This window comes from Myiozetetes cayanensis, unplaced genomic scaffold (genome assembly GCF_022539395.1).
Source record: "Myiozetetes cayanensis isolate MyiCay16 unplaced genomic scaffold, myiCay2020 scf3, whole genome shotgun sequence".
Taxonomy (NCBI): domain Eukaryota; kingdom Metazoa; phylum Chordata; class Aves; order Passeriformes; family Tyrannidae; genus Myiozetetes; species Myiozetetes cayanensis.
In genome coordinates this window covers 64,956,563-65,200,355 of record NW_026087521.1, presented here as the reverse complement: position 1 = coordinate 65,200,355, position 243,793 = coordinate 64,956,563, and the positions used below count along the sequence as shown (strand labels likewise).

The 243,793-nt window shown below is 38.3% G+C and overlaps 2 protein-coding genes across 20 annotated transcripts; both read left to right on the top strand.

Moving 5' to 3' along the window:
• Nucleotides 1–239: 239 nt before the first annotated feature.
• Nucleotides 240–163,339, top strand: PLEKHA5 (pleckstrin homology domain containing A5). 17 transcript variants are annotated; one of them, XM_050323611.1, is made up of 30 exons: nt 240–374; nt 511–587; nt 3,414–3,471; nt 96,087–96,170; nt 97,142–97,262; nt 103,530–103,634; nt 106,957–107,029; nt 110,667–110,767; nt 111,681–111,796; nt 117,789–118,253; nt 122,870–123,338; nt 124,828–124,911; nt 127,611–127,730; nt 128,418–128,471; nt 134,793–134,873; nt 140,417–140,479; nt 141,593–141,673; nt 141,808–141,957; nt 143,466–143,567; nt 144,170–144,281; nt 144,533–144,579; nt 145,358–145,546; nt 146,110–146,227; nt 149,607–149,722; nt 151,014–151,223; nt 153,779–153,937; nt 155,141–155,262; nt 156,054–156,199; nt 157,365–157,469; nt 160,450–160,493. In XM_050323611.1, exons 1-29 carry the CDS (start codon nt 286–288, stop codon nt 157,457–157,459), a joined length of 3,807 nt encoding a protein of 1,268 aa, XP_050179568.1. In that variant the 5' UTR covers nt 240–285; the 3' UTR covers nt 157,460–157,469; nt 160,450–160,493. The 17 variants fall into 17 exon arrangements, 16 of the variants coding, with proteins under 16 accessions (XP_050179568.1, XP_050179569.1, XP_050179570.1 ...); XM_050323612.1 differs by lacking the exon at nt 157,365–157,469 and having other exon boundaries at nt 160,450–163,339; XM_050323613.1 differs by lacking the exon at nt 134,793–134,873.
• A 15,768-nt stretch (nt 163,340–179,107) lies between these two features.
• AEBP2 (AE binding protein 2) lies at nt 179,108–224,937 on the top strand. Of its 3 annotated transcripts, XM_050324642.1 has the most exons (9): nt 179,108–179,763; nt 197,628–197,835; nt 200,819–200,926; nt 209,187–209,373; nt 214,345–214,469; nt 217,566–217,633; nt 221,106–221,219; nt 221,478–221,544; nt 222,851–224,937. In XM_050324642.1, the coding sequence occupies exons 1-8, from the start codon at nt 179,114–179,116 to the stop codon at nt 221,530–221,532; spliced, it is 1,515 nt and encodes a 504-aa protein (XP_050180599.1). In that variant the 5' UTR covers nt 179,108–179,113; the 3' UTR covers nt 221,533–221,544; nt 222,851–224,937. The 3 variants fall into 3 exon arrangements, with proteins under 3 accessions (XP_050180599.1, XP_050180601.1, XP_050180600.1); XM_050324644.1 differs by lacking the exon at nt 221,106–221,219; XM_050324643.1 differs by lacking the exon at nt 221,478–221,544.
• The last annotated feature ends 18,856 nt before the right edge of the window (nt 224,938–243,793 follow it).

Here is a 243,793-nt window from a genome sequence, read left to right as displayed (position 1 = left end):
CCGCCCGGGCGCGCCCCCGCGCCCCGCGCGCCCCCGCGGCGGGAGGGGCGGGGCGGGGCAGAGGACGCGCGGGGCGGGGCAGGGCGGGCGCTGTGCCCTCCTCTCCCTCCGCTCCCCTCCCCTCCCGTCCCCTTCTCTCCCCTCCCTCTCTCCCCTCCCCAAGGTGTTGGCGGCGGCTGTGGCGGGGACGCGCTCGCTCGCTCGCTCGCTCGTGCCCGCGCCGCCCCCCCGCGCCCGCTCCCGCGCCCGCTCCCCGCGGCTCTTCCCGGCTGCGGCGCCTCGGCCATGGCGGAGCTGAGCGCCGAGCGGCTGCGGGCGCTGCCCGGCAGCTGGAGTTACGGGATCAGCCAGGGCGGCCGCGTCTTCTTCATCAAGTGAGCGCGGGGCCGGCGCGGAGGGGAGCGGGGCCGGGCCGGGAGGGGCGTGCGGGGAGCGGAGGGGAGGGGGGGTGGGAGAAGGGGGCGGCGGGGCTGCGCCTGCCTGACTCGGTCCGTGTGTCCGTCCCCGCAGCGAGGAGGCGAAGAGCACGACCTGGCTGCACCCGCTCACCGGAGAGGCCGTGATCACCGGGCACCGCCGCAGCGCAGGTACGAGCCCTGCCCGGAGCCCTGCCCGAGCCCCCGGCCGTGCCCCGCTCCGCTCGGGGGTCTCGCCGAGCCCCGGGCGGGCTCAGCCCCCTGTCCCCTGGTCCCTCGGAGCCGCCGCAGCCCCCCGGGACAACTCCTGGTCCGCTCTCCCCGCACTCCGCGCAGTTGTTCGCCCCGGGCTGAGCGGGGCTCACATCGCCGAGCGGCCCCGCGTGTCCAGCTCCGCTCGGCAGTTCCTTAAAGCGCCTTCCCCTGCCCACGAGTTGTCCCTCCGAGCCTGTGCAGGGTATCTGCCTCTGCTCTCTCTGCGTTGCCTCGTATCACCCCTATAACGCTGTGTTGTTACCATTAGAGACCGCCGTGTTCCTCTCGTGCTTCTTGCTGCCTATCCCGTCTATTCACCTGCGTAGCATCCTTTCTCAGTTTGGCAAGAAACCACTCATCTTAATCCTGTTTGCAGCAGTACCTAGATTTAACAACGATAGGTACTAAAATGTAGAAGCTGATTTCACTAGTCACCCAGAAACCCTTTTTTCTGCCTTCACTTCCATCTAGGCTGAGTCTGTGTGGTTTCTAAGTGACTGAGAGAGGTGGAATAGGTAGGAGGAAAAGGGACTTGAAACATTAGAAATAACTTGGAGGGAGGAGGGTGGAACCAGTCTTTGCTTCTGCTGTTTTGTTCCACTCTGGAGAAGTAGCAGCAGGAGGTGCTGGAGGAGGAGGATTTACAGCAGACACTCTGGAGACCAGGAGCCAAACTCCGACTGCTGGAATTGCACACAGGCTGCATATGCCGCTGGGAGGTGGTGGAGTGTAGTAATAAGTGCAGTTGTTTTTATGTATGTAATCACTTGGATAATCGCAGGGAAATCTGCAAGTGAATTGGTCTATATCAGATTATTTGCTTTTTATGTTTGGTTAATACTCACGCATTAAGAAATCAGAAACAGCCTCTTAGAAAACTGTGGGCAGCCTTTCTTTTCCTTTTTTTTTTTTTTTTGAGTTGAGAATAGTTTAAAAACCACAGGTTTCTGGCTATTAGAACTCGGCAGTTTGATTTGCTGTGAAGGTCTGTTGTTTGTAAGAAGTCATTTAATGCTGGGAATGGAACTACTGATTGCTATCAGGCTCCTTTTGCTCCTGCTTTCAGTGCTCAGATTAAGAAACTGGCCTTCATCTACAGCAATATGCATGGGGGCAGATGTGCTTTGCTTGTTCGACACCAGCATTAGCTGAGTATTAATTCTTTTTTTAAACTGTTCCCACTGTCTCTTTTGGCTGATGGTGATTTCCCAGTAATTTTCCAAGTGTCTCATTTGTTTCTGCTGTTAAGTGCCTTCCAAAGGAAATGCAGTTTGCTTTTGAGTGTCTGGAGTATTGTATGTAACATAGCAAAGTTATCATCAGGTAAATTAAACTTATTTCTGAACACAAGAGTGAGGCATGACCTTGGGTATATTGACAATCATTTATTAATCAGATACCAAGGTGTCCGCAAACCAAATCTCTTTTTGTAGTTTCCCTCATTCGTGTGTATGTTAATGAATCTTTCCATACAGAGATATAATCAAACAGATTAATTATGGGGTTTATATCTTGTTTTGCTCTGACAGTTGTTTTGGAACCTGGTCAAAATGTGTTCAAATGACATATTCTCTTAAACAGTTTTTGAGTGAATAACACTTCTTTTGGAAGATGTATATTATGGTAAAGCTGCCTCTTAAATAATGCTGTAAGGCATGTATTAGGCAGCGAGGAAAGCTTTGTCCTCCATTATGAATTGAAGTGATTTTTATTCCTAGAGATATTCAATGCTGAAAAGGTATTTTTTTGCAAAGTTCAATAGCAGCCGTAAATACTTCTACTAGAGAGACTTCCTGTTTGCTGTACTTTGCCCTGTGCCATTATCGAAAGACACCTTGATTTTTCTTCTGGAGAAGACAGGAGTGAAGAAAATGCCAGACAGAGCAAATAAGCAATGAAGGGGGAAAAAAAAACAGACTGATTTTTTTCTTTTCTTTAGGAAATGCGCTTTTGTTTTTATAATTCAATGAGAGAGTGCTATGTATCAATCATTATTTTTATTAATTTGGGCAAACTTTTAAGGGTGGTGATGCATCTAGAGGTGCATAAATGTACCCAACATCTGCAGAACTTCCATTACATCAGGAAGTTGTTACTTGAGAAATTGGCTATTAGTGGTGTGGGGGTTTTTTATGTGTACTCCTAGGAGTGATAATAGAAAGGAAGAGATGTACCCACTTCCTCCACTAGATTAGCATTGAAAATTATTTTCATGTAAAATGAAATAGAGTTGTAAACACTGCGGGAACACTTGTTAGTCAGAACAGTGGTGGAATTATGCTAATACAGTGCTGATGCTCTGCGGTGTAGTTGGTATCGTGCCTATTAAGGTGCTTGTGACTTGCATGTAACTCAGTAGATGGATTTTTGTCTGGATCTCTGCCTTTCAGGTAGTTTGATGCTGCTGAAGTTCAAGGCAGAAAGATCTGGCAATGGCCATGAGTTCTAGTTACTGCTCAGAGGGAGGCACCTTATTAAATAAGGGCACACTTAGACCCTCATTGTTATTATTGGAGAATGAGAAATCCAAATCAGATTTTCATTCCTGTAGCTTCTCTGGGCTCGCAGAATTAAAACTGAGATGGTATTGTGAGTCAAGTCTGAAATATTTTTCATTGAAGTAAAGGTTTCAGCCTGTGGAATCAGACACAGTATTTTAACTACCTTGGTGTTAGGGAGTAGACCAGTATGTCCAGCATCATTTCAAAAGGTAATTGGGATGTTTTGCTGCTTGTTTTCCAGACTTACCCACAGGTTGGGAGGAAGCGTATACTTTTGAAGGTGCAAGATATTATGTAAAGTAAGTTAAATGTTTGTCACAATACTATAATTTTCAATTAGTTTGTCTAAATGTCGCTGTAATTTTGAATGTATTCCAAACTGAACTTAGATGTTACGCTGTAAATCCAAAAGGTGTATTCTAGCTTGTAATATTGTATGGAGCCCTTTGTTTACTGAATTCTGCACAGCTAAAACAATTTTTTGAGTTCTTGTGTTAGTACTTCTAATTAAAGCTCTTTAAGGATGCAGATTCAAATGCAATTTTTGCTGTGAGTGTAACCATCTAGCAAGAAATGTCCTTGCGAGTCAGAATACCTTGAATTGGTTTGGTTGACATTTGTGTGTGTGTATGGTCCTGCTGTAAATGCTTTCACAAAGGCAGACTCTTACTTCATCACTGGGAGAAGAGCCTTGGTTTCAGCCCTATTCTCTAATTACATTGTTTAAAGTCACACTGAAGGTTTAATTTGGCTGTTTTCTTTGCGGACCTCCTGCTTCTGCTTCTGGCATTGATTTTCATTATTTCCTTTGTTCCTGCTTTAGTATGTTTTGAGGAGCACGTTCACTGTGGTAGACTTGCTGTATGTATTGTCTTTTGAATGAGAGAGATGGAAATGCAGCTCTTATGCAGAAGTCTAGAGGGCGTATTGATTGGATCTGTACAAACTTCTTACAAGCTTTTCCTCTCCAGATAGTTAGACCATCCTTATCTAGAAAATTTTAAAGTGGCACCCTATGTGTATTTGTCAGATTAATATGCTTCTGTTATTTAAGAATTCCCAGGCTTTTCTCAGGCATTCAGGAGTTTTTACTCACTGTACTATGTGTTTGTTTTGCTGTCTTTAAATGTATAGTGTCATCAGTGGGATAACTTGTGAGTGAAAGTTGCCATTAGTCATAGAGGTTATAGGCTACAGACTATAGGATTTTTTGTGTCTTATTGTTGAGCAAAAGGTTGCTACTCTGTGTAAGATGCATTGTAGACATTGTGAGATGGCCATTATGTGTGTGTTGCATGGTTTATTTCATATAAGAGCATGCTTGATTTGATTCTAAGCAAAATTTAAAAAGATGTACTGAAGGATAATGCTCCAAAAATCTGATCAGAATAGGTGCTGCGCTTTCTAGCAGGGGACTGCCTGTTAATAGGTGATAGGCTTGTTTTACTGTTCTGTTCTGTCTTCTTGCAATGGGCAAGAAATACCCCAGATTGAGGACAGGGATTCACTAAGAATTTCACCTCCAGACTTCTCTGCAGATTATTGAATGAAGACAAGTGAAAATTAAAGAAAGCTGTGTTTGTGTGTGTATGCAATATAAAAAAGAAATTCTTCTAGACTTTGAGATGAAACTTGTTCTCATAGAAGAAGCCTATGGACAATGTGTTGGCTGCCTGTAGTAACTGGAAAATAGCGACTTGAGTTTTCTTGGAATAAAAAAAGGTGTGTGAACAGCTATTGTAGAGCAACTGGTGCACTTATGGACAAACCTAGGAAGTGGTAGATTGTTTGTGTACTCCTGTCCTTCTAAGGTCTTGTGTTCAAGGTGCTACCAAAACTGTTAGGATGTTCACTGACTTGATTGTTTTGGTGATAGCGAGCGCTAAATAGCTCAGTTTGTATTTGAAAGTTGTGCTGCATCTTTGAAAACGTTGCACAAACACCTCTCTGTGATTTGATAGATGTAGGAGGATAGCAGGGATAGTGCTGTCAGGCCTGCTGAAGGGTTCACGTGGTCTGACCAGTTTGGCATCCTTAGCTAAATACGTGTTCGTTGTGCAGCCTCCTAGGCTGAATTTGAATTTCTGCCCAATGATAGCTTCTCCTTGTAAAGCTGTCTAGCATTCAGCCCTGCTGGTGCTGGAGAAGATGTGAGAGCTAACATAGACAGGGTGACAACATTATAATCACTGTCTTATAATCCTAGGCAATGTAGCTCTGATTGATGTGTTGATTATAATAATTCTAATTGTCTGAATTTAAACTACTCTGGGGCTCCCTCATGAGGGGCAAACAGGGCGGGCTGTTGTGACCTCCTGCTATACAAGCACCCCCACATGTGGATTTCTGACTCTGTCCTGCTTGTTTGTGTGTACTGATTTGCTAAATATTAACATTTATAATGTTGATCGCAGCCTAATAAAACTATGTTATAAGTAAATATATTGAGAGCTTGTTTGTAAGTTACAGGGAAATGAATGTTAATAGCATGCTATTGATGGTTTCAGCCACCTGAAACTTGGCTTTTGGATTTCTGTGATGTGTCCGGTAAGAGAGTTAGACAAGAAGGACAGTCAAGTTTCCTGATCACATAAATAATTTGACCTAACTTCTGAGGCACAGCTTCAAATATGTGGGTTGAATAGAAATGTTTAACAACCTTGCTTTGTGGTAAGATCTTATGCTAGACTGTGTTTGAAAATAAAAACCTTTTGAAAATTATTCTTCTGGTTCTTTAATAATAGGTCTTCAGTGTTCCAAGTGGGTGTGTTGCTGAATCTATTACTGTGCTTTTTTTGGCTTTGATGTAGTAAACACTGTATAATCAAATTGGGATAATGTCGAGGAGATAATCGTCAGCTAAATCTTAACATTCCTTGGACTGGCATTTCAAACAGGTGACTCAGTATAGAGACTGCATTGAAATGTGATTATTTTAAAGGACACTGTATTTTTCTTGGGATGTGTATGCTCATTTTCAGAATAAGTAAATACTAAATGGTAACTATTTTACCCTTTTTTTTTCTTCTGCTTCCCTGACATTGAGTTTGTTCTAGTTTTAAGATGGAAAGATACACTGAAACAGGGATAGATAAGGAGTTCTTTCCATTGCATAACGTGGTTTTCTTTTGGCATAGGGTTGTATTAGTAAGTTGATGCTGGCTAGTACTTTGACCTTTTTTTGCAGGGGTGTTTTTTTTTTTTTTTTCTTTTTTTTATTAGTAGAATTCTGCACTTGCTAGTGACAGAATCCTTTCCCAGCATCCTTCTCATCCCTTCCAAATGCAAATGACCAAAGGTATTGTTTGTTATTTAGAGTTCTAAAAAGTGTAATGTGATGATACATTGTATGTGTCCTCATGAGGTGTAGTTCCACCGTTGAGGTGTTTTGTCTCTTTGGGAGTGAGAAAGTCTGATTTTATTTACTTGACATTAAACATGTGCACAGAAGGCCCTTCGTTGCCATTTGATGGGAACTCTGCCATTAAACTTTGCTGGAGTAATGCTTGGTTTGGTATTTATACAATAACTCCTTTTGAACTTTTACCCGGAATGTAGAGCTGTGTGACTGTAGAATTGATACATTCAACTATAACCTTTAATACTTTATCATCAGTTAACTGTTGAGTCTTCTACATTATGAAGTAAAGAAAAGTATAGTAAAACTTTTGAATTACAGCACAGCAAATTTGAGATTTTTTCTTTTGCCCTGCTTAGAATCCTTCACTGAACAATTTATTCGTGCTGAGTGTCTTGAGCGCTCATTGAGCTCTGAAAAGCTAAGGGTTCTATCTCCAAAACACATTTAAACTCTGTGGAAAGCTTAAGTTACTTATGTTATTTATAAGTGCACAAGGAAAGGGACCATGGGACAATCCCATTATGATATTTGTCAACAGAGAAAACAAACCTGGTCATGGGCTTCAGACTCCTCACCTATTAAGATCATCGAGAATTTTCAACTTGATGTTTTTAGTACCTTGTGATGACTTCATAGTCATAGGGCACCAGAGCACTGGTTTTTGAGCACCATAAAATTACATCAATATGTCTTTCTCTCTCTCTCTGTGTATTTATTCATATGTATATGTTTAAAAAACCCTTGCTGAAGCAAGGCATTACAAACCCTGTCCAAAGCTGAGGTGAATTCTGTTGCGTCAGATAGAGGTTTTGTAATGCTTTTATAGAGACTTTTTTATCAATGCAGATTTGTTTATTGTAGACATGTAGCTTGAAAATTGGGAAGGCAGGAAAAATTTATTAAGTGATTAAAAGGGATAAGATCTCTTTCAGCTTTGAGCTTCTATTGTTTACTAAAATAAACCTGTGCTCATTGAGAATTCAGCTATCATTTGAACTTTTGTCTTTTATGTGCATTCTAAAGATCCTTTCCCATTCAGCTGAGACTTCTTCCAAAAAAATTAGGGAACAACCAGCCCTGTTTGCAGAGAAGCCCTTTCTTGAAAGGGAGAATGTAATTTGAAAAAAATAAGAACAGATCAAACTGTTTTCCTCCAACGCTAAGAATCACAGTGTTCCTCCCAGAAATTCCTTTCTTTTTTTGTTGCCTCTAACCTTTATTTTACTAAAATAAAGGCTGAAGTTTATTCTTTTTCTTACATGGTGAGACCTCGAGGTCAAATAATGGCATATGCTCAGATGGGTGAGCTGGGGACACAACAACGAGCTATCCTGTGCCTTTTATAGTGAGCAAAGCTGTTCAGATAAGGAGAACTTTTAGGGAATGCCTGCAAATTAATTATTTATTTTAACATTTGCCTCTTTATTCCCCCAAAAATATTTTAAAAACAGTGCAGTGCTGAATCTGGGTGTGGAGGTGGAAGGATTCTAGGCACAGGAGGAAATGGGTGTGGGTCAGAGGAGAGGTGGGACAGCATCCAAAAAGCAGCTCACAGGTTGGATGTGGAAGGACGAGGCTGTAGGTAGTGGTGCACTGAAGGAGAATGCTAAAAGGGTGGGAGTAGTTGCAGAAGGGGAAGGAGTGAAGACAACTAGGCAGAAAGGAGCAGTGGCAGTGGCAAGTCAGTAAAGGGAATAGGAGTGGGAGCTGATTTCCTAGGAGCAAACTTAATGGAATTTCTCCCAGAGGGAAGGGTGGCAAAAGTTCACCCTGCAAAAACAAGTTGTCTGAGTCGTGTGCAGGTCTGGCAGGGCCGATTATCCCTGGCTTAGGAACCTGTTTCAAAGTGAGTCTGGGAGGTAGAATATCAAATGTTATCCTTAGAAATTACTGTGCCTATAAAATCTCTTTTTGACTGTGACGTCTGTGGTTGATATTTCGAGCTGTCGCCTTCATGAAGTGTGTTTCTAAATTGGGCAATACCTAAATGCTTCAGTTTTGCTAAGATAGACTTGAAAGCATGAGGAAACTTTCACTAAGATAGACTTGAAAGCATGAGGAAACTTACTGATTTTTTTTTAAACCATTACCAAGTTTTTAAACACTTGTAAGAATTAATGTATTAATTATTTAAAACACAAAAATACCTATATAGAAGTTGTAACATGAAATGCTGAAATCCACAAGAAAGACATGGAAGATATTCAAACCTTTTGATATTTTGATAATAAATTAGTAAATTAGTCTCTGGTTTTAGATCCTTGTTTCCAAAGTGGTAATATTTCTTCCCTGACTTGGGTCTTTATTGGTGATAGAGTAATAATAGCATATAAAGCAAATATACTATACTTGTACCACAGTGAAGTAAATTCCTACATTTTCTTTCATTTTTGCTATCCCCTATGTGTGAAGAATGGTAAAAAGCACAGGAAATGCTGATCAAACAAATTTTATGTAGGTGGTTGCTGCAGTAAATATAAAATGAATAAATGCATTTTTTCCCCCAAAACCTTCCATTCATTTGCTAAGAAAGATAACTGATGTGCCTTTTCACAAATGATTTTGGGGCACATACCAGTGTTTCATCTTCCAGTTGTGTCGGGGTGTTGCATGGGTTCTTTTACTTTTCCCCATCTTGGTTCCCATGTCCTGCAGCACTTGGAACTGAGGGACACTTCCAAACACACCTGAGCTGGCAGGCAGGTGACCCTTGTGAACTTTGCTAGCAGAGGAATCCACATGCTCTAGCTCCTGTTCGGTAGAACTTTTACAGGTCCATTTTACCTGGTGCCTGTTACGTTCTACTTTTGCTTTAAAGGAATTGCACCCACTTCTTCCCCCACCCCTGTGGTCTGAAGGTGTTTTGTTGTGCTGGATCAAAACTGGTGTCTGTTGTGGTGTTGCGCCAAGCCTGTTTTTCCTGCATATGTTTATGTTACACTGGCTCTTATTATAATGAATTACACTTTCATTAGACCTGAGATACACTCGGGTTGGCAGTTCAGAGCACTCCTCAGTTCGCTTCTGTGCGAGAGGGGAGAGAGCTCCTGCGAAGCTGGAGGCAAATGCTGGCTGGAAGCAAAGCTCCTCAGCCCTGAGTGCTGGGATTTCTGCCAGCGTGGTGCCTGTATGTGTGTCTTTTTCTGTGTTTCAGTAAGTAAGTACCTAAATTTAAACTCTCCTCTTTCCCTTGGCTTCTTTCTTTGGCATGTGGGAGATAACCTTTCTGCTGGCTTCACTTGCTCTTGCGTTTGGTTGAAGGGAAGGTGCTCTCTCAGGGTGATGTTGAGGGGGGGAAGAAGTTGCATCAGTAGCCACTGTCAGAAGTAGAGGTTTGGGGAACTTGACAGCACATAAGCACTCTAGTAAAACTCTCTGGGAAAGATTCCTACTTCCCAGTACTGGATAGGACATGAAGATCTGCCTAAATAGTTGGTTGAGAAGTTGCATCTTGCTGCTCCAGACCTATGAAAATTGAGCTGAATGCTCATTCAAAATCCATGAAGTGGGGAAAAGAAGGGTTTTAGATGGCATTTTGAATGCCTGTGTGGGATATGACTGTCTTGGAGCTTTATATAAGCTATTAAAAGACACTTGTTTATTCGGGAGACTCCAGAAACTTAGTTCTTCCTGGCTTTCTCCACTGTTATTTATTAAGAACAATTATTTGTAAGGAAAGCTGTATATTGCCAAGCAATCTAACCTTTAAAATCAGCTCCCTGTTTTTTCTTCTTCAGGAATCTGTTATAAATCATGTTTAATGGAAACAAATCCTTTTAAACTAATTTTGTGCTTTATTAACTGGAAACATTTCAGTGTGTCCAACCAGGTAAGAGAGGTCCTAGAAAGCAAAGGTGTTTTGAAAGCAGCATACCTGGTGAAGGTTTTGATTTCAAATACCATCTTTGAATTCCAGTATTTCCTGGAACCTTTAATCACCTTTACTACTTGCTGAGTAAGTAGGACAACTGAAAGTGCATAAGACCTGCAGAAATACTACTTTTGATTTTTTTTTTTGTGAGCTGTACTATTTGCAAAATTCTGTCCTTTTGTATTTCTTTTATTCTCTAATTTTGTGTTGAAGCTTGCATGTTATGCAGCTGCTGACCAATGTCTCTAACATTTATCATTTTTGAGAATGTATTGTGGGATGAGTAAAAACAGGTGACATGATCTTAAAAGGTTTTCCATGAGCTTGGTTTTTAAGATGGACAGAAATCTCACTTAAAAATAAAATTTTGTAAGCAGCAGGAATAAACACATGGTGCTCCCAAATGCCTGTGATGAAGAAGAAAACCTTTTAATCTGAATGTCTGAAAGGATAACTTGGTTTCTAGATGGCTAAGACTGCTGGGTTTTTTTTTTCCTTTGGTTGGTATTACATGTTGGCCACACCACTTCGTAAGGTTACTTTATTTTGTATTTTTCCATGTACAAGGAAAACTCTCCAGATGAATATAAAACTCTTGATTTGAAATCTCTGATAAGGTTTGATACAGAGGGTTGAAAAAGAAAATCGCAAACAAGAATGTCTTTGAGCAATCAGTGTCATAACATCAAGTGTTTATTTTAATGATGAATTTTAATCAGGGGAATGATGCAAGTTAAACCTCATTAGAAATTCATATAATCTGTTCTGATCTTAAATCTCTTATGGTACAAACTCTTATCTTCTCTGCTTGATGTGGGCATCAGCTGCTTACCTGGTCTGAAACAGTGAAGTTACACAAATGATACTAAAGGTTTTTTGCAATTAAGAACATTTTAGCTTTTACTGATTGATTCATCTTCTTTGTTGTATTTGCAGAGTTAAAAGAATTTTACCTTTAACCAATACATTTTTACTTGGTTGAACTGAAACCTGAAAATATCTCTAATACGATGAATTTTACTGCAGTAGGTCACTAACGTTACCCAGGAGGTAGTTGTTAAAATTGCCCTACACTGCATTCGAAGAGTTTGGGAGCCTAAACAGTTCTAGTCATCATCAGTGGGAGTCTTGGGCCATCTGTCTGTACTCTGTGGTCAGTCAAAAATACTGGCTCAGGATTTCTCATCTCTTTCCACAAGTACACCTAGGGCTGATGGACCTTGAGACAGCAGTCATGTGTTCTGATCTCTGTCTGCTTGTTTGTGTCCCTCCTTTTGCTCAACTTCAGATAAAAATGAGCTGACAATACTGCAATCAGCAAGGCCTCTTTATAAATCTTGCCTTGAAGTGGTGTGGAGAAGGAAGCTGAGTGCAAATTGTGCTAACACTGTTGGAAAAGGTGTTTTGGCTTGTATTTCCTTTTGTACTGAGCCTTGTATTTCTTTATCTGCAACTCCTGTCTGTCTGACAATTCAATTACTGAATGAAAGGGGCTTTTTTTTCCTGGAAATTGAATTTAAAACTTTCCCAGGTTAAAACTTCCTCTGTAGTGATTGCCATAAACAGGGTTTAAGGAAAGTTTTTTCTTCTTAAGAGCAGATAAACTGACAACCAAACCATTAAATTTGCCTAATTTTCTAGCTGAATATATTGCACAGTACACAGTAAACAGCATAAAAGGTGATGTTTTAGAATTATTTATATGAGTCATGCCTAGTAGTGTGGTAAAGTGACTTCTGTTTAAATATAATGACAGATTATCCTTCTGGCCCTGATGTTACCAGTAGTGCTTTTATATTTGACATATATAACAGGACACATGGCTCTTTATGCCTCTTTGAAGGACCACCACTCCAAGTCTCTTACCTGGAACATTTGCATTTTTATTCACTTTCAAAATATCATCAGGAAAAATCTGAGCCTTTTCCTGAAGTGTTCTTTATTTTTGTATTCTAAGCTAAACATTTTGCAATGTGCTTCGGAATAGAGCTCACCCTGTGGTTTTTGTTCGACTTCAGGTGAGAGCGCCAAACCTGTCTGACAAGAAATTCGGGATTTCTGTTGCCTCTGATTGCTCACTTTGTGGTTTAAAACAAAAAGTGCTATCAAATTCAGCAGTCAATTCAAATGCCTGTGCTTTATCCTCTTCATTATAATCTTTTGTTTGGGTGCCTGCTGCTTCAAAACAATTTTGAGCTCAGATATGTAAGTTATATGAAAATCTTACCATTTTGTAGCTGAAAAAGAAGTAGAAGTGAGACATAAGTAGAAAACAATCTGTTGATTAAAGCAGTGATGTCCTATTAGCCTGTAAATTGGGTTTGTTGTGTTTCACAGCTCTCGATGCTTTAAGCAAAGACTGTATCAGGCTGAGAGTTGGAAATACCAACATCTTGGTTTTAAATAAGAGGGGGAGGAAGTCTTTTGCAGTCGTTGCTCAGTGATTGAGTTGTTTTTTCTTTCCGACTTTTAGTGATGCTGTTTGTAAGTCGTTAGTGCAGGCAGAGACTTCTCAAACTTTTAATGGGGATTGAAGGTGCCGTCATTTTTGACGGGTGTTGCAATCGTTAACTTCTACAAGAGCCCTTGCATTTCCATTGTTTCATTACTTTGTTTAAAATACTGCCTTGTGCAATTGGAAATAGGGTTTTCAAAGACGTTCGGGTAACTTAAGGGTTTTATTTATTTTTTTTTCAAGGAGGGGAAAAAAATAATCTGGCATTTGTTCAGAACCTGTGTCTCGTGGTTTTCACCAGGCCTGGTATATAGGAGATTATGTTGCTGGCAGAGTGAATCTGTAAAGGAAAAATGTAAATGCTCACTTGTTTGAAGATGTGTTAAACAATTCTAGGAAAAAATTGGAGTAGGATTTGCTGACTGGCTCTTGTATTCCTATGTAATTTCTTTGCCGCAGTAGGGACCTAAATTGTAATGAGTGGAGGTGAGTAGGTTTTGGATTTAACTGCTTAATTCATCAATTGTCTCTTATTAGAACTGGAGTGGGAATGGTCAAAAGCAGAGCTTATGGGGAATGTTATGGTTTGGGGTTTTTTCTGTCCAGATTTGACATAGTTATGTTTACCACAACAAAAAATCAAATGCAATGCAGACAAAGCTGTAGTTGGCAGCTGTTAATTTGTTTTGATCAGAGACAAATATCTCAAGTCTTCTGATCAGTTTATTTTCTTTGAGCTCAAGTAATTTGGTTTCATAATAGTCAAAAAGCCTGTCTGCACCACTGGTTTGAAAACAAAAAAAAATTAGGGATTTATTTATATCAGAAAAACAACTGTCTCCAACTCTGTCTCTTCAGTTCTTTTCTTCTGCTGTTTGACCTTCTCTTTCTCTTCCTTTTTATTTTATTTCTGTTTATGTGCCCTTATTGTTCACCCTACTATTTTCACTGTTACTCTGCTTGCTTCTAGCACTGGTAGCTCAAGTAGTGTTAGACATGATCTTCCCCAGTTGGACTGCATGCCAGATTTTCCTAAGGGGAATGTAAATACTGTGAGGTCAGTTCAGTATCAAATGCCTGCAGCCTGAAATGAACTCGGCAGGATTTTCTGCTGTTCAGTCAAAATTAAGACCTGCTCAGGATACACTGCTAAATATTGAAAAGTCAAGACTTTAAATTATATATTAAGCTTTACAGATTTTTTTTTTTTTTTAACTTTAATTAAGCTTACTTTTCTTCCCCTACAGTTAAAGAGTGTGCACTAGGGACAAGTCACTGTAACTGTAGTAATTAACAAATATGTTTAAAAACCTCCCTATATGTATTGATGGATTAGATTACTTGATTTATTTCTAAAAATGATGAAGGGGTATATGTGTGTGCATGCTCACCTGCAACATATTTAATACAGTAACACTTAAAGCACTGAACTAATGTGCTTTTCATTGCAAATACAATTTCTAGCCCATCTATTTCTCCGTGTTTGTCCTTTACTTCTCCCTTTCTCCCTGGTAAAGAATGGTGGGGAGAAAGGACAGCAGTAAACTCACATGGCAGAGCAAAAACAAATTGCTGTTTATGACTTTCTCCTGTACTTCACAAAAACCTGCTGGCCATTCTTTTGAGAGAGGATTGCTCACTGTGTTTCCTTTAGATCAGTGGTGCTCTTTAATTGGCCATATGATGGTTTGAATGACTTGCATCTGAGTACTGCCAGGGACCAGTACTTCTCGTTTTACAAGGAGTGGAAGTATAGACTAAGAACTGAATTGAGGGGTTTTGGCTTTGTAGTGCTGCTGCCAGCAGGTTGACATACTTTAGGCCTATTTGTCTTTCAGACTGTTGTCTGTGAAAGACTGGCTGCTATTAGTTTTGGCAAAGGAATCCATTTAATTGATGACATTGAAGAAAAAAAAATCTCTGAATGTTATTAGGCAAGTTGGGGGTGGAGTTGGTTTTTGTTGTTTTCTGTGTGCCATGCCATGGCAAAACTGGTTCATTGGTCATTTATCTCCAGATTTCCAAGATGTCATGATAATGTCTCTGTGAAATGACAACACTCGTGGCTGGAGAATTTTTTGCTTTCTTTTAATCAAAGATGTTTTATTTTTGTGAGGAGATAAATAGTGTTGTGGTTGTTAGATAAGTCCAAACTGCTTCATAGTGTTTTTGTTATGTTGCTGGTACAGTTTCACCAACATATCTGTGGGTTTGTTTGGGAGACTTCATGATACTCAGATAAAGAAATATTTGATTACTGAATACTGTGCTATGATTTTCTTAATGGATTAAAGTGAGTATTGAGAATAGCTGATAGAGGTATTGATTAAAAACTACAATGTTGAACTGAGAATAAAACAGATTTTAAAGTGGAAAGTATTTGTAGCTGTCATGTAAGCAAACTGTTGTTAAGTTGAAATGAATACGTTATGAAATGGCTCATTCTGAAGCAAAGATAAATGTATTGTGGAATGTAAAGCCGTCCTTCAAGAATGGTACTAAAATACAGTTCTTGAACAGTTTTATTAATACTTAGTTTTGTGCCATTGTACAGCATTTTTTTACTAGAAATTATTTACTTGGGAGATCAACATTACATATCATTTCTCTCTAAAAATGAAAAGCATAAACACCTGTGTGCTGCTAGGTCACTGCTTAAAGTACTCAAGTGAAAATTCAGGTTATTGAACGTGCAGTAGTACAAACAGCTCATCTATCAATTCTGTGCTTGCTTTTAAAATGAAATGAAAAGCTATTTTTGTTACTTAATCAAAGGAATGTGTGCGTGGGTTTTCTGTAGTTGAAATGAAATGATGTAATAGTAATTTCTGAAGTCCATTTGAAAATGATGGGAATTTCATCAGCAGAATTACAAGAAGCCTGTCATGTGACTGGCTGTGATTTGTGAGGCTTGTTTGGGTTTTTTTGGTGTTTACAACACTTTGCAAGCACTGCTGTTTAATTTCTAAAGTCAGGGAATAAGGATGTTGTAAATACTAATATGTGGGTAACTTCCCCATATGGATTGACTGAGTTTTGGCTTCTGGAGCTGCCTGAGTGAATGACACGATGTCCGTTCAGCTCATCACTGCATCAGTGCTTTCCTTGGTTTAATTCTGTAGCCCCAGGATTTATTTTGGGAGAGATCCAGTACTGTTGGCTATGTCTACAAGAGAATGTAGTGTTTTGGGTGTTTTTTTTTTTGTCAAGTAGAACATTGGTCTTTTTTAGAAGCTTCTTTTGAAGTATTTAATGAATCCTCTCCGTGAGATGCGATGATTAAACATCGTTTCCCAGTGCATCATTAAAACTTAAAAAAAAAAGTGCTGATATTTGTTTTTCATTTCAGTAGGAAAGTGTGCAGGTCTGTTTTCTCAGATTTGGTTGCATTTGCTGTCTTTTGTAGAGCTGCATTCCCATTAAAATGCTGTTTCTTCCCATTACTGAATCAGAAATAACTGGTCAAGAGCTCTGTGAACAACCATAGTTTCCTCTGTGAGTCCACTGAGAACTTTGGGACATTAGATATTGGAGTGCTGTCTCTCTGCAAACCACTGGCAGCTGTTGTATCTGTATTTAATCAGTTTGACTGTGCCCCCTTTTCTGTAGATTGAATCTTCCTCTTTCTGGTCAGTGGAGATGGATTCTTGGAGCTCTGAGAGAGTTCCACTGGAATACTGAGGAGAGTATGGCTGCAATGCCTGTGCTCCAGGTGCACTTGCAAGTTGCATCTATTAGATTTTGTCATTTTAAATAATTAAATCCAAAATTAGAGGAGTTTGTTAGCATCCCTAAAATTATGTGGAGCTTATTGGCAAATTCTTCATATACAGTTTTTAATAACAACTATAAACCTAACTTATTTTTCATAAGTGGGGGAGATTAAACTGAACACAGCTAATGGTTTCACATCCTGATCACACCCTAGACAATAAAATCTTATATCTGAGCAACTACTGGAGTATCATCATGTAAAAATTAAAGTTACAGGAAATTATATTGCTGTGGAAAAATTCGTTTGCTTTATTCCCATAGGCACTAATTATCAGTGTTCTAAACTGAAACATGTACTTTTCTGCAGAGGATCCTTGTAAGGAAAACATAATCAAGAGCCACTAAAATCTCTGGTCTTTATTTTAGAGATAAATTGTGCTGTTTCACTGGTTGCTTTCCAAATTATGTATTGAAATGGTAAACCCAAAAAAAAGTTGCATGACTAAATTCCACATAATGGTACATTCTTAGCACTCAACACTTAAATAAGAGATGGGAAGGGAGAAAAACATTATTTTGTAGTACATTTCCAACTTGGGTTTCAATTGTGGGTTTAAATACTTGAATATTTTTTTTTATTAAATTTTCATCCAAAACCACTGCTTATGTTTCTTAATTTCTCAAAGCAGCTCAACCTTTCTTACTTTTAGACCGTGTTTTGTACTGCACAAAATATCTTGGAAATGTTTGTTCCCGAGTTCTCTGGTGATACTGCTTTGAGCTGTTTCTGATTATAGTTCTGATAATTCTTTGGACCACCAAAAGGTATATGAGACCATTACTAGTTTGTAAGCTATACTTAGATATTTAATAAACTAATATATATGTACTTGCCCAAGGTGTAATAGAGAAGAGTGTATAAATATTGTGTGTGGAGCAATCTTTGAAGCTGTGATTTTATTTTCAGTAATTATGTGTAGTCATCCTCCAGTGTTCCTACTTCATGCTATTATGATTCACCTGGTAGTGCAGTAATGGCCAGGGTGATAATTTGGAAAAAACTGACTCACAGAAAGCTGAGAAGGTACAAGTCCTAAAAAAAGATAATGGTATCAGGATAATAGCTGATGTGCATCAGTAACTGTAGTGATGGTAATGTGTTGTGAGTTACACCAGTAAATAGGGAGCTGCGTGGGGAGAGGCAGCATCCTTCTGAGTGGACACATTTCATCAGAATAAAACTTTTAATGGAGAAAAAAAAAAACATCCACAAGGAAGACTGCTTTGTGCTTCTCCAGCTGCCTGGGAATAGAATTGATATACAGTCCTGGCAACTGAGGAGGGAATGATTAATACCCTACATGAAGTTAGGACAGGAATTTACATACAATAGCTCTTTCCTTTAAGCTGAGGAGAACAGCAGTGTTTTCAAGATATGACCTGTCTTGGCAACAGATGAACTGAATAGTGTGAATTCATCAAAAGTTTATGTATCTTTGTAACCTGTGTTGAGGCAGCTGAAGTGGTTCATGTTAAATATTTTACATGACTCAGTGCTCCCTTTTGAAGAATTTTTTTATCTAACCAAAGTTATCCATCTGCTTGTAGGAGATCTTTTTGCCACAAAAACAGATTAAAGGTTTTCTTCGTGGTACAAGATTAATAGGTGGAAGAATATGAAGTTAGAGGCCAACTAAATATTTTCTTGTTTACCTTGCAGAAGTAGTCAGTATTGAAAAAAAAAGAGTTCTCTAATGGCATTCTGTAGAGAATTTATTTTGGTAAATGTTTTTTTCCTCTTTACATACTTGTTAGTTATGATTAGTTAATTGATTTTTTTTTTTTAATTACCTGGAGAGAGAGACATTCCCAAACTAAAATAATACCCAAAAAAAGCACATCTGGTGTTAATACTGGTTTGGGGTTTTTTTTAGCTGACATGTAGTATTCCTTCTTTAGCTAGTGACTTGAAAATTGAAATCTCTTTCTTCGCAGATCCTACCACTGGTTTCTTTAAAAAATAAATTAAAAAAATGTCATAAAAATCTGTTTCTTATGTAAGGGAACTAGGAACAAAATTGCCTTCTCACTTTAAATGTGCCGTGGTGAATACTGAATTCAGCACTAATACACAGTACAGAGGAGACTGTAAGCTCCATGTTCTTTCAGACTGTCTTTGAAAGGTTTTCAAATATATTCCAGTTGTGAATAGTAATATAAAGTTTGTGATGTTTGTTTGTTTACTTTTTTTTGTTCCCTGATGTGATTTGAACATCTACTCAGGCAATCTGCAGATGATAGATGCTATTTTATCAATTCAGCATATGGAGCCAGCAGGTCCTAAATTTTAGTGATGTCTTTCCAAATCTGGATAAGTTGGTTGGTGTATATTTTTCCTCTTCATATCTCCTTTTGAACCAGTATCTTAACAGAATCTTTTATTTCCCCTTTGTAAAAATAAACTTGGAGCAAATGTCTCTTCATAGAATGAGTATTTTTTCAGTTTTAGCAAGGAAACTCTACAGGCATTTAAAAAAAACCTTCATATGCAACTATATAAATTTATCACCTAGCTGGTATTTCCAGAAGGTGGTGGGAACTCACCAACAGATGATCAGCATTCCCACTGCAGGGACAGCCGAGTGGAAATGGAGCATCTATACATAACTAGCATTTTGTTGGCATGAGCTGCATGGCCAGTGCTGTCCAGAATTAGCAAGGATGGCTTGTTCATTGGAGGGGAACAGGGGTTGTTCCCACCTGGTACCACTTGCCACAACCTCCTAGCAATGCTTAGAGTTCCTAAGCCTTTCAAGAAAGTGTTGGGTGGGGCTTTTTTTGTTTGTTTGTTGTTTGTTTGTTTTTGTTTTGTTTGTGGTTTTGTTTGGTTTTTTAAATAATTTCGTTTGGAAAGTGAAAAGAATATAATTCTTTTTGATTCTTAGATTTTTTTTTTTTTTTTGACACGTTTCCACGGCTTTTCACTGACCTTTTCATGCAAGGATTTCTGGCTCTTTTTAACAAGATTTCTTATTTGAAAGGCAGCACTACTTGCTCAAATTCAGTTGACATCTTTGTGATGTTAAGCTCATGAATTGACAGAATTGCATACCCTTGGGATGGGAAAAAATATAATCTATTGATATCTAAATTATATTTTATCACTTTCATTCAGGGAAAAAAAGTGGAAACTGGGGCCTTCATCCACAGTGCAGAGACAGGCTTCTTAAAATCAGAAATGTCACACAGCTGTAAAGGCTTGACATCTGAAATCGCATTGTTTCAGTTAAGCATGTCTGGAAATACAAGCATAGTTTTATGCTAAAGTAGTACTGGTTTAACAGGAAAAATGATAATAGAGAAGATACAGAGAAGTTTGACAAGGGTGATCAAAGATGGAAGATCTTTATTTGAAGAGCACCTATAATACCTCACTGAGGGCTGATGTGGAGAGTGCAAGTCTTAAAAATTATAAATGGTAGAAGGAAAGAGTATAGAAGGCATTTGCTTTATATTTCAGTTAAAGAACAGGAGGAATTACGGATCAAGAAGAGTTGACCCTTGTGCCTGATGTCTGAAAGAAACATCTGTGTCATTTAGGAAAGTGACTGAAAACATGTAGAAAGTAGAGCTCAGGATGGTGTAGGCCCTAAGTTGCAGTCATGGAAGAAGAATGTGGTCACCTCTTGCATTTAGTATCCCACTTTGGAGGCTTGTAACTGCCAGAGCAAGGTATCCCTGTGCATCCCTGTACTTCTCATGGGCTCTCCAAGGTGTTTGGTGCTTATCTCAGCTGGGAACAGGGCAATGTGTTGTGTGGACCCAACCCAGTTCAGCAGTTCTTAAGAACAACTCTTAATCACCGAGTTTTAAATACTAATTTACTAGTAGTAAATGAGAGGAATGTTGTTTTAATTAAGGTGATGCAGATTATTAGGAATGGTGTTGCAGAGTATCTCTGACTGGTATCTTATCACTAAAGCTTTGATGGATGCTGTGTGTGCACAAAACATTGCTGTATGGGTAGGCTTAATAGTGTGCTTATAGTAATGTTTTGGTTTTAACTTGTTTTGAAAATAAACTATGTAAACATGAAAATGCTACTGATCTTCCTACTTAAGCTTTGCTACACACAGAGATTTAATGAGAGGAACATAAAAGTTATGAAACCAGTAGATACTGTCTGCTGGCTGAGTATTGATTTAGACTGATGTAATCGACTTTTTGCACGAAGAGGTTTGTGTGAGGTGGTACCTGGCACAGAGATTTTGAAGCTGAATTGAATTGTTTTTCAGATTATAAATGGATTTGAAGTATTAAACTTGTACCTGCTTTCAGAAATCCTATGAGATCATTTGAGAGAGAGCTGGAGATTAATTTAGATGATACAAGCTTGGGGAGGGTAGAGTGAGATGCTTTCAACAGTCTAAATGTTTACTTGGAAAAAAAATCTTCTCTTTTTTTTCTCCTTTTCTTCCCAAAAGACAACAGCTGTTTTATCCAAGTACATGGGCATCTGAAGAAAAATCATTTTTCAGCTCTAAATCAGTACTTGGCTTAGTGGGAAATAACTACCTTTTCTATATTACTCTCTCAAGAAATAAATTCTTTGGAAAATATAACAAGTGGGATACAAATGTAGTAGAGCTTTAATCATAATTTATTCAACTTTTTTCTCTAATGTTATAAATTTGATTTTTTCTTTTTAATTAGTGAAGCTGTATGAATTTATTTGAGCAGTGAATCTGGAAGCTTTCTTACATACAGATCTCAACATTGGTCAACTCTGAAATTAATTTTTGTTTTCCTATCATGCAGCCTATAATTGATGTCAGGATTTAGAGTTGCAAAGTAACAGGCATATCTGTAAAATCTAAAAAACAATGACTTAATATTGCTTATACTAAATCACTGTAGGCTGTATACACAATTCCAAAAGGGTTTGGAGTATAAGAACTCTCTACTAGAAGGCTTTGTGAAAGGTTTGGGTTTTTGGGCTCAGTAGTGTCTCATGTTTTTAAACAAAAGAGAAAACCTGTGCTGTTGTTCCTTTTCAGATATTTGGAAAAGTGGAAATAGACTTTGTGTCTGACACAAATGATGTTTTTTGCTGTTAAACTGCGTTTGTGGGGGTAGACTGGTAAATTGTCTCAAAAGGTAGGAATCAGTTCCTACATTTCCTGGATGTGCCTCTGGAATATCTTTGAAATATGAAGAAAATGCTATAAAGAGAGTTTAGCTGGTAAAAGTTGGTTAGTATAACACCAACTGGATGCCTAGTCTAGTATTTATGTGCATTTAATTTCTCATTTGGGTTGGGAGAAACAAGATTAGGAATAAGTATCTAATAATACCAGTAACCTGGCTTCTCATGTTATCTGGTAAACAAATCAGAGAGGACTGAGTAACAAAAACATTGGGAACTGATAATTTTTAAATCAAATTTGTTCATTTAGCTGTTCATCACCAGGAATTAGTTGTGAAGCCAATATAGTTCTACCAATAGTGTCTGAATTTAATCCTAGCAGGTATTCAGCAAAACTTTTAAAGGCATTTGATGACTTTTTTGTGTGAGTTATCCATTTCTGAAGAAAGAATGAGAAAATAACAAAGCTGAAGAATAACTGAGTGAGTTTCCAGCTGTTGAGAAAGATCTTGCCATGCTTTCCCAGTTTTCAGGCTCTTCAATTTGGACCGTTTTGTGACTATTGCTTTATCCAAAAAGAAGTCAGTTTCAATCCTGAAAAACAATGGAAGAATTTTTTGGCAGAGAAGTCAGCAACTAGTGTCTTGGCACTGCCTTCAGCTTTCTAAGCCAGGTTGCTGACAGCAGAAGCACGAACAGAACTTTAGGGGGGAAAAAAGTCTCCAGTCTTCCAAAAGTAAATCTAAATGGAAAATGGAGTCCACTCTAGAGAGACTACGTCTTTCTATGCAGTCACTTTAAAATTCTTCTGTATAAAATAATAACACTTGAAAATTATTTTTACTTAAAAATAGGTTCTGTTTTCTTTACAGGCTTATTAGCTCTTATAATTACTTGTGCCTAATCTTTGATCCGTGTGATGGCATGTCCATGTCAAAAATGATAAATTATTGGGATGCAGCTTTCTCATTATCATTCCCTACAAAAAACATTAGGACCTAATTCTTGCAGAACACTTTGTAATAGCTGAAGAAATTAGAATAGAGAAGACAGTACGAGGAACTCCCTTAGAAATTATGTTAAGGCTTCATTTGTCTAAGTAGCATTTGCTCTCTGCCACTCTTGTTGGTGTATAATTTTTGAGCAGGCTTGAAGCAGTGGTGAATTGAGGCTGCTTTAAGTGCTGACACTATAAAGCAGGTAATCAGAATAGGGGAAAGATGACAATTAATCCTCTTTGGCCACTGCTGTGCAGTCATGGATAGAATCATCACAGAATGGTTTGGGTTGGAAGTTAAGATCATCTCTTTCCAACTCCTCTGCTGTGGGCAGGGACAGCTTCCAATAGACCAGGTTGCTCAGAGCTCCATTCAACTTGGCCTTGAACACTTCCAGGGATGGGGCACCCACAACTTCCTGGGCAACCTGTTCAAGTGCCTCACCAGCCTCACAGTAAACAATTATTTTCTAATATCTAGTCTAAACCTACTCTGTCAGTTTGAAGCTGTTCCCCCTTGTCCTGTCACTCCAGGCCCTTGGAAATAGTCTCTCTGAAAATGTGTCTGTTGTAGGAATAGTTTTCAGTCAGATGTGAGATGACTTGAACCTATATCACTTTTAAGAAGAGCTTCTGCAAATACCAACTCATCAGACAGTATCAGCTATTCAGAGGAAAGACCTTTGTTGACAGAGGCTCCATCTGCCTTAAGAGGGTTTGCTAGTGCTGAAACGTTTCTCGCTAAATTTCATGCTGCCTGGTACTGCTATATGGGGAAAAAGGCACCAGGTAGATTTGCTTATAGTTTTTCTACAGTGTTTTTATGTGCATACTTAAGTAATGCCAGCTCAGTATTTCCCTGCAACTCACTTATGTTTCTATTTATACTTAGAGTTTTCTTTGATTAGCTAAAACAGAAAGTAGGTGCTATTTCTAGCATAGGAGGCATATTGAGATAGAGATGTAGGAATATTCTTTGAAGTCGACTTTTAAGGTTCCCTCCAAAATCAGCAGAAATTTAGTATCCAGCAACATGGTTAATATTATTTATTGAATTGAATGACTTGCCTGTCTGTTCACAGAAGTTTGGAAAAGAATGCTGTCCTGTATAGCTGAAATGGAAGGTGGGTCAAGTTTGAAAGCAACTGTGTAAGAGGAATTGGTCAGAATAGTAGAATTAACTGTTCTGTTTGGTAGTGTTCAGATCTTTAACAGCTAGAACTATTTGAGATGAGTTTAAAGCTTGTGGATTACACTTGTAGGTCCAAGTCTAAACTTTTCTGAACTTTGAAAAGTGACTTTGGGAGTGGAAGAAGTCTACTTTCCTCTGCATGTGTTCTCCTGACTATCATATGTGTGCACAAGGATGTGCATACATCACACAACAAGGTTTGGTATTTTTCCTCCAGTTTCTATGTTAAAAATTCAGGTCCTCTCTTGGACTTCTGGATCACAGCTGGAGGACTGCTGAAGTTGACATAAGGAAATAAATACCAAAGGCTGACAGAGCAGGTAAAGATTTTTTTCTCCAACTCCAGGATAATGCTTTTAATCACCAATCTCTAGTTAATAACTATGAGGAAAGGTAAAGGTATTTAGGTAAAATGACTTATGTTTGAGATCTCTAAAATCACAGCAAAACCAGAGAAGAATTGACTTAACATTGGTAAAGTTTCTGTGGTAAAACAGGCAATGAAGGTAGAATAGGAGAGCAGGAGGAAAGCACCAAATATAAAATAATGGCAAAATGAATGTTTACCTCTGAGGAATTTTAATCTTTAGGTTGTCTTTGGCTCATTACTGTAATAAAACTAAAACAAAACAGTCAAAATGCAAAAGAACAAAAGAAAATTAATTCAGCTGTGGGTGGTTCAGCAAGTCATTCATCACATTGGTAAAATAAGGGAAAAGACCATTTATTTATCTGACTAGTTTGTAAGCAGTGTTTTTTCTCCTTGGATTATTTGATGTGTCTGTTGGTTTTAAAGGCAGAGAGGATATGCTGTATTTGATCCAGCTGTTATCACAGTATAGCGTTAAATACATGGACCTCGATGCATAGAAATATAGGAAGGATTTCTGACTGAATACCAAGAGTTTTGTCAGTTTTGGCAAGATGACTTAAGGAAATGGTTCTGCTTTGAAAAATACTGTCAGAAACAGTTTTCTGTGCAGAACACTGTTATTGGGAATTGACAGATGTTGCTGCTGCCGCTAACTCTGTCAGTGCTATTTGACATAGCAATATAATTTGGTCAGCAATGGTAGGGGCTTTTGCCAGCTCTTGATGATAAGGAAATGTAATTATCCTTGAGAAGTGTATAATCTGTGACCTACTGCATCTCAGTTCTTGACCAGAGAGGCCATGGGGTCTCTGTTGAAACTTGACTGCACAAGGTTCTAATTAACCTGAACTAAGTTTGAAGCTGGCCCTTCTTGGACCTCAGGGATGGACTAAATCAGCTCCAGAGGTATTTCCCAGCCTAAATCACTGGGTGATGTTTTGTGAGTGAAACACTGGATATTCCATAAGATGATAACACTGTAGTAACTTCCCATGGACATCAGCTTTTGACTGAGATGTGGGAGAATGAATATTAAGCAAGAATGTAACTACAAACACCATCTACTGATGTACTTTCTGGGCAGTGCTTGATATCAGGTTGAGTGGAGATTGGTTTTTTGCTGCTTTTTTGTTTACCAATAGAGTTGTAGCTTATAGAGAGTTGTAAATGTCTCGTCGTTCAGTAATGATGCAAACTGGGCACCTTTGTGGATCTCTGTGCCAATGAGAGCAGATTTTCAGTTTAGTTCTCCTGAACTAAAAAAAAATCAAGACACACTTGAATGTAGACTGCAAAGTCTTGGCTTTGTTTACCTGGGGGCGAACTGAAGCTTAAACTGAGGTGGTTGACTTAAACTTAGGAGTAGACTGATGTGGTGCAGTCTGGGTTGGGATGGATACTGGGAGCGATCACCATCCCTGGGCTTCTCGCCAAAGCCGTGGTTGGAGTTGTTTGCAGTGTTGGAGTTCTGTGTGATGCTAAGAGAATGCTTAAGATGTGTTTAGGGGGAGAAGACTCCTTCATATCTGAGTGGATGTGAGAAAAGGTCAATAGTTGTGAAATCTGGAATAAAAATTAATGGAAGTGGGTTAAGGCACCAACTCCTGAACGTGGTGAACTGAGGAGGAGAAACTTACGGTGCTTTTTCTTTGTGTAGTATTTTTAGTGATTTTTTAATTGTATTTATAGATTTTTTTTTTTTAGCAAGGATTATTTTTACTTCCTATTAGTTTGTATGTTTTGTATCAAAGTGGTAATTGCTACAATAACTATTAATAAAAATCCTCACCACACTACATTGAATTTTGAACTTAGAACTTTTCAGTTTATGTTAAATTTTGAAATTTGTTATTTTATGCGATTGTTTTTTTTTACTTTAAATCTGTTTCCATACTTTTGTATGTGCACGTCCATGAAGCATTTGATGTTAAATCATTTAAAATTGAATTGGAGGATGATTTGAGTGTGACAGTTCTTGTGGATGCTGTGAGCCAAAATAATGTCTGTTTTGTGGTGTGTGTTTTGTTTGTTTGATTTGTTGTTGTTGTTCTTGTTTGGTTGTTGGTTTTTTTGTTTTGAATTCAGTAATAGTTGAATATTTGCTTACAATTTTTGCAAGGAAGATGCTTGCCTAGATGTTTCTGCTTTTCTGTGTGAAATCGGTTGCATTAAACAATGCTAATAAGAGTATGGCTCCAAGTATGCATTAGTAGTGCAGATGTAAACTGCCATTATATATTTATTATTGGAGCTGGCTGTTTGTAGATGCAGTGCATTCAAACACACTGTATGTTATGAAGTCTCAGATGTATATGGTTTCTTTAGGTACTAAACATCTCTTTCCATAATATGATTGTATTATATCTATTTATTGATATGACACAGAGGTACTTAACATTTTTTGCTCTTTCAAAAAGACCTGGAAGTCAACTGGAAACCTGTACAATGTTTTTTTTGTGTGTTTCCCTTAGTTTTAATTTATGTAGTGTAGCTGTGAATGTTATCTGTAAATATGGTTAAAAGAGTCAGAACTTCCATAAATTTGGGGATCCTGTTGTTACTTCTTGAATGTGTGATTTTTTTTTTTGATGGTTTGAATCTGTTGCAATGTATGTTACCAGTAAACCTGGTTTAATATGTTTCAAATATAATTTAAAAATTAAAGAAGTTTCCTCCATGATGTGGGAAGAGAGGAACATGGACTTTTGTAGAAAATATGTGTGCTGATATAATCATCTTTATTTTTTATTTGTTCTAGAGGATCTTTTTGAGAAGTTCGATAACATGCACTTCTTTTAGGATGTTCAATTTTTTTCATTTTGACTGGTTTCATAATTACTGACTTTTCATGACAGATTAATTTCCTAATCTTAATTCACTAGTGTGTATTTCTTGAAGAAATAAACTGAGGGGAGAAGTTTGGGGATTGTGATTGTGGTCCTACTGATGGACACGCAGACCTGTAACTCAGCTGAGGTCGCTTGTTTTGAGTGGGTTTTATGCTCTCTGCAGATTTCAGGGAGTGTATCTCTCCTGTGTCAAAGCAGATCACTTCAGGGCAAAGTAATTTTGCCTCTTTATGTGGGAGAAAGGCGACAAGTGTGGGTACAGCTGCTCTCTGGCATCTTTGTTGTCTCATTCTTTTCTCTCAGAGTCTTCCCTCATGCCAGTGTATACACACTTTGTCTTGGAGCTCTTGTCACCTGGACAAGGCCATCTGTGTCGGCTTGAGAGCTCTGTCAGACTTACTGAAGGAGTGTTGACTTACATGTTGTTGCCCTCTGTCTTGATTGTCAGCCAAGGAGGCCACGCTAAGAGATTACTGGAGGCCAAAAGTGACCGTGAAGAGATGAATTGCTACAGGTGTATAATGGCACTTCACTACAGTCAGTAATTTCAGGCATGCCTGATGTGGGTTAGAGCTCAAAGATGACTGATCTCTGCAAAGTTTTGTGGAAAGAGGAAGAAGCATTTATTCTGTATGGGAAAAATATTATGGAGAGCTTCAAGAAATTGATTTCTGTGTGAGGTGCTGGAGGATCCACTGCTTAATAGAGAAGTCTTTCCTGAGTGAATTTTCTGGAGCCTAAAGAGGTTTTCAGATTGTTTGTTTTGCATCTCTGACACACTTCTGTGGTAGCTCCAGACCAAAGCTGCATTGCTGCATAGCTCTGTGCTGTGTGCTGGCATTTCCAGTTTGGTTGCTGTTAGAGATTTCCACTGTGCTTTCACATCTTTAACGTGTCCTACATTTCTTGACATTCCCGAGTAAAGCAGAGTGAAAGCTGCTTAACCAGATGTCTACAAAGTGTGGTGTTTTCCAGCATTCAGAAAATAGAGCAAACATGAACTTCTGGGCACCTCCTAGAGAGAATCTGTGCTGGTGAGATCATCGCTGCAGTTAATTTTAGTTCATGCGTCTGGAAAAAATTTGGAAGCACAGATGAAGAAGTGGTACAATGAGGAATAGACAGGAGGAAATTCCAACTCACTTTCAGGGTGCATGGAGCGAAGTTTGACATTTTTGTGCAGGCAGCCCCAGCTGCCTGTGCCTTGGTGGCAGTATCTACTCTGAGTGGTGTGGGGGAAAATAAGTGAAAAAAAAGGCATTAGGATGGTTCTTTTTGAATGCTGTGAGTTTCCCCTGGACAAGGCAAACTATTTGTAAGAATTACAGAGATACTATAAGGAGGTCATTTATGGAGCAGGATATTGAAAGCTGTTGAGTCTGCAACTATTTCACTTTGTCAAACCTGTTTCTTTCAGAAATGAATGTGAGTCATGGCTACAGTTGTGTCACACTATATGAAAAGCTTTGATTGTTTATCTAACTCATGCTAATTTCTTTGACAGTGGTTCTTGAAGTAAAATCAGTGTGCATTTGCTGTGGGGTTTAGGGGGGGTGTGTTTTTTGTGGTAGGTTATTTTTGAGTATTCAAATAGTGCTGGTCTAGTAGAAATGTTGTTATTTAGGAAAAAAAGCTGCAGGAGTTTAGCAGAGGGCAAGGAACTACAAATACTCTACTTAAAGGCTAGAAATGATACATTGAGGCTTAATGGGCTCAGAACCTTCCTCCTAGAAACAGAGCTTGTAAAATGAGATTGCACATACTTGTACCTGGCAGGATTGCTGTCTCTGTTCAGAAGGAGTGATCTGATTGCACTGGTTTGGGTTTGCTTACCTAGAAACTAGTCTTGACTTTAGAGCTTGACTGCTTAAGAGGGTAATAATTGCCAGGATAGTGGCTCAGAAATTGGAGAAAGATTAATATGAGAACTTAAGACGTGGATTGGTGTTTGACAAGTGGAAGCAGAAGAGAAACAGAGCTTAAGCTTCATGTGGAAGTCACACAAATATTAAACTGTTGCCCTCATTTTTTCTCTCACAAGGCACAACATAAGATAAAGTGAACACTTGTATTTTAGACTAATAATATGTTTCAAAGCAGAAAGCAAGACTTGCTTGTTTTCATCTGTGGGAGAAGGAGTCCTGTTATTATGTCTGTGGCAATGTATGAAAATGCCTATTTTTTGAGCTTCAAAGAGGTATCTTCTAGTATTTTCCTCTCTTTTTTAATGGCATCTAGATGTTTAATCACTTTTCCAAATTAAGAAAAAAATCCATCAAATATTTTTCTTAGACACCTCTCAAAGACTAGCAATCCTGTGTCTCCAGAACTTCATCTGGCATCATGAAATAGCAAATGCTTTAGGAACTTCCTCCATAGGTGCTCAGCATCCCTTTTGATGAGTATTTGCTCAAACACAAAACCTCATCTTCTGGAGTAGGAAAATAGTCAGTTGCTTTTGTGTGATTCCTTTTACCAGAAACTATGTGGAACAATGGAGGACATTGATCAGCCAACTCAGATTTATTGCTGTAAGACAACTATTAGAAATTACCCAGTGGAGCTGTGGGGAACGTGGAGTTAGTGGGATTTGTATTAGGATTATTAGTGTATTGCACAACACCGTGTAAATGTGATTTTACCTTTCCTAATGCAGGTGATGAACTTACAGTTTACAACAATTTACAACCAGTTTAGGACCTTGTCTTTCAAGTGTAGTTAAACAGGTAATAGCAATAAAATGCTGGCTTCGCTGTTTGTGTTGCTTTGATTTAAACACAGTGTCTTTTAAGCTTTTCACTGTATTGTTCCACTTCTCACTTAAAACACATGAGTAATGCTGGGGTGGAGGAGTCTTGGCAGTGAATTATCCTACCTCAATCTATAAATGAACAAGGACTAGCACAGAAGGAAAAAGTAAACATCCTTTTTGTACACCACTGCTTAACTGGAGTGTGTTCTTCTGTGCTAAACTATGAACTTTATGGTTGGTGTGGTCAACAGGAAAAACTTGTTTTATGCCTCAGGGACGAGTACCTGGTGATTGCTGTGAGTCTTGTGCGTTTTTTTCTTTTCTTTTTTTTTTTTTTTTAATTTCTTCTCCCTTTTTAAATCATTTGGGATGACACAAACTTCAGTGCTGGTGCTGATTTTTTTACTTTGTTGAGGAATAATGTGTTGTGCCAGTGTGAAAGAAGGAACAAGTGAAAACTGTATAAACACAGCTTTGTGTAACTGGGATTTGTAACTTTTCAGACCAAAATACTTCAATAAATTTGGTTTAGGTTATATTAAAGTTTAATCTTTTTGGAAGAAGATTTGATGCTAAGAGATAGCAAAAATCCCTCAAGGCAGGACAGGGTTTCATGAATGTCAGTGTGTATTGATTTCTAAACATGGAAAATGGTGTATCACTTTGGTACCTACCAAAAAATAAGGGTAAATTTGATTTATGACATGACAGCTCATAAGTTAAAATAAATAAAACCAGCAACAACAAAATTAAAACCAGAAAAGAGCAAGCGAAGAAGGAGCGTTTGACTCAATATAGTGCTTATAAAATTTGTTCATCCTTCAGGATTTTGAGATTTTGGAGGTGGTAGGGTCAAGCTTTTTCAAGCAGGAGTATGACTCTTGGAAGATGCACATCTTTGCATTGGCCCATGTTAGTAACAATGTTGGTGATGCAATGCTTTATTTTCCACCACATACCAGAAAGGAGAGTTTGTTTGTATCAATCTGCTTTAGCTCTCTTAAGTGCCTAGATGTACACATGTTAATTAGACCATTCTTAAAAAAATAAAAAACAAGCCCCACAAAAACCTTAAACTCCCCAAAACCTCCACCTGACAAAACTCCCACCAAGCTGTAAAATTCAAGTCTTTATTTTATTTAGGAAGTTATTTATTGGGTGAGAGAGGGAGGAGATAAAATTTTGGGAATTAAGAATTCAAAAATTGTTTGCAGCAAGATATGACAAATATGAAATCAACTGGTACAGTTTTTCAACATTTTTAGTGTTTGGTGTCAGACAGTCCTTTTTGTGGACTGTCCATTGTCCCCATCTTTAGGAATTTTACCTGTAGTGGTTGGAATGTACCAGTAACAGTGAAATTATTTAACATTTGAACTTCTGAAATAATGAAGTGGAATAGTTATCAAAAATGATAGGTAGTTCAGAACTACTTTAAGTCAGCTTCAGGATGAGAAGATGCTGAAAGTGGGAGGTGCAACCTGAAACTCTCAGTGGTTTCCTGTAGGAAGTCTCTGCTCTTAATATGGCAGAAATAAATGTAAAGAACCAGTGTAGGGAAGTAATGATTGGAAACTTGAAGAAATGAAGCTGAGTTGATGCCTTAATGAGTCTATTTTCTGACAGACTTCAGCATTTCATGGTGGTTTAATTTAAGAGATTTCCTCACTGAAGTTTGAGAGGTTACTTCCCCACTCTTCTACCAAAGATACTTTTGTGCCATCCTCTTAGGAAAAACAACACAAGAGATGTGCCTGTTATTTATAGCACATCATAAAGGAATTCCATGGCTTGCAATTCACAAATTAGCTTGTAAATTGATGTCTGAGTTGCTGGTAACCATAGTCTTCTTGGAGGTAGATGGGGATAGGATGGAACCCCACAGAAACAAGTTGTAGCGAGTGAAAAGTAAGTATTTAAAAAATAACTACTAGTGAGGATAATGACACATTAGGACAGATTGCCCACAGAGATTGTTGAATCTTCCTCCAGGACTCAACAGGAACAAAACTTGATCCATGTTGGCCCTGCTCTGAGGGAGGAGCTGGTCTAAGTGATTTCTAGAGGTTCATTCCACTCAAAATTACTCTGTGATTTAGGATTCTGCCTCCCCTGCAGCAGGCATGGAAACTCTGAGGATTGAGGTGGGTGGGGCAGCTCTTCTTTAACATGTCACAGGCCTTGCATTGCCAGAGTGCATCCCCGAGCTGTCAGGTTATCGATTTCTGGGTATTCTTTGGGGGAGAGAACATATAGAAGTGTATTTGCAAGTCTTCTCATAACCTCAAGTAACCTAATAGAATTAATTTCTTTTTTTTTTTCCACAAGTAGGCAGATATCAATTGGGTATATAAAATGTGAGAGGATTTTGCTCATTTGTATTTTATCTTTGTTAGATATCAACTGGTATCTTAATTAATTAGTTACAGATCCTTGTCAGCTCTTAATGCTAGTAACTCTTTCATGTGAAAACACTTGAAGTGTCTTGTTTCTTCTTCTGAGAAATGTTAGGGATATAATTTTGCTTCTGCAAGAATTTCAAGTGCTAAAAATATAGTTAAAATCCTGGTAATTTTAAGACTGTCTGGTAGCTGCAATATGCATGCATGTTATGGATATGATTAACAACCACCTTCTTATCTTCCCATCTACATTAAAGAGAATCTCTTGGAAGTCTTCTGTCAGTCAAAAAGCAATTTATAAATGAAGCCAAAATACTCAAGTCGGCATCTAAGTTTTACTGCACCTTGGGGGCAAGGGGAAGAACCCTTTTAATTTAAATCCACATCAAAGAGTTCTTTCACGAGTTGTCCGGAGTCAGGATGGGCACAGCTTGACGTTCACACTTAGGACAATGAATAATTTGTTATCTAAGGTTTGGAATTATAGGAAAAGATAAGATACAGCAGTCCTGTGGATTTTTAGTGGCTTTCAAGACCAAAAAAAATCTTCTAAAGTTAATTTTGGGTTTTTTCATCTTGCAGTCATGGTTACATCTTAAGAATCCCTTTTAGTTTTCAGATCATTGAGATCGTTGTCAGATGATTTGCAGTGTTTCCTTCTCTGCCCACTGGGCCGTAGAGCTGCCCCGTTTGATGGCCCGTTCATGGCCTGGGAGCAGAGCTACTAATTGGGAAAGATTACAGAATTGGAATTGCAAACCCTATAAAACTTCCGTTCCATTTGTGTGCTAGAACAAAAGGCAGCCCTCTGCGAGGCTGTTTGAGATGCTCACTGCTAGCGCCTGCTTTCCTGGTTTGTAGGCAAAAACAGTGAAAGGGGGAATGCAGGCAAAAAAGAAAACTTTTTCTTTTAAGCAACCGTATTCAACTAAAATATCTCAAATAAAACTGCATCTCTTGCCACTTGTTTTTCCTTAATATCTGGTTTTTGTGTGTGAAATAATGCAACGTTTCCCCATTTTTAAACAGCCTGACTGCTGGTGTGTTTAAATTCTGCTTTCTACCGAAATGTGAATGAGTTATTCTGTGCGGTGTGTTTTACCTCTTGGTTTTATTTGAGACCAGCAAAACTACCATGCAAGTTTGACCAGCTCCCTCTGTTGGAAACTGGTAGGATTTCTGTCCTGTGGTGGGCTGAGCATCTCTGTGAGCTGGAGCACTGTTATCCTGGTATGTTTCCTGAACAGATTGTCCCTCCAGGAAATGAAAGCCCTCAGCTCTTCCCTGTCAGCCAGAGAGGCCATTGAAAGAAGTAGTAACTTAAATTTTCCTTGTCCTGCACTCTCTTTGAGGTGTTCTGCCTATGGAACCAATTTGTAGCTACTCAGAAATATCGGGAAACAAAACCAAACTTAACTGAAACGTTCATTGTCCTTGGCACCAAAGTTTTTACTTTCAAGTTCTGCTCTTCTTTCTTTCCCCTACTTGCTACTGTAGCCAATTACTGTTAAATGTGCCTGTTATGATCTTTAAATTTCACACAAGGTTTTAAAATATCCCTGTTCCTTATTTATCATCAGGAAATATAGATTAGTCAAAATAATATAATCAGTTTCTGATGTATTTCCCAGCTTGTTTTCCTGCCTGTTCAAAAGGTTTCATGTGTTGCCACTGCTCAGGATTTTAAACATTTTATGATGTACCTTTTTTCAACTAGTGAATCTTTCTAATTTAGCACACTTTTCAGCCAATTTACACTCCCTTTGTTTTACAAAATTCAGTAGTCTTTGGTCTTGTAAGATGTGATTGGTTGCTGCTGCTTTCAGTTCAGAAATCTAGTTTTGAAATGCCAGTGCCAATTAAGGCAGCAAAGTAATAATTCTTAATTTGTTAAATATTTTAACTTGGTGAATTTCCATTCAGGCCTACGTTATTCTCCTCCCTGGTTTTTATTAGCGAATGGTAGTGACCTTATCAGCAAAGATGGTCACACAGGATGCATTACAGTGTAATGCACTTACTGTCCAGAATCTATAAATTATATAAACACTAACTGCCCTGAATCTATAAATTTTACATAGCCTATAACTGGATGTACATGCTTCGTTTAAATACTTGATGTAGAAATGGAAAACTAATCCATTATCTATTTTTATTTAAGTGCATAAAGACTGCCAAAATTAGTTTTAACTGTAACTTCTATAGCAAACTTAACTATTGTAGCACACTCAGCTGTAAAAATACAGAACAAAAAGATGAAATATGTCATATTTTCCCTTGTGTCATTATAGAACAAATTACTGAGATATGTGGTGTTTTAAATATGGACCATTTTCACAAAGCAAACTGACTTTTCTTTAAAGAACTTACTTCAAACAAAGGAGTTGTATTTAAAAAGAGATGCAAGCACAGACTCTGGCAACTCAGTTCCTTAAAAGATTGTGATCTGAGCCGCAGAGTGTACTGGCAGAATTACTGTGTAGAAAAAGGGGTCCCTTCAGGTATGAAATGGGCCCCTGGCACAAGCTGTAGCTATCACAGAGTTAGGTGTTGATGTGAGTTTGCAGTGCCAGAGTAAGCAGAATCACTGAACCAAAACGTGTTTTGGACCCTGCATACAGACTCCCTGGCCAGTTATCTATTTCTGGGAGACTGATACGAGCAAGAGGAATACACAGTTTTATTTTGTGAGACGAACATGGAATGTGTTTCACGGTAGAATATGTTTATTTGAAGCTTTCAGTTTTGTAAATAAGAAAATGATTCTGGTTTTAACTTTCTCAAAGCAGAAACTGGACCGAAATAAATCCAGAAGGCAGACCTCTACATTATAGCCCAAATAGTACCTTTCCACCAAAATTTTGCTTGTACTGTATGCTTATCAATTATTATGTGTTTAAATTTTTCCTGTAAACACTTGAATTCAGTAACTGTTCTGATATGAGCAGTATTTCAAGCTCATCAGAAGTCCAGAGCATAAGAAAGCTGAAAAAAAAGGTGCATTAAAAAAAAATGTATTTTGCTAAAGATGTGGTTGAGATACATAATCATAAGAACTGAATCTAAAGTTTCATTATTAACTGGGGGTATTCGTCTTTATTTTTTTTCCGCACAGGAATAGAGCAGGTCTAAAACTGCTTAAATGAGAAGAGTTTGTTAGGACAATTAATCACTCATGGAGCTCTCTTTTTGCCTAAAACATGCAGAGTATTCTGAAAAGTATCCATGGCTATGGATATTGTAATTTTTAGAAAATTTTCAGTTTTCCTGAAAAATTAATTGTTTAAAAAACCTCCACTAAAACCTTTGGTTTGTACTTCTGATCTTCATCTCCAGATGTACTGCACATAGAGATTTTAGCATTTTATTCATGGAAAGTAGTTGTAAATGGAGATGTAAAGACATTCTGGAACCACACAAAGCATACTTTTATTTTTATAAGGTTGGATATTCCTGCCAGGTGTTCATCTCTGCTTTATATCCTCCCTTTTCCTACTGGTGTCCCATTCACATTCTAAGCATTTCTCCTATTTCCTTCCCTGGTGTGAGCACAGGCTCTCCTTTATGGCCCCCCATGTTTCCATATGAAAAGACTGGCAAAATGTTAATAGTTGTTATGGCAATAAGCAATTTATGAGGGTCACCACCACCCCCAGTATTTCAGTATTTATTCTTACCAGTAAAACACTTTTTTGTTAACTTTTTTCTTGCTTTGTTTGTTGACTGATGGAGAACACTTGAAAATGTCATTGTTTGAAGGATTGGACTGTCAGTGTGTTTGGGTGTTAAACAACTCTGGTTTGTTATAAATGGAAATTGAGAAGCAGTGATAAACTTAAAATGCATAGCAACTTCCAGTTGCCATGGTGCTTCAACTTGAAGTAATTTTCTTCAATATTAAAATGCTTTTGGGGTATCGTCTTTGCTTTTAAGTAGTCACTATTTAAGAAGGAAATGGCCCTGGGGAGAAGTGATGAGGAACTATTTTGGAATATCTAATGTGACAACCAATGAAGAAGTGTCAAGCAAATTCCTTAGTATTCTAGAATCTGTTTGGGGCCTGGTTATTTTGGCAATGCGAGCCTTTATGGCACAACTTCAGAACACAGAAGAATAGTGGGTTACTGCAGATCGCCCCCCCAGCCCCGTGTAATGAGTCAGCTCTTCAAGAAACAAATACAGTTGAGTTTGTCAAAGTACGGAGTCAGTGAACTGGATCCGTCCCCGCTGTGTCCTGTCCCTGTGTGTAAGTCAGCTCATGTGTGTTTGTCCTTCTCACGGTTCTGAACATTGTCCCTCTATCAGGGATGTTTGTGTACCCGTAACTCTCACTTCAGTCGCAGTTAAAAAGATTTCTTTGACTGGATATGGCACTGTGGAAAGACTTTAAACTTCTTCCAGGGCTTTGATATCTCGCCTCAGTGATTTTTCGGTGTCAGAGCTGTTAAGTGTTAGACTTGGGTCCCCCATGTGGAACTGAGCTGCACTACGGCTGCCTGCCTTCCCTCCCAGCCCCACTGCTGGTGGTATTTACTCTTTCTTTTGCCCGGTTTTATTGGCTTTTTTTTGTTCGTTACAAATGAGCACCTTCCATATGTTCTTGTGAAATGAGACCTTTGGTTTTTAACAAAATAAAAATGGTAAAGAATTCTATCAGTTACTAACCATTTTATCTTCTGCTTGGATATAGCCCAGGCTTGCAAAAGCCTCTGAAGTGATGCATGACTTTGATACATAAGTAGTAGTAACCCCCAAATGGTAGTCTAGAAACTGGCTGTAAATGGATTTGTATTGAGTTTCATTTAAAGAGTTCTAATAAATAGCATTTCTCTCTGATGCCCCAGCTTTGTCGCGTATAAAAATCAGCAAAAAATGTCTCAGTAAATAACTTCAGGAAGTTGTGGGTTTTTTCCATAAAGTACTTTCTATTTTAAAGCTATAACATTTAGTTTTTAAAATCTGGAGTTAAGATCTCCTCCTTTACTGTAGTCACACAAAGTTTGCAGCTGGTGGAGTCATTCTGTGAAGTGAACAGGCTAATTAATTCAAGTTGCATAATATAAACTTCAGATTGCAGCACTGGATTCTTTAAAGAGCTTGCATCATGTTTATTCAAATGATCGATACCGTGTGAACCAAACAGGGTAGTTAATTCAAGAGTGCCCAAGTTCAGAGTTAATTTGTACCTCCATATTTTGACTGTTACTACATAGCTCTGAAACTCAAGGTGTCTTTGCAGGAAAAAAAAAATAACACTACAGCTTGTAGGTTAAAAGTCTTACCCCTGTGTTCAGTTAGGGTTCACTCTGAATACTAGGGAACCATCAGTAGAGAACTGAAATTATTTATATTTGTAGGAGTGAGAAAAGGTTGCCTTGGGTGGGTTTTTTCTTGGCTTGAAAGTAATAATCATCTTTCTTTTCTACTTAGTTACTGAAAACATAATGATCGACAACTAAATACAGCATATAGATGTTGTGAATGCCATTATTTCAGGCTTCAGGCTAAGGCATAACAGGACATTGATCTTCAGAACACTAAAAGGGGCAAAGCTGAAATTAGGTTGCAGCTTTATCCCTGCTTCCCTGTACAGTGGAGCAAGGGGTGGTTATTTACTCTTGCTAGAAAGCTCTGTGTGTTCCAAGTGAGACTTTACACAATTTCCTCTCTGCATCTCCAGGACACATCACGTGGCTGGAATGCAGTAGGGCTGTATGGCTCTGTCTGGGTGAATGTCTTGTGTTAGGTGAAAACACGGCAATAAAAGTTTGCATGTTTGACACCTCCATGTTGGGTTGTTTAACTGGGAGATTAGTTGGGAAACTTTCAGAAAAGCAGTAGTGGAAACTGCCTTCTAAAGAACGCCTTTCTGACCCTGTCACGTTGCTGCAGTTGGCTGTGATGAGAACCAGAATGTTTACGTTCTGGTTCTCAGTCTAATGCTCTACCAGCTCAGGAGCTCTGTCCTCGTTTCAGAGGCAAGAATAAATCACATCACTTCAGACAGCAGGCCAATTTTTGAAATGTGCCTTCAGATTAGTCTTACTGTCTGTCAGCAGTCAGCACAACTTAAGTTGCTTTTTGCTCAATTAAGGTGACATAACGAGCAGTCCGGTGGACGGAGCCGAGCAGTGAGATGGTTTGCCTGCCAGCAAATTCTGCTGGAACCTCCACATCAACAATACTCAAGTTGTTATTGTAAATGGGATAGTGTTTTGAGTTAGAATTCCTAAGGGATTTAATCCTGTAGCTTCGGGCACCTCAAAAATTATTTCGGAAGTGATGCCTGTGCTGATGCACACTGTGGTGTAATGATTCCTGGGCTGACTTTTTTAAAGAGTTACACACCAAAACTGGTTACAACTTAGTGAAAAACAAAACTTGACATATTTTTGAAGCTTTCTTTACAAAGCCTCAGCTGTTTTTTCACCTCAAAACTCCCTCTACCATTCCTCACTGGTAATTCCTATGTTTTTATAGTTTTGGGTGTTTCAAGCACCTATTGTGCCAGCTTTCAGAAAGGGCTCTTCTGTGCTGCTGCTGTGATGGTGAAGTTCATCATTTTAAGCACATTTAGCAGCTCCTTCATTCCCAATCTGTAATTATATATTACTTCCTGCTCAATTTTGGATGCTTCTGTTGTTTTTAACAAGATTGCTTTGTGTTTTGTGAAGCAGAACTGTAAATTAAATCGTCTCATTCATGTAACTTCTCCAGATGAATACCAGATGCTTCCAAAAGGTGCTGTTACTGTTACTCAAGTAACAGTGGATGCTGTTACTGTTGCTTCTCGTGATGAGAATTTTTCAGTTTTTCTCTTGTTCCTGCTCACCATCAGTGATGAGAAGCATCACGTGAAACTGTGAGACTTTGAGTTGCTGCCAGAGTGACCCCATCTTATGCAATAGACTTAAAGAAATGTCAGCTAGGATGTTAAGTCCCTGGAGTTCACTATATAACTGCTGTCTGGAAACTGGGGATCTCATTGTCTTAACAGCTGAATGTGTAATACCCTCATTAGTTGAATATTCTTTACTAAACTGATCTGTAGTGTTAAGTGCAGTTTGTGATTGTGTTGCTGCTTTAAAAATGCACAGAACTTTTAGTTCAGGAGGTGAGGAATCTCTTCACATCAGCATCAGAATCATCATCAGCTTCAGGCATCTGCTCTTTGGATCCCTGTGGCCCTCTTGTGTAACTCTGTATAAATAAAAGCCCATTTCTACAGTTCATAAGTGTGTTCAAACTGGCTTTTGAAATAAAAATGATGCCTTGATGGTTGCTACCAGGGCCTTCAGGCTGTGATCTTGGATTCGTTCCATATGAAGAAAGACCTTGTAGCTGACTTAAGATTGATTTTGTTTGTTTGGGTGTTTTTGACATCCCACAAAAAAGATGCCCAAGCTTCTCTAATGTCAGGAAAGGGATAGAGGTGGTGTTTACTAAGGAAATTAAAATTTATTTCTAAAGTCAGTAGTGATCATGATCTCTTAAGTGGTGTATGAGGAGTAATGATCTTAATCTGTGTGAAATGAGAGGCAGTTTTGGATGTACTCCAAGAAAGAAGCTACCTTAAAAATGCAGTATTTAGTTCTAATCTTCATTTCCCTTGCAGGAAACCTGTAGAGATTGTCTGGATTCTTAAATTTTTTATATTAGGATGATATCAAGAGGACTGAATCTTCCTAAAAGGAAGTAGAATAAGAAGAGAGAAATTGATGCAAGAGTTCAAGTATGACACAAAAAGAGGATGTCCTAACTTGGAGAAGTTAAGACAATTGTAGATGTGTGAAATGGGAAGTAAAGTGAGAAGTCAGAATATGAGGAGAGAAAACTAGAATATACATTCTTTTCTTGAGAAGTACTTAATATCCAGTATTGGTAGGGGAAACCTGAACAAGAAAGTCAGGAAGTCTGGCAAAGGTCTTTGAAGAATCAAATAATTGATTAGTTTAGCTACAGTAGCCCCAGAGTGTTTCGAAAGTCTACGATAGACTGGTAGCTTATGAACTTGATTTTTGATGCAGAGTTTCTAGTTAGCTTTGTAACCCTGAGGTTAAGGATCCACTGCAGGGACTTGAGAGGAAGGACTGGCATTGACTGAATTGTGTTTGGTGCCTCTATGGCTTGTTGGGGTTTGCTCAGGTTACTTTCAGCTTATTTCTTTAGAAATACTGGATCATTTCTTCCGTATCTTCATACTTGATGATTTCCTCCTTTGATCTCTGTGTATTCTTCTTATGAGATTTGGTTGCCCAGCTTGGAATTAGTGGCAAAACCAGGTTTGCTACTGGTACAGCTTTGCACATAACCTGTTGGTTTTTTTGTGTTCTCACTGCCTCACATCTCAGACAGGAGAAAAGCAGTAAAGGTGAATTGCCTAAATTTCAGTATGGTCATGCTGTTGTCGTTTTAGAAGACTTTTTAGTCTGCTCCCTTGCTGAAGCCACTCCTCTCTCATTCTTAAGAGCATCCTGGAGATTGACTTCTCTGCTCAACCTTGGTTACTGGAGAAGTTGATACCTGGTCCGCTGATGCTCAAGTCCCATTAAAACCCATCCTTTCTGAAGTGGATTTGGCAGGAAAGGCTCCCTGAGTGCTTCAGGGGCTGGTACTGCCAGTAAGATTTCCATGTCTGCTTTTGTTCTGTATTCTGGAATGATGAAGAACTCATGTAAACATGCAAGTACAATAGGTAACTTGTAAAATATTGAAATAAAGGGGAAATAACTCATCATTTAGGGAAATTGCAATATTTTGTTAGGAATAATTTATTTATTAATGTAGAAATTGATTGTCTATTATCACTTTCTCTATGGACAAACTGTTCCCTTCCTTTCTGTTCCAAAACATATATATATTTTTTGCAATACTGATGTATTGGTAAAATGAACAAGTTGGATCAGTACTGCTGTTGCTCCTTTACAAAAATTCTGTTTCAACAAATTAATATTGAAAAGCTTGATTCATTTAGTGCTCATCACAGTTACTTTGTGTAGGATTATCAGTAGTTATTGGGGAGGGATATTTGGTATTAACATATTCAATCAACTTAAGTTTTTATTAAGAAAATATACAGGAATAAAGAAATAGATATTGTTATGTATTACATCCAGTTATGGTTTTTGAGGCCATAGTGATGAACCAATACTTCTGTGTGGAAGTTGAAAGCAGGTCTGTGTGTGGGCCATTCCCAGCCCATAGTACTCACTCCATCACGGTGGCTTGTTTGCAGTTCTCCTGCTGCTGCTGCTTTTTTCATGCTGAGAAAACAGCAAGGAGGGAACCTCAAAAATCGCTCTATTTGCCTCATTCAAGGAAAAATTAGAGCAGTGACATGAGTGGTGCAGATCTGGAAACTGTTTCGAATGTTCATGCAGTGATTTTTGCTTTGGAAGGAAACTCTGAAGCAGACTTGTGGGGCTCGTAAGCATTTCTCCACAAAAGAGAAGTTAATTCCCAAGTTGTATGTACTTCAGTGATACGTTTGCTTTGTTTAAAAGAAAGTGTTTGTACTATTCTAAGTTCAACAGGAGATTTTTCTGCATTATGCTGTCCAGTAAGCTTTCCTTGTTGCAAGATCACTTTCAAGCTTATCTGTAATTAATTGACTTTCAAAAGCATCTTGATTTCACTGTCAGCAGTGCAGTAGTTCTATAATAATAATTTTCTAATTCTTATGTCTTTGCTGGAGGACAGTCTTGTTAGTATTCTTTCTTGCCAGGATTTGGTCATCCTGGATAGAACTTATAATTGAATTGGAAGTTGTTGGCTGTACAATTGATCTGCCTTATTGTGGGAGTGCTGCATGGGTGCATCCTCAGCTGTAGAGATGAACTATAAATAGAGCAGAATTCCTTTACATTTAGTAAGGTGTGATGGAAGTTTCCACTATTGGAGTGTTGATTGAAGTATGTTGTAGGTCCTGTGGTTTGTAGCTAATCCTGAGTGCTAGTCAACCTCTTTCCCAGAATTTATTGGATATCTGTGTTTACATCTGTGTCTATGATTGTGTGTTTGTTGTTTAATATCTGAGGGTTGTAACTGCTTAAATATTGCCTGGCTTATAAAATTACCTCATTTTTGTTTTCTAAGTGTATTTGCAATTGGTAGGGAAGGAGATGGAAAAAAAAAACCCTAATATTGAAAATATGAAGTGTGCCTCTGGAGGATGAGAAGTGCCAGTGATTTCATCCATACTGGGAATCTTGAATAGTGAAAGCCAGTTGTCTCCAGTTCTGTTTATTAGAATGGGAACCTGCATAACATGATTAGGGTGAATTAAACCCTTGTTCAAGGCAGTAGTGGATTTCAGAATATGCAAATTTCTGCTTTCTTCACCAGTCACATCAAATGTACTGTAGAAAATAGTGAAACAGTTTTAAGTTCATGAGTGAACTGTATTTAAGCAAGAATAATCAGGTGCACATGTGAAAACACACGCAGCAAGTGCAGACTTTGAGATACCAAAACCAGTGCCAGGCAATTGGAGAGTCAGGGAAACACAACCTGTAAGGAGAGGTTATGTAGCTTACAGAAGAGAAAGCTGAAAGGGAATCCAACTCCAGAAATACATGAACAGCTACAGCAAAGTGGGAGTAATGGGTTTTCTGTGTCTCTGGTAGTTAAGCTGGAACTGAGGTAAAACAATCTAAAAGGAAGGATGTCCCTGATAGTTTCATAAGCTTTGATGGGACAGACTACGATGACAGTCAGTTTGTATACATTCACAGTGCTAACACACCTGCAAATTGTTGTTTTGTTTATTAAACATGTGATGAAAGCATTAAAATACCTAGCTATAGTTTAGGTTTATTGGCTGGCCATGAGCATCTTTATTCCTGCACTCAAATTAATGTGTCACTTTAGGCATGTGTTAAACCTTTGCATTGATTGTTGAGCTAATTTTTGTTTGGTTTTGGGGTTTTTGATTGTTTTTTGATGTTGCACTCTACATTTTGAAGACTTTATAAATGCATATTACTTTCAAGATGGATTTGTTTGTTCTCCATAAATAATTCATCAGTAGCGTTCTGTTGCTTACTGTCTGTGTTTTGGGGTCTGTCTTTCCTCTTTCTGTATCTGAATGTAAACCTCTTTGATGAAGAGGTTTTATTCTATGCTTATATGGAAGGTAAGGTACTAGTCCCTCTCTTAAGTTTTGCTGTATCATGTGTAGTGCACAAATCAAAATACCACTTGGTTTCTGGGACAAGAAAGAGATCCAAGTCCAAGCTGTCAGACAGCTGGTAGCCTGTATACATTTGTAATGCTATCAGGGTATCAAGGCAGCTGTTTTATGTGGTAGCTGTGCTAAGTGGTATCTACTCAGTGATTATTAAAGACTGGAACTAGTATAATGTAACTTACTGTCTGGATTCTTTAGGCATCCACTTTGCTTTGCCTGCTGCAGCAAATGTTTTTGGAGTTCTTTGGGGAGCTGAATTTTTTGTTTTCCTTTGTTCATCTGGTTACACAGTTTTTATATGTAAATGCTCTTTCTGCAGGGAAATTAAGTTTTGCCTTTTGGGAGTTAATGCTGTTTTCCTATAAATACACACACGTGTAGCAATGACTGAATACACTGCCTGTGAAACAAGTAGAGTCTTTTTGCTTTAGTACCCAAGAGTTGCTTTCTGTGATTGTTGGCAAAGTTCCCGATGGAAAGCACAGACAGTTCACCTGAGTTACAATGTTAATCTTGCTGTGCTATAACTTAGGGATATCAGGGTTGTTTCTGAAATTTAGTTTGACGCCTGAAGTGCCCTTTGTAATTAAACTTTGTGATAGTGTGAAAATATTCTTTTTGGGAATAATGGGGTTTTTTATTTGTTAATAAACTGGTTAACTGGGAGTGCAGGTTCCATGCTCTGACATTAATATTGATTTAATATATTTTTTTAGTAAGTGAAGGGGAGAAAAGCCCCACAAGCATCAGTTTATTCTCTCATAAAGGATTATAGACTCATTTCAAAATGCTAGTGCATTCCCTAAATGCATATTTAGGAGTAGGATTTTATTGTAATCTTAAGTGTTCTATTTTATTATTACACTAATACCCATGTTCCTGTGGAAAAAAAACATTAAGGGTGCCCTAGGGATGTTTTGTCCAAGTGATGTTATTTTGTAGCTCAATTTTAATTGTCTAGTAAACGGAGGGTTGTTTTTTGTTTTAATGAATGGTCATCTAGAGTGTAACCTCAAAATGGATGCACTAGGCAGACCAAAGAGACTTGGGTGTCATGAATGTTAAGACCTTAAGAAAAGAATACAGTAAAAATAGGGTAACTATGAAGAGTGTGGGTGCAGCTAAAAACTGCACTAAAGCATGTTGAGGTATTTTAGTACTACACTCTGCATATGTGTGTGGGTTTTTTGCTCTCCAGAATACTTTGTGATCAGGAGATCCAGAATTTGTTCCATTTGTGTCTTCTGTTAAACAAAACTTGCTTTTCAGTAAAGTTACTATTATCATTACCACTTCTTACATCTTGAGCAGTGATGAATTCTTTATGTGTAGAAGTAATTTTCAGTATCACTTCTTGGTCTTGATTGCCAGTTTGGCTTTCTGGTTAGTCTGCACCACTTGTCACGTGTGTCTGTTCCTTGCCCTCTAAGCTTGAGTCCTGCTTGGTTGGACCTCGGCTCTTTTAGGCCATTCCATGTTTCTGATGGCCCCTTAAGGAGTCCTTCAGTTCACGCTCGGAGTGGGGACAAGGCTGGATCTCCATGCCCCACAATGGCGTGGTTGGCTGCTGTTTCTCTAAGATGTTTGCCTTTTTGTCTGCCATTGAGCTGATGCTTTTTGAAACCACGAGGTACCTCTCCAGACCTTTTCTGAGAGGCGGCACCTGGTCCAAGCCTGGTCTTTGTCTGTGCTTCGCTTTCCTGTAAGAATCCCTTCTCAATTAGTGGACTCTGTTTCAACTGCTATCTTGTATCTCAGGCACAGACTATTATGGGTTTTCTCAGCAGCTCTCTTCCAACTAATTTTGCTTGTCCTGAATAATTCTGTATCAATTGCAAGTTATTCCTATGCTCTCCACTTGCCTTTTCAGATGGCTTATGAATATCATGAGTATAATGGGTCTTGTATTCTGCATCTTCCTACCCAGAGGGCTCAGGTTTTTTTTACTACAATTATGCTTCTTTAAGAGGTCTGATGGAGGACTTTCAGAAAAAAAATCCCATTTTTACAGAAAGCTGTATGGATCTGTTTAGTATGTTTCCATTGCAGTAAATGTGCAAGGCGAGGCTTTCGCCTCCAGAGGGGATGCTGATTTTTTTCAGTATTCTTTATACATCAAAATATCTACTAATTATTGTTCATTATAATACTTGATAACCACCCAATACAGAAGCTAAACTTGAAAAAGTAGAGCACATAATAGCAGACAGGATCACCATTTGATATCTTCATTCTTCTGATACAAAAGTCAGTTTTATGCCAGTGTGTCACACTGCTAATTTTTTTTCCCTTATTTTTCAATAATTAAATAAATACTAGTTCAGTGAGGTGATTTTATTGCAGTTCACTTACCAGCCCTGTAAAATAAAGCTCCTGTACTGACATTGCTTTGAGGCACTTCATAAAATTCTCTTGCCTGTAAAGAAACACTGAAACACTTCTAACAGGACCTTGGTTTCTCCAGTGAGAAAAATGTGGCTGGCTATTTTGCTGTGGTTTTGTCTGTCTTGAGTGCTCCTTCTGCATCTTCAGATCAAACCTCTTCTTCGATTCTGAGAGAACTCCCTCTGTTTGGAGAAAGCCTCTGTTCGATTTCTGTGCCATATGCCAGAGGCGATTTCTCTTGGCCTGCTGAATTGCGGCTTTATGTTTTTGCTTTTCGTGCTTGGACCGAGTTCCACTTTTTGAAAGGTCTTTTTTTCTTTAGGGTTTTATTTAGTGGCTTTTATGTTTTAAAGATTACAACTGGATAAGAACTGGCTGCTGTGTTTACCCAGCAGCTCCTCTGCTCCCCCCACCCCCGGTTCCCGGCTTGCTTACTGCCAGCTGAAATGGAAAATTCTTGACTTTCTGGTAGATGGCAGCATTTACTGCCTGTTCTCCTGCCCACCCCAGTGCTCCATGGAGGAGCTGGATGGCAGGATTCAGTGAAAACGTGCTCATATAGGACTAACACGTTCAAGCCAAGGGGGGAGAGGAGGGGGAGATTTTTGCCAGCTGTTTTTTCCAGCTTGGAGCGAGCCAGGGGCGCAGAGCTGGCTGTGGTGATGTGCGTTTGTCTTTTTGGAAGCGTTAACGTGGCTTATGCTGAGCACCTTGGCTGAGGAGTGATTTTTCTTCTTCAGATGCTCATTGTGTGGAAGCTCTCAGAGGAGACTGAGTAGCTCAGCTGCTCAGCTCTGAGTAAGAGGTGATGCTGCTCTGTTGCACAAGTCTAAACACTTGATGCAGTATGCACATCCTGTAAATACAGTATGTACAAATAGCATATGTGGAAGAGTAATTAAATTGAAGCAAGGCTTTGAGTTTGCACATAAAGACTAGGATTATTCTAGAAAGAAATCTCTCATTAATATTGTCTTGCTTTAATAGCAGAGATTGTTCAGGCTGTTTAAAGCAGGTGGTATTTTCAGTCTTTATTTCAAGCTGTCAGTATTTCTTCCTCTTTACAACTTATTATGAGAACACAGTCGATATCCAGTTTAACATTTTACTTTGGAATGAGCTTAGAATTGGACTATGAGGACAAAAAAATAATGTTGGAATAGGATGTGGAGTAAAATTTAATGAGACACAAATGAGGGTGGCGTGGGAAATGCAGGTACATTAAGACTGAAGAGATCTGCAATATTGTTTTTTTCCATTCTTCCTGTGAAATCAGGCATGCTTGGCTTCATTGGGTGACTGTGCTTTAAACAAGTTAGTATATGTGAGGGGGAGGAAAGTGGCAAAATATTTTTGACTGTTGCTTTTTATGTCTTTGAAATGACTGAACGTTGACAGGAGGAATTCAAGTAGTTCATTGTATTATGGAAGTGCTGGCTTTTTTGTCCAAATCAATTCAAAGAAAATAATGAAAATACAGTTAAAATGTGTTTATAATGTTCTTCCTGTTAACAAATGCATTTGGATACTTTTTGCCAATCATATCAAAGACACTTTAAAATCATCAGAACATAGATGGAAAGACTCCTAAAGAATTTGTAATTCACTGCCTGGTAAAAGCATTAGCCTTTCTAGAAGAGATTTATAATACCTGTGCTGCAGATGGTAAATAATGTGTCACTTTCCTAATAAACATCTCTAACTCACTTCTTTGGGCTGTGGATTTACTGGAACTGACCAAATCCTTATGTGTCCTGAAGGCAAAGGTCACTCATGGTTTAGGAGTCTCTCAATATGACTAAACCAAGTAATTGAGTCAGAAGAGGAAAACAAGTGACTTTTGTAATGATAAAAGATTTTATATGTATCATAATTCTGTTATTGCTAGAAATTTGTGACTGTTTAACCTATTCTTGCTCCTCCCTTTCCTTCTCGCTCCTCTCTGTCCCAGTCCTGAGTAGATAGCCTGTAGGAAAGAAAGAAGTATTTTTCTCCAGGAAACTTAATATTTTTATTTTCCACACTCTGAAGGACAAATTCTGGTTTTTGTATAAAAAATTATGTAAAGGATTTTGGGGGATGAACCACAGGAGTCCTTTTTCGGTATTTTTGAAACTTCAGGTGCAGTCATGAACAAACAGATGTGGGAATGTTTTTGTCTCTGAGTACATTTACCTTGTGTCCATTCTACTTAAAAGGCATGTGGTTGGGGTAAGACCTGCCCCTGTGGCAACCCTCCTGCTCTGGCTGTTCAAGCCAAGAGAAATATATGAGGCTCATTTTAATAAATGCAGGCTGTCTTACATTACCAGCTTTGTCTTTTACGGACGAGCTAAATCTTTGCATGGGATTTAGTTTTTGTTTGGTGTGGGGGGGGATGTTATTCTTTTTTAAGTTGCATTTGTATATTAGCTTACACTGCAGATCAGGTTACTCCTTTGACATACTTCTGTGAATAAGTTATGTATGTTCCACATTAAAATATTAATGGAGGATATATTTGACTCCTTGGCACAGGAATAAGATTTTCCAGGTGATGTGACTTGAGGTTGCAAAAGCCCTGCCAAGTGCTGCAGTGCCAAAGAGGACAAGCTTACGTGAAATTATTCTCAGATGTGCTTCATACGATTAACTGTTACATTGCACTTACCATTATGGGTAAACCTGTAAGAGTCAGTTTTTCCAACTCTTTAGGTTATGTTTATATGAATTATTTAAATATGAATTTTTCTGGGGTACTGGTAAGGATTCTGGGGAGGGAAGTTGACATCTGAGTAGAACTTCTTGGTGTTTTCAAGCGTGAAGAGGAATTGGGGGGTGATTTTCAGAACGGACCTGTTGCCACACTAACCTGCCTTCATACATGAAGAGGTGCAAACAGTCTGTGCATTGTTTGAAAGCAGAAAGTTGCTGGGAGAGGACACCAGTGTAGTAGTCAGTTCATCTTTCTAAAGTTGCTTCTAAACTTTAAAACTTGGGTGAAATATCTGAGGGTTAGTGTTGCTTTTGTGTTAATAAAATTGAAGGCTTTGGAGAAAATGCACATTACAGGCTAACATAAATGCTGACACTTTATTTTTGAGTGTCTCTTAGCATGGCTTATAAGAGCAGAAATGCTAGATATTGTCCTTAAAATAAAAATGGAGGTTTTAAAATTCACATCCAGAAGGAATAAATTTCATAAGCATCAAAGGTAACTTCTGTCTTCACACTTAACAGGAAATTCAAATGCCTGTCAGTCAGATTACACAAGTAATTTCTCAAGCACACAAAAACCTGAACCAGTTTGTCTAAAGAGATTAAAAAGAAAAGGAAAAAAGTAATATGCCACAGTGTAACATTAAAGAATCAAAATGCCCCTGTATCTAAGAAAAGCAAGCCAACTTGATGTACTTTTGTACATCATATTTGAAATGTAGTGTTGTGATTTCGATTGATTGTACAGTAATGGCACCAAAATATCTGTATGCATGTAATTCAGATACTTCTACTTCTCTCAAGTTTTTGATAGATTTTTTTTTTCTGTGTGAACTCTCTGTATAGTCCTTATTTACATTTGTTGGAAGTGGAGTACTAGATTATTGCTTATGGAGATTGATGTGTTTTTTCACCTGCCATTATAAAACCTAAAGGAAATAGCAGTTCTAAAATCTGGGGGTAGAGGAGTGAAGGATTTGTCCAAATATTAACCTGTAACAAGTTATGAAAAGAAACCTAACCAGACAAAACCAACCAACAAAAACTAAACCATCAAAACTCCCCCCCAAACAAACCCTGCAACTTCGGTGTTTATTAACAGAAAGTCTCTAATAATACACCCAGTAACTGATACTGTCTGTGTTAAACACATTTATTTAAGAACAAATATTTTAAAACATACAACAGAATTTACTTTTTTAATATTGCTCATAGAATATTTTGATGTTTCAGTCTCAAACCCTGGCAGTGTCTTATCTGGGCTAATTTAATCATAAAGAAACAACACAAGTCTGAACACACCTTGCATCAGAGAGAGGGGTCAGTATTTTAGTGTATGAGCGCTTTAATTGAAACTCACTTTTTGAAAAAGCAGTTTTTTCTTTGTCCATCAAACTTCCACTTCTAAACAAGTAGCTGAATTTCAGACTCTGTTTTTTGGGTGTGGGGGTTTTGAATGCAAGGTTGCGGGTTTTTGTTTGCTTTAACATGTGAGTGGATTATTCAGAATTGGGTAGCGATGACGATGAATCTTTAGGCAGTGCTGTGCAACCATGTCTGTCCCAGAACTTCCTGCTGGGCTATGGTGTGAGTTCCAGTGAGGCAGAAGCTGCAAGTATGTGCCTCAGGAGCTGCCCTCCTGTAGGTGGGCAAATTAAAAATCCATTAATACTCAATTAATAATCCTCAGTTAATAGTTGGGGGTTATTTCATGCTGCTGTCTCATTAGTTCTTGCAAGTACAGTATTTGCCAGACGTAAACACCTGCAAGACAGCCTTTGCTAAGGAAATATAACAAAGTTTATTTTTCTCTAGTGGCAGAATGCTGCCAGCCTTTTGCAGTGTGGCTGATGTGGCTCTGCAACTGAGAGCCCAGTAATGCCTTTTGGTCATGCTGTAATATCTCAGTATTAGAGCCTTAGCAGCTAAGGCTTTACCAGTAAGGAATATTAATCCATAATTAAAGTTGTCTCCTAATTACTCTACAATACTACATGTTTATGTACCGAGTAAATTAGATCATTGTTTCAAGGGTTTTCAAATATAATTTAATTCGTGTGAAGTGCAGCATAGGATATTACACGGAAATCTGTAGCTCTACATAAATTGTTTTAAAGCACTTAATGTTATTAAGGTTTGGGGTTTTTTTAGATGGAGGAATTCATGTGATTAAAATGTCAAACTTCTGTTTGTCTGCAGATGGCTTCCTGAGTGTTTTTGAACTGGATGTGACGTAGGGAGGGTCCAGGAGTGTTTGCTTTCTGTGTTTTTGAGTTCTGTATGTCAAACAAATGTAGTGAGTTGTCTACAAAATCCCTTACTGTAAAACTGCACATTGCAGCTATAAACTTCTTTGTGTGTAGTGCCTTTTAGTAGACAGAGCTGCTGTTGGGCAGAGAAACCTGTAGACAGGTTGGAATAAACACATTTTCAGGTTATGTCCATTTATGCTGTTTGTGTACTCTGGCCTTGCACTGCACTGTGCCAAGAGTCTGTTTTCTCAAGCATTACTGCAAGTAATTCAGCCTTTTTTTATATTTTTCTTCATTTCAACGTAAGACCGACAACAGTTTGTCATCTTTTCTTATTTTATTTGAAGTTATGCAATTGTTTTAGAAGATTGCTTTGAAATCTTGAGTCACACATAGCTTAAAAGGTGCAAAATCAGCAGCAGTGTTGAAACACAGGCAAATTTTTATTTGTTCTTCTCATCTCAGAGGAGGATTAAAGTAGTCGTGTTCTCATGTAATAATCAATGAAGAATAAAGCATTTATTCTTTTATTTTTCCGATTTCCAATTCAGATGTCAAAACTTTTTTTTTTTTTTTAATTTTCACTTTCAGTGCTGCTTTGTGGTTGTATTTCAATGTGTGTGTGTATATTTCTAAGTAATACCTTAGCCTTAAAAGCCCTTCAGAGGCTCCTTAGAAGTAAAGCTGTGAATGAATTGCCTGTGGCTTGCATTGAAGCCACACACTGGTTATCTTTCTCGTTAATTTTTCTCTTTTCTTTTTGGACTAATTGTGGTTTTGTAGTTTAGTTTCAGTGTGTAATATACCACACACTTCACCTCTCAAGTTTCCTGTGATTTTTGGTTTTTTTCAAGTGTTTTGGCTGATAATAAGTCTTTTACTTATAGGAAGTGAAATCTGCTGTGTTTACCCTCCTCTTCTAAAAGATACTGTAAAATGCACATTTTTTACATGTCAGTATGAGTACATATTTAAAATTAAAATGGATGTTTTAAGAAAATAATACCTTGCAAAATATTCTTAGTGTATGCTATCTTAACTACAATTTGACTGTGGGATTCAAAGCTGAAGAAATTATTATTAGTCATGTAAATTCAATATAGTTGTTGATTTTTCTGGTGATTTTGTTTTTAGGGTTTTTTTTCTGTGAATCATGTTTGAATGGTATCCTGAGTATAAACTGTACACTTTTTGAAGGACTTGAAATACTGGAGTTATAGTGAAACTTTATCCCTGGGCTATTGTCCTGAAAACAAAAGTCAACTAAAAAAACATTTCAAGTGTTGCTCCCTCTAGTTTTTATCGATGTATGTAGGCTTTTTCATATTGAGGAATATAAAGCAAATTAGATCAGTTAAATCTACTTGAACAAAAGGGAAGGCTGTAATATGATGATTTTCATTCTGTGCTGGTTTTATTTTAGCTGTCACTCTGATTAGATTCGCTGTCAGCAGGTTTTGGTGGTTGGCATCTGACAGTGGAGTTCTGGGTGAGGAGAACTCTGCTGCACTGGGGGCAGCTTGTACAGAAGGAAAGCCTGGGATATTAACAGCTAATCCAGCACAGTGCTGGATCTGGTGATTCAGTTGAGAATAAAATTAAACAACCTCACTCTAGCTTGTGAATTTTGTTGTCCAAGTATAATAAATAGTATCCCTTTTTCAGGCATCTGTCTGTGAAACTTCCCCTAACAAGAACTCCTATATCAGGTATCTGATTGAAAATTATAATTACAGACCTGTGTTGTGCAGGAAAGTTCAACTGCAAATTAGCTGTGGATCGTTCAGAGTTTAATTATCCTGTTCACTGGTTTAATAATCTTTCAAAGTCTGTGGCTTGAGAATTACTGTACTCTCTCTTCCACAATCCGTGCTACATCAATTTCCAGGGAAATAGGGAACAGTCAGTAAGCTCTGGCCTGCTGGAGGGAGATGTTCATATTTGACAAGCTCGTGTAATTTGAAGTGGAAGTCAACTCTGTGCCACAAGTTGGTGGATCATTTCCTGTCTTGTTGAAAAGGTGAAGAAGCCAGGGAAATAAAAAAAATGTGTGAAAACATCTGTAAGTTTGAAAAAAAAGCAACCCTGAGGTTTCTAATAAATTGACTCTACAATATCATTCCTATTGAGCTTTGCTTTAGCTGAGAAAAGCAGCCAAACGTAGGAGAAATTATCTCTAGTAGTTTGGTAAACCTTGTCTTCAAGGACCCTTGAGGAGTATTTGTTGCTTTTCACAGCATTTGCCAGAAACTCAGATAGCCAGAGGTGAGGGTTTGTGTTTTGTTTTTCTTTTGAGAACCTACACAAGAATTCCTGGTCAACAGCAGTTTGTGGTTCAGCGACTTCCAGAGGCAGAGCTCAGATCTTTGCATTGAACTGCACCTGAGGGGTTTCTGTATTCATCCCTGAACCCATGCAGACTCTCCATGAGTTGATGTCATAGCTGAACAGAGCTCTGTAATGTTTTGTACATGTGTAAGGATTATTTTTCACACAAAACTTTGTCAGTTCTCTGTGAGATGCCCATTATATGAAAAGGTGTCTGTTAAAATACTAAGCTTTTATTCCATAGTAGAAATGGTGATCTCAAAGCCCATTATCATAGAATCATAGAATGGTTTGGATTGGAAGGGGCCTTAAAAGTCATCTGGTTCCAACCCCCCTGCTGTGGGCAGGGACACACCTTTCACTAGACCAGGTTGCTCAGAGTCCCATCCAACCTGGCCTGGAACATTTCCAGGGATGAGGCCTCCACAGCTTCTCTGGGACACCCAGTGCCAGTGCCTCACCACCCTCATTGTAAAGAATTGTTTTCCTAATGTCTAATCTAGACCTACACTCAGTTTGAAGCCATTCCCCCTTGCCCTGTCGCTACATGATCTTGGGTTAAATAGAGGGGATGTTTTTCATTTTGTATCATGTTACATTACCACTATTAAATATCTCTTGCTATTTTACTGCTTGTGTTCCTAATCCTGTATAGTTCCTCTGTAATTCTTCAGCTGGGCCCTGGTCATCCTGAACAGCATCCTTGGTCTTGAGAATACTGGTAAAGTTTAGCTGTTCTGTTCATTCCCTCTTTGAAATCAGGATGAAGAATTAATGTGAGCTCAAGCCTTGCAGATCTTACTAATTTGTGTCCTTTCCTTCTTGTGAGCCCATTGCCATCTATGTGACAGCCTTCCCTCTTACCCTCTGGCTGCTGAGTTTATTTCAGCAGCTTTGATGAGTGACCTTTGTTGTGGGTTTTTTGTTCAGTTGTTTGTTCACTTGTTTGGTTTGTGGGTTTTTTTGTTGTTATTAGTTTGTTTTTCTACTCTAAGTCTGATAGTTCTCTGAGCTAAGGTGTTAGTTTTCAAAAGCTCTAGTGACTCTTCCCAGTTGCAACAGATTTCATACCTGTTAATTCAGTTATTTAGGGTAATTCTTACTGCTTTGCCTGGTACAAACCATGGGTCTTACCTGTCTTCAGTCCTCTAGGTGACCACAGAAGCTCTGTAACACTTGACAGAGAGTCAGTTTTATTGACCTCCTTCTAATTCTGTGGAACTGGGGCAGTTTGGATACCTTGGACAACAGATGAGCTCTGTGGTTACAAAACACTATCTGGGTGCATCTCCCTGTTCCACCCATACTTGAATTCATTGGACAGTCTGCCTTGAGTTAATTAGTTAACAAGAGTGTCATAAGGACTTCCCCAACTGTGAGAACAAGTACAAAAAAATTACCTTCTTTTCTGGGAGGGTGGTGAGGCACTGGCACAGGTTGCCCAGAGAAGTTGTGGAGGCCCCATCCCTGGAAGTGTTCCAGGCTAGGTTGGATGGGTCTCTGAGCAACCTGGTCTAGTGAAAGGTGTCCCTGTCCATGGCAGGAGGGTTGGAATGAGATGATCTTAAAGGTTCCTTTCATCCCAAGTCATTCTGTGATTCTGATTTTTTTCTTTTTACTTATTTTTTAATTTTTTTTTTGTTTGAAAAGCTTCCTGATTCTGAAGTTTGAAAGATGAGCTGCCTTAAGCAGGAGATACAGCATCTGTCTCTCCCCTTTTTACTCTCTACACATTTCCAAGTAGTTCCTCAGAGCCTGCAGTGTATTTATTTTTTGACTGACCTGTTTGTGAGTTTTCATTGAACCTAGTATTCCTTTTCCCATTGGAACACGTTGAGAATTTTTCATTCTTTCAGTAAGCTTCTCTTACCTTACTATTTCATGATGCTGATCTGTGTTTTGTGTTTGTCCTCCAAACTGTCACTGCAGATATTTCATGAACTTTAGTTTTTGCATGTGGAGAGATTTGGGAGGTGGGCAGAGATCTCAGTGCTTGTTTAGATTTGCTCAGCCAGTGCTTGTGCCTGTAGCTCTGCACTAGGTACCCAGTCAGCAAGTTGTCAGAGCAGCACGTTTTTCTAAGTAGTTAATTTTAAATTCATTATATTTGTTTTATAAAGTGACAAGTCTAAAAGAAGATATTTTTACTACAATTCCTCCCATTAATATAAAGAAGCAGCTTAATGAGCACATATGTAACTGCAATTCAGAATGAGTTTGAGTGTTGCAAAGCACTTTGCCTGACTGCAAAGTTAGTTTGAGAGGGGAATTGAGATATTTTCCAGATGGGATCTCAGCAGTTTTAACTCTGGCTTTATCAGTTAATAAAAGGGATTTGTGCTTTGTGACAGTTATTGAATAAGGATTTGAAAATGTCTATAGGTCTTGCAGCACAAAAGAGCTGCTGAGCTTCAGTGTTTCTTACACAGAAACTTGTATTTGATGGGTTGTTTCACTTGTCTTCTGTGTAACATCAAAACCTGAAAAATATTTTATGCTGCTTTTGTTGATGCTACATAGAGTTGAAGAATGGGTTATCAGCTGACCAGGTCTGCAGTGATGTTGACTTTTACAATTTTTGCAGTATAAAAAAAGTGTAGAAAAATCAATTGCATCGAATATTAAGAATAATTATTCAGGTTGGATTCCTGAGATGGTCCGTTTTGTAGCAGAAAGTAAACATTTTCATATATATAGTCACTTACTAGATCTCTTTTAATGGCAATTCTGGGAATAAACATAAAATAAAAAGGAATGGCACTAATAGGTTAAATTTTAGAAACAGTCAAAAATTTGCCTTAGCAAGTAGAGTTCCTTTGTCAGACTGTTGTTCTCTTGCCCATATTGAATGTGTTTCTAAAGCTACTGACTATTTTTAGAAGATAAGCAAATTTGTTAAGAGAATAACAGAATGGTTGAAGGGGAATTCTGTCTGCTCTGAGGATGGGCAGAGGGTTGGCAGTATCCACGTAGGTAGAGTTTGTCATCGGGCACATCTGTAGCTTGTATTTATTGAAAGGTGGTTGGTTCAGACCTGGTCTTAGTCTCAGACACCCTGTAATATAAATATATATATATAAACTTGTAAAACAGCTCTAACATTCTGGGCAGCAGTGACAGTTTTATATGTTCTGGCACATTGTCTGATAAAATTTTCCAGATGAATCATTATAGTCATGTATTAAAGACCAACACACAGTCTGCTTTTATAAACTGTGAACAGCAGACATGAACCTTATTTTTTCACTTTACTTATTCAACAGCACGAGCACAAACTGTTGTATCTCAACCATTTAGTGTCCCAATGTTTAGTAAGGATAATATATATGGGAACTCAGCACAAACTCAGAGACTATTCAAACTTACTGTGGGCATTTGAAGAGACTATAAAAAGACAGTCTTATCAGGAGATTGCAATAACTTAATAAGGAGTCTCTTATCAGCTGATGTAGTATAATGTACTTTGCGGATCCTTTGGTCCTGTCTGCTCTTTCATGCCATGTCATGTCGTTGAGTTGTCAAGTTTTCTGTCACAAAACCTTCAAATGAAGAGATGAGGTGAGGAGGGCACATCCATTGGAGAAGGTTCTTTGAGTCAGTAATGGTAATTTTGGGTGGGACGTGCCCCTTTCTTTGGGTTCTCCTTAAGTTTGCTGCAGGTGCACTGAGAGAGGCAAACTCTCATGAAGGAAGAGACTTCTAAACTCCAGACATTCAGAAATGCAACTACTCAGATGAACTGTGAACACAGAGGTAGTGGCAGAGGTAAAACGAACACTGCAGATAATAAACTCTGTCTTTCTGTGGAGTCTTTATGTCCTAGTCCTGATCTTGGTATTAAATCATTTCCTGATGCCTTTAGCCTTGTTATGTGTAATAATAAGTTCAGAAGTTTCTTTTCTGGTTTTGTTCCTGATTGTTCAAGGTTGATATTCATGGGTAATATTCAGCATCTGTTTAATCTCGGTATTGAAGACAGCAGTACATGGGTTAACAAGGAAAATAATGAAGAAGACAGTTAAAAAGGCAAAAATAAGATGGGATGGAAAGAAAAGCTGTAAACCAAGACAAAATTTTCAAGTGAGACACAGGAATAATTACAAAAGAACAAAAACCAGAGAAGTATGCTGCTTGGTATAGGAAGAGTGAAACATTACACAGTAGACACCCTGAAAATATGTAGCACAGACAAAACTATGAATAGAAGCAAGAATCTGAATGATATTATGTAAATAAGAGAAAAATTGCTCATCTCCTGAACTTGGCATATGTAGTTTTTCTCCTGTGGTTGTCTAGACCCAGATACATGCCTTTTCTTCATTTTGTTTGAAAAATGTTCTTTCCACTTGAATAGGTCAGCTGATAGATAAGATGTAAAAACATAATGGCAAACAGATTTTAAATTGCTACACATTTCTGGAGAATGTAGCTTTTATAGAAAAGGAGGCATTCTTATGTAGCTGTGATGTAGTGTTTGAGAGAGACATCTTGAGATATTACTTCTAGTAGACCAAATCCAGGAAAGCTGCTTGTGTCATCATGCCAAAACTGAGAAGAGAGCTGAAAGAGTTCTTGTATAAAAGACATAATTGTGGGATGTTTTTTTTAAGGATACCAGAAAATCTTGTGTAACTCAGCTGTATATAATGTTCTGAAGAATTCATCATGGTTAGTTAAAAAGCATCCATTACCTAAGTCAGTGCTTTTAATAAAATCCATACAAAACCTAGTTATAAACTTAAAAGTTCATCATACTTCATTCTGAAATAGTGGTGAGTTGGATATTGAAACTTAAAACAAACCTAAATATAATACTGAATACCCATCTTGAGCTGCTCTCCTGTCAGAACAGGTGATCAGAGCTGTTTGTGTATGAACTGTTGCTAAGAAGCTGTTAATAGGAAAGATGTCTCAAGTATTTACCACTTGATTTCTTGGCAAATGTATTAAAATTAAAAAAAAAAAAAAAAAGGCACCACCACCACCTCAGTCATTGGACATTCTCTGTCTCATCTTCTGTGTGTGCTGAGTTGACTGAAATGAGTCTTACTCCTCTCACACTGTGTGAGGGCTCACTGAACTCAGCCTTTTTAACACAGAATTCTGGCACAGTTTTAGTGTGTTGTGCGACAACAAGACTTTGGTTTAAATATCAGTGGAGAAACTCTAGAAAAATGGTTCAGCTTCCAGGGCTGATGTTTGATTTCAATACCAGCTTTGTCATGTTCAGAAGAATTGTCCTCCAGAGGTCCTGTGTACAGGATGTGTTTTCATACTTATGTATTAGTTCAGTTATTTTTTTCTTTCAAGAGATGTTTATTAGATTAAATTAGCAAATTTATACTAGTTTACTGTAAAACTTTCTTATGTAGTATACAGATGTTGAAACTCAAATTTATGTCATTGTAAAGGAACCCTTTCAAGTTTAACAAGAGACTTCTTTGCAAGGAGTTGTAAATTCAAAGTATTTTGGTTCTATGTGCTGTTCATCCCTTTGCATTTCATTATTGCAGCTACAATTTGTAGGTCATTAAGAGAATAAAATATAGATTCATCAAAAGAAACAACAAAATTGTCCTGAAATATCCTTAAGCTTCTCTGAAGTTGAGCAGTTGTCCAAGAAATGCAAAGAGGTTTATTTTCTGTTAAAATTTGTCTTCTGGGGGAGAACATACCCACAAAAATTTAACTTCAGAACAGACCTTTTGAACTTGCAAATTGCTTTCTAGCTTGAAGAAAATTCTTGTAATTTGTGCTCAGCTTGATGGGATTTTGGGAAGCAAAGGGGAATGAACTTGAAACAAGAGAACAATGTTTATTTCAGTTTTAAGGGATTTTGTTAGCGGCTTCTTTTCCCCTTCATCTTCTGTATGGGGAAACTGCAAACTACTGATTAGGTAGCTACAGATTTGTACAATTAATCTTCCTTCCCTGGCATTTATTTATTTTGATTTTACAATGAAACTAGAGAAAACTTGCCTGGATGAAAAACATTTCTCACTCAGGAGGCAACTTTTATGTTATCGACATCTTACATTTCAATAATGTGTTGTAATTCACCAGTCTGAATCTCTTCAGTTCAGAGAGCAATAACAAAGCAAATGATGAAAAGTTAAGTGATGAGAGAAGATTAGATAAGAATGTGATATATGATTTAATACTCATTTCCTTTTTCTCTTAAGTGCTCATTAACTGGTGAAGAAATAGTGAAATCATTATGAAGCAGACTTTTCATCTCCTAGTGGTAGACTAAGAAACTCATTTGAATTTTCCAACTGGGACAGATCTTAGCAAGGGTTGGGTTTTGTATGTATTGGTGTAAGAAAAGGAACTCTCCCAAGATATTATGGGATTAAAAATCAAATGAGTGCAGTTAGTGTTACATGATTATCAATACAATTCTTTTTATAAGGATGTAATATTGTCTCTGGAGTATTAAATGGGATGTTTCAGTTTGTTCATGAAATCATCTTCAACTGTGCTATAGCTGTGTCGTGCATCTTGGCTTTTGGGTTTATGCCTGGAAGGAGTTTCCGAAGTGAAATTACGTCTTATCTTTTTGTGTGAGCTCAAAGGCAAAGGACAAGGATTAATGTTGAAATAAGTACCTCAGTAAATACTTGTTTCCGTGCCAAGAGGCTTTTTAAAGCATAGGAGTGCAGTGTGTGTTAGACTTCACATCTCTATGTCTGAAGTTGCAAAATCTTATAGTAAAAATGAGCATTTTTGCATAGATAGGAAAAACCTCATTTTTAAGTTATTTGTAGATATTAGTGAAGCTTAAGAATAACGTCTTGCTTTTCTACCAAATGTATTAACCAATATCCACCATATTAAAAACAGAGAGTTAATAGAGGATGGTAGAGAATATTCCAAGTAGTTTTCCTATTCCTAGGTGTGGTACAGAGCAGGAGGTGAGTGGTGCTGGGTTTTATACAGCATCTTTTAAAATAGAGCATTTATAAAGGAGCCTACCTGGCTGTGCTTTCAGCTTCAGTAATAAACAGGAAAGCATTTAAAAAAACCCAGAAGTGCCTGGGGTGCAGCTTTTGTCTTCTTGAAAGAGGAGAAGGACTTTTTATACTCATTTGTAAAAATGAATATACAATAAATATGGAAAGAGGCCTGTGAGAGAAAACCAAAACATAGGAGACTTCTGTACTAATTGTGTCTGTCTGTGGGTGTATTAAGAGATATTAATCTCTAAAGGGAAAAGGTTTGAATATCTACTTCTTTGACATAGGATTTTTGCATGTGAATAACTTTTGATATCAAAATAAATTGTTTCATTAGGAAGCTAAATGGTTTCCTTATGTATAAAGAGATTTTAAGTGGAAGTAAACTGCTCTGGAGCATGAATCACTTGTTAGACAGTTCTCAAGCCATCCCTTGTTAGACAGTTCTCAAGCCTTCTTTCTTGCCTCCCCCACCCTAAAATAAATAAAATAATAAGAAGAAAGCTACCCAGAGATCAACAGGTAGTATAATTCTTAAACCAATTCAGAGAATATTGAGCAGATTTGTTGTCTTTGCCTGATTTATGAAACTCTGCTGCTGAGCATTCAAATCATATGGTGTCCTGAAAAGGTTTTCAATCTGTTACAGTGGCATCGTGTAATTACAGTGAAGCACATGATGATAGTGTTTAAGCCTTAGGATGCCCTGCAGGGAAGTAGTGCAAATAATTATCTGTGCATCAGCACAGATTTAAAAAAAAAAAAAAAAATCAATACTGCTTGGTGGCTGAGTTTTGAGTATTCCAATTAATGATTTTAGATTTGACTTAAAGTTCTGAAATTGTTTGGAAGTAGGCCATCTCATGCTGGGATGAAGCATCAGGCCATTTTAAATTAGACTCTGAGCATGCTCACATCAGGTCCCCCCTGTTTCAGATTTTGCAGTGTGTCTCGGTTCCCTGTTAGTCGAGCTGTCATTCAACTGAAGTAGAGGAGAGCACAGCATGCCCTTTTGTCATCCTTCTATCAGTGCACATGTGATTTCTCTTGGAACTGGGAACTTGAGATGTGAGACAAGCCTTGCTGTTAGATCGCCAGTGTTTTTGGTGAGTTGATATTCATCTCTTCCCTTTCTGATGCCTTTAGATATCTCAGATAAAACTCAGCTTCATGCTTGTCTCTATTCTCTTACAAATGGTGTCTGTTTGAAATGTCTCTGCCATTGCTCACTTCAGTAAAATAATTCTGGTACGTATGTATTAATTTCTTTACTGGAGGAGAATTGCTTTTTTAACAGGAGTGCTGGGCTGTGCAAAAAAAATGGGCATATATCTTTTTTGTTCTGACTTCAAATTAGCTAACTCTTCTAAATATAGCAACAGTTCTTCCACCGCCACTTCTCAGTCATTTTTCGTTATGTTCTTTTAAGCCAATTTTGGTTTAAAACCGAGCTTATTTTGTGTATCTCATATTTTAGAGGGAGTTAGACTAGTCTTGCAAAAAAGAATTTTATTTATGTAAGACAATGCTGAAGGATATCTACAGTATTTGGTTTCAACAGAAATTGCTAAATGGGGTGACTTAGCTGTTGCCATCATTAATTTTGCTGATATGCACTTATTTCCTTCTTTAACTAACAAAGGAGTAGAAAAAAGTATCTCCCAGTTCTTTGTTAGGAGTGAAATTTTGCACTTCTATAATAAGAATTTTTGAACAAATTTTTAGTCTTTGTCTTAGATAAAGTGATTGTTTGATACAATGTAACATTTGGTTAACTTCTAATTAAGGGGAAGGCAGGATTTATGATTCAACGTATTATCAAAGCTTAGTTCTTGCACTTGATTTAAAATTTTGTTTTCCTCCAACAGCATCTGCAAAATATGACTTCTAAATTCTTTAATGCAAGGCATTTAACTTGTAGCAAAGTCAGTTAGCAATGTATTTTTAAAACATCTCAACTAGGGTTTGTAAAAAGCAGTGAGTGAACTGATAAACTCTGACACCACCCACTCCCACCACCCACCCTTAGAAAAAGTTGTTTCCTGGTTGCACTGACCTGTGGGTGAGTGAAGACGATTTAATGTGATTGAACTACATGTGTGTTTTAAGGTGTCAGTAGTGACATGCTAGAGTTTATCACTAGACTGAGATCAGAGGTCTGAATTGTAATGCGTTCACATGTGGTTTTTGGGTTAGGAGGGTGGTTTGTTTTTACAAGCGGATGCTCTTTATCCCGTTGTGATTGTGTGCATGTACTTCAGTCTTCTGGATAGAAGATTTGCATTACAATGGGAAAAACTGCTTGTCAGTGAATTCAGTGAGCCTGACAAAAGGGATTTGTGCCAAGCATAACCCCTGTTATGATTCCAATTGACCTGGTGCGGAGGAGTAAAATCAATAAACCCATGAGCTTCATCAGCGCTGTGACAGTCCGGGCTGGAAGGGAGACAGGATGGAGAGTGGAGTGTGTGAATCTTGAGTACTTGAATGTGAGTTTGTTTGACCCCCTGGTGCAGAGTTCTGGGGAAAAACGATCTAAATGGGTGTAGTGGTTAAGATTTTTGTTAAAGCCTGAGGATAATGCATTTAATCGAGGCCTTGTGGTGGCAAAAGGCTGTCATAACCCATCAGAGAACCGGCACTTTGGCTGCCAAAACAGGGTTGTGCCACTCTGACAAATGATGAAAGAGGGACAGCCAGGGGTAACTGCAAACCTGTGTTGTGCAAAATATATCACTGTACTGGCTTGTTATCTTCAAAGCGTGCTGTTCCTGATACTGGGTTTTCACTCCCAACTGGAATACATCGTTTCACGGTGGTGGTGCCTTCAGGTGCCGTGAGCTGTGTGTCACAGAGGTCTGGAAAATGCTGTGAAGCTCTGCAGATTTGCCACAGGACAATTTCTGGATAAACAGCAAACCTGGAAAACTTAAGACCTTTTAGAAAGGTAACGAAGAGATAAGGAAGGAAAAGACTTGCATTAATGACCGCAGTGGCAGTATAAAGGAAACACTTAGGAAAAGGTAAATGTGCAAAAAAAATAGCATTTAGCTGTTTTGGCTTCATTCCTTTATCACTGTGAGCATGCAAACATCTGAGATTATTGATTTGGGTTGCTGAATAAGTTAGGTCTTAGTATGATTCTACTGAGATATCCCTTTGGAATAACTAAAATTAAAAGTGTAAAAAGCCGTATTTCGCAGGTTTTATAAGGGAGCAGGTTTTAGTCTCAGGGAAAGCAGAAACTTGCAAGCGTCAAACATCTCTATTTATTTTTATAACCTTGATCTTGTCTATTTTACTCTTTAGAATAATATTTGTTCTTGCCTTTGAAGTAAGTGCTGACTCTGGTTAGTTTTCCAAAAAGAGGAATTCTTACATTATAGTTATAAAGGTTAACTGACATTTTGTAGGCAAGATACTGCCTACTCTGCAGTGCTGCTCTTGTCTATACCCATTTTATTTAACATATATGTCCACTTTTGATCATGGGTAGCATATAGAAAATACTTGCCTTGTATTTATGAGCTTAATGGTGATTGTGCATAAATAGGTTATTTTGAGATCTCAGAGAACCTGACAACAATGTAGTACCTTTTGTTTTGCTAAAACTTTACTCTGTGTTAGTTTTGTTGATTTCCTTTTATATATAAGGAATATATGTATATAAGGTGTCTATGTACACACTCAGAATATGCAGAGAAGGAGGGTGAATGTGTGTAGGGGCTGCTGGTTGTGCAGCCTTATTCAGAGTGCATTTAAATTGCACTGAACTGAGAACTGAATTGAATAAAACTACCCCATTTGATTTTAAGGAATTATATGATCCCTTTTAGACATGCCAACCATCAGTAGGATTTTATTTTACTGAAGATCAATATGTTGTAACTCAGAGTTAAATAACAGAGTGTAAGGTTTGAGTTTTTACAAATCCATGGTGTAGACTCACCTCTCAGATTTTCAAAAACCGTAGGTCTCTGGAGGGATCTTTGTGGACCACTTTGTGACTGGCAGTATAAGGTCTGTATTTCAACTTGTTCAGTTGTTTGTGTGTTTGTTTTTTGTTTGTTTTTAAAGAGGATGAAAAAATATATTCTGTTTTTCACATGAATAAAGAGTTACTGCCTTGTGTGGCACTTCTTCACTAGGAGAACAGTAAGAAAGTTGTAGTGGCCTTAGTCATTTTGAGGAAGCACCACTGCTGAAATAATGCTTAAATAAACTTTGTGCTTGAATTTTATTTTTTTTTTAAATATAAATGTTTGCACAGGGAAAAGAAAATCTGAAGAGGATGTGGGGTGAAGGGGAACCTCTTGTATATGTATCACTTAGGCTGCCTGCCAACTGCTTTTGAATGATTAAAATCTTTTGGACAGTGAAGGCTTAGTCTTTTTCCATTCACGTTGTGTTCTAAATGAAAGATTTTACTACTGCTGACAATTGCACATACTCAGTTGATGGGCCAGATGGAAAGAACCTGTGACAATTTTTAGGCTGAAGGTTGTGTCTAAAATCCTTGTCAGCATTCTGCATCAGATCTTGACCCATTTTAGACAGTATGCTACAATCTGATAGTTTCAAGAGAAGAATGCCATTTTTTAGTTTCCTTTTTTTTTGTAGAGGGGAGGAAGGAGTGGAGCTATGTTTCACAAGCATGAGCTAAATTTACTTTGTCAAATGAAAAAGAAACTGCACACCAGTGCTCATTTAAAGTAATTGGCTGTAATGCCAGCATTCAGTCTGAGATTTTATGGAAAAATGAAGAAGGCGTTATTAGTTCTTTCTATATGTATCTAGTATAAGTTGAGAAACAGGCTTGTTAAAGTGAAGACCTAAAATGATTGGAATTGGTTTATTTTTTAAAAAAAATTCAGCTTTTTTTATACCAAGAGAGCGGAAATGGTAAGGAGTTGGCTAACTCCTTGCTGAATGAGTTGAGAATTGTGTCTGCTTTTTCAGTACATTGAGGTTTAAAATGGGTGTTAGATAGTGCTGTGGTTTTGGTCAGATTTTAGCCATGAATATGCCAGATCATTGCAATTCAGTAATGAAAAACATTTACTGGGAATGTGTGTTGATAAAAATTTAGCAAGTAATTTTGTATAAAGTGAGTGTTTGGAACTTCCTAAAAGATTCCCAGGAGTAAAATGTTCCTTTTTGTAGGTCAGAATTTCCAACCTTACCTCTTCTCCAAAAAAAAAAAAAAAAGATGGGAACATTTCTCAAAATGGTACATAAGTGTTCATTTTTTTCAGTATGTTTTCAGTGCAAAAGAGCATCACTGTCCTTGTGTTTATACATACATCCATATTTTATACATACATATTTTTTAAAAGAATATGGAATACTATTTTATGCTTCAGAGAGCATCAGTATTTAAAATGTTTTCAGGATATTCAGACCTATGCACATTTCAGTATTGTGGTAGGGAGACAATAGCTTTGTATTTTAAACATCCCAGTGGCTTTAGGAAAGTGGCAATTGCATTGTGGGTTCTTAAAACAAATCTGAATTTAATGAGAGTATGTGCCATACGGTGACTTTTTTGTATTTAAACCGGTCAAAAATTTGTGCTCTTCCAAAGCAAGACCATTGAGGAAAAAAAAAAAAGTTAATTTTTACATACTTGAGGCCATTTGAAGGGACTTGTGTGCAATTCATATCTTGTCCAAAAACTTCAAACAAACACCAAAAGGTTTTCATGTTCTGTACTTCCTTGTTTATATATAAATGATTAGTTTAATCAACAGTTCAGTATTTTCAGTGTATAAAGTTTATTCCTAAATTTGTCTGTCTTTATATTTCAGATGGTCCCTTTGCATGTTTTGCCATAATATGTATAATAATGTGTAAAGGTTTTTTCCCCAGGGAATTGTATAGGTATCATAACATAATCAAATTGGTAGATAATCTGTCATTTGCATGAAAATTAGCATACTGGCAATTAAATAAAGACCTTTTAATCTGTGAACACATGGTGTTTGGTGACAAAACTGAGTAACATCTTTAGTGGAGTGACCTTCAGGGTTTTCACTGAACAGTATTTGTTATGGAGTCTTTTTACAGAGGTGCCTTTAAGTGTGATCCATGATTAAGTTAAAAACAAAAAAGCAAAATGGCTGTATTGCATTATTTTAAATGTGTTCAGAATATGATGGAGGTTTTTGAGGGGAAAAATGTATTGAGAAACAAGAAACACAAACAAGGTTTTCAGAACTGTCATTAAAATACAGGAGATCAATACAATTTTGAACAATTTTACTAGATGGAAGTTTGTCTGATACTAGAGACTGCATCTTACCTGGGACAACTGAGTTGGACTTCTTCTTCCTTTTTCAGTGTTCTGAGAAATAGGGTGAATTTTCTTTTTCCTCCTGGAGAAAATATCCTGAGACATCAAGGTTGTCATATCATAGCAGAGAGGGAAAAGGAATGACTTGAACAATGCAATTTTCAGTAATGCCATCTGTTTCATCCCACACTGCCCAGTGCGTTTGTTTTCTCTACGAGCAAAGATAAGACAGATATCTTTAGTAACCCTCACACTGAGAACTGTCAAAGTAAATACTTCAGTGCTGCCTCTGGAAGTATCTCCAGGTCTGGTGTGGCTGTGGCTGCTGCTCCATGGGTCATGGCAGTGCCAGTGGGAGGCAGGATTTGCACACTGAGGCGGTGATGTGACTCAAGTGAAATAATTACGAGTGATGGGATTTCACCAGATCCTCAAAATTTTATCTGAAAATGTATTTTACAGAAACATCTGTAAGATGTAGCTGGTCACAGGTGGGCACTGGTCAAGGGGAAAAGGAAAAACAGCTACTGAAGGGCTTACTTGAACTTGAACAGTTGAGACCTTTTGTTTCCTAGACCTAGTGAGTTTGATTTTTAGAAATGGTTCTTGACAGGTTTAGGCTGAATTTAATTTCTGACTGCATCAATGATCAGAACGGGATGAGAACATTCCCCACAACCTTCCATGTATTTACTTGCTTTAATGATGGGGAGTATTTTGTATCATGATAGCACAGATTTGAAATGGAAACAGAGGTTTACTTAACCAAGATCATAGAGAAAGTTTAGTGAAGCAGAAAGTGAACCCAAAGGGCATATCCTTGATGCAATTAGCTTGATACTGTGATCCCTGAATGACTGTCAGTCAAATACCTCAGGCATTGAAATGCATGTCAGTGCAAAGCTGCACCTGGCCCCACAGGGAGAAAAGCCAAACAGCCCTAGAGAAACTTCTTGCTCATGAGGCTGGACTGGTTTTGAGATCTTTACTACCAACTCTGTGTTAGCCCATTTAGAAATTCCAGCTGACCCACGGTCCAGTCCATTCTGGTATCTTAACATGGCACTGCCCTGTAATATGGTACATTTAGGGTCCTTAATTCATCAACTCGGGGCCCTGAGCAATAAGGTGTTCTTGTCCTCCTTGTGTCCTATAATGATTCTCATTCACAGAGTAGATTCAGGCTGATAATTTGATCCATTGAATGCAGTTTTTTATTTCATTAGCTTGTCTGTGTTGAAATCAAGTAAGAACAGTTTAAACAGGACTATTCAATATATTAATCAGTGTGAGACTTCAACAAAATTAGATTTATTTGATTTCTTCATTTTATGTTACAGTGACACATCTATTAGAGTAGCAGTGTGTCATTTTCTGACAACTGTGTTGAAGTGATATTGAGAGATTCTGACTGCAGTCTCCTCATGTAAAAATTTCTGAAAACTGCACCTCTGGAACAAAGGCAAAGAACTGTGTGGAAGAGTAATATCACAGCACTCAAGGGAACAGAAGCTAAGAAATGTCAAGGGTCACTGCAGTGTGAGTGCATGGGGGCTCTACATACCTGTATGGGTAAGTCTGGCCTGGACTTCACACTAACTACAACCAGGTTGTAGTTCCTCAGGCACTTCTAGGCTTTCTGGCCCAGAAAGCACTCTAACTTCTCAGACTGAATTTTTTGTTTCTTGTTACCTCCATAGTTTATTTAAAAGATTAAATTAAAAGGGTAGAACCATTTCCTTGAAAGACATTAGAAGAAGATATTCTTAATAGTTTTAAACGGTTTCCAGCTGGTTCTGTGCAAAACTGTGATATCCCTATGGCATTTAGGAAGAGTTTACCATTTAAAACACTGGACCCTTTTTCACAGCATTTCATTGTCTGCATGTAATGTACACTATTTGTACTTTTAACTTGTGGGACCTTTTGCACACACCAATATCATTCTTACTGCTAAAAATCTAGGCACTGTGACTGGTGACTGTATTTCCACTTCTCTACAGTTTTCTCATGTGGAATGAACATAGAAATTTAATTGAAGAATTACAGTAAAAAGTAGTAATAATCAGTAAGACCTTACTGCTCTTTACCTAGAAAATAAATTAGTTAAAGACAGTAGATTCCTCTGCTGATTCTGTTGGCGTGGCAGTCCTTACTCCAGAGGCAGAAATTATAATTTATGGATGTCTTACAGATGGTTTAAAGTTATTGACAAATGCCTCTAGCATGTCATCTGTTTTAGAAACAAATACCAAATATGTAGAATTAAGAGGCATGTGAGTTCTAGCTTGATGGTTTTTCAGAATGTGTCAAATCCTTTATGACACTTTATGACACTGGAGATGGTTACCAGTAATTCTGTTCATGTTTCCTGACAGGCAGTATCCAGTAGATGTAGATCATCAGAATTCATTCTGCAAAGAGCTGAACTGTTTTTAATGTGAATCTTCCTATAGTTATTGGGGAAAATCTTTGAAATCCGGATTATTTTTGAAATATCAAAAGGACTGGCCTAACTGTATTTCATTTGATGTACCTCAGTGGAATGCACTCAGGAAAACCATGCCAGTGAAGCCAAACAGCTGCTGTGCACTGCTATGAACACTGACAAAATCATTAAAAGAGAGCAGGAGAAAAATTCTTACAAAGCTGCTTCTCACACCGTCACCTTAATCCTCAAGGAAAATCTGCAAAATACACTTGAAAGACAAGCAAGGAAATGAAATTCAGAAATCTGTTAGATCTTAAAACTCATGAACTCGCTGGTTTTAAACCACATAAATGACCACTTCAGCCAGTCCCCCAGTTTTATCACCTTCATCTTTTGGGAGAGAAAAAATGGAATGATAATATAAAATGAAATTATCAAATCTTTTTCCTCCTCTACTGGACTCTAACTCCTTTTCTTCTCCTTGGTCTGATGAACAGACCTTATTTCAACTGAGCACGATGGTTTCAGCTTTCCTGAACTGATGAGCGCTGCTGCTTTTACTTCAAGTTTGAGCAATGGCTCTTGCTTTACGAGCTTGTAACTCATTTCCAGGCTTGTCAGTAGATGCAGTGAAAGATCCTTGTGTAAACCTTGCCTTGCTGGTTTCAGTGCTGCTTGCAGTCATGCTAATATCAACGTGTGACATGATTACTCCATGTGGATAGCATTTATTTCTCTGACTGTTGGAGTTCATTATTTTGTTCCTCAGAACAAATGAGAGACGTGAAGGTTGGTAGAACCACTTTGTGACAGTTCAAGGGCTTTGACTTTAATAGCACTTAAGAATCTTGAAGTATGCAAAAATAATGAAGGTTGTTATTCTCTGATTTAGAAGTAAAGGGGTGGTTCAGGAATCCTTGAAAATAAGAGGGAAAACTCCAGCGTAGGAATTTGTCAGATGCAGTTTAAACCATATTTATTGCAACATTATTTGGGGGGTACTCTAATCTATTAGGTAGCTTTGAGTTTGTTGAAACATTGACACTTAAATATATTTAAAAGCAGCACAGCATATAGGTGATTTTCAATACCTATGTTGGAAAGTTTTTGGATTGCATAAAACCTGGGGTAAATACAAGAATTAAGTTTTAAAGTTAACTATGAAGTTAACTTAATAAAGCACTGAGTTCAGTTTTGACTGGTGAGATTTGGTAATTGATTTTCTTAAATATGGTATTTAAAGTCTCGTGTTAATGTTTTGTACCTTCAAATGTAGGTTCAATATCTCACCTCATTCAGCGCATGAAATAAAAAACCCCTTGGGTTCTTTTCTTACCAGTCCTTACTGAAGGTAGCTGGTAAGGAATCACAGGATCATTCAGTCCAAAAGTGACACAGGACTTCACTTGTCCAACCTCCTGCCCAAAACAGGGTCAGCTCTGGCTCAAAGAGAAATAGAAATTACAACTTTCATGAAATGTTTCAGTAATAAGTCAATATCCCTGTCAGAAGTGCTGAAATCTTACAGTGTTGGTGTTTTAGTTGCACTCCCTGGTACCCAATTGCTAAATTTTGTTGTTCTGTTGAGCAGTTTCTAGATGTCACATGTCACAGATGTTATGCTTTTCCATGGTTAGTGGCTGTCTCCAATTGAATGCAGGTTTCTAAGACTCTTAGATTGAAAGTAATTTTTCATAAGTGGTATGCAAATTTGAAATATAGGTCAGTTAGTTCTTGGATGGGATTAAATTACATATTAGATGCCACTAATAGAAGCAAAAAGATGTTTGAAATAGTAAAATTTTATGGTCATTCTTTGGATATAGAAGACTGCTACTTACATAAGTAAGTGTTTACTGTGTCTAAGATATATCCTCAAAGTTACACTAAATGTCAGAATTATTTTTTTAAATACTCATTTGGTTCACATTTCAGAAAATAGTATTCTTACTGTACTCACTTTTTAAAAAACAACTTTTTGAAGCTTAAGAGAAGGAAAACATCAGAAGGCTGATAAGAGCAGGCAGGTAATACCTACATCTGCAGGGCAGCAACTTTCTATGGCTTTTCTTTTAAACTGAAGATTGCAACCAATACTTCTATCAAAAATATTTTTACTTCTAAAGGTGGCTTTTTTTCCTTTGTCATAACCTAAGAAAATGGCAGTCAAGTTTAGGATTATAGATTAATTTGAAGTTTCTTTTCATTATCAACTATTTAATATATTTACCAGCTCCTAAGATTTTTTTGCACAAACATGGGTACAAGATGAATGCTGATTTAGACCATTTGTTTATACTTTGTAGAACAAACATCCTTTGTATACTGGAAACTTTTGGTTTGAAGAACGTCCAAGAACAGTGTTGTATGAGCAAGTGGTTCTGCTTTAGTGGTGTCCTTGTGCTTTACATTTGAGTTTTTGCCACTGGGGGGAGCAGAAGACTGTCACAGGCTTCAGGGAATGGAATAATAGTGCCTGTCTTCCATCTCAGAAGATTCAGGCTTTAGTGCTGAGCTGTGGGAGACTGTGGGTCCTTCATGTCTGACACATGCTTGAAAATCTGTTTTACAGTGAATAAAATTCCTAGATAATCAGGTTTTGTGATTGCTCTTTTCTGAAGAGTTGCATTCTGAATTTAGACTGGATTAAACATTGTGTGCATTAGAAAAGCAAGGGAGGAAATTAGGAGGGGTTATAAAAAGGAGGGGGAGGGACTTTTTGTATGGGCAGATAGTGACAGGGCAAGGGACGATGATGTTAAACTAAAAGTGGGTTTAGATTAGATATTAGGAAGAAATCCTTTACTCAGTGGTGGTTATGCACTGGAACAGGTTGCCCAGAGAAACTGTGGGTGCCTCATTCCTGGAAGTGTTCAAGGCCAGGTTGGATGAGGTCCTGAGCAACCTGGTGTAGTGAAAGGTGTCCCTGGCCGTGGCAGGGGGATTGGAACTAGATGATCTTGAAGGTCCCTTCCAACCCAAACCATTCTATGGTTATTATTGATGTGCAGAGTAGATTGTGACTGATGTTGGCTTAAGTAGTGTGCTAAAATTTTCTGAAACGTTTTGTTGCAGCTGGGCTTGATGGCAAGCTCTGTCTCAGCATGAGAGTGAGATGTGACTACATCACTTGGATTGAGGTGCAGTTTGCCTTAACAGAAGATCCTGTAGCTGAAAAATATATAATTCTTTTTTTTAATTTAATCTGTGCTTTAACCAGACATTTGCTTTAATACTGGTCTTCCAGAAATAAATCTAAAAATACAGTTTCCTTCCTCTAAAAGCATTGGAAAGGAGGAAAGGAGTTTCTTTTTTATTTTAAATGCATAGACTGAAAGGCTGTATATAAGCTATAAACATGTTATTCTGGAAAGGCTAGCAGCTCTAAATGCTGACTGTTTATTCCCAAGCTTTCTTAAGGTTCTCTGTTAGTGTATTTGTATGTCACTGTAATTGGGAAAAAGTGTCCCACAGGCTGTTAAGGCCTTGCCTTCCCTGCTAAGGTTGCTGGACTGGTAATGTTCTGGCTGCGTGCAGTTTCTATTACGTGTCTTTAGCTTGTTTGATGTTGGGGACAGAACAAGACATTCCAGTTGCAAGCCAAGGCTGGGCTTTCCCTCTGGGAAGATTTCGTTCTGTCTGTTTCGTCAACAGCAAACAGTCAAAATTCCTACTTCAAAATTCATTAACGTTTTTGTGTGCATGGTGTACAGAGCTTTAACTAAGCAGAGCAAACTTAAGGAAGTGCTAGGGTAACACTTCAGTCATAGTTTTACAGCAAGTTCGTGGATTTAGCAGAAATATCAGAAGTCTCCCAGTAGGTCCTGGAGCATACCAGCAACCTGGGTTAGGTGGCAGCCAGGACCAGTGATGCATTTCTTATGGGGTCATTTGTTGTTCCACCTCTTCTTTTTAGTTTTGACAGATATAACCTGCCTCAAGGCCCTTACCCCTCCTATGTTGTTATTTTTTAATATGACACTGAGTTGTAAGTTATTTTCTGACTGGTGTTTGAAGCAGCCATGGATTCTTATTATTATAGGAAGATAAACAGCTGAGGGTGCTGAGTGAGCTGACAGATGTCACCGTTTTTATCAACATGGATAACCCTGGTGACTGAAAAAAGGCAAACATTACTGTATTCCAAAGGAAAGCAAGAAGGAGAGTCCAGGGAACTAAACACTGGTCAGCTTCACCTCTTTCCCTGAGAATATTATGGAGCAGATTCTCATAGAAACTGTTTCTTGGCTTTTGAAGGACTGGAAGGTAATTGGAAACAACCAACTTGGGTGTAACAAGGAAAAATCTTGCCTGACCAACCTGACTACCTTCTGCAATAATTGCCTCTTCATCTGAGGGGGAAAACAGTGCCATTTACCTTTAGCAAGGCTTTTGATGTATTTTCCTTTGTATCTAAATGGAGGGGGAGGGTATGGATTGGATGAATGGACTACATGATAGGTGAAAAATTGATTGCACCATCAGGCTTAAGGAGTAGCAATCAATAGTTTGGAGTTTTAAATAAGTGGCTGTTTACAAGGAGTCTTTCTTGGAGTTGATACTGGGGTGAAACTATTTTAACACTCATCAATCAGCAAGTCAAGCAGTGAGGCAGAATGCACCATCAGCAAGTTCCTGGATGACACCACCCTTGGGAGGAGGGTTGGGAATGCCGGAGGGCAGGGCGGTCTCTTGCAGGGGCCGGAGCTGTGAACCAAGTGGGATGTGCTGGAGCTCAGCAAAGGCAGATGTGCAGTTGGAGGAGCAGCATCCTGGTAAACGGCCTGTGGGTCCTGGGGGACAGCAAACTGTGTTTTATGCTGGAATGGTGATGAGGGCTAACCATGTATAGGGCTGCCCTAGCGAGAATGGTGATTATTGCCATCAAGTCATCGCTTTGGAGGTTATCTCTGGAATAGTATCCAGTTTGGGTCACGTCAGTATGAGAGAGAGACAAACATGAGTGAGTCCAGGACAGTGCCAGGACACAGGGTGTACTAGAAGAGGCTTAAGGAGTTTGATGTGTTTAGCCTGAGAAAAGGCAAAAGCAGGGACATAACTGCAGTCTTTCATTAATATCTGGGCTTTGCAGAGGAGACAGACTCTCTTCAGAACTGCACAAAGCTCAAGAGGCAATGGTCATAGATTGCAATAAAGTACATTCTAACAGGTTAAAATAATAGTAGTAAAAACCCTAAATCTGTTGATCACAAAAAGTATGGCATCACTCTTGAAGATTTTTGAAACTCACCTGGATAAGGGCCTTTGCAATCTGATCTAGTATTGAATTTATCTCTGAGCATGGGATAGAACTTGATGACTACCAAAAGTCTTGTTCATCTTACATTTTTGTATGAGTCTGATTTCTGTGTAAAACCTTTTTGACCTAAGGTTTTTATATATTGTAGCATTTATACTGATTGTCCCCAAGGCAGCCTGTTACACTAATCAGAAGCACATCCCCTAAACCAGATGTCTAAAGACCTTAGAAATAACATGAACATAAACCCCTAAATTCTGTGGAAAATAGTGGTAAGATTGCCATGTGGTCATCTGTACATATGTACCCAGAACAATTTTATTTTCCCTTACTCCTTTAAGCCAGTTTCATTGTTTTGTCTTTACATCGTTTTGGCTGAAAAAAACCTAAAATTTATCTTCTTACTTGAAAATAGCAAATCACATTTAGTGGAACAGTCCATAACTCTGTGGGATAGTATGTTCAACAGGAACAAGGACCTGTTGTCTTGCTCTGATTTAGTCTTTCAGGATTAGTCTCACCTATCTTACAGTTTTATGAAATTAAACTCATGGAAATGGTGATGCTTCAGTGCAGGGTGAAATCTCAGTTTGCAGGCCATTCAGAAATGTGGGGGTTTTTTTCCTGTGAAGTTACTTTTTTTTTTTTTTTTTTGAACTGAAATTGAAAACTGGAAAATAGCAGAAAGTTGGTGTAATTAAATACTAAGTTTTTCTCTCATTCAAATTAGCCCTTACCTTCTGATAAGCTCCCATGACTCAAAACTGGTAGCTCTTCTCTCTTCCAGCTGCTTTGGCCTTTGTCTTCAAACATCATGTGCTAATGCTTTATCAAATCTTGATGCTGAAATCAGTGCTGGAGGCTATTAATGAAATGTAGATTCTTCTGGAAATAGCACAACTCTTACAAAGAGAGGCTTTAATGCCATGGAACTATCAAGAGATTAATTACATCTATAAAGCTTATCATATGCTATCAAAAAAAAGGAGGAAAAGATTGCTAACTTAATTTCAAGCTGTGGATCAGTTTGGTAAATTAAATGTGCAAATGAGTGAGAAAAGGAAGCATAGTCTCTAATATTGACCACAGAACACATGACTGATGATAAAATTCAATTTTCCAGCTGATTTCTGGATTGTTAATCTTTGCTTCAAGTCTCATATCGCATACCTTTTTGGAAACAACATTTATCAGGTTTTGCACTCCAGACTTCTGCTATTCTAAGTGTGGCAGGTGACATTGTTTCAAAATAGGTCACTTGCCTTAAGGGTTAGCACTTGTGGTTTTTGAAGCCAACCTCTTTCTGACACAGAAAAGTTTTATGATCTCACCCATTAGCAAGACCAGCCTGTGAACAGGCTTGAATTCTGGCAATAGATTTCTGTGCATCAGTTGATTGCTGGTTTTGCCCTTGGCTGCTTCTCTTTAACCAGTTTCTTTCCCTGCCCCGGTGGCAGCCTGCTCCCATGCATTTATTTGTAGTTCATTTTATGTCCCACCTCCTGTGGTTGATACTGTTCACACAGAACAGTGAAAAATGAGGAAGAATATTTCTCAGGTCCCCATTTCTGCTGGCTCCCACTTGAACCCTTTTCTGACTGCATACCAGTTTTGGAGTATTTTCCCAGTCCTTATTCATTCTATCAGAAGAATGTTTTTAATGTTTTGAGGTGCCATATCTTTACTTTGAAGGCCCCTGTGTTCTTTCTAGCTTGTTGCTTTATGCATTCCTTAGAATTTCTTGTTTTACACCATGTGGGATCATTTTTATAAAAGTAGTGATTGATCATTGTGAATCAATCCTTGGATTCTTTTGCTGCAAGATTGTTCTCTTTATAGGTCACAGATAATTTCACTAATAAATGTACAAAAATTCAGGCTTCTCTGCACTGCCCTCAGTGTAGCTGACTGAAGGCAGTCCTTGCCCACACAGTGCCCACATTGATTACTAACCAGCTCCAAATTAGCATGCTCTTGGTTCAGGACTGCTGGAAATCTGTGGGCTGTCATATTTAGAGATGTGTGACGTTAATTTGAAAATATTCATGAAGATAATCTTTGATGTTTATGATTTAATATGGAAGATCTCTGTGCTCTAATTTAAATTTTGGGATTTGTGGAAGACCCTAGCTGTCCCTGCAACTCAAATTTTTATTTTTGCAGAAGTGGATTTAATGTACCACATAACTTATTCATGTTCTTCATCTCCTTTTTGCTTTATATTTTTAAAGTGGAATGTTAAGTCCCTCATTTTTCTTTCCTATATAGAAATTTCCTGCAATACCTGTTGCGATCATTCTTTTCTGTGGTGTTAACAGTGTGTATAGCTTCACATCCTGCATTAGTGGTTTGGATGCATCCATTCTGGTATTATAGTTCCTGATTTTAGCACACAAGGATTACGTTTTTTGCTGGTTGGTTGTTTGTTTTTTTCTTCCCCATCCATTTTCCTAACCTTTGTTTCTCAATGGAATTAGGCAAATATTTTCCGAGGATTGGGCTTCCAAGTGCTTCCTGCAGCTGGCATGAGGCATGCAGGATGAGAGAAAGGGTTGTGGAGCAGATGTTGGGGCAGAAAGAGGTCAAGAAAGGGAGAAAGGTGACCTGTGTGAGGGCCACCATGCTGAGTTGGGGTCTTCTTGGCTGAATTAGCTGGGACCTTGAGAGGTGCCTGGTGCTGTAGTGCCAATCTTCCCTCTTCCCTTCCGTCTCAGGAAGTATTTCTGAATATTGCTGTCACAAATAAAAACTTTGCAGGCTGAAGGTAATTAGAAGAGAGTATTTAGGTAACCTAGCCAGCGTCTGTCCTTTTTCACTTCCTCTGACTGTAGCGTTTTGTCTAATGTGCTGTTAAAAATCTTTACTATTGGCTCCTGTTGAAACCTGATCCTGTTGTTAAATGTTTTGCCTTCCATCATCTAGAGGTAGGGATTTTATTGGTAGGAGAGAGTCAGTAATCTGGAGCTGCAGTAACATTTCAGAAGAATGTGACATCACTCTGGTATCAGCTTTCTCTCAGAGTAGCAATCCTGACAGCTAAGTTGCTCTCCCTCCAGGTCAGGGCTGTGCAGTACTCACTGGGGAGCAGCTTCCAAGAGAAAGGGCTTGTACCTCACATCCTTAGGTGTTTTTTATTTTATGTGTGTCAAGCTTGTGGTAAAGAATTAACTTCTCCAGAGACTGGTGAGTAATTCTTACACATTTTAACAACTGTTTTTCTTTAGACATAAACCATTTCCTCGCTCTTTGGAAAAATGTCCTTTTTTTTTTTTTTTTTTTTTAATGATTTTTTTCTTAATCTATCGCTCAATTATTCACAATATTATGCAAAGTAGAACACAACATTTATAGCATTCAGGTTAAGATTTTATATAGAAACCTAACTGTAGATAGAAGAGTTTACTGGTTTATTACTTACTGTAACTGTGTCTAACTTCCAAGATTTTTATTGAGACATGCTTGTCTGCTAAAACACATGTCTAAGAGACTGAATGTAACAGGAATTTGAGCTTTTTTAATTAGCTTGCAATGCTGAATGGGAAGTACTTTCCAAACAGACACTTGTGAGTTACCTGGTTTTAACATACAGCTCACACGGCAACAGCAGTAGATGACCGTGTTTCAGATGTTATTTTGGGGGTTGTATATGCTTGTGGAGGACACCAAATGGAAAACCAGATGCATTTCCAGTCAGTGTATGTATCTGTATGTATATCTGCCAAGCTGGATGGTTATTTCTGTATGAATGTGATATCTTGAGCTGCAAAATCTGTCAGCATAAAAATTATTTAGGAAAAAAAAACACCAACCAACCCACAAAACTGTATGTGGTTGTGTATTAGGTTTTAAATAACTGAAAAACACTTCAGTTTCTACTTCTGGGTAACTGTTTTCTCATCACAGAAAAAAATATAAAATACAAGTCTTTTTTTCTCCTTGCTTGCACTTAAAGGTCTAAATTGTAAAAGTACTGCAGCACTGTGACATTTGGGAATCTTGGCAGATTCCAGTTTTGAAAAGGTTTTTATTTTAATATACTGATAATCTTCCATATTAAAGTTAGAAAATTACAGCACACTTATCTACACAGAGGTATTTAGCAAGGGAAGCCCAGGGTTTTGCTGTGTCACTTTGGGTTTTGTTTCTCTTGGTGTTTTTCTTTTAAGGATGACAAGTCTTGATGGATGAATACATGCAAAAATACTTTATTCATCTGTTTGACGATTCTGGGGAATAGTGCAACTCATCTCAGTAAAAGTTAGATATTGATTTTCATTAGGAAATAATTCCCAGACTGAGTTTCGATGGTCTGAATCAGAGCTGTAGGTGGCTACGTGGATGTAATATGTTAGCTTGCAGAAACCTGTGCTTAGGATAATTCCATTAATGCATCAACTGGCAATTTCTCTAATGCAGTAGTGTGGTGATGATATACTACAGATGCAGAATTGATACAATATTTATGATTTACATGATTTGGAAGATTACTATTAGCATAGAAGTTCCTTTGTAGCTCTGACTCTTCATGTAGGTGGTTTGGCTCCCAACCCAGAACTAAAAGCAAGGAGCTGTGGGAAATGCTTTTTAAATTCTGTTGTCATGAATAGAAGAACTATTTTCTGTGTCATTATAGTTTGCAAATAAATTCTGATGTTGACATTAGATAAATTTTAATGTTTCATTTTACTGAGACGTTTATTGTACCTACTTGACATTTTTTTTTCTTAAAGCTTGATAAGTTAAAGTTTATTACCAGTTTTATCCCAGAGATTTTTTTGTTGGTTTTGGGTTTTTGCTTGTTGGTTTCTTTGTTTCTTTGTTTTAAATGTAATTTGGGCTTGGCCAAAAAGGGGCAGTTACATCAGACTATCTTCAAAGATGTTTAAAGTGCACTGTGCTTTTTGATATATAAATACCCTATTGAATGTGCTGGTAAATGGAAAAACATGGAGAAGCTCTGCACAAAAATGAGGATGCTGGTAGCATTTTAGTTTTGGAATCATATAACTTGAGTGGCACAAATAGCTGTTTTGCTGTTCTGTTGACTGGAGTTTAGGATTGTGCATAAACTTCTAATTTGCTGCTTTTCTTCAGCAAAAGAACCCATCCAGCTATACTTATAAGTTAATCAGGATAAAATGCTTAAGTTCTTTCCAGAAAAAAAAACTCACAGAGAGTGGAATGAGAGGCCTTTCTTAAATATAGGTCTAAGGATGCTTATTACATGTGCTTTATCATGATTGCTGCTTTGAAACTTTCTGGTTTCATTGGTTAAGTGAGTAGAACCATAGTTGGAGTTAGTGTGGCGATGGCTGGAATTTTCCAGTTACTTTTTCCAACCTCTAGGAGTAACATTCTTGCTCATAAGTTTCCTGTGCTCTTGCAGGATTAGATTGGGGGGTTTTTAGAGGAGAAAAGGATACCTCTAACATTTAAACCTTAAAATATTTCTTGATTTAAATGTGTGGCTACCTAATACAAGCTGAAGGAGGAGTAAATTGATGTATTTAAAGGTTTTTGTCACCAAGCCAGGTAATTGAAAGAAAGTCCTGGCTTTGTTTCTAAACTGAGCCACTTGGATCAGTCTGCCTGTTTTATTGGGGAAGGGGCTTACATGTGTTCCTTCTAGTACTGGAACTTTTATCTGAATAATACAATCCCTACAGGAACACAGACTGTGAACATTCAGTGTGATCTGTGTTTTCCCTTATCCAGCTTTAGAAATAAATTGTCCTAATTAAAAGAGTGAAATCTGCCATTCTACCAGAAATTTTCTAAAGCTCAAAGTATGGTGTTTATTTCAAGGGGTGGAAAGAGGAAGGGGCAAATTACTGATTTCATCTGAGCATTGAAATAGTTTAGAGCAATATTGGTCATTCAACAAATTCTTTACCTCAAAATACCTTCTACCTAATGAGGAAAAGTATGAACAACATTCATGGCGAGGCATTACTGCTTGTTCACACTTGCTTTTGGGGAAGCTGATGAATTTATTGCTTGTCCTTAACATTTTGATTTGCCTCATACATTGATCTATTTTCATCTTTTAGAATGTTCTTTTTTGCAAAACACTGAAAACACTTATTTGGTGAAGACCATGTTTACTTCTCTAAAATACATACTGTGGGATCAAGCTTCTAGCTTGGCATTAAATCATTAAAAAGTTATGTAACAATGCCAGTCATTTTCAGGGTCAAAACTCACCAAGTAAAAAAGAAAATAAATTTTATTCGAAGTTGTTCTACCAATATATATTTTGGCTTGTGCATTTTCTGTTCCTTTAAAATGCATGAGGTAGGCTGGATTGTTTGGTTTGGATGGTTTTGCCTTAATTATCACCAGGAAAAGGGCTTGGGGAGGGAGGAGACCATGGCAAGCTTGTTTTGCTGACTTGTCATTGGCAGAGCATCCCCAGACTCCCTGCCTGAGGCAGCCAGGGATCAGGAGCACATTGTGTTAGCACATCATATAGGCAGCAGACATTGGGAAACTTCCCAGCCCAAGGCAACAGTACAGTCAAACTCCCTAATTCATACTCCGTGGAAGACTTATTCAAGTGACACTTTGTTTTCAACTTGCAAAACAGCCTTTAGTCCGCATTTTCCATGTAGAATGAGAAATTGCTGGTGAAATGTTGTCCTCCTCTTTTTTTTTAACCCAGCCTTCCACTGTTAAAATTCTTTGCTTTATGAGATTCAAAAGGGATAGGAGGAGAATTAATTAATATTTATTAACACTTCAAAGGCTTTGTCTTTGAATGACTTTATTGTAATGTCTACCATTGAAGAATAGCATTGTTGTAAACACACCTCTAGCCAATAGCCTGTGTTAGAGATTTCATTGCCACACTGATCAGAGCAGGCATGCACAATAAAAGGCTGATAAGGACTTAGAGCTGGTCTGTGATACCTGTTCTGTGAGCTACATGGTGCCTGGAGCTTTAGGGGGCACCAGGAATCCGGGCCTAAAGCAAACAAACAAATAAATATTGGTATTTTAAGCCAGGAACAACCAGGGGTCTTTTTAGTGCCACATCCAGGCTGTTGGTTTTTTTCCTCTTTTATACCAATAATAAAGAATTGTGCTACTATAAACCTGCTGGCCAGAAACACATTTCAGAACTTACCACACTTTGTAGCTAGGAAAGGGAGTAAATTCATATAGAGGTTGGATACCCATAGAGAAAGCTAGAAAATTGGGAATACCAGAAGGAAACCATTCTGAAACAATTTAATGTCAAAAGGTACATATCATGTAGAACTGTATTGAGTAGCTGGAGAGCTGTAAAAAGTTTTGCATAGCATAGTTACTTTATAGATCTGGAATATCCCTAGAACTGCTGGTTCTGCAAACAGTCTATAACGTAAGAGATACTGTAAAAATATATTTCTTTACAAATCCTCTGTTTTATGCTCTTGGAATGTAGCCTAAAATATGATTATTTTATTTTTAATATACAATGTGTAATCCAGAAAGAAAAAAAAATGAAGGAAGGAGTTTTTCACTTCTGGGTTTCATATGAATATTCCCTGCCTTGCAAATCTCTTCCTTATGTTCATGTTTTCTACTGGTAAGAGGAGAAATGAGTAATACTCCATATGGTAAACTGCAGTTAATTTCACTTGTTTGGATATGATTTTACTAGTCCTTAAGAATTGTTTCCAAAGGCAGATTCAACACAAGAAAAACTTCGACATCTAAGTTTCCAAAGAAGTCGATAAAAGATAGTGTTCCCACCCAATACAGAGATGATATTGGATTTTCTTTGCCCTTTAAAAATTATGTGAAGTGACTGACACTGAGTGTGATGCCTGCCATCCAAGTGTCCCTCTGTCCCTGACCTCTTGCTCTGACACAACTGAAACAAACTGATTTGGCACTTTTACATAAAGCGTTTCTTGATGAAATTAGTCTTGATCAGGATGTTTTTACATTACCGTGTAGTTACACCCTTAGAAATGTCTAGTACAGATGAACTGTTCTGACACACTTTTGCCAGCTTGAGGCTGAAGATGGAGTTAACACCAAAGCAGCAGTCAGCTGTTGTCAGGAAAGCTGTTTCCCTCTCCCCTGGCAGCACCCTGTGCTGTGGTTCCTGCAGCAAGGTCAGTGCCGAGGAAAAAGGTTCATTTTCAAGTTGTGTGAACTGGATCACTCTGTGTCTGCCCGAGCCCTGGTGGCAGCACAGGAGCCAAGGGTGGAGAGGGCTGGTCATTCTGGTGCAGCTGGCCATTTCTCAGAGCAGTTGTGACAGTGTAGCTCCAAGTCCTGGCTTTAAGCAGAAGAGGTGGACCTGCAAACAGGGAGGCCAGGCATATGGAATTCCAATGCAACAAGTACGTGGCACTGAACGTGAAGCCTGTGCTGCCTCTATCCCAGTTGCTCGTTGTGGGCTGTATTTTGAGTGCAGCATCAAAATACTTCGTGTTACAGCCGTCCCTGCGTTATGTTCATTTCTGTGGTCTCTGGGAGGTGTGGGAGTGTGTCCCTCACATCAGAGAATTCAGCTCTTGGGATTAAAGCTCAAGAAGTTGTCACCGATGCTGTTAACACTTCATTACTCAGTATGTGAGAGAGCAGCCTCCCAGAGCTGGCCAAAGATGGCTCGTGTGTAGACTTTGAATGGCACACCACAATTCCAGCAGCTTGGAGCCTCCCAACAGCTTGAAAAAGCCACCTGTGAAAGAAAACACCTCCCAGATTCTGGCTCTCACTGAGGTATGAATTTAATGCAAGAAAATGCTGGCAAGGTCATGGGAGGCATCATGTCTGTTCAACAGGAGGTGTCATCCTGTAGCTTTTCCTGCTACTGCAGTTAACCTGTGGTTTAACCTTGGAAGAGGCAACCTGGTGTGCCATTTTCTGGAGTGGAATGTGTTGCTGGGTCAGCAATAGCCTTTAATAAAAATGAAGTGTTGTTTCCCTTGGATTGTGGGATAAGGATGCAGTTGTGAGAGTCAGGATGTAAAACTAAGGGACTACTGAATTATAATTCTTTTTGCTGGGTATGTTTCCTGCATAGCTGTCAAGTGTGCTGACAGTTCATTTTGTAAATAAACTGCAGTTGTTCCTTTGCATTTATGAGGTAAAAGGATAATGCAGAACAATCTGTGTAGGTGTTGAAACCGAAGATGTGAAAATACAAGGGGAGGCAGCCAAGAAATACTTTCGTCAAATGAAAATTTCTAAACTTTCTAGAGCCAATGGTTTGATTAGATGAGACCAACAGGCATCAAAGTGATTGACAGTCTGCACAGAAGCAGTGGGTGGTAGATGTAAACTCTTGATGAGATGGGGTACTAAAATTTCAACAAGTAAGTTAAATAATAATATATCCAGCTCCCTAAATGTCCTTGTTCTTGTGGTACTTACTTTGGCCAATTCACCTTTTAAAGTACCTGACTGTGTGCATTAAGCACATTCTAAAAGGCAAATCTTTTTTTTTTTCAGTGTAATGTGGTAATTTACTAAAAGATAACACTTCAAATCATTTGTGTTTACCAATTATGCAAAATTTTTTATTTATTTAAAAAGGCCAAATTGCCTTAATTAGAGGGAAAGTGTTACTCTTCATCTGTTCCACTTACCTAATAAACGAGTAACGGTGTTGCTGAAGTTGTCGTGAATTGTCGCTGCCTCTTCAGCAGCCTGTCTAAATTGTGGGGTTTATCTATTTTATTAGAAACTTGGCATTGAGATGGGGAAAAGTAGCTAAAACATTACGTAAACAAAATAATATTTAATCTTGTATTCAAGTTGATTTGGTTTTTTTGCTATTTCTTAGGAAGGCTGGTTCTAAAAATCAGTGGATTTTCTTGCATAAGGTTTTACTGTGAATAATCTTTATCTTGCAGTATCCTTTTAGCTGCTTTTGTTTATAATACACTTTTTTATAACAAAGGTGGCGTTTTTGAGATAATTTGGGGGGAGATGTTTGAATGATGTAAAAAAACTCTACACAGGAATTTTAAGTATTAGACAACAACATTTCATTAAAACTATCATAATGGTGTATACACCTTTTTTTGTCTGTGTATTCTATACTAACAGAATGAGATTCCAGTATCTGGGGTCCTGCCAGTTGTGATGATGTGTATAAAAAGAGATAAGAGAAAGCAAATTAGAACTGTGTTTAAAAGAGGGCTTGTCATTTGGGGTTTCAGGGTGTATGTTATATGAATCTGACTAATCACTTGTTACCTAACCTTGGACATTTTCTTTTTAGACCAGTCATCTAAACTGTAGAACCATAGAATCACAGAAGGGACCTTAAAGGTCATCCAGTTCCAACCCCCTTGTCATGGACAGGGACACCTTTCATTAGACCAGGTTGCTCAAAGCCCCATCCAGCCTGACCTAGAGCATTTCCAGGGTTGGGGCATCCACAGCTTCTCTGGACAACCTGTTCCAGTGCCCCCCCCACCTTCACAATAAAGAATTTCTTCTCAACATCTAATTTAAACCTGCTCTCTTTCAGCTTGAAGACATTCCCCTTTGTCCTGTCACTGCATGCCCTTGTAAATTGTCTCTCTCCATGTTTTTTAGGCTCCCTTCAGGTAATGAAAGGCTGCAAGTAGGTCACTCTGGGGCCTTCTCTTTTCAAGGCTGAACAGTCACATTTCTCTCTGCCTTTCCTCATAGGGGAGGTGCTCCATTCCTCTAATCAACTTAGTGTCCTCCTGTGGACTTGCTCCAGCAGGTCCATGTCCTTCCTGTGCTGGGACCCCAGGGCTGGAGGCAGCTCTGCAGGTGGGGTCTCACCAGAGCAGAGCAGAGGGGTAGAATCCCCTCCCTCACCCTGCTGCCCACGCTGCTTTGGATGCAGCCCAGGACACAACTGGATAAATTCTCCCACCGTTCCATTTTGTGCTTGGTAACAGAGGGGGAGGGCACCAGTCTGCAGTTCCCAGCTGTAATTTGGCTCTGCCTGTTTCCGTGGTGTATTTCTCAGCCCTTTTCTTGTTGCATGAAACTGTGAGTTTCCATTGCTTTTTTCATCATACTTTATCAAAGCAAGGAATTAATGCTGTAGTTTAATAAACAGCATGGAAGGATGGATTCAGTGCTGCAGAGGGCTGGTTTTGCTAATTACTGACTGGTATTCTTAGCACCAACAATTAGGTGTAGACAGCCACTTAACTCTGGCAATCAAAGTTAAACTCATGGTAGCAGCAGTGAGCCATCACTGTGGATCAGACGGTGGGTCCATCTGGCCTGGCATTCCCTCCTTGAAAAGGACTTGTGTCGATGTTTAAGATGCAGTCGTGAGGTGAGAGGAATTAGCACCACGTCAAAGTGTGATACTCTTCGGTATTTTTTTGTGGGTAATACAATTGTGTTTTTCCTGAAAAGTAGTGTTTACTGAAGTCTTGAGGCCTGCCTAATTTTTATATATACTTGAAGCTAATAAGATAAATAGTAGGGAATAATGAATTTAAAACCAAATAAAGAGGGGAAACGTGGCCTCTTTGCAGTTAGATCAGTTCTCAAGGTTTCCCCACAAACCTGATTGTCTTTCACACCTCTAGATTAAAATATTATCTCCACCAGGATCTGAAGTCTGAAATATAAACAAAGCTAACATTAGGTGTGGATGTTTGAAGAAAACAATTTAGGTGCTTTTTTAAAGGGTGTAAGCACACAGAGAAAATCCTGAAATAATTCCTCATCTACTTGTGATGTCAGAAAAATCCTAAACCAATTTTATTTGTTGCTAGCATTTCAGTCCTTTGGAGCCTTCTAAAACAACTTGCTGCTATTCTTCTAAGGCAATAATATTATTATTTCTCTGAAATGATCAGCTCCTGAAGCTGTACCTAAGTGGGCTGAGGGAAACAAGAAAGCTGAGCAAGGCTCAGCTGCGCCCTCAGACCTTGGAGATGACAGCTGACACGATCAGTGTTCCAGTTCAGTGCCACACTTCATGCCCCATGTGTCTCTGTACTTGAACTTTACGTCACAAGCAATGAATATTTTTAATAGAGTTTGTACTCTTTTGTCTGAGATGAATGCAGGCCCACACATGGTGTAAGCTTCCATTAATTATCCTCTGGGGTCTGGTGCACGTATTTGCATATGCTCTATCAGTGGACCACCAAGATTATTCAATTAGATCCTCACAATGGCTTTAAGAAGACCAGTGATTAAAGCCTTAGTGATGACTATTCATTTATGAAATAATTATTTTTATAAATTTCAGTCGCTACCCTTGTTTCTTGCAAAATAGGATCCATTGTGAGAGACTGCTTGAAATACAGGATGTGTCTGAATCAGTACCACAATTAAAACTGATACACAAGTGGATGCACCAAAATTTGAGCTGCTTCCTTCTGTTAAATTTTTTTAAAGGAAGATTTCTTTTCATCTCAGCAGACTTAGGAGGTGTCTAGTTATGACCTAGTATTTTCTGATATAAGTGCTTGATAAGCATGACTCTTTTTTTAAGGTTTTACTGGGCTATTAATAGAAATGTAGGTTTATTTAATAAAAATGGCTGTTTACTGGAGATGTAATTGTGTAACTATGGCAACTCCCAGGTATTGGATAAGTGATCAAGAAATCATGGAAGTCATCTCGAGACAGTGTAATGTTGTTACACTTCTGTGTAACCTTGGCTAAGACGAATAAGGTACTTGCTCCATACACAGATAATGATGTGAGTCACATAATCTTAAAAACAAAGAAACAAAAGACCCCAAAACAACCTCAACATACACAAAACAAACAAACAAACCAGAGTAATGGTAAGGGAAAGATATCTGTAGAAATCTCGTCAAAGGTAGAAAACTTTTAAGATAAATAAGGTATAGAACTACTTTGGTTAATGGATATCACATTTTGATCCTGATGGGCTTATCTGGGTTTGCAGAGCAACACAGTGTGGTTTTACCAAATGCCTCTTGAAATTCTCCTGTTGAATTTGAGCTAGTAATTCACTGAAATTACAGGGGGGGTTACTATTTATATATTGAATTCAATATTGAATTCAATATTTATATATTGAATTTGTAATTCAATAAATTAAGGAGCTTTACTTTTTTGCAGTTCTGTGGCAGGAGTTTATTGAACAACTGTGCTGTAACTTCTGCAGTCATTCTCTCAAGGCTGTCACTGCTGCAAGTAGTTTGAGACTAAACTAAACAAGGTTCTGAGTTATATTATACGAGAGCACTCAAACCCCACACAATATAATAAAACTGGGATTGAAAAAGAATTGATACATAATGTGTAGGGGGCAAAACAGATCATTAATAAGAGAGGTATAAATAGGGGACAATTATAGCAATTTACTAAACAACTAGATTTTATGAAAGGGAATTGCTGGCTCTTCTGAAACACTTAGTATCAGACAATGCTTCAAACTGGTTGAAAGAACTGAGGTGAGCAAGTGCTTGTAGGATTTATTGTTCTTGTTATCAAATGCACAACTGTTTTCAAATGAAACTGAAAGTTTTCTTGTTTTTCTGTGTCCTCTGATTACCAAATCCATTGAGATCCCTTTTGAACTTTAGGTGGAGAAGGGCTTGGACCAAGTGACAGGACAGTCAGAGTTGTCAGTGCATGAGAGGTGTAGAGAAGTGACAAGGGATGCAGATTGTCCAAGCCAAGTGGAAGTTAAGACGTGGCAGAGCAGCTTTTCTCAGGGTGTACTAACTGAAGACATCTTGAGTTCTTTAAACCATGTGAGCTTGCAGAGAAGTCGGATCCAAATCAGACTTCTGCTGGGAATACTTTTTGACAGAAAGATTTGCTTTTTGCAAAGGCCTTATATGAATGTATTTTAAAATATAAATACACATATATAGGTATTAAACTGCTTAAATTGTCTGCATTCACTTTTCTTGTTGGTGTCTTTAGCATTTTTGTTTCAAAACAGAATTATTGAAAAACATGTTAAAATTGGGAAGAGCAACTGTTATTAAAGTACCTTTCTCCTGTAAAATGTCTCTAAATTTCATGCAGTGAAGTGGAACCCTAAGTCAAAATTGCCTTTTGAGTTCCTACTTCTGTTTTCTAACACTTGCTCAACTGTACATTTCACTTATGGTTCTGATAAATCATGAAGGCCAAGGCTTGCATAACTGAGCTTAGTGATATGTAGTTGAGATAATTTTCTGTCTAGTGAGCTTTGAAAACATTAAAAGTTGGTATGTAGCTATAAAAGCATTTGCTAAGAGTTTTAATTGAATTTGATGCTTATAGTTGTGGAGGGTGACTAAGACAGCTGACTTCTCTCTAATTTACTTGATGTGATGAATTGCTCCTGGTAGTGTGGTACAACTCTGATCATGCAGCCAAAGTTCATTTGTCCCTTGTAAATTCAAGTCAGGTTTATTTATCATTCTGAAAAGCTGTAATATAGTATGTGTAAGAAAATGTGAATTAGTAGTTTTTAATTAACTCATCTTAGTGAAATATACCAATTTATTAGGTCTAACTTCACCAGCAAAGAGACCTTTCTCTTTATATTGGAAGAGCTTTATTATTTTGTATTGAATGTGGCTTTTTGCCCTCTCTACAAACTAGCTTTTACTACTACTGTCCTCTCTACCTCTTCAGGAGAGGCTGCAGTGTCCCTCCTGCATCAGTGAAGTGACATTCCGTGCAGCATTAGCTGATCAGACAGACATCTTCTGTCAGTCTTCACAGAATCACAGAGTGGGTCAGGTTGGAAGGGGCCACAGTGGGTTGTCTGGTACAACCTCCCTGATCAAGCAGGAAGAGGCAGTAGCAGTCAGACTGGAAAATCCAGTGGTGCTTCTGGTCCACAAACCACCTGCTGAGCCACGCTACTCCAAATCTCCTTCCTCTTTAGAAAAATATTGTGGGTTTTCACTTCAGAGCTGTTATGTTGCTCTAGTGGTTGGAATCTTTCCAGGTAGGTAACCATTAAGGGATGCTTGGATTTCAGCTGTCTAGTCTGAGGTTTACAGATAGTTCTACCTTCTAACATTCATCTCGTTATTCTCTTCAATTTGCCTCAAATACCAAGCAGTGTGTTGGTCATTTTTACTGCAGAGTAATAGTTACAGAATTGTAAATTTTCTTCATCTCTAGTGCTATTATCAAGGCACTATATTAGACGTGTGCCCGGGGCTTAAAATGTGTGTAATGAAGTGTTACATAAATTGATGACATATGACAGGTACATTTCACAAATTACCACACTTCTAGTTAAAGGTGTGTGGCTTTGGGGGCCTTTACTGAGTCTCAGTATTTTATAAGTTCCCAAGCATGTTACCTGCAGAGTGAAGGACACCTCCCACAAAGTTTTGGGAAACCTGAGAACAGTACCTTTTTCTGACAATAGAGTGTTTGATTAGAAAAATCAGTCTCTTATTAAAAGCTTGTCAATCTGTAATACACAATATGCTATTTTAGCAAGTATTTCATCCTAGCATTTTGAAAGAGTTTTTAAATATTTGCCCTTGCTTACATAAACTTAGTTTTACATTGGAAATATGTCATGAGAGCATATTAATCATATCTGCTCAAGTGAGAAAAGGCTTTGTTTTTTGCACGAATATTTTCGTTGGAATATAAATGTGGGTTTACAATGGTCCTATTGAAAGGAAGGTTTATAGTTTTGGGGCAGTACTGCTTGATCTTTTGGAAAATAAAAATCAATAATAAATGAAAGGTTGGAGTACAGTGAGTTGTGTAGAAATGTCCAGGTGCCTTTTCATTGCAGCAGCAGCAAAGATACCAAAACTACTATAACTGTAACCAAGGAGGGCTCAAAAGGAGAGCCTACAGAATTTGACATGCCGCCTGAAAAAGTAAACTCAGTGGCAGACCAGAAAAATGGTGGCAGCAGCAACTACAGTTTAGGTGTTACATTGTGTGCCAAGAAAGTTCATAGAATTTCGTCTGCACCTTCCCAGGCGTGTGCACTCACAAAGGGTTAGAAACACTTTGTTCTTGGCAGCACGTGGGATGTGTTACGAGTCTGTCAGCACTTTGCAAATGGCTGTCTCTGTACCCTCTTTGGTTCGGACTCCCTCGTGTTAAGTTACCAAACTCAGATGTTTTGTGGTGGAGCCAATGCAGCCTGGTTTCCAAACTTGCTGTTTAAAAAGCTTAATTGAAAAAAGGCTCGTAATTCTAGGGTATGATGATAGCATTGGCAAAAAAGTGCTTGCATTTGCTGTTTACTGTACAGTGTGGCATTACAGATTTAGTAAAATGGAAGAGTTGGTACAGCCACAGACCACATCCTTGCTAACAGTTGTGTAGGGACTGCATTTACTTAAATTTTTTCCAAATTCAGACAACTCTTTGTTAGATAACTCTTAAGTGGCTGCATTTATTTCCATTTCTTATACTAGAAAGCAAGCAGACATGGTAAAAATTGCTGATTTGATTTACCCTCCACCTTCCTTGCCCAACTGAGGAATGAAGGGCTTCACAGAAGCAGAATAAGGCTGGCCTAGACTTGTCTTATGTTTATTTCCAGTGGAGCCTTACCTTTACAGTAAGGTAAAAATTTAGTATTAATATAGAGAGGATGACTTTATTGCTTGGGTAATTTTGGTCTTTTTGCCTTATCTGTAATCGTTTAAAGTGTTTTGTCATGAAGCAAATATGACAAATGCATAAAACTACTTGTCATAAGAAATATCTCTGAGTATATTTGTGATATATTTCCATAATAGAGATTAGATTGTCAGCCTGTAAATCTTATCTAAGGTGTAGAATAAATGTTAGGAATCAAATATTTGGTGTATCATTCTTCTGAAATGTGTTCTTCAGTGTTCATTTGTCAAAAGGAACAGTGTTTTCAAATTAAAGGTAGGGAGGTCCAAGAATATTGTTTTCAGCCTTTGCTTTGATGGCCATATTGAGAACGAGCAAATGAGAGGGTCTTAGGATTTAGGAACACATAAATAAAGGCTACAAAGAAAGGGCATGAGAGGAGCTTTGAAGTGGCATCTAGTTTTAATTCTAGTGGGAGAAAACCAGATGTGTCTTCGGAAGTCCTGGCCCAGCTCTTTTTTTTTTTTTTTTTAAGAACACAGGGAGCTCAACCAAATCATACAATGGAGAGACCCCAAACCAACTGTCTCCACCCTGGTACTTTGATCTTTGTTGCTGCTTCTGAGTGAACTGCTCTGTTCAGAGGAAAGAGCGTCTAACCCTTCATTTCTACTTGACTTGTATCATCCTGTCCAGCTGGATTATGTATCTCTTTTTCAATTCCAGCTGCTGTTATCTATTTCCTATGCAATATATCAAGATGATAGTGATTTCAGAATAGCAACACTGGTCAGAATTTGGATTTTGCTGACTTTTTGAGGTGATGTGTGTTAGAATGAACTATTGGTACGGAGCATTTTGGGTCAGCAGTCCTGTAAACACAAGAGAGAATGAAAACAAAGAAACCTGCTTGTGTAGGACTTCTGTTGGCAAGTGCTGCTCCTGAAATGGTGCACTCAGTTGCTACTTACAAATAGAATAATATCTCTGAATGATGTATTTGAGAACTTTTTTTTTTTTCTTAAGTAGCCTTTGGATCATATTAAGCCAACAAAAAGATTGCTGTTGACTGTACATTTAGTGAGTAGATTAAAACTACACAACAAGGTTTTTTGAACATGTCGAGAAAATAAGTAAAATAATCCTGTCTTCTAAAGAGATTAGGGGCTAAAGTAATGGAAAGGAGAAAGAGTCGATAAGAAGGCAAATAACATAAGTCAAATTCAAGGTTACTGTCAACTTCTAACCTGAACAAGATAAATCCTTTTGCTCTGAGGGCTTGTCCATATGCCAAAACTAAGCTACGTGCTAAATTGATGCCAAAGCTTACAGTTTTCAGAGGAAAGGATTGGGAAAGAGAAGTTCGAAAATTCTGGAGAAAACAGGTCAAGTAAAGTAGGTGCATGTTAAGTTGGTGTCTTGCACTGAGATAGCTAAAAATGGATCCTGTCACCGTGTGAAGCTGTTTTGGTGAGGTTAAGTGTTTGTGTTGTGGGTTTTCTTATTTGTTTATTGTTGGTTTGGTTTAGTTTAGTTTGGTTTTGATTCTTCTGTCTCAGGTACCAAGCCACTATTGGAATCAAGAACAGAGTACGTGCAAGAACATATTTTGATACATACTTTATTTTGCAGTGAAGTGCTTATCTCATGTCATTTTAGTCAGTCTGTGCCGATTTCTGAAGCCTGACACATCCTGGTAGCAGATACTAATGAGGAATAGTTTGTGCCACATACCAAGTCTGGAGAGTATGCTGATGAACAGTAATGAAATACACGGGGAATTTTTTCCTGTCTTTGTCTCTAGTGTTTAGCATGCCATTAGTATGGATCCTAAAATAGTAACGATCAGTTATGTCCCTCTGTATAAGTGTAGCAGAGTGTGTGTATGGTTATCCTGCGTTCTCAAAACATGCTGGTAGGAAAAACTGGAGAGAGAAGGAAGAGGAGTGTGGTTTCCATATACCTGTTGGAGGCTGTATCTCTGAATAAATAAAAAGTAACACACTGGCTTCTAGCTGCCTGTATCAAAGTGAATCACTCTGTTTCCACGTAATAAAAATACAGACACATAAATATGCAGAGTTGAGACTCTGAGTTACACGTTGGAATTTGTATAAAATTGAAATTAGAGTTCTCAGTAAAAAATCCAGTTTATTGCTTTATTTCCCCTGAGATTTATCGATGAGATATATATTATTGTAGTGCAATGTGAAATTCTAAGTGTGTGTACGGACCCAGAAATTTATAGATAACTGAACAACTGTCTAAACTGGATGTTGAAGATTGTGAATATCAAATTGTAGCTTGGTTCTAATAAAACTCTCTGCACTCTGCAAGATGGAGTTTAAAACAAATGCCTTAACCTACTGTTATGTGGGAGGGTTATGACAATAATTATCAAGCTTCTCTGCACCTAGCGCAAGTATTTTGAGGAGTCTTGTCAAAATATCAGCTAAATTACTGCCAAAAATGCCATAATTAGATGAGTAATGAAAAAGTTTTGAAATGGAAGTATTTAAAATCTATTCATCCAGTTAGACATATTTACAATCGTCACACTTAGTTGCACAAGCTGAGTTTCCAGGATTCACTCATGAGATTCCACTTGCGTCTGAGCTGAAGAGAAAGAACAGGTTGTTTTTCCTTTGCATTGACTTTTTAGGAGGAACTGACTGTACAGGTCTGGAAGGAAGGTACTGCATATCATGTCTGTGATGTGTTTTTTACCTTTTTTTATGTAATGTCAGCTACCCCCCTATACATCTCAACATCAATGTGAGTAGAAAGGAAAACAATATTTTGTCCAAGAACATTCTGATGTTTTTGGAATGCCAACTTGATATATGTGACTCAAACCTGAAACAAAATATTCTTGAACAGGTTTGTGTCAGTGCTTCCTCTCCTTTCACTCTTGTTTTCCACCCCCTCCCTGCTTTCACTCCTGGTTTTGTTTGGCCTCCCCTGCATGGTCTTGGAGTGTGGGCTCTTGCTGTGTCAGTGTGAGCCAGGTGCACTCACACAAAACATGGGATGTGTCTTCTCTGTAGTGATCCCAGGTATTGGTGGTCCCTGAGCAGAAGTCCTGATCCACTTATTTCTGCATTTCTGGATGTCAGCTGATAGCCCCCTGCCAAGGTTTAATTGTGAACAAGACAGCAACATTTTGGCAAAGCTTGCGGAGCACCAGCTGGTCTCCACAGGATTTTTGGGGGTTTTTTTTCAGTTTGGTGTGAGAGTTTCTGAAATGTCAGAGGGAACAAAAAGAAAGTTTTTTGGAAGTGAAGAAAAAAAAGGAATGACACCAAAATAAAACAACACCGGATACTTCCTCAGGAGGGTTTTGAAATTGAATTCTCTTCAATCTGGGTCATTTTTGCTCAAAAGGCATTGTATGACCATGGCAATTAGGAATGGCACAGTATGTCCTCATATCAATAATATCTTTCTTGTCCCCTCATTGTAATTGATACATTTCTGCAACAGCAGCTTCTTTAGAAGCTAAACTTAGAATTCTGCTGAATTTAGTACAGAGATAAAGTACCAGCATTTGCTATCTCATTAGTTAAGCTCTGTAACACATTCTGTCCATTTAGGTTTTTAAAATCCCAGTAGAGAAAGTGCAGAGAATTGGGCTATCTTTCTAATCTTGCACTCTAGGTTTATCTAGATTTATCCATTCATTCACCATGAAAGTAGTGTGAATTTTTTATTAGGCTTTGGGTTGGAGGCAACTTTTAATTAATAATGCTCCATAACTGCAAAATGTTATGATCCAAAGGAGTTTTTTTAAGAAGTGGGGAATGTAAAGATAGTCTTGTTAAACTGAGGTTGTTTTAAGAAGTAGGAAAGGTAGAGAGCATAAAATTTGTGAGATGACTGTGCTTAATTTTGAAAACCAAGATGGCAAAATGAGTAGGCAATAAAAGAAATAGGTGTTAGGGGTAAGGTACCATTCAAAGGTTTTGTTGTTCTGCACCCCTTCTGCCATCTTGCAACTAAAGCACTTTTTTTTGGTCCAGGTTCATTTTCTGTCCAAGAATATTTTTAAGAGCTGAACTTCTGATGAGAAAGGCATAGTATTATATAAGATACCTTCCATGAGAAACATTATCACCACATATTCTTTGCAAAAGTAAATTCTGTCAAATGGAATGACTTTTTTCATGATTTACAGTGCTGATTTCAGATACTGGTGGGTTTGCATTGTATACTTTTTTGTTTATAAATACTTTTGGAAGTGTTAAAAATAAAAGAGGGGAGTTTGTTTTGAAATGTGGATGATATCCAAATAACACACCTGCATTACATACTCGTTGCCTTTTCTCAGCCTGATTTCTGCTCATATGCTTTTTAAACACTGAACCAGGTTTAAATTTTGTCAGTGTACCTTCCCTGCTCTCTTTCCTACATTTTGGGGAAGGAAAGGTCAGAGGGGCTTGTGGCAATCCAGCCATCCTTGTCTCTCCTAGCGTTGTTGCTGTGCCAGGTGGCAGCTCCCTGCTCTCAGGTGTGCTCCTGCTGTAACTGGGCTGGGATCCTGCATGGAGGGGGTGGAAAAGCCCCAGTCTGCAGCAGGCACAAGTTATAACAGCCAGCTGATTGACATACCTGGTAGGCAGTAAATGACAGAATGACAGATTGCTTGGGGTTGGAAGAGACCTCTGGAGATCAGAGTCACGTTGAGCAGGTTGCACCGGATTGCGTCTAGGCAGGTTTTAAATCTTTACAAAGGAGACTCCACAACCTCCCTGGGCAGCCTGTTCCAGTGCTTTGTCACCCTCACAGTAAAAAAAGTTTTTCCTCATGTTCAAGTGGAACTCCCTGTGTATCAGTGTGTGCCTGTCACTGGGCACCATGAAGAGGCTCTGGCCCCATCCTCTTGACATCTGCCCTTCAGATACATGGGTGCATGGATAACATCCCTTCTCAGTTGTCTCTTCTCTGGGCTGAACAGGCCCAGCTCTCCCAGCCTTTCCTCATCTCTGTAGCCTGGTGCTGAACCCTCTCCAGTAATTCCTTGTCTGCCTTGAACTGAGGAGCCCAGAACCAGAGAATTCCTCCCCTTTTCTTCCTGAGGTAGAAGATAACTGCTTTACAGTAGTGGTATTTTATCTTTACAGAGCAGTTACGTGTGTCTCAGGTTTAACTTGTCCCTGTCCAGCTGAAATCTTGCTTATGAACACATAAAGGCGTAGCTGAGGTGCATTATCTATGTTCATATATGAACTAATAACTGTTTTACTGCCTCTAGTTTTTAAAAGTCAAAATCATTACCAACCCAGTGCTAACGTTTCCCATCTCTTTCCAAGGTATTAATGAAGATTCTTTAACAGTTGTTACCATCCTTTTTATTAGTTTATATATATATATAAATATATATGCATTGTGTGTGTGTACACAGATGATGTTACATGCCATAATGAAATATTCATAATTCTTTTCATTGTACTGATATATTCGTTGTACCGGATTTACATATTTGAGTTGGAAAATCAAAACATTATTGCTTAATACTTTACTTTCTCTCTCTTTCACAGCCATAATGAACGAAAAGTAACCTGCAAACATCCAGTAACAGGACAGCCATCGCAGGACAACTGTATTTTTGTTGTGAATGAACAGTAAGTGCCATCCGTTTCACTCCGTAAAATACATGTTTTAAAACCTGTTAATACTGAAGCAAGATTCAGTGATTACTAATTGCAATATTTATTTTTCCCAAGTCAGATCAGCATGTATATAGTATTACTTGATTAAATTACTTGAAAGTAGTAATAAATATTTAATGCTAATTTTTAAGATCAAAAACCATAGCTCAAATTAGTTGTATGATAGAAATGCACCGTGTTTATGCACTGTGTGAATTTCCACTTGTCACTTTACTTATTCTGTAGGTTTTGCAAACGACCTATATATTATAAAATAATCAAATAAACTTCCAAAAAGCAATAAATTTTATGATCACTTGGGGACAGTCACATGCTGTTAATCTATTAATATTTTCCCTAGTAGTTTCTCCTCATCTGGTTATGTTTTTGGCCAGTTGAGACACCTTCTGAATCACTGGATAACTACTTGGATTTGCTGTATCAGCGTTAGTTTTGTAGAATACACAGCAATCCAAGAAGATATGCATGGAACTCATACCTGACCTCAGGATTTTGTGTGTGGTTGGTTTTTGGGTGTCCTACTCACCACCACTGCTGAAACACGTTGTACGGTGGCGAGGGTGGGAACCATGAGAACTGCAACTTCAAAACCTGCATGTTCTCACCAAGTGGGGCAAAGCCAGAAGGGCTCTTTGGAGGACATTTATTCCCATTTCCATCTCATGCTCATACCTACCTGTCTTTTTCCCTCCCACCAACACCTTACACTAACAGAGAAATCCTGTGCTAGAGCAACGCCTTAAAATTCATCTATAACAGATTTAAGTTTAAAACACAGTGCAGGTAACTTTGCAGTGAAGTGTGAATTGCTTTCAGACTGGAAAAGTAGGACACAGGCTGTACTAGGCTACATCTAGGGGTGCTTTTTATTAGCAGTCTGCACACACAGCATGTTCTAGTGCTATTACATATTCTATTTTCAGGACTGCTGCAGCAATGACATCTGAAGAAAAGAAGGAGCGACCAGTAAGCATGATATGTGAAGCAACTAACTATAATCTGACATCAGATTATGCTGCTCATCCAATGAGCCCTGTGGGCAGAGTAAGTCTTTATGTCCAAATAAAATTAAAATTATTCAGTTATTCCATAAGGTACTAGACAGTGCTATATATTTAGTATTCCACTGAAAGAGAGAAACAAAGGGTATATCTGTTTTCAGGGCACTTGAGCCCTTTCATGTTTAATTTGGAAACTGAAGTGTCTGAAACAAATTATCACTGTAGCTGTAATTTTTATCAGATAACTCAGATCTTATGACTTGCACATACTTAAATTGTTTACAGAATCTGACCTTTCTAATCTGTGTGAACAGCAAAATCTTGAGTGACTGATGAGGCATCTGGACAGCCACTGTTACAGGAATTGCTCAATTGCAAATAATTCACTGGTTTTCTCTGGGTAAAACAGTTATAGTTGTGTATAAGAAGCAGTTACAAGAGAGGTGGAAGGTGATCCTGTGGTAAATAGCAGGTGACATGATTTGCTGTCATTGGATGAGAAGTCCTCCTTTCCTAGAAAAATTCCTGGAGAAGGTCTCTGAAGGTTCCTAGGGTCACCTGAATTTGTGTCTTCCTTCTCCATTTGCCCAGCTTCTCAAGGGGTTAAGGTAAATGCCCAAATGTTTAGATCAACTTTAAAGTTTACTGGATAAAACTGATGAGCCTATTGTGTGCTTTTTTTTTTTTTTTTTTAATTGTCTGGACAGTCTTCCTGAAAGGAGAGTGCACTTCATACAAAATTAAGTCCCTTGACTTTGCTAAGACACCAAGATAACAGCTCTGGTCAGTGATGACAGACCAGAGCCCTGTCATCTCTTCTACTACTAGTTAACATTTAAACAAGGGGAAAAAAACCTATACTTTTGCTAGTCATTGAAAATTTTAACCCTGAAAAGTGCTTTTTTGGCAGGTTAATCCAACCTGCAAGAGAAAAATAAACTTTGGAATGTGTTTTAACTGAACAGATTCCTTAATTTCAGAAACTTGGACTGAAATGATTTATTTTCCATGTGGGAAAAAACACTGTAAGATGTCTTTAAGTGCATTTTGGAAATATTTGTTGTTTTAGATATCTAGTGAGACAGAATCCTTGACCTACATTAGAAAACTTATTTAATGAAAAAAGTGTCTTAATCTGTTAATGTTGCTGGGGGGAAAAATAGTCACAGATGTATTATAAACAGTAACAAAATCCATTTCAACTTTCATATGATCATGTTTAAGTCCATGCAGGAAAACCAGTTTAAAACAAAACAAACTAGAAAACCCCCAAACAACAACAAAAGAACCCACAACCAGCTAAGCCCTAAAACAACCAAGCAAGCAAAAAACCCAAGATAACTTATTGCTAGAGTCATAATAGTGATGTAGAATGCAATAGTTACACAGCTAGTTCTGTTGAAATTAATTTTCTAGGAAGCAATCATAAGTTAAATGTAGGAAATTAATTACAATTTGGGAGCATGTGTTTTACAAGCATATTTTTCACACTCTTCTTTCAAAAGAGAAGTTGAAAATGCCCTTTAGCCTAATGTTTGTTTCATAGTGTTGTAGAAGGAAATTGAGATTTCTATGGCCCAGTTACTGTGATTTCTTTACTTTCATTGATTAATGACACTTTAGCTTTCTGTGAAAATAATATTTAAAAGAAAAAAACCAGATTCTTGTTGTACTTTTCATTCTTCCTGTTCCAGTTATTTAAATGGACTTAAAATATTAATGTGGTTCTTGTGGCTCTACGTATAATTAGTGTAACTCACTTTTTTAATGTGAATTTGTCTGAATTATTGCCACACCATTTTAAAATTGTTGTTTTCAGGAGATGAATGTTTGTAAAGTAGAACCACAGCTAATACCAGTCAGCATTTTCTGGCAGTTATTTAAGGGTAATGAGTTAAAACACTTTTAAAGATTACTGTGTAGAAATGGCCTACGGGTTTTACATGAATACAAAACTGATTTTTTTTATGTTTTTATTCACTTCTTCCAGCAGTAGGACTTGAAATTCTTAGCTGTCTTATCAGCTTTTGAATATAATATATATGTATATGTAGAAGGTCCATGTATTGCAGCACAATGAAAGAGGAATAAAATATTGTGGAGGAAAGTAAATTACAGAGCAGAAGGATGCCTTGTGTGGTTGCTTCATGTATTTTTTAGGTGTTTCTGTTTTCAGAGATAACTCATGAACACACCTAATGTTGGCAGGTAGTGAGGAATGGAACAATAGTTTGTGGTACAACTAAAGTTTCAGACAGATGAGGGGTATGGAAGTAAGTTCTTCCTTTTGTTAATGTTAATTGATCCCAAATAGATATGGAACTTGGAGAAGTTTCTATTTTGTGGCAGAAAGAATCTGCTGCTGCCCAGAGGCTAATATGAGGTGAGGCAAGGAGTAGTCTTTCCCAATAAAAGTCTTAATTCTAATCCTTCTTTCCCACTGTATACATGATGCTGCCCAAATAACACAGTACAGCTCTGTTAAGTGCTGCTTCTTCCCAGTTGGCTTGGAGTGTATTTCTAAACTTGAAGCCACTAGATCAGACCTCTGACTGTGAAAAAGATCTGCATAGGCTTGAAATTGCTACAGAAGTACATATTTTCACCTCTCTGTGTAGAATTAAGAAACTGGTTTTGTAGTTCTCTATTTTATTTTATTTTTTTCCCTGCTGTTAAAATCACTACCTAGACAAATACGATTATGAAATGCATTCAGGGAGTCGGCTTTTTAATGTGTAAAGTCATAGGGTCATATTACCAGTCACCCTCCACAGCTCATCTCTGGTGTTCTTAATTGCTGTCCTAATTATCAGCAGAACAATTTTCTCACAGCAAGTGGAGTGGAGTGTTAGCCCAGGACAGATGCTGCAGAGCTCCTGATGACTCTGATAAGTCACTGTGATGTATCACGATGTTTATAAATATTCATCAGTTTGTTTATATGTATTTCAAACAGTGCTCAAGCGAGTCCAGCTTTAAATGGTTAGTTTAGGTATAGCCTTACCTGTCTTCTCAGGATTCAGGTTAGCTAGAAATTTTGGATTAATAGTCATGAGGTTCATTAGCAAACAGCACAGTAAACAGGACCAGTGTGAAGGGCAGTACTGGGGCTCAGGCTGAACATCTGTGCTGTGTTTCCATAGTCAGAGTAGTCCAGTCGTGCTCCTTGTGCATCTTACGTTTTAGTCTTATCCTAAATTAAATCCAGTTGCTTTATTATGCAAACCAAAGCACAGTAAGCATAAATAATTGGGAGATTTGCTTCAAAAGCGACCTCCTAGTCCAAGCTGAAATGCTGAGGCAGAAACCCACTGAGCTCATGGAAAACTGCAACATTGGAAGGCACTGAAATTGCCTACAAAATCCAGAAGGCAGCATCATGTTGCTTTGTGGTTTGGAAGATAATGTAAGCCTTGAAGACTGGAAACATATTTTTAAACAGAATTGGAAAGTAACAAAGATATAGATTTCTATTCTCTGAGTTTACATGCAGAAAATTTCCATATCAGCATTGGTTTCAACCTATGTTTTTCAAATATACAGTAAGTTAATGAATTACTTTTGTGCTAGTTCTGAAACTGGAGAAGAAGCCTCACATAAATCCTGTGTCCTCTACCAGCTAAGCAGGGAGAAAAGCATCTTGCAGAGTGATGAAGTGTGCAGCCCCAGCTGCTGACTGGTCTGTTGCCCAGAGCTCAAAACCCTGCTGGTGTTTGTTTTTTCAGTTTGGGGAAAGAGCGAATATCACTGGCTGGACTTCCTGGCTGCTTTCTCAGTACTGGAGCCCTACCGGGTCCCTCACTTAGGTTCTCGTTTTGGAGACATCAAAGTTGCCAGGATCATACTTTGGAAGGGATCAGATGGTACCAGATGTGACTATGTTTGCTTACTCTGTTAACTTAAGCAAGTAGTTAGTAGCTGGATTATTTATTCACTGTCCTCCTTTTTTCTTTGCCTTCTCCAGAAGCTGGAGCTGTGAAATACGTCCTATATTTTTAGTTCTCTGGGGTGAAAAGTACTTGAACCGTTCAATTCTCTTTTTTTCCCGTCTTTCTGTGTCCACAGTTTGAGATAATTAGATATGTGTGGGAGAATATGTAATGGCCAGGGATCCTAGGCATAACAAGAGGAGGAGGTAATATAAAAAGTCTGAGAACTCATAATTAGTTTATATATGCACCTACAGTATTTCAATATCCTAAAATACTGATTGTCTCAAGGCTCAGGGTTTGTTGTGACCAGTTACTCTCTTTATGCAGTGTGAGGTAAAACAATCACGAGTCATCTAAAGTGTTCTCTGTATTAAGTAAAATTAGAAAGCACTTGTGATGCTGCATTTAATTAAAGGAAGTTTGTATTCACACTTGGTAGGATGTAACTCGTTAAAACTTTGCTGTTAGCTCAGTGAAATTGGAGTCAATATGGTTTTTTATCAGACCTACCTTAGAGACAGCTGTCTAAATTATCTGAATTTGCTGGTAGACTTGACATTAGTAGTACTTGTGGTTGTTGTGTTTTCAGAAGTATCTTTAATGTATTAGCTATTTTTACAAGTATAGGAATTCTGGAACACTCTTGAGAGGCTTTGAACCTTTAATACCTAATATTAGAGCAACTATGAGTGTTATAAATTATTTCTGATCAAAATGTTGGCACAGCTCTTGTGTGATATGCCAATATCAAGTCATGCAGGTTAACTGAGAGAGATGTAGTTCACTTTATAACTGGATTGTTATAGGTTCTCTGTATATTGCTTTTTCACAGCTGGATGTCATAATTCTCTTGGCTTCTTACAAACCTCTGTTTTGCAGTGGTAGAATTTTTCACATGAAAATGTGGCAGTTTTTTCCTTTTATTCTTAATTTGCTTTTGAGTTGCTTGCCCTGTCGTGCCTCCCAGAGCTGAGTCAAATTTCTGTATCTTCGAGGGAAATTATAAGCGCTCTGATTGTTTTTATATTCCCTCATGATTCTTGCAAGAAGAGAAAGACAAAACGTCCTTGTTTCATTGTGTTGTAGACTTTAGGCAAACACACATCATTTGTGTGATGTTATTCTTTCTTAGCCAAGCGATGTATCCTTCAGTTAATGGCATTGTTGACAAAAGCTGCACGTAATTTTGAATTAAGTTGTCAGTTTATGCTTTAACCTACTGTGGAACTCTCTCTGAAGCATGTATAAAACCCAGCTTAGTTCTGTGATACAATTTGAGAGAATTTCCATGGAGAACCCCCATACCCTCATTTGCAACAAAACCTGAGTGTGTGTTTAGCATTCCTCCTTTAGGAATTTTGCATACCCTCATGGTTAGTCTCAGTAGCAGAGATAGGGAAGCTGAGACACAGGGATTATATTGTCTCAATTCAAATGGTGGATTTGAAGCAGAGCCATGAATACAGCTTAAAAAAAACTTACTGGAATTTTACTTCTTTTACTCTGTCACGTGGCATGGTCTCTGAGGCAGCAGTTCTTACAGAATTTAAAACACAAGTAAATGTTCAGTTACAGAACAGACTTTCTAAATGTAGGCTGAGAAGAATGGAAGTGTGAATTGGCAAAGCACTGCACGTTTCTTTATGCCTTTTCCAATTTCTTTTGGTTATTCAAGTAGAAGGATAAAATCTAAAATGTGTTGTTTCTCCTACTTCTCTTAGTCATACGTGATCATTGCAAGGTGGTAAAAGGTACAAGCAACAGCAAATTTAAGCACTGGAGTTTCAGGGCAAAAGTTTCAAAGTAGACCTTAGTGGAAGCAGGTAAAATAGTGAATATTTAAACCAGCCAAGAGATCACGGAGCAAAAGGTTCTTGAGCATAAAGAAAGAATAAAAAGTTTGTATATATTAGGAAAGGGGGAGTTATATCTTGTTGAAATCTGGACAAGTTTTTATATATTAGGTTAGTGTTGGAAGCAAGTAAGAAGAATTTTCTGCCCAGGTGATGTAATTTTTCATAATTATTAATGGTTTTGAAAGTTCACTTCCATTTCTACAACGCAGTAGGCATTCTGCCTTCCTTATAAGAAGGTTAGATATGTATTTGTTTGGGTTTTTTCTGGTTAAAAAAAAGTAAAATCTTCAAGTACTTGTCTTGGGATTTGTGTTTGTATTTTCTGCAGAAGAAATGAAAGAAATGCTGAAACCAGCAGAACCATCACAATAATTATTTATCCAGAAAAGGAATACAGTTTGTGTTCTGCAGTCCCCCAGAGGAACACGTACAAGAAAAAGTTCTTAAAGCAAAGAAAGTGTGTTATGATTTTTCAACAGATATTGATGTCATGGTTTCTTTAACCTGTTCAATTCAATTTAGACATCGCGATCTTCAAAGAAGGTTCATAATTTCGGAAAGAGATCGAACTCCATAAAGAGAAATCCTAATGCACCAGTTGTCAGACGTGGCTGGCTCTACAAACAGGTACTCTACCTTCTTCAGCCCCTTCTTTTTTTTGTATAATGTGTGTAATTGCAAAAGACAGTCATTTATGTAAAATACAGTGATAGCAGAGTGAAGCTGCAAACTGAAGGAACTGACTTGTGGTTTTCAATTAATTATCTACTTACTGGATATCATTCTGATACAAATAAGGACATCAGACGAGTAAAGAACATTGATGGATTATACATACATAATTCTCTCTATAATACATGGAGGACTTCAAAAATCTAGGCAGATGTTGGTAGTAAATAGCTGATTTAATTTCCAGCATGTCAAGATGATGGGACAAGGATGCATGGCCCAGAATGTTGGGGAGGGGGTATTTTTGGTTTGTTTGTTTGTTTTGCTATAGTCCTAAATTTTTTTTCTAAAAGTAAGTGAATATTTTCAATAAAAAATTGGAAGTGCAGCCATCACGTATTTTGCATAGGTGTGCCTAATTTCCTAAACATAATAATCTTAAAACCAGAGATGTTTTTAGGTTTTCCTGTAGAAGATAGGCAATATTGAAAATATTCCTAGTATTTAGTGACAGTGTTCCTAGCCTGCAGTAGATTTGCTGTTCTGCAATACCAGACCACTTGCACTATACTGGTTTGCAGGAATTCAGAGTAAAGTAGTATGACCAAAAACATGAACATTAGGTCATATTAGGACTATGTTTTTAAAATCCACCAACAACCCTTTAAGAACTTATAATTTTAACTCAGCTGAGACATGTGTGTATGTAGTTTTGATGTACATTGTCATTTACTGTGCCTACTCACATAGACTGGAATGACCTGCATAGCTTTCTGGATGCTGTTGGTGAGTCAGTTTTTAAAAATTACTCCCCAGATAATATGATCTAGAAGTATCTGTTTAAGTGGAAGGTTCTTCCATGTTTAGACAATCCTGTGGCCTCTACTCTGATTCAGTGTTGAGTGTGAAAAACCCTCACAAAAGTGAGAGATTTTGTTGCTTTGTTATGGGGCTGTAAAACTTTTTAGCTTGAATAAAGTAGCTCTATTCCTAAAGCAATGTTTTCTGGATATAGTTTAAGATCACAGGATCACACAGTTGTCATGGTTAGAAAGCACCTTATGATCATGTAGCACAACCTCCCCTGCCCAAGCAGGCTCATCTAGAGCAGGTTGTCCAGGACTATATCCTCAGGGATGGACCCTGCACCACAGCCTCTGTGGGTGATCTGTGACAGTGTCTGACCACTCTCACAGCAAAAAAGTTGACCTCTGCTTAAATGGAATTTTGTGTTTCCTAATTTGTGCCCATTGTTTCTGTTCTTGTCACTGGCAAGAGTTTGGCTCCACCTTCTCTATACATTCTTACATCAGGTCTTTCTACACACTGATAAGATGCCCCCTCTCTCCAGGCTGAACAGTCCCAACTCCCTCCAGCCTCTTTTCATATGGAAGATGCTCCAATCTCTTCATCAACTCTGTGGCCCTTTGCTGGATTCATTCCAGCGTGTTCCTGTTTCTCTTGCACCAGTGAGCCCAGTACTGGACCCAGCACTCCAGCTAGACCTCCCTAGTGCTGAGTGGAGGGGAAGGATGTCCTCCCTCTGGCTGCTGGCAGCTCTGCCAAAGCAGTCTGGGATGCTGTTGGCCTTCTTTGCCATGAGGGTGCATTGCTGGCTCATGGTGGTGCACGAGGTTATTCCTCTCCAGATCGGAGGACTGAGCATTAACTTCGTTGAACTTCAAGAGATTCTTCTCTACCCAGTTTCCCAGCCCTCTGAATGACAGCACAGCTGTCTGGTGTAGGAGCCTCTCCTCATAATGTGTATTATCTGCAGACTTGCTGAGGGTGTGGAGCTCATTAATGAAGTTGTTAAATAGTCTTGGCCACAGTATCAACCCCTGGGGGCAGATCACAAGGAACTGGTCACCCACTCCATGGACCTGGCAGTAAAACCAGTTTTTAATCCACCTCACTGTCATACTGCTTACTGTTGCACAGGGCTTATGTGTAAAATGATTGAAACAGTGTGATGTTTGATCAGTGTTTGCAAGGAAAGGGACTGCTCAGTGTTTCCATGTTGTAGTAGTAACTGAAAGCCAGTTCACTCAAGGGTTTTATCAACAGATAAATCTTCAGAAATTTATAGTGAAAGCTCGTGCAGGTTTCTTTTTGACAGTACAACATGTTTATGTAATCACAGAGAATGGCAGTCATTGTTTAACTCAGGGTGTTCTGTCTCAATGCATGTCATGACACTCTTCTTCCATTTTTCTCCTAATTTTTAAGTCCAGAGCCAACTCTCTTTTTTTGAAGATGTTTACAGTGAACATACATTTTCTGAATAATATTTCTTAGCTAATGCTTGTTTTACCTTTTCTTCTTTTAGCTCATTTCCCCTACCCCAAAAAGAGAAGAGCTTGAAATATGAGGCTAAAAATTATGCTGACTTTTGTCAGGGGTGTGTGTTTGGAGGAGGAGACCAACCCCAAAACCAAACCCACTCCACCCCACAGTTTTTCATTATAGAATCCCTCTTCTTGGTTGTCACAAAAAACCTGTTTACTACAAGAATATTGATAATTCACACATACTTTTCTTCTTGGAACAGATTAACATATTTATTACATCTGTTTCAACCAAGATGTGTGTGCTGCGATGCTCAGGCTTATTTACACTGGTAGTCTTTCATTCTGGGTTGTGCAGTGTAAATTGGCTATAAACATAAAAGAAAATGAAATTGCTTTGGGAATAAACTTTATTTGGGAAAGAAATTTGCTCTGAATGTGAGTGGTAGTAGGTAGAAGATGGAGTTCAGCAGAGTTTCTTCAGAAAACAAAGGAGGATGTACCCCAAGTATTACCTTGCTCTTTTACTTAAAAAAAAAAATATATATATATGCTTCTTTTTTTTCTTCTTTTTAACTGTGTATTGTAGCCTCTAGAATGCCTAGAGAAAAGGAGGCTCAGGGAGGGCCTTCTTGCTCTCTACAGTGACCTAAGAGGAGGTTGCAGGGAGGTAGGGGCTGGCCTCTTCTCCCAGGTAACAAATGATGGGACAAGAAGAAACAGCCTCAAGTTATGCCAAGGGAGTTTTAGTTTGGATATTGATCTAAGTGGTCTTTTTCAACCTAAACAATTCCATGATACCCTGTTACCTTCAGGCTTCCTGTGTCACTTGTATGCAGTGACAAGTCGTGATGAAAAGTCCAAGTTATTTAAAATAGCCAAGGAAATGAGCTCCTAGCACACCAGCACAGTTATGTAGTACCTGGTTTACTTTAGGAACAGTTGCTGTCAACAGTGTGAGAGCTCTGACCGGATCACTTTGGTTCATGCAGGATAGCACTGGAATGAAGCTGTGGAAGAAGCGGTGGTTTGTGCTCTCTGACCTGTGTCTCTTCTATTACAGAGGTGAGTTCCACTCCTGGCACCTTTGTTTGCTAATTTTACTGGAAGCAGATACATTTTGACACAGCACTCAAATGTAAGAAATAAGAAGCTGCTACTTAACTTAATGGATTAACAAGGTTGTATAGCTGTCAATATCCAGGCCTGCTACTTTTATCTTTTTTTTTTTTTCCCCTTACTTCCTTAATTACCAATTTCACATAATTGCTTCCTGCCTGTCAGGGTATGCTCAGAGGGCAAACCCATTCACAGCCACCTCTGTTATTAAATTCTGGATTGTAGTTTTCTTACTGCTTCTGTTACTAGAAACTCTGTCAGGTTAAATCTGATTTTCCGTTCAGTTTAGGTAACTGAAAGGGATGGGGACAGGGAAGGGATAGTGCAGGGGAGCAGAAACTCTGCCTTTGGAATGAGAAGAGGATATATACACCTTTGGGAACTCTAATCAGTGTTCATGAATACTTATAAAGTGAAATGTTGTCCAATTCCATAAGAGTAGAAGTCTCTGCCGTATTTGGAATCTCTTAGTAACCTTATGTAGCTACATCAGACTTATTTTACACAGGGAAAATTAGCTGTTTGTAATTCTGGTCTGGAGTTATGTGAGTTAGAAAACTGATTCCTTCCCCATTACAGGTTATTAACTGTAGTGCTCCTGATGAGATAAACAAATGGGATTTGGTGCATATGGATATTAAATCCTGAAATCAAGAGCAAAGAGGGTTGTAAAGCAAAATAGAGGAACATGAACAGTTAAGGCCATCTGCTGCCGTAGCTGAAGGTGGAGAGTTAAGAAAGGGTTTCAGTTTGTAGGATGAGACTTCAGAATTGGTAGAAGTGGTGCTGATGCTGGGGATGCTGAAAGCAGTGACAGATACATTTAAAATGGTGTTCTATTAAAATGCAGCATGGACCTAATCAAAGACAAATCAGGTCATGAAACGTAAAAGGTCTGTAACTGCAGCTGGTTTAGTTAACAAATTCTGAGTTATTAAAATATAATCATTAGGCTTCATTTCTCTACCCTAAGAAATATACATACTTTGATAAACCACTGCAGAGTCGAAATTAGGCTGTAATTTCGGTCATGGAGGCATCGAGTGATACAGTTACACTGTGTTTACTTAAGGGTCATTAACTGTGCCTTCTTACAGGGTTTTCTTCTTTTTAACAAGTCCTTAGGTTTTCTCTTCTAAAGGTTCTAAAGAAAGTTCTTTGTGGCTGCTGTAAGAACAGGTTAAATTGCTTAAAGCACAGCACAGGAAGTATCTCAAAATAAATTAAAACAAAAAAGGCAATTAAAAAAAGAAAGAATATAAATAAAATAGAATAAAATAAATCCAAACAGCTTTTTTATCTTACTTTTTAATTTCTACATGTTGATCTGCCCACTAAGTTGAAATTCAAACAGAACAACCTAAATTGTTTACACGATAAATTTAGTTTTTAGCTACCACTCGCTAGAGTAAAAGCTTTAAACTATGATTAAATGTGTAGTGATAGTCCAAAAACTTTCACTCTACACCCTGTGCTTTTATGTTTCTGTTAATTCTATCTCAGACATTTTAAAACAGAAAGGGGGGAACTGTGCCCTTGCCCCCAGATAGCAAACTGTGTTTCTGGTTGCATGATTGTGGTTGTTTGGGGGCTTTTTTTTTTGTCTTATTGAACGTCTGCAAGTGTGTTACAATGTTGACAACTCAAATACAGTGTGTAGATGAAAAGAAAATCTTGTCACTGTGTTTTTTCAGAGCTAAGAGAATATTCCTTTTCTGTTTCACGGAGGGATGAAAGACTCTCCGCTTTCATATTGGAGGGTTATTGTTGCCACAAGTAAAAGTTCTTAGAACTGGACGGAAGATCTGCTGTTTTTCTCTTGTACTGTTCATACAGAGCACACATGTAAAGATGAGTGCGGTGTAATGTGCAGATAAAAGCAAGTCTGATTGGAAACAGATTTTGAAAATCTGGAAGTGGAACGTAGCAATATGTCTTTAACGGAGACCCAAGTCCTCCAGCTGTTCAGTGGAACAAAAAATGCCTAATGCTTTTATATGGCAGTAGTGGGTGTGACTGACTCAGTAATAAGTCAAAATATAATCTAGCAGAAGGGAAGAATTTTTCCCCCAAACAACAGTCCAAATAAAGTAAACCCCAGCATTTGCCATGTGTTCAAGGACAGCAGGGGAAAAAAGGCAGATTTTTTTTTTTTTTTTTTTTGTGGCTGACAGGGAGTAAATGTTTGAGAGGGGAAGGTGGGATGGTTTCAGGCATACTTTTGAGTACAGTTGAGTACCTGAGAGTAGATCCACTCCATCTCTGTCTTTTAATCAGAACAATTTTATGCTCAGCTCTCCAATTAAATAACTATCCTAAAAAGCATAATTTTTACATCTGACCTGTCATGTAATACTACAATGGCTGGGCAGAGCTTCCCCCACATAAATAACCTAAATGAAGGTTGTGGCTTTTCAAAATTTAATGAGTAAAGGAGAACGGAGAAAATATTTTTAAATCCACACATAAGCAATAACCCTTTTGTGCTTTAATTGCAGCAGTGTTGATTTTTCATGCTTGAAATTTTGGAATATCTATGTTTTCATCCTAATTTCATAGATACACAGTCATTTATTGTGGGCACTGTGTTCATCTGCGAGAAGTGTTATAGGGGACAGTCTCTAAGATATGGCTGTGAGTAGAAGTTCTCTACATGAAATACAATTAAGACTGACTTTGTGAATTGAATTCAATTATTCCTTTATTAGAGTATAATTGGATTTAAAAGCTGGTTGTGGCTTCCAATTAAAATGTCAATTTATTACTATAATGTATCGTTCTAAAATTGTATGTAAAACAGGGTTCTTGGAAAAGGGTGTTTGTTTGGGGGAGAGTTTGTTTTCTGCATATGCATTCCTACAAATAGAATGTAATCGAGTGTAAACTCTTTGCAGGAATTACAAAGGGAATTATCATTAAATACTATAATGGGAATTATGTAGCATAATACCCTTGAGATCAGAAGAAGAATGTGCAAATTTTCTCACAGGCCAGCAATAAGCAGTGTTTTATAGAATACTGGTGATGTCACAGGTATTTGCAGTTTTTACAGAGCAGTAGATAGCAGGTGTTACTGTTCTTGTCACTGAATTAGAGGCTTGGCTTCCATCTGCTCTTCAGTTTTGAAGTCACTGTCAGGTAAGCACTGATCCCCAGGAAGACTGTGGGCATAGCTATTTGTGTTGTTTTCCATCAAGTTCCATGAGGGAGCTCACCTGCTTAAACGTGTACAGAACTGCACACTCAGGAGGGGTCTTTACGCTTGCCCATCCCGGGGAAAAAGTCAGAGGTGGGCGAGGTTTCACGGTGCTTGGCAGGTTTTTGGGGGCACCACACGTTGTGTGGCACGTGTTGGCAGAGAGGGGCTGCACAGTTGCCCTTGGGAACTGCCCCCTTCTGAGACTGCACACAGATCCCTGGAGCACAGCTCAGTCTGGCTCTCTGGTTCTCGGATGCCTTTTCCTCTGAGGTGAATGTCTGGTTTGTGGTCTCGTGTGATTGAACACAAGAGTTTGACTGAAGTGTCTGAATACAATCACGTGTCAAAACACTGCTTCTCTAATCAAAGATTGTGCATTCACAGATGAGAAAGAAGAGGGAATACTGGGTAGCATACTTCTACCTAGCTTTCAGATATCTATGCTGTCTGCTGAGGACCATATTAACCGCAAATATGCCTTTAAGGTAAGGGAATCAATTTTTCCACTTGATTTTTGTATCTGAAAGCACAATAGCCTGGTGATAAGAGCTCATTTCACAGAGTTATTATGTACAACAGGATTGACAAACAGCTTCTGAGGCTGATTTTTGCATAATACAGTAGCAGAAGCTTCAAGTATTTAGCCTGATGTAAATATAGAATTACTAGAATGGGAAAGTGGATGGATATCACTCACTAGTAGTATCTTGGATCTTAAATACTGTGTGGTGCTTTAGAGTTATAAATCAGTATCTGCAGCTGAACTTACCTCATTAATGAATGTTCTTTAGTTATTCAGATATGAGGTATCTTTACACATAAATAAAAATAAGGATTTATTTTCACTTAAATCACAATATTGCATGAACCATTGTTAGGAGTGTTTCACAGCTGACCTTTTAAATCATGATATAAATGACTTCACTAAATATTTTCTCCTGGCTTTTTTTGTTGTTGTTTTATGAGCTCCTTTTGGCACTTCGTTTGGTCTCCTAACCAGCACATCATTTATTTACTATGGTAAGTACAACTGAAAACTTACTGTATCATTCAGGCTGCCAAAATCTGTTCCAAAGTCTTATTTATAATAACTATATCAATTTACATTAATGAATGATCAATACAGTTTTTAGTAGATTGAAGAAATTTAAGGACTTTTTATTTCGCATATTAATGAAGAAACAACTATGATTGAAAATTGCTGGCAATTATTTTGAAAATATGAATGCAGTGACCGAGAAACATTGTAGTATTCCTTTTCATATTTTTTCTGATAGTATTATTTGCAGAAATCTTATTATATAAAGCATTAGAGTGAGTATGCAATAACAATATTTGCCTCTTTTCTTTTACAGAATCTTATATTTTTATTGCAATGACCATGTCATTTCCAATCAGGCAGCTCATCCAAACATGAGGACCTATTATTTCTGCACAGATACAGGGAAGGAAATGGAGCTGTGGATGAAAGCCATGATAGATGCAGCACTTGTGCAGACAGAGCCTGTGAAAAGGTAGTGTGGATTGACAAAACAGTGGAACAGTGTATTGCTTTCTCTTATTTAATTTCATTGATGTAGTGAAAAGGTGTTCCTGAAAACAGAATGTAAATTGGCTGAAGTAATTTCTCCTTGTATTGAAGACCCCTAACTAATGTAAGAATGCTGGATAAAATTTTGAAGTAGTAAAAATAACCCAAGTTCTGTTCTGAATATTGATTGTAAGGAGCTAGAAAAAAAAACCCTGATTTACTCCTTTAGCCAGTGGCATCAAAAGAAGTGCAGTGACAAATAGTATGTGTAGGCATGTTTGACTTCCCCTGCCCTCCCCACTGAATAGCAATAGCAGCTCAACTGGTGGTAGCCCTTGGCTTAAACCTGTCATAAGTCTCAAATTCACACTGGATTTTCTGGCTAAATTAAATGGGTGTACCTGTGGGCAACCTGTGGGGAGCCATTCTTGTTCATCATTAAGCTGTCATCAAATTTATACTCACCTATCTGGAGCCTTATCTTTATGTATCCATGTGTTGACAATGAAAAGCAAGTTATCACCGGGAGCCTTGTGCTCTCGGAAAGAGAATATTGTCTGCTGCTGTCTATCCAGTGGGAATGGTTTTCTCTCGGAATGTGGTCCCTTGGGTCGGCTCTGTGACATCTGTAATGGAAACCTCATCAATTGGAAGTTTAAAAGCTCCTCGTTATTGATGGCACAGAAGTTATTGCTGATGGCTGCTGTCACTTGATCTATTCTCTGCTCTGTTAGTTCCTGCTACCCTGGAGCTACATGAATGTCAGCAATGCTGAGAAATTTCAAGTTTAAAAAAAAAAAAAAGTAGTAAAAAAAAAAATCTCATAGGCACAGTACCAGAGAAACTTAGTGAATAATAAAATTAATCTGAAAAATCAGTCTTGTATTGCAGATACAATGATACGTATGGAAGAATTATTAAACCAAATCAAGCCCACTTAACTTCAAACAAAAATGATATATCAATTGTATAAGCACTTTGTAGAGGGAATAATACTGAGGGGGCTTATTCTGAATCTTTTTTGGAACCGCTGAAATAACCTTTATTTGGTATTTGCAGTGCTGTGCATCCCTGCCTGGGTATCACAGGCTGAACAGGCTTGCCAACAGCCAAACAAGTGTCAGAAAAGCAACTTATGTAACACCATCTTGTTGTTTTAATTCAGGCAAGAAGCCTTAGAATGAAACAGAATTAGATGTGACTTCTTTGAAAACTTTGTTAGTAACCTTGAAATAATTACTTCAGAGAAAATACATTTCAAGACCAAGTCTCAAAGACTTTCATGTCTGTTAGCTATAATAAGGAAGAAAATCCTTCAGACATCTGTTTTCTAAGGAATCTGTCTTTTGGCTATCAGACCACTTCTTAAAATGAAATGTAGCAGGATATGATCTTATGCAGAAGAAATACTGTTCCTTCTCTGTAAAAATCTGTTGAGTATTAAGTGTTTTATTACCTCATCTCTGAGTAACCTAAAGTTTGGCATGCATGCAGCTCTAAGTGTAAATGGTTTTGGTTCAGTCAAATTTAGCTAAAATTAGTGCTTTTGTTTCTCAATTCTGTTTTTTCTGGAGGTGCTGACATTGTACTGAATATGGTTTTCTAACAGACTAGATTGCAATACAATAGATGAGTTATTAAGAATTGCTTCCTTAAATATTCATGCAAGCTGATGTTGAGCCACTCTTAAGTGCTTGTTAAATGTAAAATACCCAATGATAAGCCAAGAGTTTTTGCAGTATAGTTCTTTAAATCTAGAAATCAAGGTGTTTCACTGCTTATGGTACTCTGGAAATCAAACCCAACAGTCTGTTAAACCAAATGTTTTAGCTTTAAATAATTTTAGGGTTTTAATCTGTGTCTGTTTTTCTGGGGATGTGAGTTCCTTGGAGAGAAAAAAAGATAAAAGGAATATTTAAAGCATTAAGCTGGGGGAAGGAGGGTTACCTGTTTCCCATAAACTATTAGTTTCCACTTAGAGTTAGCCATATAAAACAGAAGGTGAGAAAATAAAAATGTAACCAGTTCTCTCAAAACTAATCTGCATTAACAGCAGAAAAACTCCCTTCTGATGTATCGCTGCAGGGAAGGACAAATACTGTTTGGTCCTATTGACTTAATTGTAATTACTCCTTTCTAAACATTTTTAATTTACCTAGATAGTAAATTCAAGTTTAATGGTGTACTGAGAGACTTACCAAAATAATTAAACACAAATAATGTAGTCAATGAGGATCTTTTAACCCAAAATTTTGACTCAAAACAGCCCCTCTGGGTCAGCAAAACATCTTGGTTATTCCACGTTGTGTGACTGTGGGCCACAGTTGAGTTGGATCTGAGTACTTGCTTGTGTCTGTAGGTGGTAATGTCCAACCAGCATATTGATTTAACATTTTCACCCTAAATACTGATTTCTCTGCTCTCCATTTTTGAGTGTCATTTTTCTAGCCTTTCACTGTCAGCTTGTGTATTGGAGCCTTTGTTTCTTCTCAGGGATGCAGGATGTACTAAGAAAAGATATTTCTTTTCCTCCTGATGTAGTTACTTTTCCTGAACAGCATAAGCTAGGCTGCCAAAAAAGCACTTGTTAGCATAGTGACATCCACAGTGGAGGTTTACTGACGTCACTGTGCTTGGAAAAGATGGCTTTTTCTTTCCAAATGCCCCTGCCTGGCTTTGTTAAATCACAGGCATCGCATCCATCTGATAATTAATTACATGCTTCCCCTCCCCAACCCTTTCAGAATTCCTTATTTATATAAATCAGCGTAAAACAGTACTTTTCTTGTATTACATTTCCGTACATATTATTCCTTTTGGGTTGTAGGAGTCTATAAATTGCATCCAGCATATGCTGAAAGACACGTGTTCAGTGCTCATTCTCTTCCTCTTCTCCCTATCCCGTCCTCAAATAGCCTGCCAGTCTTTGAGAGCTAGCTATAAATATGGAGCCAAATATACATATGGATTTATGTTTCTTACATTTGCCTGTTAGTTTCTGATAATTTTTTTTCCCTCTTGCATCCTTCACTGTGGAAAGAGATCCCTTGCTCACACAGAGCTGACTGATTTGGTGCACCAAGTTAGAGGGGGGACCAGAAGTCTGTTTGAACATCAGTCATTCAGGCTCTACACCATTACAAAGAATGTCAGATCTAAATGTTTGGCTCTCCTGTGTATAACCATAGTAACCAGTGATACAGCACTGAGATTGCATGGAAAAACAGTTCTGTGATTTGGGGGTTTGTTGGTTTGGTTTTTGTTTTTGGTTTTGTTTTTTTTTTTTAATTAGGACAGACAGTGGAAAGCAGTGTGAGACTGTGGATCAGACACTGTTCTGAGTCTTGACCACATGAGTGATGAATGTCCTTAGAGATGCCACTCTCCCTCTGCACTGTGGATTTTCCATCTGTAAAATGGCAGCTGTTTCTCTGCCGTAAAGCTTGAGAAAAATTTATAGGAAGTGTTACATAAAGGGATAAGTGGTGCTCTTAAGGCATGCTGCATATATTAATGCCCATGTTTAGGATTATTTGCAAGCTAATCCATACATTCATTTGTGAACTCTTGAGTTCTGGCTGAAAGATAAAATCTTAATGCCTTTTTTTGACTTGATAATTGTGGGAAATAGAATTTTTCATTCAGATTCCTGTTTGGGGAATTCCTTTAGTTTTTGGTAGAAGACTAGGTAGTAGAGTTTTAAGGTGGGAATGAGGAAGTGATCCATTTTTTTTTTCCCATAGTCTTGAGAAGGAACCTAGGCAGAAATATTTGGGCTTCAGAACAATTTGAAGTCTCAGGGACAAAAAAAGTAAATTAAAAAACCCCTCACTTTTAAATTTTAGTAGGAGATTAGCATAGCATTTCTTTGCTGATACCTGGAAATTATAGAAGAGGTGATGTAGGTGTAGTAGTTCCACCTCCCTCACAAAAGTCTACGTAAAAACTGTTTCAGCATCGAGATTTTTTTCCTCTAGAAATTATGGTTGGCAGAAACATTACACAGTCCTTTCTTCTAGCAGAAAACATCAGATGGATCCAACATCTGCATTTAATAGTGATGCATGAGAAAAAACACCATGTTTAAAAATAATGCCAACATACATAGCCAAAGAGATGTTCATGTTAGATTATGGGTATGAATGTTTTCATTTGCAGCACATTTGACATGTGTGGACACTTTCACGTTGGCAGCTCAGGAATAATCACTGAAAGACAAGGACTATTTTGACCTACTTATATTCACTTTTAGAGTGAATTTTGGGGGACTTTTATAACATCATGAAGTATCAAGCAGAGATTGGGGTCATCACAGCTATGTGAGGAAGAGGCATAGGGAAAAAAAAAAAAACCACCCTTGTTATCATGCAGAGTACACAAGCATTTTGTCTTAACTCACACACACTATCCAGAGGACATGGATGTCTTGCTGTTTCTGAGTGATGTGTTTGAAATGGTGTATTTGTCAAGGCAGGAGTCTCTTGATTCCTTCCACATCACAGAGCATTCATAGCAAGAGTAGGGTGGTCGTGGGAGGTGCATTTAAAATTAAGTGTCCAATATTATTAGCAGTGGGTGGTATTTTATTAGGACCGTACAGTTTTCTGTCCTTTAGGCATTTGCAGAGGTTCTGTCCCAAATTAGCTGGCCTTTTGGGAATTCACAACTTAAATAATGTGGTGGGGAAGTGTGGACTTGTTGAACAACTAAGCCTCTTGTTCAAGATGGGGTAAACAATAATGTTTACAGCCATGCATGTAGTTAGTCTGCTTGGAATTAGAGCCCTTTTCAGAGGAGTGGTTCCATCTGTACCCTTGGTCAGCTTTGTATGTGTGATGGCCTTTTTACAGACACTTGAACTGGCCACAGTTATAAAGATGAATAATGCATTTGCAAAAAAGATGCAAAACTATGAAAAGGTTGATTTGTGAAAGGTTGATTTGACATCATCCTAAAAATAAAGTGTTGTTCTTAGTTTGGTTTTATGCAGAGATGTAATCTTAAAAAATTGTATCTCTTCCTCTTTTTTGCTCCCATACCAAAAAATGTTGATCAAAACATTTTAAAGTGGTGGGGTTTTTTTTCCTAGTGAACTGAAAAAGTCACTGTTTGGGCTGGACTTGAAGTTCAGGTCCCAGTATGGAAAAAGTTCCTTAACTGTGGTACAGTTCCTTAAGTCAGCAGCTGTTTTCCCCCTTAAATTTAGAAAAGCCACAGTCATTTCCCACAAAGTCTATGCAAGCCAAAGCGATAACATACTGGAGAAACCTAATTGATACCAGTGACCATGAAAAGTCATTTGCTTTCTTTAAATGTTTCTTTAACATTATATGTTAAATTCAGCAGTATTGTGAATCACAAGTTGACTTTAAAAATCATCTGAATTCCAGTCTGTTGACATTTGGAAGCTGTAGCTCTTAGAGAACCACTGAATATTTTTACTTCTTGAACGTGCAGCCCTCCAGGAACTTACATCCACTTTTTCAGACTCTGGCTTTATTTCCTCTTGTGCACATTTTCTCTAAGGGGTTAATTGAAGGGTGACTTAAAAAATTTACCTCGTGTAATAATTGCTTTTAAAATAGCAAAGAAAGAAGTGTAGAAGAAAAAATACTCACACTTTCGAACCAGAAAACCCCAAATCAGCCAACCAAAAAACAAACCAACCAAACACTACCACCAACCCCAAAACAAAATTAAAAACAAACAAACAAACAAAAAATCCAGCAATAACAACAACAACAAAACCAGAATATCCAAGAGCAACAAAACCTACAACCCATCCTTGATTATTGTGAAAATATGTCCTGATTTTTCTGTCTCATAGTCAAGATATTGTTATAAAATATCTGGACAGGGATTCACTGAAATAACCGTGATAAATACCAATATATTCACTTTCAATTTTTTATTTCTATTTTAATGAATGTTCTGTTGGTTGTCAATATTATAACTTGTCATATATTCCCTTCCAGAATTGAGAAGCTAACCATTGAAAATACATCACCTCGAGAGGCAAATAATATTTCAAACCACCGGGTGCTAATTAAGCCAGAGGCACAAAATAACCAGAAAAACAAAGAAGTGAACAAAAACGAGGAGAAGAAAGCTTTGGAAGCCGAAAAGTACGGGTTCCAGAAAGTTGGGCAAGATAAACCATTAACAAAAATTAACAGTGTGAAGCTAAATCCTTTGGGATCCGAGTACAGGACTTTGCCCATAAGCACGATCCAGGCTGGACACTTCAGACCAGTCCATTTGAATGGGTCTGAGAGTAAAGGTGGGGTTGTCCTGGCGGACGCTGCGGATGGAGCTCATCACAACGCGGTGCCGTCACACGTGGACTCTGAGCGGGTCATGCAGAGAACCAACTCCATGCTGCAGCTGGAACAGTGGATTAAAATACAGAGAGGAAAAGGACAAGAAGAGGAAACAAGAGGGTAAGTACTGTGAAGTAATAATTACTATTTTTCCTGCCAGCCTTTCTAGCAGATAATACTTACACGTGTATCCTGTTGAGGTTCGTTGGTCCGTATGACATAAATACATTATTCATTGTTCTCTGTAAGAAGTGCCTGGGTGACTGCTCAGAACAATTTCATTGAAGTTTCTCTTTCATTACCATTGGAGTGAATATTATTAATTAAAGTATATTAATAACTCAATAAATAAAAATGGCCAGAAACCATTTTGGGGTGTTAGACATTTCTCTGTCCTAGTAGAGAGATGTCATCAATCGTAGCAATTCCCTTTCCTCTTAAAATGTGTTATTGAAATTGCCCTGTCTTCTGGATTTTTTATTCACAAATTCTTGTAATAATATTTTATTTAAAATTCATAGAAAATATTCCAGGGATCTTTTAAACTTTAAACAAGCTTTAATTGAAGAGAGACAGAAACTTTACTTAACAGTAAGACAGAAATTTAACTAACTTGATGCTTAAAGCTTCTCTTCTTATGAAATTGAGTATCTCCCAGTTATAATATTGAGTTCTAGTGCTTATTCATGAAGCTTTAAAATTACCTGTGAATGATTGACACTGTTGAATGTCATGCTGATAGCAGTTTCTCTGTCTGACAGAAGTGTAGGGACTTTGCTTCCAGGCTGGCTTACAGACAAGCAGCTCTAGCAGTAAAATATAAAAGGTTTTAATATTACATTTGATAGGAAGTATGGAGATGCTATCACTGGAGAAATTTTGAAGAGCTGGAAATTAGGGAGTGAGTGTGTAAGATAGATGGCAGAGTAGAGGTTAAGGTAGAACAAAGTTCAGAAAATGTGTTTTCCACAAATTTCAAAATTCAGGTTGGGGGCTTTTCAATTTTTGTAAAATCTTGAGAAACTTCCATTAGCTTGACTTCTGCTTGCCAGAGTTGGTTGAAAATTTCTTCATTGCCTTTAGTCCTTCATTAGATATAATTAGGAATTGTTAATGTGTTGTTTCATGAAATACTCAATGTAAGTATTTTGATCAAGTTTGGACTGGCAATGCAGACAGTGCTTTGCACACCCTGACATTTATTTTATTATGCATGTTTGCATAATGAGAACCAAGAGGGCTCTCTGATGCAGTTAATTTTTTTTATTGGACTGTAAAACTTGCAACCAAACAGTAGAAATTAGAATAGCTTTGCTATTTTTCAATTGTGAACAAGTGTAAAACCCCTAAAACTGATTTCATTGTGGGAATCAAATACAAGCAAGAGCCATTAACAATATGTTACTAATTAACAATATTTTATTCTTGACTACAGGGAACACTTGCTGCCTAAATAAGGGTGGCATTGATAGCATTAAAGGGTGTGCATTCAAATGCAGTTCTACATAAAAGTATCAAAAACTGAAAAAGAATTGGCCTTGAGCTATCCTTTTTGCTTTGTGTGGAAAGGGCCTTGAATAATGATCCAAATTTTCTAATGTATACAGTGATGTCTTTTAAATGTGATTTCATTTAAATTTAAAATTTTATTTTTGTTCAGATTGCCACTCTCTGTTTGGAGACAGCAGTTTAAGTAGAATTAAAGAATTAGAGTAGAAAGAAGCTCCAAGCTTACGTTAAAGCCTAAGGTTGGGGTGAGAGGCTAATAAGGCTGTTTGTAGTAAGACCTGTTCAACTCATAACTTGAATTTTTGAATAAAGTAGTCTTCACATAAAGGGGAAAAGTTGCTGACTTCTAACAAAGCTGCTTTCCATTGCATCTGTCTCTCTCATGTGCTAGAGAAATCATGGAGGACCAAACTGAGGATCTCTGATGTCAGACTGAAAGAAATCAGCACATTAAGAATGCTTAAATGTCAACAAATAGCTTCAGTAAATAACTATATGTAAAATAGGAGCTCTTAGCTGTCCTCAATGTGCAATGAGAAAGGTTCACTATACAACTACTAATTTTTTAGAGGAATAGGCTGACCCCTTAGTGGTTTGATTATCCAAGTAATGAGAATGATTACAACGTAGGTTTTAGTTCTCAAAGCTGTTATTTGCCATTTCCATGGATCTAGACATCTAGCTTTTAAGAGCCACGTGAATAAAGACAATTGCTGCCTTGGGGAAGACAAACCTTTTTGAAAACTAAAAATAAATGTGTTTCAAATAAAAAAATGAACACATTCCATTTCAGTATCATTTTATTGAATTAATTTTGCACAAGTCACGTCTGAATAAATGTTTTCACCAAAAGCGGTTCAGTTAAGTGGTCTTTCAAATGTGAAAAAATACAGAAGAGTTGCATGGTATTGATGTATTACGTTGCTAACCCCAGATGTGAGACTGTTTCTCACCTTGCCCATATAAACCTCATCCTAAATAATGCACCAGGTTTCTGTCTTCACTCTGTGCCACCCTTTGCGGAATTCCCATGTGGAAGTTCTGTATTCTGGGCCAGGAGGTAGCTCTGCTCTGTTCTTTAGGATGAAGGACTGTTTTGAGGTTCCAGTCTGATGGTATTCATAACATTGCAGAACTGAGCCCCTAAAGGTTTAGCAGCAAAGTTGCTTTCCCAAATAGTCCAGCTTGGACCAGAACCACTATAGCTACCCAACAGTAAGCCTAGAGACAGCCTCTAAAGATGTCTATTAGGAGTCTGTGAACAAACCTGGAAGCCTTTTTTCCATATGGAAGCATTTATAAGGAGCTATTTATGATGGCAGCTGCAGAAATATTTTGGAACCTCAAACCCAGTTGCTGCAGTCTCCCCTTGTATGTAAGGGTTGGTTTTTGGGTTTGACTAGAATGGTATTTTTGCAAATATCAACAGTACATAGATGTATCTCTTTTGATTTTATTGAATTATGTAAAACAAGGCTTGACACTGAGGGGATTGGGCTTTTTACGATTTTCATGGTTTAACAATTGAAGATGGATTTTGTTATCTTTCTAAATGTTCTAGAATATAAGTAATTGCACGCAGACTTTAAATGGCTATCTTTAACAGAGTAACAATTTCAGACAGCTGTTCTTCAAGTTGTTCAGGATATCTCAAGGAGCCAATAGGATTACAATGCTCATTTAATTAATAAAACAGGAGAGGAGCTTTAGTGAGTGAGGTGGCTGTTACTGCCAAATATCTTCATGAAAATGTCAAGCTTCACTATACCTGTTGTGGGGTATAGCTGCACTTACATTTTGAAAGTTAGAAATGGAACTCAAAAGCATCTTGTTTGTTTTTAAATATGGAGATGGAGAAAAACCTTCTAATTAATGGTATGTTACTGAAGAAATTTAGAGCTATTTAAGCAGATTTTGCAGCAAAAGACTAGGACTTAGAATCTCTTTCCCTCTTTTTATTTTCCTGTGAGAATGGAAAGCTGCCCAATCTACAAAATGGGGATAATACTTCATTAATTCTTGAAAAGCTTCAGAAACTGTAGCAGATTTTATATGTAAAGCTCTTTATAGCAGTTTTCATCTCCAAAATGTAACAGGTGACCATAAATACTCAGCTTAACTATTTTCAGTGAAAAATGGGGTTTACCATCATCAATATCCTTGATAGTTATTCCATAAGGATCTAACATGCTTTATGCTGGTTTACCTTTCCATTTGCTCTACACCGTTCCTTTAATGTTTTTTGTGGCACTGGAGTAATTCAAAGCCATCTTCAGGTTCTGGTGGTGGCAGGGATTTTAGTTGGAGTTAGTGAGGGGTGTAGCTGGAAGCTGCTGCCCTCTGATGGTTAAATGCTGCCCAGTGTGAGTTGTCTCCGAGCAAGCATCTGTCGTATGCATGATAAGTAACAAAAGGTTTTAAGAGGTGCTCATTTGCGTTTTAGATAAGGGATGAATGAATCAATGTTTATGACCTAGATTGTGACCTCTGAAAGAAAAACAAGAAGTGCTTTGTCACACTTAGGCACGCGTCGATACTCGGCATGGAAAATTCTGCATTTCAACTAGTGCTGAAAGTTGCTAAATGACTAGCACTCCAGAATTTTAATGTGGCAGCAAATTAAAGAATAAGCCTTTGAATTCATATCTGAGTTGAAAAGCAATACAATTTTATTATCAAACAAAGAAATATTTTGCTGTTTGTTTTGCTTGAATGGCTGATGTGGAACGGATTATCCTTGACATTTACAAAACATAATTTCTTTAGACAATTACTGCAGTTTTTCTTTGGTCTGCTGTTAAAAGAATCTTTTTTTTTTTTTTAATGTCCATAGTAATTGCTCAAGATTTTCTTGGGGAAACAACGGGATATTTTGTCACTTTTGAAAAAGAGAACATTAAAGCTTTAAAAACTTTGACCTATCCAGCATATAGATAAGTTGGACGATGTGATCTAAACTTGATACTACTAGACTGGTGAAAAGATGAAATACAGATTATATCATCAAGAGCTAATAGAGAGAGGGATCCAGTTTTGGCTGCTGCAGTGCATTGTCATTACAATTGATTCTTTAATTGTTGTCTTGATTGTCTTCCATGTTTTCTAAATGGCGTTTGAAGTATTAAAAAAGGTAAGAGTCAGCTAGATAAAACTAACCCATACTGAAAAACTTAGCATTGCCATAATATTAATGCTGTCCACTGACAAAAAGAAAATTTGTGTTTCAGCGTAATCTCTTACCAGACGTTGCCGAGGAACATGCCGAGCCATCGCCCTCAGGTCTTACCCCGGTACCCAGAGGGCTACAGAACACTGCCAAGGAACAGCAAGGCACGTCCAGAGAGCCTCTGCAGCGTGGCACCCTCGGCCTACGACAGAGCCATGGGACCCGTCACCGCCGAGGAGAAGCGCAGGTCGATGCGCGACGACACGATGTGGCAGCTCTACGAGTGGCAGCAGCGCCAGTTCTACAACAAGCAGACAACTCTGACTAGGCACAGTACTATAAGTAGCCCAAAAACTATGATTAACATTTCTGATCAGACCATGCATTCGATTCCCACCTCGCCTTCTCACGGCTCCATCGCTGGTTTCCAAGGGTATTCCCCACAGCGGACCTACCGGTCGGAAGTGTCATCGCCAGTGCAAAGGGGGGATGTGACCATCGATCGCAGGCACAGGGCGCATCATACCAAGGTAAAAACACTTCATTTGATAGCTATAAAATCTTATTTACGAGGATGTTTAGTAGGAAGTATGTGATTACTGTAAAACTCGTGTTGCACTGTAGTATATTTTATTATAACGAAGTTTAAGTGACGTTGCTGTTTTCATGGAGAAAGGTTTGATTTTAAAAAGTACTTAAAAATCTAAAGGTAGTAAAAAGGCATTTTTCTCATATGCTAGGTGAAAACATGCTGTCCTAATATTACTGCCCATGGTATTAACGTTTCTCTAAAGAAAATAAAAAGGAGTCAATGGGCAAATTATTCAGAAAAGTTTTTGTATGTACAGAATTCTTTCCCCTTTCTAGCTCCCAGAGGACTCAAAATCCCAGGTTTCTTTCCACATGCTCTTCTCTATTCTTCAGCCACAAGTTTGGCTGCCTTGGGTTCCAGCAGAAGACAGAACACTGTTTGTTTTTATACTTTTGACTTGTTAGGGGGATCCCTAAAGATTGGAGTCTAAATGCACACAACCTTAGTGCTTGACTAGAGTTAACTCTGCTGGTCTTCACCAGTGAGTGGGAGACGTGGAGAATTCTAAACTTGGGTGCTGTGTATGGCTCTGCTGTATTTGTCATGCTTGTGCTTTCATAGTTTTTAATAGATTGGAAATAATTACATAAAAATTACTCCTTCAGTTGATGTAAAATGCTCCTGAGCATTTTTTCAAAAAACTTTATCTCTATGTTTCTTGATGCAGGCAAAAAGAATCTGTAACTGCATCTTAAAGCAATTTGAGCAACTTAGAGTTGATGATTAAGTCTTGGATTTCAAAGTTTACAGGTCTCTATCAACAAAGGAGTCATTTTGTTTTGACATCCTTTATGTCTCAACTGCTCTGGCAATTTAGTAATCAGTGCCTCTCACACATCTGACCAATATCACCATGTCAGTGCAGCAGAGCATGTGCTTACTTGTTCTTTCAGCTATGTTTTGCTTCCTGATATTTTTCCTTGTCAAACACTTTATGCTAGTGTTTCATTTCATATTTAGTATCTTTTACACAATACTAATGTTTCCCTTTGGTTTTTCAAGCTATTTGGTTTGTTCTTCATTAGTTACACAACCAGCTTTTGCTGTTAACTTAAAAACACAGACCTGTTTTGAAGATTGGGTAATTAGGAAACTGATTGATTGAAATCAGTAGGGTTAAATTAAAGACTTAGACCCCATCTTCATAGAGATCATAGGTCTTTCAATGGGAGATGAAAAACTAAAATTGTTGTTTGCACAGGCTATCAGTCAGGCAACAACAAGGGAAAACTGTTAATTAAGTGAATGATACAAGTTGAGATATTTCTAAAATTTAGAGGTAGACTTCTTGAGTGTCCTACGTGGTAGTTCAGCAGGGAGCATGACGGGCACAAACCATAGCAAATTTTCATGAGTGTGAAGTTGGCTTGATTTTTTTTTTTTTTTTTTAACATTTAAAAGTTTTTCTACTTTTTTTTTTTGTGCAGCATGTCTTTGTACCCGACAGAAGGTCGATGCCAGCAGCTCTGAGTTTACAGCCTGTTACTCCTCAGAGCCTCCAAGGCAAAACAGTGAGTTGCTTTTTTTATTTTGTGCATCAGGGGCTTTTAAGAATAATTCTTTAAATAGGAAGAGGCAACACTGAAATCTTATTGTATTCAAAGCTTGCATTAAACATAGCCTTTATTTTAATTATCAGAGATTTTTGTTGTAAGTAAAGAAATACTCTGTATTTCCACTGAATTCTGAGAATATCATATAGCTGCTGAGTCAAGATTTTCTTTGAGAAATATAGATTTATTATGTTTTAATTATCATTGATACATTGCTGAAATTCCTGGGAGAGGGTAGAATACATCACAGAACACTTATTTCTCCATTAATTATTTAGAAAAACCTAGAAGTCATGTTTGGCTTTTTTGGAAATCTAAAAGATACTAAAACTGCATTTTGTATAATTGGCCTTTCTGACATCTCCCATTTTAGTGTGGTAGAGCTGAAATTCTCATTGAAGGTATTTCATCAAAGTAATATTGGTGAATACGGTTCTCCTTCCTTACTGCAACATGATTCAGCCAAAATCTAAGATATTGTCCTCGATTTATGTTATTTTCTTGACCAGTTTCTGCCTCCATTCCATAATCCTTCTCTGTCCATCTGAAATTACTGATTTCGAGAGTTATGAATTAAGAACCCAGATTTTTTTTTTTAAATCACACAGTGGGCAGCAACTCACAGTCAGTCCTTCCGCTGCTTCAATCCCTGTTTCTTGCACTTCCCAGCACAAATCTCTGGCGCCTCCGGGAATTTGCGGGTTGGCCTTGGGCAGTGGTGCCTTACAGACGTTTCTTTGGGTTCAGGGCCTCCTCAGCTCTCCTCGGCCCTGCTGGAGCTGGGCTGATGAGGAGGGTAAGGGGCAAGGAGGTCCAAGCTTCTGCCTGTGGAAACCAGAAGTCCTGTCCCCAACAGCACGAGCGTTGCAGGGGCAGAGGAGGGAACCTGTAGGCAGCTCTGAAGAGCTCTGTGGTTGTTGCAAGAGTCCCAAGAGCTGTGTCAGATGCACAGCACTTGCAGCAGCGTCAAACATCTTTGCAACATTAGGAATGTCTAGAGACGAGTAGGAAATATGATTTGATGGGCTCCTCTTTGGAAAAAGGCTTACTTGCAAACATTGGATTTAAGTGCCATTAAATATTTTATTCCTAATGCACTAAAATCGGGCTTTTGCAGAACATACCGAGAGGAGTTTTGACCTTGTAAGAGTGGATCAATGTTCCTTTTGCTTGAAGATGCTACTTCCAGTTCTCATATTCCTAAAAATAAGATGTCTTGTGCTTTGAATTGATGTTAATTTTCAGACTGAACGCACTGTCACCTATTTTTGGAGAGAACATGAAAACGCCTTGAATAGCAGTCTAGATTCTTACATTTACTCTCTGAAATTAAGTATTTTAAATCCAGGTACTGAGAGAGTAGTGTAAGAACCAAAACTGCCACAGCCAGTTTGGGTTTGGTGTTGGTTTTCCCTCAAAGCAAATGGTTTTGCCAACTGAAGCTGTGTGGAAATCCCTTGCTCCCTCTTGTGGGCTGCTCTGGCCCCGGCTCACAACGGTGCCAGTGCCATGCTTATTCTCAGGGATGTTTCCTCTTTATTCTAAGAAACTGGTATATGTTTTTCACTGTTTCAGTACATGGTTCTCTGGAGCTTTTTTTCCTTACTTCTTTGCTTTGGGGAAATTCTGTGACTTTGGGAGACAGCAAGCTGGGTTTTAAAAGGTTTCTGTGTTTGGGTTTTGTTTAACTCGCAGAACTTGTGAGAAAATCAAAATGCTGGGTGCATATTTAACCTCTGGTAAGATTGACTTCTGGAGAAGTGTAAGAAACAGCAGCAAACACAAACATAACAAAAAAAATACTTGTGATGTTAAGTGGTTTGTTTTCTTTGAAGTATTGCTAATAGAAAATGGTTCCCAGGAATGGTTCAGATAGTTTCCCAAACTGATCTAAACTGATCTGTGTGGAATTACCTGACAAATACCCATTTGAGTGTGACATTATTTCCATAATATATATAATCTTGTGGTTTAAATACTGTTACTCATCCCTTCCTAAGGCTTTATCATACAGCTTAGTCATAAAGCAATAAAATAACTGATAGCCTCAGACCTGTGAAAGGTGTGATGGAAAATTATTTTTGTCATGCTTGTTTAGTTTTACTTTGTGAAAGGTGATGGTTTCTGAGGCAGTTCAGTTAAGATGGATTTTTCATTATTTTTGCTCTCAGTTTTGATGCATACATTTGAAGAATTATTTTAAAAACTAAACTTTCTTGAGGGCATGTTTTGATTCTTTCACCAAGCTCAAATGGCTGTTCATGTACAGGTAGTGATATCCTAAGAGCCAGAATTACCTCCCCCTCCTCTTAAGCCAATATCATCAATTTGATATGCATGTCAGAGGAAGCGTGAGGACTGCAAAGACTTTGTCCTGCAAAGTCCTCCCTTATTTTTGTTTTTTAATACAGAATGTTTCACTTTTACAGCATTACAATGTCAATCGTTTTGAGCAGTTAAAGTTAACCTTTCATTTATATATTTGAAAGTGGTTGATTTGAGGGATAAGATGGTGTTTCTTCTGTTGTATCGCTGTCGAAAGTTGGGGTTTTTTTCTGTAAGAAAGATACTCAGAAGCCTTATTTTATTTAAGTGTTGTTTGGGATACCAATTAACCTTTTTTCTACTCTTTGGCTTCTCACACTGCACTCCTTCAGCCAGAGGAGCTCACGCTGCTGCTAATAAAGCTGAGACGGCAGCAAGCGGAACTGAGTAGTATCCGGGAACACACACTAGCACAGCTCATGCAACTAAAACTTGAGGCCAGCAGCCCAAAGGTCAGCTATAAAGCAATGTGTGTCATGTACCATTCTCACTAACCTGTAGTCATCCATTAATCGAAAGTTTGCTTTGTACTTTGTTGGTGCAAAATTTTCTTGACTGTTGTGTGAGTAGAATAGAGTAACTTTGGGTTCTTTGTGTGTGCGTGGTGTTCTGCTATTAACCCTTTGAGGTTTTACTTGGGGCTTTTTGAAATAAGCCCAGTCAAAATTACAGAGGAATATTTTAAAATATGTCGTAGTTAAAGATTCTTAATCTGTTGGTATCACAAACAAAATCAGTAGTGATAGATCATGAGGTGAATTTATTGTTTATACTGCCTCATATCAGATGTCTTCTTATTCATAATATGTCTGCGAACAGCAGGACTTGCTTAAAACACAGATTTATCAAAGGGTTTATAGTTGTCTGTGTAGTGGACATTTACATGGGCTTACTATATTTTAGATGTAAATAGAAAATGTGATATAGTGATTCATAGCCTAATTTGTGGTAAACTTCTATCGCTTCTGTTTCGGGATCAAGACTTGTTAACAGTTCACCAAAAAAAAGCAGTTAAAACCAGCATTATATTTCTACATAAAACAGAAAGATCACTGTCTAGTTTACATCTTTTAAAGCTCTTTTCATGCATTCTGCACCTTCTGTCCCTTTCCTTTTGCCCTCTGCCTGCTGCCTACTAGAATGAGATTCTTTCACATCACCTTCAAAGGAATGCTATATATGTGGATCACCAGGTGGGATTTGCAATTTTCTTGTGCGTTTGAGTTCCTTAATGCTTTTTTACCTGCTCCTAATCAAAGCTGGAAATATTTGGGGAGAAGGATTTTCAGTGCTTTTTATCAAGTTGGAGGATGCTCATAGCATGGAATGTCTTAATTGATTACGAATGTGATATGTTATAGGGAACAAAATGCCCTTGATATAAAATTTGTCAGAATACAGCAGCCACTCACCAATTAATTTTTCTGTTCTTCATTTCCTTCTTACAGTAACTCTAACTGTAGTGTTTTACCTTCTTTAACCAAAGTCATTATTTATTTCCAAGCTCATATGACACACATGCAATTTATAGAAAAATTATACTTCTGAAAATTTCTGTTTTCCTAATTAAGGAGAGTTAGATGTTTCTACAGGACATTAAATTAAAGGGAGGTCAAACATGAAGAAATGTTTTAATCAAATCATAACATGCCTCATTTTCTCATTTTGTCTCAGTTAATTCTTGAAGATTTATATAAGAATAAGATTTTACTTCTTTACAATTTCTGATAATTTATAAAGTGAGGGTACAGTTATGTCTTCACTAACATAATTGATTGCCAAGTGAAGAATTGTGATATCACATACCTCTCTTTATGCCTTTGTTTCACGATCAAATGAGATTTCAGTACAGCTTATGTGTGAGAAGTTTTTAAATGGCATTTTTTTCTTGCTGGCATTTATAAAAGACAGTCGTAAGTGCTTAGAAGAAAGATAAGCAGCTAGGTGACCATTGGTTAAAAATATAAAAATTACTGTGGCTTTTTTTAATAATCTGTCTTTGAGTGAAACTTTTGAACCTTACACTTAAAACCAACTGTTAGAACTTTTATATCCTACATATTCCTCTAATGGGATTTCAATGAGTAATTAAAAGCCCCACCTGTACACAGAGACATACACACTCCCACTTGGCTCACCCAGTGACTTTATTTTCCTATTATCTCTTGAAAACAAATGTGTTGATTGCAACACATTTCTAAACATCTCTGTCTTGTTTTACTTAAGGAGTTGCAGGAGGTCCAAAACAGTAGGGGAACACTGCTTGCTAAATTAGACCAAAATATTTCATCCAACTCAAATATTTCCAGTTTATAATGTTTTGGAATAAGGCATTCTGTCTTCAATGTAATTTGTTGCCAGGAAAGGATAACAGTCAATGTGAAGTGTAAAACCATTGCTTGTAAAGCTATTGCTTGATCAGCCAAGCTTATGAGTATAATGGGCAGGATTAAATGGAGGGAATTGCCTTTGTGCAACATACGGAGTGGTAAAAATTATTTTCCTTTTACTTGTATTAGATAAAATTTAGAAATGTGGTGTGGTAAGCATTCATTTAGGAAAGTGTCTAAATCTTATAGTTGTGCCATAATTGCCTATACCAGAGATGCACTTCTTAACACAAGAAATCATTATCAAGTCTAAAATATATTACCTTAAACATAAAATCGTGGAAGAACAGGTTGGAATACTTGTCCCAGTTTCTGATCAGGTTTTCTCTTTTTCTCTTGTTTTATAATACTGTTATCTACCTGTAGCAGATTAATCTCCCTGAGAGTCTTTTTACTTTGAGTATCACTGCTTCTAGGGTGATATCACATTTATATCTTTTCATTACTTTGTCCAGTGTCAATTTTCCTTTATATTGGAAAGAAAGAAAAAAAATCAAAAGGTCTTTCCTCCTGGTCAGCTATATCTGTAACCAGTGTGCATAATCACTTTCCCTCTCTGAATTTTAAGTGTCCACTGTAATTAAATTAGGTATTTTCACTTGTATTTAATCTCTGAAAATAGTGTCAAAACCTGCTTTGCCTAAAACACGTGGTGGGACTCCAGTTATCTTCAGCTCTCACCTTCTTGGTCACAAAGAATTCAGTGCTGTACATGACAATAAATAGTAAGTGTGTGCTGAGGTTGCACAGGTGATCTTTCAGGCACACTCAAGTTCGTGTGTAGGGAGGGTTACTTTTATATTGTTGCAATCAGTTGTTGTCTGCTGGTTAGGTGGTTTTCTTATCAAGAATATTCCATCCCCTTTTTGAAATCATGCTTCGTTTCTGTACTGCTGTTTCCTTTGGAGATGCTTTGAAAATTCTCATGTTACACCTTCTGATGTTTTTGTGTTATGCTTTCAGAATTTTTGTTGTTGTTGTTGGAGTTCAGAGATAGAAGGAGAAAAAAAGATCAAAGAGACTGGCAAACATATATCCAGCCATGTGATTTCTTTGATGTCTTATGGCCAAAAGAATGATTGTCCAGCACCCTTTCCTTTTTAAACCACTCTGCTGGCTCAGGGTTTGTAGAGAGTTGGGAGGGGGATCCATCTGCAGTTTAGGAAGTAGTTCTGTGGACATAGCGAGCAACCCTAGGCAAACAGTGATGATTTGTTTGCCAATGTGGAATGTTGTGAGTACATATTAGTGAATTTTAAAGGATCATTTCTTGTGTATTATTAAATCCAAGCCAGCCATCTCCTTAATTTATGTGTACCCAGTAATTACAATAACAGTAATGAAAAGCAGGAACATAAGAGTGTGGGGGTTTTTTTCAAATACAAGCTAGACATGCTTTTTCCTGCTTGTAAATAAAGCTATGCCAGGAGGTCCCACATGAATCTTTCTGTTATTATCAAGAATTCCAGCACACCAGTCTTTTAGTAAGCTTCTGGATGTTATGTTGATAGTAAAACTTTTCTTGGGACTGAAAAGCCCTTTCCTGCTGAGCTCATGCTATTTATGTAAAACTCTTCATGCATGTTGTCCTATTATCTCAGCATTTACCAGGTAGGTTTGTCACAGTGAAAGTTTTACTAAATTTCATTTCAATTAGCCTTTTTTCCCCCAATTTTTTGAAATAGCTCTTCATGTAAATAGCTGAGGTGTTAAGTACTTAAAACAATTCTACTGATACTTTCATTTTTAGTTTCCTTCAGTTTTCAAAGGTTGCCTAAAAATAAACAGAACTTGAACAAGAAATTGTCAACTAAAGGAGTGAAGGTCCCACAGCCAACATCCTTTCTGTCTTGGTCATTTGCTTCTGTTTTTTCCTCTTCAGCACCTTCCTTCTTACATCTGAAGGTGGTTCTGGGAAAAGGCAGTAAATTAAGGAAGGCTGGAATAGTACAAGGAGGCTTGGATAGAGTTGACAGACAATCCTCTGTTATATCTGATATCTTGTGTATCAGCCTAAAATTTTATGTCCAGTTGTTAGCAGCATATAGGATACTACTACTTGTATTTTTCATCTGGAAAAGGTAGAGTGGCCAACACAGCCACCACTGTTCTTTTTACTGCTTTTTTTTTCTAACTTTTCCTTCCTCAGAAGAAGAAGGGAGGCTCAAGGACAGGGACTCTCTAGGGTGAAAAAAAGACTGTGTGGAGGCAGAATTGCTGTAAAAAGAAGACAGAAAGGAAAAGTACTTTTTTCCTTCTTTTTTTTTTTCCCTTGGACAGAGGATTAAATAGCAGAGGGAAGGTGGGAGAAAAGCTTGGTCAGGTCCTATTGCCGCTGTCCTGGTAGGCAGCTGCTGTTCCAGCTGATCACTGCCACCAGAGCAGCACATCCTGAAATGTCATCTGTATAGGGTGTTACCAAACATGGAAGAGAATTCAGGAAAAGGAAGGAAGTTAGAAGTTGTCAATAGCTTAGCTTGACAGTTTAAAACACAAAATCCCCACTCAGATGTTCGCTCGTAAATGAAGTAACTGTTTGTGTAGTTCATATGTCAAGGAGGTGGGGTTTTATTGTTTCCAGCTGGAAATTGCTTTTATATAGTACATCAGTACAGAAAAAAGCAAAGATAAAGCATCACTTCTGGGGAGAAAGAGTTATTTACTAGAAGTAGAAATTATAAAGCCAAGACTGCTGGATTTTATTTGGGTTTACTACTGTGTTGCTGTATGACACTTTGGTTTGCTTATGGAAATCTATTAATTCCCATTTTTGTGACTTCTTTAATTGGAGAGACTCTATGAGTATAATAATATTACATGTAGGACCTAAAATCTATCCTTTGTTGTACAAAAATAGTTGTTGTTTTTTTTTTTTTCTGAAATGAATGAGAATCAAGGCTTGCTTCTGTTATGAACAAGCGGTTATTTTACCTTGAGCTATTTATTTCATGTGAATGGTGTCCAACTTCAGTTTGGGAGTAGACTTAATGCTTGAAGAACACAAAACAGGTATTCTCTTCACCTTTTAGAGCATGGGACTTGCCATTGTGTCCCATGTAACTCTGATTTACTTTGCCAGTTCTTGAGCACACCCTACCTGTGTGTGCACTACCTTTCATTTATTGCAGGATTTGAGGTGCTCCCTCCAGGGCTGAATTTCTCGATAGTTGATTGTCAGTATTTTTTTGGAAACATTATTTCCTAAAGGGGAAAAACACTTTGCTGTATTTCACTGCTACAAAGGCTCCTTTGGTTGGTACTACTTCACCCATTACCTGGTTTTTGATCTTTGTTCCATAAGGGCTTAAGGAACTGCAGCTTTTCTGGATATAAGTGGCCTTCTCAAATAGTGGTAGATAAGCACAGTTAAGCACAAAATGGTAGTAAAGATATTGGAAGAAGTGCTGTAAATCAAAGCTGGAGCTGTCTGGAGGACAAAACACTACCTCAAAATGTCCTCTGAGCAAATCCACTTTGCTTATTTTCTTCTAATCTGGATGTAAACAATCTTTGAACGGTTCAAAAGAATTTAATTCTGGCCTTGGCTGTTATTGGTCAGAAAGGAAAAATTTGAAATATTGTAAAAAAGTATTAGCTAGAGAGTATGAAGCTCTGAAATCCTCCTAATAAAAAAGCATTCAAACCTGTATCTCCTAATAAAATATCTGAGCCTCAGAATGATTTTTCTTTTACAGTTATTTAAGTTGACTGTAGTTTGCTCAGTTTTGGACCCTATTGTTAGTCTTACTATTGAGATCTCTTTTGAGATCACCTGGTGCACTCGATCTCTGGACAAAATTTTAATGTAAGGGAAGAACAACTTCTTGGGTCAGTTCTAGTTTTCTGGTTTTGTGTGCTGTAGATGATGGAGCAAATGGTAGGGGTTGCTTGTTCAGTGTTTTTCCTACCTTGAGCAAACAGAGCATCATAAGCTTGCCTTCTTATTTTGCATTGGCTGATTAACTCATCAGCTGATCAGACTTTACTATGTATAAAAAACAACAACAACAACAAAAAGGTCCTCTATCTATGACAGGAAAATATGTTTCCTATAAGGAGAAAAAACCCTACTTCTCCAAACGTACAAGTTAGCCTTTTTTCCCTAAATAAACAGGAGCAAGAAGTTCCAAAAGGCATCAAAAACTCATTCTGTGGCAATTCAGTCTGTGAAACAAAACCTTGCTTTGCAGTTCCATGGTGAGTGTGTATATATACACATACAGAGTGAAAGATCATAAATATTCTTTCACACACTTCCTGCATAACCAACCACACTCAAAACAGGTATTCCTAAAGTTTCCAGCAGGTCCTAAAGTTTCCAACAAAAATAGGATTATGCATTAAGTGACTTCCTGAGTTTCTTTTGGAGAAGAAAACCACCTGTTCTTTCTCCCTTACTGTTAGGAAAGTCTTCTTTTTAAAAGCAAAAGGCCCATGCTGTTTTCTGTTGCACACTTTTCTGAAATCCTAAACGTATGCAATGTGTAATAAAACATCTGGTTTTGACATTTGCATACATATCAATAGATAGTAATCACTAGAAACTGTCTGACCAGTTCTGAAATGGTTTCACACCTGTATATGGGGGTGGATAAATGCAACAAGCAATGGTTCAAAGTCCCTAAGGATATAAATCAGTGCAGTATATAAAGGCATTTTGTGATACATGAACATGAGCCTGAACCTCACTTCAATATTCACAGGCTGGGGATGCTTATATCTTTTTAATGTACATTGAGTTATTAAATCTATAATTTAAAAGGTTTTCTGATAAAGGTTTGAGTGTTCCTGTTGCAAAATCTGATAATACTTTTCATTTCAATATCGTGCAAAGCAAAACTTACCTAAAGCATTTTCATTTTTAAAAAGAGAGAGCGTTGGTGAATAAATATTGCATTGGTTCTGATCATTTATGTGGTTTTGATATATTTGTTTGATATTATTGAACTTTTCAGATGTTGATATTACTGAATGATGGAATATATAAAAAGCATGGGTTAAAATGTAATCTACTGCATTATTAGAAAAAAATTAAAGTAGAGGCTATATTTTACAGTGTCGTCTTTCAAATCTAGCCATGCTGTAAACTGATGTTTGCTGTATGCTCCTCCTGATTTGAAATAGATGAAAGAGAATGAACCTTTAATCACCATGGTTCACACTATGATTGAGAACTCGGCGCTAAGACCACAACTGTACCAGCAAGTAAGGTCTTGGATAGTGAATGAAATTGCTTTATCATCTGCGAAAATTTTCCTTAGTGACAGTTTTGGTTGTTCCTTCAGATTTATTCATGACATTGGTGTTTCTCTTCTTTGCTTTGGAAAACCACAAGTCATCCATGCTTTATAAAACGCTGCGATATTGTTAGCATGGCTTCTGCTGCGTTTTTGTTGTTTAGTATTAAGTGTACACTTTTGAACAACTTTTTCTGTCTAGACGATTTAATTAGTTGATGCTTTATGCAGGTGTCCAGTAAATTCATAAACCTCCCAATAAGCTTCCAACATTTGTCTTAGCATGATTCTCTGCAATTAGTGTTCAAAGGTGCTTCTTTCTTTTGACCACTACAAAAGCATGTGAGTGGTGTTTACCTGGTCATCTCTGGCAATTTTGTTTCGTTCTAGGAAGTGGATTTACAAGTTTTTGTTTGCACCTACCAAGCCTTTAGCCACTGAAGAAAGGAAGGATCAAAATTACTTTGATCTGGGGACTGTAAATCCAAAAGGCAGTGTGTCTGTTCATAAAGTCACAGCAGACTTAACTGTGCACACTTACTGAGTAACTAGTGATGGTTGTAAATGGTAAGATGGAAGAAGAACCTGAAATGTGAATGGAAATATTGTCTGTGAGTTGAGACCTGCATTAACTTATGAGCATGGCCAATCCATATCTGTTGGCACCGCAGTGTCTTAGGGATGCTGGGGCTTAACTGAGTAGTCCCTCTCAGATCAGGGGATGTTTTTAATAAGTTTCTTGCCTCAAATACAATGAAGATGTTTTTCCTACAAGGGATATCTGACCAGTTCCATTGCATTTACATTTATGCTCTTGTGAGCTAAAATTACATATTGAGGTTGCGTTATTTGAAGAAAGGGAGATATTCTGCCACGTAAACCAGTCATTTATTAGTAATTAAGGCTTTGCCATGTTTCTAAGAATTTCTGCAGCTTAACTGCATGTTTCTTTTTTTTTTTTTGAAAATCAACTCCACGTTATAAATTTGCTTCTGATCCAGAAAAGTTGCAAAGAAATCTCAGCTTTCCAAAGGAAGTTGGGATATGAGTGACTGATTCCATGATCGTCCCAGTTGTGCTTCTCTGTGCAAAACAGGATCTTTAACATGGAACCTGAAGGAACAACTTGGAGAGGAATGGGAGAAGTAAGGTGCCCTCAAGCCCTAAATGAAATTTTGGAGTTTCTGTTGCATTTTTTTAAAGAAGCCTAGGGGTTACAATTTTTTTAAAGTGGATCAATTTTCTGTGATGGAGTATGTAAGACAAGTCAACGTATATATAACAAACAGAGCTGGTTTAGATGTGTCAGGGTAAACTGGCTCAGGCTTCTAACATTAATATAGACATATTTGAGGTATAGCTGTGCCTGGGATAATCTGCTCGGGTATTTAGTACCAATAAATTTCTGAGTGCTGCCCTGACGAAGCTGTGCTGCACAGCACTGCCTTCACCTTGTTGGCACACCTGCTGCTGTGAATAAACACCTTTTTTGATGTTCCTGTCAAAGAAACACTGACTAACAGGTCACAGAGACTGAGTAACCTCTTGTCACTAGAGATGTGGTCTCTTCAGGTTCAGGGTGTTTGCAGCCTTGTGTGGAAGAACCCAGGTGCTGCCTAAACTGTGGAGTGGCAAGATCTGTTGCTTTCATGGATGAAGTTTCCTGTATCGAGATACTGCATTAACTTACTTCCAGGAAAGGATAAAAACACACTCAAAATTTCACTGCCTAGATAGTCTTCTAAACTTCTGTAATGCAAAACCAGCCTGTTAAAAATTCTGGCAACTTATTTAGTCTGAACAGACATACAGGGTTTTTATTCAAATAAAATAAATTGGTTTTAACAGTCATCTTTCCTGCTGCAGTTTTAAGGAGTTGTAAACAATGGGGAGAAGCCTCTGTGCAAGTGACTGAGACCTGTTCTGTTGCCAGGATGATAAACTGGTTTCTGATGACTGTAACCATTCCTGCCGATAAAGAAAAGGATCTTTATTTGCTTCAGTTTGTTCAGTTCAGTTTTATGACTGAGCTTATTTAGAATTAAGCAAAGGAAAGCAAGAAGAGCTTGTACTTTACTGAAAAATTAAACTGTCTTGCTTCCTGTTTGTTTGTAATGATTAATGGTTCTTCAGTAAAATAGCAAAAATATCTACTATTTCAAATGTGTTATTTATAAGACATTTTTGTTTGTGATTTGTTACATCTTCACAATTATTTAAATCACTTTTTACAGACTGGACCCATTTCTACCTTGTTTGGGTTTATTTCTAATAGTAGGTGAGGAGTGTTAATCTTGTTTTCTAAAGCAGCATGGGCTGATTAAAAAGGTACAGTTTTCCTCAATTCTGCTTATATCTTCTTATAACATCCAAGTCTTTCCATGGATAATTATTCTTAATACATTAAAACCAGAGAAAGTAGCCCTTGATTTTTTTGCTCCTCTAAGGAGGGGGAGGTGCTGTTTATGGTTTATTATTATTGTTATCACAGCTGCATACATTTAAACTATTATGCTTGTTAGATTTTGAGATTCATAGGCAGAAATATTTTTCAGGTTTTGTTACGAGCATGAGATGATCATGTTTGAGCTAAAAATCTTGGGTTTTTTCCAATTTAAACATGTTATATGACAACATTATTCAAAATTAGAGGAGAACCTTGCTTACTGTGGGCTGAATGCCCATTTGCCCAGCTTCCTGGTAGCAAGAAGTATTTTAAAAAGAAAAAAAAAAAGCTTCTCTCAGAAGTCTTAGCTTTAATTTAAAAAATCCCCCAGATTATCCTTTTATAATTTCCTAAGTGCAGTGTCTTGCAGAGCTGTCTGGTGTGGTTTTGGGGTCTGAAGTTTCCCACCATATATTTATTGAATCAAAGCAATTAGTGGAATCTGAAAACAGCTTATAAGGTAATGAAACAGTACTGTCACTGAAATGTTTTTAATAATGACAACTTAAATAGGTTTAACCCCTCATGTCTGAAGCACGTGATTAATCCACTTCTGTGGTTCCTCTGGTGTCGGTGGGTGATGGAGATGGGGACTGTGCAGTGGGACTGTACAGTTGACAACAAATTATTTCTAACGTAAGATGAAGGTTCAGTTGAAGGTCCTGTCACTTCTTCACATGCAAGGTCCATGTGTGGCCGAACTCTGTGTGAGCAGCTTACCTTCCAAAAAGGGTAAGTTCTGTCTGTAGGTGTCAGGGTGCTGCTCCCTGATGTTTGGGGTCTGTTCAGTGTGTTTACCCCTGTTGAGAGGAATGGACTTCGGTGTGTTTAAGCAGGCAGATGTCGAGGGAGAGGGAAGTCAGCGGCAAGTCACGTCGCTGGTTCAGTAGGTGGCACTCGTGCTCTGGAATTACCGTCCTGGCGGAGGGTTTGTGGGAGCGATTTGGCGAAGAAAGGCGTTTGTGGAACGTGACAGAAAGTACATTTTGATAACTTGGTCATTGGAGCTCTTATAATGCGTTTTCCAGGGTTATGAGGTTGTTAACCTTGCTTGAAATGTGTAATTGCGTTTTGTCTGCCGCAGTTCCTCCTGTAATTCCAGTAGGATGTGGTAGCATTCTGCACTTCTTGCCTTGAGCGGATTTGTTGATGTGCTGTGAAAAGTGAAGCTGCTGTTTTGTCAGAGGTGGATTAAGTTATTCATATTATTTTTGGAGTTTTTACCCTAAGTCTGTGTAAAATGTTGTAGTAGAAACGTTGAAATGAAGTGGCTCTCCAGCAGTGCCTGTTGTGGGGAACTGGTACTGCTGACAAAAGCAAGAAGTTGGCAGCAATTTTAAAAGTGTCATGGGATTTTAATAAGATGAATTAGCACGTGTATAGTGTTCTTTGGAAATGTGTTTTTGTTTTCTGAATACTTAAGATACATTCATTTCAGGAGGTACGTAGGGATGAGGATGCTGAATTGACAAACTGTTTTAAACTCAGCTGTAATTAAGGTTGAAATGCCAAAAGAAATAAATGTCTCTCTTTTTAAAGAAAGGATAAAAATACTGACTTGAAAAAACAGTATTGCGTTTTTCCAGCCCAGCCACATAAGATGCTGAGCAGTGACTTGGGAAGTTGTATTTATCTAATAGGGGATAATCTTTCTTTTGTAAAGCCTTTCTGTTGTGAAATATAACTAGGTTTTCTCTGTAAGTTAAAGACATTTGGCCATGTTTATGAGTTTTATTTAAATATTTCCATTCCTCATTTTTCTCTCATTGTGATAAAATCAACAGTAAAACAACAAAACTCTACAATGGTAGGAGTTTAAATAGATATCTTAATTTGTGTGACATTCATGAGGTGCAAAAGTGCTGTGGCTTTTTCATATTCCAACATTCATTTTCATAAAATGTCCATTTCAAAGAAAGTTATTGTGTGGTTTTAATACACTATACATACTTTTAAATTGTCACCAGGTGCATTTGCATGAGGTATGTGGACATAATATCTTGAAATGAAACACTTCAGTGTGTTGAAGATTTATTTTATGTTTGGAATGCTTGTCTCATTAACCCTTCCCTTGTCCTTTCATTTATAAGTGTCCCTTAACATGGGCTTGTGTTATTAGAGTCTTTCTTGTACTGTTAACTCATTATGACCTAATTATGACAGACACATGGAAGGAAAGCATCTGTGTTGGGACTCAGTGTTTTTAATTAAATCGAATATGAAGCTTGATAGTGTTATGTCCATGCTTGCTGTAGAGGACATTAAGTAGTTACTCTGTGTGTCAGTCCATTCTAAAACGGGGAGCTACCCTTTTTTTCTTGTAAAATGTTTTAAAATCTTGTTACTGGTCAGTAACAGACTGAAAGAGTTTAGAACTTCGTATGAGGAGCTGTATGAAAGTAGTTTGAGGATACTTTGCATCCTAACTGGCAGGAGAAGGCAAGTGTGCCTAAGTCCAAAGATAAAATAGAAGGCCTTATATTTATGGCATTTCTGGTAATACCCTGTTGGATGGGAGAGAATCCCTGTGAAACGATAGTCAGAAGGTATTCAGTGGCACTTAATTTGCATATCTATAACAAGATATTTTACAAATATTGTAAAATTCTGTTCTGGTTTCATAGTCACATCAGAATATGCTCCTTGTGGAAACACCTGACCCTAGTGGGCCTAGAAGGATTAATTCCAAGTAAAATGAGCCCCTGTATTTAGAATTCACATAACAAAACTTAAATAATGATGTATAACTGTGTCTAGGTTTGCTCTGGCAATTTCATCTTCCCACATTATCCATGTTTGATTGAGGTAGTTGCACACCTTTAAAACTTCAGTTTGCATTAGAAATGTAGCCTTTTAAGTTAATGCAACTTTCTACTGATAGTCTGCTTGACATTCCATTCACTTACCTTCATTAATATATATTGGCTAAAAATATATTGTTCAGTGTGGTATGTTTGACTTTTAAGCAAAAGCTGATTTCTGTGTTAGAACTCTTAAGCTGAACAGTTGTTTCATTTTCATCGTCCAATTAAGTTGTTTTATGGCAATATTATTCTTCCTTATAGTTAACACAAGAGGAGTGTAGGGGTACACTATACAAATATAGAACTGAAGAGCTGGATATTGATGTAAGTAATTTGTATTTCTTCTTGCTTGGAAGTGTTGGTATTTGTCTCTTTATTTTGATAATAATTTCCCCCTTGGCTTCTGTATTTGAAACCCATTTCACATAGGTGATTGCCAACAGAATTCGCATTGTTAAATTAAGGGACATGAGACTCTTTTTGTAATAAGCTTTTAACTGCAGGAAATATTACACTTTAGGCTGAAATTTCAAGTAGCATAGCTATTCAAAGGTGAATGTCTTTTAGAAAGGAGTTAATTACTTTACCAGTGAAAAACTGAAGTAGTAGTTCAATTACAAGCATGAGAGATGTAATTTCTCTGGAAATTCAATGGAGACCCCAGAGCTGAAATTTTGCACAGGTAGTTACCATTCAGAGTATTGGGTTGTTAATTACTAAAGAAAAGGGGACTAAAGAAAAGGGTGTAAAATTGGTGGTGAAAAATACACACATAGTCATACTGTGTATGCATGTCTAGTCATTCCTGCACAGTGCAGCTAAGAGTGGACATAATGATTCAAGAGATGTTATTTTAAGAATAAAAAAAAAAAGGCAAAGTAGCATAAACTGAACCCAAAAGGTTGTTCAAATAGAAAAGTAAACTGTTTCAAATTGGTTGGAGTGCACTGAGCAGTTATTTGCTCCGAGTGGAGGTGGAGTGAAACTGTTTCAGTCATAGACAAGCCTCAATCGGAGCTAAGTCAGAGAAGAATGTGGGTGGTGCTCGTATGGAAACTGTGGAAAACTGTCACCTGCAAAGCCACAGGACAGACTGTGAATATGTACAAAAGTCTTTATAATACTAAGCAATATGTAAATTAAAGTGGTATTTAATACCTGTTATTAAGTTGTAAAGATTTAGCTGTAGAATCATAAATTGCATGTTTTGAGCTGTGCTGTTTCTTAAGTTATAATAACGCTTACTCATAGTTTCTTAAGAGGGTTTCTTAAGTAATTTGAAAATGTAAGCCTGATGCCTTCATAATTATGGCATTCATTTTTTGTTTTAATAACATTTTATATAGATTCATGTAATGATTCAGTCAAGTTACGTTTTGATTACTGAAGATGTAAATAACAAAATGCTAATTGTGATAATTTTGTGTTCTGTACTAGGCTAAGCTTAGCCGTTTATGTGAACAGGATAAAGTTGTGCAAGCACTGGAGGAGAAGCTTCAACAGCTGCACAAGGAGAAAGTAGGACAATTGTATTTATTACCTAAAGTGGCTGTTATTTTACATGCTTATTATCAGAACATTGATAACTGAAATAAAACGAAAATCAGCCCAATGATGCAGAACATTAAAAATAATTCTTTTTATTACAATAGTACACGCTTGAGCAAGCTTTGCTATCAGCAAGCCAGGAGATAGAAATGAATGCAGATAATCCCGCAGCCATACAGAATGTGGTCTTACAGAGAGATGACTTGCAGAACGGACTCCTTAGCACTTGCCGAGAAGTATCACGAGCTACTGCAGTAAGTAACACCTTCAAAGTGTGAAATGATTACATTCATATCCTTAATTGGGTTGTCTTTGCTTAGTTTTTACTGCATTCCAACAAAATTCAGTTATCTTTTACTTGTCTGTACTTTTGCCAAAGGCAGACTACATTCAAGTATTCTTTCTTCTTCTTCTTGTTTTTTTGGTTTTGTTTTTTTTGTTTGTTTGTTGGTTTGTTGTTTTTGTTTTTTGTTTTGTTTTGTGGGTTTTTTCGGGGTTTTTTTTTGTTTTTGGTTTTGTTTTGGTTTTTTGTTGTGGTGTAGGGTTTTGTTTTGTTTTGTTTGGGGTTGGTTTTTTTTTGGGGTGCATACTGACTTTATTGGTGTGGTAATTATCATCCGTATAAATTTCACGTGGTGGCAAACAAACTTTATTCAAGCAGATTGGTGACTTATTTTAAGCAGAAGCAGCTGCCAGGTGAAAAGAAGAAACAATTATACCGTCATGGTCTCTCTTACTAGTGGGCCATTGTATTTAAAAGATTTTTCAAGCTACGCACTTTGAAAAACTTTAAAAAAAAAAAAGGAAAGGAAGGAAAATGCTGTCTGCTGTCCTTTTCTACTTTGTGATGGTTTCTGCACTGAAATGACAAGGCAAAGAGTTGTTTTTCTCTACTGAAATATATATTTTATATATATATATATATATAAAAAAAAGATATTTCAGTGTCAAATTCCAGTGGTGAGCTGTGGTGAAATTGATACGATGTAGGGGCTGAAATACTGATTTTAATCTGAATGTTAGACTGTCTTCTGAAAGGAATTGGTTGGACAAGGAGAAGGGAACCAGGGGAAAGGAAATCCTCAAGATACACTTTCCCTCATTAACTTTTTAATTTATGTTAAACTGAGTAAATTGCTTGATGTAGGCTGCAAAAGCGAGATGGTAGAGCTGACCTCAAAGAAGAATTTTTTTTTTTTTTTTAATCCACCTTTTCCTTCTGGTGATTGTAGTTTCACCTTTGTAAAACAGTGTTGTATTAGTGGGCCTGGGGCACTCACAGGCAGCTTTACAGGCAGGGTTGGATGACTTACATTTGTCCTGCATAATGCATTGCATATGCACACACATGCTGTGCACTCACACACGTGTATTCTGGGTGATAAAAGACACAAATTTGCATCCATTTTTGTGGGTTTTCTGCCTCAGTGGAGAGGCAGCTTAAGACCCACATGCCTGCTGACTAGAAAGACGTATTCTGAAGAATTTCCCTTGCTTATCCTTTTTGTTTATGAAAAGACAAAATGCTGCTTGTTTGAATTCCATTTAGTATCATTAGAAAATCAAAAAGCTGTTTAAACATCTCATTCTCTAAATTACATCTTTATTTATTGCCGCTGTCTGTTTACTCATTACTTCCTGAAGTCTCATGCCACTGGAAATAGAAAAAAATTTTGTTTGGCCTTTTTTTTTGTTTTTTTGTTTGGTTGGTTTTTGTAACTTAAATGTGCATCTGTAATTCTTTACTTTTGTACATACTTAGGAACTGGAAAGAGCTTGGAGAGAATATGATAAATTGGAGTATGATGTAACTGTAACAAGGAACCATATGCAGGAGCAACTTGATCGGCTCGGAGAAATTCAGGTGTGGCATAGATCTTAAAGTACACTTAATTCACTTTGATTTTCTATGAGTTTGTTTAAAAACTACATCAGTGAAAAAAGGTGGACATGTGGGTGCATTTACTTACAAACTTTTACTTTATTTTTATACCTTGTAAGTTGTGAAGAAGTCTTCAGCTTTTCCTATTTTTTTGAAGCTATAGCACTGGTTTTCCTGTGTCTGGAAGCTTCCTCTTTCTGTTCCAGTGATGTTCATCTCCACCTGTTTTGGGGTTTCAACTGACAGTTCCTGTTCTGTTGTTGTCCATAGGTCTCCTGTGCAAAGTTTGCTTGGATTTTCTTTGGAGACAGTAGATAAAATTCGTTTTTTTAAAGTGAGGTTTGAGCTAGCAGATTGCTGTCAAATTAACCGATGCATTATGAAATTAGTTAATCTTACACTTCTTGTTCTGGGCAATATTTGCATGTTGCACCTCTTTGGGAGAGTGTCATTACTGTATTTTATTTTCCTTCATTGTGAAAGGATATGCAGTGTAGTCCAAAGAAAGAAAAAGGTTTTCCCTTTGTATTTTTCACCTGCAAGATGTTCTAATGTATTGCCCAATATGTGCTGTTTACTCACAGACTGAGTCAGCAGGGATACAGCGTGCTCAGATTCAGAAGGAACTGTGGAGAATTCAGGATGTCATGGAGGGTTTACTTAAACATAAACAGCAAAGAAACTCTTCAGAGGCAGGTAAACGGATTGTTTTTATCTCACAGGGAATGAAATTGGATCGTATACATTTTTAAACTAAAGCTCCATCGTTGTTTTTATGTTTGAAAATATTGCATGATTACTGAGAAAAGAAGGAAGCAATCATCTATTTTAAGTTGATGCTTTTCGTAATTTGATAGCAACAGGTTGTAGCTCATATTTTAAAAGCTCTGTATTGAAAACATTTTTTCTCTTTGTTTTTCTACACCTTTCCCCCTTCCCTCAAACAGGCATCATGGTTTCAAGGACGTTTTCATCCATTAAATATAAAAATGAGGTATGGTTTTAGCATATTTACTATTTTAGCATCACTGAATCTGCAATATAGCTATGATAAAAATAAACATCTTAAATATTTTAAGGATGTCTGAAATATGCATTCAGTATGTTTCTGTGAAAATATTGCATTATGAACTAGTTTTAAAAACTGATAGCTCCACTAGTAATTCTAACACTTTCATTTGTTCTGTCTTGATATTCTCACTGCTGTGTTTCTCTCTTCCATTTCTCACCTTTTCCTCTCCTTAGGCTGTTACTGTAGAAATATAAACCCTGATTTACAGATTTGTTTTCTACCCACCACACTTCTCATGGGAAAAAATAGATTGCTTTTTATGTCTATTCAAATATTGAGCTGGGTTCTCAGATGGCCAGAGCACCCACAAGAGGAGCTGAAACTGTGGGAGCTCCCAAATGTTCAAGTCCTCTGAAAATCTGGCTGGAAGTTACCATTTTAAAGGGACATTGTCATGGTTATCTGAAGTGTATGCAAAATACATTTGGCTTACAGAACCTTCTAAAAGTCTAATTTATGTAAAAATCTTTAAAAAGATAATGAATTTAATTTTTATAAGGATGATTTAGGGAGTTCATACATATCCAACAGGAAGTGCAGGTGTTAGAATTTCTTTTTTCATTATTTAAATGTGACATTGTCCCTTTAATTCCAAAATTTATAGCTGGTGTAGCCATGGTAATATATTTTTCTTTTTAAGTTGTAAATAATTGTAACAGGTGTGCACATCTAAACAAGGTGACTATTCTACAATCTTTAGGAAGAGGAAGTAGTCCCACCTCGTCCTCCACTCCCTCGGTCCTATGACTTTACAGAGCATCCTCCCATAATCCCCCCTCTGCCCAGTGATAGCAGCTCCTTGCTCTGTTATAGCAGGGGCCCAGTACATCTGACAGAAGAAAAGAAGATTTACCAAGTTCAAGGATATCAGAGAAATGGATCTTACTGTGTAAGTGGCTTAAACCGCCACGTTGTTCTTGAAGCATCCTCCATCGTTTATGCAGTCACAGTTTTTATTTACTCATCCAGCTACTTTTGTGTTATGGTTCTACTTCTGTGTTATGGTTCTGCTTTTGTTTACTTAGTTTTATTTACAGCCACATCATTTGCTCTTCACATTTTCCTGTCATATATTCTGTGCATATGTAAAATGTCTTAAGACTTAACTTTTTGTACCTGAGTACATTTCAGAAAATTAGATTCTTCTCCTTGCTAGCTCTTAAAAAACTGTGGAGGCTCAGTTTTTGAAGCTTATACCAATTTATTTCAGGAAGATCATTTAAAAACCCCACAACTCTGCATTTTTATGGCCTTTTTTTCTGTAATTTCTGAACGTCTGCAAATATTACTCAAATTAAAGGCAAAGAAACACTTCTGCAGTAGCACTTGAACAATGGAACACTGCCTTCAAGTGAGGGCAGAGTCATCACAGAACAACTGGTTTGAGTCTTAAGACATGAATACTTGTACAAAAATGCCTGTTTATTTACCTCATAACTTGTTGTTCCTCAGGGTCCTGATTATAGGCTTTATAAGAGCGAGCCGGAGTTAACCACAGTAGCAGAAGTAGATGAGTCTAATGGTGAAGAAAAAACAGAACAAATGTCAGAGTCAGAATCTACTGCTAAAGGTTTGTCCCCGAGTGTGCTGTTTACAACCTTTCAGGTTTTTTCACAAGGAATACAAAGCTTAACTGTGTTATAGAAGCTGCATCATGGTTTGTATCTTTGTAGCCTGTCCATTTCCCAGTTTGGTGAAACAGCTTCCACAATAAAATAATGATTTAATTATATGACGAGAAAGATTTCAGTCAATTACACCGCAGAAAAATCAAACATTACACTCACCAACAACCCTGAAATCCTTATTGACACCATGTCTAATCACATCACTCACATTCCCCACACACCATTCCCTTGAACAATTACCCATTTTATGTTCTTGCCCTTGAACAATTACTCAGTTTTTGAATCAAGCTCCCGATGTTATGTCGCTGGAACGTCCAAAAAGGCAGCACCACAGAATTTTCAGGCTCTCATAAGGCAGGGAAACAATGTCTTTTTCTTTTTTTTTAATCTTGTAATTGTTGAATTGCCTTCTGTCCTCTGATATAATAGGAATAATGATCATGACCTTGGAGTGTACAGACAATAAAGGTCTTTGCAATTGCTAAATGCTTTAGATTCTTCTCTTCATCTAGCTTCCATAAAAGCTACTAATTGCTTGGTAGAGTCTTTTACCAGGAAGTCCTTCTCAATTCTGTTTGTTAAAACACACAGAATAGTTTGTTAAAGGTGACTTCAGGAAAATGCTCAGCTTTAGCACCTCCCAAAAACCATATTAAGAGCTTTGAGAGAAAGTAACTAAATTTAGGGGTTTTCTTACTGTAAGGATTGATGTTTCCAGTGCCAGCAGGATCCTTGCCTCTTGTTTTGCGAGTTTGACTCAGCATTAACAGAGCAGGCTGGTGCAATGGTACCAAAATTTTACCAAGAGTTATGATCATACAAGGATATTGTTTTCATCAGAATGGTAAATGGAGGCTTCTAAAACTAAGGTTAGCATAGCTTGAGTATAAACAGTGTGAATGGCCTTATGACATCATTTAAACTTGCACTTACCAGACAATTAGACAATTCAGATTCACTGTGGTATTTGCTGAGATAGAATGTTAAGATATATATTAAGTTTCTATTAACTTGGTGGAAAAAAATGCAAGGTTTAGCTTTAGCCTGAGGTTTGCTAATCATCAAACAACTTAATTGAGGAGCTTGCCTTTCTGAAAACATGCCTAGGTTTTATTGACCTGTGATGTACCAGATTACTCATAGTAATTTATGACAAGAGATAAAGTAATGATCAAGATAAAATAACAAAGCCTACACTGACCATATAAAGAAACCCAATACTTTTTGAGCACCCCAGTCTGCTTTCTATCTTAAAAGACAGAAATAGTTTTATTATGTCCATTTGTAGAAAAGCAGTCAGGGAAAGCAATAATACAAATTCCTCTAATATAAATAATATTTAGAGGTGGGGGACAGAATAGCTACAATGAGAGACTTTCTGTATTCTTAAACTCACTTCATTCTGTTGTTTATAATATCTGTGTTTTATCATCCAGTCCACACACTTGAGCATATGAATTTTCTAGCAGATATTTCTTGTTCTGGGCATTTACTCACGATAACAGTCCCCTTGCAGTAGGAAAAAATCTAACCATTCCTGATTGTTTGGCTGTTTTTAGAGTGTATATGCCATTACATTTTTACGCCATTCTATTTAGCAGTTTTTAAACTCAAAGGCAGTTCATCTTCTACATTTTTTGTTCCTTGCTGTTTTAAGAAGTCGTACCTAAATGATGTAGTTTCTTTTTTGAGAGTGATTCTAAAAGTTAATGAATTTCAGAGGAAAATTAAAAATGTTTTCCTAGCTCATTGTGCACATTGCTGTACTGAACAATTCTCGTGTCCGTCTTCTCTCTCTTTTCAAACATCAGCAAACAAGGAAAAATGTTTTAATGGGACTATGTAAAGTAATCCTTACAGCTGTCTTGAGACCAGAGGAATATTTATGGCCTGTGTAGTACATAAAGGTGACACAAAAAGAAAATGAACTTCTGCTGTGTTTTATCCTTTTTATGTCTAAAGGAGACCCAAACTGTTGCTTTACAGATTTTGGTTTGAGTGATGGATTTCACTCAAGGGCATTCACATACCTCCAGAGTATTTTGTAGGCCTATCAAACAGTTGGAGAAAGAGATGAACCTTCATTGAATCAATATATCAATAAATCTGTGAAACCTCAAGAAAGGCAAGTAGAAATAATGTGATTGTTAAAGAAATCATATGTAGCTTTTTCAGGCAAAATCATCAAGGAAATGATATTTTTCATAGTTTTATTTCCTGCATGTATAAAGAAGCACACACACAAGTCAGTCCACCCAGGAGCTGCTGGACTTACGGTATCTCCATTCAGCTCTCAGTACCTCTGGCCTCTCTAGTTTCCAAATCCTAGACCTGAGGTGTCTTGGGCAGGTGGCTCCCACACTGTGTGTTCTGCTTGCCATCTGCTCTGGCCTTCAGTTCATTAGGATCTCGCAGACAGAAGCTCCACCCTGGTAGCAGGTCTGGACGTAGGGTTCCTCTGGTAGCCCACCCCAGACCCAGAGTCTTTTACATTTTTGGCTCCCAGATCTCTGAGCTGTGTGCTACTCACAAGCTCACCTGGCTTGAAGATCGCTGGCACCTCTCACACATTGAAGGGAAAACATACCCACAGAGGAAATGGAAAATACTTTACAGAATAAAGTCACATAAGAAGATAGGACACTCTGCAGTGCTAAAGCATGGGCCTTGACCAGACAAGCACAATGGCAAGCAGCTTGCTTATGCAAAGCTGGCCCCTTTTATTCCCCCTCCTCTCTGTTATTCCAACTGTTATCCTTGTTCTTTCCCAACTCCCTTGCCCTCTCCCTTTCACAGCCTTTGTTTCTGCCCAAATAAGCAACCCACATATAATCACTTTTTGTCTTTGGTCCCGCTTTTGCTAAATTCTGTATTTTGACACTTTGCAATCTTGTAAGCCTGGCCTGAAGTGACAGCACTGGTAGGGTCACCTGGGCATCGTGCTGGCCTCGCAAACTCTGCTCCATAAAAAGTCCCAGCGTGGCCGTCCATGAGCTGTGAAGCTCGGCCATCATCCCTGTAATTCTCCCTGGGCCATCTGTGGAACTGCACCGAGGGCTGTCTAATATTTGTCTGTTCCTCACTGTTATTTTTATGTCCAGCAGCCTCTTGTGCCACGTGCAGTCGTTCCCTGTGTTTTGTTCCATTCATGCAACCTCAGGCCAGGGCCTATTTTTCCTTAAAACACACACAGGTTAGGCATTTAAGATCCTTGCTGTCTGTTGAGGAAGAGTTCCCAACATGTATTTCCTAGAAGACAAGTCGACAGTTTCGGCAGTGTTTTGCACAACACTTAGTATGTTTTGCTTTGCTGTTTTGCAGGCTCACATTTTCCTGTGGGAGTTGTACCACCCAGAACCAAGTCACCAACACCAGAGTCTTCAACAATAGCATCCTATGTCACTTTGAGGAAGAACAAGAAGATAGATCTGAGAACGGTACTTAAAAATAGCTTTCGAGCATTGGTGGACAGTAATACAACCTTGCCAAGTTTAAGTTCTGTAGTTACTCCAAAAGCTGACGTTATCTTTTTAATTTTCTTTGCTAAAAAAAAAAGGTTAAAAAAAATGACTGTTATTAAAGCATCATATACTAAGTTAATGGAGACAGCTGTAGGAAGGATGATAGTATTGTACATGTTGTGTATGTTAAACTGCACGGAGACAGACTTGGCAGCAACTAAATGGTAATGATAAAATGCACTAAAGCTGCTGAAGTTGAGACATGAGCTGAAAGGATATGAAGCATCTTAGACTAAAACTTTGAAGGACTTGTATTTGGCTTCTGGGGCAGTTTCACAGCCCCTGTATTACAAATACTGACTTTTATTTAGTTAGTTTCTAAAGTGGTTTGGGAAGTACCTAAAGCAGTAAAAAAGAAGGATACAGTAAGCAGCATGCAGGTAATAAGCCTGAAATTTCAGGTTAGAGAGTTCTGTAGTCTCTGGGTTAAAGACAGGCATTTATATGTAGTAAAAGGAAAACTTGTCTTAGTTGCAGCAGAGATAGGAGAAGTTGTAGGAAGAAGGGGAGAGGAGAGATGTTGACTGGAGAAAGAACTTTCACTTTTTGTCAATGAAAGCAGTTACTGTGAATGTAGTGAATGCAGCTGATTAGCCTGAAGTCAATTCTTATTTGTCATACAAAGTACAGATCTGCCTGAAAATCAGTGAATTTCAAGAAGAAAGTAGGTAAAGTGATGGTTGTTATTTTGGAAAAAATATAATGCTTAGAATTACAGATTTTTAAGTGGTGATAAATTCACTTAGTTTCAGCCTGCACTTGCTGTTAAATGATACCCAGCTGTAGTTTTTCTTGAAATAAAAAGGTAGAAATCACTATTAGATCAACTGGTATAAATGTCCTGGATCATTAAATTTCAATTATGTTTCTGTCTCAGTCAAATAACTCGTGTTTGCCAGTTGTATAATGTCTGGTAAATTGTTTTAGCTTGAGAGGATGGCTTTGAGAGAGCATCTACCCATTCTCTTAATGTTTATCATTGATGATGGCAATTTTATTGCTTAAAAAAGCAAATCATTCCTTCCTTTTATTTTCAAATTTGATGTTCATTTAATATTAATTGGGGTTTGTACTTTTTTTTCACATACATAGGAGGTCTTTATTTGCTCATTATTTTTCTGCTTCTTAGTAAATCATTAGGTGATCTCTTCTTAAGTTGGAAATCGTGTTTTTTAAAATCACATATATACATTTTCTTCCATTTAAGGAAAGACCAAGAAGTGCAGTGGAGCAGCTGTGTCTTGCAGAAAGCTCACGGCCTCGAATGACTGTGGAGGAACAGATGGAAAGAATAAAGAGACACCAACAAGCCTGCCTGAGAGAAAAGAGGAAAGGACTCAATATTATTGGCGTTTCAGACCAGTCTCCTTCACAGAGCTTGTCGTATGTCCGAGATAACCCATTCAAACTGGCACAGGTGGGTCCCACGTTGATCAGAAGCTTTCATGTGTCCAGTTAAACACCAAAGGTGTCTATTTGAGGCCGCTTGTGTGGAGTCACAGTTCTCTACCAGACCCAAAAGAAAGGGAGAGAACAATCTTTGTGCTTACACCCTCATCACAGAAGTGATTCTTCTTTGTCTTTTTGGAAAATAAATAGTTCAAATCTACATACGTTGTGATGTTTGTTCAGAGGGTTTTGTTGGTTTTTTCTTTTTTGAATTTAGCAGACAATATGAAATTGCAAGGTTTGTGACTAAAAACAGTATCAAGAGAATCATGGTTCAGTTGATGTTGAAAGCAATATATTCGAACATCTGTAACATTTTTAGGTAGGAATGTATATTTATGGTCATGGCTCCTAACTGGTACTCCTTTGCTGTGGTTTTTGAGCTCATAAATTATACATAAAAATAGAATGTGCACTTTTGTTTTCACTCATTCTTAAACTTGCTTCTTCACAGTTTATTCAAAGGTAAAGGGTAGGGAGAGAGAAGGAAGCTATGAGTGCTTGTCCTCAACCAGGAAATACTATCCTGAATATTTATCTAAAAAAACCCGAACAAACAAACAAAAAACAAAAGCCCAACTAAATCCAGATTCAGGATAGTGGATGTTAGGCAACCTACTACTTTCTGACTGCCAAGAAGTAGTTTTCTTTTTCAATAGCTTAATGGGGTTGGGGTTTTTTGTTTGTTTGAGGTTTTAATCTTCTGGCATAGTTTTTTCTTCAGACCACGCTGTTTATTGATTTGGGGTTTTTTATTATTTTTTTTTTTACACTGGTATGGAAATGCCTTCTTTTTTGTTTTGTAGGCATTTAAACATCTGATTTTCCAAAACCAGATTAAATGCATTGCAGTGTTAAGCAGTCACATATTTCTGAATAAGTTTTAGATGTTTTTTTTTTTCCTCTGAGCATGCTAAGCTGCCTTCAGAGCTGTACAAAAGTTCCTTTTCCTTTGAGAACATTGGATCCCCCAGAAGGCACTCAGTATCGGGGCTGACCTCATGAATGCTATATATGAAGGGAGTTCCTAGAAATACTTTTGTGATTAACACTGCCTTTCTCAAAAAGGGGATGTGCAAAGCAAACCTCTGCAGATTCTGTTTGGTAGTTTTTCCGGGGGTGTTTCAGCTTTGCTGCTTTCCTGTGGTATCGTTTCCTACCTCAAGGTGAGGAAGCTGCAGCCACGTCTGTCATATCTGGGTAGCCACCACACTGGGGGAAGGGGCCAAATCTTCTATGGCAGAACTCAGAAGGGTTCTGTTCATGCCAGTGCGTCCTTCAGCATTCTGTGTGAAATCAGGGCTCTGTGGATGATAAAGAAACTTACAGAATGCGTGAGAAGATGTCGGAATTGAATATTTAGCTAGCAGACCATGCTACAAAGTCACTTTCCCTACCACGGCTTTAATTCTTCCACGGGGCTATTTGGCAAAAAGCCCCAAGATGAGGTATTATGCTGTGGTAATAGTTTTTTATTTTTAAAAGCATAGATTCTATGTCTATTGATTTTTAGAAAAATGGTGCAATGGCATTAACCACTGGAAGTCTTTTCGTCTGTGGTTTGGTTATTTAAGAACTGTAGGAAAAAATGGATTTTATAAATGGCCTGCTGTGTAATTTTTAAGTGATTACCATAATACAAAAGGAAGTTGCTTCACAATTGTTATTGGGAACAGCATATGATAAGGATGCAGACTTTAATTTAGGAGAGTAAAGAGATTGATTTATGGACTGACTTACGTGGAATTTCCTCTTAATAGTGTGCATGTGTTAAATCACAGGAATTCAGCTGTAAGATTTACTGCTTTTATGGCCCCCACTTTTCTCAGCCCCAGTTCTTTGATAAGATGAACCTCACTTCAGTTCAGTTTGCTACTCTGCCAACATAATGTTCACAGTTCACAATCTTAAGCCACCTCTACCATCTTTCCACAAAATTTTTATATCAACTTCTTTGTGCAATGGATTTTTTTAAGGAATAAGTAATATCCTCTACCATTATCAAATGCTATGTTGTCCTTTATTAAATCAGTTCACAGCATAGACTTGGAAGATACCCAAGATAATTGGAGAAAGTGCACACAGGTGCACTGTGAATTTTGTGCTGAAAGCAGATTTTTATCCTTTTTCTTCTTTTTAGCCAAGAAAAGCTATTTTATAAAAGAACAGTGCTTATGAATGCAAGTAAGAATGCTACTAAGCTTGTGTGTGACTGAGCTAAATATGAATAAAATTTCAGAAGATAAAGGTGACATTGAAATGCTGGACATGAAGTGGGGGGGCACAGAAAGTACAATAGTCTTACAGACAAAGGAGTGTTAGGCTGAACTGTATTAAAAGGTACAAAAATGAGAAAATTTTAAGTCCTAAACAATTTCCATTTTCCTTATTGCAATGTGGTACACATAAGGTTTTTTAAGTATTTGATTTTATCACAGTCAGAGAACACCACCAGACTTACTCAGAACTGAGACAGTGACAACTTTTCTAAGAATACATCTGTATATCAATTTTGTTCCACAGAATCGAAAAAAGGATGATCCTGTATATAGTAACATGAAGGAATTAGAGAGCACCAGTAGAGAAAATAATTTCAAACAAAATAATGGAAGTCCTGGAGAAGAAATAGCGCAACTAAAACACGATGGAGAACAAGAACATAATTCAGGTTTTACTAAAGAGGTACTGAACTGTCCCTTATTGAACTGTTCATCACCCTGTCTTGCAGTAGAAAACTATTTTGAGCCACAGACAGCAGAGTGTGGGAAATTGAGCCAGTTCCTTTTGCTTGGAAAATAAAGATTTCTTTTTGTATATACAATATTCTGTAGATAATCGTAAGATTTTATCAGATCTGTCTTCAGCTGAGACATTGAATTCTCTCGTGTATGGCTTGTAAATAATAATGGTTGGTTTCTGTTCATTGCTTAGGCTGTCCCAGTATTTGACAATCATTTAATACACCTGAACTTTTGTTTGGTTGGCTATAGTGCATCAGATAGTTTATAGAAAGCAGAATAAAGGTGACACAACAATTTACACGTGGAAGTAGGCAATAAATGTACTTTGTGCTGTTTGGTCACTGATTCGATTTCTGTCTTGAAATAGTTTCAAACTCACCTGGCAGTGAATTACCTCAGTGTTTCTGGTACTAAAGTGCCCTGAACACTCAGCAAAACCAGACTGATTGTGAGGAATGTATTACTGGAGTTGTTTTTGCATAATCATATCTTGCTTACAGTTTAGTATTTTTAAAAGATTGTGTAGAGGTTTTTTTCTTCATCTGTATTCCTCAATCATCCTTTGCTTTTCCTTTTTTTTTCTCACTAATTTTTCCTTTTGTTTTCCTATTTTATATTAGTTTTTATAAACATATATCTGATGGAGAATGGTAAAAAATCAAATAACTAACTTCTGCTGTTACTCTTCAAAACCACTTTCTCTTGAGAGTCTGTTGCTTTGTTAAATATGTAAATCTTTTAAAGGAAAATTATATCATACACTTATATTGGCTATATCTAATCAGACCTTTAAGGGCAGCATTCAGCCTTATCAGCAATATATTCCAGTATCTGGAATTTCTGTTGGCACTGTAAAGAGATGGATACCATGAAAAATAGGCAGGCTGCAATCCAAAGAGTTCAGATAAGTTCTGGAAGTTATTTAGTCAAGCCCTGCCCATTGGCTCTGGTATGAGTTTCAGGATAACTCTATTAACCTGAGTGGTATTGATAAAAATTTCTGAAGTTATGTAATTCTGAGTTACTAAGTATACATGATGGCAAAATTTGTCTGTTAATAAAACTGTTTCCTGGTACTGTATTTCTTATCTGCCACTTAGTATGTGTTACAGCTTTTTGTTTCATGATTTCAATTTTTTTATAGCTGTCAAAAACTGATGATCTTTTATCAGATGCACATGTTGCATCTGACTCAAAAGAAGTGAGTAATGAAGAGAAAGCAGAAAAGAAAAATAAATTGGAAGAAACACATGATGGTGATATAAGGTAAAAATAAAACAAGATGTTCAGAGGCTATTTTAAAATTGCACATTTTATTTATTAGCTGAGCAGACCAAGCAACTGCCAGAAATACTGAAAAGGTAGATTTATATGTTTCTGAGTGGTTTACATATAGGGAAATCTGGTGAGAAGCTTAACTGCTGCAGGGGGTCAGTAAGAGGTGATGAGTTGGTGGGTGAAACAGTGTTTCTTTTCAAATATTGCCCCACTGATAAACAGAATATGTTCGTAATCCTTGCTTGGCCTCGTTATGTATTTCATAATATCAGTTCAGGCTTTGTATCAGTTAACTGTGAGCACTTCAGCCAGGGCTTCCATAGCAAGCTCTTTCCTGCTGGTATTTAGGAGCAAACTGCACATCTTATTTTACATCTCCTGCTTTAATTTTTACTTCACTATTTCGGAGCATTGCGGAATTAGAGGGATATTACATCTTGGATATTTCCCTCCAAGGATCCATAATTTCTGTGTAAGTTGGACTACAGGTCCTAAATGAGTTCTTACATTAGGTCATAACTTTCTCACAGGACCCTTCAGCAGTAGGAAACTGCAGGAGTATGTAAGGAAAGGAATTAAATTTCCAGTGCCTTTTTTTTTTTTTTAAGTGTAACTACACGAAGTGGAAGGGTTTCAAAACACGCGCTTCATTTATGGACTTGCAAGTTGCACCTTTTTTCTGTTAACGGGAGAAAATTAAATTATAACTCCTATACTTAGTGGTTAACACCTGAAATTAAGTTGGAGCGAGTTCTAAACGCTGTGCTTTTTTTAACCAGCTTGCAGAGTGTGACCACAGTTACAAACCACAAACCCAAAACCAGCTCAGAAGAAAGTGAAGTAGTTAGTGTTCAAGATCAAGAAGGGATTATGTCTTCATTTGAATTAGCAGCACAGTCTTCAAAAGGAAATCAGGCAACAGCAGGTATGGAAAAGAGTTGGACTGAAGCACAGCTTACACAGTACATATGTAATAGTTTATTTCATTTTGGTTATGTCTTTTGATGCTCTGAAACCCTCGTGAATTGAAAGTGCTGAGCTAGTCTACATGTCAAGTGTAGAGTTTTAGAATGTAGAGAAAAATAGTTTCCCACTGGACAGCTACAGAAATTCCATTTTTCTGAGGTTTTAATGTAGATTTTAGAGTTGCATTTAATTTTAGGGATTTTAATAACTGTTGCCAGAAACTGAGTCATACTGTAGTTGTTGGTTGGAACAAACACTTCCCTATTCATTTGGTAAAACAATATCTCTATCTGAATATGCATAGATTTTTTTACCATTGCTCCTTGCTGCTGAGTGGCCTCAGATATGCCCAAGATTGTGGAATCCACCAGAGTTTCCAATATATCTAGTAGACTTTAAACTAGCAAGTAGAAGACACCAGTTAGGTCATGCTTTGAGGAGTAAGAAAAGAGGAAGAAACAGAAAACACTGGTACAACGACTGGTGGTGTACTGCTTTACAAGAAGAGAAGGCTGGAATAAAGCAAAATGTATTCAAAGAGGGGGAAAGAGAGGGGAGTAAATAGGGGATGAGGAAGGAAGAAAATAGAATTTAGGACACTATTAGGATTATTTACTGATGGGAATGGTTAAATAAGCCAAATGCTTCAATTTATAGGTATAAGAGGTGATCTGGACCTTTGTAGTACAGTCAGCAATCCTTTCTGTGACTTGGTAATCAAAACCAGAACTTGTATGTACATTTTGTAGTGCTCAGCAGAATAAAACACCTTAGTTATTCTGAGCTGGGTTATAAAGGTGGGTCTGGGAGAGTATCCCAACTACTTGAATTTTACTGGGTTTTTTTTCCCTCTCTTTTGCAACATAAATAACACATCAGCATTCATGTATTTGTTCTGCTAGTTATTTCTAAGTCTGATAAACTCTCTTTCTTGAGAACAGCTCTTCTCCCCCTGATGTTGAGCTTTTTGTGCTGATCAGATTTTAAGTCTCTACTTGTGTAGCTTTCATTTGTTCCTGCTTATGTGTACAGTGGCTTGAAATGGCGATTTTCAAGCTTGTATTTGTTACGGCTTCTGTAACTTGTATTTTTTGTATTTATTTCTTTTGCTGTATGGCTCGCAGTGAAAAGTTTGCCTTCTTCACCAGAATCGTCATTGTCACCAGCTCCATCTACACAGACACAGCTCACAGAAGGATCACATTTCATGTGTGTATAGTTACAGAGAAGTACGTCTTTTTTTTTTTTCCCCCACTCCTCCTGTTCCTAATAATTTTCTACGTGTATGTACTCTGGTTGTTTTCTTGGGAAACATCTGTAGGCAGTACTCAGCAAGAGAAAGTTACCTGCGGTGGTGAATATAAACTAACCAGAAAAACAAACAAATTCATGTATTGATTTGCTGGCAAGGAGGGTATTGTCTCTCCAAGTACAAAGAGAAAGGGCTAATTGGTTTATCAAGCTGAGTTCTCCACAACGGGCAAGATAATGGCCCTTTGAATTACATGAGAGACCCGAGCTGTTACAAAGCAGATAGTTAAGGTATCAGCATCACTGCACAGGTGCAAATGAATCTTGATGCTTCACTCGTGGTAATAGGCAACTGCAGCCTGGGCTCTCAGTGCTGCAGGGGACGGTCTGAGGGCCTGGGGAGTTTATAGCTTAAGACAGAGGTGACTGAGGCGTGACAAGGGCAAGGGAAAAAATGAGGGTAGAAGAAACATAACAATTGCAAAACTTCTTTTTTTTTTTTTTCTTCCTATAGAGGAAGCCCTTGTCATAGTGGGTGATTGCTTCTAAGAATCACGTTAGAATGCATGAGTTAGGCTAGATTTACATGTTCCTACCTGTACTGTTACCTACTTAATGAATGGCAATGAAAATACAAGTATGCGTGTTTGTTTATACAAGGGTTTAACGAAATTAGTAGGATACCAGTGTGAATGCTTCAGCACTTTGCCAGCATTTAAATCAATCCACATTTCTTTGTTGTCAGGAAGTACCTTTTTAAATAAGCTTTCTACTTAAAGAATGAGCTTGGTTTCAATGGCAGTGTTAAATACCATAGCTAATGTAACTTGAAAAAGCTTTAAAATCAAGGAAATTTAAAAATGAGACATTTTCAGTCATTTAGGGTGAGGAGATGTGAAAATGCATTTTTTTTATTTACCCTCCCAATCGCCATTGCAAAGCTTTCATCTTAAAAATATTAGACTTATTAGTCATCCCAGGCACCTTTATTGTATGAACTAAGGGCAGGAAACTATTTATACTCTTCCAAAAAAAAAAAAAAAGGAAAATTGTTTTAATCTTTATTCCTTTCGAGAGAGTGGAAAATGCCATCTTCACATTCAGTCCTGACACTGTTGCTGCCTTCCTGATGGGTGTGGTCTGTCATGACTAGATTTAGTTTGAACCTTTGTACTTTTATTCAATTTTTAGTTACAGATCTATTTAAAAAAGACGAATGGGACTTTTTTCTGGAAATGCTGATTTGTGTTAATGCATTTCAGTTTCACTATATGAATATACACACATTTATCATGCATCTCCTTTTTAAATAGGGCAAACATTCCCCCAGCAACTCAATTTTGGGTCATTAGTGAAACTGAAACTGCACTGCTGGATTCTGTCCGTGGCCACAGCACGCCTGTCTTGAAAGGGGAAGCAACCAGAAATTTATCACCAGTTGCATTAAGTTGCTTTCAGTTCTTGTCATCAGCTCAAATGATCAGATCAGCAAATCCATTTTCTTAAGGATTTATGCTCAATATGAGACCAGCAAAAGGAAAGCCCTCATTTAGTGACCTGCCTTGTGGCTCACTGCCCAAGCCTCGGCACCCTCAGCAAGGTGTAGGCCCCATGGCCAACACTGCAGCGTTTCTGTGCCAAGGACAGCTCTGCAAAGAGGCCTTAACTGCTTATGACAAAATGGTACATCTGGGATGGCACTTGTAAAACTAACACCCTGCTCACACATGCCTCTTCATGAAGAAGAAAGGATTCCAGAACTTCAAATACATCCGTTGTGGTTGTTCAGTGTTTGATTTGAGTTGGGAGAAGCTTTCAACTATGTGCATGCACATTCCACATTGCTGCATTTGATGCCTCTGTTGATTGTTTCCTAGGAGTTCCAACCCAAATTCATGCCATGAGCTGAGCTTAGCATACCCAGGGAGATGTGTGAAGCACGGTGTTTACTGCCCCTCACCTCCTGGGGCTGTGGTTCCAGGATTCCCAGTGCTTTGTGCTTTGCTGAGAGACCTCGCAGTGTCTCTCAGATGCAGGGAGTCCTGGGTGGCAAAGGCAACTTCAAAGCTCTGGGATCAGCCCTGTTCACATGCAACCAAATTTTTCAGGCAGCATCTGGAAAATGTAGAGTAGATTTCAGAGAATAAAGAAGTAATACCTATATTTGGCTTTTACAGTCAATTAGTAAAATGACACTCTTGGCCTGATACCAGGGGAATTTGGCATAGGAAATTGGTGGCACCAGGATATTGTAGCACTACGGAGAAACCCATTAACACAAGGCTACTTTCTTTTTCACAGTCCTTGCTGTGCAGAGACAAATCTGTATGTTTATCACAAACACTGTTAGATTTTAAGCACGACGTTTCCTCTGTGCAGTGTAGGGATAATGACATTTTATACAGCACCTGGATTCAAAGCTCAGAAACATTTTTAGTAATTAACTGTTAAATGGTATTTATACAAGTCCTAGCATCAATTACCAAATTCAGCAAGTTTGGGTGGAGCACTTGAACTTCAGAATACCTTTACAGCTACACTGCCATTACGGTGTAGCATCTAAATAATTCTGCATCCCTCTTCAAATTGTGCCTGTCATCTATTAGAGCAATTAGGATCTTTGCTATTATTGCTGGTTTTTTATGAAGAACATTTTGGGGATGACCATGTATTAGAGGATAAAACTCTAAGAATAAGCACACTTTCATTCAAAGTTGTGTAAATTTGAAAAAAAAAAAAAAAGCTTGGTTTTGCTTCTTGCTGTCGAAATACCTTGGCATCATTATTATTCATCAGGAGAACACATTTTGGAAACAACTGATTCCTAAGATACTTTATTATGTTCTACACCTACATTGCTAGGATGAGGTCATTCTTTGCTGTGTTTAATCCCATGAGTTGCTTTATACAGTATTCTGTTGCTAAAATAGAGTAACTTAATCTGTGTCTGTCTTTCAGCACTAACGACTTCTGTTGAAACAATTCATGCCTGAGATGTATGGACCTGACCTATGAAAATACAAGAAGATATTGTACAGTATATTTTAAATCTATGAAATTCATAGTTCTGATGCTTTTGGCCACAGAGCATCGTTTTATCACTTCCTGGAAAATGTTTATTCCAAGAGAGCTTTAACTGGCCCACATGTACACTCAACAACCTTCAGATTGTTCTCCTGATACCAGCTTGCTGCTATGATTTCTGTGCACATAAAACAAAGGCTCTTTTTAATGTGCAGCCTACAGTCAGAACTTTATTTGCTATTCTCCAGAATTTAATGTTCTTTTAATTATGGATCATATAAGTTTACTTTTTTGCTTCTTTTAGATGCATAACTCGGTTAATTTTACATATCACCACTAAAACTTGTTTTACACTTTTTAAACATTACAATTTATTGTTTTAACATTTTATTTGTAAAATTTTTATATATATATACATATAGATATATTTAAAATGTGCCATTTTTATTATTGCTTAGTAAAATATGTCCTGTTTCTGCTGTAATTATTTCTTGGTCAGGTTGCAATGTCAGCAGTTACTGCCACACTTCTGTCGACATAGACATTAATGTTAGTGGTTACTTTTGAATAAAATGGAGTGTAGGTATTTTGAGGTACTGGGCTTTTCCTTCATGGGGTTAGGGTGTGTACAGCAATAAGCAGGTTTTCAATCCAGTACTTAGATTGTGTACAAATGTAATTATGTTCATTGTGTATATATTATACAATGAGCACATATGATGTAAGTATAAGAAGCCACTTATTATTGTTCAAATACGAATGTTCATATCCCATTTCTTTTATATCATATTAAATAAATGTTGATGTTCTTAAGGACTGGTATGGTTAGTGTTTCTTCCAGCAAACAGATGTCACACTGTGTTCCACCTTTTGATGTGGGGAATGCAACAATTCCTATCTCACTGGCAACATCACCTGTCAACCAGAGTAGCAGTGACAGACTCTTAAGAGATCCCAGTCTTCCTCAACGGGAAAGAATAAGGCTGCAACACAGAACAAAAAAGACAGCCTGAGACTGAGACACAAGACATACAGGTTCAGCTCCTGACTCTCTCAGACTTGTATTGTGATATTGGAATAATCACTTAGTCATTCTGTGCCTCCATTCCCTGCCTGTTTACATGAGAGGTAACAGGGGTGTGGTGAGTAGTCATTCAATATTTGATAACGTTGATTGCCAAGTTCAGTGGGGTTAAGGAGAGAAGTGTGATGATTCCTTGAGGCTTTGGCATCTGCGAGGCATCTTCCAGAAACTGAAAGAAAATCTGGAATGATTTATCTGGGGTTGTCACACTACAGATGTTGCTACAGCTTCACCTTTCCACCTTGCACAGCTGTTTGAATTTGCCCGAGACAAAAGAGGTTTAGAAAAGAATGATGAAAAATGAAAAGATTTAAAGGAAAGCTTTTGAATGTAGGAATTAAAGCTAAGGAATCTTTCACAGGTTCAGGCAACTGCTCTGTGCTTTGGTGCACGTGTGTGCCATAAGTGGTAAGGCAAGTTTCACAAGAAGACAACTGCCAGCTCCTGTTGTGCTTTTTTTATCGTACAAATCATATCCCGATCAAGTTAATATTGCTGTTCTAGAGACTGTATAATTCATTGTGCTTTTCCATAGAGGAATGCCTGAGATTAATACATTGTTTGAAATAACTCTATCATTGCCCCCCTCCCCAAGTAGGAGTTCGTGTTCCTGGGGCTCGTTGCTACGAAGGCACAGAGTACACTCTCTGGCTACCTGTTCTTCTGCCATTTTCTTTGAAAAGTGCAAAAATAGGAATCAGAATTTAGCAGCAAAGCTTGGAGAGTCACAGGGAAAGAGATGGCTAAAGGAAAGAAAATGAATCATGATGCAGGCAGACAGCATCCATCTGAAAGTTTGACCAAATAGCGATTTTTTTTTTGGAACAGGAGCCCTAAATTAGTGCATTCTTCCTTCCAAAAAACAAAGTGAAGAAGAGGAATGCGATTTTTTTTTTTTTTTGCTCAACCAGCTGAGGTTTAAGTTCAGGGGTATCGCTGGAACACCTGAAGCAAAGCACATAGGACACACCCTGTTCTCTCCCTAACCCTTCTAGAGAGAGAGCTCTGTTTGCTGTCAAATTTTGCAGTCTTTCTGTCCTTGCTGCCAAGAATTGCAACCAATAAAGGAAAGAATGACTAAGTGATTTTTGGACATTTATAAATGTTGGCTGTGTTTAAAGCATTAAAGGTTTGGTGTATCTGCAAAGAATGTGCAGTTTACATTGAAGCCACATGGAAGAATTAGCAAGTTTTGCTGGTATAATTGTTGGCAAAAACAGCAAAGGTAAATAAATGATGCAGGAATGTAGTAATGCTCATAGACTACAATTTCACTTCCTGTGGGCACTTTCAGCAAAGACTTGGAGTTTCATTGGGTGCTTTATTTTTTGTCTTACGGAAGTAAAAAATATGGCTTTGTGTTATCACAGAGCATCTACTGTTTCTTACCTCATCAGAATAACTCATCCCAATGATCATATTCCTGAGATATAGAAATATCAGAATACTGATATGGTCAGCTTTCAAACATCTATTTTAAGTTTGTATCTAGGATATTTTTATATTTCTGACTGATTGCTTTATTGGCTATTGCACTGACACTTGTATATATGGAACGTGCTTTTTTTCAAAAGCAGGAGTCCTTAGGAATAATGCCACACATTCTCTACAGATGTTCATGCTTTTCAGAACCAATTACATCTATTTTTGTCTTTTGTTCACCATTTGCATTGTTCCAAGGCTACTAGAGAATGTGATTCTTTTAAGTCCCTTAATAAAGTGACATTACTCAAAAAGTTATAGTTGGTGTCTTGGCAGTTTTTGTATGTTGTGGACTGGCTCAAACAAAAAGACCTCACCGGGCAGTTGAAACCCCAGTTGAAACCCAGGCCTTGTTTATATTATTACTGGGGGTGGGAGGGAGTAGTCTTCAGTTCATATTTAGTCATAAATAATCTGTCATAAAATTAATCCAATAAGGTTCTATTTTCAGGAAATTGGGGGAAAAAATGAAACGTTTCTATCTAAATCACAGTAATTGGACAGACTGTGACAGAATTATTGTGTACCCTATTGGATCCACTAGATGTACCAGGACTACATGCATGAAAAACATTAATGAATTACACTGTTAGTGGTACATCTGCTAAATTCTCTAGAACTTGAGCTGGTGGCTTAAGTTTTATCCTGGTCAAGTAAAGCAGCAGAATAAAAGATCTTTAATCAGTGGTGCTGTTGGATAAGTCTTACCTCAAACTTTTCATTATAACAATAAGGTGGAGGCGTTTGTTTTTTCCTTCTCTAATAAACCATAAGTAGTACTCATTCAGATCTCAGAAGTGGGTCATCCTGTCTTTTCTCCACAATACTATTTGATCCCTGTGATCCTGGATTTTGCTATACTAATTTTCTGAAGTTATTCTATCTTATTTCACTTTGATTCCTCAGTTAAAATGTTATTTTCCATCCTTTAGAAAGTTGACATTTAAATGGCTGATAAACAAATTGCCTATACCTGGCATTAATAATATACCTGAAACAATTTAACTTTTTTAAGGATGCACGTGGAGATAACAAAGCAACATCTGGCCTTCATTTCTTCTAAAGAACGTTATATATGCTTGCTGTTATATCCTGGGAGCTGTTTAGCTTGTCCATATGGGAACACTGAAGAAGCTGCCACAAAATAAAATGGAATATACTGGTGGCTGAAAACAAATGCCTGGCCCAAAATGAAGGCTAAAAGCAGCTGCTTTCTGAACTTGACACGCACAACTTGTTACCCAGCTGTTCCAGATGTGTCAGCATTCGAATGTTACTTGTGGAATGAGGGTTTTGGTAATTTTTTTTTGTGATGTTTCTTCATTCTGTGGTATGCCAAAGAAAATGTTTCTAAGGTCTATCTAAATATTATCTGGCTGCTGTGGTGAAACTGCAAGAAAGTCTTTAATTGTAGCTATGGGTAAGTGACATCAGCACAGTGGTTGCTAATTCATGTGGCAGCCTGGCTATGGATGTGTTTAGAACACTTACTTAGGCTGGATTAGGTTCTGTTTGGGATGAAAGAAAAGCTGTAAGCAAATGGTGCTGTTTCCAGTGGACTGAAGTAGAGTGTATCTGGACAAAACCAGATGTGATATCATTAACTTCTTTATTACTGAAACCAAACCTAAAATAAGGAATTAAATTTTTTTTTTTGTCAAATTCTATCCAGATCCCTGTTCTATGAACGAGGAGCACTTCAAAGAATTTCAGACTAAAAATGGAAACACCCTCTTGCTCTTTTGAAGGTGAAATAAGTATTTAAAAAAAAAAAAAAAAAAACCACCAAAAAACCACCAACAAAACAAAACACAGCAGACCCTGCAGGTTTAACTTTATATGTAGAACAAGTGGGATTTACTTGTGGCTTAGAGATTTGGTCAGTGAAAACTTTCAGAAAAGTACATCTTCATCAGTTGTCATTTGGTAACTGTCCTGAGTCATGCTGTGAAGTGACTGGTACTGTCCTGGTCTCTCTTCTGCAACTTTAAACCCATTCCAGCCTTATTTATAAAATACTTGACATTCCTTATTGTGGAGGAAAAAATGCCTTTTCCCATACCACAGCTGTCTGTCCCCTGCATAAGTAGCTGAATCCAGGCCGTCACTTTCTTGCTTGGAATCACTAAAAACTGCAGGTGCTTATCATCTTGAAAGATCAAGCCCAAAGCATATCAGGTGAGACACCCAACATTTCCTAGTAACTTGCTTGTGAATCTCATTTTCAGCAATAAATGCTACTTAGGAAAAAAAAAATTTTTTCCAAGTACTAGTCACATTGCTAGAAATAAAATAATTAGTAGGTACAAACAAATATATAAGAAATTATTTGAGAAAGGTGTTATTAATTGACAAGAGTACATTTCAAAGCAGTTGAGAAAAAACGGCAAAATTCAGCAACTGAACTCATAAATCACCTCTTTACAATATGAATTTCTGGTGGGTCTTGACACTGATTACATGTGTAGTCAACTGCTATGTATTGTGCAACTTTCTTGGTAAATTCCCAAGTCTGCCAGAACATGGAGGCTGTTTCAGATGTTTTAGCTTTCAAGATGAATGTTGGTTTGTGTTTTTTTTAGTATTTTCATGCTCATGCAGCAGTCTAGGAAGCAGCTGTTAGCGGCTGTTGGGTTTATTCTTTTTATACACCGAAATGGTCATATCTAGACAGCGGGGGAAAAAGACAACTGAACTTTCTGATGAATGTTTTCTGATGTTTGTGGCTGCTGCCGTTTTGTGTTTGGTTTCTGGCTACCTGGAGACTGCCTCAGAGGGTTTGCACATGCAAGGGCTGGTACTGCATGCAAGCCAGCTTGTGTAGGAGTGAGGATTAGATGAAGGTGTCGTTTTGTGAGCAGGGAAATTGCCTGGAACCATAAATCACCTTTGAATAACATTTCTGGGCTGTTTTCTTAGCCTGTGCCAACATACCTATAATATTTTGCAGCTACTGTTTCTAGTACATTGTGCCTACAAATAGTAAGTATTTTGAATAAATACTTACTGGATAATGTGATTGCTATTTACAAGGTAGCAGCTACAAATCAAAGAACCAGCCTCTCAGCCATTTAGGAGACTGTCTGTAATGAAGAGGAATTGGTTAATAACTCATGGACTGCAACACTGAGAAAACCATATTTGCTTTTATAAGCTGATTCTTTGGAATATTGGGGGGATAACAACTCTGACCTCACAGTGTTTTATTTTAAAACACTTATTTCATGCTCCTAAAGCTATTCCACTCTGTGTGATCAGCTAAATATAACCTAGCTAAGCTCTGCTTCATTTCCAACATCCAGAATTTAGGACAAGGAAGAACAGAGGTCATGACATTTTGATCATTTTTGCCTCATTAAAATCTTGTGGACCCCAAGGAGCACAGCTGGGTCATGTTTGTAAAAGGTAGGACTCTAAAGCCTTGCTTTGAGCCATGCCTATTTCACAGAAGTGCTCTGCACGAATTACCCTGTACATCTCTTCCTGGCTGGCTGGTTCCAGGCTAGAGCACTTCAGTTATTTCACCTTTGAACAGAATCCCTAACTTTTACAGCATTTTTAGGCAATTAATCATAGGCAGCCTGTGATGTCTAAGATCTCTTTACAGCTGATGGCTCTGAACTATTAGGAGGATGACAGTATACAGGAGTGAATGCTAGTTAAAGCTTAAGCACTCCAGACTCCCTAAGGTAATTCCCAAACCTTCGGACGCTGTAACTGCATGTTTGAATGCAGCAAACCAGATTTCTATTAATTTGATTAGATGGCCTTCTGCAACAGCTGTTGAGGAGCTGTTGATTTTAAGGATGCCCAGCAAGCAGGATTTGTGTTCTGAAAAGTGCTGCTGGCAATCAATATCACTGCAAGAGGAGGCTTTCCCTCCCACAGCCCCACAGCCCTCCCTTTCTCCTGCAGCTGTCGGTAGGCACGGACTCACTGGCTTGTGCTGTGAAAACAGTGTTATTACCTGTTGGCCTTGATGCAGGAGCAGCCAAGCTAAGCTTCCTTCCAGTATCTGCACTGGGAAGATAAGTTGTGTTGGGAGGGGAAGCAGGAGATGAAGGGCACGTATGTTATCAGTCCAAGTTCAAGTGCTCACCCAGAAGGACCCCGGGAGAACAAAGTTAGCCTGGCTGTAGCTGCTGCTGCCGCCTTCCCACTGCAGCTTTCCTCCTTTTCCCTCTCTGCCTGTGCCTTTGTCCTCACGGCGTGGCTGCCATTGTGCGGTAGTTTTTAAGGGATGAAAGCGAAGGATCGCTGATGGGTGACATGATAGTGCTTTAAATGGGAATGCAGATCGGTCCCAATACCGCCCGATATAGTAACGAGGACAAAGCCAGCGGCGGCGGCACAATGGGCTCAGGATCATCGCCATGGCCGCGAGGGGCTGACAAAAGGAACAAATAGCAACATGAGGTTAAAAAAAAAAAAGATCCAAAGCTGTCAAAGGTCCCGTGGGCTGAGAAACTGTGCAACTTGCAAGCTGTGCAGATGTGGCAGAACTGCAGCTGACCTGTCATCTTAGTAATATTTAGTATCCCTTTCTCTTCTGACTTTCTGGGAATCTGGGTGCTGAGCACGCGCAGGAAATCGGGGATTACAAACTTGTCTGAACTTTTCACTGCCAGACATTAACATGCAGATGCAGCAGCCTGTATGTAAATGATGTTATCTGAGCTGTTTTATGCATGTGTTTCCAGGATAAGAAAGGAGATTATTTCATTGTGTGAACTAATTACCTGTGAAGAAAAAAATTTAGAGCCTTTTTAATGTAAATGCCAGGCTGTATTTTTATTAAGCTTCATATTCAGTGATGCACTGTTGTGTGTTTATTGTGTATTTTCAAATGTTAAGGACTTGATCCTTTAACCTAAATGAAAGAAGTTCTTGATGTGACTTTGTATAAACGGGTTTCTTTGCGAGGTTGTAACCACATCTTTCTTTGCCCATAAAATGAGGTTGCCTCACCAACCATAAAGTGACTTTAAGTGTCATGGTATTGCTACTTAATCGTGCACAGCGGCAATTAAAGATAAAAAGAGGACAGTCATTGGAACTATGGGACAAATTACTGCAAAACAGAGAAAATATTCTCTTGTCCTAATCTGCAGTTGCAGACAACCAGGGCAACAGAATTTGTGTTCACACAGCAAACCTGAGCCCAAGTGGGAACAGCCCTTTTGGCTTCAGGTGGACAGACTGTATGATTAAAGTTAAACATGCTCATTCTGCAAACATTATGGTACAGGAGAGAATTTGTGCAAGAATCTGATCTCTTGTGGTTACTACATCTCAGCTGAAATTCTGCATGTTGCTTATTAATAGTCTAATTAGATATGGGAGGAGGGGAGTAACTTTCAAGTACTTCATGTTTTAATATTTGTGTAGCTTTTAAACCAGCATTTATTTTGTCATACTTTGTTAAGCATGATGTAAACTGGGTTGTTGAGGTTTTACTGTAGAGCATAAGCTGATGAGAGTATCTTGCATGTAATGGAAATGAAAATACCTGCAATATGCCAAAAGAAGTTAGCACAGTACAGTGCAGGTGGTGGACTGAGATCTTAGGGCAATAAAAGAAACTCCCAAAATCTGACTGTATTAGTATGCAAAAGGCCTCCAAAATGTGCACTGTTATAAAAAATCTGAAAGACAAGTGGTTCACAGACATGGGTCCTGCCCTTAATTTATGTTTTATCAAGGATGGTGAGGAGAATCTTGGGGTTTTTTTTCCTGTAAAGTCCCATTTTAAATTGGCTGCTTTGCTACCTCTCTACATGAAACTTGTGCTCGAGAAACTGGGATGTGAATGTGGCTGAGGGACCTTTGTGTCAGATCAGGTCCTCAAGATAGCAGGGAGAACAGAAACCATGGCCTGAAGTGGTGCCAAAGGATTTTCCTTGGAAGAAACAAGGCAGAAGTAGGTCATCTCTCTCTACAGAGCTGATACCTTAATGCTTTTCAGTGCCTGAGTTACTCTTCTATAATACATACCTCTTTATTGTACCTCTTATGCACTAGCACAACCTAAATCAAATACTTTTCTCAACTTAAGAGTCCGCAGTTTTATGTGAAGATGCATAGGCATGAACTGTAAGATTCACTACATTTAAAATTAGATCTTTTTGACCTTGCTGTAAAAAGTTCCCTACATTTTCCAGGCTTTAAACAGCTGAATTCACCTTCCACCAAGATGAAACAAATACTTAGCATTGCCAAACCCAGATAGAAATTCAGCTGTAAAGATGATGTTTCTGATAAATTATCTAGTTAAATGCAATATAAAGCAAACTGCTGCTAAGAATATATAGTACCCCATTTTCCTACTGTAATTTAAGTACTATAGTAGGTGGTTTTGAGGCACTGAACTGCCTAGAAAAAGTAGTGGAGAGTATTTGTTTCTTGAATACAGTTTACATGTGTCACTAGGCAAAAATCATTATGCACATAATGTTCATCTTGACTGAAAAAAAGCAGTTTTAAAAGACTGAATAGACTCAAAAGCATTATGTCATTAAAAGCCAGGCCCACCTCTATTGAGAACATTCCATGTGTATGTATTACAACAGCTGTCACTGGAAGGCTTCAAAGACAGACAACTCTACCTCAGAGCAATCCTGGGAAAGAGACTCCATTATGCATCTCCTAACCATGGATAAATTGCTGCTGAACAACATGATAAAATGTTTTGCTCACTCCTATCCAGACTGTTGTTCAGAGAAACTGGGAGCAACTGAGCTGGGACAGGAATTCATGAGAGGGGAATCGCTGCTTTGCCTATTAGAAGACATGCAGCATGTCTGTAGGGCACATCATTGGGGCATTAAGCTAATTTAGGTTTTACATCTCCCAGTTCTGCAATGCATTCTAGGCTTCCTGAGAGAGTGAACCTCTGAACTATTTAAATTCTGAATTATGGAGGGGTCACAGTGCAACTTAGACTCTGCTGTGTGGTACGTGCCAAGTCCCCATCTCCCAGCAGCCATCCACCATAAGCCAGCAATCTCAGGATTTGCCATGACTTCCCCAAAACTCCTTAGTTCTCCAGCTCTCAGGCTGAGTTTGACAGTCAGGCCCCACTGATGTCAATGGGAATTTTGCACTCAATACCAGAGAGACTGAACCTTCAGACAAGGCTTGTAGAATTCACCTGAGAGCACACATCTCTGATTATTTAATTTGCAAGAAAAGATGGCTGTTGTGACACTGGATGTAAAGCACTCAGTCTCATTTTTCATTCCACTAGTGTTAATCAGTGGGAGCACAATGCAAGTTTCCCATTGTCCATATTTCCAGCTGCCTCAAATAAACAGCATCGGAACTCCATCAATATGAGCACAGCCAAAAAGACCTTGCTTTCTCTTTCCTTGTTTACATCATGAGGATTCCACCTATGCAGCAATCATTTTCCGTCATTTCTGTAAAATAAAACTTCACTGTGAATGGAACAGTCTTGTAGGTCTTCCAGAACTGGTGCTTGTGGTGATTCCAGTGGGGCAGTTGGCATAGAGTGGCAGGTTCCCTGAGTGCTGTGTGAAAAATGATGTATTTACTTGGCTTGGAATGGCCAGAGCTGAACAGGTAAGATCCCAGTTTTGTCAAGAGTGTGACCCCAAGGAGTTGATACTGCCACAGAAATTCTCTCAGCCTCTTGCCCCAAAGGTGCCATGAAAACTTCACAGTGTGGGCCACCACCCCAAACATCACAGTCAGACACCCTGGCCCATAACACTGAGGTAAAAGGAATGGCAGATGTTACATCCAAGGAGTTGGACTGCAGAATGTGCTGGTATTTGATTAGGTTTTCCATAGGTTGCTGTTGCCATCTGCATGACATTTTTATGGCAAAAGAGAGTACAAGAAGGCTCTGGGTGCTGCCCTTGTTAAACCAGGGAGATAAACAGAAGGTATCCGGAGTACTGAAGGGGGAGGGGCAGGGGGGGCAGGAGAGATCCATTTTTGCCAGATTGCAGCTATTCCAGCTTCAGAGGACAAGAGTGGGGAAGTTTGAAGAGTAAAGCCGTGGAGATTTGACAAGCGGGCATTCCCCTGGCTCTGTTGTCAGTATGCAGACAGACAGCGCAGTTTCTTTGGCACAGAATTGCTGCAGTGAGCTGATGAAGATCTTTTCAGTCCCAGGGCTTCCCAGTGCTGTCATGACAACAGCTACTTTCCCGGTCCTGCTGAAACCCCCTTTCACATTCAGTGAATGCCGGGCACAGAAAAGTAGGTTGTTCTCATCAGTCTCCCTCTCTCTCTCTCTCAGATTTGATTGATTGAGAATAGGGAGGGGCGCTGTACTTCTACAAGCTTGGCTTATTTTCCACGAACTTGATGGATCCTTCATCCTAAGGGAGAGGTTTGAAGAGTTATGAATGGCAAACAGTGTTTTAATAGCTCAGAAGACAAATCCACTATCTGTAATAAGCCTTTGTCGTTAGTGGCAAATGACAATGAGGTTATCCTGCTGGTTTTGTAATTGTTAAATTAGTTTTGATTACTTTGAGTATGACTTCTGCTGTTCAGTGAATACCCTAATAATGGCAATTCAAGTTTTTGGATGCAAATCTGGTTTTTGGATGCAAATCTGAACTTTTCTGCAATTCACATGTTTGCTTGTGCTCAAGCTTACCAAATAATAACTTCCATTTAGATAAACTAATTCTGTATATCTCTAGCTGTTTGATAGACCTTCCATGACCTGAATTTTTCTTGTAACTTAAGCAGAGCAGTGGGGAGAGAAGATGAATCGTCCAGCTGTTAGGATTTTGAGAAATCTGGACTTTGACACCCATTCCATGACAGTATCTTGCCCAAGGCTGGCCAGACTGTGTGATAAATGCCTCTCTTAAGGATAACCTCTCTCCCTTAAGTCTGTAGCATGCCAAGATCTGGCAATCACGGGGAATATGTAATCTCACTCGCTTGTCATTTCTAATCTCACGGGATGTAGCAGGACCCTAAATTTGTCATACAGGCTATCGTGGGATTTCTGAATGCAGTCATTAGTCTTTCAGGCTGCATCTAAACCTGCCTGCAGTGACTCAGTGCTTGGTCCCACTCACACAGCTCAGCTGAGGTGCTGTGGCTCCCACCCAGGGCTCCCTTCCCATCCTTATTAATCACGGGGCAAGTCACAAGTGGTGTGAATGTGGTTTTGATCCTCATGTGGAGCTGGGGCAAAGCCAGGGTATATGGTTAAATCTGGGAACCCAGAGAAATGCTTACTGGTTTTGCAGATTTGGCAATGCCTGTGTCTTTGTGTAATGTGGGAGTAATAACTTTACAGAATCACAGAAGAGTTGAGGTTGGAAGGCACCTCTGGAGATCATCGAGTCCAACTCCCCTGCTGAAAGCAGCATCAGCTAGAACAGCCTGCCCAGGACCATGTCCAAGTGTGTTTTGAATATCCTAATGAATAGTGATGCCACAACCTCTCTGGGCAACCTCTGCCACTGCTTGAAAGTGAGAAAGGGTTTTTTAAAATTTTTTCAATAGAATTTTCTCTATCTCAGTTTGTCTTCATTGGCTGTTGCCCTTCACCAGATGCCACTGAGTTTGGCTCCATCCCCCTAAGCCTTCACTTCCCCAGGCTGAACAGTCCCAGCTCTCTCAGCCTCTCCTCATCTGACACGCTCCACTCCCTTAATTATCTCCAGGGCCCCTTGATGGGCCCACCACAGCATGTTCTGGGAAGCCGAGAACCATGGTTGGGAGGACCCATGTTCACAAGAGCTTGATCTTGGAAAGACAAGTGATTCTTCCAAGAAAAGGAAAAAAAAACACACAAACTTTATAGCTAGATTTGTGCAAGGGAAATTTCATTTAAATTTTATGAAACATTAATTTTAAAAAATCTAAAATTGTTCTGTGGAAAACTCATATTCTAGTTATGACCACAAATTGAAGAAGGGGAGTTTTAAAGTAATCCTAGAACGTGGAAAAGCTGTTGTAAACTTGTACTCTTTCCAAGCTGTGATTTGTATTTAATTAGCATTCAATTAATTATGCATTTCTGTTTGGTTGTAAAGGTTACACACCGGTTTTGCAACATGCAAGATCTTGATTACTTTTATGGTTTAGAAAGGAGTCTCCATGTGTGCAAAGAAAGCCTCTGCTCCTGACTTCACGTCTACATTTTTAGAAAAAAAAAAAAAAAAAAAAAAAAAAGGATTTACTGCCTAGTGTGCTTGTGCAGAACCTCCCCTCCCTCTGTTGGGATGACCTCCCCCTGGTTTTATTGGAAGGCTCTGTAGCAACTGACCTGCAGAAAATATATGGACATACTGGAGGCAACCCTGTGTATGTGCTCAGGCACACACCTTCATTTAAAGCTGGAATCCAGCTCTGTTTTGCATAAGAATGTTGAAAATACAAATTCCCCAAATTAACAGCATGTAAAGACTCTATAATCTTGAAGCAAATATGTTAATTATTGCTGGTTAAAACTCATCTAAATTACAACATTTAAGAACGATGATTTTTCTGAGACTTGGGAATTTTGGCTGCCTTTTATTGAAAAGGAGGAAACTGTGCCAAATAAAAAATGTACACAAGGAGGTATAGGATATTTTGCAAGCAAAGGATGATTTATATAGGTTTTTTAATCATGATGTAAAATATTGGTAATATTAACGATAGAGAAAATATGCTCTATTTTCTTGCACAGTACTGCATATATTACCTGTTCATATGATGTATTGCATCAATTATTTAAATTTCTCAACATGGCATTTGGAAAACTTTCTGAATAGTTTCAGAGAAAAGCACAATCCATTTTTAGCATATACTTATGCAAGTCCCTGGGACTCACCAGAATTGAGAGACATGGGGAGACAGGATTAATATGCAGATACACAAGTGCAGACAGTACTGCAGGTAGCTTTTGCTTCTGAAGCAAATTCTGAGTTTGTTCTCAGTGGTATCCATAATAACTAATAGCTTATCACAGCTAAGTAGTCCCTACTCGAAATTCTGTGCTTATGTTTCAGTTTTTGCAACAAGCTGTGGAGCACATCAATGAGCCACATCACGAGGCCTTCTCACGCCTTGAACTCACAGCTCTGTATCTTCCACTTACAAGAGATCTTCATGCTTGTTTTGCTTTTCGTGTTTTCCTTCAATTTAATTTGACAGCAAATTGAACATCAATTAGCGTGCATTTCAGAGAAGAGGTTTTATGCACTTGTAAGGTATCTGATTCCTTTCAATTACATCAGAGCATCTATGGAGCATGGGCTTTCTCTCCCTGTTTGTGTTTATAGGTGGCTTTAAGGAGAGGTGCCCTCATCTCCACTGGGCTGGCACGTTTTTACCAAAATACAAATGCAAACATAATGAATGTTAGAATGTGCTTTTGGATAAGCTCCAGAATGACAGAATGGAGTTCTGCATTCCTGAACTAAGTCCTGGTCCTTTGTGTCACCTTAATAATCTTTTTTTTATTTTTCTGTTCTTCTTTTCCTCATCCACAGAGTGAACACAGTGACATTTAACTGAGCTGGTTGGAGTTTCCTGAAGTTCCATGAGCTAACAGCAACAGAATGCCATTTTATTTTTTTTTCCCTCCTAATTACCACGAACAGCAGTTCCTTGGTCCAGCTCATGGCATGGATTTCAGAGACAGCGGTGCTGGCACAACAGAAGAGGCAGCGGGTCACCGTGAGAGCTGTAACAAAGCAGGAGCGGGGCAGAGGGGGAGGAAGGTGCACAGCCCCAGCGAGGGCTCATCGCCCCACGGGGAGAGAAGAAGGACCCAGCTCAATATTCATTCCCTTCTTTTGGTTGACCCAACCTAAGCATGGCTTGAAGCTTCTTACAGTCGTGGTACCCAAGCAAACAGTATAGGGAAAGATTAAAGGTAGCTTTGAAAAGAAAAGAGCGTGGAAGCTGAGTTTAAAAGGGGAATTAACTGGGTGCTTCAGGAGAGGGTGGGGTCAGAATTGCAGCGTGAGGCAGTTTCAGTCCGGTCTGAAGGGAAGGGTGAGAACCCAGTGCTGGGTGCTTATTTGAAGCAATGAGAGAGTGCAGCCTCTTCTTCCAAACCTTGAATTTGGATGGGGAAGGGTGGGGCAGAAAGAAGGGAAGGGTGCAGTTTCCAGAGGCTGCTGAGCAGGCAGAATACTGTGAGCAAGGTGAGTCATGAGGTTTAGGCAGCAGGAATTTCCTGCAGTGCTTAAGACATGCATGCGGAGGCAGGGGCTGGAGAAGGGAGCTCAGTGACCAAAGGCTTAGTTTTACAGAATCTCCAATGGTATCCCAGCAAGTGCAAGACAGGCCGTCACCTTTCCTGTACCTTAGGCCTGTTCATCTTTTCTTCTCTCTTTATAGGCCTTTCTTGCTGTTTTGAAGTGTTTTACTTGCATACTATACATCATAGTAGTATGCTGATCAAATTTAGGGAAAAAACTCAGGAAAACTGCCTTACACATATGAAATCTTCTGGGGATCTCACTTAACTGTCCTTGAAGAAAACCCCACAAAATAGCAAAATTGTTGTGACTTAGGGAAAGAAGAAGCTTCTTCCTTGGAGTTTGTTATTGATTCTGCTGTCAGTGTGAATGCCTGGCACCCTGGTGTTCCTGAGGTAAGAGAATAAAATCTCGATTTCTTCTCCCTGCTCTGCTGTGTCTGCAGGTTGGTTCTTCTTGCACTGGTGGGTAATGGTTCTGCTTGGAATTTTGTTTGTGAACAGGTTTCTACTGACTTTTTTATTTTTTTGAAATTTTGTACTTTGATGATTCCTCAGCACAAACGTCTGAGCAGAGAAAGCTCATTAACCAGTAATCATTGCTGCTTGCACTTGATTAGGACTTTACAGCACTCAAGGACCAAGCCTGGACACAAAATTTTGTGATTTTGAAAACCTGAGAGCAGGACAGCAAGATATTATCACAGAGTATTTCTTCAGTGACTGCCTGCTGCAGCAGTGACCCGTTTGGTACTGATCTCTTGCTTAAATGCCAAGTGATTTCTATCAGGCAGTGGAAATGTCCTGAGGTTTCCTCGCCTGACCCTCTCTGAATACACAAGTTACCTAATGAGCTGGCGTCCCTACCGCCCTGCTTAGGAGAGCGGGAAGTGGGAGGTCCGAATCGCCCTGCTCGGCTCTCGGTGCGGGAACATGAGGAGCCTTTGCGTGCACACACCGCCTTAAGAAACAGAGACTTGGGGGAGGGAAAAAAAAGGGCAGTGATCGGCTTGTGAGCACACAGTGGAGTGAATCTGGACAAGTTACACTAGGGTACATTCAGTTCTTTGCGGTGACTTCCCCCCCTTTCATCTCATAGTTTGTGAAAGGCGTGTTTTACGTATTTTTGGTTTCTCGTTACTTGATACCTCTCTGATTCTGCCCCTCGCTGCAGCAGAGAACTCCAGAAGGACATCAGTGGGTAGAAGAGTCATAGGAATTATTTCACCTACTGCCGTTTTCTGACTGAATCAAAGGCTGTCGTTTGTTTTTGAAACGTGACGCTTCGTGTTTGATTAGAGCAGTGACAGCAACACCCTCCGGGAGCCCCGCACCTTCCTCGGCGAGGAGCGAAGCACAGCACACGCTGTTCCCGGGAGGAAAGACAGGACAGCATGTAGAAGCTCAGGATTTGGTGACTATTTTGGTGGATTTAGTAGACCTGCTTTCCATATCTTACACAGATGAAACAGCATTACAGCTGTTCTTGCCTTTTTTCCTCTCTATTTTTTTAAGGCATTCTTACCACTTCCACTTTCTAGCTGAGGGTGGCTTCTAGAAATCTGAGAAAATTAACAAATTTTTGCTGTTGTTGGTTTCCTAAGTTTGTTATGCTCCTCTGCAGGTTAAAGATGTCATTGGTTTGATTGAGAGGATCAACCTTTGTCACTCTTTCAGTGCTGTGGCATCTGTTTTGATGCTGCTACACCACGGGTTGTTCTTGTTGCTGAAAACAACTACTAAGTCTGCTGATGGGCTGGGAGCCATCTCCAGCTATGCAAATGCAGGTCTTAGGAGGACCTTTTCCAGATTTTAATCTTACACGGTTAACTTCTCCTGGAATCTAGGATCTCTGGGGATATGCCAGAGATGCCTGCTGGAACTTGAATTGGTCATGTTCTTCCCAGTGTGCAGAAGGCACGATGTTTTTCTGGACTGAGTTGTGGTTCTGTGTTTTGTTGTTCGTTTTTAAATTAAACTACCACAGCGTCATGATTTTGGTTTTAAATGTGGCAAGCTCTGTAAGAGCTGGGTAAAGATTGACAGATGTATGACATTTACAATTCACGTGGAATAGCATTTTATGCTTTCAGTTGCCCTCTTCATCCCTCCAATAATTTGTCAAATTACCTGATTTTATCTATGTGTTCAGATTCTACCCATCTTCCTGTTCTACTGCAAATCCCCATCCTATAAACTTTTTCTAATCACTTCCACGTTATGCTTTATCAAATGCTTTCTTGATGTCTGTGTACACAAGGCTCTTCTCAAAAAGTCTGTCACATTAGTCTGGCATGATCTACCTTTTGTAAACTTTACTCTGTTTTACATTATTATTAAAATTAATTTTCAGACTCTGTCCTGAAGTCTTGTACATGACTGACAGGCATTCTGTTGAGTTATCCTTCACCTTTCCCCTTCTAGACATACACCGATGGTTTCTTCCTTTTCAGGAGGAATCTCCAGAAGTGAGTTTAGGTTTGAGAGGGAAAAAAATGAACAAATCTCCACAGTTTTAGTACATTAAACTCTATGGCTTTAATTTTGTTTAAATTAAGTAATCCAGTCATTTCGATTGGATATCGGGAAGAAATTCCTCACTGTGAGGGTGGTGAGGCACTGGCACAGGCTGGCCAGAGAAGCTGTGGCTGCCCCATCCCTGAACGCGTTCAAGGCCAGGTTGGACGGGGCTTGGAGCAACCTGGGATAGTGGAAGGTGTCCGTGCCCGTGGCAGGGGGGTTGGAACTTCCAACCCAAACCATCCCATGACTCTGAGATGTTTCACCCTCCCTTTGGTCACACAGCCTGTGCCGGTACCAGCGAGCCCCTGCTCTGCCAGGGGGTGTTTAGGGCCAGTTTGTCCGAGTTTGTTCTCTCCCCTCACGGCACAGCGCGGCCGCTTTCCCCATTCCTGTTCGTCAGTACCACGGAAACCCTTCTCCTGGCACCTCTGTGCCTCAGCCAGCACATTCCCCTTGGCCATTCCCCCCGGTAGTTTCGCACCGTGACCGCGCAGCTCCGGTTCTCCCTTTCCAGAGAGCTCCTTGTTCCCTCCTTCCCCCTCAGTGCCGTGAGGGCTCCGGGATGGCGGGGCCGGCACTGCCACGGGGGGTCTGCCGGACCCGCTGCCCCCTCCCTGCGGCAGCCTGAGCGCGCCCAGCTCCCGGGAATTACAGACGGGAGTGCTAACGTCCTGCTGGGGGACGCTGTGGGGTTTGTCCTGGAGCGGGACCGGGGGAGCCTCGTCCCGCGGGATTCCCGCTTCCCCCGGGGGCGGTCAGTGGGGATGACGCGATTCCAGCGGAGCGCCGGGATCCCCCCGAAGTTGAGGCCAGGATCCCTGGGGGATTCAAGCCAAGATCCCTCAGGATTCAGGCCGGGATGCCCGGGGGTTTCAGGCTGTGATTCCCGGGGATTCAAGGCGGGATCCTAGGGCTATTCAAGCCGAGATCCCCGGGGATTCCAGCCGGGATCCTTGGGCTACTCAGGCCGAGATCCCTGGCTTTTCCAGCCAGGATCCCTGAGGATTCCAGCCCCGTGTCGCCCTCCCCGCCACTCTGCCTCCCCCTCCCCCTCCCCGTTCCGTGCCGGGGGCGGTGGCCACCGCTCCGCCCTCCGCGCGCTGTTTGTCCCCGGGCGCGCTCCGTAGCGCGTGCGGCGGCGGCTGCACGAGCCGGGCCCCGCCCCCTCCCCGCCCGGCCCCGCCCCTCCGCTGCCGTTGCGGGTGCGCGAGGGCGGGCGCGGGAGCGCGCACCGGGGGCCGCGCGCGGGCGCGCGCACGGGGCTCTCTCTCTCGCGCGCGCGCACGCCCCCGCGGCGCGCGGAGCGACTGGCAGGCGCCATGGCGGCCGCTCGCTGCAGCGACATGGCGGAGCCGCGCCGGCCGCGCGGGCAGGGAGAGCCGGAGCCGGAGGGGCCGGGGGAGGTGGCGGCGGCCGCCGCCGGCGCGGCTGGGTCCTCGTCCTCGCCGCCGCCGCCCTCGTCGTCGGCCGCGGCGGAGCCAGAGCCGCCGCTGCTGCTGCTGAACGGCGAGGCGGAGAGCATGTCGGAGCCCAGCCCGGAGAGCGCCAGCCAGGCCGGGGACGGGGAGGACGAGGACGAGGAGGAGGAGGAGGAAGAGGAGGAGGAGGAGGAGGAGGAGGAGGGCGGCGAGGAGGAGGAGAGCAGCCTGGTGGGCAGCAGCAGCAGCAGCACGAGCAGCGGCTGCTGCAGCGACGAGACCCGCTCGCCGAGCCCCGGCGGCGGCAGCGAGGCCGACGCCAAGGAGGAGCCCAAGGGCCCCCGGGGCAGCCAGGGGGACGGTCCGGGCCGCGGCGGCGGCGGCTCCAGCTCCTCCAGCAGCGTGTCCAGCGGCGGCGACGAGGGGTACGGCACCGGCCCCGGCACGGGCGGCGGCAGCAGCTGCGGCAGCGCCACGTCGGGCGGGCGGCGGGGCAGCCTGGAGATGTCCTCGGACGGGGAGCCCCTCAGCCGCATGGACTCGGAGGACAGGTCAGTGCCCGGCGCCCGTCCCCGCCCGCGGGGGGGTCGCGGCAGCCACAGGTTTGTTTCTTCGGCCAAGTTGTGCCGGGCCCCCCCACCCTGCTCCGCGGGCCCCCCGGCACAGCCCGGCCCTGCCCGGGGAGGAGGGGGCGCTCCCCCGGCCCGAGAGCCCCGGGTGGCCCCGCCGGGCGCTGCCTCCTCCCGCCACCTCTGCCCTGCGGGTCTTTCTCAGACGGTGTTTTCGGGTTTCCTCAGGGCTGTGTCCTGGCGTGTGTGGGGTGTACTGAGGCTTCGGAATGGGAAATGCGTTCTGTGGATGCGGTTCTACCTGTGGCCGCAACAGGGGCTCTGCTCTACAGGCAGAAAGCCGATGGTCGCGTCTTAAGGCGTAAGGGGGAAAAAGAATCTAGTTTGCTAACATAAAAAAGGGAGACCAGCCCTTCTGTATTACGTGTGCACAAGTAACAGACAAGCATAGCAGTAAGCGAGGCTTTGGAGGCTCAAAGTCGTCTTTGAGTTCTGAAATAGTAAACGTGAAGGTTAGTTCTTAAGATTTTTTGTGTTAAAGCTACACATCCCGTTTTACCCAGATTTTAGCTTGGATTCTTGTGGAAAGGCACCACCAAATTCTCAGGCGTGGTTGGATATTCCACCTTTCAGGTCTGTTTCAGCCTCCTAAGTCAAGCATTTCCAAGAACATGGCTTGTGTAGTTCTTGCATGTTGTGTGCAACAGTTTAATTGAAAAGCTGAAAATAGGATGGAAAATGGTCATAAGAACAGCCTTACAGTGCTGTACGTCCCTTTACTAATTAGTCCCTTCAAATAGTTTAAGAAACTCGTACAATTTTTCCGTTTGTTTAGCAAAAAAAGTATCAGACTTCCCTGCTGGAGTTATATTTAAGTAACAATTACAGTTTTATTTGTACTTTCTTAAGATCGTTTATTTAATTGTTAAGTGTGAAGAATTATGTGGTTTGGTCCAGAAACATACTTTGAATATATGTCAGATCAAAATCTGTGTAACTACACAAATACCCATATTTCAGAAGTGGGGCATGACTAGATCTGACCTCGAGGCTTAAAACCAACCAACCAAAACCCCGTGTGAGTCAGTTCTCCAAAATCACGTAATTGACCTAAAAGTCTTAAGAAAAAAATTCATTTCTTTGGTCTCCATCTGCCTTTTGAGACTCGTTGAAGTCACATTTTCTTTCTTCCAAACTTGTGCAAGATGGAAAGGGGATGTGGATGTTGATGTTTGTTTGTTGGTGGTCAGAAGCTGAGATTTTATGTGAAATTGAGTAAGTCTGGGAGTAGACTTCTGGAAAAACAACAGGTACATAAAGGCATTTTAAGATTCTTGTTTTTAGTGGAATTGCAGTCTGAATCTCACCCTGATCTTATCCAAGTGTGTGTCAGTTTGTGGGTTGAGGAAATAACGGAAATAACTCGCAGGGGTTTTCTGGAAGTAGTGTCACCGTGCCTTGTGCGCTCCAGAGCCGCTGTGCTACTTTCTTTCTCTGTCATTGTTCTCGTGGGTCTCTTGCTGTAGTCACACGGTTAAATCCACGTGTGTGCCCATCGTTCCTTCTTCCCTGCACCATCGGTACGGGCTCAGTTTCAGGAGCGGGACTGTTTGTGTTTAGTGGTTTAAATGAGGATTGTGCCCTGTTTTTAATCTTTGCAAAGTTTTGTCTTGAACTTGGGGTGCTGAGAGGGCATTTTGTGCCGTAATTTCAAAGCCTGCTTGTTGAGTTGGTTAGGAAAAGAACAATGGTACCAGGAGTGCCACTTGTTATTCCTGGGGATGGAAAATTTCCTTTGGTGTGTGCTCTTTGCTGCAGTGTTTTAGAATGCTTTATTATTTCTGTCACATGTAGTCCAGCAAGTCTCTTGCTTGACATAGTGATCCAAATGATTGCTGCTGCTTGGAAGGCAGCCACAGCATTATCCTGTGCCTCTCAGATGATCAGAGTGTTGTAAAAGGTAGGGGATGAGCTAGAGAGTATGTGAGTTGGAATGGTGAAATACCAGGGAAGAGCTGGGAACAGTTTAGTCTTAAAGCTGGAGGTACAAGTTTATGATAATATATATTGAAATCCTGAAAGACTTAATCGTTCATTGATTTGGTCACCTCTGCATTAAAATGGGAGTTCTGTAACTATTAAGAGAATGATACTTTATCTGTTAAGTGATGTTTTATATAAAATAATCTATTGAACAGTACTTCATGACCTTTGCTGACTACCTGTGTCTCTTAAGTCCTGAGGAACTTGGTGTCTTGAATCTGAGTGTTGTAAAGTAAGATTACCTGGAAGAGGGAAGAGAGAGAAAAGGAAAGAGGTAGAACGAACAGGGTTGATTTTGCAATCCGTGGGTTTAGCAGGAGGAAGGTGGTGGAAGGGTGTACTTGGTAAAGACTCTGCTGTTGTAGGCAGGTTTGGTAGCATCGAGATCATGCCCCTGGGCTTGGGATTTTTTTTTTCTTGTTTTCTCTTCAGAAAATTTGAATGAATAAGAGGGTGTGGTAAGAGGGCCTGAATTCCATGAGTGATCAAATTCCCATTTCCCTATGTATGTTCTTTATTGTTTTCCACAGTATGTTATCTCTGATTTTTGGCTTAGTGGTATCAAGTATAAAATACAAATATTATAAATTATAATATTTTAAATATAATATAATATTATAAAATAAAATATAGCTGAAGAGGAAAATCTTGCATATGATCAAAATCTAACTACACTACTGTTCAGAAACTTCTATTATTAACATTTTAATGTATTTTAAGAGTATCTGCTAATAGAATAAATAATTGGAGGCATTACTGTAGGAAATTTGTAAGTATTTATAAGAAAATGAGAAACAAATATAATGATGACCATCAACACCCTGAAATTTAGAGTGAATTTTAACATTCCATTTCCATGCACACAGACTTTGTATTTTTAAAAAACAGGCTTATTTTCCCTGCCAAAAAACCCCAGAATCAAAAAAGCAAAACCCAGAGTGATACCTGGGATAAATTACCAACTCAGAGGGAGAGTTCAGTGCAGTAACTCCAGGACTGGTTGATCTGTAACCATTCAATTTTTTATTTCCTGGGAACTGTGCTAAGTTCCCACTACTGTGCAGAAGTTTGTGTAGGACTTTCCGAGCAAGCTGGCTGAGTAATAATAGTCTGCATTCAAGTCTAGTTATCCTCTGGATTTACAGTTAGAACAAAGACTATTATCAGCATGTGAATGCTGGTCATTTTCTTGTGCCTTTCCCTAATTTGAGACATGTGCTGAAAGGATGGATGTGTCCCTCCAGGGTCCTCTTGAGCTGCTAGTCTTACTGCAGTGCTGAGAAACATTTGATAGGACTTTAAAAGAAGAAATAATGGATCAGTTAACTTGTAAACACAGTGTTTGAGTTTCACGTTGGGCCACAGGTACTGAAGCTGGACATAAGCAGATGCAGGATTTGGGTAGAAATCAGCTGAGGTGAATGCAGTGGAGATGCATCTGCAGCTCACTGATGTGTTATTGCTGAACTGGGATATTTTCTTACAAACACTTAGTGTTAGATTACTGAAATAATTTAATTATTGTTTCCTGGAAGGTTTATTATGGAAGTATATTTAAATCAGAAATCGTATAATCAGATTTTGTTTGATTCAGAAAACTGGTAGATCTTGCTATTTTAAGAATTTGTTGAGCGGAAATATAAGTAGTAAAGCTTTATGAAGGGTTTTTGGTTCACACTTGTACATTTGTCTTGTATCTTTGTACTCTCACCCAGAAGTTATCCCTGATTTTCTGCTCTTGCATCATCTTTACCCTCCTTAGCAGTTCATCCTTTGCTCCCTACTCTTACAGACCGGGCAAGGAGCACTGTAAAAGAACATTTTAGCTGCAGGTTTCAGCTGTTTTGCTGACTGATACCAAAGTGCTGATTGACTTGCTGGTAGGCCAAGTGTAACAGGTTGTCTTCGGACCTTATGTAGTGATCTTTCCCTCATGCACGGCACTAATTAATGCCCATCTTTGTCACAGAGTGGGCAATTTTCATGTAACTTGTAAAGTTTTATTTTCCTTTTTTGTTTGGGGTTTTTCTTGGGGTTGGGCTTTTTTTTCATATTTATTGTTATTCACCAAGACAAACAGTTATTGTGGGTTACTGACTCAAGGAATAGTCAGTAATACTCAAAGAAAATATCCTAACCACATTAGACTTGCAGAATACTTCTAGAAATGTTGTTATTCTGTTCCTGTTTAATAGGTGGGTAGTTTTGAAACCACACATTTCAGAAAAGTTTTTCACTAATAAACCTTTTTGTACTTCAGATTGTCAGGTTTGTTCACTTCACTGAGTGGAATGGGGCTGTGTGAAACTAACAACTTGAAAAATAAGAAATCTGGACGTAAAAAACACAGTTTCTGGTCTGATTCTTTTTAACCTCGTTTAAAATGGAGGCCTTCTCAGCCTTTAAGATGTATGCTGATTTGAAAATGTTAGTTGTTTCAAGTTTTAATTACAGTCTTTATCTAGCTTTTGAAGTCTTAAAAGTGAAGAATTTTCGAGACTGACTCAACAGCGGCATGTGAGCTGCATGAGTGATGTTTATGAAGGCAGAATAGTAAATTTGTAATATAATCAGGAAGGCATGTGGTACTAATAGGTGTGCTTCATGTGTCCATGTGACCAGATTAAAAAGTGCTTCAGGCCTCTCTGTGCTGCACAGTCTCACTTGTTCCTATCCAGGAAGTGAAGAATCATTCATTAGCACTTGTGGCAAGGTGGTTAAGTCGTTAATTTTTTTTTTTTTTAGAGTGTGTGTAATATTGCCATGTCAGAGTGAGCTGTACAGAATTTCATCCGAGTTTCCAAAATTCTGCTGAAAAAGATATTTTCAGCATTTCTGACTGCATTTATTGCTGCAGTTGTTTGCTTTCAAATTGCAAAATAAACCCCTTGTTTCTGTAATGGTTATGTTCAGGCCTTTCTGGCACTGGAGAAAATAGCTTTTGATGGGAAGACAAAACAGCCCAGATATTTTGTATGGCGAGTATCTTTATTGCTAAAGCTGTTGGTTGGTATAATTGAGTGGTTAACATGAGGTCTTTTTGTGAACTAGATGAAAGAGCTTGGTATAATGAGCTGTTATAGTTATTGTAGTAAGATGTAAATATACTTCATAGAATTTGAGAAAAACATTTTCCTATTCAGTGTGAGAGAGAAATGGTTTTGCTTTTATGTTGGGTTTGTACATCCACACAGGTCTGTGTGCATTTTGTGTAGGTTTGTGACATCATCGAGTCTGGTAACTTCAAAATACAAGGTTTGATTGGTGGGTTTTTTCAGGGAATTTCCCAGGCAGTAGTGGAAAAAACCTGTCTGAGTATTTTTTCTTTTTCCCCCTCTTTTACTTTTCAGAGGAGTTAAGCAGGGTGTTACGTGCAGCCTGAGCAGCCTTTTGGCAGAGATGTGATATCATGCATTTGTGGAACTGGTCACAGATAAAACTAACACTCTTGAATGATGCAGTGGAAATGTTCTGTCACTCTTACCACAGCTTGCCAGTACCTTTAATATATTTACATAATTTTTGGAAACCCCTGCCCAGTTGGAGAGTAACAACAGGGGAATGAGCAGCGTGGAGAGTGAGCCTGGAAGAACTATGGAAGTAGGACCCACTGCATTGGGGGAGTTGTAGAGCAGTCTGCTGTTTGGGTGGGAAAGTGAGTACATGGACTAGAAGGGAGCAGATGGAGCTGTTGAGATGGGAATAGAGGTTTCTGGCAGGGGGATGACGTGAGGTACACGCAGAAGACTTTCGCTGTGATGGGGAATGAGGTACGTCTGATAGCCTGAGGAGAAAACGAGAACTTGACCCAAAGGAAGTGAAAAATTGGTCCCTCCTGTAACAGAGCCAAGTAATTGCAGGGAATCCTTGAAACAGGTGGGAATGTAATCTCCAGTTGTGCAGGAGAAGGGAACAGAAGAGGGTAAAGAACTTCTTTGTATGAACAGTGAGTTTTATTCACTCCTCCAGTTGCTGTTAAAGAAATACAGTGGCATAGCTTGCAGAAATACAAAAGTGGTAGTTCTGTATTGTTTGAGGTAGAGGTTTCTTTGGTTCCATGTAACTGGTTACGTTTTATAGCTTTGTATGTGTTGTATTTTTGAAGTTGTTCACTTTGAATATGAATGTGTTCAAGTAAATTTGTTTTAGAAAATGAAATATAAATATTCCATGTTATGCTTGCTGTTTGTCATTGGTTTTTGTGATATGCTAAGATAGTGATTACAGTTCTCAGACTGTGGTTTTGCAGCATTAAAAAACAACAAATAATTGGGGAAAAAATATGAAGCCTCTCACTTGTGTTACTGATGTACTTTATTCCCTTAACCATGGGAAAATACAAAAAAGAACTGGGATTTCTTTTCCCCTATCTAATTTTCTTCTCTATACTAGAATTTAAGTTCTTAAATAAATTGTGCTGAACTTCAGTTGCTAATGTTTAATGGATACTTTCTTTAATATTGGGTTGCTTAAGGTGTATGCCAAGGTATTTGATAGTGAGAGAAAAGCAAAAGATTTGTTATGATCTCAAAAGTCCTGTTATTATCCTGCTGCACTGTAGGGGAGTGGTGTAATTCAAATAGCTTGTGTAGGGTCAGAGGAAGAAAAATGCACCTAAGTTGTTGTTTGCGTTGAGAGACTTGCAAAAACCAAGATGAATGAAAAAAAACTTAGATGTGCAAAGAAAATATTTTCAGTGTATGCAGAGCAAAGAGTGAAATGTAAATTTTTGTTTTCCTTTGAAATAAAATGACTTTTGACATGTCTTTAAGTAGACTTTCCTAGGCTAACTTGCATGCTAAGTTATAGATTAGACAAATGATAGAAAAGGAAGGTAATTCGGTGTCCAGCAGAACAGAAATGAGACCTTAATTTATGACCTTTCTATTATGAATTGAGCCAATTAGTGCAGTTTTTCTTTGCAGGCTTCTCTGCTTTTGATGCCTGGTTAATACTTGAAGTAGCAACTATTCACTGGGGTATAAATAGGCAAAGCTGCTACTTTATACAATGCTATCCTAGCTGTTTTCCAAGTATTTTCCTAACTACTACCCTAGTAGTTTTATTCTGTATTAAGTTGTACCTAACATGGTGATGACTAAAACTAGAGGTTTTTTTTTAGGTTTCCTCTGTGTGTTTTACATCTCTCTGTGGTCATTTTGTCTTCTGCTCGTTTTCTCTGTTGTGTTCTGGGGGTGAGGGAAGGTATCCTGAGGTTGGGAGAATGAGAGGTTAATAGTTACAGCGGTGTCAAGGAAATTTCACCCACACCTGGAGGCTGTTCCCTTCTAGTGCTGATTAGGCTACTTCATACTGATTATAGTTCTTGGAATGAGGAGGAAGCATTGTCAAAAAACCAAATTATTTCTGGTGGTTCTTTGAATGAATGTGTTTCTTCTCTGCTTTTCTTCAGCTATTCTAGTAAGTGTAGTCTTTTATCATTTTCAATTATGAACCACTTGTTGCTGTTCCCTGACTTTGCAGGGAGATGATGAAGTTGAAGGTAACGAGGTTCCTAGAAATGAAAGTCAGTTTTATTTGTATCTTTAAGGCAGAATCGCTTACGGTTTCTTGATTTGTATAATCCTTTTTCACATGTAGTCTTTGTGCTGTCATATCACAAGGGCATGTATGTTTAACCTGCTCTGTTTTCTCATTTCTCCTCGAATATTTTGGCATCCTTTTTTTTTTTTTTTTGCATTGCCTGTTCTTCTGTGTGCCACAAATTGTGCTAAAAAATTGTGTGAGAACCTGGATTTGTGTTATGTAAGTGTGAATGAGCCCAGATATTCTAGGGCTAGCAATCTAAATAATCAAAGTAAGTGATCCAGAAGAGTGGAAAAAGCTCTAGAGGTGGTGAATCATAACACACTTTCTCAGTCTTGTTTTGTTTCCTGTGCATGTTTGTTATTTTAAGTTCCTTCGATTTCTCTATCTCAAAGAGCCTTCCTATCTTCCTTGGTTTAATATTATCAGTGTGAGTGTTTGCAGCCTTGTTCCCTTTTCTAGGTATTTATACTTTATCTAGACGTAACTTTACTCTAAAATAAGCTGCTGCTTCAAAAAGAATTTCAAAACAAGTTTTTTATGTTACCACTTGTCACGCTGTATAAAATTCTCTCCCTCAACTGCTTTATTTTCCACTGTGTTGATTTCTTAGTAGTCATATAACAATATGTATATTCAGTAGAGTTTTGCACTTTTGTTTTTAAGATGAATTTTAAGATGAAGTACTTTTTGAGTCTTGTTCATATTGGGAAATTTCTGTTAGAATAACTTAATCTGTCTAAAGCATAGATTTGATAGGTTTGATTTCCAAAAAAAAGAAAATAAAAAAAGGCATTAAGTGATTCAGAAGCACAGCTACTTCCAAGTGAGTGGGTGCTCTCTTCAGTCATCCAGTCCTGGAAATCATGGTCTTTTTTTCTTGATGTAGAAAGTTGCTTTAATGTAACTTTTACTTACCTAAAGGTGTCAAAAGCCTAAAGGTGCTTCTGGAAAATGTTAGACCACCAAACATGGCTGTTTTTCTTTGCTATCCCTCTGAACTTTTTAGTATTCTGTCTCTTACTTCCCAGGTTGATTCTCCCTTGTGTTCATTAAGGAAATTGTCTGACACAGCCAGTTTTTGCCTGTCCTAATTTGCCTCCCTTTCCTCCGAAGAGCCACAGTCAGTTGTGTGGTCTGTCTTTTGGGGGTGTAATGTGCAAGAGCAGATGTGAACAGAAGGTACTGCCTTCAAAACACACTGGTGGACTTTCACTTCGCGTAGTTCTGGCTTATTCTTTTGATCCAGGTATTCTCTTTTCTTGTTGCCATGTGAATTATCTTTCTCTTTGGCAGCCATTTAGTGTTCTGCAGTCTGTTTTTGTTCTGAGTTCGTTTTGATGGTGGTTTACCTGTGTACACGGGGTTTTTTTGTACCGGTTGTAGGTTTTCCTGAATTCAGAAACTGATCATTATCAGTCATTATTTTGGATGTTTTCTATTTAAATTAAAGACAAATTTTTTTTTTCCCCAGCAAAATCATAAAAAAAGAAGCCTTAGAAATACAGGTTGCTGAAGTTACTTTCTGTCTACTTTGAAGATTCTCTCTGTGTTGTTGCTAGTTAGATGAAAAGAAACAGAGAGAGCTTTAAAGCATTATGGCATTTCCATACCACAGTCAAACTGCATACATTAAAATAAGACAAACTATTTTGCTTGTGAAACATAAAAGTTTGGTATGGGGAATTAAATTGATAAGTAATCATTGAAATTTAGTGGCAGGAGTTTATCTGTTACCAATCTAGATGTATGATAAAATACCAAATTTACCAGATATGGGCAGAGGAACAAAATAAGATCAGGCAAATATCAAACTTTTCTGCTCTGTTGTTGGCTTATGGTGGTTGCTCATGTTTTATGAACCGTCTTTTTCTTAGGATCTATTTTAATCTCACTTTTAAATTGGCATGATCATTTGGAGAGCATAAAGCAAGTATTAATTTAAATCTGCTTGGACACGGGTGTACAGCTGCCTTGAGCACTGCATTTCATTGCATCCTGGTACCCCACTGCAGGTGTTCTGAGAGTAACTTCATGAAGAGGTTGGCATTAAAGTTTGCTCAATACTCACAAGGAGAGCAGAAATTAAACTTTAGTTCAAGAAACATAGGAATTCATTCTACTTTCATTTAGGAGCCAGTAGAGCAATTTCTGTTACTAATTTGTTGTATCCGTAGCTCCCGTGTTTAGAAGTGATGGAGATTAGTGTAAGAGAGATCAATAAAATCCCTAGGACAGGTGGAGGAGCTTCCTGTCAATGATGGGAGCTCAGGGTTGATAATTTGATCATTTTCAAGCTTTATCTTTGCTTGTCCACTGGTTGCATTAGAAGTAGTGATTGTAAATTTTTGAATTTGGTGGCATCAAAAAGCTGTAAAGCCACAAGTTAACTGTTGTTTTTTGTGGAACTTGTCCACTGGCCAGAGCTGTACACCACAGTTTTCTACTCCTTGTTTTGGAAAGGAATAGAGTAGTGATGAACTTGTGAAGTTTTTGTTTTCACTCCGGAATTTTCCTAATGAAATGAAATAATGAAGTGCTGGGGGATGCCACAAGGCATGTAATAATAATAATAATAATAACAACTACTATTATTATTATTCAATGCTTCTCTTTTGACTTGGTATTTGTAATTGAATGATTGCATTTGGTGCTGTTTGTTTTCTTTTGGGATTAGTGCCTAGTTGTGACTTAGTTTTCCAGGTGGAAAAAGCTTTTCTGTTGATTTCTAAGCTTAAACCCTTGAAGTTACTGTAAGTTGTCATTCCATTATTCTGAGGTTGTTTTATCTGAGTGTTACAGTTCGGTTTTCTTTCCTAAGTTTCCCTCATTTGGATTAGACCAGTGTAGCTGAAGCTCCATGTGGTCACTGAATACTAAAAGGGAAAGAACCTAGCAGGGTATTTATTTTTGTTTGGTTTGTTTATTTGTTTGTTTTCAATCCCTAAGAGGTTTACTTACTTCTAGTGAGGTTTTGTAGTATTTGGATTCGGGGACAATCTGCCGATTTTATGTTTTATGACTGGATTATCGTTGTGTATTTCAGAAGAAACAGTTCTTGAGGCTTAGAGTGGTGTAGTGTGTGCAGTGGGATTGGTTGCTGGTTTTAACCACCCTGCCAAGGGTGTGTGTTCCTTGAAATTTCTGCTCGTGTTTAATTTGATGCTTTGTAAGATGAGGTTATTCCTTACAGGATCTGTCACAGTCATTTCCCTTGGTGCTGGCTGAATTCAGCCGGGTCCTTTGGTTACCTCCTGAGCTGAACATCTGGGCACTGGGAGCTCGGCACTCTCGGTGGAGGTGCTGTAACCCTGAAATGAGCTCCTGTTGATCAGACTGAAGTGGTGCTTGTTGACCCTCAAGGGCACGGTATAAGGCCCATCTGTTAGGGCTGAATTTTGCCTGAGGGAAGGTTACTTCAGTTAAGGTCTACAGGGAGTATGTTTAGCAGACATTAAAAGTATAATAGCAAATTGATTGGGCTTTTGTGCATGTGTTCGGTGCCTGGCTCCACTATTGCTTCAAGTGGACAGTTGCTAATGGGAATTCATGGAAAATAAAAATGAAATCTTGTTGTTGTTCTTTTGGGTTTTTGTTGATATTCATTCTAGACTCTTACTGTCTGTTGTTCTGAAAGATAACAAAAAAAAAAAAGGAAAAGAAAAAATTTTGGAGATTCCATTCACTAAATTCAATAGAAGGGATTACTTGCAGCAGTGAGGAAAATGATCTCCTCAGAGAGCCAAGTGTGTGTCAGGGATGATGTGCAATGTACCATTTTATTTAATGCATTAAGTCATAGGCTCATTATATTTTCATTCATATTTAACTGTACACAAAAATTAGTACCCAGATGTGCACATGGTAAAATATGTAGTTTAAAATTTGTGCATTTTAAATTTGGAATAATTTGGATTTCTTTTATTCCTTATAGAAAATATCCATATTTATGCAATTCCAACAGTGGCTTAGTTTTGTTCAGATTCTGAAAGGAAAAGAATAATCCAGAATTTAAAGTACTTGAAAAACTTAAGTTTTCTGTAAAGTGAAAATGACTGGCAACTTCTTAAAAGTTTTTAGCTACCTTTTTGTTTTGATTCAGGATTTTAAAAATATAGTTTGAACTAAATTTAACTGCCTAGACACATTTGCTTCACACGCACATGTAGATTGTGTAGGTACTAATCTTTTAACATGAAGGTTGTGCTAAAAAAATCTTAATCAGCTTGATAATGAAGATATGTTATTTCTAGCCACAGATAAAATAAGTATAGGTAAAAATAAGACCTGAAACAGTGCCTCTGAGGTAATGATTGCTCTGTTTAAGCTTGCATGTTTTTGCTTAGTGAACACACTTTAAATGGCAGTATCGTTTCAAAGCTGTTGATCTGTTGGTAGAGGGAAAATTTGTAGAGAAGGGAAAAAAGTCTGACTCTGCTGAGAAGATTCTGTGTTTTCAGTTCTGCCTTGCTGCGTTTGGCAGACACTGCCAGTGTTTGCAGACCTGGTAAAATGAGGTGTGGGGTTTAGTAAGGTATTTCGGAAAGGCAGTCCTTGCCTCTAGAGCTGTGATTTTTACTTCAAGTTGATTCAGGTGCTCAGATTAGGATGAAAATAGGGACAACATGAGATCGAAGACTATGTTGTGCTTGCTGTAACAGTTTTAAATTTTAGTAATTAGTCAGTCTTTTGAATGGTGCTTCTTAAAAACTGCTATTGTGTGTGCAGGCTCTCTCCAGCAGTGACTGTTTTTGATGCTCTATTGTTTGGGATGACCCCTGAGCTGAACTCTCTGAAACTCAAATGTCTAATGTTCTTCATCAGGCTATGGTCTATAGATCCATTACAATGGAGCTGGAGCCTGCTTACAGCTTGGGAGCAAACCCAGACCTGTCTGTCACCGGCAATAGGGGAATGCCACAAGCGCTTAAGTTCTGCTCGTGTCATTCTGCTTTGATAGCGGCCATCAGGATTTAAACAGATCTCCTGGCTACCAGAAAAGGGCTTAGAAAAGGGCAGAAAAACTTACTTTAACTTATCTAGATAAAAATCTGTTTCAGTTTGTTTTATTTCTTTGTTTTATTACCATTCTTCAGGTTTTTTTTTAATCTTTGTTTCATGTACCAGTAGTTTGCTAGGATGTCTGTGTTTGTCTTACTGTGTTTTGTTTTCTCCTCTTTGATGCACATTATTACTTTCCCACTTGTAGGCTTTGTGAATTTCAGATGAGAAAGCAGGAGGACATAATTTCCATTACTACCTTTCCTTTTTAAAGGAATTTTCCCGTCTCCTGTATCATCCCAAGACTGGACTGAAAAACCCCATTCATAGATTGAAAGATACAGACGCTGTTTCTGTCCAGCCCTTCTTGGGCTGAGTTGATGCTTTCAGCCATGAAAAGTCTCAAGTGGACTAGTTAATGTGGTGGAGTATGTGCACACACCATGTGTCCTCCCCTCACACCCTGTCTGAAATGGCAAGAAACAAAGAGGTGGCTGAATCGGCAGCTCTGACACACACAGTGTTACCGTTCAGTCTTCAGAGACTCGGCAGCAGCCACAGCTCTGACTGTAAAACTTATCTTTCTGCTTCATCTGGAAATGGCAGGTCAAGAGACCTCCCAAGGCAGTGTCTTTGATGCTATATATGCTGCAAACTTTTCTCTGAAAAGCTGCCTGATATTTTCTCACTGTATGAGAGACTAGAGAAAACTGCACACGCTTGAGCTGTGCAAGGTACTCGTGCTTCACAGCTTGTCTTTGCAGCCTTTGCCTCTTCAGTGGGACAGAACTCGCTGAGTGAGGCACAGAAATTAATTCTGGGTCCTCAGCACTGTGAGGTGCCTGATCACCTGAAATATGCTGGCTCTGGAGGTACAGAGGAGGAAACAAAAAATGTATTTTATATTTTTATTTAACTGGTTGTTTCTAGAGAAGGCATGTGCCAGGGCAGTGAGTTTCTTGCATTTTGGCAGGGTCTTATCTAGAGAACCATCTGAAAACAGTGGTCTCTTTTTATATGACTCCTGGCTATTTTGTTTCACTGGCAGTTTAAACTCTTCATAAGAGTTTAGTTTAGTTTCTCTAGTAGGTCCTGTTACAGCAACATTCATCTGTGCTCTTTAATGTCCTACCCAGAGGTCTTCAAACTAGAAGAAAGGAGGGCATTTTGTCTTAAATAAAATACTGAGCTGTTTCTGCTCAACTGTATTTGAGTTCTATTTTTCCTCCCTTTTTAAACAGGATCTTGAACAGATTATAGAATCATAGTCCAGTGTAGCAATTCATCCTCAATTTCCAAGAAATCCTGTGTGCTACTTCTTGGTTTAAGTGTTGCAACCAACCTTTTTTTATTCCAGTTCCTCTGATACAAAAATTTTGATGCTGTGTATGCAGCTCTAATCTGTTAGCCCTCAGCAAACACTTAAACTATTAGAACCAAATCCAGCAAACATTTAAACTACTATAAATAAATCAGCTTTCTAAATTGTTACTTCTAAGTTTCTCATGTCATTAATAACCCTACTTATCAGGATAGGCTTTTCTGGTCAGTATTACTAGTTGACTTTTACATATTTTTATCCAAAAACAATAGTAAATTTCTACAGGTAGGACAGAATATTACCAAAAAAAAAAAAAAATAAAAAAACCCCCACCAAAACCAAACAAAACATCTTAGTATTTGCATTTCTTAGGCTGTAAAATTAGAGACCTGTGATTTTGTCAAGATATGTTGCATTGTGTTTGCAATGTGAAATAAACTCTTACATAGATGTATCAGTTTGAGGTTTTTTCATCTCAGAGGAACTAATCAGATTTTATACCTGTGAAGAAACCACAGACACACCTCTGTGACACACACACACACACACACACTACACACACCTTCTACCCCTGGCCAAAATTCTTCCATGGGACTTGTTCAGCATTCTGTTCCCTTACCCCTTTCCTGCTTAAAACCAGATGGTAAAACCAGGGAACCCTGGAGAGGACTGTGCTGAACACCCCTTGCAGTCTGTCCTCGGTCACCAGCACTGTTCACCCTCTCAGCTGGCAATCTGTGGGGTGTGTGGGAATGGTACTGATGCTGTCTGTGGATGTGGAAACTGGTACTGACTGTAAATAGCTTGGAAGTTTGAACTCCTGCTGAGAGTATTTATGAAGCTGTCCTTCGGTACCTTTCAGCTGTGAGAAAGGCAGGGTCGCTCATCCACCTGAACTGCTCTGAGGCAGCTGTTGCTGCTGCAGTGCTTTGCCATCCTTGGCTAAGCAGCTTCCTGTTGGGACCACTGATCCATGCAACATCACTGTCTTTGACAGAAGTGGCTGTGTGCTGTTTCGTGTGTGCCCAAACCTACTTCCAAGTGCTGATTTTGAGAGAACTGTATTGGGATAGCTTAAACTGAGGGTTGGGGTGTGTGTATGTGACAATTAACTGTTCAATAACTAATTATTCAGTTTTTCTGTCATCCTATAGGTAAACTTTGCTTTCACAATGCAGTTTTACAGATTTTATTTTTGGGGATAATTTTCAACCTAGGCATCAGCTGAGCAAGGAGGAGGTGTCAGTCCCATAGTTGCATCTGTTGTGAGCCTGGCAGGGTGGAAAAATTAGGATTGCTTGCAACACATTTTGTATTTAAAGCTTCTGACTGTTTGCTGCAGAGATCCTAAAATGCTGTTGGCAGTAACTGTAGTTAGTGGCTGTTAATGCTCTTGGGGCTGGTAGGTTCAGCTCAGGGTTGGTTGAATTTTTAAGCTTCCATTGAATATAAAGTAAGGTATTTGGGAAAGGCAGTAATATGAAACACACTCAAAATTGTATCTGTGGTTGGCTGCCATTTCTTTACTTGCTAATCACAGACTGGGAGATTGTACGTCACAAAAGGAATCAAGACTACCGGCTAGGGAGTCACCTATCCAGGGGGAGGAATCATGGAAAGCTGTGTGTATTCAGGGTGTAGAAAAAGGAAGAAAATAAAAATAATGGGCACATGTGTACAGCAAATAGCCCATATGACTTTCATGGGTAGAAGCTATGCTTTCAAAATTGTTAGGCAATTTTTGAAATTGGGGGGGGGGTGTGGAGAAAAAGGCAGGTGGTGTTTGTGTAGCATTTAGGAAGTATGTATTTGATATAACTTTGTTAAAGCAAAAAGCCTGTTGAAAAGGTCTCTAAAGCTTTCTTTTTAACTTGGAAAACAAAGGCCTAAGAATAATTGGTCAGTTTTAATAGTAGGTGGAGACGAATGGTTGGAATAAGATTTTTAAGGAGTTTGTCTTTGGGATGTGGTATTTGGCATTTTTATAAATGTTACCTTGCTGGTATCTCTGATAAGAGTTTGCTTATGAAACCAAATTACTCAAGGTAGTTAAAACTAAAGTTTAACTGGGAACCATTGCTAAAGAGAATCTGGTGTTTTCACTAAGGCAAGACATTTTTTTTTTTAATTGAAAAATGCAGTGGAATCCACGTGGTAGGTGAGAAGGGGCAATCTAAAAATGGCAAATATCTGTGATGATTTCAAAATGTATCACAGAAAAAAGCTGCTAGCACAGTAGTGATTAAAAAAGATACAGACAATTCGAGAAGTCAGTAGTCGAGACTCCTAGAGCAAAAGAACAAACGTACCAGTTATATCCTCTGATTTTGAATAAAGATGTAGTTTTTCTTTCATCCGTCTCAGAATGTGGAATAGAACAATACAGGTTATGTAAACAGTGATGGTCAAAATAGTGGAACAGCACCTCCACCTTAAAAACAGAGTGGTTTAACACAGAAATTATGTACAAGAGTTGGGAAAGAGAAGAGATATGATAAATAATGGAAAATTATAAATATTGTGTAGCTCTGAATAAGAGATTACTTTTTTTTTTTTAAATAACGTAATCAGATTTTTTTTTTCTTGCACTTTGCTCAGAAGAATATTTAAAGACATTTATGCAAGAATTACCGATACATAGTGGGCAGTGTTTGCAAAAGTGTATGTATATGGTCGGGGGAAGTGGCTCTTAACTGTACTTGGCACCGTTAAGACTGTGGATTACTGGGACTCATCCCAGTTACTCACATACTGGAGAGTCTCCAAGGGGGTTAGGATGCTGAAGCAAATGTAATATATGGAGAGACTGAGAGAGTGGGTTTCTTTAGTTTTAGGATAAAGGAGGGCAGGGTTGTTGCTGTGTTCAGTGGTCTGGTAGGGAGGTTTAACAGGGGAGGAGGCAGAGTCATCTCAACCCTGCAGCTGCCAAGGATGAGAGGCAACAGACAGAAGTTACAACACTGGAAATTCTGATGAGATGTTGGGAAATTTTCTCCCTCCCGCACAGCAAGGTTAATCAGACATTGAGAAAATTGTTCAGAAAGGTAGCAGAAATTCCAGCCTTTGAAAACACCCATTAACAACTCCACTGGTCAAGACCGCAAGCAATCTGATCTCACTTGCTGCTGTTTAAGGAGACTTGACCACCTGGTCTTTTGAGGTCCCGCCAAAGATGAGCTACTCTGTAATGCTGTGGCTTTGCAGAAGACAAAACATAAAGGTCCTAAAAGGCAGTGAACAGGTTACCAAGATAAAAAAAAAGGTGTATCAGTAGCTATTTAATGAGGAAGAACATCTTGTCTCCATGCTTTTTTTCTCGTGTGTGGAAAGAGCACACTCTTTGCAGCCTTTTTCTGATCATTTGATGCTTTCTCTGTATCTGCTGAGGTATCTGCTGGAGGGCTGATGAAAATGACCCCTGCTGGCCACTGGCTTCCCCCTGCTGCCTCTGGCTTCTCTGGAAAGTTTAAAAAAACTCAGAGCATTAGTTTAGGCAATGCAAGTGAAAGACCCTATGCTGGGGCAGTGTGGGAGTACCCTAAAACCTGTAAAACTTGAGTTTTTATTCTATTTTAAGGATCTAGTGCTGGTGGGGAATGATGGTCTTTTTCCTTCTCTCCTGGGAAATAAATATAATGAATGACAGATGAATGTAGCTTAAAAATTACTTTGTTAATCACTTAAGAGCTAATTTTCTGACAAGTCAGTGAAAGGGAGAATTTTCCATTCCTCCCTTTTGTTCCCAGTGTCCAGAAGTTACACTGTCAAGTCACAGTAGCTGTTTCCTAACTGTACATAAATAGTAAGTTTGTTTAAGATTCTTTTCACCCTGTCTAAATATATCTGTAACAAAAGAGCTACAGTTTTTATTTGTTCTGTTAATATGCAACAAATACCAACTTGGGTTCGGTTTTGTTCTCCTTGTGTCCTGCAGTATAAGCAGCACTATCATGGACGTGGACAGCACAATTTCCAGCGGGCGTTCCACCCCAGTTATGATGAACGGACAAGGAGTTCCTGCCTCCTCTGCAAAAAGCATTGCCTATAACTGTTGTTGGGATCACTGCCATGCCTGCTTCAGCTCCAGCCCGGATCTGGCGGATCACATTCGCTCCATACACGTGGATGGGCAGCGAGGAGGGGTTGGTGTTTCTTTTCCCTCTTTCTTATTTCTCACTATTTTGCTTTGAAATGACAGTAGCAAATTCAGTGTTTCAGTATACCAGTTTCTGACTAGTGGCAACTGAGGTTGGGCCTCGTTCAGTCTTGTGTTTGGCATTCAGCTGTTGTCCTTTGCATAGTTCACTTGATTTGTTATTCGTGTTTTTAACTGAATGCCTAACTTTAAAAATACAGTAAGTTCTTTGGAATAAATGATTTGAGACTATGAGGCTTTTGATAGGGTGTTAACTTCTCAATATCCTGAAGTTGCCGGTGTGCCTTTAAGTGCTTATACTTTCTTAAAACTGTTGGTGTATGTGTTGCTGCCTGTGAACTCGGGTGAAGTCACATCTTAATTACTGCTACACATGGAGTCTCACGACAGGTAAAACACATCCAGAATGTATAATAGGGAGGATGTAAGACTGACTAAAGAGTGCAAAGTCCTACCAAAACAGCCCTGTGCATAATACTGATGGCAAGTTTACCTTCAGTATAATTGTGTCTATTTTTTTTTTTTAAATAGAGGTGCATATATAAACACCTAAATTTCACTCTAATCCCTGGTCAAATGATAATTGGTCTCAATTTTAATGTTTCAAAACATCTTGCAGTGGAGTAATTTCAACTGTGTACTTAACTACCTGCCCCTCCCCAGCCTTCCAAATTACCTTTGATGCCTGGAATATATCATGTAAACCACTTTTACGTCAAACACAGGCAATCTGCCTGCTCTAAGAGCTGGATGTGGCAGCTCTTCAATTTCTGAGAAAGACAGTATTAGTTCTTAAAGGAGAATAGTCATTGTCTTTTGACTTTTTGTCCTGTCACTTCTTCAGAAGGAAAATGTTAGGCTGTTACACTCTATCTTGAGTGAATAAGAAACTTAAATAAAATGCTAATTTGCATTACTTTAAATAATTTTCATGCAAATGGGTCACTGACAGCCAGGACTCTGGTTGTATGTAGCTAATGGTTTTTGATATGTTTGAACTTTTCAGCTTCATATTTGGCTTTTTTTAGTCCAAGCTCTAAGCAGAATCGGCTTTTTAGCCACTCGTGAAATGATGTCTGAGTTCTGTTTGTAGGTTTATAGAAGCCTTATGTGAATTTTGGATGAAATGGATGAGATGTATTGGTATCCTGTGGGCTTTCATGTAACTGCATCTCTGAGAACCTTTGTTTTCTCATCCATGACCCCTTTACATTTCTTAAAAAGGCACTGGAAGATTTTTCAGGTTTTGATTTGGTTTTTTTGAGGGATTTTGTGTGTATGTGTTGTGTTTCTGGTCACTTAGAGTCCATGTAACAAGATTTGTGGGTAATTTTGAATGGAAAAGGTTAGTGTTAGTCAGTATTTGTCTTCTTGAAAGAGGAGGCTGTTGGAAAAAGGGGGTGTCTAATAACTGTTGCATTCAGTTCACACTTTTTAATCCTCCTACTAGAGGTGGTTTATTTTTTGAAAAGTTCCAACTGGGTGCTGCTTAAGAGGGATGGATCCTGGTGGGTTTTTTTCAGGGTTTTGTCTGCCACCTGCCGGTGAGGTGTTTAAGTGTGTTAGAAATTGTATTCCTGTGGCTTTGATTGGATTTCAGGCATTGCTTAACTACAGTGACTCTAAATTTAAAGAAGAGCAGGGATTAGAAATTTGACAACAGAAAGGAATGTGATAAACATCCTTGAATGGTAAAATGTATATTTGCAAGCTAATACTGAAATAATGACTCCAGTCCAAACTAGATTCATCCATGAAAAGCCCAGGAAACTTTTTTAGGGATTGCATTTCTACAGTCTGTAACTTCACACCTTTGCCAAGTGCCCTGCAGTTGCTGATGGAATTACTGGGACTGTTCTGGAACTGCTGTGGAGGCAGGGATCCTGGAAATTCCAATTCTGTTGCTTTGGGGGATCTCAAAACTGAGGAGTGGCAGCCATCAAAGGTTTAGGGGGCTGGGCCTGTCAGTAGGTCTGGCTCAGTCATACAGACATTCAGGGGTTTCCAGCTTTGTATTAGTAAAGCTGGGCTATCTGTCTATTATACAGCAAGTACGTAGCACTCCTGTGGCTGCTCTTTTGTTTTGAAAATACAATCTTTTGAAGATTGAGGGTTTTTATTCTCCAGAAGAGAACAAGAAACTCAAATCCAATTAGTTTCCTGCAGTTCTGAAAACCTGTATTGTGGACAGTGCTGTTTCTGGGGACTGTATTTTGCTGTGACAAATTAGGGCTTTACCTCCCTTCACACACAGACCTGTTGAGGAAATTCTAATGAAAGGCAAGTTCACTGAGCTTTTTTATTCCCTCAGTTATAGATAAACACAATGAGAGGAGAGAGAAAAGCAGCATGAGTAAGTTCTGCTCCTGTTAATGCACTATTGTGCATGTGACTGGTCTGTACACTGGAATCACAAAACACCCACACATTTTGAATCCTATGAAAAATGGTAACTTTGTTCATCAGGAATTGAATATAAGGTCCTAACTAGAAGTATCCATTATTCCATAATACAACTGTATTGCAGTTTAGAGTTTTTACCTTTTCATGCTTAAAGAATGAAATTATTAGTCATTTATAAGAGTAAATCGTTTTATTTCTGTATCTACTACCCCCAAAACGTAGACTTTTAATTTTAAAAATGTTTTGTCTCAATATCTGGTGGGTACAAAAACTGAGTGCAAACACAAACTCCTTACAGCAGATCCTGTGGCTTCAGTAGTGTTTATTTTAAGGAGCATCTGTGTTTAGATATTTTATTCCAGTGACCTGTTTTTATTGAACACTTGTGGTTGTAATTATTTTGTCTCTGTTGAGATATGAGAAGTGTGTTGCAAAAGAAATGGTTATTGTTCAAAATCCTTTGATGCATTGTGAAATATGGTGAAAACAGGCTTCTTTGCTAATCTGTCTTATTATTTACTCTTATCTTTAACTTTCATAAACTTACCACATTTTTACTCTATTAGGTGTTTGTTTGCTTGTGGAAAGGTTGCAAAGTATATAATACACCTTCAACGAGTCAAAGCTGGTTGCAGAGGCATATGCTGACACACAGTGGGGACAAACCTTTCAAGGTAAGGTTCATTGTGAGATACAACATCTCTTTATTTTAAGAGAAATTCCATTTATTTTTCCTAATGCAATATGTCAATTGGAAAATACCATCACAGGAGGATTTCTTAAAAAGCACCCAATGAGCTGAGCCTTCATCTTTGCGATAGTAGTGCCTAAAGGTCCTGTTCTTTCATGGAAAAAGGTGAAGATGCTGCTATTGCTTCTGTTTCCCTGTTTCTTTTGATCTATAAATGGCAAGGGAGTATAAAACTAAATAGTGCTTAAGTTCAGTGGTTTTGTGCATTTTCACTTGAGCTGCTTACACTCTAACCCTGAGATATTTTGTATCATACTTTACACTTCCACATTAAACTTTGGATCATGGCTGATGGTGCCCATTCTGTGCTTGAGTAAGGGCTGGTTTTGTTAAATTCACTTGAAACACTGTAAGTGATTATTTATGGTGAACTTCTCTGAAAATAATAAGGAAGTCAGGAATGCAAGGCCATTGAGCTGACTGTATTTCCTGCACAGGGTTTTCTAACTTTCTCTTTCTTTCTCCCCCTAACCTGTACCTCCAATTCTAGGTATAGTAGTGTTTATCATTCCCATATCCACCAATCCGTTATTAATGAGTTGCTTCATCCTCTTATGGATACAGTTGGGGCAGTTCATAGCTGTCAGTCCTGGATCACTTGATGGTAAGTCCCACCCACACTACTTCAGACTGAAGTTCTCCTTCCATTTAGGATATGAAAATGAGCTAGGTTTGTTTTTTTTAAGTTTAGGTAGCATTTTTTGCCTTCTTCTCCCCCACCCCCAGTCCCGTGAACTTTCAGTCACTGTTTCTCCACTTCCTTTCCTCTCTTTTCTCTCAGGTAATATCTTCTGCTTTTTTTACACTTTATTTTAAGGCAGCTTTATTACTAAAAATACTTTTCTGTTACAGTGGTGTCTTCCAGAACTTACTTGTTCTATATAACTTTTAACGGTAGTTATGACAGAAAACAAAACTAAAAACCTAGAAAGTGAAAATGGTGCATTTCATTGCACGTGAAAAAGGTTTTTTTAATAAAGGTCAGACTTTTTTTTCCATGCTGAACTGTGTAGTTGAGTCTGAAAATTTCTGACTCAAAGAGTGACTAAAAATAGGAAAACTGGTTTTGAGGTGGTTATACCCTTTATTCAAAGGAGTAAGGTTAGCATGCTCTTGGAACATAGCAATAAGGATCATAGAGCCCGGAAAGTTTGCAGGTATGGTTGTTACAGGAACTAATCTTAATCTCTGAATAAAGAAAAAGAAAAAGCAACCACCAGTTACCAGAGGGAACCTCAGGTTTTCTCATTTTGGGGATTAAATATTTTATATACCTGGAAGTGTAATAGCAAGCTTTGGTCTTGAAGGACAGTCTTTTGGTAGGGTAATTTGTATTGTTATTTGGTTTATATCAAAGAAACTTAGTTTTAGAGATGTTGGGTTGAAGAGATGGACATAGCTCAGAAACACCAGGAGTACTTTTTCTGTCAGGGTTACCTGGCAAAGTTGGTATCCTAGTTTTTGGGTAGGCTGGTTGCAGCTGGAGCCCTGAAATTTACAGTAATTACTTCTAATAATACCTGTTGTTTCACCAGCTGATTTTCTGGACTTTCTGGTCATACTAAGGGAGAGAACACAGCAGGCAAGGATTGCAGTAGTTAATCACCGTGGCTCAATGTGTGTCACTTGAGTGGTTTTTTTCCTACTGTTGTCTTGAGTCCCTCTTTTTCTCCCTGTATTTCTCAATCTGTTCCTGGGAGCTTTGAATGGAGGATAATTGTGGTCTCAGTAGAATTTTGTAACATCTTTTGTTCCCCTGTCACTTGTGCTGAGTACAGGCTTCAGGGCTCACATGAGGTAGCCAAGTACGTAAGTGTCTGTGATGGCAACCTATTAATTAACAAACCCCTTTTCCTCACTTCCTTCATTCTTTTACTAACTTTTGAAATCTACTCTCTGATACAAAAAAAAAAACCTCAAAGAGTTGGATATTAATCCTGATCAGTCCAAGAACAGCCTTTATGAATTGTTTTGCGGCAGTCAAAAATTGGGCAAATGTTTCCTTTTGCATTTCACTGTTCTCACAAATCTTAATTGCTCACCTCTTTAGGGGAAGCCAAATTTTTTCAGGTAATAGTTGGTTTAAGGACCTCTTGTTTTTGATGATTATTGCAGACAAAATATCTCCCAAAACCTAAATTGCAAATGAAACTTCAGTTGCCTCATTAGAATATATATACTTGAGTCCTGGCACAAAAGGAAGTAATGTATCATTTTAGGAAACATGGAGAAAATACCTAGTTGTTCAGTGTTTCATTTAAAAAAAATAAGTAAATGAATGTTGGGATTTTTGAGGAAAGCTGTAAAAGGCAGTGATGGTGATAGTACAACTCTGTGGTGTTGTCTGAAGATCTGCTGTTCAGGATGTTTTAAAGAAAAGCAAAGAATATTAGCTAGGAAAGTGACAACTAAAAGCATGGAAAATTTGATTTTGTAAAGGTAAAAGTGCACTATAATCCTGTAATGACCAGAAGAGAGTAATAAATCTATGGCAGGTTGATATATTCTTATATTTCTAGTGAAAATAAGAGGCAGAAGTATTTTCTTAAGTTGAAAAGCCATTGGGGACTGTCTGAGACATAACCATCTCCTTGGCAGTAGATCTAATCCATTGAAGGATATATCCCTGTCCAGTCACTCCTTTGTTTGCAAGTGGACTCATTTTGTGGTGTTGCACATTTTGGGTTTAATTATGTAATTCTGTGATCCACGTGGTGGTGTCCTTTGACTCCATTCAGCTGTAAACAAGCTACAGTGCTTTCATATTAAAATGCCCTTGTGGCTTTATGTACCCTTGCCACGCATTCCTATAAACTTGGTGACTCTATAGTTCATTTGTCACAGAAATAAACCCACTTCTAAATTGCAAAGGCAAAAGGTGTCATATTTTCATAAATTTATCCTGTTTTTTTCTGTTTGTGTGGTTTAGTGTGTCCCCCTCAGCATCAGTTTTGCAGTACCTGTGTCACACAAAAGGTAAAATTTGAGACCTTTGATATTCTAGCTCCATTTTTATGTGGGGCAGTATCCTGGTAGTGTATGTCCAGCTCATCTCTGAGTCATCTGCTGAACTAAGGGCAAAAAAAAATAAAGATATCCTGGATCTTTAGGCAGAATTTAGGACCTAATGACCCCTTTAGTTGTCATGTTGCTTTTCTGTTCATTCCCTCCAATTTTTTTTCTAAGTTTGTAATGCTGATGGTCTTGGGTTTCATGTAGAACAAGTGGATGGGTTTTTGCCTGGTTTTTTGAGGCCATCATCACTGTTTTGTTACTGCTAAAGTTCTTTTCCTAGGGCACCTATCAGTCCTTCCACCAAATAAAAGGTGTCTGTTAAATGAGAGAGATTTACATTGTAGTTAGTTCTCAGGATATAGTCAAATGTGATATCTGCAAAGCATGTGCTTTTTAATCCTAATTTTGGTAAGCACCACTTCCTACATTTGTTTTTTTGTCAAGAGCAACAAACAAGCAAAGTGGTCTCACAGAATGTGTTTCTGATTGAGAACTTACCAGCCTTCTTGGGCCACTGTTAAGTATTTTTGAAGTTATGCTGCTCCTCTAAATGCCTGAACTTCATTGTTCTTGTACTGTTGGAATTTTTCTCTTTGCTTATTACAGTGTGATTTTAGCCAACTTTTTTCTTTCCTTTTTTTTTTTTAATATATTTTTTGTCTTTGTAGGCATTAATTTCATGTGAGTATTCCCTCCAGAGACCTCCAGTATGTTCATCTTTGTTTATGGTTTTACAAGCAGAGTTGAGAGAGAAAAACCTCAACATTATTCTTTTTCTAAACCTCTTATTACATAATTTTTTGCAGCTTTTTAGAAGCTGGTGGAATGCTGTGGAGTTCCGTCAGCATGTAGTGGTGGTCCTGTTGAGGGTTCAGCAATTTGACTTTCAGCCTTTCAGACAATGTAGACAGGTGGATTTACAGGAATAATATGGGTTGGAAAACTGATGCCAGTGACTGTCTTTGGCAAACAGAGAAACAGTGAATGAAGAATTTTTCTCTTACTTGTCCTAAACTTGGCTATTACAAATTATAAGTGTTTGAATAGTTAAGGAATTGTGACAACCTGCATTTTCTGGCGTAGTTTCTGGGACTCGGGGAAAAAATACTCTATGGAATATTACTCAGCATTGAAAGTTAGTTCAGGGCACATCAAATGAACCCTTAAAATGTAGCCTAGGTGACCAAATACAAGGTGTTAGGCACAGTGAAAGGACAAATGGGAGATGAGCACAAAATAGTGGAGATTTTATGTAAAATAGTTACGTACAGCATTATGGTTGGACTTGATGATCTTAAGGGTCTTTCCCAACTTAAATGTGTCTGGGATTCTATAAGGCTGCATGTGGGTAAGCTGCCAGCTGCTTTCACATATGGATTCCAGTGAATATGCTCGTCATGTTTGAGAGCAGTCATGCAAGGCTTCCTCACGTGGGGTAGTTGCTTTCAGTGACAATGAATGGCAGAGCACAGGTTCATTGGAGGCTTTCATCCTTTGCTTAAAAGGGGGGAAGAAAGGAATAATAAAAATTAATTTTGGTGCTCTTTCTGCCACCTGTAACTTCTAGAATTCATTAAGGTGTGACTGTGTTTGATATGACTTGAATAGAACAACAGTTGTTGAAATGTAGAAAACACAGCCAAGCATCTTCAGCCCTCATTGGGAATTGATGTCTGTTACTCCCTTGGCAGAGTATCTTCCATCCATTAGAACATTGCAGATACAGATACAAAATGTAAAGGCATTTTGCCTGAACACTCAGATGTTGAGATAATAAGAAAGTTTATCCAGATGTCTAAACTATTACTGTTAGATTTACTAGAAAAATTACACATTGAGTAGTCCAACTAGGAGATTTGGTTATTTTGAATTTAGAGCAAAATCCTGTATTGCTAGGTATTTTTCCATCCTGGTTGTTAAAGTCACTGGTCATTACTGCCCATTAATTATGGTGGGTATGGGTACACTGGAGAAATTAAACTTCTTACGTGTTTGCTTATTTTCTCTTGAAGTAACATATCCACCAATCCGGACCCAATCTGTCGTATTTCAAATTGAATGTGCAATTTTGAAATTTAGGTTTTGGGGGAAAAAATGAAAAGATTGGTTTAAAGTTGTGCATAATAGTTGAGTTTGATTTATTAGAAGCCCTCTAGATCTGTATAATTATCTGGTGGGAAGCTGATTTGGTGTGACTTACCGTCCAGAGATCCTGAAGTGACAGCCTGAACTGCTCCTTTATCTTTGGAGAGAAGAGACTTTACCCATTAGTAACGGATTGCTGGATATATTATTTTAGAGAAAAAAAAAGAAAAAAGCAGGTAAGATTTTTTTTTTCCCCCCTCCTCTTCTACTATTTCCTGTCTACTGCAAAGGCATGCTGTATCATCTTTGATCTGTCAGCTGTTGATTATTTGGTGACATGGTCAGGTATAGTCTCAAAGTACACAGTGTCTGTATGTAATCATTTCTGCAAATATTTGTATTGTAGTTGTAGACTATTATTAGGCTGTCTGGGAAAAGATAATTTCTAGTTGCAAGTTGCAGATATTGAGGATTTAAGGATGTTGGTTTGGGTATTTTGGAAGTAAAATTTGGATAGAGCAAGAAAAGTAAGTGGAAGCTTCTGTAGATAATCCATATAGAGTATCTGTAATTATTTTCTTTGTACATGACTAGAAAAAAGGCAAGTTATGACATTAGGAGTCAAACTGCAGTTTGTTATAAAACAATGTTTCCCATCTGACAAGAAGTGCAATTGTGTTTTAAAAAGTTTTAGAAATTGGCCTGACACAAAGTTTGTGCTTTTTTGCAGAAGGTACATGTAATAAACATGGAGTATGGTAATGCATGCACTGTACCAAGACTTTAGGTTATTTTTGACCTCTAGCAGGCATTGGTAAAGCTGATATTTTATTTTCTCAGGGTACTTGAGGTTTCTGAACTTCAGGGTACGGGTTGTTTATGAGCTAATTTTTCTTTTTTAGTGAAAGTGTTTGTTTCCTCAGAGCTGGGATCTGAAGGCAGGAGCACATTAGTGAAAGTTAATCCTAAATTTAGATTTAGTAGCTTAATTCAGTTTCATGAAACTGCTTTTATGGCCAAAACAGCTATTTCAAGGACATAAAAACTGGAGAACAAAAAATTTCTTGAACTAATGCACACATGCATTTTACATGTATCTGTTGATTGTGAGTTCAGTCACCTTTAATACAACTAAGTGGTTTAGGTTCAAGGTCAGGTGGAATGGAGCTTAGCAACCTAATCTAGTTAGTAGATGATGTCCTTACCCACAGTAGAGGGCTTGGAACTGAATGACTTTTTAAGGTTCCTTCCAACCCAAACCATCCTAGGATTCTGTAAGTGTAAATTTGAATCTTCAGTATTAATTTGAAGTGGTGAAAATTGTGTTGAGGTTACTGTACTGTAAATCAGGATCCAGAGTGTTCTGAATTTCACAGATGTGCTGGGATTTCTTACACTGGAAGTCACTACAATATAAGTAGACAGTATTAGTGTTGTTGGATCATTGGAAATTATAGGGCAAGGTAAAAAGGCATTGAAAATTTTCCTTAACTCCCTCTAAGTATTTTTCACCCCCCACAAAAAAAAGTGAAAAACATCCTTCCAATTTTTTCTTTTATTGTGTTGCAATCTGTGTTCATATTTTTAGTCCTGTGGCAAGTATTAAGTTTTTGGAGACAGCACAGTTCTTTCTTTTCACGGGCACTGTATTTTATGATTATCATGGAGAACCATTTTCTAGGTTGAGGCAGAAATATACTTTTCAATTCTACATCCAGAATTTTGTTGGAAACCAACACAGTTGGGTTTTAGGGACAAAAAAATGGGACATGTGGAGTTTTTACAGCCATTTCCTTGCTTCCCAATCAAATATGCAAAATTGGGGCAGGTTACTGTAATCTTGCAGATTCATCCTTAGTCTTCAGAGATGATTTAGCACTATGTATGTACATATTTGCAGCATTACTTATTCCCAAATTCCCATTGGAGCTGCCTCATCAGTTTGCTGTGCAGAGAAGTGCTAGAAAAGGGAGACACAGGTGAAAGAGCTGAGAAAGAGGGGAAGGGAGGGGAGGAGCAGAACAGATGTGGAAGGAGAACAACTTTCCAATGGTTTAAAGAGGTGATAGGTTTTTTGCTAGTGGCTGATCAAGTCATTTGCCCCACTGCTGTTGTTGGGATCAAAAGAAAAATCAGTAATATGGATACACAATTAATGGCAGCCGGTGATAGAATGTGTATCTTAAAACCACTTTGCTATTACCCTGGTAAGCTCAGAGCACAAGAAAAAAGATTTGTCCCTCCCTCTCTAACGGTATAATTTAAATACTTATTTTGCAAATGAAATAATTGTAAATCTAACCCAAATCCTTACCAAAAATACCATTAATTATTGTAGGCAGTATTAGCTTAGTTGCAGCTATCTTTCAGTTTCTGTGTTTCTGCTTAATTATTGGTGGATCTTTCCTTATTTTTCTATTTGAGAAAGAGAGGACATTCTCTTTAAATAAGAACTTCCTTAAATGCTTCTGAAGTAATAGTAGAATCCCAAAATAAATTTATAAATAACTGTTAATACTACTTTCAATCACTGAAGTTAAAGTTTCAGACAGAAGTGTAAACCAGCTGTTCATTGACTTTGTGCAGCATTTACAAAGAGCACTGAGCTGTTTCCAAATCTAATGTGGGTAGGGATGGTTTTTTTTACTTCTGCCTTGTCACAAGAAAGGAGGATGTTCAAATGCAGAAAATTGGAGAGGTGTTGAGAAACACAGAATAACAGTGCAGTATTTTGAAAGAAAAGGCAGTATTGGCTTATGGAAAGCAAAGTTCTTCAGAAGCATTTATTTTCTGTAGAAAGAGTTTGCCAGTGAATTGTTTGAGATTGGTTTTATGCTATACAGTATTTTAGGCTATAATATAGCATAGAAAAATATCATACAATGGAACAATTATTGGGAGTTAAAACCTTCAAACAAATTTACTTCAGAATATGTTTGTTTCTATTTTTTAAGAATTGCATGGTCATTAAGAATTTATCTTCCCTTTAATGTGATGGAAGTTGAGCCAGAAAATCAAACAAAGGTCTGTCAAACTCCTGTGCACAAGCACCTGATGCAGTTTTCTGGTTTTTTTCTCACTAGTGTGTAGTTGGTGGGTGCAATGCCAGCTTTGCATCTCAGGGAGGACTTGCCCGTCATGTGCCCACACACTTCAGCCAGCAGAACTCTTCAAAAGTTGCCAGCCAGCCAAAGGCCAAAGAGGAATCTCCATCTAAAGCTGGAATGAATAAAAGAAGGAAATTAAAGAACAAGAGAAGGCGATCACTACGTAAGTTTTTTGCACAAGGTCTTGAAAGTTTTGCCTCGGATTGGGAGTTCCTCTCCGATGTGGTGTTTTCTCTGCATATGCGGATCTGGCAGGATTGGGATTCCTTGTGGTGAGAAGAAAACAGTTCCAGATTCTGTTTGTATTCCTTTTTAGGGTAAATATCTTCACGTTCAGGAGAAAAGATCAGTTTCCTGTGAGAAACAGTTGGAGTTCACAGTTGAAAAAGCTTTTCGTTTCAGAGCCACTCTCTGTTTACTGTTAATGTTGGAAAATGTTCTGTTTAGTGTTGATGAGATCTGAAGTTCTGTACTGCAGACAGAGATTGCAGATTCATATAAATTAGAGATAAATGCATGTTATATAAGCTCTTTTTTGAGCACAACATTTCATTATGTTAATGACAGTTTTATGAGCATAACCAAGATCTAATTTTGGGCAGAATTGACTTGCTATGTTTTTATAATCTGTCTCCACGCAGTCGATGTTCATTAATTTTATATGAACCAATGTGCTGAGAGGTATAATTTGTCATTTAAAGTGAGAACTGTTACCTATAGCAAGTAATAATCACTTACCCAGTAACCTTTTCTAGTCCGTTTAGATCTAGATGTTTGATTGTTGAGTTGTCCTAATATTAGACTAATAACAGTGTCACATTTATATAGAGGTTCTAGTGTACAAGAATAGTTAGGAAAGACTAGACAATTGTTAAAATATTTCACTTTGTTTTATAATTGCTTTCGATGCAACTTTCCAGTACCAAACAGTTTATTTGCTAGCTTTAAACTGTTACTATGACACCTGCATCTTGGAGATGTAAAAACCATTTAGATTTTTTTCTGCTGGTATGTCAACAGCTGAAGAAAAAACTTCATGAATTTTTATTTTTGTGTAAAGTCCATCTTACAGTATTGGAGAATAGCACAAGATGCCTTTTTTATGCACCTGTTAAATCTCATACTGTCCACAGTGTTACTTTGCCAGAACTTTCTGTGGCAGAACACTTAACTGTATTCATCTTTCTCTTCCTGTGAAGAAACACAATAACCAGTTATTCAAGTGATACTGCAACAATGGATGCACGTGCTAGTGGTCTTAGGTGATACTCTTTTTTCACATGATTGGGATTTATTCTTACCTTAATCCCTCACCTGTGTCTTAAGGTACTGAAGTTTATGAAGCAGTGGTCATGTTTCTGCCTTGAATGCAGAGAAGCTTGTCCTGGAAAGTTACAGTGTCACCTGGAGTTCTGAAAAGTTTATTTCCTGAACCAATATTAACTTTTCTTCTGCATTATTTTTCTTTTTGAGAAAGGAATACTTTTGTATTCTTAAAATATATATAAGCAAATTGTATTGTGAAACACATCCTAAAAGTATAGACTTCAGGAATTCCTCTAATTTTGATTTAACATTCAAAGAAATTAGCAAACTGGTTTTGTTCTTTTCAGAATCTATTTTTAAAAGGCTTTCCCTTTCACTCTTAACAATCTGTGTAAATGAGAAGGTTCAAGGAAGGAGGGCTGGTCAGTGAAGGGTTATGGGCTCACTTGGGTGTAATGAGAGAGGCACCTAGTTGGGATAGTTGCAGGTTCCTAAAGGAATATTGTGATTTATTGACTGTGTTACTCAAACAAAATATACATCTAAGATTTGTCACTTCAAAATTTTCACTTTCAGAGGTTCCTGAGTTGCATCTAGGCTTGTTTCTCCATGTTGATTTTGTTAGGTGGCTGATTTAATGCATCTTAATTTACTTTTTTCCCCCAGTAGATGCAGAAGTAGTTTTTCAGGTTGGCATTTTGTTAGTAATTGATGAACATTATCGATTTACTGATTTCAAAGCAGAGCTTCGTAATTAAAACTTCAAATTACCCACTCAGATGTTGTAGTTGTGATAAGAATTTGCTGCAGAATTCTTGAATGAATCTATGGCAAAAAATGTAAGTAGTAAATATTAGTAGGGATTTTTAAAGACTGGACTGTAGTATTTGAATGGTCTGCTTTCTCGATCAAGTGCTGCACAGGAAGAAAAATGACAGCTGCTTGAGCAATTTCTTGTCTTTCTGCCTCTTGAGACAAATGCAATGCTGGCTGTAGACTTTTGCCTTAAGGCAGAAATCATCTCTAACTGAATTGGGAACTGACTACTGTAATGTATTTCTCCAGAGGGTTTGTGACCCAGAAATGTATCCAAAGTTGATGGCATTTTCTGAAAATGCGAAGTATTGGCAGCTTTTCTTTAAAACTTTGTGTGTATTATTGTTGATGGGGTGAATGAGACAAAGGGCTGATAAAGTTGTGCTTGTCTTTCTGTTTCTTAGCTTAGTTTCAGTTCAAGAATAAAGTGTGCAGGTTTGTGTGTTTTGTCTTTACAAGGGGAATGGGGGAAAGCAAAGACCCTTATCTAAGAAGTCAAAGTAACACAATAACAGCATTTAAGTATTTTCAGTCTAGAGTATATAAATCTAAGAACATGGATTTATATTTAGATGTTTTTAAGTGCCTAAAAGGAGGGGTGTTTAACGTAAGTACAGCTTGTCTGCAGGTTGGGTTACAAGAAGTTAATGCCATGGATGCAAAACAAGATGTCATTTGATAGTGCACAGTCTTTAACAATCACTTGTAGATAACAATTTGACAGAAAATTGCAGTTTTGCACCACAGAACAATTTGTGTCTTGAAGAAATGCTGTCAGCATGTTCTTTCTACCTCCTCATGATTTGATTAGACCCGGGATTTTTACAAGGTGTCAGTGGCTTACTAAATATTTATTGGCAGTCAGTTGCCAATATGTGCTACTGTTGAGGCATCCTCGTGTATAAATTCTTAATAGTTTAAATACAACAGATTTATACATTTACTTCCTCTGGTTTATATCTGAAGGTTAATACCCTTCTGTGAGACAATGTATAAATGAAAAAAGGAGACTTTACTGTGGCTATATGTGATGAAAATACATTCCGTAAAGAGAATTCTTACTGTTACTTGATTTATTTTTTTTTAACATCTTGCCATTCTTAAACTCTTTTGCATTTCTTTTGTCCTGCCTGTAAACAATACATGTTCTAATAAGTTTGGAAATTAGCACTTTTATGATAAAAGCATGTTTTACTGGAGACACCCTTGTAGCTGTTTAGATCAGTGGTACTGTAGAGATCTGATTTGTCTTAGAAATTTTGATGCTTTTAGAATAATTCAGTCAGTAGATTGCTTTCTCATCTGGATAACCTTATACATGTTCCCTGATCTGTGTAGTCTGGTGATATTTGGAGGTATAGAACCAAATATATTACAAGTATGTGTGTGTAAAATGGGTCACAGTGGTGCTATTCTGAAGCTACCTTGATGAATGCAGTACTGTCACTTGCTTTTCCATTAGCAGAGGTGACACTATAGTTAATAAAAAGCGTAATGCAGTTCTCTGGAGGAATGTAAGAGACATAAAGAATGTTATTGTTCATAGAATTTACAGTAAGACTACCTTAGTTACATAATGCTTGTATTTTCATTTAGTAGATTCCTGTTATGAGGATGTTAATTTATTTGACTTAAGTAATTGCTGTGTACCTGGAGCTTGGATTAAGCAGGAAGGGAGATACTTAAATCTATTCCCTCATAATTATTTTCAGAGTAAAGATACGTAGAAGGCACAGCACTATTGCTCAGTAAGGAGCAATATAGAGGAGTAAATAAAACTATTCAGGTGCCTTGGAAAAACTGTGCCCTTCCTCTACATCTGTTGAATGTTATCCAGTGGTAAATCCTGAAGAAACTTGTTGTATGAAGCAAAAAGAAAAAATGTGGTAGTTTTTTATTTTTTTAGCTTCTTTCCATCTTCCCTTCCTTCCTCCCTCATATTTATTTATAAAATATTTATATGCTTGCATCACTGACCACCTGCAGCATGAGCTGCAGTTCCACATTACCACTTAGAGCAAGAAAACATTTCAGTGAGATGATTGCCTAATTGGCAGTATCCAACTGAGATGGAGTAGGGACAGAACATAATGTACAGATGAATGCTTAACAACAGTCCCAGGAGTGTAGCAAATGCTAGCTTTAAGTGGAATTTGTAGTTCATTTTGAAATAATGGGTAGATGAATATAGAAGTTGTTTTAAATTAAGGCAGCAGAACTTTGAATCGCTGTGCAGATTTCAGGGTAATACGTATTTGATAATGTAATATCAACTCCTATTCTTAGTTTTAATTTCAGTGTGTTATTTAGCAACTATTACTGTCAAGGCTTAAAAATGGGAATTCTACTAATATAATTTTACTACTGTATTGTACGATATATTTTAAATTTTTTGTGCAAATTATTTTTAACACTATGCAAACATGTGCCCAGTAGCCATTACTTTTTAGTTAAAGTACTTTTAGTGTAGAATTGATAGACCTTCTTTACAATCCAGATTGAAATTCTTTTTAGTGTTCAAGAAAAACTTAACTATATAAGTCCTTTCCTAAAGGAAAAGGTCCTTATTAGTTTCTGCTGGTTATAGACTAGTTGTAAAAATATCGTGTGGATGTTAATTGTGCTTTACTCATTATAAATTGAAGTGTAGTGTGGGATGCAGTTGGGTCTTCTTGGCTAGAAAATGTTTACTGATTGTCAAAGAACATGGAATGACAACGTGTACATAGAAAGAAACGTGTAGTAGTGTGGAGCTTTTCACCTGACTATTCAGCGTTACTGAAACCGAAATGAAACGAGCAGAGTATAGTTACATTTTCCAAAATAGCTGTTTGATCCACAGGGAGTGTGTTTTGACCAAACCTGAACTGTGCTTCTCTTGGAGTAATTTCTTCCTCTCAGTCAATGTTTGCAACTCTCTGACAAGGTAGTGCTGCTGCCATAATGGTAAATGATTTACTAATGACACTTCAGACTTGTTTACATGCTTGAGTGTGTTTGTGTGCTTTTGAATGTGTTGAGCACTAAGGATCTCTTTTCCTTTTTTTTCCAGCAAGACCTCATGACTTCTTTGATGCACAAACACTGGATGCTATAAGGCATCGAGCCATCTGCTTTAATCTCTCAGCACATATAGAAAGTTTAGGAAAAGGCCACAGTGTTGTATTTCATAGTACTGTAAGTATACATATTATGCATTCCATTTGTTTACCTGTGTGTCTGAAAAATCTAATCCTACAGAAAGATTTCTGGTTTCCTCTTATTGCTGTAGGCACTTAATCAGAAATAAGTGATAGTGGGTATTTTACGTTGTTAATTTGTCCATTGCTATTAGTAAATTAACTTTTAAAAATAGTGTTGGTGGTTGTTCTAGCTCACAAACTGAAAGACTTGCTGTTTGATACGCTTGGGGAAATATCTGACAGCAAGTATATGTTGCAGAAAAATGTGGTTCTATCTTCTAAATAAGAAACCAGTTCAGATGGCATTTCCTTAGTTGTGAGTGACAGTGCTAATTTATCACAAGCAATATTTTGACTATAATTGAATATTTAAAGATGCTGATCTGAAATTTGTGTTTATTTCCTTGTTTTTCCCCAGTTTAAAAGATACAATCCTGAATAAATGTCTTGTACCCGTTTTTTTCTTTTAATAAACTTACACCGGAATGTCAGTGAATCGCTAGAAGGATGCAAGTGCCAGGTGGGGAACTGGCCTTTAGTCCTGTTTCCATATCCTGTTTTGTGAATTTTGGTGGTATTTGGATAGGAAAGACATCAGTATTAATTTAGAGAAGCTCAAAGCAGAGAAAAAGTAGTGAATTGGGTATAGGGGTCAGAAGTTTAAAAAGCTGTATTACCTCAGGTTTTGTTAACCAAACTGGGAGATGTGGGCACATCAAAGGCAGAGACTCAGCTGAAGAAAAGAAGTAAGAGATGGGACAAAATGAGATGGGATAGTTTTTAAATTGGCAGACTAATGCAAGATGAACTACAGTCCAGGGAAGGAATGCTGACTGGCATGTCTTCAGCTACAGCTTAATCTTAGCATGATTCAAAGTCTGGAACTCTGTCCATAAATAAAAGATGATTTTGTATGCATGAAACTTATTTCATACTGTTCTGCGAGACTGATGATTGTTATAAATATCTATGGCCTGTATTAGAAATTTTTTCCAAATGATTACTCCTGAACTTTATGTGCCCTGAGCTGCAGCTGCAAGTGGAGATTTGCAGGTGGTTTAGCTGTTACTGTATTTAAATCTCATTCTAGTGTTCTGGGCAAATGTGGATCTTACAGTGCTGTGAGAAAGGCAGGTTCTCTTCTAATTCACAGCATGCTTTAATCTGAAAGGTTATCCAGACAGACTACTCAGTTGTGGAAACTCAGCTCTGTCTTTTGGAATAATTCATAAGGAGGTGGAATTAGAAGGAGGAATGTGCTCTAAAACTGCCTCGGATGAACTTGAAGGAAGTGCTGAAAATCCTTTTAGCTTATCAGTGCTTGCATCACTTGAGATGGTGGGAGGTTGATTAGATCTGAAATTGCTTAGACCTCAACTGTGGGACAGGTTGTACCAGTGGGAGAACTGCTCCAGGGTCCCAGCCCTGGGCTGCACTGTGCTGCCCTCTTTTGCTGCTGCAGTTGTGTGGGTTTGTGCTGGGCATCACCTTTATTGATGAGACTCAGCCTAAAACTAGTGTTAAAAAGAAAAGGCAGACTAGAAACAGTCCTGGGGATGTGCACTGTTACACTGAGCACATGATAGCTCAGATGCAATCACATTTTGCATCACTTTTCAGGCATTAGGGCATTGAATTTGAGTGGTGGCTGGCTAAATAGCATAATAAGTTTGTGTGATCCGCCTTAAGATGAAGAAGAAATGTGTAACTGTAGTGGACATTAATTTGAAAGGTGAAAAAGATGAAGGTAAAATTGCCTTGCTGTCTGAAAAGGGACATGAAAGATGTAGGTTTATTTTTTTATGCATTGTATTTTATAGGACATATATCATAATATAAAGAATTTCTAAGCAGCTGCTGTAGATACCCTTCCTGTCCTATGAACAGGCACATCCTTTTATTTATATATACTTTTTATTAACCTATCCTTTTCTTTTTGTAGATACAGAAAGCTTTAGAATGCAGTCAGTAATAAAACCTTTTTGAAGAAATGTGTTTGCCATCCAGAGTTCTCCTTTGACTTGATTATGATTTTTTTTTCCCTTATCTGTTTTTTTTATTGGAGTCAGGTTTTTGTACTTTAATTCTCTGAATTGTTAGATGGAAAAAGTCAAGCATTTCTATTTAATCCAAAGGCCAGATAATACATTGATTGAAAAATGCAGCTTATAGGTTACCCTGTTGTGCCAACCCCACCTTTGACATGGCTTGAATTAATTCTGTAAAATATTTGAATACTAAACTGTTCTCTGGTTTTAGCTTTTTTTACCTATTTCAGTCTGGTGATCTCACGTGTTGAAACACATCTTTTGAAATCTTAAAACTTTGTAAGTTTTACTTGGTAAAACCAAGTAAATGGAGTGAGATGCATAGCAGATTTATAGGGTGAAATTGTTTTCTTTTTCCAGAAGAGGTCAGCAGAACTCCATTTCTAATTTGAGACAACTTTGATGCACATTTCCTTTAAATTTCCATTTTGTTCTGGGACAGTGCATGAAATGTAGAGAATTTAGGGACAATGTTTTCAAATAAAGCTGCAGTGAGCATTTATTTCTCGGCTGAAGTGTGTTTTTAAGTGAAAAATCTAAATGGACTTAAGTTCTTTGCAGAGCAGTTTCAAGTCTTCAGAACATATTTATTGCAGGCCCATTATATTACTCTCATTTCTGCTGTAACTTTTGCAGACTTGACCATAAATCTCGGACGATGAGTGTCAAAACAGCAAATAATTTTTTTGACGTCTTTCTTGCCAAAATTATTGCAGTTTTGTGTTTGTTTGCATCATAGCTGTGTTTCTGTTTCGTGTTGCCTGAAGGTGGGAGTCTAGCCTCATGGTCCTACACTTAAAAACTTAATTATCTAGAGAGTATCTTGTGTGCTGGGCTACTGTGTCATGGTATGAGAAACCATGAGAAAGGAGTTCTTCTTGTCTGTGACCTAGTGATATGTACACTTTATATAGAATTAATGCAACTTTCAGCAAGTAAAACAGTTTTCCTTTTATAAATGTGCAGCTGAGCATGAAGAACAACGGGTTTTGAGCAAAAAATAGGGAATTTGGTTTTAATTATGATTTTTGTAATTATTATAGGTAATAGCTAAAAGAAAAGAAGATTCTGGAAAAATAAAACTCTTGCTTCATTGGACACCTGAGGACATGTGAGTATATTGCTGGTGATATGCTGCAGGATTTAAATGGGGAAGGATTTACACCAGGGTAAATGAACTATCTGTCACTATATTATTTTGTGCTGTTTGTTGAGTATTTAAATTAAAGGTAATATTTTAAAACCACTTTTCAAAAAGTAATTTAGCAATTTAAAAATTAATAAGCAGTGTTTAATTGATTTTTTCAATTTAATTTTCAAGTCTTTGGGCTCTAATACCAGTTCAGGTAAATTTACATCTATATTTTTAATGCATGTTGTCACTATGCACTATGCAGCCATGTACATAAGAAAACTTATCACTGAGGCAACTTTGCTTTACCCACTGATTCATCATGATCCTAAGAATACTTTCAGGTACTAAAAAATGTGCAGTTATCCAGTGTAAGAGTAGATCTCCACGACTCTTTGCCTGGGTACCACAATTCAGCAGTACAATAACCACAGTTGACCCTTTAAGGTGTCCCTGTCATATTACTGCTGCTTTGGATTCTCCCACTGAAGCTTGGAATACTTTTCCAGCATGTTTGGGCACTCTTTTTTCTCTTTCTTTTCAAAGTTTTGCTTTGTTCCAAATGAGTAGCAGGACGAAGGCACTGCCCTCGAGTAGGCTTGGGACGTATGAAGTGGTACATACCCTCTAGGAATAATTTATGTACTTTGAAATTGCTGAGTTCTCATCTTTCTTCTAACACTTATAGAACAAAGAGAGCCTTTTGATTTGGTGATGCTTTCAGGTGATTGAGTGGGACGGTGATAAAGCTGTAGCATAACAGAAATTTACCTTTGCTTTGGTGGTTTAAATCACTCACCTTTGTAGTGTCCCAAATCAGTTGTGTGCAGTAGTGTGAACTTGGCAGTGTGAGTCAATTATAACTTTTATTTGTAGAGAACTGGAGTTGCTGATAAATCATATGCAGCAATGGTTGACATGTTGGTGGAGTTTTGAAGTGTCTGCACCTTTTGCTACACACTGCAGCACTTGTAGACTGCAAGTTTCAGTTCAGCTTGGGAGACAATAACTAAAATATTCTAGTAAAAAAAGTAGATTTTTGGTTCCCTTTAGGGCAGCTGACAGTACTATGTGTAACAGCATTCTGAAATTATTCTTTTTAAAATGTTACAGATAAAACAGTTAATTGCATTTTAAGATAAACATTAAAAAGTGTAATAACACAGGGAACATGAAAAAATAAATAAAAATCCAGGTTTTAAATTTTAATGCAGTCAAATGAGTTTTTTGCTCATGCACATGAATTCAGTATTAAGAATATCTGCACTGGAGAAGACAAGTTGTTCAGAAAGGTTCAGACATCCCTGATAGAATGTAGATGTGGTTGGTGAGGTCAAAGCAATAATGTTTCACATTGCTGTTTCTTGCATCTTAGTTGGGGCAGGGAGAGCATATATTTCATCACTAAATGATGTAGTGTTGGATTACTGAGTGTACAGTAGATTGAATTTCATCTTGGTTATTACAGTTGAGAACAGCAGATGCCAAGGTGTCCTGGCATGTGCCATCAGTCTGTTTTTGTACAGTCCATGCACTCACACTGTAGGGAAGTTCAGTGCATCATGGGGAGGACTTTCCATCAGAATTTCAGATGGATCTGGTAGTAATGATTTAACAACTTCTACTGAGCAACTGTTAAAGTGCTCAAGGTTATCTGTACATCAAGCATTTTTTCAGGAAAAATAAAAGCTAGTCTTTAACCTGTTTCCTATTAAGAGGGAAATAACTTTTAATTTCTTGTATTTTTTTTAGGGCAGGAATTTATTCTTGGTGCCAATACTTCTGAGCTTACTGAGTTGCTGTCTTTATGTATATTTCAAATAGTCTTTGCATGTGAAAGGGTTTTTTTTATTTGCGGTTTGTGTCATTTTGCATCTTCAGCAAAGTACAGTTTCTACTGAAAACACCTCCCAAATGTTGTTTGTCCAAAAACTGATTTTGGTGTTATTTGAAAAAGTGTTACGATGGTTTTTTCCATCTTTTATGATCCATAAGCCTTAGTGGATATATGGATTGCCTCCTGGATTGGTCCTCCCCCACTTTTTTTCTTTTTTTTCTGCTGCCTTTATCTGAAAAGTTTTGTTGAAGAAACTCCTTTTCCTGCTGGGATAGAAATTCTTGGTTTCATTTCATGTTTTGAGTAGCTTAACGGGAAAATTGAATTTGAATTACCGCTCACTTCAAAATGAAGGTTCAGTAAAATAAATTGCGAGAGTCTGTAGAGCTGCATTTATCTTTGGTCAGAGAAAGGGGCTGTAACATTTAGCTAGTTTCAAATGCTGGGTTTCTCAATTTAAAATTTATTTCAAATTAGTTAGATCTTAATTATGGACGTAAACTTTCCCCCAACCTAAAATTAATCTTTGGCTTCTAGGACATGTAAAAAAATTAAAAAGCCACCAAAACCCCAAAGAAAACAAAACACCGGAAACCCCAAATGACTTTGTGGGCTAAAAATAATCACAGGGGGTTGTTGGGCTTTGTTTGGGGATTTTTTTGTTTGTGGGGTTTTTTTTTGGGAATTGCCCTTTTTTTTTTTTTTTTTGTCTCCTTTTTTTCAAGTAGTGGAAACAAAATGGATCCCTTGTTTGTTCTGCACAAGAAGGCAGGTTTTCAGTAAGACAGTGATGATCTCTGCAAGCCCAGTGCCTCTTAATAACATGCCACCTGAAAACCTCAGCAGGGCCTTAAGAGCCCAATGTACCTCTAATAAAAGAAGCAGTAATGCAGTAAGCCACTCAGAATTAGGCATGTTTGGTCTCAAGTAATTAAAGTGCAAAATGGAGATAATTGTGTGTTATCTCCAGTCCTCTTCACAAGTTTCACTGCAAGTGGCACTGAAGCAACAATTCATTTTAATGTGTAAAGACCACGTTTTATTTCATCTCACAATGAGAAGTGTTATATAGCCAAAATATTTTGTGGTGATTGCCTGGATTTCCTCAGAAGATAGTAAAATGATTAACTTCAACAAAGGTGGAGGATTTTGAGGTTGAAACCTTTGAACTTGGAGCAAGCAAATTAGTGTAACATGAAGCTTAGTGTCTGCTTTATATTCTGTCCTTTACTTACTTATTTTAACAGTATCAAGGAATTTTATGCCCAGTAAAATGAAGTATTTTCAAAGATGTAGGTTTTTTTTCCTGCTACCCATTATCACATTAAATTGTTAAAATGGAATAGGTAGTGCCATTATCATTGTGTGCATATTTAGCATTCTTGAATAATATAAATTATAATCTCAGTTTCACACTAAGAACTTAAAAAACTTTGAAGTGTAACATGTAAAGATTGGCTGTGTTTCCTCATTCCAGTGACGATGCTTTTTAACTAGGGAAATGTGGAGATTGCTTTAAAAAAACTTCATATGTACTAGTTTACCACATAATTTTATGGTAAGAAAAACAGTTGATCTTTTTTGAATATTTTTATTTTATTTATTTATTCATAGTCTGCCTGATGTGTGGGTAAATGAAAGTGAACGACATCAGTTAAAAACTAAAGTAGTTCATTTATCAAAACTACCAAAAGATACTGCCTTGCTTCTGGACCCAAACATATACAGGTAACATCTTAATTTTGAAACTTTCTTTCCTTGAATGTAATCTTAAGCCTCACTTAACTTTTCGACGTTTTAAAATCAGGATTCCTAAATGTACTATACACCAGACCAGGGAGCCTTGATAATGTAAACGTCCAGGAGTTAAGTTCTGAGGTCTTAAGTTATTTCAGAATTACTTCTTGAACTGAACTCTAGTTACTGAGAAACGGGGAATGTGTGTATTTACCAAGTGTATTTTACTTTTTTGTGCTTGGTGTACAGAAATTCTAGTAAAGGAGGTACATACAGTGGAATCCTGAAAGATCCCTTCTGTTAAGATCACATACTGGTTTGTATACCAATTTTTTTAAAGTCCAAATTTATCTTTCCATATTTTATATTCAACTGTAATACATGCAGTATTACCTTGAAATCTGTACTTGTATTCAAGTACTGTTATTTTTAATACAAGATTCTTTATATGGGGACAGAAGAGGACAGTACATGTTACTTGCCTTTAAACTACTTTCACATTTGTGGTTTTGGGCCTTCAGATTGGCTTCTAATCCATCTGGTTTCTAATAATTTCCTGATTTTTCCCTCCCCCTCTTTATTAGTGCACTCACAGAATTGTCAGTACCCACAGTTCTGTGTGTGTGTACAGTTTTTAAAGGTAATCTGAAATGCTTAATTCATTCTTAAATTTTGGATGTCCAAAGTTACATATTTGTGGGCTTACGTTAAAAATTCCTGAAAATGGGTCATGAAAAACAGAAAGTTTTTTCTGCCATAACAGAAGTTCAGTGTTCTGATGTTTCTTCCTTAACATACAGTGACTGAGTGTCTAAAGGAGTAAATAGAACACTAATCTGAGGTCTTGTAATGCAATAAGCCTTTCAGTTCACCTTTAATATTCAATAGTGTATTTCACTAATCAAATTAATGAAAGCTTGGTTTACAATATGAAAATAAATCATACTATATCTACTATTCTTGTAAATGTAAGCATTTAAAATACTTACCTTAGTACATAAATTATTGATGTAGATCGTAAAAATGTTATGGGGAAATTAGATTGTGTGTTTTAAAACTGCTTAACACAGTGACTGTTTTATAATCTAATTGAGGTGTTAATTTTTTATTGTTTACCTTTGCAGAACTTAATAGATTAGTTTGCCTTGATAAGAAAAAGATAATCTATGAAACTGAAAATGTAATGATCTCTGGGATTAAGTCCTTGAAGAAAAAAAAGCAAACCTTTGTTGCTCTTCCACATAAAATTAAGATCCCCACGCAAAGTGCTGTACTCGATTTTTAACAGTATGGATCAGTGTGTTAGTGAAATGAGCTTTTGGAACCAACTGAGGGAGATGAAAGGCATGAAATTGGAAGACCAGAACTTTGCAAGCGAAAAAGATAGTTAAAGGAATTCACTGACAGAGATTAATATCATGCTAAAATGATGACTTTAATATAAAGTTTGAAATCATTACCTGAAATTGTATGCTGATACGGGATCATCAGAAATGGCATTCACTATTAATCAAATTAAATAAAAGTAGATTTTATGTAGTCGTGATTTCATAATATATTCTAACTGGCTGAAATTTACATCTCAGGGTTTTAATGTAAATCTATACCTTCTTCTTTTACAGAACAATGCCCCAGAAGAGGTTGAAGAGGTAAAAAACAAGCAAGTGGGGACACCTGCAGTCTTAGTCACTGACAATGGATTTAGAAATAAAGTTGCACATTAGTCAAATCCCATCCTTTTTTTTTTTTTTTTTTTTAGATAAATATTTATGCTTAGTGTAAACATTCTGTGAATGAAGTTGATGCTTCCGTGGAATATATATTAATATATTATTGTATATCCACATTTTCATGGAATGGTACAGTGGGAGACTGAGCAAACACTCTTCTGGCAACTTAGTGGAACAACTAAAAGGCTTTGCATGCTTGCTTCTTTAAGCTGCTTTTTTCTTTAGTGAATACAGTAGTCTATATTGATGAAAAGAAAAAGTAACCATCACCATTTACTCACAATTCCCAGGAGAACTGTTAACAACCTACTGGGCTTCTTGTCCATGTTAACTGAATATAACACGTGCCAGGCAATAGAACAGCTACCAAGGGATTATCCTCTTGCCCTCTGAGTATGGTGGATAGTAATCATTTGTCATTTGTAATCTTGTGTCCTTTTGCAGATCCCTAAAATATGTTGGATTATGATGTTTAAACAAATGTTGATGGAATGCTTGTCTTTTCCAGTCAACTCTGAATACATATAGTACGGTTTAAAGATGTTAAGAGTGTTGCAGTATGTCTGACCCCCTTTTCAGGAGTAGTGTAGTATGTTAATAAGATCTGCTTTTATGTGATCTGTATCAATGGACAGGTTTTGAGAAACCTCTACGTAAGCAAATAGTGTTACTGGTGATTTATTTTGCTTTTTTGACCCTTTAGGATCCCCATTCACTTGTAAAGTATACTTTATTTGGCCTAATGTTTTCTAGATGTAAAGAAAATGGTATTTTTTAAAAAAAAATAATCTAGAAATTCAATCCTTTATGCACCAAAGTTGGCTTTGAAAAAGAAAGTAAAATCATTTTCTTGCTTAATAAGCAAGAAGCCGTGGATTTTTTTTAACTGACAAATAGAGATGCGTCTAACCTGTTAGTCTTTGTATGGAGACAAAAATGTTGCATATAGATAATAGGACATTGCTTGTAAATATTTCAGCAGATTTGTAATATATTTTTATATTATGAAATGTACTGTAGATGTTTTTCTAGAGGCATGAAAGTTAAAATGTATATATTACGGTAGAAATAATATTGAAGGATATTGTAATTCACTAGTGCTGCCAGAAGAATTGTTTAAAAAAAGCACCTTCCTTAACAGTAAAATAAACCTTCTTTTACATACCTAAGGGACTATATACTACTGTTAATATCTGTTGTAAGAACAAAAATACATTGAACATCCTTCCCAGAAATCTTAGAGGGATGAATAGTACCCATAATTAATTCATGGCACTCCTTTCTAATAGTGAACGCGAAATTAGTTTTTTCCTTACTGTTGGAAGGAACTAATATGTAAAATTTGTATGGATATATGCAGTCAAACTGCAGAGTTAGTCCTCCTTGTTGGGGAGGAATTTACTACAGTGAAACTATTAACCAGCAGTTTTTACACTAAATTTTTATTAAATAGATTAAAACTTAAAGTAACCCTTTGGTTGCAGAAGTGAGCATATCCTAATGTAATACAAATGCATTCTGCATTGGTACTGACACGAGTCTTGCTTAGCTCCAGTGGGTTAAAAATGTTACTTATATACACAAAAAAATAATCTTAACAGACGATATGAAGTGCAGATTAAAAGCACCACTAATATAAGATGTTCTGGAATGGTTGTTTAATAAGGGTATTATTCATAAAATCTGTAGTGATGTGACTTTATTTTTGAAAAAAAATGCAGTGTTTTGGTTTTTTATTTTTTTGCTTGAGCACTTCACCTACTGCTTTTTCTGTACCTATAAAGTAATCCGTAATCTTTGTTTCTTTTTTTTTTAATTTGTTATAAAATTGCCAAATAGAAGTGTTTCAGATATAGTTTGTATTTGTATTTTTTTAATTTTATTGCTTCATGAGTTTCTTGTAAGTCATTTATAATTGACAGATGATTGTAGACCTTGCCTGAGTATTTTTTCTAATAAAACAAAACAAACAAACCTCATTAGCTTCAAAATTGTAAGATTTCAATGAAGTTTAAATATAAAACTGACACTCTTTCCTCTGTAAGTTGTAACACACGTACCTTTACAAAATGGGGAATTCGTGGATTCAAGTCATGTGTTGTTCATGTAAACTTTGACTTTTCTTGGGTTTGAGAAAACTATTATCTGGTGTTCTCATGGTACAGTTTCTGGTGTGGAAGGAAAAGCCAATTTAAATTCAAAACATCTGTGAAGAAAACGGATATATTGGAATTAATTAAACTTTCCACAGCAGTGAAAAAGGTAAGTGGACTTATGACTGGTTTTCACCTTGAAGTTACCAGTGTGAGTTGCTAAAACTGTTTATGCCTGACAGTCGCCTGTATTCTACAAATTATGGAACTACTTGGTGGTGTTTTGTTGCAAATGACAGTCATGTCTCTCCAAAAGTCTGCTGCAGTTTTTGTGTGTCCCTGGAGGATTTCACTGTTGCTGGAGCATCAGGTACATGGAACTAGCACAGAGTGCTTGGGGGGCATTGATGGCTTTGTTCTGAAAATAATCTTATCACTGTTATTCTTGGAAAGTGGTAATGATATAATTGGCCTCTCCCCTTTTAAGTAGTTCCATGTGCTTTGTTTGGGGATGTTTGGGATGTAACATACAGAGGTTTCTTCCTGTCTTTCTCAAGAACATTTTCTTTTGAGATAGATTTTCCAAATATCTACAGATTGCATTCCCTCCCAGCTGGAGTGTTTATTTTCTTTGTAGAGAAATATCAGCTCTTTGAAAGTCTCGCTTTTCAGGAGTTGCAGTGCACACAGATACCTGCTTCTAAAATCATCAGTCCTTTTGGAATGTGTTGGCTTGAATTTTGCAGTTTTCTAAAGCTGAATAATAGGATTTTTGAGTGAGGAGTGCTGTTTTGGGATCAAAGACCATCTCTGCCTTTTGCTAAAGTGGATGGAAATTCTTGTCTGGGAAAACTTCCTAACATTTGGGCACAGCACACAGCTGATTGTTTGGTACCAGATCTTACTCTATTTACTGAAGCGTTTTAATTAAGAGCAGAAACAGATCAGTTCTTTTCTGATACTTACATTGCATATAATTTTCTCAAGGTACTGTGGGTTTTTTTCAGAATTTGGACAAATGGTGTAATAGGTAGCACTATGTTTTTCTTGACTTCTGTAGTCCATTAAGTAATTATATCAGCAGTTTCCAGTTTAAATTACATATTAATTCTGGACTAGCTTTATTTGGGAACAAATGGGTTAATTGTGTTCAAATCTGGTTTGGTTTTAATAATAGAAATTCAGGTGGTGGATTTCTGTTCCTCTCAGCTTTTCAGTGCAGCATATGAATTGATTATTGCAGAAAACTGGTCATGTGTAATACTTCAGTCTGATACTGATGATTTATTCTCACTTAATGCTTTCCTGCCTTGACATTTTAAACTTGTGAATGAACCTATCATAAATATTTCTGTTGTCACACTAATGTATGACGAGTACAACAGAAGAAGAAAATCATATAACAGCAAAGTTTAAAGAAGCCAGTTCTGTGGCTTCGAGTCATTTTCTATACGTTGTCAGGTTGACAGTCTGTGAATGGCTCCCACATGCACATGGCTCTGAATGAAAAATGACAGTTTGATCCCTAAAACAGAATATTCTTTACAAAACATTCCAGTGACAGAAGATGGTCTTAACCTCCCATATATTTTCTCAGTCAAGTAAAGGTGCCCTTAAGATCTGTTATCCTACTGTTTACCTACTCCAAGCAGAGAGTACTCTGGTAAACTCTCTTGCTTCAACTTAAAATGAAAATGTCTGCTTTATGTGGTAGTGGGGAGAACCCCACTAGCACTACTGCTTTGAACAATATGTTAAATAAAATACTGTAAAATGTCAGGAATATCCATTTGTTCCTGCATTTTTAACAAGGATCTTTTTTTAATATGTATTCTTGTAATTCTGTAATGTAAATTGAGACTGAAATAATGAATTCTGATAATATTACAGCTCTAGTCTCCTAGTGATTATAATGAGAAGAATCAGGTATAGATACTAGAGATGAATGTCTCAATGTGCATTTATGAGAAGAATTATTACAGTGTTAAGGGACTTCACTGTTATAGTCTCTGTTGTAATTGTTTTATCCTAAGTAAGGATAAACCTAAATCTGACCAAAAATAAAACCTCATAGTCTTGGAAGATTTAAGATTCTTCAGCTATCTAGTCTGTCTAGTCAGCTGTCCATCTGACACATAGGTGTGTCATTTCCCTTAATATAGCTGACAAACTAGAGAACTCAAGCAGATTTGTATCTGCTGTCAAATCCCAGGTTATCTCCCAGAGGGGGGAAAAACCATGCTAATGTTTTGTGTTTAAAGCAGAACACTGGTTCTAGGAGACAGGAGCTGTGAATTTACTTCTTCCAGATAAGAATCTGGTGATGAGCTTAGACCAGTGTTACAAACTGTATTTTTGGGTTTTGACTGGCAGTGGCAATTCTGAATATTTATTTTCCTACTATGTTACTGCAGCTGTCTTTACAGTGAAAAATTCTCCCAGGCTTAAGATATGTCCACATATCTTAATTTTTATACTACAGTTTGCAGCACTGTTTGTATCTTTCTTCACTTTAATGACACTTGTAGTTGCCTCTTAAGGGTTTGTAATCCTTCAAATTTGACCAATTTGCTTGTGTACTGTTCAGTACTTTCCGTGCTAATCCATTTTCACTCTGTTGTAGCACACAGTGATACAAGTGTGGATGTGGAGCAAAGTAAAGTCCCAGGTGTACCCATCATTCTTGCATGCCCTAATTCCTGAAAACTTGTATTGCAACCTCGAAGTACTTCTGTTTGTAATTTATTACATTATTTAAGAATATTAATTGATTCTGGTATCTAGCAGCCTACTGTCCTTTTCAGAGATGAGTGTCTGTGCACTTCAGTCTCTAATTCTTTCCTAGAGAAGAGTTAAAATCAATATGCCTTTGATGTCACAATCTAACTTGCAGTGAAGTAAGGAAATGCAGTTCTAAGTGTAAAGAGAATAAAATTGTGTTGATTTTTTTACCAAAAGTGGGCTTTTGGTTGACAGCCACCTGTGGATAAATTCAACTCTTCCAGTTGTTCTTGACCAATAATATGTTGTGATTTATGCTGCAGTATTTGTTTTTAGTAATTCTAAAAATGACCCTTTGAACTTTTTTAAATCCTCCACGGTAGTTAAGTAACAAATACTCTAAGTAACATGATAAATCTGTTTAATTCATCCCAAATGAGAGATAATTGCTGATAGCATCCCATGGGGTTGGCTTGCGTACAAGAGATTTGAGTACTGTCTACTGGATGCTGTTCAAAACTATTGTCTAATTTTAATATCTTTTTTTTCTTGGTACTTTGCCTGTGTTTGCAGTCTCAGTGGAGGGAGGATGTGATATCCCTCATGTATTTACTGTGAAGTACTGCTTCTGATTTGAGACAGTAGTAACCTTCTGACTAACCAAGGGAAGCAAGGGTAAGGTTTTGAGAAAAAGGCAGTTAAATAGGGCAGAGAAGGAAGGGGAAATTGTAACAATGGTAAAAATATAAAAAATAAGAGTGAAGCTGCTCACCACCCACTGACAGATGCCTAGCCTGTCCCTCACAGTGGGCTGCTACCCCTTGCCCAATTTCCCCCAGTTTTGATGTTCAGCAGGACTTCCTGTGATGTGGGACATCTTTTGGTCAGTTGGGGTCAGCTGTCCTGTCTGTGTCCCCTCCCAACATCTTGTGCACCTCCAGCCCACTCACTGGCAGGGCAGCAAGAGGAGCAAAGTCCTTGACTTAGTGTAAGCACTGCTCGGCTACAACTGATCTACATCGGTGTGTTAGCAGCATGATCGTCATCCTGAATCCAAACCAGCTCTGGACCAGCTACGAGAAAGAAAATTAACTCTAATCTAGAGAAAACCAGGACATACTAGAAGTTTAATGTCCCTGTCCAGACTCTGAGATCTCCTTTTTCACAGTGTCATGGCTCAGTCGTGTTTTTTGGCTAGTTTCATTCACGTCATGTCTAAGCTCCCATCACTCAGGGGGATTTGTGCAGGCATTTGGAGTCTGACCAATGGCTCCTTGACTTCGGGAGGACTCCATTACGGATCTTTGACTTGTCTGCCTCTGTTCGAATCTGTTGTCTGAAACCCCGATTGTGAAATCAGGGGGAACGGAACATGATGTTGTTCATGATTCATTTAAGCCAAAATGCACAACATGAGCCACTTAAACTTGTCTAGGCACTGAAATATATGTTTGGATTTACATAATTTCAAGGCCAAAAAATTAGTAAATATGTTGTTTTGGGAGCAGAGCCTTGGAATGGGAGATTAAAACTGCCCTTAAGCTCTAAAAGGCATTTTAAACAGTTTTAAATGCTTTGCAGCTTTTACTTTCTAGTGAATATGAGGCAGGGGCTTGCACCCTGCTTGCTTTTTCTTTCTTCATGTCATAAATATTCTCTCCTAGAGCATGGAAAAATAAGTCAATTACACTTAAAACTGTTTATTGCAGAGCAGATGTGTGCATACAGCAACTGTAGCTGAAAGCCCAAGTATTTAATTAGCAGTTGCCTGCAGCTGGATTCTTTCTTTTTAAATAAGTAGGGAGGTGGGGAAACATAAAAGGATGTCAGGAGACGTTCTGCTGACAGCGAGTAAGTTCATGTGTAATTACTTATTAAAAGTCTTACTCTGTCTCCCTACTCAGAGCCATCGCATGATGGTGCTGCCATTTCGTTGTGCTGCGCAGTCATCCGTGAATTTCGTGTCCTCACTGACCTGATACCTGTGCTGCCTCATTCCAGTAACATTTGGTTGTAGGGATGGAGATTTCTTAATCATCTTGTGCTCATCTGTTAGTTTTGTTGTAGCTGTTCCCTCTGCAGTTGTTGAGAGTTTGCCATTGATTTGAAGGCTGAAGATTTCTGCTACAGTCAGAGCTGAGAGTCTGGAAATACCCTCATGGGTAGAATGCATGGGTTTGCTTGCTCACACATTACACACGTGGTCTCACACTATAACACAGGCTGCACTGGTCACATCTATGGTGACAGTTTTTTGTGTGTTTCACTTCTCATTGACTAGTTGCTAATAGCTTTTGAAATCAACAATTAGGGTAAATGTTGAATTTATTCGGGAAAAAATTTCCAAGAGCTAGTTTTGGGATAAAAGGTGACCTTTGTCTTAAACTGCATTTCTTGTTGTTCAGAAGTGAATTATTGTGGAGGAAAGGTGCAAACAAAAGTTTTGTCTTGGCTAATTCCTCATCTGGGTAATCTGCTACAAGCTGTACAGACTGCTCATAGTAGTTACTGGTGTATCTATCACCTTGGGCTCCTCTTCCCTTTTTTTTTTTTTTGTTCTTGGCTAATATATTTGTAAACTAATCTTGGAAGATATTGCCTCATTTAGTAACCATTACATGCATTCCACTGGGAGCTGGTTTCAGCAGTAGAAGATATGAAGGTATTTTAAGCTGGAAGATGGTAAGTAAACATCCAGACATGCAGCCACACACTGTGCCGTTTACAGAAAGTACAGATGATGTTCCTGTCCCACCCCATTGTTCTCCAAGATGCTCCGATCCCACACGTCACGGCACATTTCCATTGTGTGCGTTTTAGGATCCAATTTAATTCCATAACAATCTGTAACCAAAAGGTGGCAGCAATCTACCACGTTATGACTGCAGATACCTAACGTACTGCTCAGTAATGATATTATAAACCAGCCTCCTCATGTGGAGTTTGTTGCCTTTGTTGATACAAGATGGATTGAAGTGTTAACATTGTAACAGCTCTGGTTGGTGTGTATCTAGCAGAGGAGTATAGAAACTGCCTTTATTAGTAAAGATGACTGCTGAGAGGAAAAATAATTCAAAGTGGTTTATTTTGTTATCCTACTACTGAAAAGGTTGAATTTTATAAAATTTTGTAAAGTGTGGCTGGGTAATTATGATGCCTGGTCACTTTATAAAATTACCTCTTCTTTGCCAGTGATGCCCAAGATTGCGCTTTTGACCACCTGATCATTTTCCTGAAGGGGCATGACAGGAATTTTGATTATGGAATTCTGTATTTTTTGTCCAAGTAAGTTGCATATAAAATTTAATTGTTTAGGTAATCATATAATTGGTGTTTGGGTTTTTTTTTTTTCCCCTCCCCATGCAACTGCCTCCGCAGGCAGTTTCAGGATGGTTTAAAAACAAACCAACCATCCCAAATCAATGAACTTTAAAGTTCCTATCAATTGCAAGACCTCTCAGTTTACTGTTCACTTTAGGAGGTAAACTAAATATGCTGCTAAAATCAGTACCATGCTTGCTTTTCTATCCTAGTAGTCGTTTCAGAGGATATTAAAATTTTTGTTCATAAAATGAGTAACAGTGTACAAGGCAGGATTAAAGCAAACTTCTAAATTCAGAGCTGTATTTGCCCTCAGAATTGTCCAGTGGCAGCACTGAACTGATGGCAGCAAGGTGTACAAAACTCTGCTGGTATTTGTAGAACTTCTTCGAAGAAAACCCTTTTTCCAAAAAATGGTGTTAGTTGCTTTGCTTTCTAGTGTATTTCTTCAGTGGTGTGAGGTGTCTAATGGCTTCTGATGCCCCAAAACTTTGCTGTGCATCCACTGTTTTGTAGTAACCACCTGCATAACCTTTATCCTTCACTGAATGAAAGATGATGAGATGTGATTCTGTTCCCAGTTAGAAGGGGAATTAGTTTGCATCAGTGCATGTGTAGTGCAAGATAGTGCAGTAAAAACAGAGCTGTTGACATGCCCAGGGCAGTGGGTGAGTCTCCATCCTTGGAAGTGTTCCAAAAACATGTGGATGTGGCACCTGGGTTCATGGTTTAGTGGTGAACAAGGTATTTCTGGGTTAATAGACGTGGTGATCTTATAACTCTTTTCCAATCTTAGCTGTTCTGCATTTCCATGACATAAATACAGTATCTCTCCTTCTCATGCTTAAAGCCTGAGATTGAAGCTGACATCTCAAAGCTCTCTTGTGTGGCTGGATGAGGAAGAGAACGGCAGTGGATGAGCTATGCCCCTCACCCAGCCCAGGAATTGTTGACCCTGAGCCTTGTCTCATACCAAATCTTTGGGTGGTGCTCTCATGCCTTCATTCAGGCATGGGAAGTGACCAGCTTCTCATCACCCTCTCTGTGGCTCTCTAGGGATTCTGATGCCATTGTCAGGTTTCTGGTGTACCCACGTTTATAGTCATGAGCTCTTTGTGGTTTCGTGTATAAATGGGTACCTTGTGCACATTTGGGATCTACTTTCCAGTTTATGGACTTAATGGTTGAAAATAGATTAATGGCAGGTAAGTCTGATGCAAAGGTGATCCCTTGATCTAGACTCTTAAGGCAAGGACTTGCAGGGAGAAGGTGGTAAGATGGAGGTTTCTTACACAGCATCCTTTCTCTGCCTGCAGATCCAGTTCTGGATTTGATGGTGAGCAAACATGAGCTTGCGGAGTTTTTTTGGCAAACATCTCAGCTGTGTAAGGATTTGCTGAGCCAAATTCAGCATTGCTATTCAACTCGGTAGTCATCCAAAATGGGTGCAAAACACTGCCAAAGCAGAAGTATAGAATTTATTTACTTGTCCTGCCATGATGTGAAAGGAAACGGATGATTATGAACCTAGAAAAAATAATGGGAGTAAATGAGTCACAGTTGAAAATTGGATTGAAGTGCATTGGGAGATTTTTTTCCCCAGTGATTCAATTTTTTTCTTTGTTTGTTTGTTTTTTGGCTGTGTTTGTTTGTGCAAGGTAAGTTGTTTTCTAATGATCCAGATGGTTCTTGCAAGGTGCTCATCAGGACTTGAAGAAATCAGATTGGCTTTCAGTTGTAATCCATGGTGCAAGTCATTTTTGCTATTTCCACAAACTATCGGGTCAGCATCCTTGCCAAAGCATAAAGGTGCATTTATTTTCCACATGGTTCCCCTCCCTGCCCTGGGCAGCAGTGGCATCACCAAATAATCTCTAGGTTTTAAAACACTGGTTTTATAACTCAGGTAGCTGCTTCTTGTTTATCCCTGAAGTACTTCCAGTGTGAGTTCACAAGTAAATGCTGAGTAACTAAGTCATTGCTTGCATGTGTTTCACAAAGCCAAATGTGTTCTCATGAGCGGGTGATTTGAGTCATTATAATGTGTGTTTCCATGGCCCTTTATGTGTTTTGTATGATATACTGGGGACTTTATAGCGAGGTCTGTTTTGTTACAGTTTGCACAGCTAAAAGGAGCACATTATTCCTGTTACTTTTTTTCTTTTAGCAAACAGATCCACTGGTTGATGTGTGATGTACATATGACAATCTGGCAAGTGGTGACAAATATGTCACTAGATAACTGGCTGCATATTTAGGAAAGGTTCAGGCTTTCATGGAGTTGTCTTGAAACTACAAGTCAGTTATTGGTGTATCTTTTTTTGTGCATGGTCAACATTTGTTTTCAATTATGGATAACTTTTTCCAAAGCTGATTTCATTCCAAGCAGTGCCTAAACATGAGGTCAGTGAGGAGAAATGATTTCTTGGGCAGGTTTTATCTTTCCAGTGGTTAATTTATCACTTCTGTAAATAAAAGATAATCTGGACTCTGCGTTCTTTTATATTTCATTGTTAAAGTCCAGTCATGCCAAAGAGTAGCGATGGGCAAGATATTTTGCCGTCCTTTATAGCAAAAAAATTGCCGAGTGATAATCCCATTTTTATTCCAGATGGATGAGGTGATCCATTTTGCATCCGCCATAATTACAGTTTATGAAGCAGCCAACTCAATACACAAGCTGCCATCTGCACTTCATCAGTTTCTTTTATAACAAGGAACAAAGTTTTAGCTGTCAGTGGTACAGATGATGTGTGTTTTGAGTGATTGTATATTTTAAAAGTATAAATCCAGAAGTCAACATGTCCTTCTGTTCTTATGTGCACTTTTTTCCTCCTTCCTCCTTGGAAGATCAGTTGGCTTCAGTTTGGGGGCTTTTTTACTGTCATACCACAAAAGAAGCTGTGCTGGGTTTTTTTTTTTTTTTCACAGAAAAGGGGCACCCACAGGAAGGGAACAAATGGTTTGCAGGGAAAAACCATACAAGGTGCATAAAGACAAAAACATCACCCCTGTCTAGAGGCTTTTCAGGACAAATCTGCGTGGGTGATGGAGCAGAGTAAAAATATTTAACATGCACTCTCCATTGGAGTCTGGCAGTTTCTTCTTCATAGGATGTCATAACTCCAGCATCTACTCCGAATTTTTCCATGTGTTTCACTGCTACTGTGTTCATCCATGTTTCCTCAGACTCCCTTCCTCTTTGGGTCAGTTGTGCCACACCCTCCAAGACACCAGTGAGCGCAAAGGACTTGGAGTCAGAAGACCTGTGTGTTCTGTTTCTGCACATAGTAGTAAACCTACTGGCAGTGATTTCTTACCTTCTCCTGTTTTGGCAATCATGGGGACACCTCACCTAAGCGTGACATGTTTGCCCAAGTTGATAGGAAAATTTGGTCCTGAGATCAGCATTATGAAGTAAGAATAAGGACAGGGGAGGGGTGAAGGAATATGCTGCTTACAACTTCCTTGATATCCCTAACTGCTTGAAACTTTAATTCTGCTGATTAAGAGTGGATATAAAAACGTGTTTCGAAGCAGCTGTTCGATTCCAGCACGTTTTACGCTCTAATAATCAGAAAGGGTCCCTACTGCTTTTAGAAAGTGTTACTAAAAAGTATCCATGCAAAGTTACAGGTGTTGAAATGTAACAGAGTGTGACGTTGGGGTTTGTGTGTTGATGCTCAGTTCGCTTGAGAAATCTGTTTCAAAAATAAATGGAGACCCAACACTTTGATATTGTTCAAATGGTCTACAGCAGATAATTTTTGTCTTTATTGATTGGCATACACAGTTCTTTCCCCTGTAGTTTTCTAAAATGTTTTGATGGAGGAAAATCTATTTTATCTAAGTCTTCCACAAAGAAGAGGGTAGTTTTTGTTTATTGTTTGAAATTAGTTTTATCAAGGAGTGACTAGAGAAACGTACTTGTTTTTCAGAGATATAAGCTGTATCTTCTGTGTTACGTGATATAAACTATCTTAGCTGTTCAGGTTAACCTAATCCTACCTAGAGAATTAATGTGTAATCTGTGATGAATTTTGTTGAAATAGTCTCTGAAGATGGACCTCTTTTGGTAGTGATACCTCTGGATTTGAAAGAATGAATTTTCCCCAGAATTTTACAGTGATGCAAGATGTGAATTCCATGTAGTCACTTTTCTGCAGTGGCACCAGGGCTTTTCTTCAGCCAGTTGTATGTGAGAAAGGACATCGTGCCAGGCTGGAAGGTGATTGGGATAAAGATGCCTTTGTGCCTGCCTTGGTAGGTGAGTTCAACATGTATTAGTGTGTCATAATGATAAAACTTCTGTGCAGACAAGGTCTTGTTTTCCCAGTGTCAAAGTCAGCTTACAGTTCAAATGTATGACATCATACAATCTTTCATGTCTGTGAGTCTGAATGCAGCAAATTCTTTAAAAAAGAAAGGACATTTTTATAATTAAGGGAGGAAACGGAAAAGGGCTAGACCCTAAAGAAATCTTTCTGATTTCTTCATCACTGAAGAAATTCCCTCTCATCATCACTGAGGGAGAAAAAGCACCCACAAACCACATTAAAAAGTAACCTGTTCTGCTGATAATACCTCGTTCTGGATCTCGTTTGTCCTGCTGGTCAGGGGACTCGTAGTTACCTTCGTATGAACTTTTGGGTTCTGGCATGATTGGTCATTTTGCTACATTCCTGGTCTGTTTAATACTCTTAGATAAATGACCCCAAATGATTCCTGTCTTCTGGACCTGTCCACTATTATTAGCAAGGTTCCATGAGAAATACAGGGACTGATGCATTAAGCGAGTCTTTCAGTAAACACAAGTTATCAGAAAGTCCTGTTTTAGCAGCAGAGAGTACAGCATGTCTAGGACTGATGCTTGAGTTAGCTGTACTAGTATTTCTAAATTAACAAAGTATTCACTGTGTTAATACTGTTTTATCAGGCAGCTGCCTTTGAGATGATTACGTGAAAGGAAAAATTTTGTAAGGTTTTTTTTGAGTGGAGGCTTTGTTTTCCAGCCCTGAGATAGTGATAGATTAACTAGTCCTAGCTTGAAGTGTGTGTGTAAATGAGAGAGAGCAGGCTCTAATGCATGAGTAAGGGCACATTAAGTAATGACCAGCAGACTGCTCCTGCTTATAACATAGCAATAAAATATGAGGCATTGGAAATTGTGTCTGCCTGTGTTACAGGATGAAACCACAAGGTCAAATAAGGTTTGAATCCAGATTGCAAAAGAGCTAGTACAGAGCTACACTTCTGTCCCTCCCTTTCTCCCTCCAAATGATACTTGTCTTACTGTTTGCACTGAAAGCCTATATGCAAGCAGAACACTTGACTTTTGCTTGTGTCTGAGTTCTTAAAAGGTGGTAACAATGCTTAGAACCCGAGCTGCAGATCAGCAGGCCCCAAGTTTCACTTTCTGTCCTTATGTGAGTTGGTTTGAGTACCAAAACCAGTCTTGCTGCTTGCCCATGCTGGCTATTGCCTTCTGATTTGTGTTCTGAGGGGTCAGTGGTGCAAAGAACCACTACTGAGACTTCAGCTGTTACCAGGGATTTGGTGTCTTGTTTGGTGTTGGAGCCCAAGTTCTGTTGTGAAAATGTTGGGTTAGTTTTTTTTTCCCCTCCCATTTCAAGACCCACTGGTTTGCAAAATGGAGCTTCAGTCCTCACTGTACCCAGGAGTTTGGTGCTTGGCAGAACTACATTAGTGACACGTTCTGCTTACCTTGTGTGCCTGCCAGGTGGTGTAGTTGTGTTCATGGCACGTCTGCCTGATCAGAGAGTTGATACAAAGTGTCAGACTTCATGTCCCTAATGGAAATTCCTTACAGAGTGTCCTCAAACAGCTTAACTTGCCATTCCATTTACTACCTTCTCCTTTGTCTACTTGTCCAGTGCACATATTTAAAAGACTGAGTATTCAACAAAAATTATTATCCCCTTTCAACTGATTCTCTCCCTTTTTTAGTCTGGTTCAAAGAAATTTCTGCACTCAGGGTGAGTGGGTTTTGAACATGCAGACACAGTAATCATGCCTACAGACAGTTCATACAGCTGACTCGTCTCTTGTGCACCTGACCTTACAGCACACATCAGGCTCTGATATTGTAGGTGAGATAGGAAGACCGAGTACAGGATTCTCCATGAAAAGGACAAAATATGAGGCTGGATGTGGTTATATGTCACTTCAATGTCTCTGAAGTCAAGAGCTGAACTCAGGAGAGTGTTTCCAGGTAGATGGGTTTTATCATCCCCCAAGAAGTGGCATTATTCATTATTTAAATTGAATATCAGATGTGCTATTGGGATTTCCAAAACAACCATAAATCCTTAAAACTACTAATAAATAAAGCTGAGTACAGGTCTCTTAAGCCTCATTGTGTAAAATAAGGTAGTCGATAGACTGGAGAACAGGATATTCTATGTATTCTGTATTTATTCACATATAATACTAAACATGTATTTATTATCTATACAGAATGCATATACTGTGCTTATCAGTGTTGTTTCAGCTTTTTGGTTAATAACAGCATCCTAAGTATGTCATAATATGGATAAATTAGGAAAAATCAATGGGAGATTAAAAAAAGTACAGTTAAAAACTGCTCACTGCAGGAGAGTCAGCTGTGCTGCAAAGGAAAAACAAATCTGGCATGTTTGAATTCTCTTTCATATGCCTTATTTATGTGTTTGGGGCTCTTTGGATGTGGTTTGGCTTGTTGGTTTGGTTCTGTTTTGGCTTGGATTTGTTGTTGATTTGTTTTTCATTTGGTTTTTTGTTTGTTTGGGTTTTTTAACTTTTAATTTTTTTAAAGACTGTAGTTTAGCGTAGACATCTTATGTACTGCTGGTGCTGTTGGGACAGGTCTGTTCCTAAATATGATAAAATTAAAGGCAACAGTGTAAAATGTTTTTCAGAATTGATGGTCTACAGCTGCCTAATTTGTTGTGAAGTCTCTTGCATGAAAACCTCACATACTGAAGTTTTTCTTTCTTCATCTCTCTGCTTAGTTGCTTTAGTAGAGCTACGAGATGCATTTCTGTGTCAGGCTGCTCAACCCCATCCTAAGTGTAATGCTTACTGGTTAGAGTCCATGTTTTCCCTGATTTCTCTATTTTCAATGCCAAAATGTAAATCCTTGTTCTATGAGAAGGAGCAAGATTATTGCTTTTAATTTAATGGAGTACCAATAGTTTGATGTATATGTTTGTTGGTTTTTTTATTGAGGGCAGATGAACTCCAAATGAAAGTTCATGAATCTTCTGATCTTTGTGTAGTAAAATTTATGTGAGCAGGGGTCCAAATTTCATTCAGCTTCATCGGTGATGTTTTATGTAAGCTGGTGAATGATGAAATTTTATTAATTGCAGCTGATGCGCTTGTAACCAGATATTTTTGGGAATTTGTTTGGAAGAAAGGCTGAGACTCAGTCTGAAACAAGGCTTTTGGATACATCATCATCTGCCAAACACAAGGATCTTCAGAGGATTGTGGGTGTGTGGAAGGCAAGGAAGTGCACCTGCCAAAGGGGGTGTGGAAGTGAGATCCACCAGAATTATGTCTGGTAGATAATAAGATTAAGCATCTGAAAGAAATAGTAATGATGAATAGATAAGGTTGCTTCCAGACCAGTGGCACAGGTGAAAAGGTGTAATTGTCAGTGTCATGGCATTTAGTCTCACATGAGTTAATGCAAGAGATAAGTTGTATGTAACCCTGAGGGCTGCTCTTAAAAATCTGACTAAATTTGCAAGTCAAGCTCTGAACATTAAATCTGTTGTTCCTGTTTTACTTTATCCCTCTTCTGCAAAGCACTAAAATTTGGGTTTGGTTTATGATGTTACAGTTTTTAGCTGCGCACTCTGGTAGTGGGAGGTGAACCTCCAGCCCTACAGAGGTAAATGTGCTCCAGTGAGCTTTGTACTTAGAACTGAAAGAAGGATGTTACCAATTTTGTTCCTGAAACAGTGTCTGACTTGTTTATTTTTAAATGTATTGCCAGTTATATGATAAGGCATCAGGAGAGAACTGAGGGTTTAGGACACTGGTTATGTTCAAGGCTTTGGGAATGGGGTGTGGTATAACTACCAAAAAGAATTAAATGCAACCCTAGGCAAAGCTCTTTGTAGTGTTTGTTCTTATGTGATTTAGGGATCCTCTGACTTTGTGCTGTCCTATTGCAGGTGTAGGTTATTCCAGGGAGAACTACAAGCCCTTGTTCAAATAATGGTGGTGGGGAAATGTGAAAGCATTACCTGCAGCCTGAGCATGAGGTAAAAGAATGGGATCACTGCAGCCTGTGACATTTCCCCTCAGCAACAGCCGTATTTCTGGAACGTGTGTCAGTAGGAGAAAGAAGGAATCTCTTGGAATTCCATTTTTCTTTTACAGAGTATGCCAAGTGTTTGACACTTGCAAACCTGGAGCAATTGAGATTCTCTAGTGGGGAGCAGGAGACTGTCCTGGCCAATATTATTGCAGGCTTGGATGTTTCAAAAAATACAGAGGGGGAAGTGCCAAAAAGAATCAAAGTGCAATGGGGTTGCCCCACTTGCCTAAAGCAAGTTTAAATTTAAATGTCTTCTTTCATTCAGCTCCCTCCTTCGTGAGTACTTCACTTGCTCTCACTCTTGCTGATGTTCTGTTTCTTTTCCTATCTTTTTGGAAACTACGCTCAGTTTTCACGAGTATGATTTAGTGCTTTCCACTGTCATAAAAGAGAGGCTGGTTTACAAATTGGACCACCCAAGTGTGGACTATTATGTCAGATAGGATGGTGTGGGAGGTCTGGGCTTGCTGCTTTTATTTATTTATTTATGGCTTTGGAGGTGAGTCTAGTTCCCAGGAGATTGCCAAAGCTCTGTGGAATGGGGAGTTTATTTCAGTTTACCTCCAGCTAATGGATGCAAGCCTAAGAGCTTCAGTTGCTTTTGATCCAACTGTGACTCCAGTTGTTTTTCTTTCAGTCTAGGAATTTTTTTTTAAAGTGGCTCCATGACAATGGTACCTCTGTTTCACTCTAACAGGACATGCCAATAATTCCATTCTTCAGATGCACAAAAGAGACTTTTCAAGAAAAGTAGTTATTCAAGTAGAAGTCAGTGTAGGTGTGCAGAAACCCCATCTGCAGTGCCATTGTGGTCTCCTGAATGCTGACGTCCTTTGGAGTGCACTTGTCTCCCTGTGCTTCTGTTCAGGGTCCATGACCTTTATTGAATTTGACCCCAACACTCTTGAAAACAAGCTGGAGAGTCTCTCATCTGCTGCTGTTTGTTTCATCCTAAACTTTCAGTTTAGTTTGGTTTTTTTTTCTAAATTTCAGCTGTTCCAGAAAAAGCAGGGTACAAAAATGAGACCCTGTATATACTGGTTGTCTAGTAGGCTGGGTGTAAGTCCATCCAACTTAAACTCTATTCATTGTGCAAAGGTTGTCATAACCTTAGTCACAGGACATCCCTCTTGTCTCAGAAAAGGAAACATCTGTAAGAAGTAGTCACTTTGTTTAGTTACTAAACTGCACCCAAAAAATTTATGCTGTAAGACTCAAAACAACATATCTGGTAGCAATCAGATTCCACTAAGGCTTGTGTAAGATCAGAAGAGAACCTCAGCCAAACCCTTACACTCACTATGTACCTCCTCCCAGGCTAACCAGCAGTTTGGACACTAGTTCTCTGCTGGAAGAGAAGAGTCTCATTCCTGTTTGTGCTGGTGCAGTGTCTAGAGAAAAGGCAAGTATTTGCAAAAAAAGCTGCAGTGAATGATGGTGACTCCAACTGTGGTCATAGCAGTCATCTGGAGAGCAACCACCCACCTAAATGTTGACATTTGGTGTGCTTTCTAAACCATAGGATATTTGCACAGAGATGGTGTATGTCCTGTGGGAAACCCTGCTCCTTCTGTAGCAGTGACTGAAAACCAGGTGGGTCATGCTACAGTGTCTGGAATTTCATGAGAGACATGAGTTTTGCCACCTAAAATACTGCCCTGATAACATCTAGGGATGTAAGGGAAGGGTTTTAAAGGAAGAAAGACAGTTGAAGATGCAGGAGGACTCTTCTAGGGACAGAGCTCTTACAGTCTGATGAATGAGATGCTTCCCATGTTGGATAACTTGAGGGCAGTACTGACAGCATTGCCTCTGCTGTCAGGTGTTGGTCCTCAGGAGGACACAGAATAAAGTATTTTGCCTCTCACTTCTCTGATGAGGAGGGGCCACTCATCCTTTCTTTCTCTTCTCTCTGCTCCCTTATAGCAGTCTCTTCCCAAAGGCAGTATGTTTAATGTGGGATGTTTGAGAAGCCCATGCCAGATCTGATTTGGAAACATTACCTGCTCTCCTCCACACGATAAGAAGTTTTACTATTTATACCCAACTACCTTCTTTTTCCATGCTTTGGAGGAGTCTGATTCCTTTCTCTCTGCTTTTTACAGATGTTATCCTTAAAACTGGCTATTTTGCTTCATTTCAGGGAGGGATTCCACAGGAGGAATTTATATACTTGCAAGCACATATATGCTTAAATTTTTACGTGTATGTCTGACTGAAGATACATGTACAGGGGGAACTTTGTGTCACGTATGCTCAGGACTGTTTTTTAACTCTGAGGTTGCAGAAAGTGCATATACTTTTACAGTGGCACAGCTGACACTTACCAGAGAGCAAAATTATTACCACATAGACGTCCATCTGCACAGATGCAGGTAGTTAGCAGCATATTGCACTATGAAACTAAATAGGCTAAATTTGTATTCCCACCTATTCATGTCTTAAGTGATGTCTAAGTTGAGAAGACACTTCTCTCACCTCTTATAACTCCTTCTTTGTTCATTCACCAGATATCCTCCCAAAAGAAACCAGGATATGGGAAGGAGCAGGGGAGGAAACAATGCATAATTGGACCTTGACTCTCCAAGAGTCAATAAGAATTTGCCCAGACATGGGTAATAGGAACCACCTTGCTGAAACCATGGTTTAGAAATGTCCTCAGGAATCTGCAATAAGCTACTTTGTATTCTGTGGCGTGAAGGAATTTACCAATTTTTCTTTTCTCAAAATGGGAACCAAAAAAAAAAATCAGTAGCAATGGTTTATTCCTGTTACAGCCATTACCTAAAGTGGTACTATCAGCTATGACTGTAACAGTCTGCTCTTTTCTAAGCTTACTAATCCATCTGCTTTTCAGACTTTAGGATTTATAAGTAGTAGAACTTGGACTTAGCCTGATTATTCTTTTCCAAACTATCTTGTCAATAAATTAGCATAAGGACAACCTGGTGGTCCTTGTGGCACTAAATGGTGCCACGGAATATGGCACCTCAACACTGCTGGTGTCTAAAATGGAGTTGGCTTTTGTGACCCTATTGTCTTTCAGAACATTATGGGGTACCAACTGGAATGCTTGTTCACTGTTGAAGCTCTTGAGGAGTTCTGTGAAAATACTTTGGTCTTTTGTTTAATGCAGCTGAAGTACAGCTCCTCAGCAAGTTCTGGTATGCAGCCACTGAAACTATGGCTACTGTCACTGGACACTGTCCAAATAATTTGGGAACTTCATCTTCTTGGTGATTTATGAAACTCACTCCATCAGACTTGGATGGTGTTCTTGGTGCACTTCTGGGAAGGACTGATATTGGATGTGTAGACAGGTATGTTGAGCTTCTCTGTGGAATTAAGCAACCTGAGATGCTGGGTCAGATAATACATCAAGATTATTGCATCTCCGTCTGCATTTAACTGTACAAGGTTCCCCTCATGCTGAGGGGACCTGTGGGGTCTGTGTTGATGTCTCACTGAAGGAGGAACAAGTTACCTTGTTGTAAATGGTGACAGTTCGAGAAGTTTTTGCTGTGGAACCCAAAACCTGCCTCTGTTCTTCTTCCAGGCACTGTGAAGTTCAATTAAAGGACTTCTAGAAGAGTCATTTTGTACCCTTGATGCCTCTTTCATGGAAGGAGGAGAGCGTTCGCCACACGATGGACAAGAATTTTCAACATTCTGGGCTTCCCCTGGGAGAGGGATGAACATCAGTGGTGAGATCTGTGCTGACTGGTTCCTCAGTGTTATTACTGGTAAGCTGAGTGACCTTTCTTTACTCTGCAAACACTTTGGGCATCATGTGTATTTTGATTTCAGAGTATTGGAGTTCAGAGACAATAGTATCTTTTATGGGGTCCATAGGATTTACTGAGGTTGTTGCAACTGGCTTGCAAAGCTGCTGTTATCCTATTTCTCAGATATTTCTGGGATCACTGTCTTAGCATTAAGCACAGTCACCAGCTGAGTTAGAAATTGGTAACACCTGAGTACACAGAAGGCAGGGAAGCCATGAAATGGAAGAAAATGTCAAGGCCCCAATCCTTCTTAGTGTAGGATGTAAGCCAGTTTCAATGGGGGTCTTGTTTGGCGAGTGAGGTGCTTACAGGATCGAGTCCCGAGCTGTCCAAGGGCATGTGCAGAGCTTTGAAGGGGCGCTGTTTCAGGCTGTTCTGTTCCAGAGTAGCAACGTGTTGTGATTGCACTCCAGGCACCGATGGGAGTGTGCATTACAAGGGCAAAACTGCCTGCAGCACTTGGGGTGAGTAGCTAGGCCTGCAGTGTGTGAGGCAGAGCAAACATCCCCTTTGCCCAACCAAAACATGTCAATCAGTTTAAACCTTTTTTAAAAATAGAATTATCCCTTTTCTTCATGTAGTCTTC

Bases quoted from the DNA above. Each gene is read 5' to 3' on its own strand.
- AEBP2 (XM_050324642.1), top strand. From the start codon at position 179,114: ATGGCGGCCGCTCGCTGCAGCGACATGGCGGAGCCGCGCCGGCCGCGC. The intron at 197,836-200,818 runs GTTGGTGTTTCT...TTACTCTATTAG, and splicing joins TGGATGGGCAGCGAGGAGGG to GTGTTTGTTTGCTTGTGGAA. The intron at 214,470-217,565 runs GTAAGTATACAT...TAATTATTATAG, and splicing joins GTGTTGTATTTCATAGTACT to GTAATAGCTAAAAGAAAAGA.
- PLEKHA5 (XM_050323611.1), top strand. From the start codon at position 286: ATGGCGGAGCTGAGCGCCGAGCGGCTGCGGGCGCTGCCCGGCAGCTGG. The intron at 123,339-124,827 runs GTAAAAACACTT...TTTTTTGTGCAG, and splicing joins ACAGGGCGCATCATACCAAG to CATGTCTTTGTACCCGACAG. The intron at 134,874-140,416 runs GTAAGGTCTTGG...TCTTCCTTATAG, and splicing joins GACCACAACTGTACCAGCAA to TTAACACAAGAGGAGTGTAG.